This window comes from Leopardus geoffroyi, chromosome C3 (assembly GCF_018350155.1).
Source record: "Leopardus geoffroyi isolate Oge1 chromosome C3, O.geoffroyi_Oge1_pat1.0, whole genome shotgun sequence".
NCBI classification, from domain to species: Eukaryota; Metazoa; Chordata; class Mammalia; order Carnivora; family Felidae; genus Leopardus; species Leopardus geoffroyi.
In genome coordinates, this window is record NC_059338.1 from 10,065,925 (window position 1) to 10,354,282 (window position 288,358).

General features: G+C 42.7%; 6 protein-coding genes, 1 long non-coding RNA gene, 1 other non-coding gene and 1 pseudogene across 28 annotated transcripts; 4 read left to right on the plus strand and 5 right to left on the minus strand.

The window, feature by feature from the left end:
* The first annotated feature begins 14,243 nt into the window (after positions 1-14,243).
* Positions 14,244-45,969, plus strand: LOC123586454. Its single transcript, XR_006706798.1, has 3 exons — positions 14,244-14,455; positions 40,520-40,625; positions 45,813-45,969. It is a non-coding gene; the product is annotated as an uncharacterized LOC123586454 (long non-coding RNA).
* Positions 20,929-31,391, minus strand: FAM177B (family with sequence similarity 177 member B). 2 transcript variants are annotated; one of them, XM_045455689.1, is made up of 5 exons: positions 31,031-31,391; positions 24,951-25,305; positions 24,604-24,670; positions 22,033-22,130; positions 20,929-21,728 (listed from the first exon to the last, which is right to left on the minus strand). In XM_045455689.1, exons 2-5 carry the CDS (start codon positions 25,122-25,124, stop codon positions 21,546-21,548), a joined length of 522 nt encoding a protein of 173 aa, XP_045311645.1. In that variant the 5' UTR covers positions 25,125-25,305; positions 31,031-31,391; the 3' UTR covers positions 20,929-21,545. The 2 variants fall into 2 exon arrangements, with proteins under 2 accessions (XP_045311645.1, XP_045311644.1); XM_045455688.1 differs by having other exon boundaries at positions 31,027-31,391.
* Positions 36,503-58,774, minus strand: BROX (BRO1 domain and CAAX motif containing). 2 transcript variants are annotated; one of them, XM_045455684.1, is made up of 13 exons: positions 58,671-58,774; positions 56,027-56,143; positions 52,157-52,263; positions 51,708-51,804; positions 49,064-49,159; positions 47,902-47,974; positions 46,173-46,278; positions 45,380-45,469; positions 43,339-43,424; positions 41,343-41,424; positions 40,885-41,035; positions 39,871-40,030; positions 36,503-38,617 (listed from the first exon to the last, which is right to left on the minus strand). In XM_045455684.1, the coding sequence occupies exons 2-13, from the start codon at positions 56,125-56,127 to the stop codon at positions 38,531-38,533; spliced, it is 1,236 nt and encodes a 411-aa protein (XP_045311640.1). In that variant the 5' UTR covers positions 56,128-56,143; positions 58,671-58,774; the 3' UTR covers positions 36,503-38,530. The 2 variants fall into 2 exon arrangements, with proteins under 2 accessions (XP_045311640.1, XP_045311641.1); XM_045455685.1 differs by lacking the exon at positions 58,671-58,774 and adding an exon at positions 58,190-58,315.
* LOC123587054 lies at positions 50,223-50,323 on the minus strand (annotated as a pseudogene).
* A 506-nt stretch (positions 58,775-59,280) lies between the features above and the next one.
* Positions 59,281-98,497, plus strand: AIDA (axin interactor, dorsalization associated). 2 transcript variants are annotated; one of them, XM_045455686.1, is made up of 10 exons: positions 59,281-59,390; positions 67,595-67,664; positions 74,293-74,346; positions 74,745-74,799; positions 81,348-81,411; positions 81,639-81,745; positions 91,142-91,264; positions 93,474-93,596; positions 96,476-96,593; positions 96,718-98,497. In XM_045455686.1, the coding sequence occupies exons 1-10, from the start codon at positions 59,281-59,283 to the stop codon at positions 96,812-96,814; spliced, it is 921 nt and encodes a 306-aa protein (XP_045311642.1). In that variant the 3' UTR covers positions 96,815-98,497. The 2 variants fall into 2 exon arrangements, with proteins under 2 accessions (XP_045311642.1, XP_045311643.1); XM_045455687.1 differs by lacking the exon at positions 93,474-93,596.
* Positions 98,498-100,334: 1,837 nt separating this feature from the next.
* Positions 100,335-155,544, minus strand: MIA3 (MIA SH3 domain ER export factor 3). Of its 12 annotated transcripts, none has more exons than XM_045455671.1 (29): positions 155,358-155,544; positions 152,303-152,436; positions 148,605-148,691; positions 142,838-145,664; positions 139,973-140,134; positions 137,256-137,401; positions 119,526-119,657; positions 116,591-116,612; positions 115,775-115,863; positions 115,443-115,520; positions 115,248-115,358; positions 113,952-114,023; positions 113,668-113,772; positions 112,866-112,988; positions 112,658-112,769; positions 111,509-111,564; positions 111,328-111,418; positions 111,075-111,213; positions 106,376-106,477; positions 105,656-105,716; positions 105,509-105,544; positions 105,365-105,432; positions 105,145-105,245; positions 104,845-104,982; positions 104,064-104,132; positions 103,876-103,958; positions 103,672-103,743; positions 102,047-102,197; positions 100,335-101,164 (listed from the first exon to the last, which is right to left on the minus strand). In XM_045455671.1, the coding sequence occupies exons 1-29, from the start codon at positions 155,488-155,490 to the stop codon at positions 100,854-100,856; spliced, it is 5,811 nt and encodes a 1,936-aa protein (XP_045311627.1). In that variant the 5' UTR covers positions 155,491-155,544; the 3' UTR covers positions 100,335-100,853. The 12 variants fall into 12 exon arrangements, with proteins under 12 accessions (XP_045311627.1, XP_045311628.1, XP_045311631.1 ...); XM_045455672.1 differs by having other exon boundaries at positions 103,876-103,955; positions 155,358-155,525; XM_045455675.1 differs by lacking the exon at positions 103,672-103,743 and having other exon boundaries at positions 103,876-103,955.
* Positions 155,545-185,036: 29,492 nt separating this feature from the next.
* On the plus strand, positions 185,037-223,253 carry TAF1A (TATA-box binding protein associated factor, RNA polymerase I subunit A). 6 transcript variants are annotated; one of them, XM_045455693.1, is made up of 12 exons: positions 185,039-185,144; positions 186,523-186,655; positions 191,571-191,740; positions 196,130-196,243; positions 201,761-201,959; positions 205,326-205,456; positions 206,763-206,921; positions 210,714-210,780; positions 211,595-211,718; positions 212,779-212,933; positions 215,751-215,911; positions 223,179-223,253. In XM_045455693.1, the coding sequence occupies exons 2-11, from the start codon at positions 186,535-186,537 to the stop codon at positions 215,861-215,863; spliced, it is 1,353 nt and encodes a 450-aa protein (XP_045311649.1). In that variant the 5' UTR covers positions 185,039-185,144; positions 186,523-186,534; the 3' UTR covers positions 215,864-215,911; positions 223,179-223,253. The 6 variants fall into 6 exon arrangements, with proteins under 6 accessions (XP_045311651.1, XP_045311652.1, XP_045311649.1 ...); XM_045455695.1 differs by lacking the exons at positions 215,751-215,911; positions 223,179-223,253 and adding an exon at positions 213,019-214,691 and having other exon boundaries at positions 185,037-185,144; XM_045455692.1 differs by lacking the exon at positions 223,179-223,253 and having other exon boundaries at positions 215,751-216,231.
* Positions 223,254-228,268: 5,015 nt separating this feature from the next.
* HHIPL2 (HHIP like 2) lies at positions 228,269-251,341 on the plus strand. Of its 2 annotated transcripts, XM_045455690.1 has the most exons (9): positions 228,272-228,632; positions 231,826-232,478; positions 233,363-233,506; positions 236,068-236,399; positions 237,188-237,314; positions 243,266-243,411; positions 247,334-247,415; positions 249,469-249,551; positions 250,724-251,341. In XM_045455690.1, the coding sequence occupies exons 1-9, from the start codon at positions 228,330-228,332 to the stop codon at positions 251,086-251,088; spliced, it is 2,235 nt and encodes a 744-aa protein (XP_045311646.1). In that variant the 5' UTR covers positions 228,272-228,329; the 3' UTR covers positions 251,089-251,341. The 2 variants fall into 2 exon arrangements, with proteins under 2 accessions (XP_045311647.1, XP_045311646.1); XM_045455691.1 differs by lacking the exon at positions 249,469-249,551 and having other exon boundaries at positions 228,269-228,632; positions 250,724-250,896.
* Positions 251,342-255,513: 4,172 nt separating this feature from the next.
* TRNAT-UGU lies at positions 255,514-255,586 on the minus strand. Its single transcript has one exon. It is a non-coding gene; the product is annotated as a tRNA-Thr (tRNA).
* Positions 255,587-288,358: the final 32,772 nt, after the last annotated feature.

The following is a 288,358-nucleotide window of genomic DNA, read 5'->3' on the forward strand; positions in this document are numbered from 1 at the left end:
GCCTAGAAATTTGGGATAGAGCAGGAAACAGGAAGCCGAAGTCCCTGCCCTTGGACCTACATATCCTAGGGCGATACAGACATTAATAAGATAGATAAATATAATGCCAAGGAGGGAAAAGACCAGGAAGAAAAATAAAGCAAGGGAAAGGAGTAGAAAGTGCCCCGGGTTGGGGGGGGGGGTGTGGAGTGGGGAGGCGGGGAGGGGCTCTTCAAATAGAATGATCAAGGAAGGGCCCTCAAGAGAAGACATTCCAGCAGAGACCTGAAGGAGGGGAAGGAGACAACTACTGTGAACAACTTAGCATCTAGTGTCTCATTCTTCTTCTTCTTCTTCTTCTTCTTCTTCTTCTTCTTCTTCTTCTTCTTCTTTTACCATTTTAAAAAAATGTTTATTTATTTATTTTGAGAGAGAATGCAAGTGGGGGAGGGGCGAGGGGGGAGAGAAAGAATCCCAAGTGGGCTCTGTGATGTCAGATGATGACAGCACTTACGGGTATGAAGAAGGAGCAGGGGAACCCACCGTGACTGTAAAGGGGTGTTCTGAATGAAGTGCAGGAATTGGCTAGGACTGGTCAACATGACGTGATGTTCGGATGCACCCTCTACGTGTTTCCCAGCCTTCGGACTTTTGTTTTTAAGTTTATTTTATTTATTTTGAGAGAGACAGAGAGAGAGAGAGAGAGAGACAGTGAGTGCGGGAAGGACAGAGAGGGAGAGAACCTGAAATAGGCTCCACACTGACAGCTCAGAGTCCGATGTGGGGCTCGACCCCACAAACCGTGAGATCATGACCTGAGCCGAAATCGAGAGTCGGACACTTAACAGACTGAGCCACCCAGGTGTCCCTAACTTTTTTTTTTTAATGTTTATTTATTTATTCTGCATGAGCAGGGAAAAGGCAGAGAGAGGAGAGAGAGAGAATTCCAAGCAGGCTCTACACTGTCAGTACAGAGGCCAATGCAGGGCTCAAACTCATGAAATGAAACATGAGTCTGACTTGAGCTGAAACCAACAGTCAGACGCTCAACCAACTGAGCCACCAAGGCTTCCCAAAGCCTCTCATTCTCCCGATGCATGTAAATACCCAAACAATTGTTCTGCAAAAATTAGACCATACCATACCTATTCCATTGTAAACTTCCATAATTTATTTCAGTAACCTACCAATTCTGGAAATTTGTTTGTTTCAACATATTGGAATTTATAAAAATAATAATAATAATTGATCAAGAGGCACCTGGGTGGCTCAGTTCGTTAAGCAACCAACTTCGGCTCATGCCTTGATCTCGTGGTTCATGAGTTCAAGCCCTGCGTCGGGTTCTGTGCTGAGAGCTCAGAGCCTGGAGCCTGCTTCGGATTCTGTGTCTCCCTCTCTCTCTTTGCCTTTCCCCCACTTGTGCTCATGCTCTTTCTCTTTCTCTCTCTCTCTCAAAAATAAATAAATAAACTTGAAACAAATAATTGATCACAAATTAATTATATATGAGATGGTAGAGGAGGAAGACTTTAGATAACTAAAAAGTCTAGGGGTGCCTGGGTGGCTCAGTCCGTTAAGCATCCAACTCTTGATTGCGGCTCAGGTCACGATCTCACGATTCGTTAGCTCAAGCCCCAAGTCGGGCTGCACACTGACAGTGTGGAGCCTACTTCAGATTCTCTCCCTCTCTCTCTGCCCTTCCCGCACTCTCTCTCTCTCTCTCTCTGTCTCTCTCAAAATAAGTAAAATAAACTTAAAAGTCTGAAGGCTGAGAAACACGTTGAAGGTACATCCAAACATCATCATGTTGACCAGTCCTAGCCAATTCCTGCACTTCATACAGAACACCCCTTTACAGTAACGGTGGGTTCCCCTAACCCATAAGCACTGTCATCACCTCCATAATCAGTTATTAGCTGGAGACTCTATGAGCCAGTTTAACACGCAAAAAGTGATTCAAGGTCTGCCATTCTCAACACTGGGAACCAAGAAAGAGCATATGAGCAGGACACATCATCTGGCTCCCCTCCTTAAACAGACTAATCCCTTACTGGAAACAAAATACATGTGGAATCTTCCTAACCCCACTGCATTCTACCTCTACTCTCTGCCTTCCTGTGGATATATCCGATGTCCCATCCACTCCCAGGCACGCTCTTTACTACTCATCTGAATCCCAACCTTGCAAACTTGAGAAAGTGAACTAGACACCCGGCCCAAGAGGTACTGAATCAGCACCGGGACCCACTCCACACTGTTACTCAGTCCAGTGGGGATGAGACGAGCTGAAGAAGAGTCAGGGGAGCCCGGCCGCTGCATCCTTCCTCAATGAGTCAGGGCTTTTCAGGAAGCCAGGGCCCTTCTGCCCGTGGGATGGAAAGCCTAAAGGAACAAGGATGCTTCCTGTTCATCTCTTTAAGTGAGCCCACTCGCCAGGCTGTCACCCCCAACCTCTGCACCCCCCATCTTGTTCCTTACTTATCAGTCCTTGCTACCCTCCTTATTGCTTGGCCCTCATTTATAGCCCCTGGCCTATCCCTGTGGTTGCCTCATATGCCCTCTTGTTTGGGTGACCTTCAAAATTCCCTTCTAGTTATTTTGGGTCTTTCTAGCAAAGACCATTTGCTAGAAACTTTCTAGCAAAGTTTTATTCTCTTCATTCCCCCACTGCCACCATCACCAAAAAAATAAAAGTAAAACTTCACTAAATCCAGCTACCTGGTGTTCTTTCAGGTAAGGACAGCCCCAAGTTCAACTAAACATACAAACCTGTTCAAAGTTGAAAACAAATGTATAAATAATATAAAAGCAAGTGTTAATATTTGCTTTAAAATATCTGATAAACTACCTTTGCAGGTGTGAATGGTCATAGTTGAGTCATTTGGATAAAAGCTTTCTTCCTTGTTTTCCCAGAACAGGGCTGTCTCTGAAATGTGAAACTGAAGGACTTGTTCCAAATCAGAAAGAGAGTTGGAAACAGACAACCAGGGAGCAGCAGGTGGGTGGAAAAGGCCTTGTAGGAATCTTTCTGGAAATGTGTTTTCATTGCAAAAACAGGCACACCACTTCCACCTGGTGGCAGAATTGTGACTCACGGAGGCAGTTTTACAAGGTAACAAAGTCCCTTCTGTAGCGATTGTGAAATGTGCCCTATTAATGCCGTCTAATTAGATCTTTCAAGACAAAAGGAGGGCAGATGAGTAACAGCAAAACCTATGGACAAAAACTGGGACAAGACAGAGCAGACCTAGAACTTTCTGAGATGACAAAACATATGAACTCATTCTCTGGATTAGGAACTTCTGCCTTTTTCCATCATATCCAGTCCAATGCAAAGGCAGCTGTCTAGAGAAGCCTGAGTGAACAACCAGACATAATAGAAGGACTAAAGCGATATGCTGGGGCAAAGCAAATATCCGTGTGGATGTTTCCAATGAAATCCTTCCTAGAGACAAACGATTACATGCACTTTATGCAAAGAAATAAATAAGTTATATAAATTCCAAGGAAGGCCAACTAATTTTTACTAGCCATTCTTGGTCCCATTGCGTGTGTGTGTGCGCGCGCGTGTGTGTGTATGTGTGTGTGAAAGAGAGAGAGAGAGACGGACAGACAGACAGACAGAGAAAGAGAGAGCGAACTAGAGTCAGGCGCTGGAGACTGATGAAATAGGACTGGAGCCTGGTCTCCCTGCCCAAGACCTCCCTGGCTCAACACTTGGTGATTCTAGAGGTGCTGTCAGGTCAGAAGGGCAGTATCGTGTCTAATATTGGGCTTGCCCCCCTCAGGTTGAGAGGTAACATGGACGGCAGGGCCCTGTGCAAACAGATCTGTAAAGGACAAAGCCAGAGGGTTAGGAGTCATGATGGAGCCACACTTCCTTTGTAACACCCACGCCCCTCCCTCAACCACCTGCCCACACTGAGGATGCTACAACAGGGGAAGTAATGACTTCACCTTCACATCTCCTCCATCTCTTTCATATCAGGCTGAGAGCAAGCCCCAGAGAGGATTTGATGTTGGAAGCATGCTCTTTAAGCTTAGGACCTTTTGAGTGGGGCTTTTTCCTGTGCCATAGGTGAAAAAAACTTAAAAACTAGAAAAGGGGGGGGGCATGTGTATTTTATACAGACAGCACTTTCAGAATATTTTGCTAAATTTTCCAATTTGAATTGTGATAAGGGATTGGTTCTGCCCAAGCGGCAGTGATTGACTCTATGTAAGGCCAACAGATGGGCAACCCCGCCCCCCCCCGATTTACAACAGGTGCCCCTGCCTCCACACTACCCTTCTATTGTATCTCAGGGTGTCTTTTCAAGCTGTTTCCTGCTATCCAGTAAAGGGCAGAGACCATGTCTTTTCCTCTTTTTATCCCCAACACCTAGAAAAGTACACAGAAAACATAGCATGTGCTCTATAAACATGTACTTGGTGAATGAAAAAACAAATGCCAATCATAGGGACTTTAGAAGAAGCAGGATTATGATCACTAAACAGATGGAAATAGGGTGAAACCCATTGAGTGAAGTCATATTTGGGACACATCCTTTAAAATGCTCTCTCAGCCATGTACAATTAGTGAATATTGAATACTCCCCGACAGGTAGAAAGGCTACACAATTGCTTTGAAATAATGCCATGATCTAGGTATTTTTATAAAGTGACAAGAATATTTCTTTTCCCTGCTGACAACTGTTTACCTTTTTCTACTGTGAAGTTAACCTAATCTTGTACCTTGTCATTTTCTTTCTCCTGCAAAGGTAAATCCTCTGTCTATAAATGTATACAATCATAATCCCGTGAGCTTCACAAAGACAGCTTGACAGTTCTGATGGAGTAACATAATATTTAATAGCTCAAGGGGTAGCTGACAAAGAAGTAATTAACAGCAACAGATTTAATGAGCAGATTGAACTTCTTTCTGTAGCACAGTTTGCTAACTACAAAGGTAGGACTTAAATCTAGAGATAAATATTAGAGATAATTAGCTCCTGGGTCCTTTCAAAAATAAGCTAAAAATACATTTGAGCTTAAACCCGCTGAATATAATTAGTGTCAGTTAAATCTCAGGGAGCTTCTTGCTAGCTTTTTATAATTTTAGAAAAGCTGGTATTAAAAGATGATCAGAAAATGCTAGAGTATGTTCAAGTTTAGAGCATGGGATTTTTTCCAATATTTGTGATTGTGGGTTTACAATATTCCAGACACTGTCCTTGGCCCTGGGGCACAAAGATGAAGAAGATATGGTCTCTGCTCTTAAGAGGTGTACAATCGAGGTCAAACGAGTTTGCGATTCCATTTTATTTAATGTTTATTTATTTTTAAGTTTATTTATTTATGTTGAGGGAGAGAGAGAGAGTACAAGAGGGGGAGAGTCAGAGAGAAAGGTACAGTGAGAGAATCCTAAGTAGGCTCCACACTGAAGGCACAGAGCCTGATGCAGGCTGGAACTCACAAACCGTGAGATCACGACCTGAGCCGAAACCAAGAGTCAGACACTGAACCAACTGGGCCACCCAGGCGCCTCCTAAATATTTATTTATTTATTTATTTTTGAGAGAGAGAGAGAGAGAGAGAGAATGAACAGGGGAGGGGCAGAGGGGGGGGGGGGAGACAGAGAATCACTAGCCTGACACAGGGGCTCAAACCCATGAGTTGTGAGATCATGATCTGAGGCAAAACCAAGAATCTGATGCTTAACTGACTGAGCCATCCAGGCGCCCCTCTATTTTTATAATAATTATTCAAAATTGAGGAACCCTGTATTAGGACAGATCTCTGGAAGTTTATTACCTAGCACCTAGCAGGTCCCATCTAAACCATTCCAGATATCTGTGCATGTTCCTTTCTCTTGGTGAGAGCTCTGACATAGTGAATGTCTACTTGAAACTATTAATAATATGTACCTTTAATAATTAATGAAAACCCGGGGCGCCTGGGTGGCTCAGTCGGTTGAGCGTCTGACTTCGGCTCAGGTCATGATCTCGCGATCTGTGGGTTCGAGCCCCACATCGGGCTCTGTGCTGACAGCTCGGAGCCTGGAACCTGCTTCGGATTCTGTGCCTCCCTCTCTCTCTGCCCCTCCCCCGCTCATGCTGTGTCTCTCCCTCTCTGCGTCAAAAATAAACATTACAAAAAATTTTTTTAAATATTTAATGAAACCCATCAAAAAGAAAAGCAATATCTAATATATGGTCATAATATAAACATAATAAAAAGACTCACTAGTCTGACATCAAATGATTAAAACTTTTAGTAGCCAAACTACAAAATCCCCTTAAATTTTTTTTCTCAGAGAGCTCACAAAGTCTGTGGGATATTTGAAGTCTAGCCACATTCCATCATGGGAGAATGATTTGAGAGAAAAGATTCATTTTTTTAGCAAGGTTTTAATATCTGTAGCCATATTTAGATGTCCACAGCAATATAAAAATGTCTCATTCTTACTTTCTTTACTAACTGTGAGGTCTCCACTGCCTAATGCAAGTTTCCAGGTAACAATAATGGATTAAACTTGATTTTTAGGCCACTGCGGCTTTTCCCCCTTAACTCTCAAAGCAAAAAAACTCCCTACAAAAGACAAGATACACATAGAGTATGTGATAATACTACAGACACACAGTCATGCTGGTGCTAGGACTTCAATGAAATGAAGGCTACATATTTCAAGCATTCCTCTCACTATAGCAGGAGACCAGCAGTCCTGCTTTGACAACTATGGTAAAGCAAAATGGCCCCAAATGGCTCCAAATGGCACTTATTGTCCAAGCAGTATTTCTGCTCTTCCTTCTAACCTTACAGCTCTTCCCAAGTCCTAGCTTTCCCTAAAAGAGGCAACCAACAGTGAGGAAAGTGACAGTACAAAAGTACTAAAAAACTTCTTTAAAAATGCAGGTCGTGGGGCGCCTGGGTGGCGCAGCCGGTTAAGCGTCCGACTTCAGCCAGGTCACGATCTCGCGGTCCGTGAGTTCGAGCCCCGCGTCGGGCTCTGGGCTGATGGCTCAGAGCCTGGAGCCTGTTAAGGGGCGCCTGGGTGGCGCAGTCGGTTAAGCATCCGACTTCAGCCAGGTCACGATCTCGCGGTCCGTGAGTTCGAGCCCCGCGTCGAGCTCTGGGCTGATGGCTCAGAGCCTGGAGCCTGTTTCCGATTCTGTGTCTCCCTCTCTCTCTCTCTGCCCCTCCCCCGTTCATGCTCTGTCTCTCTCTGTCCCAAAAATAAATAAACGTCGAAAAAAAAAAAATTTAAAAAAAAAAATGCAGGTCGAAAATACTTCAGAAACATTTTAATGTGGCTGCTAATGAAGATTGACAACTTCTTGCCCCCCCCCAAAAAAAAAAACATAGCATACAAAGCAAAATAAGGGAAATTTTTTTTTAATTTTATAACACAGGGAAAAGAAAACATAACAAGATGACCCAAGAAACACAAATTACAGAAATTAAGGTAATTGAACTAAACTTCTACATTAAGAAAACTCTCTTAAACTGAGGTAAAATGCAAAATCCAACTCCAGGTTGTTTAAAGAAAACAATATCTAACACAAGGTGGCCCAAAAGATTAAGATTAAAATAATTGTCTGTGTTATATATATAAAAAAGTAGCATCTACTATATTGAAATCCTATAAAAAATGTAAGGCAAAAATGAAACAGTTCCTATTAAATAATATAATTCAAATGGATTAATCATGGCTTTTAAATCATATGCTTAAAATTTTCATCTCCATAGGCTTCTAATATATAAGGCAAAATAAATTAGAAATCAACTTACTACAACCCATAACTAGTGGCTGCCTTTCACTATGCCATGGTCTATAATTGATTAATGGTATCCCTGGAGGGTCTGACAAAATCAAATACAAAAACAATCTGGATGAAAACCTCAACAGTCTAGGACACACAGGACTGAAGAAAATAAAAAGTAATAAAATAAGCTTCACATAAGATACTCTGACAATCGAAAATTACAAAACACATGTGAAAGCATTCCATCAAGGGGAAATATCAGAAAACAAAACAAGCAGCAGAGTTAACTACTCAAGTACTGACTTTTATCCATCCTTCCATATTCAATAACTATATATTGAGTGTTCATGATGTGCTAGGCGCTGTTTTAGGCACTGGGGATCCTTTAGTGAAAAGACAAAACAAACATTCAGTTGAAGGAGTCTGTAAATAAACATGTAAATATATAACATCACGTCAGACAGTAATATGTGCTAAGGATATAAGCAAAGCAATGTAAGGACAAGTAGAATGGGTTGCAATTTTAGATGGGGTGGTGAGGGAAAATGTCTTACATTGAGTTCATTCGAAGAGCAGAGCCTGAGACAAAGGCTTGTATGCAAGTGGTTTATCTGGGAGGTGATTTCAGGGAACAAGAGTGATGGAACAGAAAAGTGGACAAAGAAGGAGAAAGGAGCCAATGCAAGTATCTATTATTGCTGCTAAGGGCAACAGGGGTTTGATTCCTCCCAGAATTGTCTGCACAAAGATAAGAGGCAAGAGAATTTGACTTTTGGCTCCCATCCATTATTGACTGGGGGTTGCCCATAAGGGGGGTTAACTCTTCAGCACTTCCAAGTTGCATGTGTGAATGGGCTAGGTGGGCTCACACCAGAGTGCTAAGCATTGAAGTTCTAGACATAAAGTAAATGACTTAATGGATAAGCTTGAGACACATACTGTTAGCCTGAGTTTAGATGAAACTCATATAGTGTCCACCATAGCTGTCACTGGAACTGGAGATGATGCAGAGATGTGAATCAGAGCACTAGAGGAGTCTAAACTTGCTTGAATCAGTGATATTTGAGTTGAGATTTGAGGGAATGAAGGAAGAGAGCTTTGTTGATATCTGGAGTAAGAACAAAACAGGCAGAGGGAACGGAGGACTAATTGTAATTATGATGGAAAACTTTGAAAGAGCTTTGAACAAAAGAGTAATATAACCTGACTCTCATTTTTAAAAATTATTTATTTATTTAAGTAATCTCTACACCCAATGTGGGACTTGAAGTCATGACCCTGAGATCAAGAGTCACTCACTCCTCTGACTGAGGCAGCCACTCAACTCTCATTTTTAAAACAATCTTTCTAGCCTCTGTATAGAGAGTAAAGAGAGTGGAAGAAGCATGGGCATGAAAAAACAATCAGAGGGAGATTCAAAAACAAGTATGCCTGAAATAATTAGAGACACAAAAGAATACATAGAGCTGTATAAAGAACAAGATATCTTTAAAACTCATATAGATTTGACATTCATCCAAAAAGATAACTGAAATTATTCAAGAAATGAACTTAAACAGCAGTTTTGACACAACAAGGAATTAGAAAACTGAAAGATACGCCTGAAGGAATTATTCAGAATGCAGTATAGAAAGATACTGCATTGGAAACATACCTAAGAGAAATTAAAAGACAGGAAGGATACAAGGAAAAGGTCCAACATATGTCTAATTGAGACCCAGAGAAGAAAAATAGAGAAAAGGAGAGCAAAAATATTTGAAATGAAACTGGCTGAGGATCTTTCACACTTGGTGAAAGGTGTCGGTGTCATAACCACATTATGTACCCCAACCAAATAAATTAAATCCATGTAATTTATCAGAGTATCAGAACAAAGAAGGAATACCTTATGGTTATTTCAACAGATGTAGAAAAAACCATGTGCTAAAATTATATATATATATTATATATATATATATAATATATATATATTTTATTAATATATATGAGTTTTTAACCTTAACAAACTAAGGATACAAGGAAATTTCTTTTACCTAAATAAGAAAATATATGAGAATAACCTAAAGCTAAGCTTTTATGAAATGGCACGATGCTGAACACTGTCCTTGGTTTGGAGGACATTGTACTTAAGTTTTCAGCAAGTTCAATAACATAAGAAGAAGAAATGAAAGACATAAATATTTGAAGGGAAGAAGAAAATTTATTTTTATCCTCAGATACTGTGACTGTATCCATAGAAAATCCAAATAAATATTCAGACTTCTGGAAATAATATAAGAGTTTTTAGCAAGATTGCTGGATTCAAGGTCAAAAATTTTAAAGTTACTAAAAAAAAGTACTGTATTTTTTGTACTGTCAATAGACAATAAAAAATGTATATTAAAAATATCATCTGCCCCTTACAATAGAAAGTCTATATACAAATATAGAAGGAATAATGGTGCTAGAAAGTCATCATTTGCCAACCATCACAGTAATAATTTATTTAGGTAGGTGGTAAAGAAGGACATTGGATGGGGGCACCTGGGTGGCTCAGTCAGTTAAGCTTCTGACTCTTTGATTGAGGCTCAGGTCACGATCTCATGGTTCTCAGGATTGAGCCCCCACATTGGACTCTGCGCTGGCAGGACAGAGCCTGCTTGGGATTCTCCCTCTCCCTCTCTCTCAATCTCTCTCTCTCTCTCAAAATAAATAAACCTAAAAGCAAATAAAAATACATTAAGGAAGGCATGGGGTATTGGTAATATTGTTTCTTCATCTGGGTTTTGGTTATATGGGTGTGTTTAGTTACGAAAATTTATTGAGCTGATATGTGTACCTTTTTCAAGACAAAAATTTCAGTAATGCACTGGCTATCAAGGATTTAGAAAAATGGGCATCCTGGATCCTTTTGGCACTAAGATAACATAGTAAGACTTTAGAAAAGGATTTTGGGCAAAATCTGTTCCCGAGATGCCCATGAATCCAGTAATCTACTCCTAGGGGATCACCTAAAGAGACACTTGTGTGAAATTATTGCCTAAATGGATAGTCACCTGTGCATTATTTGTAAGAGTAGAAACTTGGACACAGCTGTCCCTTGGCTGTCCCTTTAGATCTATCCCATCAAATAGAACTTAGATGAAATCTCACACAAATCTCAAAACTTTTCTGGTTACTCTAGCTATTAAAAAATAGATTCGTGGGGCGCCTGGGTGGCTCAGTCGGTTGGGCGGCCAACTTCGGCTCAGGTCATGATCTCGCGGTCCGTGAGTTCGAGCCCGGCGTCGGGCTCTGTGCTGACAGCTCAGAGCCTGGAGCCTGTTTCGGATTCTGTGTCTCCCTCTCTCTGACCCTCCCCCGTTCATCCTCTGTCTCTCTCTGTCTCAAAAATAAATAAACGTTAAAAAAAATTAAAAAAAAAAGTTATAAAAAAAAATAAAAAATAAAAAATAAAAAATAAAAAAAAAGATTCGTTCATCAGATGTTAACAATTTCCAGACTAATTGAATATCAAAGCTTTAATGAATCATCCACTTTTTTTTTTCTTTAGAGGAGGAGGGGCAGAGAGAGAGGGGTTTAGAGGATCCAAAGCAGCCTCTGTGCTGACAACACACAGCCGGATGTGGGGCTCAAATTCACGAACAGTGAGGCCATAACCTGAGCTGAAGTCAGATGCTTAACTGACTGAGCCACCCAGGGGCCCCAGAATCATCCACTTTTAAGCCCCCAGATGAGCTTCTCTCTGAAGTTGGCCACATGAGTCCTGGGGTAGTACAACTCCCTTACCTGTGAACTAGGTGAAAGTAAGTAAGTGACAAAGCAAGTGTGCAGATGTTCAATTTGCAAAAGAACAAAAAGAATACATAAAGTTATATGAATTGTCATTATCCAAAAAATTAATAACAGTGGTTGTCTCCAGAGAGGAGAACCAGGTGTCTTACTTATATCCTTCTATACCTTCTAAATTTTCTACCATGTGTGTCCATTGCCTTGTCAAAAAATAAATGGGATAAAGAGAGCCATAATATAGTGTTAAGCAGAAATGACATAACATTACAATCCCATTTTTAGAAACCATATATATGTGGATTTTAACCGAGAATTTGATTTTATTCTCCAAGTTATAGATTTCTGTATTATTTTAATTTTTCAATGAGCTTATGGTTTATACATAGAAAAGATATTCCCATTTATAAAATATGTAAATAAGCACATTTTTTAAGTTGAGGGAAGGTGTTTAGGAATCCTGGTTCTTGTTTGGCATTGAGTGAAACATGTCAGTTTTCTGCTGTGCAGGGTGCATTTTGGTTGACAGAACATATAGTATAAGAATAAGGCCAGCCACTATTGTGGCCTGTTGTTATGCAAATATTGTACAGATCTACTTAATCTGGTCAACAAATCATTGTGTCATGCCACTTTTACCGAAGATGAGTCATAGTGTCCTCAAACACTCTAAAAATGAGATATTTCTGTTTCAGGAGTACAATCTTACTAATGATTTAGAAGGCCATTTTCCTGCGGCGCCTGGGGGGCTTAGTTTGTTGAGCGTCTGACTCTTGATTTTGGCTTGGGTTATGATCCCAGGGTCCTGGGATTGAGTCCCATGTTGGGCTCCTCGATGAGCATGAAGCCTGCTTGGGATTCTCTCTCTCTCCCCCTCTCTCTCTCTCTACCCCTCCCCTGCTCATGCTCTCTCTCTCTCTCAAAAAAAAATAAAAAATAAAATTTTTTTTAAAAAGGTCATTTTCTTCTCAGCTACTCAGAAGGACTGAAACCTCTCCTTGTTTATCAAACACAATCTACACTTGTGAAAAGATACCAGCCATGAGGAAATCAAGATAAAAGCATAGCCATCAGGATCCAGATGTCAGAATTAGAAGTCTAGGCATAGCTTCCATTGAAATGCCTACGAAATTCCATATTGCATCATCCGTTCTAAAGTAAGGATAAGTAGGGCTGGCCTTGAGGAAACAAATAATAAGGAGAAGGTTTGGGAGATTGCAGAATAAGAAACAAAATTTTTTTTTTAAATGTGGTGTTCAAATTTTTAAAAATTGTGTGTGGTCAGAGGATTTAAGCCTGGCTACCTTGGATAAACTCCTCTGAAGACACTCCCACTTCACAAATCTACTGGAAGCTGAGATGTAGTTTGTCCATACCCATCAGGCTTCTGACTATTTCCATGGCACAGATAAAGGAATGGTTCTTAAGTCCAAAGTAGTTTTTTTCTGAAGTTCAAGGACACTAGCAAACACTAACTTCAGAGTCAACCAGTAATGATAATATTTATTAAATACTATGCACACAGGTAAGTTTACTACTCTAAAACTCTTTAAAGATATTTAAAACTAGACATCTAAATCACAGCTCTTGGACTCTTCTGATCCAATGGGGTAGATAAAAACATACTAAGGGGGTGCCTGGCTGGCTCAGTCAGTAGAATATGGGACTCTTGATCCAGGATAGTTGAGTTCAAGCCCCACATTGGCCATAATATATATATATATATACATATATATGTATATATATATATATATATATCCTTTAATCCAGATATAAAATAGACACATATTGGGGTTCCTGGGTTGCTCAGTTGGTTAAGTGCCCTACTCTTTATTTCCGCTCAGGTTATGATCTCATGGTTTGTGAGATCCAGCCCTGAGTCAGGCTCACCTTGACCGTGCAGAGCCTGCTTGGGGTTCTCTCTCTCTCTCTGCCCCTCCCATGCTTGCACACACACTCTCTCTCTCAAAATAAATAAATAAACTTAAAAAAAAATAGATGCATATTTAGGAGAAACTACACAAAATTGTGAATATCCAGAACTTTGAGCATCTATTAAAGAAGACTTTGGTGTAAGAAAATCTATCTTGGGGTTTAGCTGAAGAAATTCAGATATTGAATGAGCAGAAAGGCTTACTCATAAACAATATCTGTAGTTACTATATTTTAATTTAATGAGTATTTATTATGGTCTCAATTTGCTTATGGAATGACTGCGATGTTATAAAAAATGATCTCTTACAGGAGTCATGGCCTTTAGAGTGCTGAATAGAGAGCCCAAAACTTTAAAGCAACCAAAATATTCTCAAGAGGTTAATGGATAGGGGCACCTAGGTGGCTCCGTTGGTCAGGTATCTGACTTTGATTTCGGCTGAGGTCATGATCTCACAGTTGGTGAGTTCAATCCCCCCCGTGGCTCTGCCCTTGACAGCACAGAGCCTGCTTGGAATCGTTTCTCTCCCTCTCTTTCTGCCCCTCCCCCATGGTCTCTCTCTCTCTCTCTCTCAATTCTCAATAAATATTAAAAAAAAAAAAAAAAAAAAAAAAAAAAAAGAGGGAAAGCAAGAACGAAAAGGAAAGAAAGAAAAAGAAACGCTTATCCGAGGTGGGATCTCTCCAACCAGGAAGCTGTGCAGGTGGTCGCCAACCAGCCCGAGGTCCACGGCAAGGAGGGCCCTCCGGCCCCTCCCCGGAATGGTGGGGCCAGTACTGCGCCTGCGCCAGCCGCGCACTCAGGGAGGCCGGCCGGAAACCTGGCAGGAGCCAAGTGCCTGGAGAAGAGGGGTTACAGGAGCGGGCTGTCGCGGCCACAAAGCCTCTGCCTAATTCCAAGCCCTGACCTACACAAGGGTACATAGTCCCCCTGAAGGGAAAGCTGGGGGAGTCGGGACCGACCTGCCGGGTCAGGGCCTGGTGGACTGCTCGGTATCTTCACTGAGGGCCCCCGGGAGCCTGGATTACTGGTAAGTGCAGGACCCCAACAGGCAGCCAGTCCAAAAGGGCACTAACTGTCGCTATTTTAAAGCAATGGCTTCAGAAAGACTCTTTGAGGGGGTGGAGGAGGGGGGTGCTTCCTCCGCCCTGCGTCCATGCGGGTGTTTCGGGAGCAAGTGGAGCTCTACAGGCCTAGAGGGCCCGGGTGGCCGCCACGAGCCGATGGGGGCTGCGTAGTGCGCATGCGCGAGCCGGCGACTCAGGGTAGCGGGCGACCCGGCACAGGACAAGTGTCTGGGCCAGCAGGGTCACGGGACCAGGCTGTTGGGGGTCCAAGGCATCTGCCCGATTCCAGGGGTTCACCTACACAAATGTGCATATTCCCGCCGGAGGGAAGAGCTGGGGGGGATCTGGATGGCCCTGCCAGGTGAGGCGCATGATCGGGATACCCTCCACTTAGACCCCCCCAGAGCCCTGATTGCTGGAGAACCCTGGGAACCAGTGGGCAGCCGGTCCAAATCTGGGCCGACTGTTGCCAGATTAAATCTGCCACCTCAGAAATATTTTCTGGTCTTGGGCTCCCTCCACCCTTCAGGTGGGCCTGAAGCTTGGGTCATTCTGGTGGTTGGAGTTCCTCTCGGAGCCGCTGGGGCCTGGAGAGCCCTATGCAGCCCAAGGTGGGCGGATACGGTGCTGACTGCGCGTGCGCAGGCCACAAAGGTCATGGTAGTGGGGACTTGGAACAGAGCAGATGTAGGGATTAGTCAGGTCAAGGAGCAGGCTATTTGGGAGTGCCTGGCATCTGCCTAATTCCAAGCCTCCTCCTACACAATATGCCTATTTCCCCTGACAGCAAACCTGGAGGACATCGGACTGCCTTGCCAGGGTGGGGCAAGCTGACTGGTGTCGTCTGATAGGAGACACCAGGGAGCACTGGTTGCTGGAGAGGCCCCTGCTCCTGGGGGGCTTGATTCGGGAGAGAGATTTGTGTTTGGTATTCCTGCACAGCTCTGGAGCAAGGGGTAACAAGGGCCATCCTGTGACCTGCTACTGGGCCAGGACCCGGCTCAGAAGGGGCAGAGTCACAGCCGTGGGCTCTTGGGAGAAAGCATGGATCTGCCAGTGTCTAAGCTCTCACTACACAAAGGCTCCTGTTCCCTCTGAAGCCAGATAGGGAGATTACTCTAAAGCCTTGTTTGGAGGGACTGAGCTGTCCAAGAACGAGACACATGGGAGCCCTTGTTTGTTGATAACTTTAGGCACCTATTAGCAGCACTTTTTTTTTTTTTTTAACGTTTATTTATTTTTGAGACAGAGAGAGACAGAGCATGAACAGGGGAGGGGCAGAGAGAGAGAGGGAGACACAGAATCGGAAGCAGGCTCCAGGCTCTGAGCCATCAGCCCAGAGCCTGGCGCGGTGGGGCTCAAACTCACGGACTGCGAGATCATGACCTGAGCTGAAGTCGGACGCTTAACCGACTGAGCCACCCAGGCGCCCCATAGCAGCACTTTTAAAAGGCAATTGACTTTCACTACCTTTGCAGCCTCAGAACTATATCATGTTGTAGTGGCATCCCAGGAGAACATCCAGGTGGTTAGACCAGCCATGGCACCAGAGGCTTGGAGGGCCTCGCTGCCCAAGGCCTGATGAAGGGGTGTGTGCCGTGTCTGTGTATGCTATGTGGTACATGGTGGCCAGAGATCTGGAACAGTCCATCGGTTATCCTAAGCAACAGGATCAATGGCTCGGCTCTTGGGGGACCTAAGGCACCTGAATAATCCAAGCCTTAACCTAACCAATGTGGCCATTGCCCCTGAAGGCAGATCTTGGGTGGGAACTTGCCAGGGGCAGGCCAGGCAGGGCTGGCTGGGGTTACCTCCTGTCAGAGACACCTGGGAGCCCTGGTTGCCCAAGAGGCCTCTGCTCCTGGGGTCGTGGGTCAGGAGAGGGAGCTGTGCAGCTCTCTGAGCAAGGGGGTCCCCAGACAGTCTGTGACCTGGTAGCCACCAGGACCTAGTTCAGAGGAATGGGGGCACTGGGATTGGCTTTTGGGAGAAACTAGGCCTGTGAGAATTCCTCTGTTCCTCATTGGCTATTTGCTGGACACCGTAGTTCTTTACAAAATGGACTTTTCCATAGACTGCACGCCTACATTCACAACAAAGCCGCTAGCTCTCCCTAGCATAAGTGATTTAAGAAAGAGACCAAAGCAGAAGCCATAGTCTCTCTTATAATTTTCTCAGAAGTGTCACACCATCACTTCTGACAAATTCTATCGGTCACATAGACAACCCTGGTTCAATTTGGGAAGAGCTGCATGGGACGAGAGTACCAGGAGGCAAAGATTATTGGGACCATTTGAGAGACTGGCCGCGCAAAGCCTGGATGTCCTGATAATTTAGCTGTCTGGAACTTAAGGCCAAGAGGAGTACAGAGATTTTTGTCTCTTTGGTTGATAGCACCTGAAACAGTAACTGGTACATAGAAGGTGCCCAATCAATATTAAAAGGATGAATTGATATTAAGGGAAATGTGAACTTATCTTGCAGCCACCGCCTGGAGCTCTGGAAGCTGGTTTCCATTAATATATTTAGCTCAAGATTTGATTGGTTTGTGATCACTGACCGTAAGGGAAAGCAACCTCCATTCTTTCAGAGGAAAAGAAAAGTAGATTGAGAGTATAATATTTGCGGGCTAAAATTCACTCCTGCAGACATCACACTTTGGTTTGCCTAGTTCTCTAGAATCAGCACTGGGTGGATATCTTCCAGGCTACGTATGAGAAAAGTAAAAAAGAGTACATCATGGGGTCTATTTTGAAGCAACGTAGCAAATAAAGCAGAGACAAGGTTTTACTGTGATCTGACACCTGAGACACAAATGACCAATGCTTCACTGGTAGGTAGGCTTCGCCACTTGCCCTGCCACATCATAACCTCAGGTTTCCTTTATCTTGAATTTGAACTAACAGGGCCTGTCAGATGAAGCACTAGACTCAGTCCTTGGTGAGGATAAACCACTCAGACTCCACCCCACAATTCTCATCAATATTAATAGTTATAATTGGTATTATGACTTAAGTACGTAATTAGAGCCATGTGCATTTCCTCAGTTTTCACATTTTATCCTTAGAACAGACACGGGGTGCATCTACCTTGTTTACTTTAATCCTCTTCTGAGATCCATGATCACCCAGAAATAGGTCCTGTATTCATGTCGCTGCTACATGACTCCACTTCCCTGGTCACAACTGATTGGAGGAAGGGATGGTCAGCTCAGCAAAAAAGGGCTAATCAGATTCTGTGTCCTGTGTGTTTGGAATTGGGACCCAGGGGCAGTCACTTGAACACGCGAGTTATAAAATGTTACGGATCTGACACCAAAAGCAAAAATAAACAAGTGGGACTACATCAAATTAAAAAGCTTCTGCACAGCAAAGGAAACCATCAACAGAATGAAAAGACAACCTAGTGAAAGGGAGAAAATATTTGCAAATCATAAATCTGATAAAGGGCTAATGCCCAAAATACATAAAGAACTCATACAACTCAATAGCAAAAGATAAAAACTAAAAACAATTTTTTAATCCGATTAAAAAAATGGGAAGAACATCTTGCGTATAGACATTTTTCCAAAGAAGACATACAGATGACCAGCAGATATATGAAAAGGTGCTCAACATCCCTAGTCATCAGGAAAATGTGAATCACAACCACAAGGAGGTATTCCTTCACATCTGTTAGAGTGGCTATCATCAAGAAGACAAGAAAAAGCAAGTGTGGGTGAGGATGTGGAGAAAAGGAAACATGTATGTATTCTTGGTGGCAATGTATATTGGTGCAGCTACTACGGAAAACAGTATGGAGGTTCCTCAAAAAATTAAAAGTAGAACTACCATGTGATCCAGCGATTCCATTTCTGAGCATTTTTTCAAAAAAAATGAAAACACTAACTCAAAAATATAAATGCACCATGTTTATTGCAACACTGTTTGCAGTCACCAAAACAAGGAAGGAACCTAAGCAACTATCAGTGCATGAATGTTAAAGAAAATGTGTTGTCCATGCATGTGTGTGCGTGCGCGCGCAGACACACACACACACACACACACACACACACACACACACACACACAGTGAAATATTATGTAGCCACGAAAAGAAGGAAATCTTTCTGTTTGCAACAACATGGATGGACCTGAAGGACATTATTATGCTAAATCATATTACATCAGCTGTTCTGACTTATGAAATAAGTCAGACAAAGAAAGACAAACACTGCATGATCTCACTTATATGTGCAATCTGAAAACAAATCAACCAACAAAAACAAACAGCAATAAAAATCCAAACTCCTAGATACAGTGAACCACCTCTGGTGGTTGCCAGAGGTGAGGGATGTTGGGTGGGTGAAAAGAGTGAAGGTGGTCAACAGGTACAAACTTCCAATTATAAAATAAATAAGGCATGATGACTTTAATTAATTAATAACATTGTATATTTGAAAGTTGCTGAGGGAGTAGATCTTGAAAGTTCTCATTACAAGAAAAAAAATTGGTAACTGTGTCATGGATGTTGACTAGACCGTGGTGATGATTGCACAATATATACCAAATTAATCATTAGGTTGTACACCTGCAACTAATACAACATTATAGGTCAATTATATCTCAATAAAAGTAAAGATTACAAAATAAAAGAGCTATGGAGTGATCTTTCTTTCTCATGTATAGGAAAGATGAGAAATGGAGAGAGTAGTACTTATGTATGTGTTTACCAGATTTGTTCTAGACCTACTGAAATTTATGTGCCCTTGGGGTCCATGAAATACCTTAATATCCTTCCAAAAAATATTTTTTTGTTGCATAAGCTAGTTCACATTGAATTTGCTTCCTGTATCAAATCTGTTTTACCCACAGGGACATCGGGAAACTGAATAACTTGCTCAGGGCCATTGGGTTACAAAGAGGCAGCAGAGCTGAGATTTAATCAATATCATATTGACTCTTGAGCCTATCATTTATCCCATACTGCCACTATTAGGAAGTGTTTCCCCTTCTCAGCTCACTTAGGAGGCTCACACTCCTTAGTGTTAATTGTGGCCATGTGACTTGCTTTGGTGGAAGAAACATAATCAGAAGTGACATGATTCATTCTTAGTGGAGAGATTGGTTGCCAGAGCTTCCCTATCCACTCCATTTCTGCTTCAGCAGCCCTGAAAGCATCACAGTATGGAGGATCCAGAAGATCAAAGATGCATCCACCACTTAGCCAACACACAGAGGACACTCTGGGAAGCCACCTCAACTGACAGTGGACTTCTTATGAGAACGAAATAAACTTGTGTTGTTTCAGGCCACTGAGATTTTAGAGTTGTCTGATTATGCAGCAAAACTTGTCTTATCATATATTCAACAGACTACACCTTACACCTTATTCTCCAAGCCTTCTTCTTGATTTCAATCAAATCAACTCCAACTTCCCCTTGTCTTACAGCTTTTATTTCAGTTACATAGGACTGCATAACAAGCCATTCCAAAACTTAAAACAGTAATGATTTCTTACTTCTCATGATTCTGTGGGTTGACGGGGCTCAGCTGCAGGGTTCATCTACTTCACATGGGATAACAGAAGGTCACTTATGCGGCTGCATTTGGTGAGGAGCGTGGCCGGGACTGGAATGTGCGAGACAGACGTTCATCCTGGGGAACCTCTTTCCGTATGGCCTCTCACTATTCAGAAGTCTAGCCCAAGCCTCTTTACAATGTAGAGTTTCTAAGACCACATGTTCCCATTTGCAAGTGCTTATCAGGCCTCTATTTTCATCACATTTGCTACTATCTCATTGGCTGAAACAAGTCACATGGCCAAGCCCAGAGTCAATGTAGGTGGGACTGTACCAGGGTGTGAATTCCAGAAGTCATGGCTCTTTGGGGACTTTCAGTGTAACCATCTATAACAGCCATTAATTAAGCATTAACATCGAGTTGTCAGTTTTAAAAGTGTTTCCACATGTATTATCTCATTTTGTTTAACAACAACCCTTGAGGAATAAATATATGCCACGCCTATTTTACAAAGAAAGGGACTAGGGCTCAGAAATCTGGACACCTAAAATCGCACAACTAGTAAATGGGAGAATTAAGACTTGACCTCAGGTCTTATTACTGAAAGTGCTGTGTTTTCTGTCACCTCACAGCTACCTCTGGCCAGCACGACCAGTGATATCTAGCTATGATTTCCATGTTTGATCTTTCCAGGTTTTTATTTTTATTTTTTTTATTTTTTTTAATGTTTATTTATTTTTGAGACAGAGAGAGACAGAGCATGAGCAGGGGAGGGGCAGAGAGAGAGGGAGACACAGAATCCGAAGCAGGCTCCAGGCTCTGAGCTGTCAGCACAGAGCCTGACACAGGGCTCAAACCCACGGACCGTGAGATCATGACCTGAGCTGAAGTCGGACGCTTACCCGACTGAGCCACCCAGGCACCCCTGATCTTTCCAGGTTTTTAAATTTTGCTGGCAAATAAACTCATCCATTTTTCCAAATACTTTTTCCAGAGTTTAGGTTGTTGTTGTTGTTATTTAACTGTGTGGAGGGAAATGTACCCAATTCTCAAAGACTTTGATGTATTGAAACCCAGAATTGCTAGCAATGTTTGCTTATTGTAAAGCAAGCCCCAACTAAGCCAGGGTGGTTACTGGGAAGCACCCACATTACACCAAACCTTGAAAGAGGACTTATTTAGACTTCATCATGCCCAAAGTTTCTTCTGAGGAAGAGATTCTTTTCTGCACCCTAGCCCCATGATGAAGAGTTTCAGCCCCAGACTGCCAGATCCAATTCCTTAAGTCATTTACACTTCTGTGCAAATGTCAATACTAATAGATCACAACCAGGGAAGGGGGGTTTGGGGGGGGGGAGTTGAGTTGGAGGCTTATAAAATTGAGAAAGCATCCATAATTATTCTCATCACTGCTTTGCAATCACTGGATGCTAGAGAATAAATCACAAGGAGATGAAAATCAGGACTGGCTCAGAAGCACTACCTATGGCTGTTGCCATGGTCGTCAGTGGTGGTGGAACAGACATCCAGAGGAACCACAGTCCTGCTGCCCATTATGAACTGAAATCAGGTGCCAGGCCCTCCCTGGGTGAGGCGCTCCGCCGAGGAACACCCTCCACAGTGTCCTGTTGTCTGGTTCCATACTCTTGGCCCCCAGCCTCCAGATGACACTTTTCATTAGGAACCTTGGTTGGCCGGGCCTTTGGCCCATTCCCTTCACTTTCCTTGTCACTTTCCTGGTATGGAGAGAAAGAAGGAAAACTTTACCTGTAAACCAAATACCTTTGAACTCCCCCTCTTACAGAGACACCCCTGAAAGAACCTTCTTTCTTTAAGCAATGTCAGGCTTCACGTTCAACCAGCTTCTGCGACCCACCTCATGACACTCTAGCTTCACACAAGAAAGGCAAACACGAAGCATCATGGAGTGAAATTGTGCATGGCTACCAGGTGGGAAAATGCCTCCTACGGAGCCGAAGTGCAAGCAACCAACCTTCCCACGTCAGGGCTCTTGGTGTCTTCCATCAGGATGTCACATACCTTATTTTGTGTCCTATAGTACTCATTTAACACGTACTGATATTTGGGTTGAGTAAGACCAAAGAAGGTAGCAAATCTTCCACCAAGAAATTCACATGCTGAAAGAAAGAACAGGCACCTTGGTAAGCTGAACTGATGACTAAAACTTAGAGTCATTTGAAGTGAAGAGTTTAAACTTGCCTGCCGGTGATCCATTACCACACTTAACTTTAAGGCTGACAAAAGATTTCAATTGCTCTGGACTCTCAGAAAGTTCCAGGACTCACAAGGAATTGTTAAATCTTCTGTCTCCCCGTGGGATTACATCTAAACAATCCTTTCCGGATGGGTATGTCAGGAGAGATTTTCAAAATACCTACTTCCAGCGTTGGTCCTAAGCAATCCGAATAGATGCTTTGGTTGTGAAAGTTGGGGGTCAAGGTTTCGCATTAACAGTGGTTTCCTGGTGGTGTCTCCTGGACACCTAGAAATGTTTTCCTTTAGAATTATAGGATTTCTGACACCCCACCCCCCACAACCCCACTTTCTGATCCCTAAGGCTTTTCCTCTTCTTGGGATGTTGCTCATATAGTACATCAAAATGGTGCTCTCCATTTTTTAAAATGTGTTTTATCTTTTCAAAAATACTCTAGCTCCTTAATCTGTTTGTTTGCCACAGTGCCTGGTACATGTATATAAGAGGAGTTTCTAAAGTATTAGAATAAATCTTAGGAGGCTTTCCTGCTTATGACCTACTAGAATTTTACCTTGAAAACACTAGTTACGGTTTCATGTGGGTGTCAGCTCTATCCAAAAGCTCCTGTGTAGAGACCAGGGTGCTGACTGCTAGCATTTGTATGCCTCCCCTACAACCTGGAAGCCCCAAGCAGATGCACTTCAACGCTACAGTCCTGCTTGGGACCTTGAAGGCAGCATGATTCCCCACATGTCCTGTCCCTACCATCGTAAGTCACAGCCCAACATGGAAATCACTACAGTCCCTGTTCTCCTTTACATTCTCATAAGGCTGTATTGAGTTTTGCTTCTTTTACCTGACCTAATCTCCTAGGGTGTTCTCCCTCCAAAATATTTCACCTCTTTAAACAATCTTGTCCCAACTAAACACATAGAACTCTCTAGAAGACAGCATTTTTTTCTGCCAGTGTAGTATGGTCGAGGTAAGATTGGTATCTCACCTGGGTTCCCAAAGGAACTTACAAATCCCTAACCCTGTATCCTGATGTAAAAGCACTTGCTCCTCTGAGGCTCATACCATCTGACTAAATCACCCCATCTTTACTTTTTACTGTAGTTTAAAGACTTCCCTCCCCTCCCCTCCCCTCCCCCCAGTGACTATTGTGGTCCCTAAGCTGACCTTAGCCATACTTTCATAGCACTCTCAAGTCATATATCGGCATTACTCATTACTAAGTCTTTTCATCAGTGGTCCCTATGCTCCTTCTAGCCCGGCGGTTGTGACAACAAATTGTAATTAAAGGCATGTTTACTAGCCTATAATATCTATTGAATATGGAATCCCTTGAAAGCAAAGCCTGTCATTTGTCTTTGTGTCCCAGGGACCCACACAGTGCCAAACACACATTGGCACTCAATAAATGTTTACTTAATGAATGAATGAAGATCAATTCCTCAGAGCTATGGCTATACTTCGATTTTCTTGAATTTTAATTTTTGTATTTTTTTAAAGTTGTTTCTTTCCTGCTGTACATGCAAGAATACGCAAATTAGAAGGAAATGAGAAGGGGCGCCTGGGTGGCTCAGTCAGTTGGGCGTCCGACTTCAGCTCAGGTCATGATCTCACAGCTTGTGGGTTCCAGCCCTGTGCTCACAGCTCAGAGCCTGGAGCCTGTTTCAGATTCTGTGTCCCTCTCTCGTTCTGCCCCTCACCCACTCATGCTCTCTCTCTCTCTCTCTCTCTCTCTCTTAAGAATAAATAAAACATTTTAAAAAATTTAGAAGGAAATGAGTAATTAGATGTTGCCAATTGTGTTTTAAAGAAAATTGGTGAAAGTCGAGCAAAATAAGATTCAGTGTTTCATCTGTTATAAATAGCTGCTTAGGCCATTCACTTTGTCCCTGAGAAGGGTCCATAAAGTCCTTGTTCATAACAGAGTCATTATGATGAAGGAACTTGGAACTGTGTCATATAAAAATAGTTTTAAAAAAACCTTGGAAGTTTATTCAGGTGAAGAGTCACCTTAGGGATGGGGGAGGCTATTGTCTTCGAATATTTGAAGCTCTGTCCTATGAAAGAGGAATCTAGACTTGTTTTATATGACCTTAAGAAAGACAACTAAGATCAATGGGAATAACTTTAAAAGAAGACAAAATATAAGGTAGAATTTACTAAAAAGAGTTGGAAAGAGATGGAAGGGTTTGCCTGAAGATGTGAGGTTCTACACCTTTGGGAATGTTCAAGCATAGATCAAGAAGGGACTAGGTTGTCCCTTATTCTGGATGCCAGGGAGTGGATTAAACTGGAAGGCCCAACGAACATTGAGGGCCTATAAGTCTACATCTTGTATTTAGGACTAAATAAATAAATAAATAAATAACCTTGGCAGTACTTACTAGAAAATGAGGTGCTTGCTATTTGCCCTGCCCAAAACCATAAGTACGACTGCCACGAGAGTTTAGACTGAAAAAAAGAAAGAAATCAAGTTAGAGTAATTAATAACAAGAGTAGTGATACAGGTGTTTCATGTAGAGATTTCAAGATGCTTTAGAGTATATTACATTTTCTTTCTCACACGTGAGAAATGTAAAGTTATCAAAACTATGAGTTGACTATAAACTCCAGGAAGTAAGACAAGGGGAACAAGGAGTTAGTTTAAAACCGTATTTTCTACAAACCTTGTTTGGCTTAATCTCTTATTCATTAAGCCCCCATGTTACTAATATTGACACTCTAAGCTTACAGGATCATGTGTTGAATTTGTTTTCTGTTCCTTTTTTTCTTCCTCTTCCTCCTCCTCGGTGCTATATTCTTCCATGATGTCTCCATCAACAAAATGGATAATTCTTTTGGGAGTAGTTCTTTTGGAAGACCTACTTTTCTCTAATTCTGACTTCTGGAAACTGTCTTTTTCCATAAGGAAATAAAACAACTAGTGAATTTAAAACAGGGCACCTTCAGGCCAGTTGCCCAGGGCAGTGTTTATATAGCTGAGAGGTGTCTAGTTATTTTCAATGGATGGTAAAGCTAGAGAATTCAGATGTAACCGTAGCTGCGATCTCATCAGTTCTTCAAATCCAAGGAAGGACTGTTCAGTTCTGTACCAAAATGGAAAAAAAAAAAAAAAAATGTAATTAGTAGTAAAAATGTGAACTTTGTGAGTCTTCAAACAAAAATTTAAACAGTTCCCTTACCTCTTATTCATTACAAAACCAACAAATACTAGTAGAGAGAGGCCACTAAGGTGTGGAAGTTTCCCAATTATTTCAATAAAGAGTGAGAGGCAATGTAAGTAGTGATTAAGAGTGCAGGCTTTGCACAGAGAAGAACAAATTTGTCAAGTATATACCTGGTAAAGGACTTATTTTCAGAATATGTAAAGAGCAATTACAATTCAATAAGTAAAAGACAAGCAACTCAACTGAAATATGGGTGAGGGATTTGAACAGATACTTTATCAAATAAGATTTACAGGTGCCAACTAAACCTAGGAAAAGATGCTCAATGTCATTAGTCATTAGGAAAATGCGAATTGAAACCATAATGAGATATCACCCTCACTAGAAGGCTAAAATTTAAAGGACTGAGGAATAAATGGAGGAGCTAGAACTCTCACATTGCTGGTGGGGATGCAAAATGGTACAGCCACTTTGGAAAACAGTTTGGCAGTTTCTTAAAAGTTAAACAGGTTCTTACCATATAGTGTTGTTCTGGGACCCAATTCCAAGCTGGGGGGTGGGCAGAGATTTCCCCCACCAACAAGCAATTCTCAAATTGTCAGCACACCAGCTGGACGTCCTACAATTCAACTCGATTCTGACACTACCCACCCACCTCTTCCCTTACTTCAGAGGCCAGTCACAAGCCCAGGTTGTTATTTGTACTTCTGACCTACTGGCTATAAATCAGAGGTTCCCACAGCCCCCACTTTGAGTTAGATTAATTTGCTAGAGCAACTTGGGAAGTCTGTTTACTCACTAGATTATCAGTTTATTATAAAAGCATAGAATTTGGGGCGCCTGGGTGGCTGAATCGGTTAGGCGTCTGACTTCAGCTCAGGTTATGATCTCATGGCTGGTGATTTCGAGCCCCGCTTCAGGCTTTGTGCTGACAGCTCAGAGCCTGGAACCTGCTTCAGATTCTGTGTCTCCCTCTGTCTCTGCCACTCCCCTGGTCTCTCCGTCTCAAAAATAAATAAACAACAACAACAAAGGATATATATAACTTAGGAAGAGCCAGATGGAAGAGGTGCACAGGGCAGGGTATCGGGAAAGGGCACAGTGCTTCTGTGTGTCCCCCGAGCACAACACGCTCTCTGAAGTTCCACGTGTCTACCAACCTGGGAGCTCTCCTCCCACCCTGTTTTCTTTGTTTGTTTTGGAGGCTTCATCACCGAGGTCTGGCGGATTAAATCATTAGCCGTTGGGCGCTGGTGATGAATTCAACCTCCAGCCCCTGGGGGATGTCAGGAAGTGGGAAGGAAATCACCTAATCACAGGGTTGGTTCTTGCAAGTCACCTCATTAACATGACAAAAGACACTTGGTCCTCTCAACAGTTAGGAAATTCGGAAGGTTTTAGAAGCCCTGGGCTAGAAATGGGAAGACCACATATATAGCTATTAAAAATCACAGTATCACACGTCTAGATGTTTACCCAAGAGAAATGAAAACCTTTCCATCTAAAGATTTGTATGTGAATATTTATAGCAGCTTTATTTGTAAGAGCCCCAAACTGAAAACAATCAAAATGTCCATTAATGAATAAACCAAATGTGATACGTTTGTTCAATGAAATACTATTTCAATGAAATACTATTTAGTGGTTAAAGTATTGGACCCTTATATTTTTATTTATGTATTTATTTTGAGAGAGAGAGAGAGAGAGAAAAGGGGAGGGGCAGAGCGAGAGGGAGACTGAGAATCCCAAGCAGGCTCTGCACTGTCAGTGCTGGGCTTGATGCAGGGTTCCATCCCACGAACCATGAGACCATGACCTGGGCCGAAACCAAGAGTCAGTTGCTTAACCGACTGAGCCATCCAAGTGCCCCTTTGGACATTAATATTTGCAACACTATGAATGAATCCCCAAAACATGACGCTAAGTGAAAGAAGCCAGACACTCTATATTAAATGATTACATTTATGTAACATTTTAGAAAAGGCGAAATTATAGTTGTAGAAAACAGATGAGTGTTTGCTGGGGAGGATGGGGGGAGAGATAACTACAAAGGGACAAAAGGGAACTTTCTCGGGCAATAGAAATGTTCTAACAGATGATTATGATGATATATATATCATGATTATAGCAGCGGTTACTCAACTATACATTTGTCAAATCAAATTCTACACTTAATGATGAACTTTCGGGGTGATGGGGTGGTCTGTGGGGTCTGGAGCCAATGGCCAAGAAATAATTCTTGAAGACGTCTGTGGTGCAAAAAGGTGATTTTATTAAAGTATGGGGACAGGACCATGGGCAGGAAGAGCTGCACTGGGGTCATGACAGGTAACTCATTATATACCCTCAGGTTGGGAGGGGATCAGGGATAGATTAAATCTCTAAGGAATTTTGGAAGCAAGGTTTCCAGGACCTTCAGGGGCTAGCTGTTGCTAGGGAAACACCATTTATCACTGTTTAATAAAACTTTAGTCCTGAGACCCTTCAGATACATATCAGGGGCCATAAACTTGGAGCATGTTTGCCAGGATATATCTTGGGGCAGTTGACATAAAGGAAGTAGACTTATGGGGGAGGTGTAAGCCAAGGTTCTCGTTTGCAAAGTGTCATCCTTAAGGCCTCTGAGCTCCTAGAGGGAGGTCACTCTGCTGGTCTCAAGGATTTATCAATGGGCTGTAGGCAGTAAGGGAATTTCATTTCTCATTTGCCTTAGTTTCCCACATCACCATGGCAAGCAATTAAACCCCTTTCCTTTGTTCTTGGGTAGCCAGGCAGGTCAGAGGAATATCACACATATTCCAACGGGGGGTGGGGGGGGCCAGCCTGTATTTTGTCCTCAGCCTGCCTCTTGCTCCCCCATCAGTTAACACTGGTTAATATCTCAATAAATCTCACCAGTTTGGGAGCCAGCCTGCCTAGGTTTAATATCCCATTACTTACTATCTCTGGGCGCCGGTTTCCTTATCTCTAAAATAAGAATGATACAGTTTGAGCATATCTTTGAATATAGTACCAACCTTATAAAATGAGAATTAAACGAGGAAAGACACAGCAAGGAGTTAGAACAATTCTTAGCAAATATCAAGTGTCTAATAAAAGCTAGGTATTATTAAGTACCTATCACTTCCGTAACAGTGTACATGTTCTAACGTGGTAAGCACACTGTTGTCTTAATGAGTACTTAATATATTTGAAGATTATGTCAGCAAATATGGCAGACTGAGTTGATGTGAAAGTCCTCTTCCTGTTCCAAATTCACAGAAATGCTGGATAAAATTAAACAAAATACTAAGCCAAGCTGTGAGAAGAAAAGCTAGCAAAAACGAGTGTCCGTGCCCCAGGCTGGATACTCCCCTTGCATACTTTTGTCTTCCGTAATCTTGTCTGCCTCCTCCACCAACTACCGGTGTAGCATCACTGGTAAAGGCCCCGTCCCCTGTTTCTTTGATCTCTCAATCCCCTACCATCCCAGCCATGAAAGGAGTCCCATGTCAAAGTTCGGGGCTCAGCCTTTGGAGGTGACGCCGCTGGGCCGGCACCGGTGTGCAATGAACAGCCTTTTCCGATTCCCGGAGTGCACATGGCTGGTCTCTTCCTGGGCACCGAGTATTTGCTGTAACAGCTGGACTGAGGATGTAAGAGAGGCAGAGAGACTGGAAGGAAGCCTAGGTATCAGCAAAAGAAGGAAAACTGAAAATCCTAAGGGTGAGCTAAAGCTGGGATGGTTCCTGAGGGTTTCAGAACTGGATACAGACCTTGGGGCTAAAGGTTTAACACTGGTGCAGAGAGGAGAGCCCAAATCACAGACCCTGCGAATATGAGGAGCCAGCCGAAGTGAAATACCTGAGTAAAACTAAGATAAATAAATTACAATCGTAATCTGTAAATCATGGACTGGAAAAACTGCCTACTGGCTTATCAAAGTGGAAAAACAATTTGTCATCTCCTGGCAACATGGGTAGAAACAGTCACTGAAAAATACTGGAACCCCAGGCCAGTACCAAATGCTGGGTGTGGCCAGATTCAGAGTGCTCAGGTGGGGTGAGGCCCGGCAGTGAAGCTTCGGGACCCACAGCTGCCGGAAGCAAGCACAAAGCCACCTGAGAGGGAAGCTTCAAGAAGATAAGGTACACGGGATCTGCACCAAAAACACCCCCTGCTGAGGATGCCATGGCAAAAACTTACAAATCCCAGGAAGAAACCAACCCTCCTGAGGACGTTACCAAGTTGTCACCCAAAAGTCGGGAGTAATAGAGCAACACAGAACTTTACAATGATTATGGTTAATATATTCAAAGAGATAAAGGAAGCAAGACACAATATCCCAAAGGAACAGGGTGATTTGAAAAAGAACGGAACAGAAATTCCAGGAACGAAATATATAGTCAACTCAGGATATGTTGGATGTAGATTGAACAGTGAAGCAATCTGTCATAACCCAGCATAAAGAGAGATATGTTCTGTTAACATCAAGGAAAAGCTTTGAGATATGAAGAATGGATGAGAAAGTTCAATATGTGTTGAATGGGAGTTCAGAGGAGGTGAATGGAAAGGACAGGGGAGGTAATGTTTGAAGACACAATGGCTATGAACTTTCAATATTTGGGTTTTTTTTTAAGTTTATTTATTTTTGAGAGAGAGAAAGCACGAGTGGGGAAGGGGCAGGGAGAGAATCCCAAGCAGGCTCTGCACGGCTAGTGCTGGACATGGGGCTTGAACCCACGAACCATGAGATCATGACCTGAGCCGAAGTTAGGAGTCGGACTCAGCCAACTGAGCCACCCAGCCTCCCCTAAAAGTTACTGTAGAGTCAAGCCTATGCAAAGAAGGACACTCAGACCCTCCCCTGGGCCCCTAAAAGCAGGAAATCTATGAGAAAGGTAGCCTCCCTGGACCAGGAGGTAAAGAGACATCCTTATCACCAGAGATGAGACGTTTAGAGCCAAGAAGGCTGTACAAACAATCCTTGTTACTTTTTACTAATTTGCTATCCCAGCCCAAAGTCTGTTTACAATTCCTCACTAATTGAAACTCCAATTAGTTAACATTTCTTTGTCTTGTCAATTCCTCACGGATTTATTGTCTCTCTGTCTAAAAGGTGTAAAAACTGCCTGCCTTGGTCATTTCTTTGGGGTCTCAATTTCATTATTGGGCCTCTGGGTACATGTAATAAAACTTTTTTTTTTTTCTCCTGCTAATCAGTCTCATGTAAATTTAATTCTTAGTCCAACTGGAAGGCCTTGAGCATAGAGAAGAATTTTTCATTCCCTTCAGGGGATGTGAATAAATCACTGAATCTTATTGGTACAACGCTGAGTTTATGTCGTTGTCAAAGGTTAGGGTTGCAAAAGACCTGTCAAGGGTTAAATTTGTCAGCAAAGTGATATGAGGACAGAGAACCCAGCATAGGGTCCCCTAAGGAGACTTGAGCAATGAATACACAGGGTTTTGCCCACTGACTTAGTGACAGTGCATCACTAAAGAACCTCAGCAAGAAATAGTTGTTACCATTTAGTTTCTGATACCAAAAAAGCAGCAAAAAGTAACTTAATTTGGTGTTTAAGACAGTGCCATGTGAAATAAAACACATCCTACAACAGTAATCAGAAGGAAATACAAACATTTTTGAAAGCAACTCACCTACATTTATTCCTCTTTTTTTCCTTCATTGCTTTTATTCGTTATGTCTGGCTTTGAAGGTAGTACAAAATTCGGTGCCAGAAGTTGTTCGGTAGATGATAAATCAGAGAAGCTAGGCTGAGGCCAGACAGAGCCCTGGGATATGCCAACGTGGAAGCATTCTCTGTGTGCTGTTTACAGGGCGGAACGTGTTTGAGTTGTGGGAAGGTCAGTTATATTTACACATCCGGCAGTGAATGAACCCAGTGGGCACCAAACTTGTCTGCAGATTAGAATCCTCTAAGGGTCTTTTAAAGAATTCAAATGGCAGACCACACCCCAGACCACTGAAGTCACCATCTCTGTGAGTGGGACATGGCATCAGGTGTTATCGTTGTTGTTGCTATTGTTTTGTAGTTTATTTATTTATTTATTTATTTTTAATTTTTTTTTTCAACGTTTATTTATTTTTGGGACAGAGAGAGACAGAGCATGAACGGGGGAGGGGCAGAGAGAGAGGGAGACACAGAATCAGAAACAGGCTCCAGGCTCTGAGCCATCAGCCCAGAGCCCGACGCGGGGCTCGAACTCACGGACGGCGAGATCGTGACCTGGCTGAAGTCGGACGCTTAACCGACTGCGCCACCCAGGCGCCCCTAGTTTGTTTATTTTTGAGAGAGACGCAGTACATGTGCATGCACCAGCGGGGGAGGGGCTTAGACAGAGACAGAGAATCCCAAGCAGACACCTTGCTGTCCACGAAGAATGCAACATGTCGACCCCACAGATCATGAGATCGTGGCCTGAGCTGAAATCCAAAGTCTGATGCTTAACCCACAGCCACCCAGGTGCCCCTGGCATCTGTTATTTTTGAAGCTGTCCGGGTGATCCCAATGTACAGGCAAGTTTCCTAAGGAAACCAGTGCCCTAAGGATGTGGGAAAAGATACAGTGATTTGCTGCACATGAAGCTAGTACCAAGACATCTCGTCTATTTTTTTTCAAGAGGGTTTTTTTTGTTTTTTTGGTTTTTTTGCCTTCTGCCTTCTGAGACTCCCCTTCCCCCCCACCAACCTTGCTCCAACCTTAAAAGCTTAAATATCAAAAGTTTAAGAATAAGGCCTAACAGGGGCACCTGGGTGGTTCCATCGATTAAGTGTCCAACTCCGGCTCAGGTCATAATCTCATGGGTTTGTGGGTTCGAGCCTCGCATTGGGCTCTTGGCTGACAGCACGGAGCCTGCTTTGGATCCTCTGTGTGTCTCTCTCTCTGCCCCTCCCCTTCTCCCACACATACTCTCTCTCAAAGACAAATAAACATTAAAAAGAAAAAAAAAATGAATACGGCCTAACAGCCCCACTGTGGTTTATTGTACTTCACTCCTCTGAAGACCATCTCCCAGTTCATACATTTCCAAACCAAATGAAGTCCCCCATCCCCCATATACCTGGCTCCCCTGTTACTCGAATTACAGACGAATGATACCTGCTGGCCCTCTAAAGAAAATACTGGTTTCTTTTCTTCATGATAACAGTGTTGGGAGTTAAATAAGCATTTATAGCTTTTAATTCAGGGGGCTCTAAAGGGAAGCCATGAGGAGAGAGGAGAGAAAAAGGGGGAAAAAAGGTGAGAAAGAGCTCTAACTTATAATGGAGTTAGTGTTTTTCTGCCACCTACTGGACTCTTTAGGATGTGCTATGCAAAATTACAGAACAACGTGGAATCTACTTTTATTTACAAAAACCTTGGGAGCACCGCCAATTTCACACCATGTACCTAGACATGGATGTTTTGCAAGTGACCTTTCAGAAGGCTAAATATTCCCTACAGCATGCTTTTTACCTCTGTTTAATTCTTTTTTTTTTTTAAGGTTATTTTGAGAGAGTGAGCACGAGTGGGAGAGGGGCAGAGGAAGAGACAGAGAGAATCCCAAACAGGTTCCACGCTCAGCGCAGAGCCCAAGGCAGGGCTCCATCCCACGACCCTGGCACCATGATCTGAGCCGAAATCAAGAGTCAGACACTCAACCCACTAAGCCACCCAGTCTCCCCAACCTCTATTTAATTCTTCTGAACACCTCTACTTTTTGTTTCTTAAAAACCCCAAATCTAGTTTATCAAGGATTGTGCCTAAGTATATATAGTATAATTAAAAGGCCATATAATCTCCCCAACCTTTCAATATTGGAGTACCTCCCGGCTCAGTGATGGAATCACTTCTGTTTTTATGTATTCATTCATCAATGAATAGATATTCATCTCATTGGGTCCTATGGCTTTAAATGCTACCTACATGTAAATTTATATCCAATAATTTTATCTCCAGGTCAGACTTTTCCTTGAATCTCAAATTCAGAGATCCTACTGTCTACTCAACATTGCTTCTTGGGTGTCTAATAGACATCTCGGTGCTGATGTGCCTAAATCTTTGCTCACACTTCCAGTGCACCCTTCTTCCTGCACACCCCTCCCCCAGACACATACCCGTACCTCCTCCAGCAGTCTTTCCATTTCAATAAATGGCCATTTCAATAAATTCTTCCAGTTGTTCGACCCGAGTCCTTGGCGTCATTCTTGATTCTTTTCCTTTAGCCACACCCCCCATTAAATCCATCAGGAAATCCTCTTGGATATTTCTGGAATCCTCGTATGACCACTCCACCCTGGTCTAAGCCATCATCTCTCGCCTAGATTGTGGCCGTGGCCTTCTATCTGTCCCCCTACAGTCTATACTCAAGAAGGCAGCCAGAGTTGTAGAATCAGATCATGTCACTCTGCTTAAAATCCACAAGGGGTTTGGGGTCCCTGGGTGGCTCGGTCGGTTAAGCGGCCGACTTCAGCTCAGGTCATGATCTCACAGTCCCAGAGTTCAAGCCCCGCATCGGGCTCTGTGCTGGCAGCTTGGAGCCTGGAACCTGCTTCAGATTCTGTGTGTGTGTCTCTCTCTGTGCACCCCATCCCCCTCACGTTCTGTCTCTCTCCATGTCTCAAAAATAAATAAAAATGTTTAAAAATTTTAAAAAAAGCATTAAAAAAGAATCTGCAAGGGGTTCATATGGCACCTGTGGGAAGGCGCAGTGGGGGACGGAGGAAGCCCAAGTCCCTGCAATAGCCTGCAAGGCTGTCCATCTGGCTCTCGATACTTTTCTGATCTCATTTCGTGCCGACCGCCGCTCACCACACTCAACACACTGGCCTTCACGTTATGGTTCCCTGACCGCAGACTCTCCCCCTACAAGGACCTTGTAGCTGTGGTTCCCAGGACTAGTCCTTCCTCCCACAGACTTTGAACTCTTCTCTCTCAAGGCACCTTCCTGTCCCCTTCACCACCACCACCACTCAACTTGCTACTAGTTTTTCTCCTGAGCACTTACACCTTGCACAAACTCTGATTTTGCCTATCTCCCCCCTCCCTTCCCTCCCCTGCCTGTCCTCTGGCCAGAGTGGGAGGGGCTTTACCTGTGTGTTTCCCGCTGTGTCTCCTGCCCCTACACTACCTGAGACAAGGCTGACAGTATTTGCTTAATAAATGAACCATACGTTTAGATCATTTTAATGGGTGAGGGAAGGTATTATGTAATAGATTGGAAAACTAAGGAGAGAACAGGCTTGTAGTTGTCTCTATTTCTGATGCTAAAATGGCTGCCTTTTGTTTCACATTTTTCTCACTACATTGGCACATTATTCATTTCATTTTCATCAACTCCTTCACTGACACACGGCATTGGAATCCGTACCAGCAAAATCACACACGAGTTCTACATCTTGGCATTGAGCTTCAGAAAGATATCGTACCTAAAATTTCCTACAGTTCTTTCAGTTTTCGTTTATGAAAACAGGTTTTCAAATGAACCAGGTTAAAAGGCAGCAAAGCAGCAGCACCGGGAATTACACACACACACACACACACACACACACACACACACCCAGCTAACTGGGCCACTGTGGGTGCTCCCAGCTTCCGCCTTCCCCTCCCCCACGAGGTGCTCTGAAGGTCAAGCAGGGATGGAGCATCCAAAGCCCCCCCTGCAGGCAGCAGTCTTCTCTACCAACTTCTCCACGCTGGTTCACCTGAGGAAACTGGCCAGGGAGCGGGCAGGGTTGAGTGAGGAATTACGTGGACTGAGGAGAGATGTGAAATATGAATAAATGAACGCACGCATTCGCAAACCTCTGCTCCCCAGGGGAACTGCTGTCAGAACATTACCTGGCAGGATGATTAGATCTTTATTTTCAGTTTTAAACCGCATGCATGCACTCAGTCAGTGTGGACAAGAGTGACATCACTGGGGCACCTGGGTGGCTCAGTTGGTTAAGCGCCGCACTCTTGATTTCAGCTCAGGTCATAATCTCAGAGTCGTTAGATCGAGCCCCGTGTTTGGCTCTTCTCTGCCCTGAGCCTGAGTGTGGAGCCTGCTTGGGATTCTCTCTCTTCCTCCCTCTCTGCCCCTTCCCTGCTTGCGCACTCTCGCTCTAAATAAATAAACATTAAGAAGAAAAAAAGAGGGACATCACTGACATGCCCCTGCCATCAGGGCATTTCTCAACTTTTTCTACATCATGGCAGGTGATGGTGGGAATTCTCTGAAATTCCCAGGTGACCAGCCTGGGAGCTCCGGCCACCTTAGGCCCTGCCCAGCTGGCCCTAGAAGCCTGAGACCCGTAGCTTGAGGCAAACTACTATGAAGCTCTAGGGAATAAAACTCAAGCCACTGGTGAACATTTTCTCCGGGGCGGGTGGGGGGGGGGCACTCTGATCGACACTATGAACTTACACCCACCTCAAGCACAGCAAAGGCATTGGATACACTGAACTGCATTGAAGCAGTGTCGCTGGCCTTATATTGTATAAGTGGGTTTTCGTTCTAGAATTCAGAGTAGGCTCCCCTTGTTTTAGTCCCTTTAGTTTGCTACTAAACTGTTTTTTAAAATAAAAATGTAAATGCTGAGCAAATTACTCAAGTATCACAAGTCCATCAACACAAAATCACGGTAACCCACGTGACATTGCAAGTTTATTTTTACGCACATGTTAAAAGAGGTAGGAAATGTGTGATTTTGTAAAGCACACCCTGGAAAATGAGGCACCATTTCTGAATGGGGTTGTATTTCTCAGTACATTTATACAGTACTGGAAACCCACCTCAACTTGCCAAAGGACAGCTTTCTACAGAGCACAGCACAGCCACAACGGGCTCTCCAGCCGAGTCTCCCACAGTCCACAGAACTGCATGGTGCTGGACTGTGCTGAGGAAGGGAGACACAGGCCAACTCCGATCCTACTTTGCCATTCAGTGGCGCTAAGTACCAAGAAACAGAAATAAAAGCCAAATAGATTGAGGAGCGTTGAATATTTAATGAACTCATGTAGCGTAAAACAATACAAATGTGTGTCATTTTAAAACTTTACTGTGAAGAATTAGGGTTTTTGCATTGTATTAATGGTAACTGGTTTAATAAGTGTAAAAATGTTTATCGAAAAACAAAATCCCAATGAAATTATAAGTAAAATTACTTTTATTTTCATAAATAAAAAGATAATGCATTATACAAACAACACTTTTGTTGGCGGTCATTATCCAGTTTAAACGAAGGACGAAAATATACGCAACACCTAACACAAAGTTACACCCTCTACAACCTTCATGCAGCTGCTTGACGTGTGTCACCTTCCCAAATTTCCAACGCCATTTCAAAGAAGATATATAATGGGGTATTTTAGTCACAAAGCATCACTTTTGCTCAGTCAACACAATATTTCTTACTTGCTCATGTCGAAGTTGCCAATTATTGATTTAAAGTAATACCAGTATTTCCTGCATTTTACAAAAGCACTGAACATATGACATGTTTTCATTCCATATATGGTAGTATAACCCCCAAGTGTCAACGTGAAAATTTAGCAACTAGGTTAATGAGTACTAGTACCCAAGATAAATAGGTCCTACGAGGCCGAGAAGAACAAGCTGGCACAAGTTTAAAGTTCTGTCCATAAATGGCAAACAGCAAACAGACGAGTGATTTTGTAGTGTCACGTAATATACAGTGAAATTTCATTAAAGTATGTTTCTGTAGACAGCAAAATAAAGTTAAAAGTCCAGTTATTACTCCACTTATTCTAGAAACTGCAGTTTCAAATATTAAATGGTATAGTTATTAGCATTTCCGTATATTAAAAAAAACTCTGATTCTTTGTAGTTTTCAAGAGTGAAAACTACGACTTAAGTGATTCTTTGCACACAATACTGATTAAGATAGGAATAATCTCTTTATTCTTCACCATGAAATGTTTATTCCTATTTCAACAGCTTATGCAGATTTCACTTATCTGCCACAGGGCTACCATATGGAGTCAATGGTTTACCTACGTAAGTGTTGAGCAGAGTGCCAGGCGCGTAGTAAGCTCTCATTATACACTATTTCTATTAAGTGAACCAATCTGTCATTTGTAATAGGAAAATTAGCTAACGCCCCAGAAGAATAATCAAAAAAGATAACACTACAGACGTGTGACTTTTGTTAAAGCAGCATGCATCCACTATTTCCCAAGTTTGTGTACACGCTAAACTGTTTCAAATATTACAAGCTGATTTTAAGTTCATACTATATGTTTGCTCTTGTTTTTGCTATGGCCTTTGGCCTAAAGCAATACGATTCTGATAGGATGTGTAAATTAGAAGACCATATAGAAATAACGCACACTGAAATCAGTAACAAAGGCATCTTACCATAACTTCTGTGACCAAAAAGTAGAGTTAGCAGTGTAATTCAGGACAACCTATCTCGCTTAGGTTTGATGTTTTTTCTTTACATCGTGAAATACCTGACTTCTGCAAAAATGTTTGTGTTCTCTCACATGGGAACATGAAGAGCTGTCACAAAGTTCTGTCCTCGAAGTAAAAAACCCATTAGAAAAAGTACTTGTAAAAATCACTGTAGGTTTATTGAAGCTGAAATAAAGTGCAGGGCTACCAGAACAGAAGTTCTTAAATGGTCTCAAAATACCTATAAACACTGATTTTTTGGAACAAATTATAGCTTCTTACAAATGTAAGGGATTTGAAGAGAACACAAGTCTGTGTGACAACATAATGGTAAGAGGAAGAAAACTGTTAAAAACCAACTCCTGTCATTCTTCTGGTATCAGGTAAGAGGAAGGAAAATAAAACTTTTTGTGAAGATAGAAAAACATACCTGACGCCACGTGATTCTGGCCTATATTAACCTGAAACTTCCTACAACCCAGACTTTGAAGAAAAAAAAACCCAACCCCCAGATACGCCCTTCAGGGGCACAGTAAAATCTTTTACATGTTGTCCTGATTAAAAAGGGTTTGGAAACAAAGCATGAAACATCTCTACTATATTAAAAATCAAGAACAAATAAACTGAAGGCAGATTCCCTCCGAATGTACTAAATCATTCTACGGGCTTCAGAGAAAACCTTTTAAGAAATACGAACTGAAGTCCCAGGGTTTATCTTATCTACTAGTAGAGAACTTCGAAGTGCACATTTTATCAGTGTATTTTAGGAGATGGAACATCCCGTGTCCTTCTGAGGTCTGGTATCTGGTTCTCTGACAGGCTTCACTGCTTCTTCTGCTTTGGGTTTGGTCTAGGGAGAAAAAGAAATACAGTTTTAAGTACATAATAAACTAAGATTTGGAAAACAAACACTAGATCTTTTCCACCTTAGACTTTTTATTTTTATTTATCTTTACTTTTAATTTTTTTTATGTTTATTTTATTTTAGAGAGAGAGAGACCGAGACAGAGCATGAGCGGGGGAGGGGGAGACACAGAATCCAAGGCAGGCTCCAGGCTCTGAGCCAGCAGTACAGAGTCCGACACGGGGCTCGAACTCACGAACCGTGAGATCCTGACCCGAGCCATAGTCGGACGCTTGACTGACTGAGCCACCCAGGCGCCCCCACCTTAGGCTTTTTAAAGATGTTGTATTAAATTACCCAACGCTGAAATTAACAAAGCTTTTCCAAATGCTACATATCAATTCAATTTAAGAAGTAATCAGAAAGCAACGCTTCAGTGAAGATGAAAACCTAGGCAGGCAGACATCAAGCTAATGGTGCTTGCACTCTTTCTGAGGACAGAGAAACTGAGTGATGAGTCTATGCATGTGGAACTCGTAAGTTTGAAAATATCTCAGGACAGTAACAGGCTACTTCTTATCGCATTATTTTAGAGGCTGACCAGGATAAAAAGACAGTCATTTTAAGTACTAATGATTTCAGAATGGGTAGGAAATTATATAAAAACCCAATGTCAAGGAAGGAGCTATGGCTGCAAATTAATTCCCATTCCCTGTTTTTCACAGACCCCTCCTCTTCGGGCAGTCAGACCATAAATTTCCCACTTAATCTCATCTTTGATTTAGTACACCAACATGTACTTAGATATAAGTGAATAAAAGCAGTCTTATTTTACCCCTGGATGATTTCATGGAACGTTGAAATAAGGTCAAATCTTCAAATACCCTGCAGCAGCTAAATCAAAAACAGAATATTGCTATAGCAATATAAACATGGATAAGCCATCCATCCTTAGACTTGTTCTCCCACACTGTTCCTAAAGGAGGCTCTGATAAATTGTAAAAAGGCAAGATAAGGTGTTGAAAACAGCCTCAATTATGTAAGAAATCAGAGGATAATTAAGGCCTAGAGATCGAATCTCTGACACAATTCAACAACACACATCACACCAACACTGCAGTTAGCTAACTTAACATTTAGACAAAGATACATATGTGTATATATCTCGATCTACTTAAGTAGAGAAAAATAACAAAATGCTAACTCTGAATTCTCTTTTTAAACCTCTGTGAACAAATGGAAAAAAGCCAGTCGCGTACACTGTCATCCTTGGGTCTTTTGGTGAGATCAAACGAGGCCAGCGTTTCCGGTGTCCATTGTGCGCTTGTCGGAGGGAATTCAAAAGGTACAGGCTCTACGAGACCGTAATTTGCTTTGAGTTCCAGCTGTGGGGCTTCTGTTGGAATTTTTTGAAAGTAACTGCAAAAAGCAATTTAAACAGCAATTCATTCATTCATTAACTACTTGAGCAGCTATTGTGTTCAAGGCCCTGTGCGAGAAAGAGACCATTTAATGATAGGACAGAGAAGATTCTCCTGCCTCATGCGGCGTGCATGAGTAGATGAGACAGTCAGGGAACCTGTCCACTACAATGCAACGTAACAGAAGCTCTGACGGACATCGCATGCCATGAGAACATGCTGTCAGGGGAAGAGGGCGGTTCAGGAATGCTTTCCAAAACGGGTGAGGCAAGTTATACTAGGCATATTTGACGAAGTAAAAGGGCTTGGTATGACCAGGTGCGGCATGTTAAGGGGCAGACTGTAAAGAGAAAAAGCAGGGACAAGACAGATTCTACCCATCTACATAGGTGGTCATCTGCAGTTTGAACAATGCTGCCCTCACAATGGAAAACTGCTTGACAGGACTAGCCAGGATGGACAGAAAACCCATTTCCCTGCTTTACAGGTGGCTGTGAGCAGGGCGGGATGCCCACGTGAGAGCAGCAGAGAAGCTCCATATAACTCGCAGGGAAGAAACACCAGGGAAAGGAAGAAGAGAAAACTGAGACACTGTAAGTGAGCTCTTTGTTAATAACCTACCTTAAAATTGTAACATCTGCTTTTATATGTATCAGAAGCAGGATGAAGCGAGGTCCGACAGGAGGGAATTTTACCACCAATTTAAAGAGAAAATTCGAGTTGAGTGCAATGTGACACAAAGTGGGGCAGAGACTGACTGGGAGCCTGTGACAACAGTATTGCTATTTAAACGCTGTGACTGTAGATACACACACTAGCATTCGTGCTGCCAAAACACCGAGCTGTACTCACATGAACCCATTCTCTCTCTGACACTTCTCTAGGGTGTTTGTCACAAGATTTCCGAGCTTCCGAAAGAACAAGTGTCCTGAGGGTCTGACCGTGGGCCCAGGTCCCTTGGTTTCTCCATATTCTTTGCACAGTACTTCTGCCTTTGCATAAACTGCAGGTGAAAGGGATATAAAATCATCCACTTATTGTTTATACTAAGGAAGCTTTAAGTCAGAGATGATGGCAACTTTTCTGCTCCTTACCTAGTGTGACAGTGATACCAGTAATAGAGTAAGGGAAGGGGGCTGTTTTCTACAGCTTTCTGGTTTTTGAAACGTTGTTTCTCTCTCTCCAGTTCCTCACTTGAGTTCCCATCCTCTTTCATGAACTCAGCCAAAATCTCTTTTAACTGCCTATTTCTTTCATGATAAAACTTTTGTGTTTAAGAAGGGCGTTAATATTCTGGCAGGAATACTTACATTTTTCTGCTTCTTGGAGAGACCGGATTGCTTCGCCACATTTATCACTAGCCAACAAAGTCTGACCATGATAACAGTAAGCCTGATAAAGAAACAAATTCTTATTCATTCTCTCCCCAAACGATGCTTTCTGCTATCACTGTTTTATAAATGCATCAGATGAAGTGGACCTTCATCCACTGTTTGAATATCAATGCCATCCCTTACATTTCTTTACTTGAATAAGCTTCCCCCAATCTCTGCTAGTATAAAAAAAGTGGGATTATGTCACGCTTTCAACCAAACTAACCTTCTAACCATGGGGTGAGAGGAAAAAGGATTTTCTTTTAACATATGTATATTTTTATTTTGGAGAGAGAACATGAGCAGGGGAGAGGAGCAGAGGGATAGAAAGAGAATTCCAATCCCAAGCAGACTCCGTGCTCAGCGTGGAGCCCAACGCGGGGCTCGATTCCAGGATCCTGGGCTGGGATCATGACCTGAGCCAAAATCAAGAGCTGGATGCTTAACCAACTGAGCCACCCAGACGCCCCGCAAAATTTAGTGTTTGTGCTTTTTTTTTTTTTTTTAAGATTTATTTATTTTTGAGTGAGAGCGCAAGCAGGGAAGAGACAGAGAAAGAGGGGGACAGGAGACCTGAAGTGGGCTCTTCCATGACAGCAGCGAGCCCAAGGTGTGGCTAGAACTCATGAACCACGAGGTCATGACCTGAGCCAACATCAGACTCTCAACCAACTGAGCCACCTGGGAGCCCCAAAAGTACTTTTCAATAATGAAATTGGTTTTTAAGATTTGGGCACTGCAGATAAAGGAGGGAAATTACTGTGCTAATGCAGAGGGACAGGAGGGAGGATTCTAAGGTTAATAATAACTAAACGGGTTTCAAGAGAAAGGTTATTAGCCTGAAAAAGAACATGCTCACTCTAAATGTCTGTATCAAACCCAAGCATTGCACATGGTCCAACACTGTATGCCTGAAAACAGATCCCAAGGTAGAAGAAATAAAAGTATCTACCCGGGTCTGAAAAAGGTGTTTGATTATCTCTCACATGATATTCTAACCAACAAACAAGTAAGTTTGTTTGGTGGGTGGAAGAAACTGATAAGTAGCTTCTAAAAGAGTGCTTATTAAGGCTTCTTCACAGACTGAGGGGATATGTTGTGTGGTATGCCTTAAGATCAGGATCAGTACATATCTTCTTCAATGTACAAGATGAAAGGAGAGAATTCTCATTAAGTATACAGAGGTTCCAGCTTAAAAGTGGGTTTGAGGGGCACCTGGGTGCTTCAGTTGGTTAAGTGTCCAATTCTTGGTCTCAGCTCAGGGCATGACCTCATGCTTTGGCTTGGTGCTGACACATGGAGCCTGCTTGGGATTCTCTCTCTCCCTCTCTCTCTGCCCCTCCCCCGCTTATCTTCTCCCTCTCTCTCTCAAGATAAAAAAGTAAACTTTATAAATATAGACATAAATATATATATTTATATATTAATTTTATATTTACATAAACACATAAATACATAAATAAAATAAATAAACTTTAAAAAGAAGTGGGTTTTAGGGGGCCTGCCTTAGATGGTTAAGCATTCAACTTTGGTTCAGGTCATGATCTTGCAGTTTGTGAGTTCGAGCCCCGTGTTAGGCTCTGCTGACAGCTCGGAGCCTGGAGCCTGCTTCCGATTCTGTCTCCCTCTCTCTCTGCCCCACCCCTGCTCACACTCTCTCTCTCTCAAAAATAAATAAAAATTAAAGAAATAATAATAAATAATAAAAAGTGGGTTTGAATCAAATAGTAATTCCATCACTATAACCCAGTGCTACAATTCTCCGTCGTCTCTTTCCACCCACCTCAGCTCACAAGAGTTGCACTGGCTGTCGGTAAACATTTGACAGCTTTCCATCATTTATGCAATGCTAATTTACAAAATGACAGACCTAGCAAGCACGGGGCTAGAAAGACAGTAAATTTACACTGGTTTTCAGGTTATCAGTACTTACATAAGCCGTGTAGAAACACATTTTCAAGTGAAGATATTTTCTCCATTTAGCAGAGTATGCAGGCTCCAAACTGGATAAAGCATGATCTAAAGTTACATTTTAAAAAGCAAAATATAATTTCACCCCGATTCACTAGAAGATTTTTAGTTCATGTGTTCAGATGCTAAAAGCAGAATGCCATTCAAGTCTAAAACTCAAGCATTTACATATTTTCTAAAAAAAACTTTGCTTTGAAGTGATTTTCCCATAACTATACTTTAACTGCGTAATAACGCTGTTTGCATACCATGTCACCTCCTTTGATAGGTAATGCAACTTAGGCTTAAAATAATGATAAAAATAGAACCTTAAGAAAAATATAAATTACACTGTTACACTTTTTCCTTTCTTTATATAATATAGCAAACTGCATAGTGTGGTAACCCCAGTCAGCAGCAGACACCCTCCTTCCTGGTCCATCGCCCCAGGCTGAACCTTCCCTAACACGCACATTCACATCCTGCCAACTTCTCTCTCATCCATTTCTCCTCTGCTCCCTACTTCTCTGTTTTGTCAAAGCTTCTGTCCCTTCCTCCACAGACTACGATCCCTTCTTCCTTAACACTAAGTGGAGTCAGCCTTCACCTCACAAGTCCATTTCTCATCCTGCAATTATAGGGATCTTTTTTTTTTTAATTTTTTTTTTTTAACGTTTTTATTTATTTTTCAGACAGAGAGAGACAGAGCATCAACAGGGGAGGAGCAGAGAAAGAGGGAGACACAGAATCTGAAACGGGCTCCAGGCTCTGAGCTGTCAGCACAGAGCCCGACGCGGGGCTCGAACTCACGGACCGTGAGATCATGGCCTGAGCCGAAGTCGGACGCTTAACCGACAAAGCCACCCAGGCGCCCCTCTTTTTTTTTTTTAAACATTTTGTTTATTTTTGAAAGAGTACAAGTGGGGGAGGGGCAGAGACAGGGGGACAGAGAATCCAATATGGGCTCTGTGCTGAGAGCAGTGAGCCTGATGTGGGGCTTGAACTCAGGAACTGTGAGATCATGACCTGAGCCGAAGTTGGAGGCTCAACCAACTGTGTCACCCAGGTGCCCCTATAGAGCTTTTCTAAATTCAAATCCAATCAAAACAGATTTGCTTTATACCTTTTCACGGGTCCATGATCTACCAAATAAAAGCGAAACTTCTAAGGCTACAAACCAATTCATGATCTCACACGTGCAAACTTACCTAACCTTTTCTCCTATCACTCATCCTGTGCCTCAGCTAAGAGCATCTGTTTAAAGGTCCCAGAATGTGCCAAATTCTTTCTTATCTCTGTACATGCTATAGAATGTTCTACTTTTCCCATATGCTAAAGCTTCCTAGCAAACTCAAAACTTCTATTTATATTTCAAAATAAGGCCCAAACACCACCTTCTCATAGAAAGCCTCCTCTAGCATGCCTGGATCCTTGAGGTTTTCATTTCACTGCTGTAGTCACATCTTATCTTATGCTATTATAATGTGGTTACAGGTTTGTTTCCTTCCCTAGATGTGACTCTGTCTATACACTGATCTTTGTATAGCTAGCAACTAGAGTAGTAACCATCCCATAAACAAAAATAAATGCATGTTTCCTGAATAAGTGAATGAAAAGAATAACAAGCTACTGAGAAGACCTGAGTTCTAGTCCTAACTTCCCAGCCTGCTAACAGTTAAATTATAGGTCAGTTATATTAATTCTCTGGAGTTTGGTTTCATGACAACCATAGGTTATTATAAAGACCCAAAAAACTTCAAAACTAAAACACCTGTGTAATTATTACATATAACTGGTTAAGAACTATAACACTGGCCTCTCCATTAACAGTTATGCAGCATATTACCTGTGAACAGCTCTCATTCTTTTAACCAAGATTAATAAAATAATGTAGACATTATTCCAGTTTTGCAAATGAAGAAATAACCTAGAGAATCTTTTTGTTTTGCTTATTCCCTATTAAACCATGAGCTTAATCTGAACATCTAAAGACTAAAAATACAACAAGAGAATTATAAACTCACCAGCTTTTTGATAGAAGTTGGCCGTCTCATATGCCAGTGCAGCAATTAGGCCGGGCGCGTGTTTCAGTTCAATTGCTCGAGCGATTGTTACTGTCACCAAAGCACAGCAAAGTGAATGCATAATTAAGTTCACTTGCATTCATACTAAGTTAACTGTAATAGCAAAAGCCATCCCAACAATCTATTTGGCATTTTAACACAATTTGTCAAGAATTTTAACATGAAAAGTAAGTTACAGAAAGTGCAAACAGAAACAGAAAACACTAATAAGCTTGCTGGTTCTGACACTATTTCTTTAAATCACTAGCTAATTACTAGATCACAAAAAACTACTACTACAAAGTAGCATGTCAGAGGAAAACGAATCCCTCCAGGGCACTGGAATTTGAAAGAAAAACAAAAAGCCTACAAAGTTTCTTTGTTGCTTTTACAGGAGTCTTCATTTATTTCCTGCCACTGAAAGGTGAAGAAAGGCAAGGCAAACAGTGGAAGAGAAAAAGAAATGAGCAAGGGAGATGGGGAAAAGAGGAGCTACATAATTCATCTGTTGCTGTCAGAAATGGCATGAAATTAAAGTCCTTCTTAAAAGATCCATTAAACTGCAAGGCCTTTTCCTATAAACCATGCATGAAGGCAAATGCTGACAGTGAAATTATTCCTCACTAGAAATTTCTCAAGATGTGAAACTCAAATTCATCTAATTCTGATTAAAAAAAAAGAATTAGATGCCAGTAGAGATTTCTTCAAAAAAAAAAAAAAAAAAAAAAGCAAAATCTTACAATATTTAGGATACCTTCTTGAGCTTCTGCCTGACACTGGACAACATAAGCTTCCAGGAGCCGTGCCTCTAAATCCCTCCCCTTCTCTACAGGTGTAATGAGCTTTGGGATATGACTTTCCTGAGAGAGAAAGAGAAACAAAAATAAAGAAGTCAAATTTTATTTTAACCCAATTGTTACAGATAAACAAAATGGAAGTTATTAGACATTCAATTTGGGGATTTATCAGAAACTCAGGGGGTATCTGGCTGGCTCAGTCAGTAGAGCATGCAATCCCTGATCTCGGGGTTATGAGTTCGAGCCCCACAGTGTTTAAAATAAAAGTCTTGAAGGGGGAAGAAAAAAAAGAAAAGAAAAATTCCAGACAGCAAAATTGTGTAAAGAGGAGCGATATTAAGCTTATAGAGAATAAAAGTTCCTGTATACCAAAACTTAAAGCTTCTCATAAACTTCTGCAAACTTTGGGCCAAAATACATAGCTTAGATACGCAGGTCGTATTTTCATCTTAGAAAATGTTTAACTGAAACAGTAACCAAAGTTCTCTTTTGCATGATGGCTAGAATTATTCACTCATTAATAATAGCAGAGTCTAAAGAAGTCTATAATAGATAACTCAGGATCACAGGTTTTTAATTACTGTAAAAACATCTTTTTTTTTAATGTTTATTTATTTTGAGAAAGAGAGCATGAGCTGGGGAGGGGGGAGGGAGAGGAAGGGAGAGGGAGGGAGGGAGAGGGGCAGAGAGAGAGAGAGAGAGAGAGAGAATGAATCCCAAGCAAGCTCTGCACTGTGCAGACGCAATGCTCAATCTCACGACCAAGAGAGAAATCAACATCTGGGTGCTTAACCAACTGAGCCACCCAGGCGCCCCCTGCATCCTATTTTATCATGAGAGAGCCCATCATTGGCCTCTGGAAGGCGTTCAGTAAATATCAGTTTAATTAGAATGAAGTGGGGGTAATCCTGATTACTAAATACATTAGTCTTTTCTCTAATTTCCATCACAGCTCCAGGCAATTTAATATAATGAGTGCAGGCTGACTGCCCTTCAACATTTTCACTGAGATACAGAGAATACACTCAGAAGTTCAGTTTTGCACGACCATGACTATCCCGGCAACTGCTGCACCCAGATGGTAAGAACCATCAATGTGTGTACTTTGTTTTCTCCTGTCTTTTCCAAAGAGACAGGTGATTACAGCTTGAGTTTTCCAATCGTAAAAGTCACTGATAGGGTGTGTGACTAGCTCAGTCAAAAGAACATGTGACTCTAGCAAGAGAGAGCACAAGCGAGGGAGACAGAAAGAAAGCGGCTCATGCAGGCTCCATGCCCAACGCAAAGCTCGATGCAGGGCTCAATCCCAGTACACGGTGATCACAACCTGAACCAAAATCAAGAGTCAGACACTCCACCAACTGAACCACCCAGATGCCCTGAGCATGTGACTCTTGATCTTGCGGTCCTGAGTTCAAGCCCCACGTTGGTACTGAGATTACTTAAACAAAAACTTTAAAAAATAAAAATAAAAAACAAAATTAACTGATGACTCTCTGAAATGAAGACATGTGAGATTCTGTAACTGGCTGCACTCATCAACAAAGTACTTAACGTAAGAAAAACAGGACATACAGTAGATTCTTTTTACATAGTGAAATAATTCTTTCCTCCAGCCCCCAAAGGAAGAAAATTTAATCAAGAATTAAAGCATGAGGAATACATTTTACTGTCATATTACTTTACCTTTAAATGTTTAAAAATCCCCGCTGCAATTTTTAGGCTTCGATGGACTTCTTTTGCTTCATCTTCTGTTATGCTTAAAGACAGTGATTACGTCAGTTAGAGGATGAATCCTGTTTCTTGTATTAAAACCAACAACTAGTGAATTATCATAAAACCAAATTAGTCATTTGTTTCTCACCACTAGTCTCCCTTTTAAAAAATCTGATTTGACAATTAAAAAAGTAACAAATGCACATGAAGAATATCCAGAGAAGATACTACAAATTAAAAAAAAGAAAGACTCTATCTATAGGTCTAGTTTTCCCTTCCAGGTAATGTTCTGTGCATTAAACAAGTTCAAAATATTCTACACGTGGTGCATGCACACACTTAAAACACACACACACAATATTCACTATTCTCATTTTAATCATATAAATTACTTTAGACATAATTTTACAACAGCATGTACAATTCAACTTTATTTTTTAAGATTTTAAAGTAATGTCTACACCCAACATGGGATTCTAATGCACAGCCCTGAGATCAAGAGTCACGTGCTCTACTGACTAAGCCAACCACGCGCCCTGACAATTCAACTTTATTTTGAAATAGCTGCATATTATACACATGTTCACATGTACCACAGCTCATAGTTGCCAGTTTCATATTGCTGACATCCACTTCTACTATTATAAAAACTGCATCTTATTTCATGTCACAATTCTTTAATCCTTCAAAACATTTTTCACATACTTATCTTTGTATTTCTTTTTCTAGGAGCTGCCTGTTCATGTCCTTCACTTATTTTCAATTGATTTGTTGATCCTTTCCTTTCCTCTTTATTTTCCATTACAAAAACAATTTGTCATATGCATTACGATTTTTTTGACCATCTGTCATTTGTTTTTAACTTTATTTATGGTACTTTTATGCAGTCCAATATTCAATTTTTTCCTTTTCTTGGTATAGGGTTTCATTTAGATAAGACCTCTGACAAGATTAATTTTTCTTTCCAACACTGGGCTCCATAATTCTGACACTTAAAACACTAACATTATGAGGCAACCTCGCCCTTAACAGAAGTGGTACTTTTTATCAGTAGCTTAGACTTTTTAATAATGAAACTCCATATACTTGAAAAAATAACACATATGCATATAACCCTCCCCTTTAGACTTACTTTTCTTTTCCAGCCAGTCTTGAAGCATATTTGGTATACCATAAAGCTACATTAAATCCCATGGAAATTAATTCAAAAACAGCATCCTGCTGGGCACTAGAATTATAAACATGTTCATTAACTTCTGTCAATTACTGACACATCTCTATATGAAGCCTATTGTACGTTGAACTCAAAATTATAAAAACTATATGCTAATTGGAAAAATGAAGAAAACAGTCCTTATGATTAATGACTAAAAACAATAGCCCACTATGTACTTCATGATAGTAAACATGTGAATAGTAGGTTCTCAAAGGTTATTGTACACAGAGTAGTTTTAAAAATATAAATTTGGGGGACTTAACTCCAGAGAATCAGAAAGTCTGAGAGGGGCCCAGAATCTACACTTTCAGTAAGTAACCAGTTGACTCTGGAGTGGGTGGTTCTTATACCACATTTTTAAAAAAAATGGAATTCAGAGGAGACACTGCTTCAGGCTAGAATGATTCAAGAAGGTTTCATGGTATAGACAGTCTCTGAATTGTGCCTTGAAAGATGGTGGGAAGGGAAGCAGAAGGACATCCCAGGTGAGGGAATGATGCTATTAAAGGCACAAGAAGGATCAACATTTTTCTGAGAGCAGTGACCCACCTAGCATGATGGAGCACATGGTTTGTAAAAAGAAATCGAGGAGCAGGTCAAAAAGCCAAACAGAAGTGAAACTGGTAAAGACACTGAATGCCAAGCCTATCAGTACATGCACCACAAAGAAAAAGGTCTTAAAAACAAGCATATTCCTTCAGATTCTATTACTAAATATGACACAAAGAAGACGACAAGGGCTTACTAAAGCAAATAAGGTAATGCCAGTTTTTTAAATCACTATTGTTCTGAAAAGACCCTGGAAATTCTTCATCTGTCTCAAATGATGAAAACAGAAGTAATACCCTTATTTTATACACATAATACTAACATACAGAAAAATGAGCCAAAAAGAAACTAGAATTGTGATTCCACTTTGTTATTTTCTATTTAACTGTTGCCACCATCATTAAAGGAATAGAGAAAGGGAAGTTTTTTAGATTAAAAAAAGGGGGGGGTGTTATAAAACATTAGTCATTCAAAAATAACTTGTGATATCCTGTTTAATGTAACATACAAAATATTGACACTTTTTTTTTTAATGGAATGTTTCAGAAATTCGTGTGTCATCCTTGAGCAAGGGCCATGCTGATCTCTGTACTGTTCCAATTTCAGTATATGTGCTGAAGTGAGCACTAAACAAAATTTATAATTTTTCTTTTTTTTAAAGTAAGCTCTAGGCCCAACGTGGGGCTTGAATTCATGACCCCAAGATCAAGAGTTGCACGCTTTACCAAATGAGCCAGCCAGCTGCCCCGCTCCATGAACAAACTCTTAGAACCGTTTTACCCCACTGAAAAAAAATTTAATGCATAGTGTAAAACCTTATTCTTTTCAGCATTCAGAACATTCAAATGAATTACATCTGGCGATCTAGTAGGCATATCTAACTTATTAGTTTACCTTTAAATAATAAGAGAGGTGCACCTGGGTGGCTCAGTTGCTTAAGCATCCAACTCTTGATTTTGGCTCAGGTCATGATCTGATGTGAAGAAGCAGGCATTCACACAGTACAAGACCTGACACAGCGCCTGAGTCCACACTCCTGCCACTGCCATGGCTGCCCTGGGCCTCTCAGCAATCTCCATTTCCTTCCCTTCTGACTTTATACAGTTTTCTACAGCAAATTGAGATCAAGATAATATGGCCACTTAAACAACACAATGGTGCTTAAAAAAAAAAAAAAAAAAAGTTCAATAAAAATTTAGCACCATTATGATCTGGTTCCTGTTGTAACTAGATCCGTTCTGATTAGTTTCTTTTATTTTATTTTATTTTTTTTTTTCAACGTTTATTTATTTTTGGGACAGAGAGAGACAGAGCATGAACGGGGGAGGGGCAGAGAGAGAGGGAGACACAGAATCGGAAACAGGCTCCAGGCTCTGAGCCATCAGCCCAGAGCCTGACGCGGGGCTCGAACTCACGGACAGCGAGATCGTGACCTGGCTGAAGTCGGACGCTTAACCGACTGCGCCACCCAGGCGCCCCGTTCTGATTAGTTTCAACAGTGTGATGAGAGAGTTTTGAGAGGAAATTTTTTAAAAGAGAAGAAACAGTGAAGAAAAATTAGGAAAAAAATAAAACTATGACTCAAAAGGGTATGGAGCTGGGGTAGAACCCGGGACAAATAGAAAGAGATTGGCCAAAGGTATCTGAAGTACCCATCAGAAAAGAAAACTAGATAAAAATCAAAATTTTGCTCTGCTTAAAGGTAGGCAAAAGATTTGGATTCCAAATTCCCAAACCATTCTTTGCATGTTATTAATACAGCTAAGACTGTTGAATTCTGGGTAGTATTTGTATGGATTATCTCACAGATTTGATCCAGGAGAAATAATTTAGATTTTTACTTAATTGAGTATATTAAGAGTTCAGGTCAAACGTTTTTAACCAGCTTCCCGATAGGAGAAAATGCTGATCAGATCTATGTTCTATTTCTTCAGATACAGAGGCAATGGGTTAACCACTGGCCAAATAGTTACAAAAATGGCTTCCATTTAGTACTGTCCGCACTACCTACCTTGGAACCTGTCCTTGTAATGTATCAGTCCACTTGAAATTTTGAATATATCGTAACTTGCTTTCTTGGGTAGATTCATCCAAGGAATTTATGAAACCTATAAAAAGGTACAGCCTTTTAGTTTTAGAAGGAATATCAGGTATTCTGTTTAGAAACTTTTTCAGATAATGACTTTTCCAGATACCTGTAGAAAAGACCTTGCCACCCCTCCCTTTTTATATCTCACATCTCCTTCTAAGGTAACATAATATGAAATATGTACACATTTACTTTTCAAAACATTAGAAAGACCAATACTGCCCTTACATTCTCATGTTTCTGAAACTCAAATATACCAAAGAATACAGACTAGAAGACTAGACTATTCAGATTTGTAAAGTCTAAGAATTAAATGTGAACTTCCGCATAGCTATTTTTCAAAAACTTTGAAGTTCCTATAAATAACTAACCTTGTAAAAGTGAAAAATAGGAATCTGCTGCGTTCTTCATCATTTCTGGATTACAGCTCAAATCAGTGAAGAGTTCAAGCAGTCGTGCTCTGGACGATCTCAAGTCACTTACGAGAGACAGAAAGAGTAAGTCATGAATTACGATGAGTCTATGTTAAAGTGGATTAAAAGTTTCAATGGTAAAAGCTTTAAAATACCACACACCCCCCCCCCCCCCACACACACACCCTCCTCTAAGGTATGACTAAGAGTACACAGGAATGAATTTAATTAGCACTAACACTGGGGGTAAGTGAAATTTCTGGTAACAACTGTTTTAAAAGTTGTACTAAAATAAACTCAGTCCAATCCAAGGGGCAAGTCATGTATACAATTATGTAATAAAAATATACATTTTATATTTTAAAAAACATCAAAAGGGGCGCCTGGGTGGCTCAGTCCGTTGAGCGTCCAACTTCGGCTCAGGTCATGATCTCGCGGTCTGTGAGTTCGAGCCCCACGTCGGGCTCTGTGCTGACGGCTCAGAGCCAGGAGCCTGTTTCGGATTCTGTGTCTCCCTCTCTCTCTGACCCTCCCCTGCTCATGCTCTGTCTCTCTCTCTCTGTCAAAAATAAATAAAACATTAAAAAACATCAAAAAACACCGCCTGGGTGGCTCAGTTGGTTAAGCATCCAACTTCAGCTCAGGTCACGATCTTGTGGTTCTTGAGTTCAAGCCCCCTATCAGGCTCTGTGATGACAGCTCGGCGGAGTCTGGAGCCTGCTTCAGATTGTGTCTCCCTCTCTCTCTGCCCCTTCCCGCTCTCACTCTGTCTCTCTCTCTCAAAAATAAATGAACGTTAAAAAAAAATTTTAAAACATCAAATAAACACAAGCATTTAAGATGGGAGAAAGGAATCAAGAATTAGTAAATTAAATAGACCAGTTCACAATGCAAGTTTTTTGAAAAATAGGAATTTAACAATATTTACGCAATTCTAGTATCTCCTTACGTTTCAAAACTAGACATGATCTCAATATACTTTATTCAGTAGGAAACCCTGTTTTTATTTCTTTTAAAGGACGATTTCTTTAAAAGTTTATTTATTTAACTTTGGGCAGGGGGAGTGGGGGGAGCAGAGAGAGGGAGAAAGAGAATCCTAAGCAAGCTTCACACTCAGCATGGCGTCCAATGCAGGGCTTGATCTCACAACTGCAAGATCATGCATGACCTGAGCTGGTATCAGAAGCCACCCAGGCGCCCCAAGTAGGAAACTCTACTTTTGAATTGCATTCTAGGGGCACCTGGGTGGTTCAGTAGGTTAAGTGCCCAACTCTTGGTTTCGGCTCAGGTCATGATCTCACAGTTCATGGGTTCAAGCTCCACGCCATTTCCTTCTTGAAATCTCTTCTCCCTTTATTCTACTAACACAAAATATTCCAGGATTTCCTCTTATCTCTAGAAGCGCCTTCTACTTTTTTTTTTTTTTTACATGTTCCCCCGCCCTCCCCCTTTTTTTTAAAGTGCTTATTTATTTTGAAAGAGACAGAGATAGCCCAAGTGGGGAAGGGGCAGAGAAAGCGGGAGAGAGAATCCCAGGCAGATTCTGCACAGCGAGCGCAGAGCCCAACACGGGGCTCAAACCCACAAAACCCTGAACTGAAACCAAGAGTAGGAAGCTTAACCGACTGAGCCACCCATGCGCCCCTGGCATGTCCCCTTTCTATTCCCACCTTCAACAATGTTTAGTCTTTGGCTTTTTGCTTTTCTCTCTGCAACAATGTTTAGTCTTTGGCTTTTTGCTTTTCTCTCTGAGGTCTTAACTTTGTATCCAATTGGAGATCTACATCCACCAGATGCAGCTTGGTCAGGTTCCAGTTCCACATCTGATTTCAGAAGGTAACTCGCTTAGTGAGGGTTCAGAAATCGTATTAAAGGGACAATGACTGAAGACATTTGTATATAAATGACTAATGAAAGACTACACTTAAATTGTAAGCACTGAGAGACTAGGGATTGTATATCCAGAACTTAAAAGGTGCCTAGGATAAAGCACGTACTCAAGGTTCTTTGTTGAGTGAAAGAATACTAACATTTAAAATATTTTAAGATTTACAAGAGGTATGATGTAGCAGTGATGTTTAGAGGACAGTGCAGACTTGATCTTAAATGGTCTAGATGGAATGTTTACTCTTTGGTATCAGCTCCATGAAGGCTTATTCCAAGAAAGCATATACCAACAACTATATACAACTAACGAGAGATGGGATGGTCTACCTTACTAATGTGTCATTGTTGAGTTATTTAACTAGAAGCTAGGCAGGAGTAATTCCCAGACTAGGGGGGAAGAAGAATTCTTAAGGCCTAGACTCAAATAGTTTGCTAGCTATTTCCAAGCAGGCACTCAATCATCATTTGCAACCCAGCTGAGTAAAGTTACGTTCACTTTAAAATTATAGAATTTCAGAAAAATGTACCTTATAAACATCTAATTTAGGCTGTTCATTTTACAGATGAATAATTAGACCCAAAGAAGTTAAGAGACTCATGCTACAGGTAAAACAGGTAAGCTGGGACCAGCCTCTGGGAGTCTAGGATCAGGGGTTGGCAAACTACAGCCTCTAACTCGTTTCTGTACGGCCCACCACTTGTGTTTGCAAAAATCAACAAAGAATATGCAACAGGGGAGCCTGGCTGGCTCAGTTGGTAGAGTATACGATTCTTGATCTCGGGGTCATGAGTTTGAGCCCCACGTTGGGTGGAGAGGTTACTTAAGAAAAAAAATAAAAAACAAAAAGATTTTAAAAAGAATATGCAACAGCAGCTATATATGATCCCACAAAACCTAAAATGTTTACTATTTAGCTCTTGACAGAAAAAGTTTGATGACCTCTGATCTAGATTAATAAGCCAGTTTTCCCACCTTGTGCTCCAATTACTTTCCAGAAAAAGCAGCAACACTCTCAACTTTCCATTACTGGTGCCATCAAGGTCTTGATCGTCTAGGTTCTGTGTTTCATACAGACAGAATCCTTTTCAACTTCCCAGAGCAAATCAGATACCTGGCCAGTTTACTCCTCCTTTGACGTATCTTTTGCATCTCTTTCTTTTGTTCCAAACTGCTCTACTCACTATCCCTAGAATAAAAGTGTTCCTGACAGAAATGCTTTTCTTATCCCTTCTCACAATCTAAATCAAGTATCAGCAAACCTTTTCTATAATGTTTTGTGGGTCATAAAGTCTCTGCTGATATTACCACTCTGCTGTTGTAGAGGAAAGCAGCCAAATGCAGCCAGAATAATATGTAAATAAATGGGGTGAGGGGACATGGCTCTGTTCCAATAAAACTTTATTTATAAAACAGGCAGTGGGACAAACCTGCAGGACAGTTTGCCAACCCATGAACTGGCATATGATTTATTTAAACCCCAACTCAAGCCCTTTCTCCTATATGAACACCCTAAAGCCCACTCTAGGTCATTCAGGATCTCTCCCTGATCAGAACTCCATGAATCTACTATCTGGCTAATTAACCAGATAGCTAATTAACCAGTAGCTAGTTAATCTACTACTGGCTAATTAACATCTATATACAACTTTGTGGAGTCTCTTGTACTTCTGTAACATGTAGTTTAACTCCTTCATTGTGATTGGTTTAGCCTCTCTGGGACTCACTGATCTAAAATTATGGACCGCAGCTTAGATGACTGCCAAAGTTTAAATAATCTGTGATTTAAGTCTTCACGCATCGTTTATAAGTTTAGAAGTCATCTAAAGACAGGGACAATGTATTACACATTTCTGTATTGCCCGTTCAATACAGAACCTAAAAAAGTACCTTGTATCCAAAAGTGGCTCAATCAGTAGTTATTGAGATTAACTAAAACTAACCTGCATATTTTTGAAGCAGGAGGGCCAGCAGCTACACCATAGTAGTTAAAAGCGACAGGAGCTGTGGCTTTTAATGGGTTCCTATGAAACCAATGTGTCATTTTCTCCAGATGTTTCCTATAAACAAAAAAGGAAGTGTATAAAAATTAAACATAAAACATTTAATAACGTAAACAGTATAAAAATAAAGGTTTACTAAAAACATATGTATATATTTTTAAAGTATATATATATGAAGCATACGCATATATAAACAAAATGCTTTATTGACATGAGTGAATCTTGTTGTAATGTCTATTTATTGTACTCTATATTTTAGAGAGAGAGATTGCATGCAAGTGGGGGGAGTGGGAGAGAATCTTAAACAGGCTTCAGGCTTAGCATGGAGCCCAATGCGGGGCTCGATCCCACGACCCTGGGATCCTGAGCCAAAATCGAGAGTGGGACACTCAATCAACTGAGCCACCCAGGCGCCCCCTATTTATTGTAGTCTATGTTTAGATCAGGCCTGTAAAAACTTAGCACTTGGAAATTTGTCCACAGTTAACGACCAATGTTAAATATACTGGAGCAGTAATGTTTAAATTTTAATGTGCTTTATAAAAGTCACCTTAGCATGGGGAGAAGGTGGGTCTTGTTAAAATGTTGATTCTAATTCAACAGTCTAGGGTAGGACCTGAGATGCCAATGCTACTGGTCCCCAGACCACCCTTTTGAATAGCAAAGTACTGGAATGTGGTTGGATAGCTGCAAGTAAGGAGGTCACAGGATGAGACCGTAATTTCCAAAACAGGTATAAACAATGACCTTTATTTTTATTTAGACTGCTAAGATTACTTAAAGTAAATAGGTTTTAAATGAACTATTTCCAACACAGTACTGCTTATGCCAATTAATTAGTTACAGCACATGTCTCTATGATAAATACACTTTCCGTGAAATAGCTAATAAGCATCTGTATTTTCATTAAAAAAAAAAAAAAAACCCACAATACTTGATCAATAACTTCCATTCTATAAAACCCAAAATATTTGAAAAACTACCTAAGTAAAATGCCAGCTTAAAAAAATGAGGTTCCAGGGCACCTGGGTGGCTCAGCCGGTTAAGCATCTGACATCAGCTTAGGGAATAAACTGGTTGTTCATGGGTTGGAGCCCTGCATCCGGCTCTGTGCTGATGGCTCAGAGCCTGGAGCCTGCTTCAGATTCTGTGTCTCCCTCTCTCTCTCTGCACCTCCCCCGCTCATGCTCTGTCTTGTTCTCTCTCAAAAATAAAATAAAACATTAAAAAAAAAATTAAGTTCCACTCCTTTTTGGTAAAAAAAAAAAACAAAAAACAAAAAACAAAAAACAAAAAAACAAGAACAAACAAACAAAAAACAGCACATCAGTGGCCTAAAAGTCCTTGGGTAGATAATGCAAATACAGAAGGCCTAACTGAACACTTAAATGTGGCGATTAGATTACCGGAACCAACAGACAAGAAATTCTGATAAGGTGTAATTAACTGCAAGACACTATACAATGTTGTTGGTTGCCTTTTCTTACTAGGGAAAAATTTCCGTGGGCTGAACAGTATATGAAATACCTCCTTGAGCACCTCCCTTAAAATATTTACCTATTCACGACAAAACCAGATATTCAATGCATTGTATGCTCAATGAAAAACTCAGCAAGTTCCCTTGCTCCAAACATTTAACGAGCTCCTTTAAAAATGTATATAAAACCCTCTAAACAATAGCCCCGTATACCAACTTTACAAGTAAATGAATACAGCATGTATGTGCATGTAAATCAAGCTTTCTAGAGGCAAAGGCACACAATACACTTGATTTTGTGACAACAATTTGTCTATAATACTCTTTTCAGGCGGCCTTCCACTGCCTGGATGAAAATGTCTGCAGTTCTGTGTATCTTTACTTCAGGAACGAAGAGGGTAAGTACTGTATTCTCGGCCCGGCCCCATCTTGCCCCTTTGGAGACCTGCCATTCCTGTTTTCAGGAACTCGGAGGGTGGATAGCACAGCGACACGCCCACCCGCAGGTGCAAGGGTACTCTCAGAGCCACCAGCACAACGGCCGGTTAGACGCTGCCACCTCCATCGTCTTGGGTCACTGAAAGGGGACCCCCACTCGCGAGGCCCGGGCCCCCAGAGGAACCTACCTGAGCACCGCCCCCGAGCTCGGAGCGCCCACTTCCTGTTTACCACCCAGCCTCTTCCTCCCCAGCCCGTCCCGTAGAGGCTAGCGGCGACCTTGCGCAGGCGCCAACCCTCGGAGTCCCTCATCGGAACAGGCATTTTTGTGGAAAGCCGATGCTCTCCACCCGGGACAGGCAGGCGGACCACAGCGGAACAAGCGCCCATTTAGTGTGTAAGGTCCTCGGTTGCCAGTGGAGACGCGGGCAAAGGGATTCGACGATACTGTCGAATACGAATACGATTGATTCGCAGAGCCAACATTCATTTTCTCCCTTTCGGTTGTTTCAAGGCAGTAGAAGACTTTTTTAGATCCCTATCCGGGAGTCTATGGAGACTGCAAAACGCGTATAAAGGGCGGGGAGGTGACCCTATCGCTTGGGACTCCAGGTTAACGCCAGGGGTAGGGGTATTTCTGGGAAACGCCCATTCTCATGACAAACTTACTGGATTTGTCGGGAGTCTGTGCAGCAATCCTCCTGATGGAAGAATGGCAATGTCCGAGTCCGAAAACGAGACAGAGGGAGGCGGGCAGCTGAGGCTGCCGAACCAGGCCTGCGCAGAGCCGAAGTCACGTGGCCTGTGCCGCCATGACAGCTACCGAGGCGGCAGTGCTCGCCGCTTAGGGGCGGAGGCGCCGCGTGTCGCGGCCCCCTCAGAGCTCTCCGTTCCTTAGCCCCGTCCTAGCTTCTCTTCCCCACTCTTTCCTCATGAGCTGCCGTTCTCTTCTCCCGAGAGGAAGAGAGGAGGCGGCCGGGCCTCGAAACCCGAGGAAGAAAGCCGCAATAGCGATGGCGGCCCTCGGGGGAGCGGGGCGGCCTCAACCTAACGCGGGGCGGGGCCTCGGGGGCGGAGCCTCGGCGGGGCGGCCGCTTCGGAGCCGCAAAGTTTGGCTGTGGCGGCAAATGGGCTTGGGCGGCTCCTCGGCGGGTGGCGGTGGTGGCCGTAGCGGTTTCTCCTGGCCCTGTTAATGTCGGGGCCAGGCCCGGGGAGGATGGCGCCCTAGAGCCCGGCCTCGCTGGGGTAGGGGCGGGAGGGGACGGGGTGGGCACCGGCCATGTCGGAGGTGACCCGGAGTCTGCTGCAGCGCTGGGGCGCCAGTTTTAGGAGAGGCGCCGACTTCGACTCTTGGGGCCAGCTGGTGGAGGCGATAGACGAGTATCAGATGTGAGTGACTAACCGCAGGAGCGGGCCAGCCCGGCTCCAGTCGGCCGCCTCCCCCTTTCTTCTGTCGGTGTCTCTCATCTCTGTATCTGCGGCCAAGGCTTCCCAGGGTGGGGCCCCGCAGGCACTGGGGCTGGGATCGCACTGGCCCCGGCGGGCTGCCCCGGAGCCGGCGGTCCGCTCGCTGGGCTTCTTCGCCCCTCTCCCCCTCCGCCGCCGCGGGGCCGGTTCCATTCAACAGGTAGCCCCTCTTTCCTGGGGCGCCCGCCCTAGCAGGCTACGTCTTTTAGTGCCCGTCCCCCGCCCCGCAGTCGGTTTCCTTTCCTCCTTTCCCCCGCCTCTCTCAGGTTGCTGCCCCTCAATTTCTCTTTTAGAATCGCTCAGGGAGACTTGTGTGTTCTCCGCCCACGTTCCAGGGATGAGTGGCCTTGCTCTGTGCGGTGCCTTCCTCCTCCCATGTGTAGGACAAGAGGAGGGAACTGGTGGCGATTGAGGGGAGGGGGTGCCCCCAGGAAGCAGCGAGGACAGGGGTGCCTCACCAGCGAAGGGTCCCCTTAAGCACCCCTTCTCCACCCCTCTTGCTGGTGAGCCGTGTTTTCACAATTCACCTCGATTCCGTTTCGGTTTCTGGAGCTGTTATTTGCTGGGCTATGTGAGTCCCACCCACCCCCTCGCTCGGTCGCTTTGGGTGGAGTCCGCGCAGGATGTGAACAGAAGAGAGCAAACTGAATTAATGGACCCCGCACGGGAGCCACCGCTCCCTCTTCGGGTCCCTCCTCCTTGTCCTGTGTCTAATGTATAGCCGCTGGGTACTTTGTGAGTACCAGTCTCTTTGATCTTTGACCCGAAGTCCGATTTCTTTCTCTTTTTGCCCCCCCCCCCAAAAAAAAAAAAACTTCGGGGATGTTTTTTTAAACTAAAAGACAAGATTTACGTGTACATAAAATCTTGCTTATTTCTTGCACCTTTTACTGAAAATAAGAACTGCTTGCCAAAATGGTATTGTTTGCAAGCCGTTGCCATTAAATTAACTCTTTGGTCAAAAGCAAGTTATTGTTTGAGGTATAACCGAGGACGAAACCTTGTGTGAGTAAAATCCCCGCCCCCACGTGTCTTCTGGAAAGGATATACAATTGAGACTGGGAAGCGTTAAATTCTTTTTCCTTTCTCTACAATAGTTAACTTGTTTTTACCTGACCGTTAAGATAATTTAAATGTGCAGATGTTTTCCACGCCGTGCTACAGACTTGTAGTTTCCAAAAGCCCTGAAAACAACCTGCTCTGGGCCGTTTAGCCCTGTGCCCCCAACGCTGGCGCTTGTTTTGCATCTTCACTTGACTTCACTTGCTCTTGCAACTACTTAGTGAGAACATTACTCTCGTTTTACAAAACCAGGAAACTGAAGCTCTCAGGTTAAACAGATTAACGGGGGGTCATAAAACTATACCACTGAAAGCCGGGTTGTTTTGGTTTTTGGGGTTTTTTGGTGTGGTGGTGGTGTTGTTTTACTAAATCCTGGGTGCTCTATTACGTGGTGCTTAAGACACTTTAAGATGCCTTGTGTAAGTGAACTGGGTTCCCAGAGCTCATAGCTTTACCTTACCGTGGCCAGTTAGCGAGCACCTGTGCGTGCTCATTCTGCGTGTTAGCGGAAATCACATGCCCTGAAATGTAAAGCTGCCTTCGCTTATGCGGTGCTGGGACTCAGCAGCAGACTTCACAATGGGAAGTGAAGAATACCATGTCCAATTGAAATCACAAAGGAAAATTGAGTATGCAAGCTGTTAAGCTGGAATTTCTAGAAACCTCTCCATGAGAGTAATAGCCACATAGAAATCTATTGTTGGACCTCAATATTAACCTTTGAACGTAATGATTCAGAGGAGTTCTCAAGTGATAGAAACTGCTAGCGTCAAATCGGAGGAGTAATGATTGCCTTAAATTTTGTAAACATTCAGGCTACAAGTAAAATGAGGTTGGATTGAAAATTAGGATACTCAAAAGTGAAGGCAAATTGTCTTTTTTATTTCAGTTATCTGTTTGGGAGGAAAGGTTGCAGAGAAGGAGACCATTTGGGGGTCACTAAATCATGTAAAAAAGAACGGACAGCATATTGAGAGTGAAGAAGGAAGAGTCTAGGATAACTGGCATTTCTAATCCGGTAGGCAGCAAGGACTTTATAGTCATGGAACACAGTGAAATTTATGGGAGGAGGGATATTTAGGGAGGGAATAAACATGTCTGTACCATCACAATGTAAGAATACAGTAGCTTAAACAATTTCATCACTCAACAAGTGAGAGCTGGAGATACAAAAATGAATACGATTTGATTCCCACCCTCAAAGCACTGAGAGTCTAATGGAGCATTTTAGAGTGATTGGGTCTTGCTGTTACAGAAGTATGAAAAGAGTATGTGCTGCTACATACTGCTTGCTGTTTCCAGGAGCATGCTTCTGCCTTAGGGCTGTTTGTACTTTTTCTGGAACATTCTTCTTTCATTATCTGCTTGGGTTGCATGGTCACCTCCTTCAGGTCTTTGTTCAGATATTATCTTCTCAATGAGGACCTGTCTGGCTACCCTGTTTCTAACTGCAAAGCCTGTTACCTACCCCCACACCCTCCACCTCAGCCTCCCACATCCTGACCGCCGCCCCCCCCACAACACGCACCCTGTTTACTTTTTTCCATAGTGTGTATCACCATCCAAAATACAGTGTATTTTACGTATTGATTGTTTATTATCTCTCTCCCTTCTTGAGTGTAAACTCTGGGAGGGCAGGGTTAGAGGAGTTGTCTTGTTTTCTGCTTTACACTTAGTCTCCTAGTGATGGGAGGTTATTATTAAATCACTGTTTATTTGGATATTCTATATTGTATTCTTTTAATGAATGGGTTCAGAAGTATGCTGTGGGAGCACCGAGTTGATATTAAAGTATTGTTGGAAGATTTACACGAATTGTGTCAAAACTAGAATTGCTAGCCAAAATATACATGGCCACTTAAGAGTAATTCATGAAGCAGGCCAGCCAGCTGGGGATACAGTGACCCCCTCACTTATGATGGAATGATATGGACTCTGTTGCTCAGAATCAGATATTTCGCAGGATCAGTGCTGAGGTATTAATCTAGCATGTGTTGCTCAATAAATACTTGTTAAATGAATGAGTTTGAAGACTGAATAATACCTGGTGTTAATCATCTTAACTATGCCTTACATCACTGCTACTCAAAGTGGGTCCGCAGATGGCGGTGCTGGTCTATGGCAAGGAGATCAAGGAATTGAAATGGAAGATTTGGAAACTTGAGGGATGCTTGGGTGGCTCAGTTGGTTAAGCGTCCGACTCTTGGTTTTGGCTCAGGTCGTGATCTCACGGTCTGTGAGTTTGAGCCCCACATCCGGCTTCATGCTGACAGTGTGGAGCCTGATTGGGATTCACTCTCTCTCTGCACTCCCCGCCCGCCCCCCCTCTGTCTCTTAAAAAAGGATTTAGAAACTAGCAATTTGACATCTTCATGGTAGTTTTTAATTATATTTTGTTAAAGTGTTAACTTTGAGCAAAATGGGGAAAGAAACCAGTTCTTCACTACAGATAGTTGAGAAGCACTAATTTGTCATAGATCGTTGTGGGATTTCTTTCAGTTGCTTATGTGTTTATATTTAAGCTCCCTCTGAGAACAGTGGTTTTTTTTTTTTCCCCCTACAGTCATCCTTGTAGGATGAGATTATACCGGAGAGAAGAATATTTGAGAGGTTTCTCACCTTTCCTAATAGAACATCAACTGTCTTAGCTGCTTATCTGATATCTAAAGCATGCGGATTTTCCCTCAGTGGGCAAGATCACATCTCACTTTGTCTTCAAATAGTGCAATCATTTATGGATTCAGAAAGTTAAATTTTTATCCAGGTCTTTAAAAAGTTGTTTTTTTTTTTTTAATTTTTTTTTTTTTTTTTTTTCAGCGTTTATTTTTGGGACAGAGAGAGACAGAGCATGAACGGGGGAGGGGCAGAGAGAGAGGGAGACACACAGAATCAGAAACAGGCTCCAGGCTCTGAGCCATCAGCCCAGAGCCCGACGCGGGGCTCAAACTCACGGACCGCGAGATCGTGACCTGGCTGAAGGCGGACGCTTAACCGACTGCGCCACCCAGGCGCCCCTAAAAAGTTTTTAAAAAGAGTATAATATTTATACCATGAAATCCATCCATTGTACACATACAGTCCAGTGAATTCTTAGCAGTTTTATACCACGTTGTACAACCATCACTACAATTAAATTTCATAGCATTTCCATCACCCAACAAAGATCCTTTGTGTCCATTGACAGTCGCTCCATGTTCTCGTTCCAGCCTCAGGCAACCTGTAATCTATAGTAAAGATTTGTCTTTTCTGGACACTTCATGGAAACGGAATCATACAAAGTGTGATGTTTGGTATGTGGCTTCTTTCGCTCAGCAGAGCCTCTTTGAGGTTCATCCCGTTGCGGCACGTGTCAGCACTTTGTTCCTTTCACTGCCAAATAGCATCACATCGTATGGATACCACCATTGTGTATCCGTTCACTAGTTAAAGGACATTTGAGTTGTTTCTACTTTTTGGCTATTATCAGTAACGCCGTTGTGAACGTTTACAGGTAACTCTTCATGTGCTCATACATTTTCATTCCAAAGAGTGGAATTTCTGGGTAATAGAAGTTTACCTATACTTTGTGAAGGAAGCTGCTGTATTGTCCAGACTGACTGTACAGCTTTACATTTCTACCCGCGGTGTATCAGAGTTACTGTTTCCCCACATTGATGGCATTTGTTATTGCCTGTCTTTTCTATGATAGCCATTCTAGTAGACGGATAGCATACTTCACTGTGGTTAGTTTGCCTTTTGTGAACCATGAGAGAGGGACCTGAGCCAAAATCAAAAGTCAACTGACTGAGCCACCCAGGCATCCCTACCTATTGAGTTTATGACTGTTCTTTGTGTATTCTGGATATAGGTTCTTTTTTTTTTTTTTTTTAATTTTTTTTAACGTTTATTTATTTTTGAGACAGAGAGAGACAGAGCATGAACGGGGGAGGGTCAGAGAGAGGGAGACACAGAATCTGAAACAGGCTCCAGGCTCCGAGCTGTCAGCACAGAGCCCGACGCGGGGCTTGAACTCACGGACCGTGAGATCATGACCTGAGCCGAAGTCAGCCGCTCAACCGACTGAGCCACCCAGGCGCCCCTGGATATAGGTTCTTTATCAGACGTGTGATTTGCAAATATTTCCTCCCAGTCTGTTGCCTAATTTTTAAAAGCAAGGTTCTGTTTGAATTTAACATCCTTGTCCACTGACTATTAACATTTGAGCAGGAGTTGAGAGCTACCCCCTTTCTTTCTGATAACGACCATGCTTAGGTTAAGTCACTATTAGCGTATTATGTGAGCACTGTTCAAATAAAGAAACTGCCACACTAGAACTTCCCTGAGGTAATTGACATTGTTAAATGTAGACTATGAGTCCTAAAAGAGAACTTCATGTAAGGGGTAGTCCAGCAAGACTTAGAAACTAAGTGCAGAACAAGGACAAGGATAATGGCAATGTCTATTCCTACTTGTACCGTCTCTTGTATAGAATCCGCAAAGAGTGGGTCTGTGAATGACATCATAGGAAAATATTATGGGTTTCCACCTTTGAGGTAAAATAAATAAATGGATGGAAACAGTTTGATTAAGTAAAATAGTGGAGTGATTCTTGGCAAATGTCAATAATTTTATGTAGGAGTGTCATACATTATAATAAGGAAGATGCATACCTTTCGTCGATTGGAGAGAGGCCATCAAATATAATGGACTTTACACCTGGTCTTTAAGGACATGTGTGATTGCATAGAATAAAACTCTCATCTAAGACTTTTTTTTGAAATTCATTGAACTGTCTTTTGCAGTTGGTTTGGTAGGAAATCAAACACTTGCTACCCTTTGCATTCCTGCTTCCACCCCTCACCCAGAACAGTATAGTATGCTTGAGAATTATGGTTTTAATTTCTTTTGCTGGTGACAGAATGTTTCACCAAAGAATCCTTTCGATGGTCATTTCCCCCCCACAGATTTTTAAAAATTGAGATAAATATCACATAACATAAAATTTCCCATTGTAGGGGCACCTGGGTAGCTCAGTTGGTTCAGCGTTCAACTTTGGCTCAGGTCATGATCTCGCGGTTTGTGAGTTCGAGCCCTGCGTTGGGCTCTGTGCTGACATCTCAGAGCCCGGAGCCTGCTTCAGATTCTGTGTCTCCCTCTCTCTCTGCCCCTCCCCCACTCACGCTCTGTCTGTCTCTCAAAATAAATAAGCATTAAAAAAAATTAAGAAATGGGGCACCTGGGTGGCTCAGTCAGTTAAGCGTCCGACTTCGGCTCAGGTCATGATCTCAGTCCATGAGTTTGAGCCCTGCTGACAGCTCATAGCCTGGAGCCTGCTTCGGATTCTGTGTCTCCCTCTCTCTCTGCCCCTCCCCTGCTCATGCTGTGTCTCTGTCTCAAAGATAAATAAAACATTTTTAAAATTAAAAAAAAAAAATTCCCACTGTAAAGTTGTACAGTTTGGTGGTTCTAGTATATTCACAGTGTTCTGCAACCATCACCACAATCTCATTTCAGAATATTTCAAACCCCATATCTGATGTCAGTCACTCCCAATTCCCTCCTTACCCAGCCCCTGTCAACCACAAATCTGCTTTCTGTCTCTATGGATTTATCCATTCTGGACATTTTGTGTAAATGATCAGGTGATTTTTTTGTATCTGGCATCTTTCATTTCACATGATGTTTTTGAGGTTCATGCTGTAGCTTGTAGCAGCAGTCTTCATTCCTCTTTGTGATCAAATCCTATTTCATTGAAAGGATGCACCACATTTTGTTTATCCATTCTGCAGTTGATGGACACCTTGGGTATTTCCAGTTTGGGCTGTCGTGCATAATGTTGTTGCTGCGAACATTCATGTACAGGTCTTTTTGTGGGAGCATGTTTTCAGTTCTTGGACTGTACCTAGAATTTTGAAATTGCTGGGTTATGTATGGTAACTCTATGTTTAACTTTTGAGGGACTGCCAAACTGTTTTCCACAGTGACTGCATCATTTTACATTCCTACCAGCACTGCATGAAGGTTCCAAAATTTCCATGTCCTTGCCAACAGCGTTATTTTTTTTTTCTCTTTTTAGAAATTATACCCATCCTAGTGGGTGTGAGGTGGTATCGTATTGTGCTTTTGATTTGTATTTCCCTAATGACTAATGATACGATATTTATTGGCTTATTGACCAGTTTTATATCTTTTTTGGGAAAATGTCCAAATCCTTTTCCCATTTTTAAATTGAGCTATTTGTCTTTTTATTGTATGGCTGTAAGAATCAGTCATTTAGCTTTTGTGGTCTCAGAAAGAGCTTGGGATCCTTACTGGTGAATTTGGACTTAGTAACACAGATCCATCCTTGGCTCAGCTGCTATTTTTAAGAACAATAATTGGGCAAACAGTGATTTTCATGTCTGATTGGTGGAGGATTTTCTTTTTCGTGAAAAATGTTTTGAAAAGTATTTAATAGGCTGCTATCATTTTGTCATGGCTGTTTGACTAATCTCAGCACTACTTCATTGTTTTTTAAAAAATATTTGTAAGTATATTTATTTTGAGAGAGACAGTGCAAGGGCGGGGAAGATGCAGAGAGACAGGGGGGCGGATAGAGGATCTGAAGCTGGCCCTGTGCTGAGAGCAGAGAGCAGGCTTGAACTCACAAACCACGAGGTCAGGACCTGAGCAGAAGTCAGATGCTTAACTGACTGAGCTACCCAAGCGCCCCCATTGTCTCTTTTTATTTTTTATTTTTTTAAATTTACTTTTAATGTTTATTTGAGACAGATGGGGACACACACACACACACACACACACACACACACACATAGTGTGAGTTGGGGAGGGGCAGAGAGAGAGGAAGACACAGAATCTGAAGCAGGCTCCACGCTCTGAGCTGTCAGCATAGAGTCCAACACAGGGCTCAAACTCATGAACCACAAGATCATGACCTTAGCTGAAGTTGGACGCTTAACCGACTGAACCACCCAGATGCCCCCCCATTGTCTGTTTTTTAAAAGATTTAAATTATTTCACCTTGTTACACTTGAGATTGTTTGCTTTCCTTCAATTCTAAAGAATATTTATTTTTCTTCTTACAGATTAGCAAGACATCTACAAAAAGAGGCCCAAGCTCAACACAATAATTCCGAATTCACAGAAGAACAAAAGGTACTGTAAAATAAACTCTACATGTATCAGATTCCAAATGGGAAGGATTCTGTCTTTCACATCCATTAAGCAAAAACAAACAAGAGAAACTGTTACACTCAAGTACAACGAATGACACTGATTATGCTTTGGGGAACATGAAGGGATCACTGAGAGATAACGCTTGATTTACTACTCTGTGACTTTCTCACTTGATGAATTTCTCCACTTAGCCATTTAGACTTTAGCTTTGGTGGAGACCCGCTACACTCCGGTTGCAGAGGGGTAGGTAGATTCCAGAGACTCAGTTTTGATTGTGAGTAATTACATCCAACTTCAGTACTTAATGAACTCTGAATTTTCTTAACTCCCTCTTCCCTCCTCTCAAAACAAACATACCCAAAAAACAAGCCTCCCCCAGAAGCCACCACTGAAAAAAATTAGTTCAAGTCAAGAATTTGGCATAAAAATACACGAGCCAAGTAACTGCATATGGTTACAAAATGTTTCAATGGTGCTCTTTCTCCTTGAATTAAAATTTTAATGTGTCAAGTTGATTTCCTGGATTGTTAGAGATTAAAAAAAACAAAACAAAACAAAACAGGATACTTTAAGAAACTTTGCTTTAAAGAGTGAGAAGAAAGGGAAGAAACAATTCCCATTTTTTCCTGGCTCAGAGTGTCTAGTGTTAAAGTCAAATTTTAATCTTGTAGATAATGAAAAAAATTACTGCGTCAGATTTTCCCTCCTATCTTAAGATGTTGTAAAAACTATAGTGACTTAATTTGTTTTTATTAATCTTTTTTTTTTTTTTTTTTTTTTTTTTTAGTACAAGGGGTGGGAGTGGTTTTTTCACGTGTTTTAAGTAAGCCTGAACAAATTTATCTTTGTTCTTTTGCCTGTATTCTTTTGACTCTTGTTTGTAGGAGTTTGGATGGGAAAAAACCCAAAAGATGAGGGTTAGCTATGTTTCTTGCACAAGTTTGTATATTTGCATTTTTAAAATATTTAGGAGCTACATTATCTGATGTACTCTTTCTATTTATCTAAAAAAGAAAACACAATACTACAATATACAGATGTGTTTTTTCTTTATTCCTTTACGGTTGTTAATGTACACAGTAGATGTAGGAAATTTAAGATTTGAGCCCAGCAGAATAATTACCAGGGAGGAAACGATGGGTTTGCTTGAGGAAAGGAACAAACACGATTCATAGGCTTTACCACCTCTGTAAGATTTGTGAACTCTGGGAATGATTAGGAAGTGATTGGCTGGCATGACAAAATTGAGAGGCAAAACACCTTAACTTTGAAACACAATCTCCAATGTCTGAGTGTGTGAATTAACAGCTGACCAAGCGTGTTATGAATAGGGAAACAAATAAAAGCTGAGGGAAATTTTTGGAAGTTGAATGATTCCTACACTGTAATCACCTGTTTGCCTTGAGTTACTTACATGCTTTATCTCCAACATCTGTTGCTCAGATTTAGGACCGCAAATGTAAAGTGAGTTGACCTAAAAGCAAAAATTTTTTCAAATGCCATCAAGAAGTGAGCTTTGTTACACAACAATAATTAGACTAATGAAAAACAATAAACTTTTTCTTAATTTTCTTTAAGGCTGAAGCTGATGTGTGATTATGCTCTTTATTCTTTAATTCATAGCTGTTCCTTAGTAGCCACCAATGCTGTCTTTTTTCAGTTTACACAGACCCACAGATCTTCTGCTCCATGAGGCCTGGGAGGCAGCATGACCTTGAGGAAAAGCCTGAGGCCTTGAGTTGGAAGGCTTTGGTCTTGAATCCCAGCCCTGTCCCTGGGCCTTAACTTCCTTAAGTATGAAATGAGGGATTAGATAACCCTAAATGATCTTAAAAGATATCCCTAAATCTTCTAATGCCTTCTGCCTTTGAAGTTTTCTGTACCTCCTCCTTTTCTGGAGGCCTGTTTTCTGAGGTATTTGTTATTTATAATACCTGCCTAGGAGGCATTTGTGGCTGCCAGTTGTGACTCCAGAGAGAGCTTGTTCCTGCCTGCCTGTTCCTTGGGCTTGGAGAAGGACCCCCCAAGTCACTCTGTACTACATTAGGAACATAAGGCAAGTCGTATGCATTTACAAATTTAATTTTCTTTAAAAATACAGGCGAAACACTCACAGCCAACCAAAAAAACTCATAGTGACATATACGTCGTCTTATTTTTGAATGTCACAAAAGAAAAAAGTTAGAAGCTCCAAGTTAATGATTAGGAAACCAAGATTTTCCAGACGTGATCTGGGGAACACTGGCTCTAAAAAATTAATAGATGTTATTTGAACAGAGAGTTTGTGACTTGTCAAGGCTTTTCATATGCTAATGTGTATGTTGAATTTTTAAAGGCTTTGGGTAGTGGAGTGTTTCTTAAATGTGTTTGCTTTTCGAAGGCCCCCTCCTCCCTTTATAGAACACTTAATTGGGTCTAGTGTTCCGAAGAACACAATATGGGAGATTTCGAAACCAACCGTTAGGTCTGCAAAAATAATTGAATGCCAGACCTGGCACTTAAGCCAAAGGAGAAGAAACTCAATTGTGTTTGCCTCAAAAGAGAAAAATGCAGAATATATACCTCAGTTACTCTGAGCAAAATTGTTCTTTGTATTTTCTGTTTGGAATTGTATCTTTTATGCTTAGAATCAAATCTTAGAATTATACTTAACCATTCAGTAGTTTGTGGGACTTTGAAAGATTTTTTTTTTTTTTTTTTTTTTTTTTAAAACGTTTATTTATTTTTGGGACAGAGAGAGACAGAGCATGAACGGGGGAGGGGCAGAGAGAGAGGGAGACACAGAATCGGAAACAGGCTCCAGGCTCTGAGCCATCAGCCCAGAGCCCGACGCGGGGCTCGAACTCACGGACCGCGAGATCGTGACCTGGCTGAAGTCGGACGCCTAACCGACTGCGCCACCCAGGCGCCCCTGAAAGATTTTTTTAAAAAGCAACATTTCTTTATGAAGCTTTTTACTGTCTCACAATAAGCTTTGAAAAATATTTGATGAATAAATGCTTTGTTGGATCTTAGGTTATTGATATTTATTCGTATACAAGTATTTAAGATCAGAGAGAAATCCTAATTTTTGAGAAAAATATCTTCACGATATTTATTTCTTTTAAGTTTATTCATTTTGAGAGAGAGAGAGAGAGAGAGAACGAGTGCAGGAGGGGCATAGAGAGAAGGGGACACGGAATCCGAAGCAGGCTCCGTGCTGTCAGCACAGAGCCTGATGCGGGGCTCAAACTCACGAACCGTGAGATCATGACCTGAGCCTATGTCAGACGTTTAACTGACTGAGCCACCCAGGCAGGCGCCCCCACAATATTTATTTTAAATCTAAACTCTAAAGCAGAACTACTGATCTCTCTAAACTTTATTCATTGGTGATCTAAAAAATATCTTCCTATGGATTTGCTATTATATTCTCATAGATTTCTGGTAGAAAATAAGGTTTATGATTCTCATTTGATCCTCCCTCGTGATTAGTTGACTTAGCTTTCATTTCAATTCTCAATAGTTTTGTCATTATAACAACTGAGTTTAGTAGCCAAAAAATAGCTGCCAAGAGCTTTCATTCCATTAAATTCCCTACTTTGGTGTAGTAGGTTTTCTCATGTAAGTTTCTGGACAGAATAGAACATCCTGTCTCATGATGCTTAGAAAGTTTTTCCCTGTTTTGAATCAAATTTGGTAGTAATGAGAATTCCAGCACTATACGCTTGTTTTATAGGTTCCCCCTTTCCACTGACTTTCCTGCTTTCCCCTACTCCCCCCGCCGCCCCCCGCAGCCAGAGAGTAGATGACGGCTGTTTAAATAAAAAAAAGTACGTCTGGAGTGAGACTCTGTTACTTTATGTGTATTTTGTAAACTTTTTTTCCTTATATAAATTATGTTTTAGCAAAATTAAAATGTAGCCCTTTGTTTTTAGTCCGTCTTTTCCTTAACTGCTCTTTTAGAGTTATTAATTTCCCTACCAATGACAAAATAAAATAGCCAATATTTTGAAAATGAGAACATTTTCCATGGCTATACCCTATTAGGCATGAGCAGTTCATTTGAATGAGATGCTAATAATTTAAATCTTTCTAAAATTAGTCTTCATTTACCTTCAGGGCTTAGTCTTAACGTACTTGAGTTGATAGTACTTCTGCTTGGACACAAGCGACCTTGTGCCACTTAATCATTCTTCCTAACGGTTTGTTTCTAAGAAAGGTGGAACAGTTACAGTAGCGAGAACTTGATTTTGACATCAGTAAATGCTACATGTTTTAACAGTCATTGCTGCAGCTGAAAATGATAGTGTTTCGCTCCCTTTTTAATACTGATGTTGGGTGTGGTCCCTTAAAGTAGTTATGAATAATGCTCATTGGTATTTTGCCACAGTTCAGTAGGTTCTGTGTACAGAGCGGCCGGTTCTGCTTAACTTGAAGAAATGCTTAAATTTAAAATCGGTTATTAGTGGGATTGTAGTTGTTAAAGAGCATTTTACCTTAAATGTTAACCGCCTCGATTCAAATGGATTTTATAGTAGAGAAAGAAGGGGAGTTAGCCACTATTTTTAAAGACTTCCTCATTGATACATCTCACAACAAAACCCTTTTTAAAAAGCATTTTTTAAAGAACCTAAAGCATATGGCCAAATGGTATTAAAATAAGTATATTGCTTTGTTGGATATATTACTGTTGTACGTGTAGAATACTTCGATGTCTAGGGCAAGTTACTGAACCTCTCTTCAGTCTTCACGTCTACAGAAGTTAACACAATCTTAACTCTGGGTTAGAGTAAGATCACATGAATTAATGCTTGTACCTCACTTAGGAGAGCCTGAGTATTTAATGGCCGTTAGCCATTACTATCCAACTACACACACCCACACACATTTTAAATCACCTGCTAGTTTTGTCAGAGTTGAATGGTATATTTGAACCCTTATTTGGGATGTTATATTTTATGTAGAAAAGACTCTTGCTGTTTCATATGCAATAGCTGTTTGAGAGAACGGATAAATCTATGAGTTACCTCGAGTCCTTTTGCAGTTACTATATTTACTTTGAATGTAAAATTTCAGAAGAAAATTGGGTATTTTCTAAACTGAGATAGTGGGATTAAAAGGAAGTTTTAAAGATCATGGAGACAGTTAAGTAGCGTTTTGTTCCTTGGCCAAGGGTCCTGTCTCATTCAGTAGCAGGTCGAGTCTGTGTACCAGCTGTTTATCGTTGGTAAGATAATTGCGTAGTGCCCACTCGCCTAAGTGCCAGGGGCCAGCACAATACTCATTACACCTTTTTGCTCCTCATTTATCTTGTAAAGAAAGTGGCCAAAGAGAAAACCACAAAAGCCAATTTGCTAAACTTTTGCAGGTGATCAGTACATGTAGAAGATACATCATTTTTTTCCAAGCAGTGTTTCGTTCTGAAGGCAGTGCACATGTTGTATGTAAATACTTAACTTTCATGGTCTGGGTTTATTTCTAATAAAAACAGAAGAAATGCCTTTTTTTGCAAGGACTTAAAAATGTTGATGGGTGTACTTCAGCCGTCTACTCTTGTAGGTGTTTCTTCTGTGGGTTTCCTCATTGTCATTTCTACCCTCGTCATTCACGTTCTTGTTCTGATTACCGTTTGCCTGGACAGCTGAGGTAACCCGACTGCTCTTACCTTTGGTCTTTTCCCTTTTCTACCCTAGCCTATGGGGACTGTTCTCACAACAGTCTTCTTAAAAGGGCAAATCTGATGGTCATTCTTCTGTTCAAAAGCTTCCGTGCAATTGAAGGTCCTTCTGAATGACCACCCTAGGACACACACATTTTCAAACCTATATCCCTCTGCTTTCAGTTTGAGACTTTGGACAACTGAATTGTGACAGTTTTCTCAACTCTTCAGTTTTCAAAACCTTCCCAAGTCACTAGGGTTTGATTTCTAACACAGATTCTTGCACTGTTTCTTCAGAACATACGTAATGGCTTACTTTGCTGTGCGTATAAGAGTTAAGTGTTTTTTCTTAATATTACAGTGATTTTGTAGTATCTCCTCTCACATAATAGAATTTGAGCTTTTGAAAAGCAAGGACTGTAGCCTATCATTTACGTCTGTCTTATAGCTCATCTAAAACAGACCTGAATGCAAAATTAGCCACCACATATCACAACTATTGATTTTGCTTGGTATTATCTATATATTTAATTAGACAAGTCAAGATTGGACTTAAGTCAAAATTAAATGATCCCATTTTGCTATTTTTCAGGTATTTCTAGTTTTAAATCTTTTCAGGACTTTCAGGCTTAATAGAGAAGAAGGAAGGAAAAGCTGGGGAGGGAAGAAGTTGGAATTCTTTTCATTGCCCTTTAAATAAATCTTAAAGCTTTCAACAAAGCCAATTGGATTTTAAATTGGTCAGAGTACAATTAGGTGTGGAGAGAATATATATTCCCCTTCTCTCTCTCGTCCTAGCCCTTTGCCTCTTGTTTCTCTTCTCTAAAATCTGCAAGACACCAAAAAGAAATAGAATTTAACTTTAAAAAAATTATAGATCGTTTACGAACAAACATTAACTCCATGATTTTGACAACTAACAGTTACAGTGTATTTGGTATTTATAGCTTTTTCTTTCTCCTACAGAAAACCATAGGCAAAATCGCAACATGCTTGGAATTACGAAGTGCAGCTTTACAGGTAAACAGCGTTTTTTTTTCTTCCTAACGTAAGAGAAAATTATTCTGAACTGTTCTAATAAACATAGGGGTTAATGCTAAAAGCGGTATTGTGTCAGAAGAGATTTATAGCAATAGGAATTCATGGGTTAAAGTCCTATTCAAAGATTTAGTTCATATTTAATAAGTTACAGAGAAAAGATATAACTTCCACTTTTTGCAATTTTTACCCTGAATGTTCCAAAATATAAAACCCAATAAAAAACCCGTTTGGGGCTTTTCATTTTCTACTTTGAAAGCAAGAAATGGATTCATTTATTTTGGCTACTTTTTGAATATTTAGTTCTTGCCACTTAAAAAACATAGGGTGTAGTGAAACTTTTGTAATAAAAAGATGTAATATGTGTGTTTTAAATTCAGTCCACACAGTCTCAAGAAGAATTTAAACTGGAGGACCTGAAGAAGCTAGAACCAAGTAAGTTTTACTTTATTTTTTTGGTGGTACTCCTTTAGAAAGATATTTAACCTCTTAGAGATACAAAGATTATTTAGCATAAGGGCATCTGGGTGGCTCAGTCAGTTGAGCATCTGACTCTTGATTTTGGCCCAGGTTGTGATCCCAGGGTCGTGGGATGGAGCTGCACATTCGGTGTGAAGTCTGCTTAAGATATTCTCTCTCTCTCTCTCTCTCTCTCTCTCTCCCCCCCTCTCTCTCTCTCTCTCTCTCTCCCCCCCTCTCTCTCTCTCTCTCTCCCCCCCTCTCTCTCTCCCCCCCCTGTCTCTCTGTCTCTCTCTCTCTCTCTCTCTTTCTCTCCCTCCCTCCCTCCCAAAAATAAAAATAAAAAATAAGGATTATTTGGCATAGATACTTATTCATTTCTGTTAGTATCTAGTCATGTGTGACTTTTTTGTGCTTTTATACGTCCTAAAATGTTATAGAAATGCTTAAATTTAAAATAAGTTATTAGTAGGATCGTAGTTGTTAAACATTTTACCTTAAATGTTAACTGCCTCAATTCAAATGGATTTTATAGTAGAGAAAGAAAAGGAGAGAACTAATTTTTTAAAGATTTACTCATTGATACATCCCACTTAGTTACTACAAAGTCCTTTTTAAAAAACATTTTTAAAAGAACCTAAAGCATATGGCCAAATGGTATTAAAATAATTATATTGGTTTGTTGGATATATGACTGTTGTATGTATAGAATATATTGATGTCTAGGGCAAGTTACTTAACCTCTCTTCAGTTTTCACATCTATAAAATGATTGTATCTAACTCGGGGTTATATTGAGGACTACCCCTAAATATTATAGGAATTATTATTCTGTTCACCATTATAGAATATGAAAAATTATTTGATTCGAGGTTGTACCTCATCCATATGTTTTAGCCTTTGTTTTGTTTTAACCACTTCAATAAGACTATACCTACTTTGGTAAGCATTGACAGTAGAGTTTCCTGAAGAGGAAAAAGTTACAGCCATTGAGGCCCATTTATACTACCTGTCTTTGAAGACTACACTGAAATCAGTCCAGCTGTTTGCTGTGCTTTACGAAGTATTTCCTTGTTCCCATTTTCCTTTCCCTTCTTGAAAGCTTTTTTGAAGTAAACAGTTGCTTCAAATGTTTTGGTGGTTGGGATGTGCCAAATAAGGTTTTCTTATTGGTTCAAATGGATGTTCACTTAGAGCAAATGTCTGTAATGCAGGCAAAGACACAATGATTGAGAATCACCACGGTCCACCTTAGAACATTTCCATCGCCCCAGAAAGAAACCCCATCCCCGTTAGCACACATCTGCTTCCCCGCTCCTCAATTCCTGATCCTAGGCAACCATTAATCTACTTTCTGTTTTTGTGAATTTGCGTGTTCTGGACATTTTGCATAAATGCAATCATACCACATATGGTTATATATTAGATTTTTTTAAAAAAAAAATTTTTTTTTTTCAACGTTTATTTTTTTGGGGACAGAGAGAGACAGAGCATGAACGGGGGAGGGGCAGAGAGAGAGGGAGACACAGAATCGGAAACAGGCTCCAGGTTCTGAGCCATCAGCCCAGAGCCCGACGCGGGGCTCGAACTCACGGACCGCGAGATCGTGACCTGGCTGAAGTCGGACGCTTAACCGACTGCGCCACCCAGGCGCCCCTATATATTAGATTATTTTAAGAAAAGCACATTGATAGCTTTTTAAAAAGATGACAATGGGGGGGGTGCCTGGGTGGCTCAGTCGGCTGAGTGTCCGACTTGAGCTCAGGTCATGATCTCATGGTTCATGGGTTTTAGCCCTGCATCGACCTCTCTGCTGACTGTGTGGAGCCTGCTTCAGATTCTCTGTCTCCCAGTCTTTCCCTCTCTGTCCCTCCTCTGTGTGTGTTCTCTCTCTCTCTCTCTCTCGAAATAAACATATAAAAAATTACAACTGCAGTTATGATGTCTGTGTTATGTAATGGTTCTAAAGAAGATTATAATGTTCAGTTTTTTTCATGACAAAAATTATTAGGATTTTGACTTTCTATTTAGTCACTGTTTTTCATTAGTTTTTGTTTGTTTTTCGATTTGTTTCCAAATAAAATTTTAGAATCTTACAAATTTCTCCTATTGCCTTATAGGATCTTTTGTTGGTATTAATAGTTACCGTTTTTTAGAGTATCAGCTATGGACCAAACACTCAACTCCACTCAGCTGTGTTTTGCTAACACTTGCCCATGACTTCACAGTTTGTACATGTCAGAACTGGGTTTTGACCAGGTTTCTAAGTGACCCCAGAGCCTGTGTCCCTTCCACCATATTGAGTTGTTAATATCTGTAATGGTGCGGTATTGACATCAACCCTAAATATTATGGTTTTCCAGTTCAGGCGACCCATGTGTTAGTAGAAGATTGGACTAAACCCTGCATTAATCCTCTGTTTGTTGCTTTTGTGTCTGTTTGCTTGTTTTTATTTTTTTAAGATTAGGGGTGGGGATGGGAAGCAAAGATAGTACTATTGGGATTTATTTTGCTATACTTTGAATTTATATAGTGCATTTGGACCTTCTTGGTACTTAATTATCTTTTTGGGTGATTTTAATTTGCTGTTGTGTCTTCAAGGAATGTAAATGTATATGTTATATCTCGGGATATGCTCTGTAATTTTGCATTTGTCAAAGCGAGGCACTGGTTATGAGTTAGTTACTTGATCAGAATGAAACATTTTCTACAAATTGGTATTTGAGTATATTTCAGATTGAGTCAGGCTAGCTTCTGCATCTTCTAAGGCCAGAAGGAAAGAAAAATTAATACATAGAACTCAGTTTATTCTGCTAATGTATTTTTGCTTTAAAGTTTTAAAAGAGATCTAATAGTCTAGTCTGAAATTCGTACTACAACTAAGATCTTGAAAGTACTATTTGTTTCATTTTCTTTTGTTAGTCCTTGGTAATATACTACTTCTTACTGAAACCTATCCCCCTGCCTCCGTCACCTGTAAAGTCCTTCCATTGATTGATCCTTCGAGGCCCCAGATTAATCCCACCTTTCTCTGAAAGATTTTTCTCCCTAATTAAGCTCTACCTCCTGTCCTTTTATTTTTTTTTTTTAATAAGTTTATATATCTATTTTGAGAGAGACACAGTGTGAGCGGGGAAGGGGCAGAGACAAAGAGTATCCCACATAGGCTCCGCGCTGTCAGCACAGAGCCCGACGTGGGGCTTGAACCCACAAAACCATGAGATCGTGACCTGAGCTGAAACGGAGAGTCAGACACTTCACCAGCTGAGCCACCCAGGCATCCCTACCTTCTGTCTTTCATAGGAGCGTTTTTTATATCTGTTATCGCAGTCCACCCTGTATGATTCTTGCTTAATTCATTTCTCCCCTCAAGGAGATTGTGAATAACCTTTGTATTTTCCCCCACAGAGTCCACTGTAGTGCTCTGCATATCATACGGACTTGGCTCATTTTTAAGTGGAATAGGGTCGAATGTCTTCAGGGAGTCTTATCCTGTAATCTCAAACATAACTTTTCGGATGGGAAGGCAGCGCTTGTTCATTGTGTCCCTCAGAAAAATGAAGCGAATTAGGCACAAGCAGAACACGTTTTGATAACTGTGTGTCATCTTCAGAGTGTGACCTTGTGGAGGGTGGCAGGCCAGGCTGTGTGACAGTGGGCTAGGGGTGCCGGATGCTTACCAGCACGGGTGCACCGTCAGCTGCCAGCCATGATGGACTCTGTGCTCACAAGAACACCTTCCAGGAAGTTACAAACTGCTTCTCTTCTCCAAATATCCTAAAATATCAGCACTGGTGTTGGTGGAAGAAAAATCCTGCGTAAAGTCTAAAGACATCAGAATCTGTTATTCCATAGTTGGTGAAAATAGAAACCTATCCTACAATTATAGAAAATGAGAAAAGATTGGTTATTTTTCTTCTGAAATTACTCATACAAATTAAATATCTAATTGAACATTTCGTTTTCAAAGCAGTGGTATACCTAAGAGAAGAAATACTGTTCAGTGCTTGTATTATAGTATAAACACGAAATACTCTTAATAACTGATACCATTTTTGACTTCTTTATTGATTTTTTTACATATGTGGTAAGGATTCTTTTTCCCCTTTGTATAATTAAAATATCATTTCAGTGCTTTCATTTCCTTTCTTTTATTTATTTATTTATTTATTTTTTTGGAGAGAGCGAGTGCACGTGCGTGCGAGCAGGGGAAGAGGAGAGGGAGAGAGAGAATCTTAAGTAGGCTCCATACCCAACCATGGAACCTGATGCACGGCTCAGTCCCACAACCATGAGATCATGACCTGAGCCGAAATCAAGAGTCAGACACTTAACCAACTGAGCCACCCAGGCACCCCTCAGTGCTTTCATTTCTGATATGAATGATACATGGTCTTTTTTTGTCACCCACTTCCCTATTCTTAGTATTTAGCACAATACTGTGATACTGGAGTTAAATTAATAGTTTGTTCACAATGAGCAATCATACACAAGTTTAGAAAGGATGTTTTTATAATTTTAAAAATCATGCTTTTCAGTGAGACCCGAAATATTAAATACCGTGGAGAGAATAATATAATTATTATATATATATATATATAAAATTATATATTCTGTATATATAGAATAATTATAGCTGTATAATAATGTGGGCTTATACTTCTATGGGACTTAAAATTTCCCATACAATTTCATATGTACTAATTCTCTCAACAGTCTGTGACAGAAGTAGTGTTCCCATTTTAGAATTGGGGAAACTGAGATTCAGAGTAGTTCCGTGAATGACACAGTGACAGTTGACATAATTACAGGGCTAAGATCTGATTCGGATCTTGTGCCTCTTCCCTCTGGCCTACCAAACTCCAGTTATGTAGCCTGTTTTCTTCCTTGAACAAGCCGAGCGAGGGCCTGCCTCAGAGCCTTTGTGATTGCTCTAGCATGTTGGGTTTTTTTTTTTAAGATTTTATTTTTAAGTAATCTCTCTACCCCTCGTGGGGATCGAACTCACAATCCCGATATCAACAGTTGCACGCTGCACCCACTGAGCCAGCCAGACGCCCCTCTAGCCTGTTTCTTAATACCTAGAAAGCCCTTGCCCCGGGGCTACTTATGGACAGTTCCTCTTTCCAGGTTATGGCTCACATGCCTTCCAACAAGTTAGTTTTGAGAGGCCTGCCCTGTCCACCTTAGCTAAAGTCCACCCTGTACTCCGCTTACACACTCGTCCTGTCCTTTCTAACGCTAATCACAGTCTAACACTGTCTTGTTAATTTGTCGGTTTATTTACTGTCTGCTTCTCCCGACTAGAGTCTCAGATCCATAGATGAGAGCAAGAACCCTCTGTCTTGATCACTGCTATTCCTTTAGCACCTAAAACAGTGACCGGAACATTGTGGGCACTTGGTGCACGTTTGTTGAGAAGAAAAAGAGAGGAAAGATGAGGGTAAGAGCTAGAGGGAGAGAGGGAATAAGAATGAATGCGAAGGTAGACACAAGCCGCAGGCCTCTCTCTCACTGAAGGACTCGGTAGGAGTGCACAGAGAAGTCCGGTAAGCACCCCGACTGCTGTTGGAGTAAGTCAGATGATCACAGTCTGTGCCCTGGGGTCTCCTACTTTGGGATGACGATATTTATGCCATGGCTATTGTATCCGCAGACTACAGCACTCCAGAACAAGGCCGAATAACTTGAGTACGAAATCATAGGAACGTTTTGGATTGCTCAGTTATCACCATGACTTCACCTTCATACAATTGCAGGTAGTTACTGAAAACCCATAGCACCAGCTACGAAGCACTGAATTACACACTTAACGGTGCTTCTGTAAGGTACCCGTAGTTCTAGTGCCTTCCCAAATGCAGGCAGAATCATAGAATCTCTTTACGTTTACCTGCCAGAATGTAATCATCGACCACATTAGAATACAGAGGTGGTGGGCGCCATGTTACCGAGAGACTTCTTGAGGATAAATCCTCCTTTGTGTATGTGTCTGTGTATGTAAGTACATATATGTCTGCAATAAACTATTGTAAATGACGTGTGGAAATTATAACCAGTTTTATCCAGTTTTGCCAGTTTTTTTATGGAGTTGAGGGGAAATCTAATCAGGGCAAAGAACAGAATGAGCTCGTGTACCTCTAATTGGTTATCTTTAATACCGGTCTTTTAACTGAAGAACTGCAGGGAGGGAGGTCTTCTCTTTCTCGGCTGCCCCATATCTCACTGGGACCTTGTACAAAGAACTGTTTTGGAGTTTATTTTCCATGAGGGCTCTGAGACTCTGGAACTTAACTCTCCTTGGAGATCTGACAAAGTACTGGTACCTGCCGTGTATTACATATTTTCATTTTGCTGAGACCTTCAACGGACAAGTATATTGTGGTTCTGAATGATTCTACAATTGGGAATTATTTTTAAGTATTAACATGCATAGTAAAATTGATTAAAAGCCCGTCATTTCCAGTAAAACTTTTTGTTTTGATCCATGGAAGAATTTATGTATCCTCCTCTCTGTTTTTATTCTAGTCCTAAAGAATATTCTTACCTATAATAAAGAATTTCCATTTGACGTTCAGCCTGTCCCCTTAAGGTAAAATAAATAAGCACCACTATTTGTCTTTTCATTTTATTGTCTTATACTTATTTTTCAGATATTTCTAAATTTTTATATCAACATTACCATCTTTAATATCAATACAGCAATATATTTGTCAGCATTTTTGCATCAATGTCTTAACTGTGAAATGAGTGGCTGTGATTCCTCTCTAGTATATTTATTTAGGTAGCTCACTATTTTATCTGCTGTTCTACATGTAGAAGAATTTTAGCACCTGGTGAAGAAGAGAATCTGGAATTTGAAGATGAAGAAGAAGAGGGCGGTGCTGGAGCAGGGTCCCCAGACTCCTTTCCTGCTCGAGTGCCCGGTGAGTATCCCTTATTTCAAACTGGACATAACTGAATCCAGTGTGAGGGTGTTGAGAACTTATTTGGGTACTTGGTACTGGGAAGTAGAACCTTCCCAGAGCTCATGCCAATCTTAAAAATGAATTTTCACCGCCATGTTGTTGACTGTAGCCATTTTGTGAGTATAGTCTGGAAGTTTCTCACTACCTATAACCTGACCACCCTGAGGTCCAGGGATCCGCTAGGAGGACTCACGGGACTTAACATATAGTGTCTTCACAGCTACGATTTACTGCAATGAGCAAAGAGCAGAACAGAGTCAGCAAAGGGAAAAGGTGAAGTCTGGAGGAAACCAGGTGCAGGCCTCTGAGAGTCCTCTCCCAGTGAGTCACGTACCTCGTGCTCCATGTGAAATCTTGTCTCTGAGGGAAGCAGTTAGAGATTCCGTGCCCTCAGCTGTAATGGGGGTTGATCACAAAGACACCCTCTGCTTAGCTCCGGCCGGAATTCTAGACTCCCAGAAGGAAGGCGCATATTCGGCGTACGCCATATCGTTGGCACAGTTTACGGATAGTAGCCACTCTTACTGGGGAATGGTGGGAACGTGCCCCACATCCAAGATCCCGGATTCTAGCCAAGGGGTGCCCTTGCCAGGAGGCCTTTCTGAGAATGAGTCTCAGGCCTGCTGTGTTAACTGTTTTCTGTACACTATCATAAGCACTTCTTTAATGAATCACGAGTCGTCATGAAAACTGGATCCCGGGGGAGCGGGTGCTGAGCAAATCCCCTTTTTCCCATCCTGATTTAGGAAAGCCAGTAATGTATGGCAAGCCTTCTTTATTTGCAGAAGATCTCAGTGAGGATCTGCCCTTGGTGTAAGTGACCTAGGCAGGCACCCTGGATTAGTTTCTTGCTTCTCCCAAGCACTGGTTTACTCTCTTCTGGTCTTACACAGTGTGTAGTTTTCCTTTGTGGTAAACTGGTCCACTTCGGAATGAAAGCAATAGGCTATAAGGTTATCGTGCATTTTAAAATAGACTCTGGAAGCTTTATGGTAGATCTAAATACAGTCTGTGTGTCATGCAGATAACACTCTTGGCAATGAAAGTATAGTAATATTCCGGTATTTTCGAAACTCCCTGGGGGAGGCATTCTGGGGTAGGAACAGCATAGGCTTGAACCAACAGATACGCGGGCTGGAGTTCCACTAGGCTCTGGCAAGGACTACTTGAGGGACTTTGCTCTTGTTTCCCGAACCAGTCTGCACTTGAATTTCTTCATTTGTAGAGTGGGATAATAGTAGTGCCTAAGATATAAGGTTACTGTGAAGGTTAAGCACGGCACTAGGTCTGAAGCTTTGAGCACAGTGTGTGTCGTATGCTGAGCATGTGGTGACCACTGTTGCTTCTCCCTTCACCACCCTTCAGTGGACGGTCGCGGTACCTATGCTCCGGGTTACTGGGGGAATCACAGGCACTGTAACGGTGGCTGTTCTTGTGAATGTTTCTTTGGTCCCAGGGCATTATTTCCAGCCTGCTTTGCTTGATGAGGAATGGGGTGTTTTTCTTACTTTTGTCATTTACGTAGGAAATTTCAAGGGGGTGAGAGAAATTATTTTGCTGTTTTACTGACTGAATAACCGTTATTCTCTTTTCAAACCACATGTTGTAATTGATGTAGCTTCCAGTGCTGTAAATTTCAGTCCCGTTTGGTTGTTTGCTCACTTGCTACGCTTCTGTGGCAAACAGGATCCTTAGCAGATGATGCGAACCATGGTACAGATTAAGGTCTTTGTGGGGTTCGGGTTGCTGAGTTGAAAAGAAACTAACACCATAAATTAAATCCGTTTGCTCCGTAAGATTAAACCCATTCTAAATAAATTTTTGTATTCTGGTATGGCATTGTGATATCTCATTTTAGAGACACAGGAAGGTTACCAAACCTCTTGTTCCCTGAATTTCTTTTTCCTAAAAGTAAGAAAGAGCACGTTTAGTTTAATTAACTGAATTTAGTTTGTGATATGAATGTTATTAAAAAGTAATTTGTAAGATTATATTTATTGAAATCACCACTGAAATAGGAAGGTGGCATTTAACATTTAATTGTAAAGCAGGAAAAAAATTTTTTTCCTTGTTACTTTGAGGGAATCCAACATTTCAGTGATGCCTAGGCAGTGTCCGCATTTTGGTGGCAAGAGGGTTCTAGGAATTGTGACTTTTTATTTGTCACTTTTGTGTTTATATCATTTCTTGAATTGTAGGTTTTTTGTGGCTTTTTAAAGTCAGATTTATTGAAGTATCATTTACATATCTAGCTCATCATTTTTAGCGCGCAGCCTTAGGAGTTTTGACAAATGCACACAGTTATGTAACCACTACCACTGTAAGGCTGATGCGGAATGAGGTTTCGTATGTGGTACAATATTGACTCAGAGTAGTTTTTTCCCATTTAAAATAAAAAATGACTTTCAGCCAACCTTTCTTGAAGAAAAAAAAATGCTTAAGAATCTTAACTTTCCTGACACTACTTTCTCTTTTCAAAAATTTAAAACCTCACAGGCAAACAATAAATTTCTTTTGAATAACTGGCTTAAGCGAAAATGAGATTCAATTGTTCTAAAGGTAGGCTTGGTAGATTTCATCTAAGTAAAGGTTATAAATTGACAACCTGTTATTTATGTCCAGCACATGTATTGACAATGTTGAATAGTAAAGCTACTAAAATCATAAGCCAAAACAATATGAATTCAAAAATAGCCCAAGGCACCATTTTCAAGATTTTAAAAAACATTTTCCTATTAAGTGAGAAGCTCAAATACAGGCTTAGCTCTTTCAAAATTATTATGTTGAATGTGTTGATTTATCTCTTATGTAGGCTTAAATATATGTACGCCTTTATTTTTGAAACTAAAAGAATGAAATTTACCTCTTTAATGTGGAAACAATTTTAATATTCACTTGGGAAAAACATAGGCTTTCGTAAAAGGAGACTCTACCATTGGCTTTAAAGTTGGATAAGCAGTCCCCTTTTGACTGTCAGAAAAGCCATAATCAGAGTAAAAAAGACAAATAAGGACCCAACAACCTTAACAGATAAGAAACCTTTACCTTGTGACAACAAAGGCCACAAGCATATTAGAAAATTGCGCAAAGGCCATGGACAGTTTACACACACATACAGACACACAAATACGTACAAAGAGCCCTTAAACATGGGAAAAGATATGTAACTTATAATAAGAGACATACAAATTAAAACTGTTGCAGAGGCTGTGGGGCTGGTGCGAGTACAAAAAGGTACAGCCCCTTTGGAGGGGAATTCATCGATGACAACACAAGTAGACATGTTATTCTTAGGTCCAACAATCCTGCTTCTAATAATTTATTCTGAAGTTATACCTCCAATAAAATGAAAACAAAGAACAAAAAAAAGGCTGGCATATACATCAGGTTATTTATTGTGCTATTACTTGTAATAGTAAAATATTAGGAACAACCTAAATACCATACGTAGATCGGTGGAGTAAACTCTGATACATAGAGCACTATAGATAATAAGTAGGAAAATCTCCATGAACTAATGAGTGATTTTTGAGAATATATTGTGAAATAAACAAAGTACACCAAGGTGATACACCTTAATGGATTGAGGAAAAATCTCCATCTTCTCAGTCGGTGCAGAAAATGTTTAAATTAAATTCTAAATCTATTCTTGAGTTTAAAAAATTCTGGCAGACTGAGAACAAAACACTTCTGTAGGGACACTTAGAGCCAAAATCATACTTAGTGGTAAAAATTGAAGCTTTCCTTTTCAGATCGAGAACAAGGCCGGGAGTAAGAGTGCCAGCTATTACGTCTTTTTATTAACGTTGTTCTGGAAGTTCTAGCCAGTGTACTAGGAGAAGAAAAAGAAATAAAAGATAAACATTAGGGGCAGAAAATCCCTTTTCTTTATTTGTAGACGTGATGAATATATACACAGTACATGTAAAAGAATCAATAGATGAGTAATTAGGATTAATAAGAAAGTTTAGCATGCATGGTTCCTTGGTTAGAAAAAAAAACAGTCTGTACTTAAGAATTGATTCTATCTATAAACAAGCAACAATTGCTTAGAAAATGAAATAACTTTTGTTAGAGTATCATAGAATGTTAAATACCTAGTAATAAATCCAACAAAAGAAGTATAAGACCTTTTGGCACAAGAACAGACACTCAGATCGATGGAACAGAATAGAGGACCCAGAAATGGACCCACAAACGTATGGCCAACTAATCTTTGACAAAGCAGGAAAGAATATCCAATAAAACAAAGATGGTCTCTTCAGCAAGTGGTGCTGGGAAAACTGGACAGCGGCATGCAGAAGAATGAACCTGGACCGCTGTCTTCCACCAGTCACAAAAAGAAACTCAAAATGGATGAAAGACCTCAACGTAAGACAGGAAGCCATCAAAAGCCTCAAGGAGAAAGCAGGCAAAAACCTCTTTGATCTTGGCCGCAGCAACTTCTTACTCAGCACGTCTCTGGAGGCAAGGGAGACAAAAGCAAAAATGAGCTATTGGGACCTCATCAAAATAAAAGCTTTTGCACAGCCAAGGAAACAATCAGAAAAACTAAAAGGCAACCGACAGAATGGGAGAAGATATTCGCAAATGACATATCAGATAAAGGGTTAGTATCTAAAATCTATAAAGAACTATCAAACTCAACACCCAAAAAGCAAATAATCCAGTGAAGAAATGGGCAAAAGATATGAATAGACACTTCTCCAAAAAAGACATCCAGCTGGCTAACCGACACATGAAAAAATGCTCAACGTCACTCATCATCACAGTGAGATACCACCTCACACTTGTCAGAATGGCTAACATTAACAACTCAGGCAACAATAGATGTTGGTGAGGATGCGGAAAAAGGGGAACTCTTTTGCACTGCTGGTGGGAATGCAAACTGGTGCAGCCACTCTGGAAAACAGTATGGAGGTTCCTCAAAAAGCTAAAAATAGAATTACCCTACAACCCAGCAATTGCACCACTAGGTATTTATCCAAGGGATACAGGTGTGCTGTTTCGAAGGGACGCATACACCCCCATGTTTATAGCAGCACTATCGACAATAGCCAAAGTATGGACAGAGCCCAATGTCCATCGACAGATGAATGGATAAAGGAGATGTGGTGTATATATACAATGGAGTATTACTCGGCAATCAAAAAGAATGAAATCTTGCCATTTGCAACTACATGGATGGAACTGGAGGGTGAAATTACTCTAAGTGAAATTAGAGAAAGACAAAAATCATATGACTTCATTCATATGAGGACTTTAAGAGACAAAACATGAACATAAGGGAAGGGAAACAAAAATAAAAACAGGGAGGGGGACAAAACATAAGAGACTCATAAATATGGAGAACAGAGGGTTACTAGAGGGGGTGTGGGGGGGGTGGGCTAAATGGGTAAGGGGCACTAAGGAATCTACTCCTGAAATCATTGTTGCACTATATGCTAATTTGGATGTAAATTTAAAAAATTAAAATTAAAAAAAAGTATCAGATGTTTGTGAAGAAAATAATAAAACTATCAAGAAATGTTGTCTTTTTAATAAATTGAAAGGTATATTTCAGTTCATGGATTAGAAGAAGGAGTTTGTAAAGATGTGACTGTTTCTAAAATCGATCTGAACTTCGCTGAAATTCCAAAGGTTTTTTTTTTTTTATTATTAAAGAACTTGAGATCTGTTTTTATAACTTACATGGGAATGCAAAGGGCCAAATATAGTTGCCCCTTGAAAAGTAATGTCGAGGGGAGAATTTGCTTTACCAAATGTCAAGGCTTCTTACAAAGTTACAGTCATTATGAAACTACATAGCCTTGCAAGTTTAAGAGATGGTCCTGTGAGGTAGAATGGAAAGCCCAGAACAGCCCATGCTTGATTTGTGATCAAGGTGCCCTGTGGATCAATGGGGGAAATGATGGGCTTTTAAATAAGTGGTGCTGGGACAGTTGGGTGTCCATGTTGGACAGAATGGGCTTGGGCTCCTTCCACACACCAAAGACAAACATGTATTCAAAGTGGATTGTAGAATTAAATGCAGGTGGAAAAACAATAAGGCTCTTACAAGATAAGAAAATACCTTCGTGATCTTGGAATGGGGAAGGATTCTTGAATAGGACACAGAAAGCAGTGAATATAAAGGAATTTAGAGTTAAGAAATTGATTATAGGGGCTCCTGGGTGGCTCAGTCAGTTAGGCGTCCGACTTTGGCTCAAGTCATGATCACACAGTTTGTGAGTTCGAGCCCCACATCAGGCCCTGTGCTGACAGCCTGGAGCCTGCTTCGGATTCTGTGTCTCCTTTTCTCTCTTCCCCTCCCCGACTTGTGCGCGCTCGCTCTCTCTCTCTCTCTCTCTCTCAAAAAAAAAAAAAATAAGTGTAAAAAGAATTTAAAAAGAAATTGATTGTATTAACATTGAGCATTTATTGTAATTAGAAGACACCATTAACAGAGAAAGGCATTTTAAACACATAAAACTAATCTTTGGTGTTAGAAGTCAAGAATGGTTGTCATCTCTTAGGGTTTGGTTGTGCTGGGGACACAAGGAGGGCTCCTAGCGTGCTGGTAAGATCTTTCCTGGATCTGGTGGCAGTTATGCAGGTGTGTTCACTTTGTGAAAATTCATTAAGCTGTACGTACAATTTGTACACAATTTATATACTTTTTAATATATAATCCTTCAATATAAAGTTTCTTTTAAAAAAAAATTTTTTTCAACGTTTATTTTTATTTTTGGGACAGAGAGAGACAGAGCATGAACGGGGGAGGGGCAGAGAGAGAGGGAGACACAGAATCGGAAACAGGCTCCAGGCTCTGAGCCATCAGCCCAGAGCCTGATGCGGGGCTCAAACTCACGGACCGCGAGATCGTGACCTGGCTGAAGTCGGACGCTTAACCGACTGTGCCACCCAGGCGCCCCTAAAGTTTCTTTTTAAAGTAAGTCACTGAGAAGCTATTTACAAAACACGCATCCAACAAAAGCTTGTATGAAAACATGAGAGAACTTTTGCAAATAAGACAAAGGTGAACGTTCCAATAAAAGATATGCAAAATAATCGAACAGATACTTCAGTAAAGAGGAAATCCAAATGCTCATCCTAAATTTTTTTTTTAGGTTTATTTATCTTGAGAGAGAGAGAGAAAGTGAGTAAGCAGGGGAGGGACAGAGAGAGAGAGAGAGAGAGAGAGAGAGAGAGAATGCCAAGCAGGCTCCGGGCTGTCGGCACAGAGCCCGAGGCAGGACTCGATTCCACCCACCGTGCGATCATGACCTGAGCCAAAATCAAGAGTCAGACGCTTAACCGACTGAGCCACCCAGGCACCCCCAATGCTCATTCTGAAACGAAAAGGGCCTCCACCTCAGTCAGTCATTGGAGAAGTGCCTATTAAAACTGGATCAACGTTTCTCCACACCTTAAGCGGACCAAAGAGAAGGGTGTCATGGAGGGTGGGGCTGTGGGTGCAGTGCTGAAGTGGGCCTCTGCACAAGCACTTTGGACACAGGTTGTCTTTACGTGGTAAAAAGGGGGGCGATGCCCTGCGTGACTTGGTGGTCCCTCTCTTTTGCAAATGTGTGCTCACATATGTTAGAATATGTGCGCAGGGATGTTACAGCCGCATTGGTCCAAACAATTTCCAAAAACTTGGAGCCCCTCTTAATGCCTGCCAACAGAAGAATGAGTACAGAAACCGTGCTACGTTGATAAACCCCACGTACCATATACACCCCTACCGTGCGGTCGTACAGGCGAACAAGTTACAGCTACCGGTGGAAGCAGGCAGAACATTATTACACTGTGCTTTTCGGTAATTATTTTGAAAGCCAGGATAGTGAAGGATGAGAAGAACTTTGGGTGGTGGTAGAAGGGAGCCCCTGGGTAGCGTGTATCTTTTGACCTAAGTGACGGTTCCCCGGATGCCTGCTTTCCGGTTTCCATGAAGCCACGTCCTTGTTTCATTTGCTCTTCTGATGTTTGTCAGTTTTCGCCAATTAACATATTTGAAGGAGACAGTGGATGCAGTAAGAGACCTTTTATCTTTAATATGAGAAAACGTTTGACTATTGAAAATGTGTTAAAATATGGCAAGATGGCCAAGATCTATTTCATGTGAAAAGGTAACGTAATTTCACCTTTGAGGCAGTGTGGAATGCTGCTCTCAGTGTTCCATTTTGGCCTCCTCACTTCCGACTTTTCATTAGCTAGAAGTTTTCACAAGTGTCACCAGTGAAGACTCTGGGACGTTTGTAGTAATTTTCATGGCGTAAAATCCACTCATTCGAAGGGTACAGTTCTGTGGCTTTGATCTATAGTGTTGTACATCTTGTCGTGGTTTCATAGATTCGACTTGAGGGCGTTTTTATTACCTCCCCCCTCCCCCCAAATCCACTCAACCCTGTTTGCAGTTAATTAAATGTACTCTTTTGAAGGCAGTAAGTGGATCGATTCACACATTTCAAATACTTCATCATTAAAAGTAGGATAACACGTGGTTGGATAGAAATTGGGAGACTGTCAATGAAAGTCCGCGATAAAGGTTAGGTTCTGTAGTTTGAGATGCTGTATATGAATTAGATTCAAATCGACTTTTCCACCTCTGTTCTCTGTAATGATAAGAAATAAGTTAACAAACTGTACAGTTGATGTCTTCCTTCCGATCACGGTCGGGAACGTGTGTGTGGGTCCAGGGCATTTTCAGTTTTAGAAAGCCTAGTTGATGCGTGCATCCAGGAGATTGCCAGCGTGCACTCCCTCTCGTGCGTGCCGTCTCAGCAGGATTAACTTCCAAGAGAACAGGTCATACAGAATAGGGTGCAGAAAGGGGTGGGAGGTCAGACTAGAAAATTATTTAATTAAATAACACAAATGCTACGTTGTAGGTTATTTCCTCCGTTAGTAACTAAAAGATCTATTGATTGACTCTGGTGTTAAGTTTCTCAAACTTTGGGATAATATAAGAGTTTGAAAAGCTCTTTGTGTTTTTTCTCCTACTTCATATAGAGATACGAAATCTATGTTATGTTTGTAAGTACAGGTGACGTGTGTGTGTGTAGGAGTGTATTAAGTGTGTGGTAATTTGTAATTGGACTTCCTGAAGTTAGTGAGTTGAATATTTAACAAACTGGACTTACTTACACTTTGGTGTTGAATATGAATTAAGGAAGCGTAGATGTGTCTTGTGTTACATTAAATACTTGTCCAAAAGAATAACGTTGAGTGTTTGGGAGTTTCAGAAACCCCAGTTAAAGGCTGGCTGGTTACCGAGTCAGGTGAGAGCAAGGTTCTGTCTTCTCTGGGTTGTTAAAATACTGACTCTGAACCTGCTGGTGGGGCTCACTTTCTTTGCTGTTCTATTGTCAGGTACTTTATTGCCAAGGCTGCCGTCAGAACCGGGAATGACGTTACTCACTATCAGAATTGAGAAAATCGGTCTGAAGGATGCGGGGCAGTGCATCGACCCCTATATTACAGTTAGTGTAAAGGGTAAATAACTCTGTGTACATTTTCGCCTCTTGTAAATTTTTTTAATGTTGATTCTCGTTTGGGACATGAGGGGCTATGGGGGTGGGTTCTCGCCTCTGCGACAACTCATTTGAGTTCATTCTACACCGAGATAAAATCCCTGGGAAGCTGTCCTCTTTCCTTCACTGAATATTTCTGAGAGGTTTACTAAAAATACTTTGTTATTTATAACCTTCATGCACAGTTGCTTTTGGGGGTGTTTTTGTAAATCTCTTTTTTTTTTTTTCTTTTTGGGAGAGACAGAGACAGCGTGAGCAGGGGAGGGGAGAGGGAGGGAGAGAGAGAATCCCAAGCAGGCTCCACACTGTCCGCTCAGAGCCCATCGTGGGGCTCGAACTCACGAAATGTGGGATCATGACCTGAGCCGAAACCAAGAGCCGGAGCTCAACTGACTGAGCCACCCGGCACCCCGTATGTGTCTATATTCTTAAAATTCCATCTAGACATACACTGACTAGACATACACGCTGTCTTTAATAGCAGATCCTTCTGCTCACCTTCTCAGGGTGTGTGGTTTTCTTTGCGAAGCCCCATGTTCTCCTGTCAACCCGCCCCCACCCCCACCGCCCTCCCCTCCGGGTTCTCTGCTTCCTGCTGTAATGCTTGAGGCACAGAGGAGCCCTGCAGGGGTGGGTGAGAATCAGGCCTCTGGTGCATCGTCCCTGGAGACAGGAAGTGGGACGTGTCTATAAACATCCATATCTGAACGTCATCCTGAGGGGCATTAAAAAGTGATGTGTTTCTTATTAAGGGTGATTGTCTTGAGGATTTGCTTTTTCTCCTGTCCAGTGGGACATACCAGTGATTCCTTGAAAACCGCTTTTTTAGTCTTTGGTTTAAGATGGACAGCACACCGATTGAAAGCATTTGCTGGTGTCACGCCTTTCATCCAGCACTTTATTGTAAAGCTGCCAGTGGTCTTCTAGAAATGATTATTGGGTGACTGCAGATGAAGTTGTCATACTTTTATTCAGACGTAACTGCACAAATAATCTCAGTCCGTCTGCACTTTGAGGCAAACCAAGGAAACAGGGACTGACATTACACGGAAGGAACTTTTGCCAGTCGTAGAAGTAAATTCAGTCCCGTGGGCTCAGTAGTATCTCATAAAAGAAACGTGAGTTCAGACACAGAGAAGACTCTTGACGTGGGACCCCATGCTCCACCGACTGCTGCTCAATACTTGAACCTCTGCTGTTAGCAGCTGTCAAATCCCTGGTCTACTGGAAAGTATTCATACCCACCGTTATCTGATAGGCCATTCGTAAACCTCATATCTCATGTGGGACTGCACACTGTAAAACAGAAAAGTGTAATGATGATGAGGTAGATACGATGTTCCTCTTGCATACACGTTGAACCGAAACGTGTTTTTGGGTAAACGTGTTTAGGAGCTGAAATAATCGAATGTACGAAATTGTCTTAAGTTCCCTAAGATAGGAGTCTGTGGAATCATACAGAAACGCCAGACATTAAGTGAGTCCATGTCGAATCTGATTAAGCTGGCAGATTCCTGGCTGCAGGAAATTAAAGCCACACACCACACATAGTGTACCATCTGGTTGTTGTAAATCAGGTTACTTTATAGCAGATACAATCAGAATGTAGGTAATGCGTATAAAAAATTACCCGTTTAGGGAACGGTTTCATTGGCAGCTTCCATGTCCATTGTTTGGGTTCTGACTTGAGTACAACAGGGGAATTCTGGTCACGTTCGATTAGAGGCCTTTCCACGCCATGCACTTGATCAGGGTTGGAAAATAGGGGTAGGGGCCCCACCGTGGAATAGGATTCACGTTCCAAATTTGTATTGCAGACAACGGGGTAGTGGCCGAAGGACGACAAGAGTTCTTTTCACCTCGTAATAAGGATCGAATTTTGTCGCTTCAGACTTGCACTTGCACCCAGTCACGGCAGGGCTTCCTCGCCCTTGGCCGCGAGTCCGCCCCCCCCCACGCCCCCGCCACCATCTCTGTCCCCAGCCCCCCGCCCTCCCCCCAACACCTCCGGACACCAGAAGCTCTGTAGGAACCCGTTCACGCCAAAGGGAGTGTCTGTTATCCAAGAATCTCCTCTCTGCTTTTGCCAAGCCTCTGGAGGAAACGTAACGCTCTGTGGTTCATTTGCAGTTTTTGAGTCTCTGTATTTGAAACTCTTCTTTCCTCTCTAGATCTGAATGGCATAGATTTAACTCCTGTGCAAGATACTCCTGTGGCTTCAAGAAAAGAAGATACGTATGTTCATTTTAATGTGGACATTGAGCTCCAGAAGCATGTTGAAAAATTAACCAAAGGTTGGTTCGTGATGGTAAATCATTGCATTGGCTTCTCGTGGCCAGAGTTCTCCTCCCGTTGGTGTTTCTGTGCCCGGTGGCCTAGCGCGGTCGGCAGAAGTAAATGTCATACGGTGTTCATTGACTTGAACACAATATCGATTTTTCAGATGTGGGAATTAGGCATTGTATTAGCTGGTTGTGTCATAGATAACCGTTAGATAATAAAATGGTCTTGGGGGCGCCTGGGTGGCTTAGTTGGTTAAGCGACCGACTTCGGCTCAGGCCATGATCTTGCGGTCTGTGGGTTCGAGCCCCGCGTCGGGCTCTGTGCTGACAGCTTGGAACCTGGAGCCTCCTTTGGATTCTGTGTCTCCCTCTCTCTCTGCCCCTCCCCCGCTCATCCTCTTTCTCTGTCTCTCAAAAATAAATAAATGTAAAAAAAAAAAAAAACAACAAAAACGGTCTTTGATAATAAACCTCATCATCGTGAACAATGAACCAAATGAAGTTTTCTGCATCCTAAGGGGCAGAGGGGGCAGCGGCTCCCTCAGGCTCCTCGGCAGTGGAGGCTGACAGTTGACAGAACAAGTTGTTTTTCCAGCTGCAGCTTTTGGGAAGGAGGACCCCGCACCTTGTGCTCGGTCAGGAGGAGGATGGGAAGGAGCAAAAGCAAAGTATGGAAAAGGTGAAGTTCCGCTTCCAAGTCAGATGGCTCCTGGGACCGAATGCTTCTCCGAGCGGCCTGCCCCGGGGGGGACCGTCGTGGTCTGTGAAAAGGCCTCGGTCCCTTTCTCACCCCAGATTCCCTGGCGATTGTTGACATTTTCACGCTTTGCAAGAAGCTCGTACAAGATACAGAAGAGCCTCTTGAACGATCGCTCCATCCTCTAAAATAGTTGACATTTTACTTCTCGGATCTGGTGCTGCTGTGGCCTCTGCTCCACCCTGAACGACGGTCTTCCCCGGGGTCCGTCGGTGCAGCGGCTCCAGGTGTGAGTGGCAGGCCCTCCTGAGTCCCGGGCCCCCCCGGGCTGGGCCCCGCGCTCTGGTTCTGGGGGTCTTCTACACGATTCCGAGGTGCGCCAAAGTTTGCGAATCGCTGTTAGAAGAATACAGAGGCGGATGTGCTTAAGGACCCAGGTCCAAGACGTTTCAGCGTGCAGTTCTGCCTTCTGCATGAAAATATGAAAACATTTGCATTTAAGTCCCTTGCTTTGGGAAGTGTTTCTGATACGGAGAGATGGGGACCATTTCGTGGGCTCGCTTCCCCGGGTTTTTTGGTGCTGTGTCCCTGAGGACTTGACTCCCAAGATGCTGAAAGTACAACTGTATTCAGAATTGGATTCCGTTCATTTTCTTTAGCTTTGAATTTATGGTGGACACTATTACTAGAGTCGCAACTGAAATGAAAACTTTTTTCATGTTTCCAAGCATTTCCGTTAATCTCCGTACACTAGTCCCCTTTCGCATTCTCTTCTTTCTTCTAAATACCACGAAGAACAAAGCTGTGCCCACCAGGAATGCCGGAAATATATTACCTACTCACGATGCACATGAATAGGTTCCTTGAGGGGATGGCATCGTATTTGGACCTCGGTCCTGTTTTCAAATGTGACTTTATTTTCACATTTATTCAGACCCCAGACACAGGCGTGCGGACAAGTAGGTGGGTCCATAGCTGCAGAGACTAAGAAATGTGATCTGCCATCTTAAAAATCTGTTTAAGGTTTTTAATCCCAAACTTGCCTCAGTTACTACCATCGGAGGGGAAAGAGAAGGGACCCTTTTGTAGATCCGGAAGGTCACGCTCCTGGGGATGGCAGGTGCCGGGGCGGTCGAGGGTTGAGTGTGCCCACCTCTGCCTCAGCCACGTCCCACTGTCTGCTGTGACAGGTGGACCCGGGTGCCAGGACTGCATACACATTTCTGTTAAACCTCTTGTCACCCGTGGGTTCTGTCACCGGTTTAGGTACCGGATGTGTGTCGTCCTTAAAAGCCAAGCAAGATCTGGCACCACTGTGGTGCAGGCAGAATTAAGTAGCCGGCTGAGAGTGAGACCCCAGCTTCCTCCCAACCAGTTTCCACGCCTTCTGTAGAAAGTAACTATTCATGCCCACATTGACGAGGCAGCTTATTCTGTTTTGAGCTGCTTTCTGTGGGGAGAGCTGATCCGTTGGGCTTATCTTTGGGGAGGTCAGAACGTGTGAATATTTTCTCCCCGCCTGCTCATTGGGGAAGGGGTGACGCAGGAATAGGCTTGCTCTCCAGACTTTGCCTTCCGATATGCCATCGGTACCCAAACATAGGGGATTCTGGGAAAAACAGGACAGTGCTCCGAACACTCTAAAAGGTCCTAGGAAATAGATGGCAGTTAAAAACTGAACCAGCACACGATCTATGTTGTTTGAACTCAGACACTCAAAAAAGTTGAATTTTTGAGCTTTTCTCTCAGCAGGAGAAGTGACGTAAGCTCGAATTTTTTCATGAACGCTTACAGGCCTCTGCTACTTAGTGAGCTTCTGTGGATAATGTCAATACTTCACAAGCATCCTGTGTGTTCATTCTGTGCTATTGAAGAGGTTCCGTCCTTCAGTGGCTTACGATTCTACCCGTGTGGGAACGTGCGTGAGATCTTGAGGCCGCCCAGCTCAGGAAGTTCTGCTGTGCTTTGTAGGACTGGGAGGATGTGGACAGAGGTCACTGCGTTCAGACGGAGAAGCGCTTTGGGTGACGAGGAGAGTCGTAGGATCAGGGCGTTTGTTTGACAAAGGTTACTTTGTAAATTATGCCGCCTGCTGCTTCTCCATGTGCTTCCGGTGATCTGATCGGAGAAGATAAATGTGTGGGCACGTGAAAGTCTGCGTCTGTGGCTAATGTGGTCTGTTTTAATCCCTTAGGCGCAGCTATCTTCTTTGAATTCAAACACTACAAGCCTAAAAAAAGGTTCACCAGCACCAAGTGCTTTGCTTTCATGGAGATGGATGAAATTAAAGCGGGGCCGATTGTAATAGAACTGTAAGTGACGCCACACGGGATTCATGCTAGTTTAATGGTGACTAGTAGTTCTTCTCGGTATGTGACCAAAGACTAGGTCAGCTATCAAAGTGTTTAAACCATGATCTTTCTACTGTGGTTACAGATACAAGAAACCCACTGACTTTAAAAGAAAGAAATTGCAGTTATTGACCAAGAAACCACTTTATCTTCATCTACATCAGACTTTGCACAAGGAATGATCCTGACATGGGTGACCTGGAACGTCTGTGAATCCTACCACTCAGTAGAGACCATCCCAGCTCGTGTAGCACAGCCCCCTCCGCCAGGCAGGAAGCAGGCCGCGCCCACGCCGGGAGGCCAGAGCGAGTCCGCAGAATTCACAGTCCGCACGCCGCTGACACGGACGACCCCTTTGGATACAGGCTTGTTGTAGTTTTGAAACCTGTTTTTACTTTTCTAGTGTTTGTGCAATTCGTAGTCTCTCTTCTAACTTACCGCTGTTCCTGCCCTGCTTCCTGGAACAACACTGCTGTCGCAGGATGTGCTCACCTTCGAAACTAATACAGCAATAAGATTGTGCTAGAATGTACACGTCGGTTCACTTCTGCTCCAGTATGCTTTTTTGGTTTTTTGAGTTAACGCCAGACTTTGGGCTGATGTGGGTGGGATGGTGTGAAACTTTCCCGAGAGGAATTGGACCAGATTTTGCTGCCCAGGGAGGTCAGTCTGGAATTGTATAGGCGGCTCCTCAGACGTGGCCTGAATTCACCCCGATCTCTAGTTCTCCTGTTTAGAAATCGTGTGCCTTGGCCGGATCGGTGTCCCCTGTGGGAGCGTTCCAGATGACCAGATTGCTTTCGAGAGCGCGGATTTGTGGTCCAGCCGATGAGCGGGTCCGCTACGTCACACACACCGCTGTTCTGAGGGCGATTCCAGCGTTAACGGTGGAACCGTCTCAGAACAACTGCAGGTGTTTGGACGGCTCCGTAACGTCCTCTGAGTCGTGTTAACCCGAGTCCGATGCTGACGAGACACTGCAGGAATAACTGCTGTTTTTCTGACAACTGATTGTGAAACCTTAAAGCCTGCACCCCTCTTCTTCAAGTGGGGAGCGTGCAAAACCTGGAGCTCCTCTGTGGTTTCTTTACGTAGGTAGATAGGATCGCCATTTATTTCCTAGATATACTGACTTTCATCCCTAGGGAAATACGCAGGTCATGAGCTTATTATAATTTGACTATTTACATTACTTTTGACTTAATGGGGCGTAAATAAAACTTCCAGAGTACACCCGAGGTAGATATTTGATACGCAGAACAGTAAGGCTTGGGGTGGGCTTTCTGTGGGTCAGACGTAGAACCCACATATTTAATACTATTTTAAATGCCCAGTGCTAGCATGAGGGGAATGCAGCGCCAGTCCTTGGCCTGTGTTTCAACTAGCCGAAGAACCCTGGGCGTCCCTTCAGCGTTTGCTTTTTAAAATAAGTAGCCACAATGAAGTGTTCTAGCCCTCGCACTTCTCGAGAGCTGGTCTTTGCCTTCCGTTGTCTGTCAGTTCTGTTCCAAGAGGGGGGTTATAAACTGTGAGCCTGGAGGAATTCCCAGCCAAATTAATCCTCTCTCTCGTTTTGATTAGACTAATCCCAAGATGATTCAGTCCACGATAGCTCGAGGGGAAGAATTTGCCTTAATAAATTACCTTGCTGTTCACTCAACCCTCAGAGCGGGAGCTGTCGGCCCCCAGACCGTCAGCTCCTCAAGGGGCAAGAACCACATTTTCTCCAAGTCGTGTAAACGTCCTGAGGTGCTTGACGGCACGCTGTAGCCTGGAGAGCACGCAGTCCCTTCTGTTCGATGTTGCTGACGAGACCGAGAAAATAATCCCGTGAAGTACCTACTATTAAAATGTAGCAAAACTGATACATTGGTCTTTCTCTTTTCTCATAGACCGTAAGACATGTATGTCAGTGATAACTTATATGAAGGAACATCTCCTGTCATTCACATAAATGGTCTGTAGGAACCACAGTTGCCTTTCACACCAGTATTAAAGAAGTTTAATGGATGCCGTGATTAGCCGAGCTTTAATTCAGACCCGAACGGAATGACAGAACAAGCGATCACCTTGAAGCAGTAGACACAGAACACAGTGCTTCCCACCAACTACTTTTCACTTTCCAATGAAAAAACTCCGCTATTGAACTGTCACTGTGGTCGAAATGCTTTCAGGCCGAAACACGGCTGCCTCAGAAACAAGATGGGTTTAGCCACTAAGCCCAGATACACGCTTAGCCGGTGACGGCTTCTGGAACGGCTGGAGCCCAGGGACCCCCTCCCCCACCTCCACCCCCCAGGCGCTGGGCTCCCCTGGACCCTGCTGCGGCGGCGGTGCCATCCAAGGCGGGGCTGGGCGCCGACTACGGCAGGCTCACAGCAGCTCGGGTGAGCCGTAGGTACTCGAGTTGCTTGCTCTACAGGTCACGGACTGTGCAGAAACAGGAGATACAGGACAGACACCGGAAAAAGTTCACGGTAAAAAAGACTGGCTCTGATTTTAAAATAGATCTAATGCACCTTTCCTACTTGCTCCTCTCTCCTAGCAGGTATGACCTATATTCTAACACTATATATGAGACATCGTATGAACTGCCTAATTTTTGTGTCCAGAGACCGACATATTCAAAAGTTGCATTTGCGGACTTAATCGTATTTTACCCAGTTAAAAACAACCTATGCTATTAAGAATGGAGGTGTTCCTCTTACGTTTCCTCTCTTGACATGAAATGGGAAGACCTACATATGAATTCTCTTCCTGCGGAACTACTTCTGTATTCCTTAAGAATTTTGAAGAGTGGTTTTCTTTCAATGGTTATCTTCCTAAAGTGGTATTTCTTAGTTTAGTACAAAGAGAAATCTTTGTATCAGTTAAGCTTTTGTTTTTATTTCATAGCGTGTTAGTACATTAAATTTACGACGACAAGTCATGGTCTAGGTTTCAGTAGTATCAGGATGTCACAGAACTTCGGAGAAGGGGAAAGCATAGCCTCAGTAGTGAATACCAGCCTTTTCTAATTTTGATTAAATCGTAAACATTGTTTCAAAGACGTGGCATAGAAATGGGGATAGTTAGGATTTTAAATGTGGCAGATCCGTAGGCTTACCGATTTTCAAATCTAAGTGCCAGCATTCCAGTCTTGATGTGGGAGTGGTTGGTAATCAACAGGAGGAACTGAGGTCCTAAACCACCCTTTCTCAGAGTAGTGCCCTCTTCCGATCTTTTCCCCCATATTCCTTGAAAACCAGAGGAAAAGGATGGGAGAAATACTACATTCTACTTTTTTAAAAAGAAATTTCCTTACTTCTTATGGTCACAACACATCCTGTTCAGTTTTCTGTTTTGCACCCTCAAAGCAAGAATGGTAAAGGTAACATCAGGTCAGACGACTCTTCCCCGATGGAAACTCATCCTCAGGAAAGCATTCTCACCCAGGCAACAAAAGTCACCGGAAAGCACACGGATGCCGTACAGTAAGGGCCCACAGGCCTCCCTGAAGGTCAAGGGAGACGCGCGGTTGTGGTGTTCCCAGGGGACGTTAGGCTGACCCCCCCCCCCCCCCCCCCCCCCCCCCGGCAGTGAGCAGCAGGGAGCTTGCCGCCAGGTCACGACTCCAGCTCTGGGAGCCCATGTTTCCGTGGTTCCAAGATGGCACAGTCCTCGTGAGAAAGCAATCCAATGAATCGACAGACACTTGGGAAATACTAATAACCAAATTTTTATGAACTATTACTACAAAGAACTTCAGCAAGAAGGGAGAGTTAATGATCTTTTAGTAAACATTTTTAGCGTAACAGTCTTTGCGACCAGATATTTTAAAAAACCAAGCTTATAAACACCATTGCTCTGTATTCAACTGGTGCACACTAAAAACAGGATAATAAATGGAAATACATGTTCTAGCATTTCCACAGGAAATGTTCATATTTCTCAGGACTCTAAATCATGGAGCAGTTACGCGCTACGTTAACTGGAACACAGGTATTCTTTATTGCACATTTCAAGGTTGTCAGAAGGCTCTAGCTTATGAGGTGGTTTTTATTTAGGGGGGGATATGATATTTGTCAATTGTTTGGCTCAAAAATGCACACTGCCAGGGCAGCTTGGTTCTAAAAACATACCTTTTAAAATAAACTTCTGGATTCTGAAGCCAATGAAATCCTTTACCGTAACCAACGTGCCCAGCCCACTTTCTCTCAGACTGAACGTCAGAGGTCAGAGTTACGGGCTCTGTTTTAAAGCCTGTGAACAGTCCGGGCTGCTGCTCTGCGAGGCAGCGGGGGGCTCGTCTCTGGAGCCAGAAGGCAGGAAGTCTCTTGCAGCAGGTGGAGGCGGATAATCCTGGGGGCCGTGGGTTGGCGGTGGTGGTCGAGTACCGGGAATAAAGTACTCTCTCGGGCCAAGAGAGCCTAAAGGTCTAAAAGGTGTGTGTCCCGGGAGAAATTCTCGAGGGTCGAGAGGCAGGTCCCGCTTCCCAGGTGGAATGCCCGGCGCGTATTCCCTCAAGCCTAGTGGTGGACGTAAGCCAGGACCTGGAAAGAGTAAGTCACGTAAAAGCATGCGAACACACGTGGGCACGTCAGTCTTTAATTTCTCACAACTCGAGAAGCCAGGTGGCGGCACCCGCACTTCAGGCAGGAGGCAAAGTGAAGTTCTAGGCCGACGGCCAGCCGGCCAGCCAGCCAGGAAACAACACAGGCAGGATCTAGACGTGCCTCGACCTAGCTTGTGTGTTTTCTGTCCCACGGTTCTGCCAGCTCTGTCTCACAAGGGCTTGGTTTGTACTTGAAAGCACCGTGTGTCACAGCAAGAAGACAGACTGAAATAAGGGCTTTACTGCAACAAAGAAGTGTGACAGGACCATCTCACTGCTGCCGTGTCAAAACTTCAGGCAGTAGCTCAGCATCCACCTGACACGCCACCAGACCCAGGAGCCTGTCCCACCGGGGAAAGGCCTTCTGGCCACCCCCCAATTAAATCCTCCCTTCTCTTAGAGCTAAGCTGCCCTACCCCTGATTTCCAAGGTGGGGACTGAAGGTTCAATCTCTCTCTCCTATCGTCTATGATCCCCTGCATATCCTTCCATTGTGGTGATTACAAGCTTTGTTTCCTGACCGATGTCTGTGGTCCAGAGGACACTGTAAACTCTTGAGTTGGGAGAGGGAGTTCTATCCATCTGCAGAAGTAGTATTTCTGGCTTTCTAGAAATCTCTCTGGTCTACGAGATACCTACTGCCCGTCTCCGTATAGGGGGACTGTGCAGCCCCCCACGTGCCCAAAAAAAAGCGTACTCAGCTTGCTTTGCCCTTTTAGTAGATGGCCCTGTAAAAGCCACTATTAAAATTTCAACAAGGAACAGAGAGAAAAGATGAATTCCACTCTACAAGTCAATTACTACCATTCAATTACCGTACCAAATGGTGGGGGCAGCGGCCGAGGCCCGAAAGGCCCGCAGAGCGGGGGTGGCGGTCCGTATCGAGTGGGGGGTGGTAGAGGGCCTCCCACAGGCGAGCTCATGAGGGGCACCCCTGGGAAAGGAGGAGGCCCTTTTGCAGCCATAGGAACCTGCAGAGCAGAAGCAGTTAAAATTCTGGAAGACTCGGGTATAACACACACAAGCACCAACACCAATAAAAGCTGAGACCCAACGAAGCAGAGGTCAGGCACCTGTCCAAAGGACAACCAGTGTGACAAAGCTTTACCCCTCCCGTCTCTTCCCACTGGCAGCTCAGGCAGGTTAAAGGGATGGCCCAGGAGCTAACAGCTTCCCTGTCCTATTACTGCTGGAATACACAAGGCGAAGAGAAAGCAAGAGGACTGTTGAAGGACATTAACAGAGGTGACTGCTAAGAAATCCTACCACAAACACCGCATTCTATTCCTAGGGCAACCCCTTCACCCCCATGTCCTTCCCATTGCCACAACAGGGCACTATTTCCATACTAAGCACGGACAGAACAAGGGGCAATGAAAAATCCGCTTTCTACACATGTGACAACAGCCACCATTCAGAGTGCCTTCCATTTCGTGTATTTATTCTGCAGGTCTCTCAATCTCCAAGTATGAACATCCTGTTTTAAACATGAAGGAACAGAGACACAAAGTGTTAATTTGCTGAAGGCCACACAGCATGTAAAAAGCCAGGCTGCCATTCAGGATCACGTCTGCCTGGCCTTCCCCGCCTACCGGCACTTCTGCTCCCCCAACCTAACAAAGGGGCCTCTACTCTCTGAAGTCTACTCCAGGGTTTCAGATCTTCTCCAAGCTGCCCATGGACAAAAAGACCTCAAGAGACACATGTCCCTCGAGTCCTGCACGGAAACTCAGAGAAGCAATGTTCTCCATACAGGGAGGCAGGTGGAGCTCTCATATTTACCTTCATTCACCAGTAATGCTGTGCTTTCCCGTTAGAGACCCTGACCTCCTTTCCTGTGGGAAACTGGGTTGGAAACTCTAAACTGTCACGCATACTCTGATTTCCACACAGAGAAGCACTGTGAGGACCGGTGCGGCTCTGGTAGAGAACACGCTCGTGTGAACGTAACCGAAGGGTACTGCTGGAAACCCACACGGCAGGTAAGGACGGATCTCCACCGGTGAGGATTTCACCTGCAGCAAACATTCTTCCCTTGCCAGTCCGTAATTTCAGATTACTCAAGACAGCGTCTGCCTAGCGTACAACTGGAGAGATTCTTAAATGCCACACTTGGTGTGACGATGAATTCTACATAGAGTTACTTTCCTTTGCCTCACAACACTTAACGCCGAGGCACACACAATGCAAAGCTGGAGTGGGGGCTTTCCACATTCTTTAGTTGGTTACAAGAGATGTTCTGAACAGGTGAACAGCCTAACCAAAACAGGAAAAAGGAGGAAAAACCAACCAGTCAGATTTCAGCAACCCAGCAACACTTTCAAGTCAAAGACAACAAGATCAGTATTGCCATGCAATTTAAAGCCAAGCAGATTAGTGTCTGCTTCCCTTCCAGGAATACACCAAGTACAAGCTCAGTTCAGTCCTCAACCTCTAAGTACTTACTACTACTGACTGCTCAGCCACAGATGGAATGCTGGGAGCTGAGGGGCCTTCGGGGTCTTGGGCAACAGTTTGCTTTTTAAAAAAATGAATGAGATACTACAGATGTAACAGGCACACAGATGGATGATGCAGAGAGAGGATGCTGCAGAAGTTCAGTGTTTGCTGAAATACCTAGTTACGACTCAGAACACCTGCAGAACTTACCTTGCCTTCATCCATCACCTTAGTAGGGGAAGAGCTTCTCGAGCTGCTGTTCGCCATGGGAGCTGCACCGGGTCCTGGATCTGCTGAAGGCCAGAGAAAGGACTTAGATTTATCCTGCCTTATCTTCGCCCCGAGGAAGAGTAAGAAACCCTTGGATTTTAGACTCTCAACACACTCAGATCCCTTACCAGAGGCAGAGGGTTTCCCAGATGCCTCAGATGACCATCGAGGACGAGGTGGAGGCCCGTCCACTGATCCTTGAGAGAGAAAGAACAGAGCCCTTGTATGGGTTTTTCAGAAGAAACGGACCAATTGTGGACAGGTCAGGGTTCAACTCTACCTAGAAAGCAACATTAAAAACGGGTCTCCTAATACACATGAGGGGAGATCCCAAACTTACAAACAGACTGAAAGGATTAAGGCGAGCTGTCTGACGGAAAGAACAGCAAGAAAACGTACGTTAACAGCACCGGCAGGGACTTCGGGCTACAGGCCTGCCGCAGCGGCACACACTGACGGTTTTCAGTGTGTGTAATCTGACCTCCGTACCTTGCCAAGCATTACAGACGTGTTTGTAAGAAATAGGTACAGCATGGTATATTAATGGGCTGTAAATTATAAAGTCTTTTATAGCTACTTTTTTCCAGGGAGGAACCCCATAGAAATTTAAAGATAAAGGCTTATACTTTGCAGTGAAGAATTCAAAAGCAAAAAAATGATATTTATCGTTACATAGTCTATATTTTTATGTATTTATATGTTACGTTAATGTTAATAATAATAAACTCTTTCTGTTCTACAGCAGATCTTACAGCAGACTATTTATTTGGCAAGACAAATTAAGAATTCTTTTTCTCTATACCGAGCAGACCCAAATTCTAAAATGTTGTTTGCATTAGAATTCTCAAAAGATGGGGGGAAAACCTCTAGGAGCCACAGTTTACTGCGAGGTAAAATGTGAATGCTCACCGAATTCACTTCTAGGCATGTCTCTTCGATTGAGGGTAGCAGAGAGCGGTCTGGCAGGCGGGTCAGCCGTCGGGGGAGGGGAGCACTCCCCCCCACTCACAGGAGATGGACCAAAAGAGCCATTCTGGCTCAGAGGACCTGACGACGACAGTGCCCTGTTACCACTCTGAGGCCACCTTTCTTTACTGAGTTCTTGGGGTTACTTCTAGGGCATCATAACTAAGACACACAGAAATAAAATGTGATTTCTGTACGTTTTGACCAAAACCTCGAGTGGCTGCCCTTTCAAAGTGCTGCTACCTCTCCATGGAAGGTTCTGGGCGCTGGGTCTTCCCGGCCGTGGCTTCACAATCACAGGCTCTTCCTGCAGCATTGCCATCTTCTGGGTTAATTCCAGTAACCTGGATGCGGAGGGAAAGTGGACTCACATATGAAATACAAAATTCCCCCATCCGATCACCAGAAGCACAGCCTTTAATAACCCTAAAACGCACTGAAAACACCATTCAGCATCCCATACTTGTGTCTCAGGTTGGCAGCTTCCCTCTTCTCCTCAGCGATAGCTCTTTCTGCAGCACGAGCCTTGAGCTGTTGGAGAAAACAAGACCCAAATCAGTTGTGGTGGGCCACACACAAAATAAAGGAAAGGAAAAACAAATCTTACCCAGTTATCATGAGCTTTCTTCTCGTGAGTAGCAATCTGGAAAAGACAACACATCAAAAGCTGTGTTTAGGGACTCGTTTAACAGGCACTACAACAGTCCACTAGATACCAAAGAATTCTGCAGCTCTAGGGCAGTATGGTAATTACCTGGGTTTTAAACGAGCGCTCGGTTTTCTGTAATTCATCCTCCATTTCTTGAATTCTGCGCCTAAGAATCACACTTGTGTTTACCAATTAAAGTGCAACTAAAGAATAGTTTCAACAGTCTCACCACACCCCCTTGACTGTAACACCTGCACTCCTGCGGGCTCCGGGCTCCATCCACAGCCTCGTGGTCATAAGAAGAGCATAAGATGATCAAAACTAATATTCATTTCCCTACTATTTACCGGCTGGAGATTCTGAGTTGATACGCTAATCTTCCCGACTGCTCCTCGATGTTCTCAAGCAATCCTGCTAAAGGTATCTTTCTCCTCCATTAAGTATAGCCACGGAGGATCTCCCAGAGCTGCCACCCCTGAGTCTATCAAATGGCGCAATCGCTTTCATGATTTCTGCTACATCATTACAGCAAACGGCCTTCCGAAAACAATTACTCCAACACACAAAACCCCCCGGAACCGTTGGCACGAACCAAGTTCCCTTACGGTCTTGCCAGTATTGGCTATGAAGAAATGTCTGTTAACGTGACGTTTTTTCCTTTGTTAACCTAAACTTTTTTTTCCTCACATGAATTAACTGTACTTACACCCTCTGACCATTTATTTATGTTCTGGGCTACTTTGTTCTACACACTGTAATATGGTTTTTTAAGAAGCCAACAGTAGTTTCCCCAGTTGCTGACCCCTCTTTCGAAGCTGAACTCACTTGTACGTTTTTACTTCCTCTGCAGCCAAAAGCGCCTTTTCATCCGCAGCTGACAGCCGCTGCTCTCGGTCTTGCCGCTCATACTCTTCTTGACTCAGTTTCCTAAGACAAAATCGGTCGTCAGTCGAAAGTGTTTGTCTTCCCAGCGGCCTGAATGCCTCTAAGCACACATCACCTCCCCTCCTCTCTAAAACACACAGCAGACGTACAAAGTCAGGAGAGAGCTCAAACCTGCCATTCAAGGATAAAAAAATCAATCTCTAGCCCGTTGGCAAATCACTTGCACTTTCTAATGTCTCATAATTCTTCACTCACCAGTAAAGAAATGTCAAAAACTCTACATGCCCAGGGACAAGTTCCTTGTGCTTACCACAGTGAAAGCCCACTTCCCTGTGGAAGGCCCGGGCTGCTCAACCTCACACAGGTAAGCTTCAGGTAAGGCAAGCGATCGTTACTTCTCTTATTTCTACCACAGGAAACCTAGTTACTTTCCTTATTGCTATCATGGAAGGACTGCTTCTCAATCCGAGACGGGTACCACGGTAAGAGAGTCAGCCAAAGAAGGCCTTTTAGAACATGTCTTGTAACCTGTGCAATTAACCACAGAACATTCCCACACTTCAGAGATGGAACACCTACCACCTATTTCAAGGGAATTGTGATTTGAGAACAATCTCAGAACTGGCAATGTCTAGTGAATAAAATAGATAAAGAATCCCAGATGTTGCATTATCAGGATATTACCTACTGGAAACTGGTTTTAACCCAATTAACCTTCAAACTCAAGATGTTAATAATCTACTCTAAAACAGACTGCAATGGCAGCAATGTTTAAAGGTTTAAAAATGCTGTTCTCAGGGCGCCTGGGTGGTTCAAGTCAGTTAAGCATAGAACTTCAGCTCAGGTCATGATCTCAGTTTATGAGTTCAAGCCGTACTTCAGGTGAGCACAAGGCCTGCATCGGGTGAGCCCCACTCCTCTCTCCCTCTCTTCCCTCATGAGAGTCTGTCTCTCTCCCTCTCACTCGTGCCCTCTCTTTCTCAAAAAACATAAAAATAAAAATGCTATTCTCGTTGCCCTTGTACATCTTTGCCCATAAGTCTAATTCAAAAAACACTTAACTTGAAACTTAAATTTTGATGAATCAGAAGCAAAATGAGAAGAGCTATAGTTAAAGGGTTTAATAACAGGAAAGAGAAGAAAGGTCTATATATTCTTTTATACTTAATACTCAGCAAAATATCGTATGAGTGGCTATGATACATTGGTTACCTAGTAAGACGCTAAGTGAAAAGTATGAGCAAAGTACTCTCCCTGCACTAACAAAGCTCACAGTTTACTGTGTAAAAAAGATGCACATAACAAGAGGAAAATCCCTGTCTCTGGCTTAGGAAGAGATGTGAGAAAAGATGAGTCAATGTTTTTTCCAGTGATGAAGGAGTTGGTCTGAGAATACTGAGAACGATTAGAACACTGGACAAAAACATAAAAAATGTGCCTGGAGGCATCAGAGAGCTAATGTATTAGCTAACAAGTGAATATATGAGACCAAGTACCAGGAAGAAGAGGAATCTCAGAATTACAAGAAAGCCTGGTATCTGAAGCCACCTTTTCCCCAGGTTCATCCCACACACTGAAGACAACAGAGACCTAAGGAGACTGAGCATAGCTTTCAACGGACCCTGGGTTGTAAGAAAAATAAGTGGAGTTCAAGGTTACCAATGACAGGGACCCCCAGTAAAAGCCCTAGGGTTTGGGTTGAGACTCGAAAGAGCTATGCAGACAGGCAATACAGTGTCCTTTGAAGGGATGAGGCCATTTCCGAAGGATCTGAATTGCTGACTGTATTAAAAATCAAATGACCACGTGCTAGAAATAAACTCCCATCTTTTCTGTAGGAAAATCACATCACCCCTCTCATTTCCTCTACAATTAATACACAATTTCTGCCTCTCAATCACTGACCGGGCACTCTACAAGACATCAAGATCAAAATCTAAAAAACGAGGGATGGACCCATCAGGTATCCACACATGGGAATCATGACACACACATCAAAATAATTATGCCTTACATATTCAAGAAAGTAAAAGTCACAATTAACAGATGTTAACAGAAGAGAAACTATAAAACTGAAACACAGTCACTGACATGAACTGAATGAATGACTTCAGCAGCTGATCTGGCAAGCAAAGTGAGATTTTAGCACACTGGGAGACAGGGCAGGTAAAAACCAATCCAGAATGAAGCAAATCCTGGTAAGAATGTAGGGGACACAGGGGAGATCATAAAAAACAGTGTAAATGGAATTTGAAAAGAAGACAGGATGAGGCAGAATACACAAGGACCCCCAAATCAAGAGGTGCCTACGACCCCAAGCAGCATAAATGCACACGAGATGGGGGAGGGCAGGGAAGCAGGGAAACCTGAGCACCTCCCGGTAAAGCTGCTGAAAGTCAGAAAGAATGACTAAGGGCAACGAGGGAAGGGATGAGACGCGTGAACAAGGAAAAGAAGCCTGATCCTGGACTCCTCACAGAGACTATAAAACCGGCAAGTACCTGATTGCTTCTACAGTGATGACATCAAGCGGCTGCGCACGCGGTGGGGGGGGGGGGGGGCCCTAATGAGACACGCTCAGACACACCGATCGAATCTGCCACTAAGGGACGTCCTTTAAGTAGAATGAACACGACCCCGAAGGAAAGACTGCAGGTGTGCAGACAACGAAGAACCACAGGAACTATGAATCTGTGCATCGACAGAAGGAACACTGGCCAGGAGGCAGTGCAACAAGACAGGAGAAACATCTGTGGAGGGTAGGTGTCTAGAGAATTATTCGGACAGCATCTAAGGCAGGTGCTAAAGCCCAGAAAGAGGTAAATCCATTAATTCAGGTCAGACTTCGACAAGTTCAGGGTGTATGGTGTGGTCTTTCGGGTAACTGGCTGGAGAGGGGAATGGCAACCTGTAACTAGCCAGTGTACACAGGGGAAAAGCAGAATTACCGAAAATATCCAAACACCCCAAAGACAGAAAGAAGGAAGAAACAAAAGAACACAGAACAGGCCATCAATAGAAAGCAAACAGCAACAGGTAGATTGAAATCTAAACATGTATTTAGGAGTTACGTTAGAAGAAAAGATGCGCACTCCCCCAGTCTCCCCCAGTCTCTTGCTGCAACTCACGTCGGAAAAGATTTGAAGGAACATGAACTTTTCGGGAGGCAGAGGCTGCCAGGGGGAAATACTGCCAAAGGACCTTTCGCTGCAGAGAAAGCAGCGCACACAGGCTCCAAGCGGCCACAGGGCAGGACGCGCCCCACATCGCTACAAGACATGCACCCGAGAGGCAGCTCCCCGCAACTGAGGGCAGTGCCCCACGTGCCCGCGACACAGTCCGGCACCGATCCACGAGACAGTGGAGCATTTCTCATAGACCGTAAGCACAGGAGGACACGAAGACTCGCGTTTTAGAAAGCTCACTCTGGGCTGAGACAGAATTCATCGGAGCCTGGAGGAGGGGGTGCAAGAAAGGGAAAGTGGGAAGAGGTGATGAGTCAGGGACTGGCAGGGAAGAGGATATGGGGAGGAAGAGCGGGGTACAAGCCAGGCATGGCGACTCTGCGCATGTCGGATGAACGGAATAAAGTAGTGCCACGATGACGATCGTCAAGAAAACAACTGCCGTTTAGGACATTCAGATTACTTCTGGTGGCAGAGAAGTGCTCTTTACAAAAGTAACGTAATGAGAAATATTTCTCTGAAAGAGGCCAGGTATTTAGAGGGCTGGCCTGAAAGAAATTTGGAAAATCTAAACTGATCGTGTGGTGAGCCAGGAGTTAGAGAAAACATCAGTGGTATGGTTTCCATGTTTAATGGCATCAGGCAATAGCAGCTTGAGCTTAAATTTCAAAAAGAGGAAGTATGCTTAGCAGGACAAGCCTTCTCAGAAATCCCGGATATGCCGAAGAGTAAAGCAGAGGAGCAAACCCATATGGCAACTGCCACTGACAAGCTATTTTTAGAGAATGCGGGTATTTTCATGGAGAAGAAAACATAAAATGAACTGCTAAAGTGTCTTTCACAAGACACACCTAACTCCAAATCTGAAATCTGTAGATTTCAGGAGATTAATACCTAAACCTACACACCAATCCGGTATTTTGAGATTTAAAACTCCAAACGTCCTTGCCACAATTACACTGTGTAAGTTTAATGTGAGCATCTGACTATATGAAGTCCAAAACTTAGAACACCTTCCTATAACTAAATATTCCTTCTGGAACATTTATTCTACTAAACATCATGTCCTACAAATCACTCTGGATTCTGAAAGTCTATATATTAAGAAATAGTAGACCAAACACAGGACAGATCACAGTTCCTTAAATGCCACAAAAAAACAAAGTGAAGCTCGTGGTGGAGCCACGACAGGAAGCAGGTGGGTCTCCACACGGCAGGCACAGCGGTGACACCGGCACCGGGAAACTGCGCCGGCCACAATTTCAGACGACTGATTGGAATGGAAGAAAAATGCAAGTTACGGGAAATGAAAAAGAGACAAAGACCAATCTCTACTAACTACGATGGCAAAGCCCCACAAATAATGTTCACAAAAGACAGAATTCTGTCCAGGAGTCCCACGTTTGCTCACACAACACGACACGACAGCGAAGGGCGAGGCGTGAGCATCTTACTTCTGCAGAGCCATCTCCTTCTGCTGATACAGTTCGTTCAGAATCTCCACCTTCTGCCTCAGGGTTTTGCATTCGCCTTCCAGGCCGGCTTTGGCCGACTGCAGCGAACTGCGCTCCTCTTCCAATTTCTTTATCTGGTCTGTGAAGGATAAAACAGCTGGGCTGTGTGTGCACACGGGACTTGCTAACTGGGGGCGGAGGGATGCGAGAGGGGGTAAGAAACGCAGCACCTTCTTCTGAGGAAGCAGCCTACCTTCCAGGTTGCATTTAGTAGACATCGAGGCTCTAAGCTTAAATTGTAGAAGTTTTAGATCCTCTTCGACTACTGATATTGCAGTTTGCGTCTAAAAATTCCAAAAGAGAGAAACAGTCTTACAAGGGAGGCACAGTGAGAATTCACAGGCACTCATGGTACTCCGCAAAAAAGATCATACCCGAGAAATGTCCATCATCTGCTTAATTTGATTTTTCATCTTCTCATTCCGGTCACCTAAAATACAAAACGCTTTAATCGCTTTTTTCTCCTTTGCTTTTTAAGTATATTTTCTTGATTTCTCCAAAAGTAAACAATTACGGTATTCAAACATTCAAAGGAAAACCAAATTAACCAATACAACTGATGAGGCTCCATGACTTTTAAGAGAATTGCAAACTTAGATTCAAAAAGTAAATCCCTAGTTTGCACAAGAAAAATGGTATCTGTGCCATTCTGAAACAAGAAGGGATGTGTGAATGAAGGCTCTTCTGTCTCAGGTCAGGTATCTTATTTATTATTATTATTTTTTAAATCTACTTGTTTTGAGAAAGAGCATGTGCACGCACATGCACGCAGACACACACACACACACACACACACACACACACGAGTGGAGGAGGGGTGAGGGGGCAGGGGAAGCTCAGACAGAGAATCCCAAGCAGGCTCCCTCCTCACTGTCAGCACAGAGCCTGATGCAGGCCTCGATCCCACAAACTGTGAGATCGTAACCTGAGCTGCAATCAAGAGTTGGACGCGTAACCAACTGGGCCACCAGGTGCCCCTCAGGTATCTTATTTAGAAAGACTTACTGTCCTGTTCTCCCCTTGAATCTGCTACCGGGTGTGGTTGAAAACACCCGCTATGCAAGCAATATCCAACTTGAAAAAGTGTCTAGAAACATGTCCCTCATCAGTAAACACTGCTACCCTTTAGCTCCACTCTCTGGGTCTCAAGTAGTCTATGGCTCCCACCACCTCAGTGCTCCTAAAATTGGTTGTAGGCCTTAAAACCGCAAAGCTACACAGATGATGGCCACTAAATTTAAATGTCATCTCCACGGCACTGAGAAATAAATTTCTCCTGCTATTCAGTGCTCAGTACTTGGAGGGGAAGTCACGACTATGCTGCTCTAGATGGAAAAGCAGAGTCTGTGCTCACGGCACACCCACTGCTATACCACGCCCCGCCACCCACCTGTGCACAAGTCCAGTGATTTGCGTCTACAACTCTAACACTCACGAGGAAGTTCACTCAGCCAAAAAGAGCAGTGGTGTACTTAAAGACAGGAACACAAAAAGAGGCCCAACCTCCCTGAAACCCATCTTACCTCCCACTTCTCCATTTGCTAATTCATCCATCTCATTTCCTCCTTTATTCTGACCCTCAGATTCAGATTCACAATCTAAGCGATTCAACTGTGTAATGCAATTAGTCAAAGCCTAGAAAAAAAGCAAAGGGGTATTAGAAAGAGCCTCTCAAAAAGATTTCGTGGGAGTTCATGAGAATTAAGCATGTATTCAAGAGAATAAACTTACGTTAATATTATCATCTTTGTGAGTAAGAGCTACTTCCAAATTTTTCTGAGACTTCTCAAATGATTTAATTTGTTCACTGAGCTCAGCATGTGATTTACTCCAATCTTTGATTTCTTGCTGCAACTGAAATGTTAAAACACAGGAATTTCCAAAGGCTAGGGCTTTTGCACTGGACATGTCAGGACCATGTGAATGACACAGGGAAGCAGGGGGCCATGCTACTCTTCACTGTCACTATGGACTGAGGCCTTGGTGAAGGGAGAGGGGGCAGTGGCTCCTACCCTCAGAACTGCAGTGAGAACATGAGAGTTGTCAAGGAAGTCGATCCAGTTTACTGTACCCTTCAGAAAACTGCAGCCCCTTCAAATAATTCACTTCAGTAGGAACCCAGGAGCACATCTCCCTGTCTCCCATGTCCACTGCAGGTCATGTAACCTTCCCTTGGTCAGTGAAGCAGTTAATTGCTCAAAGGAGGGTTATGAATACCAAATTCTTTGGTCAAGAAGCAAATCCATCATCCCCCTGAGGCTATTCAAGTTAGTAACTGGTTGGTATTTGACAAGGAAAAGACTAAACACTCTGATAGCTATAAGGAATTGTAGAGAACAGAAAATCCAGAACAGATGGAGGATATATACATGAACTCAATTTTGGGAGCACAATTTAAACTTTGCATATCTAAGAATAGAGTTCTGCATACATATTTCATTTCCCTAAAAAAAGATCTGAAAAAAGATACTCAAGAGGTAATGATACTCGGTCCCCTAGTTCACATAATCTAGGATGTTAAACTTTCCTTTACCTGCTCTTTCTTCTTCTTAAGCCTAGCATTTTCTTCTTGAACCCGATGGCATTCAGACTTCACCTTCTCTTCGCTAAGTTTAGCTTCATTAAGAGCAATCTGAACCTAATGCAAAACACTATTAGTGAATTAATTCCAAAGGGGAGGTGGGGTGGGGAGGTGTTACACTTTCTCAATTAGACATCATATAGTTTTCATTTATTGCATATCCTAACAAAAATCAAACGTTTGCTCCTCAACAAAACTAAGGCACGCAATCCTGCAGAAATTACAGACAGCTTTACCTCTGAAAATTCGGAGGCATTCACTGAAATAACATCCTTTAACTTCTCTATAGACTTCTTGTTTTCCAGAATCTGCCATGTGGAAAAAGAACACACACAAAAAAATGTGGTAGAATTTTAGTAGAAGAGTGGGATATATGCTAAAAAGATGAAACATCATTCCAGGGCCATCCCCTACTTCTCAGGTTAAAGCAGGTGATTCACTTTCAGCCGAGGAGAAAAGTCAAGAAGGTAAAGAGGTAAGGAAAGAAAAAAATAATCGGAGCTCTATCACATGCCATCCACAACCTTTCCAACTGTGAGATAACGTGGTAGATGACCAGACCAAAAAAGGGAAAGAAAAAAAGAAAGAAAAAACAAACTTTCACATAATCTAGTTCAAATCAATGGTTTTTCCTATTGGTAGGGGAAAAAAAATCCCCAAGGTCACTTTAAAAATTCTCTTGGGGCACCTGGGTGGCTCAGTGGGTTAAGCATCCGACTTCCACTCAGGTCATGATCTCGCAGTTCGTCAGTTTCAGCCCCACGTCGGGCTCTGTGCTGACAGCCCAGGCTGGATTCTGTGTCTCACTCTCTGCCCCTCCCCTGCTTGCGTGCTCTCTCTCAAAAATAAACTTTAAAAAAAAAATTAAAAATCCTCCTGCCTGAACTGAAAAATGGTTGGCCTTGAGGCAGAATACACAAATAAATCTCACTTATAGAATTCCAAATAATTTGTGAAGATACCGCCTCCTCAAGGAGGTGGTGCCTACTCTTCAGGCTCTCGGCTGGGGGCCGCGTGCAGTCCCTTCCTTCCAAAGAGAACGGCACACCAAGAGTGGGAACCGGTGAACAGAGCGGAGAAAGCTGGCAAATACCGGATCAACCCGGTGCACAAGCTCGACTGGGTGTGCCGTGTATGGGAACCCCCTAGACCAGCACTGCAACCTTTCTGAAATTCTAAAACTGTTCTAAAAGGCTTGTTTTAAAAAGGATCACGCAAAACAAAAAAAAAAGTACTAGAACTGTTCGACTGGGCTACGGTTTCTTAGTTGTTCCATATGTTTCAGAGGGCAGAGCCAAGCAATACGAAAATTATCCAGGGCTAAGAACACAAATACTTCTTAGAGCCATAAAAATAACAACTTGTGGTACTAGCATTTAAGATTCTATGAAGACGGATGGGTGCAGGTTCAACTTCCCTGACTCCCACTCTTCCTTTAGTTAAAGCATGGGAAAATGCAGAGTTTAATTCACCCGCCCCTACATGGCAGTTAGAAAGCAAAATCACAGTAATGCTTTGCAGCAAAACTTTACCAAGTCTTGATTCTTTGCATTCTGTTCTCTCTCGGATTCTAACATAACACGCAGATTTTTTGCTGTATCATCCAGAAGTTCATTCGTTTCTTCAAGTTTCTTGATTTTATCCTATTAACGGACATTAATAGTAATTACTCATTATTTTTCTTTTGTTTTCAGAATGTAATCTCAAAAAGAGAAGGGATGTTTTACCTTAAATTTAACTGCTTCATCAGACAGAATCATATTCTGTTTCTTGGTTTCCTGAACATGTTTCTTTGATTCCTTGATCTATAGAAAATAAAGCACTCAGAATTAAGAAATGTAAATCACAGTGCTATCCAAACATGCCTCTGAGTAGGTAACCCCTTAGAGAAGAAAACAATACTTTACACATAGGATGGTTACTTCCGATTTGGATGGTCTGCAGGAAATAATGAAATTTTAAAATAACCATAGTAACTGAACTATGATACAGGAAGAAATAATCCAAGCTGGAATCATGAGGGAATATACTGAAATAAATACTGAAAGAATAATTATACCTTCTGTTCATAATTTGACAATTTTTGTACAAGTTCTGCATTTTCTTTCATGATATTCTTCAACTTCTCAGAAATCTGCTGTTCAGTGACTAGAAGGGAGGGGAAATCCATAAGATTACTATGATCACTAAATAAAACTGAATTACCCAATGTATCAGCAGTATGCTACCTAGCACTATGAAGGAAAAGGACTCCCGAACATAACTATTATGCCCTTAAAAAAGCAATCTGTAGCTGACAGCAATAAGGGTATAAAAATACTACTAAAATTTAAGAAAAATATGATAAGGACCTTTATTTCAATGAGAAACTCCAATTTAAATTTATTTCAAAGATAGGAAGTAGAATAAAATACTTCAGCTTGATATCCTTCCCTTTAGGAAGTACCTTTCTTCTTAGTAAATGTGATCATTTTGGATACATGTCATTTGCAAAAAGAAAGAGACAATAAACAGAAGCCCGTAGATTTACATCTCTAGTCCTCAAATTACCTTCCTAAGTAAATGTATAGTGTTGGTTACACCGTTAGCACAGGAATACTGTTCACATTGACACGTGTGCCCCAAATCAAACTAGTCATCTTCTTCCTACTCCCACAATTTGTCCCATCTCATCTCCTGTTTCATTTGGTGGCATCACCAACTACTGTGTCATCCAAGCTAGCAACCTGGATTAGTAAAATGTTCAGGAGTGAATAAGTCAATCAGGCATCAGAAGTCATTGTTATCTACTTCTAGCTTACATACAGAATCAACTCAGATCAAACACCAATACTGGGGGAAAAGTACAAGTAACAAAATAAGCCTAAATATTTACCTTGATATACTCTATTCTTTACCTAGAAGAAAAAAAAATTAGATGTCAAAACGTTAATAGAAATATTATATATTACAGAAATAATATATACAAGTCAAATCGTAACTAAATGAAAATTTAATAACAGGTTCAAAATAATAATCTGTAAGATTAAAAGTAACAAAAGGTTAAAAAGCATTTCAAATCTAATTGGTAGTGATACCTCATAGTTTCTGATAAATAAAAGCACTAAAGTGAATACCTCATTTTGCAACTAAAGGTATTTTTATCTATTAAAAGAGCACCAATCTTATTAAATAAGCACTTAACATTAATAGTGGAAATGGGTCTTTTCATATTAAATACACTAATGCTTCTTTTACCTGAAATCATTCGTTTGACAACCCCAAACAGCCAGAATGAGGTCTAGAAACAATGATCATTCAAAGAGACTCTCAGGAAACAAGATTAAAGGCATAATCTTTGTACTAAGATAACTTTTGTCTCTTTCTCTCACCAGAAAACATCTTAAATCCTATTAAAAGTTGGCAACTGGATGGGGCACCTGGGTGGCTCAGGCAGTTGAGTGTCCAACTTTGGCTCAGGTCATGATCTCACAGTTCATGACTTTGGGCCCCACGTTTGGCTCTGTGCTGTCAGCACAGAGCCCACTTCAGATCCTCTGTCCTCCTCTCTCTCGCTGCCCCTCCTCAACTTGCGTGCTCTCTCTCACAAGTCAATAAACGTTAAAAAAACAAAAAACAAAAAAAGGTTGGCAATTGGCTGAGTTTAGAAATCTAATAAACTAGATCATCTCATTTTCCCAAATCTTTAAACACAGTGGTCCTCAACCTAAAAGGGAAAGAAGACTGCTAGAGGAAAATTCACGTACAAGAGAAATGACAACTAACCTCTACCTCATCTCTAAAGATAGCATTGAAGTATAGGGTTATAAAATCTAAGCGATACTCAATTTGTTTTAAATTGTATCACCGAATGTCTTTGTGACCCAGAATTTATGTCCACGTTCAAAAGTTACAAAATGGTAGTGAGATACCCAAATCAGTCCATAAATCATCCATGATATCTTATTATTGGAGTATCTAACACCACTTTTAATAATGTCATTAGAGGAAAATGCAGTCTGAGTTCCAACATGGAAAGAAATGGCTGTTTCTCTAATGTCACAGCCTTGCTAATGAGAGACTAAGCTTCTTTTGCACCAGATTTCTTTTTCACCCAGATCAGCAGGCAGGAGGAAGCAGGGAAGAAGCAAGAACCAAGCAAATTAAGAGCAGGGCCCACGGTTCCAAAGTCAAACATAGAGGCTGAGAAGCAGCAGTTAGGACATAAAGCCCGCCTCACCCTGTGAAAATGTAAACAGGTTTTAGGATTTTTTAGATGGGAGAAACAAGAGTGGGAAACAAAAAACATTTCCACCTTTTCCCCCTTCCACTCATCCTTTCTATGCTCCCTTTCTCCTCTCATCTGAGGAAAAGTCCTGTGAGGTTAAAAGACTCTTCACAGGAATCCAGGCAAAAGACCTTTCTTTTTAAGTGACTTTACCATCACTTGTGCAACGAGAGAAAGTTTATGAACAATGATATGCCTGATAAAACTAAGAAATCAGAAAAATACTCAAGTTTAGGAAGACACGCATCCAATACTTTTGGCTACTTTAACTATTAAGCTTCAACTGAAACTGAAAGCTTGTCATCTGGAAAGCTCATTCACACAGAATGATTTTTTTCTCCAATTACATGATAACCATGAAACAAAATGAAATATAGTCACAAGTACAAATATGTATAAGTGTACACACATACACACATGGATAAGCACCAAAGACCAATTCTGCACAGACAGAGACTCTAAGGAATACAAATTTTAATAAGTATTTCTCTGGATACTAACATAATCTGTATTTCTAAATAAAAAGATCTCCTATGGGCACAATTAACACATGACCAAATCAGAAAATCTGTGAAACAGATACAATTGGAAAAAGACTGAAAAATTACCTAGTGTCCTAGATACAAATATTTCTTTTACTATTTTGTTGTTCTGTAGCATTTTCTTGTTTGTATATGTATTTATATAATATACATTTATCTATAGTTTAAGGTCTTGATTTCCGCTTTTTTCCACTTAATATTAAACTGTGAGCATTTTCTAGGCTCCAGTGTCTTTGAAATACATACAGTTAGAGTTACCTAGTATCCCATTATACAGATATACAAGAATTGAACAATTCCCCTACTATGAATCGTTTAGTTTGTACCAAGTTTTCACTCTAATAAATAGTGTTCCATTGAACACCCTTACACAAGATTTTTAATGCATGGTTATTTCCTTAGAATACATTATAAGACATGACAATATATTATAATAAAAGGATATAAAAATTTTAAGGATTCTGATATATAGTATTTAAGTGCTTTTCAAGATAGCTGTAAAAGTTCCCAATTCATTAGAAACGTACAGGGGCACCTGGGTGGCTTAGTTGGTTAAGTGTCCAACTTCAGCTCAGGTCATGATCTTGCAGTTAGTGGGGTTAAGCCCTGCGTCCGGCTCTGTGCTGACAGCTCAGGGCCTGGAACCTGCTTCCAATTCTGTGTCTCCCTCTCTCTCTCCGCCCCTCCCCCCACTCACACACACTCTCTCTCTCTCAAAAATAAACATTAAAAAAAAAAGTTTAAAAAAAAAGGTATATAAGTGCTCAAGTAGGTATACATACACTTAACCTTTAGATTTTTACCTAAGATTCATAAATTGAAGTTTTCCCATTAAGATTAAGTCTTTGCTAACAAAGATTACATTGAATTATTTCACAAGATTAATTTAGATTATAAGCATTTGTGTTCATGTTAGTAGCTGAAGAAAAAAAACAAAAGGGCCAGTGATTATAAAATATCCTTTGTCTTGATGAGTCGAGGCATAAGTTTAATTTACTCACAACAAGGACAGTTCTCCAGAAGAAAATGGCAAATGACACAACTCCCAAGAAGGCTGTGATAAGTACAGGCTTCCATGGCAATCCATAAAAATCAGGCCCAGGCTGAACATCATCAGGCAATGTAGCAACCAACTGAAACAGAAATATTAGAAATAGCGAACCATGAGGAAATTTACAATAGAGCAGTCACAAAGAGTCATCCACAGAAATTCTAAATGAACCTCCATGAGAAAACTTCTCCATCAAAAATCTTCAGCCGCTTCCACTGCTTCAATAAAGCTGGGATACTGGCAGCCCATTTCTTGTTTGGCATGAAGTGTTTCTGAATATCATGAAGCTAAATGTCTTTAAGCTGAACATGTATTTCCACTTTACAATAGGTCTTACCACATCATGTTGTCTAAGACCTGTCTAGAATCTCTGGATCATACTTTCCTCTTAGCTAATTTTTATGAGTTAAAAAGCCACATGAAACAAAAAATTGAACACCCTAGAGAAAGAATCACCTTTCATGGCTGCAAATAAAACCAAAATGATAATGAATAACACAAATGATATGTTTTTCCTCTACGATTTTAAATCTTAATTCTCTTCTATTCTTATATAAAGACAAATGCTGAGTAAGCTCAGACAGCTCCTGATAACTGGTCTAGACTGCTCTGATTAGCCATCTTCTACATAACCCAAAGCCTTTCATTTAAATGTTTCCTGGAATACAATTGTGTTAAACACCTGCTGGCTTCTACACTTTGACTGCCCTCTACGAATACACAAGTAACTATCACACCGGCCCCATTCCCCAACAGTGCTGGGGTCGCTGGAAAAGGACCTGAAGAAATCGTGACCGCAAACGAGAAAGTAACCCAATGCCTGGTACAATTTAAGTAATCAATAACAAATGAGCAAGTGACGAAACCTCAAACACACTCCCCCTTTCCTCTCTAAACAGCACTACAACGCCTCGCCTGCCTCGGGCCTGACCCCACTCCGTTTCTCCCTCCCCCGGTCAGCGCGCCCACTCCGCTCAGAACTCGTCTACCCGCCTGCCAGAGCTGGGGTCCCTCCCTGGGAGCGGGGACCGTCACCTCCAGTAGCTTGGCTATGAGGGCTGCGTAGAGCACCGACAGGGGTCCCAGAAGTTCCGGGTCCCCCGGGGAAGCGGTGACAGAAGGCACAGTGGCAGGAACTGAATCCATTGTGTGGGGATGGCCGAGCAGAGGCGACGTTTCCCCGTGAACAGCACTGGGACCCCCTCCCCTCTTTCACCGTTTCCTCCTTCGGAAAGGAGCCGGCTGAGGAGGCGGACACTGGGAGTGAACTTCGCCTTCCCCCCGCCGCTGGCACTTTCCCCCAGCGCCTCCTGGAAAACACGTCATCAGACACTGCCCCCGAGAGGCCATAAAGGCGCCTACGGAGGCCGGCCCGCGGTGGGCGGGGCCACGGCGGCACAAACCAATGGCGGAGCGAGGCAGCGAAGAGCGAACAGACCTGCGCGGAAGAAGAGGGAGGCGCGGCTCTTGGACGCTCACCTGCCACAGGAACTGGGGGAGACCGCCTGATTTAAAGGGCCCCGGGGACTATGAGGAGGAGCAGGGGCTGGGGACAGACCCGCCACTCACGCCCCTCAGTGCCGGCCTTGTGTCACTGCGTGCCGGGACCGCAACTGCACGCATCTGTCCTACAGCCCACGCGGGAGAGCAGCCTCTCCCGCCCCCTAGTAAGGACCGGGGCTGCGCCTAGGTCCCCTGGGCGAGGCTTCCTTCCCCAGCATCTCCAGTGCCCCGCTCAACTTGTCCCCTTCCTACGCCACGAGCTGGCCGGCCCACACTCTTGCTGATGCCCCGTAATAACGCTGCTTCTGAGGAGCCACGTCATTACGCACCATGCGAAAGGGTTCAGTTCTGGGTTCCGTACTTTACAGTGATGTGCCTTGTGGGAAAGAGCGAGGATTATGTATAAACTCCTAAAAGTTGTAGAAAGTGGGGACATTTACCCTGGAGGGAAAATGATGTTTGCAAATCTTTAAAGGTACATCTTCAAGTTTAATATAACGTCAATTCGGAAGAATAATCAGGAAAATTCTGAAAACGAAGAGCAATGGAGGGGAGGTGGAAAGGGAGGGGAAGGCAGGCTCTGCAATTAAAATAGTAAGTAAGGTACTGACCCAAGAATCCAGATTATGGAACAGAATAGAAAATCCAAAAATAGACCCAACTGCATTAAAAAGTTGGTATATAAGACGTCAGTTGGGGGAGCCTTTTTAATAAGCGGTATTAGCATAACTAAATAAACCATACGGAAAATGATAAAATTGGTTTTCATAATAAGTTACAAATGATCAGACACCCGATTGTAAAAAAAATGAAAACAAACAAGTACTAGGAAAAACATGGGTGAGTTTCTCAATGTATTATGAACAAAACCTTTCCAATTATGTCTCAAAATCCAAAAGATTTGCAAACAACTACTTAAAAATAAAAAAAATTTGTCCAGCCGCTGCATACAAAAAATGCAAAACAAGCAGTTTGACGATGACAACCTGAGAAAAAATATTTGCAACATTAGAGACAAAGGGTTAATATTCCTAAAATATAAACCGTACAGATAGAGAAGAAAGCAGCCAACAAACCTACAGAAAAATGGGCTGAAAAATTGAACAAACATTCTTAGGAAAAGACCTAGGAATAGCTCACAAGCCTATGGAAACATGCTCACACATAATAAAAGACCTACAAATTAAACCTACACTGAGATACCATTTCTTACTTATCCTGGCAAGATCTAAACATCTGACAACATACTCTGCTGGTGAGAGAATGTAGGAGAATATTCTACACATACATTGCTCATCATTACACAAGATGATACAACCTCTGTGAAAGGGAATTTAGCAACATCTCCCCAAATTACTCATGTATTTACCTTTTGATGTAACAATCTCACTTCCAAAGATCTCAAAGATACTGTGTGTACAACTAATGGTGAAAAGATAATATGCACAAAATTATGTTATCCTAGCATTATTTACAGTAACAAAAGACTAGAAACAACCAAAATGTCCATCAATAGAAGAGCTGCTGAATAAACTAAAGGGAACTGTGAAACTGGGAAAAAAAATTAATAGATTTTATATACTGCCAGAGTATGATTTCTAGAATTTTTTTTTAAAGGGGTGGAGAAAAATACATAGAATACTACTTTTATATTAGAAAGTAACAAGGGACAAATACATATATGTTTTGGGGTTTTTTTTACGGCTCTGAGATAAAATTCACATGCAATAAGCTACACAAAGTGCAGTCTGGTATTCATATGGTGACATATGAATACACCTGTGAAACCCCGATCACATTCAAACTGAACGTACCCTTCACCTCCACAAGTCCTCTCCTCCCCTTGGTAATCCTACCTCCTGCCACTTGCTGACTGGGCCCAACCCCACCCCAAGCAGAATTTCTATAATAGTTCACATTTCCTGCAGTTTTATATATGGAATACATAATACACCATGTATTCTAATTCTCTGGCTTATCTCAGCCTAACTGGAGATTCACCCCTGTTGCTCCCATACATCAATAGGTTCTCATTGCTTTTTATTGCTTAATAGCATTCCATTGTATGCATATATCACAGTTTGCTTATTTATTCAGCTGTTGATCTGCGTTTGAGGGTCCTCCCACCCCTGCCAATTTTTGGCTTTTACAAATAGAGGGGCTATGTATATTGATATACGAGTCCTTTTATGGATGTAGAATTTATCAGGGGTACATGCTCAGCAGAGAGACGACTGGATCATTTGACATCTACTTTTTTAAGAAGCTGACAAATGGTTTTCCGAGGTGATGTGCCTTTTACACACTGCCCATCAGCAGTGTGTATTTCCAGCTCCTCCACACCTTCTCCCATACTTAGTATTTTAATTTTAATCACTTTTTAATTTTAGTCAATCTAATAAGCATATAGTGATAATTCATGGTGGTTTAAATTTGCATTTCCCTGAGAAGTAATGATGTGCATTTTTAAAATGTGCTTATTTCCTATGCACATATCTTCTTTGGTGAAGTGTTACTTTACTGAGTTCTTATTAAGTGAGCTTTGATAGTTCTTTATATATTCCAGATAGAAGTCCTTGTTCAGGTACATGCTTTGCAATGATTCTCTCCTAGTCTGTGGCTTGTCTTTTCATTCACCTAATAGTGTATTTTGGAAAGCGCAAGTTTTTATTTTGATGAAATCCAAATTATCAAATTTTTCTTTTATGAATGAATCCTGCTTTTTGTGTCAAACCTAAGAAATCTTTGGCTTAGTTTTTTTTCTAGACGTTGTATAGCTCTAGGCTTTACATTCACTTCTATGAAGCATTTTGAGTTAATTTAGGTTTGACTGAGGTATGGTTCAATTTTTTGCACAGGGATATATTTACAATAGTTCTAGTACTGTTTGTTGAACAGACTTCTCTTTCTCCACTCTGTCTCTCCTCCTTTGTCTGAAGCCCACTGCCAGGTGGTATGGATCTACTTCTGGGTTGTCTATTCTCTGTTCCCATAATCTTTTTGTCTCCCTTTACACTGATACCATGCTCTCCTAATTACCACAGCTTTATTCTAAGTCTTGAAATCAGGTCATGTTTATGCTGCTCTAGGCCCCTTGAATTTTCCATATGAATTGTACAATCAGCTTGTTTTCTAAAAAAAAAAAAAAAAAAAATCCTGGTGAGACTTTGATCAGGATTACGTTGACTGTGGGGATCACACAGGGGAGCTTAATATTTGATATACCGTTTGTCACAGTGACAGTATGATAGCATAACAATATTTAGTCTTCTCTTGAACAATGTATATCTGTCCGTGCATTTAGGTCTTCAATTTATATCAGCAATATTTTATAGTTTTCAACTATAGGTCTCACAGTTTTACCAGATTTATCCTTAAGCAATTCATATTTTTTGATGCTATTTTGCACTGAAAGGTTTTTTTAAATTTCAATTTCCAATTGCCTGCTAGTTTTACTCCTTCCTTCCCAACCTGTATGCTTTACTTCTTTTTCTTGCTTTAATACACTGGTCATTGCCTCACTGTGCCCCACTATAATGCTAAACAGGTGTGGTGAGAGTGAACATCCTTGTTTTGTTTCTGATCATAAGGGGAAGCATTTAATTATTCACCATTAAGTATGACGTTAGTTGTGAGTTTTTCATAGAGGCTATTTTAAGCCCCTGTCTATTCCTAGTTTGCTGATTACTTCTTTTTTTTAATATCTGTAATCAACATTGGATTTGTTCAAATGCTTTTTCTGTGCCTGTAGAGCAGAACATTTGGAAGTTATTTTTAAAATGTGTTAATATGTGACTTACATTGATTGATTTTCTAATGTTAAATGAACCTTGCATTCTTGGGATAAGCCATACTTGGTCATTATGTATTATCATTTTTATAGATTATTGGGCTTGATTTGCTACAATTTTATTTAGAATTTTTGTGCCTATGCTCATGAGAGATACTGGTCTGTGGTTTTCTTTTTTTTGTTATATCTTGGTCTGGTTTGAACTGTGATGTATTTTCTCATCTTCAATTCTCTAGAAGAGTTTATATAGAATTAATACTATTTCTTCCTAATATGTTTAACTGAATTCACCAGTGAAGCCATCTGGACCTGGAGTTTTCTTAGCAGAAAGCTTTTTAACAAAAAATGCAATTTCTTTAATAGCCCTAAGGCTTGAGTAGGCTTTTGCAATCTGTGTCTTAGATGGAATTTCTTCACCTCATCTAAACTATCAAATAAACATAAATTATTCATAACATTCCCTTTTACTGTTTTAATTTCTGTAGAATCTGTAGTGATGTCCCTGTGTGATTGCAGATCTTGGTAGTTTGTGTTTCCTCTTTTATTTCCCTGATCACTGGCTAGTGGTTAATCAATTTTATTAATCTCAAAGAACCAGCTTTTGTTTTCATTGGCTTTCCTTTTATTTTCTATTGAGTTATGCTCTTTATTTCTTGTCTTCTGCTTCTTGAGGATCAATATGCTCTTCTTTTTCTAGTCTCTTATAGTACAAACTGAGGTCACTAATCTGAGATCTTTCTTTTTTTCTAATATATGGTGCTATAACTTTCCAAGTAATGCTTTACTGTTATTGCACAAACTTGATACGCTGTTTTCATTTTCATTCTGCTCAAAATACTGATTTCCCTCTTCTTTAACCCAGAAGTTATTCAGAAGTATGTCAGTTGGTTTCCAAATATTTGGAAATTTTCAAGAGATCTTTCTGTTACTGCTTTCTAACTCAGTTTTACCATGTCCAGAAAACATACTTTGTATGATATGAATCTTTTTTATTTTTTGAGATTCGGTTTATGATCCAGAATATGATTTATCTTGGTAGATGCTCCATGTGCACTCAAAAAGCATATATATTCTGCTCTTCTGGGATGTTCTATAAATGTCCATCAGGTCAAGTTGGTTGACAATGTTGTTCACATCTTCTAGAACCTTATTCACATTGTCTATTCTATCAACTAGAGAAGGATATTGAAATCTCTAATTATAATTATATACATATATCTATTTTTCCATTCGCTTCTATCAACTTTTGCTTCGTGTACTTTAGAGCTCTATTATTAGGAGTCATTGTTATGACTAATGACTACTTTATCCTAGAAAGTAACTTTCTTTATCCCTGTTATATACTTTGCTCTAGAATCTACTTTGGTATTAATACAGCCACTCTAGCTTTCACTTGACTACTATTAGCATGAGATATCTTTTTCAATCTTTTTAGTTTTAACCTTTTTATGTCTTTTTAAAGTATGATTCCTGACGGCATCTATTTGGATCCTGCTTCTTTACCCAATCTAACCACATCTGTCTTTGAATTGGGGTATTTAGACAACTTATATCTAATGTGATTACTTATAGGATTAAGTTTAAGCCTAGGCATCTTTTTTTCTATTTATTCCATCTGTTCTTTGCTCCCTTTTTGCTCTTATTCTGGCTTCTTTCAGATCATTGAGTCTTCTTAATGATTCTAATTTCTCTCTTCTCTTGTTATTTTAGTGTTTTAGTGGTTGCTTTAGGGTTTATAGTGTATAACTTATCACAGTCCACCTTCAAGTGATACTGTACTACTTCATGTGTATAGTAAGCACTTTATAAGAGTTATTACCACTTCTCCATCTCCTGACCTTCATGTTATTGTTGTCCTGTATTTTGTTTTGCGTATTTTTGAAACCCTGTGCTATAAGAAGTTACATTTTAAAAACATTTAAATAGTAAGATGATGGTTTTATATATGTACTTATACGGTTACCATTTCTGGCACCCTTCACTCCTTTGTGTAGCTCCACTATTTCCACCTATTGCCATTTTCCTTATGCCTAAAGGTCTTCCTTGAACATTTCTTAAGGCACAAGTGTGCCAGTGAATTCATTCAGGTCTTGTACATTGGAAAAAAAAATCTTCATTTAATCTTTGCTTTACAGAATTATCTTCCTTGGTATGATATTATAAGTCAACAATATTGTTCTTCAAGTATATTAAGAGATTTTATTCTACTGTATTCTGCCATGCATTCTGATAAGAAATCTTGATGTCAACCTTATCTTAATCCTTCTCTATGTAAAGTGTCTTTTTTTTCTCTGCTTTTAAGATTGCTATTTATCAGGTACTTTTGAGCAATTTGATTATGATATACCTCAGTGCAGTTTCCTTCATGCTTATGTTTGGGTTTCATTGAACTTCTTGAATATGTGGATCTATAGCTTTCATGAATTTTAGAAATTTTCAACCATTACGTCTTTAAATGTTTCTGAACACCTCTTCAATCCTGTCCTCCAGTGATTCCAGCTCCATTTACTAGGCTGCTTGAAAGTGTCCCACAGCTCACAGGGAATCTGACGAGTTTTCTTGAGTCTTTTTTCCCTGTGTATTTCATATTGAATAGCTTCTAATGCTAGGTCTTCAAGTTCACTAATCTTATCACCTACAATGTCTGATCTAGCACTCCTTCCACCCCGTATGTTTATCATCTCTGTCACTAAAGTTTTCAAATCCAGAAGTTTGATTTGGGTCTTTTTAAAAAAAATATCTTTTATGTCTCTACTTAACTTTTTTAACATCCAAAATATAGTAATAAAACCTATTTTAATATCCTTGCTTAATTCTAACATCTCTGGTAGTTCTTGGTTGGATAGGCGGATTTTTCTCCTCATCATGGTTTCTATTTTCTTGCCTCTTTGCATGACTAGTGATCTCTGACTGGATGCCACACATTATGAACAAATGTGATGGCTACTTTTATGTGTCAACTTGAGTGGCTATGGGGCACCCAAATTAAACCTTAATTTTTGTGCTTTTGAGGATGTTTCCAGATGAGATTAGCATTTGAATCGATTCACTCAGTAAAGTAGACTGCCCTTCCCAATATGGGTAGGCATCATCCAATCCACTGAGGGCCTGAAAATAGCAAAATGCAAAAGGAATTCACCTCTTTCTCTGGGATTGCTTGAGCTAGGACATCATTCTTCTTCTACCCTTGCTACTCCTGGTTCTCAGGCCTTCAGACCTGACTAGCATCTACACCATCAGCTCCCTTTGGGACTCAACCTGAATTACACCACTGGCTTTCCTGGGTCTCCAGTTTGTAGACAGCAGACTGTGGGACTCCTCAGCCTCCATTTGTGCGTTTGTCAATTCCTTATAAAAAACCTCTTCTACCTATGTGTGTGGCTGTTGTGTGGGTGTCCCCTATTGTGGCACAGAAGTGAGGAACCCGGAGTTGAGGAGACGGAGCTGAAAGTCCAGGGAAAGCAAGGCAGCTAAAACTCACAGGGCTGAGTACCAAGAGGAGGCATGGGGCGGGGTGAGAGAGCAAACACTCAGGGGATCCATGAAAGGTCCCCTTTGAGAATTCACCGGCACATGAGGTTGACAAAATTACTCAACATCAGAGAAACTATCCAATTGTTCCCAGGGAACAGTTCCTGACATAGGGCCAAGAATAGTACCTTATGATTCTAGACCTGGATGAAGTACGCAGAAGGGTCTCGACTCAGACTAAATGCTGCTCGTACCTTGCCTAACAAACCTGAAACTCCAAGACGCCAAAGAATCAAACTATTTCCTAGTTATTTACCTGAACAAACAGAGCAAAGCTCAAGAATGTGGTATGAGTCAAGGTTCTCTAGAGAAGCACAACCTGGGACTCTCAGTGCAGTGAGCAGGCACAATTGTACAGCTCACGGCTGTACTTGTTCCCGATCTTTTGGGAATCACTGTCCTTTGTTACCTGATGCCCAGTGACTTGAAAATGGCTTCATTAATTTTGTCTGATTTTTTTTTCTCTCCAGTTGTTTCGGTGACGGTAAAGCCAGTATCTCTAAATCTATCTTGGCTGAATGTGGAAATCATGCAGTTTTTTTGGACTTTTTTTAATGTTTATTATTTTTGAGAGAGAAAGAGAGAGAGAGAGCAAGCAAGGAAGGGGCAGAGAGAGAGGGAGACATAAAATCAGAAGCAGGCTCCAGGCTCTGAGCTGTCAGCACAAAGCCCGATGCAGGGCTCGAACTCACAGACTGTGAGATCATGACCTGAGCTGTAGTCGGCCACCCAACCGACTGAGCCACCCAGGCACCCCCCTTGTGCTTATTTTTTAATGATAAGATAATGAAATTAATTTTAAAAATTATCCATAGAGGAGGGTAACAACAGGTTCAGTGGACCTGGGACAAAACCTTGACTTCTCCAAAGAGCATTTGTTTCATAAATTGGCTTTGGATCTTATAAATGTGTTAGATACTTGCAAAACAAAACAAACAAATACATTTAAAAGCAATCCCTAAAAAGTGAAAGCAAAAATGAAACAATTAACCTAACTGTATCAAGTTGATGGCAGGATGACAGAAAGGAATTATTTCAAGCATGCACTACTGGGATATAGCTCAAAAACATCCTGAAAACATTTTCAATAGTATATCGTGGGTGGCAGTGTTGGTATTGGTGTTTTTAATATTGTTGTGTGACTACTGTAAAATGAAGTAAATATGTTGACATCATTGAAAACTGGGATTTCCGACACTGGAGAAAGAAAATACATGTGTAAGATAGATGAGGTTAAGTAAAATCCCTTTAGCATCCTGATTTTATTTTGGGAGTATCCATATGGAACCAAGATGAATACTGAAACACACAAAAAACTCCATGTCTTTCTTAGCCTTGCCCTCTGAAAAGGCCTAGAAATCCCAACTCAAAAGCAATAAGCATCTTCGTATCCAGAATGCAGCTTTTAAATACTATTTCCCATTCAAAGAAATCAGGGGCTCCTTAAAGAAATAACTCCTTCAAGGTGCAGGCAGGAAATGTAGAGGATTAGAACACGCTGTCACACTAGAAAGCAAGGAAGGTGTCAGTGACCACTGGGTGGTGTCCAAAAGGCTCCGAAGCCAAGCTGAAGAGGCTCCCACTAGCCACACGTGGGAGAAATTGAGCACTGGTAAGAATAAGAACTACAGTGGATTGAAATACACCAACTATTTTCAAATTCATGACATCGTAATAATGATTAGAATAGAGTTAGAAGAAATACACCAAAAAACCCCTCTGGACATCTCTGGATAAAGCCAGGAAACCAAGTCATTATTTTGGAAACTATTTAAATAGAAAGAATCAAATATTTATACTATACAAGCTAAATCTCAGTGTAAACAATACTTGACTATGTTTCTTTTTGAAGAAATATCCCAGCCTTTAAATGAAGCAGCAACAATATAATCACCATATCACCATTTTACACTTGATCTTAGCCAAAAGGCCGAGAAGCGATCCCCTATCACCATTGTGCACCATAATATATTAACAGACTTAGTCAATGTCACCAATGACTAGTGACATCAAAAGTAGAGGGACATCCAGGGATGTTGCCTCGGTGGCTCAGTTGGTTGAGTTTCCAACTTCGGCTCAGGTCATGATCTCGCAGTCTGAGTTCAAGCCCTGCGCTGGGCTCTGTGCTGACAGCTCAGAGCCTGAAGCCTGCTTCAGATTCCGTGTCTCCCTCTCTCTCTGCCCCTCCCCCACTCGTGCTCTGTCTCTCTCTCTCTCTCCCTCAAAAATAAACATTAAAAAAAATAAAAAAACAAAAAGTAGAGGGACATCTATACATTAGATGGCTCCTGCTGAAAGCAAACATCTCCTGTTAAGTATCCTTGCCAATCAATATTGAAACTGAATCGGACTACCAATTCCCAGCAAATTCAAAGAGTCAGAGAAACATGTTCAGTTACACTGGGGAATGTAGTTAGCAAAATGCAGAACACGATATAGCCCCTAGAGGCCAAACAAACCGTTTCTTCAATGAATACATTCCAACAACAACAAACAAAAGGAGAAAATCTACAGGCAGAGGAAAGGATATACTTGCCCTCCCACTGAAATAACTAGAAAACTGGACAAAACACATGAAAAACACAATTTTCAGGTGGAGAACAACAGGCCGCACACAACCGTGACCCCTGAAGGAAGGGAAAACAAGGAGGTGAGCCTGCTGGTCAACCAGCTTCCTGCCTGGAGACACATTCTCACCTCAGCACGGAGAGAAGCCTCTCAGAGCCCACCAATCTCCCTGAAGAGGAGAAGGCCAGAGTTCAGGGAGACCGAGGTTACTGAAATGTGCAGGGAAAGGTACCACAAAGACGGGGGCTACAAAGAAAAAGAGTTCCAGAAATCCGTGAGGGGGTTTCCTTCAGTCTTTGCTGAATTTGAAGCAGTTCTGCCTAAGGTAAGATTCTCTAAGGATGGGCAAAAAAAATCCCTCAGATGAAAAGAATAGCTGCCACCATTCTGAAAGCTGAACAAATCCCAGAGTTCTACACAGGCGTGGGAAGCAAATTGCGTTCCAGTTAGTTAGAGTGACGTGACATTGCCTGGCATTCAGTAGATTCCAGAAGAATCACGCCTTAGGAGTAGGGCTATACTACCTCTAGAGTCAAGACAACTATATACACAATCTTAAAAAAGTCTTAAAAATAAGACTAGAAAAGATCAAGCTGGTCCACAAGTAACAACTGTCTAGCAAAGCAAACCTCAGCATTTTAAAAAAGTCACTAAAAACCAGGCACTCAACAATGTAACATTCACAGCACCTGGCATCCAGCAACAACAAGGAATCACTAGAATCACTATGTGTAAAAATAGCAGGAAAGTAGGTTGACATGTAAAAAAAAAAAAAAAAAAAAACAGGAATATCCCATGAGTAGGAGATAAATCAATCTATAAAAACAGACCAAGAGGGGCGCCTGGGTGGCTCAGACAGTTAAGCATCTGACTCTTGATTTCAGCTCAGGTCAGGATCTCACAATTCATGGGATTGAACCCTGAGTCAGGCTCTGTGCTGTTAGCACAGAATCCTGCTTAGGATTCTCTCTCCCTCTCTGCCCCTCCCCTGCTCACGGTCTTTTCTCTCTCTCTCTCTCTCTCTAAAGAAAAAGAAAAAAAAAAAAAAGAAAAGAAAACAAAACAAGAAGTTGCAACAGAGATGACAACTGGCTTGAAAAAATTTCTTTATTTTTTTCTGAAAAAATTTGAAAAGAATATTTTGAAGTTTACCTTGGCCATACTGACAAAAGGTGGAAGATATAAACAGAACCAAGTAGAACATTCAGAGCTGAAAATTAAACTACCAGAAATGAAAAATTCACTTGAAGGGCTGAACCACAGATTAGATACTATGAAAGATGAATGAGGGGGCAGCACCTCCTGCTCAATGGTGCTGGAGGCTCAATGGTGGCTCAGTCGGTCGAGCGTCAGACTCTTCTTGGTTTTGGCTCAGGTCATGATCTCTCTCATGGGATCAAGCCCCGTGTAAGGCTTAATCACTGAGCCTGCTTGGGATTCTCTCTCTCTGTCCCTCCTTTCGTGTTTTCTCTCTCTCTCAGAATAAACTAATAAATTTTTAAAAATTAAAAAAAAATTTTTTTTAACGATCAATGACCATGAAGACAGCAAAAGGAATACCTAAACTGAAGCAAAGACCTAGAAAGCTGACAAACAACAAAAAAGAACAGGGCCTCAGTGACCTGTGGAACTACAGGAAGTGGTCTAACTTACGTGTAATTGGAGTCCCAGAAGGAAAGGCAAGAGAGGAGGGATACAAAAAAATCTAAAGAAATAAGGTGAAGACTCATCAAACTGTCCAGAGCAAGAGTGAATTTTACTAAAGGTAATTATGTTTCATTAACCTGACTTTTCTAAAAGGTGTTTATTCACAGATGACGTAATTACCTATCTACACAGAGAATCCTATGAAATCTACAAAAAAAAGTCCTAGAACTAATAAATTCAATAAGGTTTGAAGATACAAATATATAAAACCAGTTGTTTCTATGTATCAGCACAAAACAATGGTAAATGACATGTAAGAAAAACAATTTTACATCAAAAATCATGAAATACAAAGGCACACAAAATCTGTGTGAAACCTGTACCTGAGACCTACAAAATTCTACTGAGAAACAAAAGATCTAAATGTGGAGATGAACTTACTTCATGGATTAGTTGCCTTAATATTTGTTGATATCGATTCTTCTGAAACGCATCTACAGATTCAACATAGTAACAAATAAAATCTCCAGAAGTTGGTTCTAAAATTTATATGGAAATGCAAAGGAACTGAAATAGCCAAAAACAATTTTGCCGATTCCAAGACCCACTATAAAGCTATACCAATCAGAAAAGTGTGTTATCTTAGGATAGAAATACAGATCAATTGAACAGAGTGCAGACGGACACACAAATATGGTCAGCTGATTTCTACTCGAGTGCCAAGGTAATCGGAAGGGAAAAGAAATGCCACAGGAGCAACTGATATCCATAGAAGAAAAATATGAAACTTGACACCATTCACAAAAATTAACTCAACACAGAACAGAGACCTGAGCATGAAAGGTATAACTATAAAACTTCTAGAAGAAAGTATGAGAAAACATTTGCATCGCTGGAAGGGCCTATGATTCCTTAGGCACGAAACAAAATGCACTAACCATAAAAGTAAAAATTAATAAAATCGTATTCACCAAAATTACAAATTTGCTCTTCAAAAGCAACGTTAAGAAACTGAAAGGCCAAGCCATAGACTGAAAAAATTATTCATAATATATATTTGACAAAGAAGTTATAACCAAAATACATGAAGAACTCTTAGATCTTAATATTTATGAGGAAAAAAAATAATTTAAGAAAGGGCAAAAGAGGTGCGCCTGGCTGGCTCAGTTGGAAGAGATGTGACTCTTGATCTCCGGGTTGTGAGTTTGAGCTCCACACTGAGGGTAGAGATTACTTAAATAAACTTTAAAAAGGGGGACAAAAGATTTAAAAGCTATCTCACACATGAACACACAACATGGTCATGTGAAAAAGTACTCATCATATATCACCAAGAAATACAATTAAAACCACAAAGAAGGGGGGTGCCTGGGTGGCTCAGTCGGTTGAGTGTCTGACTTCGGCTCGGGTCATGATCTTGCGGTTCCGTGAGTTCGACCCCACATCAGGCTCTGTGCTGACAGCTCAGAGCCTGGAGCCTGCTTCGGATTCTGTGTCTCCCTCTCTCTGCCCCTTCCCCGCTCATGCTCTGTCTCTCTCTATCTCTCAAAGATGAATAAACTTAAAAAAACAAAAAACAAAAACCCACAAAGAAGGGCGCCTGGATGGCTCAGTCAGGCGTCTAACTCTTGATTTTGGCTCAGGTCATGATCTCACCATCATGGGATAAAGCCCCACGTGGGATTCTATCTCCTTCTCTCCGCCCCTCCCCACTCATGCATTTTTTCTCTCTCTCAAAATAAAAAAATAAACTTAAAAAATTTTTTTAAAAACCCACAAAGACATATCTACTAGAACGTCTAAAATTTATGACCGATAATACCAAATGTTAGCAAATACGTGACCAAATGGAAGTCCCATAAATTGCTATGGAAGTATAAACTGGACAGTCACTCTTGAGAATTGTTTGGCCGCTCCTTTCCAGCTAAAACAAACTTACCATGTGGCAGGGCAGTTTCACTCCTAGGTATGAGTCCATTTTATACTTATAATTCTCCAACGGGCAAACAGAACCTACAGTGAAATTCAGTGTTGCCGGGAGCCAGCAGTAAAGGAGACACACTGAGAAGGTACATGAGGAAACTTCTCTGAATGAAGGAAATGTTCCATGTCTTGGTTATGATTGTTTTAACATGAGCGAATACATTTGTTAAAACTCACTGAGCTGTATTCTTAAAATGGGTAACCTTTATTATATGTCATTTATATCTGACTAAAGTTGATTTAAGACATATGGCAACCTTCTATAATATCTGGACCCCAGCAAGATCTTGATTTGAACAAAAACAATTTTTAAAAGTAGGAAAGGGGATTTTTATGCCTAATATTGGATGATATTAAGGAATTACTGTCAACTTGGGAATAGGCCATGGATTCATTTTACAATTACTTCTGCTTTTGTATGTTTGAAACTTTCCGTGATAAAACACTTAAAAAATTAAAGCATCACTTCAAACATTCAGAGTTACTATACAGAAAAAGAATTAGATTCTACAAGAAGGAATCACGCAAGGAAACTCTAGAGTCAATAAGAGAATGAGTGAGCCAACAGGGCAACGTACGGCCCTGTAAGGTTAGGTTGTTCACACAAGGAGCTGCTGACGCCCAGATCTCCTAACTACCTGCCAGGTGACTAAGAGGACATTTCTGCAATTAGTGAAGCTGGACAAGCTGCCCCCGAAGGTCCCTTCCAGCTCCAAGATTCCATCAACGGTGGATCCATGAATCTGACTTCTGGTCCAGTTTTCCTGAACAAGTCAGCACCCCAATACTCCCCAGCCTTACCAAAGAATTATCTATACTACTTGATATTTCACAAAAACTGTTTCAAGATATTTTCCATTTTCTCAGCTTTCACATATCTGATATGCCCTTTTCTTAAACCTTTCCAAAATCAGAATCATGCTTTATACCTCTCAGAATCTTCTATTCCTAGCACAACACTCTGCACATACTGGGCCATCAAAATGCTTTCTTGACAACACCTTTAACCTTTAAAGTCCATGTTACTTTGTAACATTGTGCCCTTTTCCCTGGCCATTCCCGTGGGTGCCTTCTCCCACCATCCCCAAGCAGAGACCCTGTTTTATACCACATCTGTGGCCCCCAAGTGGGCCTAGAAAGGGACTCCGTGCATATCCACAAACAAAATGAATAAAGAACTCCTTCCACATCTGGAGGCTGTTAAATTTTTGAAGTGACAATGATTCATTCTGATGATAAAATTCGAATTCTGAAACTGCCTTAATCACTGAAAATTTCATTATTCTAACTGCACAGGACATACACACCTTTACCTGGGGGGCTGCTAACCACCACAACCATGGAGAAAGCTAAAAACTCTCCCCGGTGGCCTTTCTCCTGAATTCCCTGGGTATCCAGTGTTTTTATGCTTCCCTCTGACCAACCAAATGAGAAGCAGGCAGAGGGTGGTGAGATCCTACAAATGCCAGGCACTGCACTGAACACTTTATTATCAAGTCATTTAATTCTTACAATTGCAGTAGGTATTATCAGCATTTGGAAGATGTAGGACAGCTAAACGGAGCTTAGTAATTTGCTGAAGCTTCTCAATGATGAATCTGGGATTTGAAACCAGATAATCCTGGCTCAAAACTCATGCATTTTTATGGAACGGGGCAGGAGTGGGGGGGGGGGGGGGGGGGGGGGGAGAATCCTCTTTCCTACACAAGTCTTGAAATAACAGAACGTAGTGGAAAAATAGTTTTATGGGGGAGGATACTTTTCTTTACAGGTCCAAGGACAACTTGGCCTCCAGCTTCTGAAAAGCTTGCTCATTCCCACAATTTACCGAAAAATGTCCAATTTCAACAAATACCACAAGGGGGAGCTAAGTCCTAAAAAGCTTAAATATGCTTCCAGGTAGATTAAATGTCTCATTTGAATCCTGACTCCCTAAGAAAGATAAATCTGAATACTCTGCCATAAGTGACTCTTTCTAAGACACAAATCTAACCACATCCCTTTCCGCTTAAAACCTTCGAAGGATCCCAATCCCAAAGAGCGTAGCACTACCTGTCACAACACACAACTTCCTTTACCTATCTCCCTCCAAAAGACGCCCTCCAACCACACCCTCAACTATTCAACACCAAAAAGGCTTCCCTGGCTTCCCCAAAAGGCCTTCTCTTTGTAATACCGTCCATCTCTCTGAACATGTTATTTCCTCGGTCGAACCGCATGCTACCTCCCTCTCCACCTTCTATTCAGCAACACATATCAAACTCCCGTTTGTCCTTCAGCTCCTACCGAAACTTCTGACATTCTCTGCCCATCCTCCCACCACAACGAAATCAGTGTATCCAACACATCATTCTCCCATCGGGAAAATACTCTCTGCCCGTATCATATTATGTCCCCAGTGAAGGTCTTTATCTCCCTGCTGGACTAAAAGGTCCTGCTGGGGAAGAGCCATGTTTTACAGGTTTGTCTATGCCCGGCTCTGACACACCGCAGATCTGAGCTAAGAACCCATCAAATTATACACAGGTGGCCCATTTCAGAGGCTGAAGTCAAAGGATCAGCAGTAATTTTAAGTTCTTGATCTCATGCTCAAGATCAACTCAAAAACCGTAATTAATCGATAACTCTATCTGAAGAAGCTATGTATGTCGAACTTACCGTCTTAGTTAAATAAATTATGAATGAATATATTATAAGAATTGCATTTTCCAAAGGTGAGACACTTGCTGGCTCTTCAGCATTTGTTTCTAGTTTCTTTTTTGCATCAACAGCATCAACAGGACTGCTTTCTGTTGGAATTATCCCTAAAATTGAGGGTGAAAATTAATATTTTATAATATGCTTTAGAGTAAGACTTGTTTCTCTTCATTTAAAATATTTATCGAGTGCCCACCGAGTACGAGTCAGTGGCTTCTCTTAAAGACGTATACAGACTTATAAGGGCGCCTGGCTGGCTCAGTCAGTAGAGCACGTGGCTCTTGATCTCAGGGTCATGAGTTTGAGCCCCAAGTTGGGCGTAGAGATAACATGAGATAAAATTAAAGCATATTTACTAAAAAAAAAAAAGACACAGTTTCTATAGGTCTTATATAAAGACGTACATAACTTATATAATTACGCTCTTAAAGAATTCTAGAGAGAACAAAATTCAGAACACCCATTCGAGCCATCACGCTCTTCCATCATGAAATGAACGTATCTCCAACACACCCTACCCCTCACCAGATCTCCCATAATGTCTCTGGCAAAACAACTGCTCTCTGAACAGTATTTAGTCATGGGAATTGAGAAAAGCAGAATCTTATGGTTTTTTTTTTTTTTTTTCCCACACGGACACAGTTGCATTTACCAGATGTTCATTCAGTGCTGGTGAAGCATTGTGTTAGAAACTTCAGGCAACCGCTGAGTAGAAAAGCGTCAGCTTGCAGACCCGCAGGTGGACTGCACCCGTGCTTAGCACGGTGTCTGGCCCCTGGCAGGTGACTGCTCCCTCACAGATGAATGACAGCTACACAAAAGAGAACAAGGTAAACGCCCAGAGACGCTAATGGGAACTGCTTACAGAGCGGGGGCTGGCCTGAAGCTCTGCTAAGCCTGAAAGGGTTTCACTAGAGGAGGTGGAGGGGAGGTGACCTCAGTTTGAATTAGTTGAGGCTGGGCCCATTCTGTAAACAGCTAGGAGCTCAGCAAGTGGTTAGTGAGGGGCGGAGGAGGGGACTCTCTCCCAACCCAGAGACTCCATTCACGATGGGTCTATGACTGTGACCCTGGGGAAGTGTCCACAGTCAGGGCGGCTGAGATGCACGAAGGGACATTTGGGAAGATGAGCCTGTAAGGGTAGCTCATGTCATCCTGTGGCAGAACTCGGAAGGACCGGGCAAAAAATCTGTTTTTAATTCTGCAAGCAGAGGTTTTCCTAGCCTTGAAAGTTTCTGAGCAAGAGCGTTAACGAGACATCGTGGCGTATGACTCACTTTCAACAAGCTGAAAAAACTCTTTTGACTCTTTTTGAGATAAAGACTTTAGAACTAGAGAGGATGATACATGAATGCAACGTCCTCGGAACACGGGAGGCCTCTGATAGGTCATTTCTTCCCCAATTACAGAATTCCTGCCCATGCCGTGGCTTCTCCTGAAGGCCCACACGGTGCTACCAGGTCTCATGGGTAGCGCTTTATCCCGGGTTACACACCACAACCTCGAAGGACACGGAACCAGTAATGGTATCACACACACCACCCCCCACAGCGGACACACAAAATAACACAATTAGCCTTTCTTCAGTAGCAACCTGTTGATGCCATTATTGGGCTTGCCGTCTTGTTTTTAAATAGTCTCCTCAATCCAAATGAAGTGAGTTGCTCTCCACTGAGTGTTTGCTGCGCCCTGTGATTAATGCTGACACACTGGTGTCAGGCCAAGTGGGACCACGACACGATGCACAACTTTCTGTACTGCTCCCCACGGCGTACAGACACCTAGGCATAAATAGCCCCTTCACTGTTTTTAAGAAGGTTTTTGCCATGTCCAGGTAGCAAATTAACACAAGACCTGAGCCACACTGTATTCTACTGGGGGCGGGAGAGGGGGGAGAAGAATTTGTGGGTTTTAAAGCAGTGGCTCTTGGGGCGCCTGGGTGGCTCAGTCAGTTAAAGCATCCAACTTTGGCTCAGATCATGATCTCACAGTTCAGTTCAGGAGTTCAAGCCCCGTTACGGGCTCTCTGCTGTCAACACGGAACCTGCTTCAGACTTTCTGTCTTCTCTCTCTCTCTGCTCCTCCCCGCTTGTGCTCTCTCTCAAAATAAATACACTGAAAAAAATAAATAAATAAAGCAGTGCCTCTCAAACTTTCATCTGATCAGAATTTCCTGGAGGGCTTGTTAAACACAGCTTGCTGGTCTCCACCCCCAGAGTTTCTGATGCCGGCTGGTCTGGTTGAAAACTACTGTTTGAGAACATAAGGCCTTTGAAGAACAATAGTTTAGATTGAAATTATTTACGTGAGTAATGAGAGCCAAACATTGATATTTTGGTTGGTTATAGTCTCTGGCCTTTTTCCTACTGCTGACCTCCATCCATCTGCCTCAACTGCTTTTCTTTCTATTCTGGGGTTTCTTGTTTTTTAACACTCATTCATGCCTGTCTTATTCTCCCTTCGATTTCCTGCCTTTAGGAACAAATGTCCAGGGGCACTTAGCTGGCTCAGTTGGTAGAGCACACGACTCAGGGTCATGAGTTCGAGCCCCACATTGGGTGCAGAGATTACCTAAATAATTAAAAAAGGAAAAAAAAAAAAAAAAAAAAGAACAAATGTCCTAGAAGCTCTTGTTTATGACACACCTCTACTTTGTAGAAAAAATCTGCAAGTTTTACCTGGGTCTATGTCCTTCTCAGTATTCGGCTTCTGTGACACTTCTGAGCCACCCTTGTCACCAGTCCCAAGTTGATCCAACTGGCTGGGCTCTTTGGGAATCTGTGCTCTAAGGTCTTCTGTGTGATCTTGTGGGAAACTATCTTCACGGGGTGGCTCTATTCCTACAGAGAAGAAGAATGCACTGGGCTGGCAAAGCCTTGACGATACTCCCCACTCGGCCTCTCCCACTGGGCAGCTCTCCCTCCCCGGTCACCCCCTGGGCACCTTCCCACTGCCCTCCCTCCACATGCCGGGATCCCAGGAAGCTCGACTGAGTGGGGAAATAAGAGTTTTAGTTGCTTTTGTCTCACTTCACAGATGACTACAATTTACAAAGAAACCCGTATTCCGAAGTATTTTATAAATAAACCCATTTGTGGTAAGGGGTTCAATAACCCTAACTCCCCTTGACAAACCCAACACATGCCCCACCAGGTGAATGTGCAGAAGAGAATTCCAGTCAAGGGCAGAAATAGGAAATATCTACGCCACACAAAAAGAACACGCCTTCATTCACAAGCATGTTTGTTTCACAGAGCTAGCGTTACCAAAGGCAGCTTACTGAAATAGCTTTCAAATATTTTCAGAGTACCTCTAATTGTCAAAAAGAGTGAGAACCTATTTCCTTCCCCAAGAGGCCTTAGGGCAGAGTCCAATGTGACCCACACGAAAGAAGAATTTCTTTAAAGCATCACAGTTTACCCTAAAAATTCATCAGTTTTGCATTCTAATGGAAAATAGGTCTGCTTTGATTACATGCAAAAATGTTCCCCTCCCCAAATTCAAGAAAAACTGGCCCTCTGGGAAGACAGCATTTATCCTGTGGCTTTATATCCCACTGGTACGCTATCATATGCCACAGTTTATTTATTTATTTTTTTAACTTTTTTTTTTAACGTTTATTTATTTTTGAGACAGAGACAGAGCATGAACAGGGGAGGGGCAGAGAGAGAGGGAGACACAGAATCAGAAGCAGGCTCCAGGCTCTGAGCCATCAGCCCAGAGCCCGACGCGGGGCTCGAACTCACGGACCGCGAGATCGTGACCTGGGCTGAAGTCGGATGTCTAACCAACTGAGCCACCCAGGCGCCCCCATATGCCACAGTTTAAATACCTCAGGCTGAAAAGCGTGGAACTAGGAATCAGGTTACGTTAGGAGACTGGCTCAGGGTCCGTTCAATCAATATTTACTGAAAGGCTTCCACATGTCAAGTGCTGTGTTAGAGAGCCCTGCATCCCAGTCATGTCCCTGGTTAATTCATCTGAATGCAAGAATCCGAGGGCCCAGGAGAAGTTCACTAACCTAAGTGACTGCTCCAAAGAGACAAGAAAGAACATGACACCCACAAAAGGTGAAAACTGAGGGGGGTGAGGATAAAGAAACTCTGGCAAGGCATCAGCTGAAATGTGATGCCAGCTCATCCTTGGTCAGAGAGCAGTTACTTCACGCGAAAGCCCTTTCGGAGGCTTCCGGTTGTGGAATGAGTAAGTTACAGGGGTGAAAGGTACAGGGTGGGGAATACAATCAGTGGTCCTGTAGTGGCCTGTAGGCTGCCAGATGGTGGCTACAGCAGAACGCACAGACCTGTCTCTGTCACTATGCTGTGCACCGGAAACTAATGTAACATTGTGTTTCAACTACACTGTAATTTAAAAAAGGGGGCAGCAGGGCACCTGGGTGGCTCAGTCGGTTAAGCGTCCGACTTCGGCTCAGGTCATGATCTTGCGGTCCGTGGGTTCGAGCCCCGCGTCAGGCTCTGTGCTGACTGCTCAGAGCCTGGAGCCCGTTTCAGATTCTGTGTCTCCCTCTTTCTCTGACCCTCCCCTGTTCATGCTGTCTCAAAAATAAATAAATGTTAAAAAAAAAAAATTAAAAAAAAAAGGGGGGGGGGCGACTGGGTGGCTCAGTCTGTTAAGCCTCCGACTCTGGCCCAGGTTATGATCTCACGGGTTTGTGAATTTGAGCCCCACATCAGGCTCTCTGCTGTCAGCACAGAGCCTGCTTCAGATCCTCTGTCCGCCTTGCTCTCTCTGCCCCTCCCCTGCTCACTCTCGCACTCTGTCTCTCAAAAATAAATATTAAGAAAAAAAAAAAAAGGAATTTACTCAGGGTGCGTGGCTGGCTCAGTAGGTAGAATGTGCAACTCCTGACCTCAGTGCTGTGAGTTCAAGCCCCACATAAGGCATAGAGTTTATTTAAAAAAACAACACAAAAGAATTTACTTAAGTTACCAAAAAAATTCCTTTCATAATTTACATGAAACTTGTACTTTTTTAACAGGTTTACTTGGGGTGTCATTTTCTTGTTTGTAGCTTTCTCTTTACCTGCTTGTCAAGGTTCCTTTAGAAAATGCTAGCAATCTCAGGGTGCCTGGGTGGCTCCATCGGTTAAGCACCCGATTCCTGATTTTGGCTCAGGTCATGAACTCAACAGTCTGTGAGTTCAAGGTCCGCATCAGCCTCCATGCTGATGCCCGCTTGGGATTCTCTCTCTCTCTCTCTCTCTGCGCCCCTCCCCCACCTGCTCTGTCTCTCAAAATAAATAAATAAACTTAAAAAAAATTTTTTTAATAAAGAAAAAAAATGCTAGCAGTCTCAACTGTCCTAAGGGGAAAACAGGATGAGAAATCCTGACCCACGCTCCAGCCTAAAAGGAAGAAAGCAGGAAGGGACATGTGGATGTCACAGTGCTGTCCCTCACCTTTAGGCACACTGCAAACTGTGGACAGAGCTTTACCAGGAAAGCAGGAGGCACTTCCCCAACCACTCTGCGCCCCACCTGCCTCTCAAGCCCAACTCCCCAAGGCCACAGGCAGGCGCTTTACCTTCTGTGGTGCCAGCCCAACCTTCCTCCGTGGGTGGAGCCGTCGCCAGCGGCGTGGTCTCCTCCATGGTGGAGTGTTTGTACCTCACAAAATAGATCAGGTCTTGAACATCGTCAAGGACCGCCGCCTCTTCAAATATGTTATTTTCCTTGGTGCCCAGCTCTCTGTTTTTGGTCACACGAGCGTCCAGCATCTTCTCTGCTATGCTCAGAATCTGGGACTCAGACGCACGGAAGACCTTGTCCAGGACTTTTTCCACATTATAGGGCAGGCTCTCCCGCTGCGCGGACTTCAGCTTTAATGACATTTCGTGGAACATGGCTTCCAGCTCATGGACGTCGAAGTACTTCTGGAACCGCCGCAGAGACTGCTGGTCTTTAAAGAAGCTGCTGAGGATAGGCAAGTCGTTCACCCGGTCCCCGTGCGGCGGCTGCACAGCCCTGTGCGCAGTCCAGTGCCACAGGTCACCGTCGTGCTCCTCAACTGCAGACCCCTGGCCCTCTGTGTCCGCCACCCTCCCCAAGTCCTCCTGGTCCTCTTTGGAGAGTCCTTCCACCCCGGGCTGCTCAGCGGGCTCGGGGGTCTTCAGGTATTCCTCAGGGCCGTCTTGAAAATGATCAGAATCTTGATTCTCAAACACTTCTCCTAACTCTGGGGTCTCATTTTTTTGGTCAGGAGAGTCACTTCCTTCAGATGGTCTCTGTGCTTTCTTACCCACAAGAGGGCTTTCTTTTTCCACCACCCCACCACCCGCTTCCCTGCCCCCTGTGTCCACCCCTTTGCCCAAAGTTTCACTTTCTCTTTCAATTTCCAAGATATTGCTAGTTTCTTCTTTGTTTCCTTCTGCTTCTGCAGCAGTACTAACGGTGCCTAACATGGCCCCTGCGGGGGCCTGCGGATGAACATCTAACCGCCCACCTTGAATCTCAGGGCTTTTTTCTTTAGACTGTTTTGCACTTAGAGCATTTTCATCCTCCAGTAGTTGTTCAGGGCCGTAATCAGCTTCTGCTTCTGGTGTCTCGGGATGGAAACCTGGCACTTTCAGGCTATCCACCTGGCCTCTTGTCTCCACTTCCTGCGTGCCCGCCGCGGGCTTGTAAGGAGCCGTTTCTTCCCCTGAGGAGTCCTCTTTGACCACTTCCTTGGAGAGCTGTAACTTCTCATCCATCTGCCTATCACGTGCATGGGCCACCTCTTTTCCTTGTGGCCAGGAAAGATTTCTTCCCACAGTGAGACCCTCTTCTTCCGGTTCTCTTGGCAAATCAACTTCATCTGGAGGGGAAGGCCTCGGCTGACCGTCAGTCTTGAGACGCTGTTCCTCTTGAAATCCCTCGTGTGGAGGCTCCGGTGAAAGCGTGTGTGGTTTTGGTCCACTTACTAAAGCGTGCACTTCTTCCGCGTTGTCTTTGGATGCATTATGCGGACTACCCCCCGGCGTTGGTGCGATGCCCACGGATTCTTGCTCCATCCCTTCCTCGGTCACTTGACTCCCTGCAGCTTTGGGTACCGCTTCACGCTCCGAGCCACCCTCCAAAATCCGCTCTGCAGGGTTTTCTTCATGGAGCATTCCTTTCGACGTAGGAACAGCTGCTCCTTCTAGGTCATTTTCTCTGTTATCAAAAGCTGATTCCGACATGTCTTTACTCTTTCCAGCAGCTGGCAAAGAGCCGAGGTCACTGCTTTGAGTAGGACCGTGTGCCTTCATGCCTTCCTGCTTCCCCTCCAGCCCCATCTCAGCCTGCGCCAGGCCCTTCTTGGATTCCTCAACTTTCCTCCCGTTTCCTGTAAAGTGAATTTCCGGGTCTTTGTCATTATTTGTTTTAGGGGCCTCTACAGTCAAAAGCCCATCTTCTGCTTTTTGGGGGTCGGCGTAATCTGGTGCTGATTGTGGTTTCCCCCATTTGCTATCTGGGATGAATGCGTCACCACCCTCCCTTCCTTCCTCTGGGTCAGAGCTCCCTACGTCCAAGCCTGTTTGTCTGTCACCATCTGTGAAGGAGAAGACAGTATCCTCCCAGGTTGTTAGTATATTTTGATCATAGTTTTTGATGCCAGGGGGCTGAGTCACCTCAACCTTATCCTTTTCATTTGTATTCTGCTCTGTATCTGTTGGATATTTCTGAACTCCAGACTTCATTGGGACCTTCACATCTTCCCCAGCGTGTGTGAAGGTCAGTAACGGCAGGTCGTCCAAGTTTTCTTCATCCTCCTCATCTTCCTTGCCAACTGTGTAATACTCAGTATCCAGCTCCTCATCAAAATCATCTTCTAATGAAGTAACAAGTCTGGTTGTCTCATCATCAGAGACAAGGGCATCGGCAGTCGAGCCAAATTTGGTTTTTAAGTCCAGAGTCATTTCTTTTTTCAAAAGTTTATAAGCATCAATCTTCTCCTGTTCACTCGAGAGCTGAGACCCATTGCTGGTTTTGTTGTTTTCATTTTCCGGCACTTTCAGTTTATCTTGTAGCATTTCCTCAAAAGGTTCAAATGCAAACTGGTCTCCCTGAGCATGATCTGCTTGGCTGTTTAAGTGAGGGTGGTTCCTCTGAGTCCCAGATCTTTCCCTGAGTTCCTTAGAGTTTTCTGAGAACACACTTTCACTCTCCTCTGAGTCAAGTTCTCCTGGTTCACGTTCAAGTTCAGATTCAGGTGCAAGGTCGCTTTCCTCAAGTACTTCAAGAAGTGTGTCCTCATGCCCAGTTTTTTCTGTAGCTTTCTCAGAATCTCCAGGTGCAGAATTGTACAATTCCAAAAATCCTAAAAGCTCTTCTACGTTGTAATTGTCAAAATCATCTCTTCCCCCATCAAAACAAACAAAATCTGTCTCCTGTAAGAGAAAGAAAAACATTAGCATGTCACTAAGTGTCGCAAGAGCAAACTCTTACCCGTGCTAATGAAGGCTAACCTCAAACTGGATCCAGAGGGGCTTCTGTGCCAACCTTGGGCAATGACGGTTCTTGGGTAGTGGGAGGGGAATAAAAGCGGGTACCCACTTTTCCTTGGTTTCCTGCTTCCACGGAGAAGGACTCCTCCCTGAGTAATATTCCTGATTTCCCTTCATCGTTTCCTCCCGAGGATTCATGTGGCTGGTGAGTTTGCTCTGCACCATCCCTGTTTTCTGTTTGGGACCTGCTAGAGGGAACACATATCCTCTCCGCTCCACGCTGTAAGTTTTACAGAGACAGCCCCCTTGGGGAGGCTAGCTAGCCCTGTTAGCTAGCCTGTCTGTGGCTGGGTACGTCTGTCTTATTCCACACGACAAAGTTAGGAAACCCATTACTTCTGCACACCCAAGCCATGTTCACCAAAAAGTTTTATCAGTAAGTAATAGTGATACTTTGGTCTCCACATGCCTGACTCCTGAGTCTCTCAATCTGTTCTGAGCACAAGTGGAGAAAAACAGGGTGTCATTTATTGGGTCCCCCAACTCCCAAGAACTGTGCCTGATGTCTTGGGAATTCATGTCGTAATAATATGCACAGGAGAAGCTGGAAGATGATCCAGCTTCCCCATCACTGTGCCCTCCAGACTATCCTTCTCTCTCTAACCAGCTAGAGACAGGCAGAATCACCTTGCTGTCAGGCTCTAAGTCTACACAGGTTTTTTTTTGGCTCATATTTTCTTGGCGCTGGGAAAGATAAATCAGCCTAGGAAGCCTTATTAAATACAGCCTTATTAAATTATAGGTGCATGGGCAATAAAAATTTAAAGGCACAAATAAGGGTGTCAGGGGGCTCCCCACTTAACTATTACCTCAAGTACAACTTGAAAACAAGATTCAGTAAGGAATATACTCTATTCTACATCAGGGTGGTAGGTGTCATTAAGGTCTGCTTTCAGGACTAGGCATAAACCTACATTCTTCCTTTCCTCCAATAATAAGCAACTTGACGTAAATGGGGCCATAAACGGAAAGTAAGTTTAAAAGCCAACACAGGTAATTCTCTTCTCCTAACTAAACTCTCACCAAAGTCTGAGGAGCCCTGACCAGTGCAGTAGGGATGAATTTCTTCTTTTCACCACATCCGTTTCCAAGCCACTTTCTTAACACTGAGGGAAGCACGCTGTGGAGGTACACTAAGAAGGCAGACTCCCAAACAAGTGAGGTCACCGCGGCCAATGAACTGCTGTCTCACACCTATATCCTGGGGAGTCTCTTCATTAGGAATGAGGCCAGACAGGTAATGGGGCTGATTTTATGACCCTTGAGACTACAAAGAAATGTTAAGTACAGCACTGGCTCTGAGACTTCATATATTCTGCCAATCTCATCCAACGATGGCCCTAGGCCAGCTGCCTGCATATCTGTAGCACTGCAAAAAAAACTTAAAAAACTGCTCAAAGATTTCTGAATGAAGGTAGGCATCAATTACCACACATTTTAAAACTCCAGAAAACAGGGGCGCCTGCGTGGCTCACTTGGCTAAGCGTCTAACTCTTGGTTTCAGCTCAGGTCACAATCTCACCATTTGTGGGTTCGAATCCCGCGTCCGGCTCTGCTCTGATAGCACAGAGCCTGCTTGGGATTCTCTCTCCCTCTCCCATCTCTGCCCCTTCTCCCCTCTCTCTTTCTCCTTTTCTCTCAAACTATTAAAAAAAAAAAAAAAAAAAAAAAAAAAGTCCAGAAAATGATCCACAGGACTAAGGATCCCAGAACACAGAATCCTTGCCATCACAGAGCTATGTCATGCACCCAGATGAATGCTTTATAGGATGTACAGTCAGTACCATGCAGATCTGAGACCAGACCTCTTCAGAATCTCTCAGGTTCCCTTTTCCAAACCTGTAACGTAACTATAATCCCTTAAATCACTAAAGAATCAGTAATAAGAAAACCACTGCAGGGGCGGCTAACCACGTGACTCTTGATTTTGGCTCAGGTCGTGATCCCATCATTCATGGGTTTGAGCCCCGTGTTGGGCTCTGTGCTGACAATGCACAGCCTCCTTGGAATTCTGTCTCTCCCTCTCTTTCTGCCCCTCCCTCACTTGCATGCACAATCTAACAATAAACTTTAAAAAAAGAAAAAGAAAAAAGAAAACTATTGTAAATTGGCATTTCTGACCTAGTACATAGTTTAGCATTTGATCTGATTTCTCTACACTTAAAATGTCTAAGAGTGGGGCGCCTGGGTGGCGCAGTCGGTTAGGCGTCCGACTTCAGCCAGGTCACGATCTCGCGGTCCGTGAGTTCGAGCCCCGCGTCGGGCTCTGGGCTGATGGCTCAGAGCCTGGAGCCTGTTTCCGATTCTGTGTCTCCCTCTCTCTCTGCCCCTCCCCCGTTCATGCTCTGTCTCTCTCTGTCCCAAAAATAAATAAACGTTGAAAAAAAAAAAAATTTATAAAAAAATGTCTAAGAGCTATTCAATGAGTAAAGTTTTCTAATGGAGATACCTTCTTCTTTAGCCTATAAAAAGGTATAGCTCTTAAACTTAATAACTAAGTACAAAGATATTGAATTCTTAATTTTTTCTCATATAAAGCAGCAAAAAGAAACCCTATATGACTGTACATATTAGACAATTACCAAATAATGACACAGTCTCCCATAAATTCTTTTCAAACATTTTTCTTTTTTTCTATTTTTAAAAGTTACCTGATTCTAATTTAAAACCTGACACACAAATGTTAACTTGTTTTTTTTCTGGCCCAAATACAAGGACTTTCAAAAATCATTAACTGACTATAACTGATGAATATGAAAGGCAATTTATAATTGAGAACCAAAAAAATTAAAATTAAAATTAAAAATCCATAACATAACTTACATCTGTGGGAACCCGTAGCTCCTCTTCGGTATATTCATGGACTACTTGGATTAAATCTTTTGGAAAATATCCGAAAATACGTCCAACCTATATGAAAAAACAGGCAAAAGAAACACATACCAATCAAAATTCTGTATAAGAAATACAAACGACAGAATTTTCAGCAGTGAGAGGAAACAGATAGATACGTAGGTAGGTACAACCACAAGAGACAGATAATTGCTATGATGATTACACGGATTATTATTCCAATGAAAATTAAGTACAGAATACTTTAAGGTCAATTTTTCTAAAACCACTGAAGTTTCCTTTCATCATGCAACTTAATTCTAAACACAGAGCTAGATTTCTGAAGTAGATAAAAGACCTACATAACAGAAAGTGTTTGTATATTTTATGGTTAAAACTAAGCACATCAGGTGCACCTGACCGGCTCAGTCGGAAAACTGTGTGCCTCTTGATCTCAGGGTTCTGAGTTCAAGCCCCATGTTGGGTGTAGAGATTACTTAAATAAATACACTTAAAAAAAAAAAAAAAGAATATAAAATTCCTAAAATAAGTGATGACTACAATGAAACAGCAAATATTTATTGATATAACGGGCTGTAGTAGCTTTTTCAAAAACTAGATTTTTGAGTATTTGCAGAGAAAATAAAATTCATACTACTCTACACAAGAAGCTTTAGTTTCATGCAAAGTAAACCTCTAGAGAAAATAACCCCATTTATCTATAGCACTAACAGCTAAAATACACAGAGCATCCTCCTGAGAGGCACACACTGTCCTCTACTGACTGTGTCTAGAAGGAAAAGCAGATCACTGGGAAGGAGGCTGAGAGGCAGATCCAATCCACCAAGGGAAAAAAGGCTTACTTATCACCAACTCCCAAAATAGCCTCATTAGGAGTGCTGTTGTTATATCTGGCAAATATGTGAAAGCCAGTCTCAGTACTAGAATACAGCCTTGAAGATTAGATAAGATAGGGTAATTAAAAACTGCTACACTGGCAGTTAAAATCTGAAAACTCTAAGAAACCAAAAAAGACTGCAGGATGAAAACTAAGAAACAGAAACAAGAGTCAGTTTGAGAGGCACCTGGGTGGACAGTTCGTGAGATTGAGCCCCACATCAGGCTCCACACTGACAGTGCAGAGCCTGCTTGGGACTCTCCCTCTCCCTGTCTCTCTGCTCCTCCTCCACTCACGCCCCAGCATGCGCTCTTTCTCTCTCAAAATAGATATATAAACTTAAAAAAAAAAAAAGGCAACATAGGGGATGCCACGTGAGCAGTGCAAAGTGCCACCTGAACAGTTATCAGACAGCAAGATCCCTTCTGGCTGGGCTGCTGAGGGCAGGGCTTCCCTAAGAAGGCACCATGAGAGGTGAATATGGCCAAAGGAAAATGCCATATATGTCAAGCTCACTTACCAAATGCTCCAACTCAACCACTTCACCGTGTATAAAACAGGCCTCGGTACATGGAAAAAACTTTCCCAGAGTGAAGATTATCAAGAAATCTCACGCGGCAGACTTGCAGGGAGCAGAACAGATCCTTCTTTGTACACAGTGACTCAACCAGGACTCTGCCTAAATTATAAGGGCTGAACCTAACCAGCTAGTTGGTCACTCAAGATTCACTCCTAGGGAGGCACCTGAGCGGCTCAGTCAGCTGAGTGTCCGACTTCAACTCAGATCACGATCTGCAGTCCATGAGTTCGAGCCCCATGTCAGGCTCTGTACTGACAGGCTGGAGCCTAGAGCTGCCTCAGATTCTGTGTCTCCCTCTCTCTCTGTCCCTCCCCCCCCCCACACACACACTCTCTCTCTCTGTCTCTCTGTCAAAAAAAAAAGAATCCCCCCCCCCCCAAGGAATCTGTAACACCAACAAAATGAACCTATTTTTCCCCTTATGTAGGTTTCTCAAGCCTTATTTTCTGTTGTCTGGTATTTTATGGAAAGTAAAAGTTTCCACAGCAGGGACTGGATATCTGGAAGTTTGGATAATCCTAAGGACATGAAGAATTCTCACTCCTTTTGGTAAAGAAGCAGTCCACACATCACACTTCTTAGAAAGGAAAGGACGATAACTCATAAGGCTTTCAATCAGGTCACTCCTAGGGAATCTCCTCATTAAAAACATCAAAGCCCGAGTTTTATTTACAACAGTCGAAACATGGAAGCCAGCCAAGTGTCCATCGATAGATGAACAGATGAAGACATAGCGTGTGCATACATGCAAGCACGTGCGCGCACACACACACACACACACACACACACACACTGGAATATTACTCAGACATAAAAAAGAATGAAATCTTGCCATCTGCAACAACATGGATGAACCTAGGGGGTATATAATGCTAAGTGAAATAAGTCAGGCAAAGAAAGATAAATGCCATATGATTTCACTCATAGGTAGAATTTAAGAGATGAAACAAAGGAAAAAAAGAGGCAAACGAAAAAACAGGCACTTAAATCCAGAGACCAAACAGCTGGGTGCCAGAGGGGAGGTCGGTGTGGGGGGGGACGGGGGGAAATAGGTGATGGGGATTAAAGAGCACAATTATTATGATGAGCACCAAGTAATGTATCAAATTGTAGAGCTGCTATATTGTACACCTGACACTAATATAACCCAGTGTTAAATATTAATATATATTTAAATATTAATATACATATTATATATAAATATATATTTATATGAAAATAAATATATATTTATATTTAATATATTAAATATATTTAATTATACTTGAATTAAAAATTTTTTTTTTTAATTCTAAAGCACGATGGAGTCCCTGCTTTCCACATCTGCCATCAGGGCACCTGTAAAACTGCCCGGGAAGACAACAGCTGGGGGCCCTCCAGGAGCAAGTGTCTGAAGAGTGGAGGGTGGGGGTGGGCAGCAGGCTGACCCAGAAGATGCAAACAAAACATGGAAACAAGAAAAACACACAGTGAAAAGGGCATTTTGCTCTTTTAACAGACCGGTAACAATATACACGATTAGGCTGCCTATTTCCAGACCTGCCAATCTTTCACAAATGTTAGTGATTTAGAAAAAAAAAAAGAGAGGCACCTGGGTGGCTCAGTCGGTTAAGCATCTGACTTCAGCTCAGGTCATGATCTCATGGCTCATGGGTTCAAGCCCTGCGTCGGGCTCTGTGCTGACAGCTCAGAGCCTGCTTTGGATTCTGTGTCTCTTTCTCTCTCTGACTCTCCCTCACCTTCTCTCTCTCTCTCTCTCTCAAAGATGAATAAACATTTTTTAAAAATTAAAAAATAATAATTTAGAAAAAAAGAAATACACAATCAACTTTAAACATGAACACCTGAAACACAGTCCTGCACAAAGTTTACAGGATTAGGGCTAATGCTCACGGCAATGAAGTTCAGAATTTTCAGTTTTCGCCACTTCAACCTTTCCTGTGCACGGAGGAGCCACAGCTGATAAGGCTCATGACTTAATGCTGAGCAACAAAAACCAGAAGCAGTTGGGCCCTGTTTAAGGAACAGAGCCCCCACCTAGGGCCAGGCCTGATGCCTGCTGGTGACACACAGCCATCCTCTGTTTTCCCAGTCCAGCAGAGGGGACACGTGAATGCCATCAAAGACCCCAAGAAAACAGTTATTTAAACCCATAGCCCTACACAAGCCAATAAAAAGTAAGAAAATAAAGTATGTCAAATATGTACTTACACTTCCAGCCCAAACTTCAGGCGGTCTCCCTGCCAGTTTATAGTAGACATATACGGGGTCACCTTTTTTAAAACTCACGAAACGACAATCGGGGCCTGTGAAATCTTCTAGAGCCTCACCCCGGTACATTAACACTGTAGGTAAAGACAAGGCAGGAAAAAAAAGAGAGAAAAAAAAAAAATAGATGTCAGGATTCAACTTTCAGAGTCCACGCTGATTTATCAGGAAAGGAGGTTTCTTCTATTCTGTAAATAACAATCAAGTTTCTCCGGTACTCTCTGGAATCAATCGCTTTCAATTCATATGCTCCAATTAACTAAAATCTTTAGAGCCTTATCATTATATATCATCTCCTACAAGTAGACAGGGGAGAGGGCCGCTTTCTCTGTTTTCTCTAAGGATAATGCTGGGAAACAAAACGCAGTGAGTCCACTGCCACACATGGCTGGTCTCAAGAGAAACTCTCTAACCTTCTTGTCCTCAATCTCTGCTGTTTCATAATCCTAAAAAGCTTCACTGTGCAACTGGATAAATTCAAGTGCAGATGCTGTCTGGCTTAAGCGTGACTGCATGCCGAGGTAATAAGGAACAGGGGAGAGCACCCAGGAACCCCCGAGGGGTCAATTAACTTGAACTAACACTAAAAGGCACGATCTTTAAGTGGCTGTAACTGCTACCATGCATCAGCAGTAAACATTGTCAACTTCACTTGAGGCCACGCTGTTCTCCCCGTGCAGTATCTGGATAAATTAATGGGAAAGTATATCACATCCTATTATGGGTCCAATCACATGACAGGGTAATGTGGAATTATTATGACAGTAGGTAATGTTGACTGTCCCCAACATTACAAAGGTTTCAAAACAAAGGGAAAATACCCTCATTTATTTATGTCTATACACAAAAATCACAAGTGGGCATCACATATTGCAGGGACAAGCAAAACTATGAGAATTGTTCAGTAGTTACCTTCAGTCTTAAAATGCAGGACATAAATCACACTGGATCTAGAAACTGGTAGAAGCAGAATTTTTCTTTTTGGTGGCCAAATACACAGTTTCTGATGTAAGATGAAACGGACAATAGACGCAATTAAATAGCAGAGAAAAAGAAGGGTGAGTGGAAAGAATACTTTTTCTTAAAGCCAATTAGCAATACATTAAAATGTATCTTTAAATACATACTTGGGGGGGGGGTGAACAGATAGATTTGAAGGCGGTTCTTTGAATTTTGACGCTAAAATCCGATTATTTTAATATATGCCCAGCATCCAAATCCAGATAGAATTAGGGGAAAGGCCAGGTTGAAGGTAATGGGCTATTTCAGATTGAGGGTTCTATCAGAACTGGAAGTGGTAATGTTTCTTTTGTTCCCCCTTAGAAGAGATCATGGAGAATCTATAACAATAAACTAGATGACAACATAATGCACACAGTGAAACAACTGTCTGGAAAGTACACAAGGACAGCACACACATGCACACCTTACTAAACAAACACTTTATGCAACACGGTCCCAGACCCTGCTCAGCCGCTGCCGGTCGTTCAGTTACATCTGTTTGGACACACGCCATTTCTCAACTTAAGTGACAACCACGGGCCCTTCCAACACCATGCCTCTGTACTAAGGAAGCATCAGCGATGTGATTCTCCACGTTAACTATGGTTTTGAGGAACCCAAGTCAGGGAGTCCTTGAAAGCAAAGCATAGCAAACGTTCGGTCTTAGCCAACCCCACTTGCTAATCATCTGGGTTTGCTCAGAGGAAACTGAAGGCAAAAACTGTAAAAATCGGCTCCACTTTTGCGGTGTTTAGTTGCTTCAGCCCTAGGTTACCTCTAGGAACCAGTTTAAGGCAATCCACGATGCCTCCTCCTCTTGAACGGTGTTGCAGTGGATACAAACTCCTCCAATTATGAAATTTGCTTGTGAATAGCACCGATTTGAATATAAATAGATAAACTGCAGCCATGCGGCCTCTTCGGCATGAATATTTTTTCTATATGTGTTGTTTACAATTTACGAACAGCGGTTGTCACTAAGTTACAAGGTTATTCAAGACCCTCCGGGAGACGGTAAGAATGATTCCGGTCCCACAAACACAGAGGGAGAGATTCCGACAACACAAGTGACTAAAGCTAAAGCTGATCGCGTTTATGAAACCCTTGGGGGAATGCATTATGATTACTTTAATAATCTTCATCTGATTCTGGACATCTCTGGCCTCCTCGCCGCCCACAGTCCATCCCCCACCCCCAATCTAGGACTGGGGAACAATTCCGCTTCCTGCGCAAAGAAGAGGAGGCTGCTGGTCCCAGGTGGCCAATGCAGATTCTTGGCCTCTTTCGAGAGCGAAAGATTTTGGCCTTCCGAAGGTGCCCTCCCTGCCTGGCTGTTTGCAAGGAGACACCCAATCACAGAAATGACAGAACTGAGGCAGAGCCGGGGCGGAGACCTTGGAATACACTGCATGCTTGGACTCCGGGCTCGTCCCAAACCCAAACTCCAATCCCTGTCAAGAAGGCGGTAGAAGAAGCCCCAAACCCGAGAAAGCGGCTGGGCGAAGGGGCAGCGCCAGCGCGCACTTCCCGAGCCCCAACACCGACCCGCCACGGGGAGAGCACCCGCCGAGCCCTGGGCGCATCGGCGCCCCGACTGCACCCACCCAAGTCCCCGCGGCGGGGGCAGGAGAGCGCTCCCTGCAGCGCGGGGAGCCCAGGGTGCGCGGCGCGTACCCCACGTGTCCCGACTCCCCTCGGGACCCGGCGGGAGCTAGCGCTGCGAGACGCCCCCGAGGAAACCGGAGGCCACCGCCACCCCTAAGACCCCGCCGCATCAGCAGAGGGAAAGGAAACGCTGGCAACAAGTGGGAGGCGCAGCCCCCCGACCGGGGCCGGCGGGCGCCGAAGACCGAGGGGACGGCGCACGGCCCCGGCGATCGCCCACCCCGTTGTCGCGCCCGCCCGGCCTGCGCCCCCGGCCGGCTCGCGGGGGTGCCCGGCTCCCGCCCCCGCGCGGCCCCGCCGCCGCCGCCGTCGCCGCCCTCCCGCCACTCACTGCTGCACTCGTCGTCCGCGCACAGCTTGTGCTCCGAGAAGCGCCGGCTTGTGCCCGCGTGCGGCTGGCCCGGCACCCGCCAGGGCAGCCCGAGCAGGAGCAGCCAGAAGAGCAGCCCCGGCGCCGCAGCCATGTTGTGGTCACCGCGGGGGAGCCGGCGGCGCGGAGGCGGAGGCGAGGCGGGGCGGGCGCCGGAGGGCGGGGCCGAGGGCGGAGCGCGGCGGGCGGGGCGCGCGGCGGGGCGGGGCGGTGCCAGAGGCCGCGGCGTTCCGGGGCGACACGTCAGCACGGCCTCGGCTAGGCTCGAACCCGCAACCCCGTGCTGTCTCCGCCCCGGCGGCCCGCGCTCCTGTCTCCGCTCCCTCGCCCGCTCCTTCGTATTCCTCGCTCACCAGTCTCTGCGACCTTGGAACCCCCACCCCGCCGTCCCAACGCGGGTCCTTTCTGACAGCTTCTGGTTCCTGGTCCAGCCCAAACCAGCCCACCTCCCACTCCCCTAAATGTTGCTTCGGTGCCTCCTTTTCCAAACTACCAAATCCCACCCACGAGTTGCCGCTGTTAGTCTCCGGATTGAGGCTCCCAGGGGTTCGTTCAGGCTCCCGGGGGTTCCTTGGGGGTCCCATCCACGATCCCCTTAGATTGGGAAGGGGCGTGAGCAGTGGAATGGTGGGTTGGTGATGGAAATTAGAACTAGTGGCCGGCTTGGTCTTTTTTTGTTTTTTGTTTTTGTGTGTGTGTGTGTGTTTGTTTGTTTGTTTGTTTGTAGCCTTGGGGGATAGGGGTAGGCTGTGTATACCAGGGCTGAGGTCTTCAGATTCTTGGGCCTTTATCCCTAAGGGAAGAAGTAATTCAACACAGATGGGTTGAGCTTCCATTTTATGCTATCATTCACGCCTTGGAGACACTAGGCTGGTGTAGGGAAAGATGTAGGTCAAAAGACAGGTATCTGGCCCTTGTCAAAAGAAATCCACAATTTAGTGGAAACTAAATGACATCAAAACAGCGAAAGAGAATAAACATCAGGTCGGGAGGAAAAGCTAATTAATTGCAGCTAACGTTTATTGAGTTCTTTCTTAACGCCCAGGTGTTATCCTAAGATCTTTAAACGTATCAATTTGTTTAATATTCACAACAATAGTCCCTCACAATAGAGGATGCTATTACTATCTTCATTTTTAAGATGAGTAAATTGGGGCGTTTACACACCTAGTGAGAGATGGAGCTGAGATTCAAACCCAGGGAATATCCTTTTTATCACAATTCTGTAAAGCCTCCATCAAGCAACATGCAATATTTTGTATTTTCTGACTAGGGGAAGCAAAATCTTTTTTTTTAAATAATTTTTTAATGTAATGTTTGTTTATTTATTTATTTATTTATTTATTTATTTATTTATTTATTTTACAGAGAGAGAGACAGAGCGCGAGCAGGGGAGGGGCAGAGAGAGAGGGAGACATAGAATCTGAAGCAGGCTCCAGGCTCCGAGCTGTCAGCACAGAGCCCGAAGCGGGGCTGAAACCCACGGATGGTGAAAATCATCACCTGAGCCAAAGTCGGAGGCTCAACCTCAGGAGCCCCACAAAATCTTTTTATAAATCACGATATAACTGAATTATCTGTATGGGGGAGGGGAAAAAACGCCGTAAACCTGCAGTGGCTACAATGTTCTGCCTTTGGTTGGAGCACTTGGCATTTGACTGTGACCAGGGGCTTCTCACTGCAATATTCTCTGCTAAGGTTATTCATCCACCTCAACACCAAACCCATCAATTGGTTTTCCAAACTAACTGGATTCTTTAAAAGCAGGAGTAAAGGGGCGCCTGGATGGCTCATTCAGTTGATCATCTGACTCTTGCTTTTGGCTCCGGTCATGAACCCGGGGTCATGGTCCCAGGGTTGTGGGATAGAGCCTTGCATCAGGCTCCAACTGAACATGGAGTCTGCTTAAGATTCTCTCTCTCTCAAAAAGAAATAAATTGAAGAAAAAAACAAAAACAAAAACAGAAAAGCAAGAGGAAAGAATGTGGCCTGTCCATGAGATCCATAGTGTTGAATAAAGAAAAAGATGTGATGTTCACATAGATGTTCACAGTTGTTTGACTATAGGGGTCATGAGATATCCCATTGGTCCAGTGTAGTTCCCATAATTCTCTGGAGAGAATGTACAATGGATAAGGTCACTGGCCATCCAAGGATAGTGCCCTCAAGGGTTCATTTCTTTTCCACTCTGTGTTTATTTGCGCTAGAATCTTAGGTGTATCTAATGGGCATCTTCAACTTAATTGGTTAAAAACCAAACTATTTTCTCTCTCAAACCCTGCTCCTTTAGTCTTCTATATCTCAATAAATGCCATTTTAATTCCCATCTTCCTGGTGCTCAGGTCAAAAACTTACAAATCATTCATGACAACTCTTTCTCTCACACCCAATCTGACCCATCAGCCAATCCTGGGTGTTCTTCATTTTAATAACTTTACTGGAATGTAATTGGCATATGATAAACTGCCCACATTTAAAGTGGACAGTTTGTTAAGTTGTGACATATGTATATTCCCATGAGACCATCATTATAATCAAGATAAATCATGTATCCATCACTGATAAGAGTCCTCATGCTCCTTTGTTGTCTTCCCTCCCCTTTTCTGCCTATCTCCAAACAACCTTCTGTTGCTATAGATTGATTTGTAATTGCTGGATGTGATATAAATGGAATCATACAGTATATATTCATTTTTTGTTTGACTTTATTTACTCAGCGAAAGCATTGGAAATACATCTAGAATCTGACCACTTCTCACCATCTCCTGTGTTAACACTGTAGGCCAAGCCACCATCATCTCTCACCTGAAAGGTTACAATAGCCTTCTCACTGCTCTGCCTTTGCCTCCCTAAGGTCTACCCTGTCAACGGCAACCACAGTGATCATTTCACAATGTACATTTGGTCATCTCTCTCCTCTGCTCGAAACTTTACTACAGCTTTCCATTTCCAACTAAAATGCAATGACTTTATGATGGACTGTACTGTATTACTTGATCTGACCTAGCTCATCTCTTTTACCCCCACTTCCTAACACTCTTCTTTCTGTGTTAGTTCCACTCAAACTTGCCAAGTCCACTCTTGCATCAAAACATTTGTACTTGCGATTTTGCATCAACCTAGAACAGTTTCCCCAAACAGTCCACCTAACTAGTTCCCTCACTTCATCCAGTGTCTGTAATGACACTATTTCTTGTTAGAGAAGCCATTCTTGATCACTCTATATAAAATAGAGCTCCTTTCGTGATTATCTAGCTCATCATCCTGGTTTGCTTTTCTTTAGAGCACTGCTACCAGCCTTACATTTGTTTATCTGACTGCCTCCTACCCCAGATAGAAGTTCTTTGGGAGCAAGACATTTGTTTTGTTCACTGCTATAACATAAATGTCTAGAAAAATGTCTGGGATGTATGAGGTACTCAACAAATGATTCATTAGATGAACCCATGATAACTCACATATGATAAATATATTACACCACTAACCTACATGGAGCCTCCATATGTAAATAGTACCAAGAGAAAATATGCTACAAGAACAAGGTATTTTGTGTCTTCTCCTCAGCAGGATCTTCAACACATGGAACAGAACCTGGAATACATTTATTGTTGATTAAGGGCATATTTGTTGTGGAGAGAGTGAATGAAATCACTGTGTATTTTTTTCCTATGTATTACCAGAATAGGTAAGGCAGATAAAAGTAATTCTAATTTTTTTTAATTCCTATCTAGAGTAGAATTAATGACAATTCATTGGTGGAAAGGGCAAAATTCCAAAATGATCTAATTCCATATTACTTTGCTAATATTTACTTTGACAAATATTCAGGTATGCTTTTATATGAAGGATGAGAGCTCTCAGTTGGTGAAGAACTGCCTGCTAAGTCTGTTGATTTTCCAGGTTTTCATTTATCTGCATTCTTAATTATTATATTATTGCCTTAAGAAGATATTAACAGGGGCGCCTGGGTGGCGCAGTCGGTTAAGCGTCCGACTTCAGCCAGGTCACGATCTCGCGGTCCGTGAGTTCGAGCCCCGCGTCGGGCTCTGGGCTGATGGCTCAGAGCCTGGAGCCTGCTTCCCATTCTGTGTCTCCCTCTCTCTCTCTGGCCCTGCCCCGTTCATGCTCTGTCTCTCTCTGTCCCAAAAATAAATAAACGTTGGAAAAAAAAAATTAAAAAAAAGAAGATATTAACAAGTTAGATGGAGAGAAAATTTCTCATCTGACCACAATGAGGGTGATGGTGGTAGTCCATATATAGTGTATAGATATATATATACTTCCATATATAGTATATATATATATATATACTATAATCCACTGTATATTTATCCTGTAATTATATATATATATATATATATACATATATATATATATATATATAATTATAGTGGATAAATCAGCATTCATTTTTTTAAGTTTATTTATTTATTTTGAGAGAGAGAGAAAGAAGGTTTGTACATGTGGGGGAGGGGCAGAGAGAGAGAGGGAGAGTGAGAGAATCCCAACCAGACTCTGAGCTGTCAGCCTGGAGCCTGATGTGGGGCTCGATCCTGTGAACCATGAGATCATGACCTGAGCCAAAATCAAGAGGCAGACACTCAACCAACTGAGCCACCAGGAGCCCAAGCATTCATTTTAAAAAAAATTTTTTTAATGTTCATTTATTTTTGAGAGAGAGAGAGACAGAGCGTGAGCAGGGGAGGGGCAGTGACAGAGGGAGACACAGAATCTGAAGCAGGCTCCAGGCTCTGAACTGTCAGCACAGAGCCCAAAGCGGGTCTCAAACCCATGGACGGTGAGATCATGACCTGAGCCAAAGTCGGATGCTTAACCGACTAAGCCACCCAGGTGCTCCTGCAGACATTCATTTTTAATAGCATTTGATTATGTGGTCCTAATGCTTAACATAAATTCTAATCCTAAGTGTATTATTAACACCTCAAATGGAATTTTCAGGTAAAATTGAGTAAAGGTTGAGTAAAGGTTGAGGTAAAGGTTGAGTAAGAGTTAAAAAAATGTTGGGGGGGCATAAAAAATAAGACATGGAGGGCTCCTGATCTTAAAGATTTTGCAGTCTGCTTAAGAAGACAAGAGAAATATATCTGAAACAAATAGAAGGCAGAATAATAACATATATAATTGTAGACTTCCCATGGTGCCTGCCCAGGAACTTCTAGTAGGACTAATACTAAAGTTTCCAGAAAAAACCCAGTTTATTGCCAATGATGAAACCACTCAGAGTTCAGAGAATGGTGTAAAATATTTATTGACATATTTATATGTCTTCCAGGCAAGATGGAGTAACTTTATATATCTTTATATATCCAGGCAAGATGGAGTAACTTTATATATCTTCCAGGCAAGATGGGGTCAGATTTACCCCCCCCATGTTAAATATCTGAAAAAAATGGGCAAAATATATGAAACAATTTTCAGACAGTGGACAACAACCAGAAGAGGACAATGATCCCTAAGATAAGTGGAACAAATGAGGTGACTGCTATGATTTCTTCAGCTTACTCTCTGGGTGAAGTTTCCTGGCCATAACCAGAGAAAGGACACTCAAACCGGTGATCTACTTGAGTTGAAGAGATAGATTTGAAAGTTTGGGGAGGTCAAGGCAGCTGGAATTTGCAGGGAAGAGAATAGGAGAGAAGAGAGCTGCATGGAGAAGAGAGAACTGCACAAACAGAGCTCCAGAGATCTGCAGAGGGTACTTTCAAGTCTTCAGCTGAGTAATGATAAGCACCTGTGTGTAAAAAAACTACCTGAGACCAGGGAAAGAACCACCAGAGAGGACAGGAAGAATAACTGTTGTAGAGAATAGTTTGTGCTCTCATCAGTCAGAGTGGAAAACCTGTAATAAGCAGGGCATCAGGTAGACTGCTCAGAAAAGGGGAAAATGTCAGCCTATGATTGAAAGCTCCTCTACCAAAGCTTTAAGACAAACCTTGAAAATGTCAAAATGGTTCCAAGTAAATTGACTGCATTCCAGTCAATTTTAGTCAAAAGCTAAAGAATATTTAAAAGAATACAAAATATCCAGTACCCAACAAGGTAAATTCACAATGTCTGGAATCCAATAAAAAATTATGAGGCATACAAAGAAGCAGGACAATACAATGCATAATGAAAATGAAAATCAATCAATAGAAATTTTCACAAATGACACAATTATTACACAATATATCACAGTTATATATATTGGATATACATATTATGCTATAGAAAAGCATAAGCATGCAAAGTATAAACATAGAGGATGTAAAAATGATCCAAATTAAACTTAGGTAAACAAAACAATGGCTGTGATGAAAAATATTAATAGGTGGGATCAATAACAGATTAGATACAGCAGAAGAAAACATTACTGAACTTGAAGACAAGGCAATATAAACTCTCCAAAAAGAAACAGAGAGAAAAGAGATGGAAAGAAATGAATAGGGCATCAGTACACACACTTCAGTCCAATATATGTATAATTGTGGTCCCTGGGGGCGCCTGGGTGGCGCAGTCGGTTAAGCGTCCGACTTCAGCCGGGTCACGATCTCGCGGTCCGCGAGTTCGAGCCCCGCGTCGGGCTCTGGGCTGATGGCTCAGAGCCTGGAGCCTGTTTCCAATTCTGTGTCTCCCTCTCTCTCTGCCCCTCCCCCGTTCATGCTCTGTCTCTCTCTGTCCCAAAAATAAATAAACGTTGAAAAAAAAATTAAAAAAAAAAAATAATTGTGGTCCCTGAAGGAGATGGGAGGCAGAAAATATGTTTGAAGAAATAATAAAAGCATTCCAAATTTGCTGAAAACTCACAGATCTAAAAAACTCAACAAACCCCAAGCACAAGAAACATGAAGAAAACACCAAAGCATATTAAATTGCTTAAAACCAGGGGTAATTAAAAATCAAAATTGAAAATCATTTAGAGAAAACAGACACACTATGTACAGAGGAGCAAAGATAAAATGACAGAAGACTTCTCATTGGAAAAATAGAAGCCAAAAGACAGTTGTTTGACATATTTAAAGTGGGGGAGAGGTTGGGGGTGGGGAATGACACTCTGTAGTTGTATACTAAGTAAAAATATTTTTCAAAGATGAGGTGAAGTCTTTTCAACACATGGTGCTGGGACAACTAGATATTCATATGTGAAAGAATGAAATTGAACCATACCTTATACCACGTACAGAAATTAACTCAAAAATGGATCATAGACCTAAATGTAAGAGCTAAAACTATAAAAATCTTAGAAGAAAACATAGGGAAAAATCTTGGCGTATGCAATTATTTCTTAGATATGACACTGAAAGCACAGCAACCAAAGAAAAAATAGATAAATTGGATAAATTGGATTTTTTCAAACTCAAAACTTCTGTGCTTTAAAGGATATCATCAAAAGAGTGAAAAGATAAACACACAGAAAGGAGGAAAGTATTTGCCATTCATATACATAAGATATTTGTATCTAGGGGGCACCTGGGTGGTTCAGTCGGTTAAGCGTCCGACTTCGACTCAGGTCATGATCTCACGGTCCGTGAGTTTGAGCCCCGTGTTGGGCTCTGTGCTGACAGCTCAGAGCCTGGAGCCTGCTTCGGATTCTGTGTCTCCCTCTCTCTCTGACCCTCTCCCATTCATGCTCTGTCTCTGTCTGTCTCAAAAGTAAATAAATGTTAAAAAAAATTAAAAAAAGATATTTGTATCTAGAAAATGTGAAGAACTTTCTTAAAAAACTTCTATTTATTTTATGTGTTTTTTTAATGTTTTATTTATTTTTGAGAGAGAAAGAGAGTGAGAGAGCATGAGCAGGAGAGGGGCAGAGAGGGGGGGGGGAGGGCAGAAGATCTGAAATGGGCTCTATGCTGACAGCAGCAAGCCTGGTGTGGGGCTCGAACTTATGAACCATGAGATCATGACCTGAGCTGAAGTTGGACACTCAACGAACTGAGCCACCCAGGTGCCCCAGAATATATAAAGAACTCTTAAAATTCAGTAATAAAAATACAAATAACCTAATTTTAAAAAACCCACAGAAAAGAATTCAAATAGACATTTCTCCAGAGAAAATATACAATGACCAGGAGGGTAAAAAGGTGCAGCCACTTTGGAAAACAACCTAGCAATTCCTCAAGAGGTTAAACACAGAGTTAACATACAACTAATTAATTCCACTCCTAGGTAAGTAACTGATAGCAATAAAGAATATATCCACACAAAACTTTATATACAAATATTCATAGCATCATTACTTATAATAGCCAAAACTGGAAACAACCCAAATGTCCACCAAGTTAATAAATAAAAAAATAAGTAAAAGGTGGTATGTCAAGACAACAGCAATAAAAAAGGAATGAAATATTGATATATACTACAACAGAAATGTCCCTTGAAAATGTTGTGCTAAGTGAAAAAGCCACCCACAAAGACCATATATCATATAGCTCCATTTATATGAAATGTCCAAAATATTTGAATCTATACAGACAGAAAGTAGATTATTGATTTTATAGGGATTGAAGAGATAGGTGTATTGGGAGAAGACAGATAAAGAATACAGGATTTCTCTCTGGGGGTGTGACCAAAATGTTCTAAAATTGATTGTGTGATGCACAACTCTGTGAATGTACTAAAATCCATTGAATTGTACACTTCAAATAGATGAATTGTTTAGTTATGGGAATTATATATCAATAACACTATTACAAAAAAAAAGATTTCCCATCACAAAAAGCAAATTTCTAAATATAAAAAACAAAGCAAAAAGATGATAGAATATATTTTAAGATACACAAAAGCTAAAAGAATTCATTACTACCATATCTATACTGCAAGAAATGTTGATGCTCTTTAGGCAGAGAGAAATGACCAGATGAAAATCTGAGTCTAACAAAAGAACAATACAAGAAATGTATGTGTGGGTAAATACGAAATATGTTTCTATTTAATGCACATAAAATATAAAATATTTTTTCTTATTTAAAAAAATCTCTTAAAAATAATTAATTATTTAAAGCAAAAATAATAACATCTTGTGAGGTTCACAACATATGTATAGGTAAAATGTATGGCCACAATTAGATAAAGGCCGAAGAGGATAATTGGAACTATACTGCTGTAAAGACCTACAGCTATAAGGGCAGTGATAAAATATCACACGAAGGTATACTATAATAAGTTAAAGGTGTGTACAAACTAAAGGCCCTATAGCAATGCAAACAACAAAATTACAGAGAGGTAGAGCTAGTAAATCGACAGAGGAGGAAATAACACGTGCTTAATTAATCCAAAGGGAGAGAGAAAAAGAGGAAAGGGGGAACATAGAACAGAGTATACAAACAGGAAGAAAAATACTAAGACCACATATTTAACCATAATCATATCAATAATTGCATTAAATGTAAATTATCTAAAAACTCCTTTAAAAGGCATAGATTTTCAGATCCAATTTATAAAAAGCAAAACTCACCTATATGCTTCCTACAAGAAAACACACTTTAGGGAGGCTGAGTAGTTCATTTGGTTGAGTATCTGCCCTTTTTTTTTTAATGTTTATTTTTGAGACAGAGAGACAGAGAGACAGACAGAGACAAAGCATGAGTGGGAGAGGGGCAAAAAGAGAGGCAGACAGAATCTTAAGTAGGCTCCAGGCTCCAAGATGCCAGAACTGAGCCCAATGGCCCAATGTGGGTACTTGAACTCACAAACTGCAAGATCATGACCTAGCTGAAGTCAGATGCTTAACCGACCGAGTCATGCAGTTGCCCAAGCATCTGCCTTTTGACTTTGGCTCAGGTCATGATACCAGGGTCATGGGATCAAGCCCCATGTTGGACTCTGCACTGAATGTGGAACCTGCTTAAGATTCTGTTTCTCTCAAGACATCCAGATGGCCAACCAACACATGAAAAAATGCTCAACATCAATCATCATCAGGGAAATACAAGTCAAAACCACAATGAGATATCACCTCACACCTGTCAGAACAGCTAACATTAACAAATCAGGCAACAACAGATGTTGGCGAGGATGTGGAGAAAGAGGATCTCTTTTGCATTGATGGTGGGAATGCAAACTGGTACAGCCACTCTGGAAAACAGTACGGAGACTCCTCAAAAATGAAAAATAGAACAACCCTATGACCCAGCAATTGCACTAGTAGGTATTTATCCCAGGGATACAGGTATACTGTTTTGAAGGGGCACATGCACCCCAATGTTTATAGCAGCACTATCAACAACAGCCAAAGTATGGAAAGAGCCCAATGGATGAATGGATAAAGAAGATGTGGTGTGTGTGTGTGTGTGTGTGTGTGTGTGTGTATATATATATATATATAATTCAGCAATCAAAAAGAATGAAATCTTGCCATTGCAAGATTGGATGGAACTAGAGGATATTATGCTAAGTGAAATTAGTCAGAGAAAGACAAATATCATATGACTTCACTCATTTGAGGACTTTAAGAGACATAAGGGAAGGGAAGGGAAGCAAAAATAATATAAAAGCAGGGAGGAGGACAAAAACATAAGAGACTCTTAAATATGGAGAACAAACAGAGGGTTACTGGAGGGGTTGTGGGAGGGGGGATGGGCTAAATGGGTCAGGGGCATTAAGGAATCTACTCCTGAAATCATTGTTGCACTATATACTAACTTGGATGTAAATTTAAAAAATTAAATAAAAGTTTTAAAAAAAGATTCTCTCTCTCTCTCTCTCTCTCTCTCTGCCCCTCTCCCCTGTGCTTGCTCTCTAAAGTAAAATTAAAAAAGGAAAACACCCTTTAAATAAAAAAGATAAACCAAGCTAACACAAAACAAAGCTGGAATAGCCATATTAATATCACACACAAAGTATGGGGTGCCTGGGTGGCTCAGGTGGTCAAGCATCTGACTCTTGATTTCGGCTCAGGTCATGATCTCACAGTTCATGGGATCAAGCCCCAAGTTGGGCTCCGTGCTTGACAGTGCAGAACCTGCTTGGGATTCTCTCTCTCCCTATCTCTGCCTCTCCCTTGCTCTCTCTCTCACAAATAAAGAAGTAAACATTTAAAAATATATCAAAATAAATTAATTTTTTATTTTTTCAAATTTATTCATTTTTAGTTATTTTAAACATTTATTTTCAAGAGACAGAGAGACAAAGTGCGAGTGGGGGAGGGTCAGAGAGAGAGGGAGACACAGAATCCGAAGCAGGCTCCAGGCTCTGAGCTGTCAGCACAGAGCCCGATGTGGGGCTCGAACTCACAAACCATGAGATCATGACCTGAGCTGAAGTCGGATGCTTAACTGAGCCACCCAGGCGCCCCTTTATTTATTTTGAGAGAGAGCATGCATGCATGTGCATGTGAGTGAGCAGGGGAGGGGTGGAGAGAGAGACTTCCAAGTGGGCTCTGCACTGTCAGCACCCAGGCTGATGTGGGGCTCAAACCCACAAACCACCAGATCATTACCTGAGACAAAATCGAAAGTCAGACACTTAAACTAAGCCACCCAGTTAATTATAATTCCAGTTGGCTAATATGCATTGTTATATTAATTTCAGGTGTATAATAAAGTAATTCAACAATTCCATACATCAGCCTGTGCTCATCACAAGTGCACTCCTTGATCCCTATCATCTATTTAGCAACCCCCCACCCCAACCATCAGTTTGTTCTCTATAATTGAATCTGTTTCTTGATCTGTCTCTCTTTCTCTCTTTTTCTCCTTTGGTCATTTGTTTTGTTTCCAGAGAAAGATTTCACAACGAAGACTATTACCCAGGGTAAAGGAAAATGTTTCATAAATTTACAGAAATCAATTCATCAGGAGAATATAACAATTTTAAATATTTATACACCTAATAAGAAAGATTCAAAATACATGAAGCAAAAACAAATCTGATGGGAATATGGCACAAATTCACAACTATACTTGGAGACTTCAATATCACTTTCTCAATAACTGATAGAACAAGTAAGGAGAAAGTCAATAAGGTTATAGAAGAATTAAACACAGTTAATTTGACTTAACTGATGTCTCTAGAACACTCCACCTGACAACAGTAGAATATGAATTCTTTTCAACTGTTTGTGGAACATTTACCATGATCATGGGCCATAAAACAATACATTAAAAATTTCAAAACAGGTAAAGTATGTTTTCTGACCACATGAAATTAAATTAGGAATCAATAACAAAAAAAAATCTGGAGCATCTCCAAATCTTGAAAATTAAGTAACAAACTTTTAAATAACCCATGAGTCAAAGAATAAATCAAAAGGGAAATCAGAAAGTATTTCACAGTGAATGAAAGTGAAAACCCAACATATCAAAATTTGTGCGATACCATGAAAGTACTTAGAGGAAAACTTACAGCTTAAATGTCTATATTAGAAAACCAGAAAAGTTTCCAATCAACAACTTCAGTTTCCACCTTAAGAAACTAGAAAAATAAGAACAAATTAAAACCCAAGCAGAAGGAAAGAAATAATAAAGATAAGATCAGGAATCAACAAAATAGAAAACAAAAAGAAAATAGAAAACCAATGAGACCAAAAGGTCATTTCTGAATCTCAGTAAAACTTATAAACCTCAGGGCAGGGGCGCCTGGGTGGCGCAGTCGGTTAAGCGTCTGACTTCAGCCAGGTCACGATCTCGCGGTCCGGGAGTTCGAGCCCCGCGTCAGGCTCTCGGCTGATGGCTCAGAGCCTGGAGCCTGTTTCCGATTCTGTGTCTCCCTCTCTCTCTGCCCCTCCCCCGTTCATGCTCTGTCCCAAAAAAATAAATAAACGTTGAAAAAAAAATTAAAAAAAAAAAACAAAACTTATAAACCTCAGGGCAGCTAGGTGGCTCAGTTGGTTAATCTTCCAACTCCTGATTTCAGCTTAGGTCATGATCTCACGGTTCGGTTCGAGATCAAGCGTTGCTTGTGATTTTCTCTCTCCCTCTCTGCCCCTCCCCCACTCACGTGTGTGTGTGTGTGTGTGTGTGTGTGTGTGTGTGTGTGTGTGTGCGCGCGCGCGCGCGCGCGCATTCTCTCAAAATAAATAAATTGAAAAAAAAACTTATACATCTCTAGTCAGACTGAGTAGGAAGAAAAAAAGAAAGTAAGACTACACTTAATACCAGAAATGAAACAGAGAGGACATCACTATAGATCCTACAGACTTTAAAAGAATATGAAGAGAATATCATGAACAACTTTATGCCAATAAATGATACAACTAGGATGAAATGGACAAAGTCCACTAACCTCCACCCTTACCACATAACATATACAAAACATGACTGGTAATACTTCATAGACATAAATGTAAGAACTAAAGGTATAAACTTTCTAGAAGAAAACAAGAGAAAATATTTGTGACCTTGGGTTTGGCAAGCCTTTAAAATACACACAAAAAATAGGGGTGCCTGGGTGGCTCAGTCAGCTAAGCGTCCAAGTTTGGCTCAGGTCATGACCTCATGGTTCGTGAGGTCAAGCCCTGCATTAGGCTCTGTGCTGACAGCCTGGAGCCTGCTTTGGATTTTGTGTCTCCCTCTCTTTCTATCCTTCTCCTGCTCTGTCTCTCTCTCTCTCTCTCTCTCACAAAAATAAATAAACATTAGAGAAAATGTTTTAATAAATAAATAAATAAAACACTAAAAACTCTAAATGAAATAAATCAATAAATTGGACTTCATAAAAAAAACCTTTTGCTCTCATTTCTATATTCACTGTTATGAAAATGGAAAAGTAAGCCACAGACTAGGGGAAAATTTTGCAAAACATATATCCGAAAGAATTAAACCTAGAATATATATAAATAACTCTTACAACTTACAAATAAGAAGACAATCCAATTTCAAAAAAGTGGGCCAGAGATTTAAATAGAGAATTCACCTTAGAAGATACACACATGGAAAACAGGTATATGAAAAGATATTCAACATCATTAGTAATTAGGAAAATGCAAATCAAAGCCACAATGAATATTAGTGCATATCCTCTAAAATTATTAAAGTTAGAAAGACTACTTATACAAGTGTTGACAAGGATGAGGACAATTGGATTTCTCATGACACTGCTGGTTATAATTGGCAGTTTGGCAGTTTCTTTTAAAATTAAACCACATCCACCATAATGAACCCAGTCTTTCCACTCCTAGGTATTTACTCGAGAAGAATAAAAGAATGACCTCACTAAGAGTTGTTCACAAATGTTCATAGTAGCTTCATTTGTAATAGTAAAAACAAGCAAACAAACAAACCCCAAAAACAAAAAGCGCCAAACAACAACCCAGGTGTCCATCCACAGATAAACAGATATTAAATTTTGGAATATTGCTTATCAGTAATAAGGAGCTGTTGATACTGGCAACAGTAAGGCGATTCTGAGTGAAATAAACCAGACCAAAAAATATATACTTATAATTCTATTTATATAAAATTCTAGAAAATTCAAACTAATCTATAATGACAGTTGTTGCTTGGTAACAGGACAGGGAGGCAAGGAACACAAAGAAACCTGGGGGTGTGTGATGGTCTTAGGTGTGTATGCCTATGTCAGATCTTAGAAAACTGTATAATTTAAATACTTAAATAGTATTCATTCATCCATTCATTCATTCATTTATTTTTAAATAGCATTTATAGCTCAGAGAGCCTGGGTGGCTTAGTCAGTTGAGTGTCTGACTCTTTTTTTTTTTTTAATTTTTTTTTCAACGTTTATTTATTTTTGGGACAGAGAGAGACACAGCATGAATGGGGGAGGGGCAGAGAGAGAGGGAGACACTGAATCAGAAACAGGCTCCAGGCTCTGAGCCATCAGCCCAGAGCCCCACGCGGGGCTCGAACTCACGGACCGCGAGATCGTGACCTGGCTGAAGTCAGACGCTTAACCGACTGCGCCACCCAGGCGCCCCGAGTGTCTGACTCTTGATTTCAGTTCAGGTCACCATGCCAGGGTCGTGGGATTGAGACCTGTGTTGGGCTCTGTGCTGAATGTGGAGCCTGCTTAAGATTCTCTCTCTCTCCTTCTGCTCACGCTCTCTCTCTCTAAAATAAAAAAAAAAATAACATTTATATCTCAACAGAGTTATCAAAAAATTATACCGAGAAAAATAATTTGTAATAATTCACCAAGAGAGATAAAATACTGTTATCCTTAAAGGTAACTGAAGATCTATAAACCAGGTAAATCCTAGTAAGGGTCTTGGTTAAACATGAAAACCCTGCAATTATTTATAAAACAGCGAGTCAGAAAAGCAACAAATACATTTTTGTTTTACTCAGTCAGATCAGCCTGCACAGTATCATTTCTTGCTAGGCATCCTGAGATCTTCTCTCTTCCCAGAGTTCTGACTTCTTTTGTGTCCAGTGTCATCCTTTGTAGCCAGTCTCTAGGAGATGGGTCCACCTGTTACGGCTGTGCCCAAGGAGGCCCAACCTTGGCTCTAATTCTCAAGGGTGGGGGAGGACTCTGGATCCTATTATATTCTTCAGAGTGGAAACTCCCAAAAGATAAACAAATCTCTCTTGTTAATAATAATCATCTCTCTTTGTAACAAGTTGGGGGGGGGGGGATGGGAGGCAGACACAACCCTGCCACACAGTAAGTGCTAACATGAAAACACAGTTTCACATTCAAAACAGGTACAAATTCTAAGCACTAAAGAGTTCAATGAAGGAGGAGAATAAATGATAGTGGTGGAACTTGACTTAGGTCTTGGTGAATAGGTGGGATTTAGATTTTAAAAAGAAAGGAAAAGGCAAGTGAAGAAAGCAACATAAGAGAAAAGAGAGCAGAATGTTTAAAGGACAGTAAGGGGATCTAATGTTACCAGAGTGAAATGATCCTAGTGAAGAGTAGTGGGAGATAAATTTGGTGGCCAGAGTAGGTCAGATCACACAAGTCCTTGAAAATCAAGCACAAAACTTAGACTTAATAGAGTAAAAAGCAGAAAGCTATCAGACTTTAAGTGATCATATGACTGAAGTGGAATTAAAGCAAATATCTTGTTCTGAAAGCCACGGAGAATGGAGTTCTGTGCTGGGCATGGCCAATAGGGTTAAATTCTTCGCCACAATCAAAAGCCATGTCAAAGTCATGTCAAAGGGTATGTTGTACTGAGAGTGAGTCATATACAAGGCAAGAATACCTATCAGCACGTGCTATTTGTCTAGTCCTGACAAATATTATCCCAATTTCTATTGCACAAAGAGAGAAACTCAAACATCTGAAATTGCCACTAATATACAGACATATAAGTTCCTGTGTCCGGTTCCACCTAATTTACTTTGGCACTATTTTCACAGAAGTCAAATATTTGATGCTTTGAAACAAATGCAGAACAGATTCCAGGGTGGGGCCTATACAACCCAATATCCACAGTGTAGACTGTTTGGCTTCCTCCGTTTACAGTTTTCAGATATGAATTACTTCCTTACTGAAGACAACAGCAGAGGCGAATAATGTAATCAGAAGTACTAAACTAGGTATGAGAAGTCCAATCGCATGACTCTAGGCAAGCCATCAATTTTTCTGAGTCTTAGATTCTTCATCAATAAAATTGGGGCTACTGTTAAAACCAAGTGTTTCTTTAAGAAGCAAATGAGATAATATATTAACAGGCTGATTATGTTTAAGTAATTAAACAGCAATATATCTGGCTCTTAGCCAACAGGGATGGTTAATCAGGGATGGTTAAGATTCTCAGTAAATCAGTGACTGTCACAAAGGAGACCTTTTTTGATACTACCTTCCCTAGAAACTTCCCTTATTAAAAATTAGGAGGGCAGGTAACATCCCCCACAAGGTGTGCTTGGCAGTTCAAAAGCGCCTCCTGGAGGAGACTTTAAAAACTGAGAGGGAGAAAATCTATTCTTCAGGGTAACATGCAGTCACAGCAGACCTGTTACAGATAACACCTCAGGACAAAGCAAATCTCCTGAATCTTCAGCATTTTAATGAATACATGCAGTACAAAGTTAGGAACAGGAACACGAATACCATTATGAAGACTATTCAAGTGTGAACACCGAACAATTGCATACAGGAAGTGTAGGAGTTCCCTGCAGGTATGAAAGCTCATTCCATTTAACTCTACATGGAATATGAAATGGAATGGAATATATAAGAGGATGAAAGGATGATATTAAACCAGAATGATTAAATAGAAAATCTAAACATAATCTGATAGTTCCCTTATTTCTTGTGAATTCTCTAGAATATGTTGTCTAATAGCAATATGATGCCAGCTACAGATATAATTTAAAATTTGTACAAGTCACATTAGAAAGGCAAAGCAAAACAGATGAAATATGCTTTAATAATACATTTTATTTAAACCAGTATATCCAAAATATTATCGTTTTAATGTGTAATCAATATAAAAATTATTAATGAGATATTTTACATTTATCTATTTGTTTATTTTGAGAAAGAGTGTGTATGTGTGTGCAAGGAGCAGAGGGGCAAAGGGAGAGGGAGAGAGAGAATCTTAAGCAGGCTCCACATGCTAAGCGCGGAGCCTGACATGGGGCTTGATCTCATGATGGTGAGATCATGACCTGGGTAGAAATCAAGAGTTGGAAGTTTAACCAACTGAGCCACCCAGGTGCCCCAGACATTTTACATTTTTCACTTCACATGAAACCTTTGAAGTCTGGTGTATATTTTATACTTATGGCACATCTCAATTCAGAGTAGGTACATTTAAAAAGAGCACAACTCTAGAAAGCAGGGATTAAAAATTAACACCAGATCCATACCATATATTTATACATTATCTGCACACACTTAAAGAAAAGCAAAGCTTAAAAATCTGTTACAGGATATAAAATATTTTTGGCTAAGCTCTTTTGGAATTTCTGCAGGAAGACAAAGAACAGTGGTAGTTATTTCAAACCCCCCAATAATTTTGTTTGTTTGCAATTAGAGGTTGAGATTTTTGTTGGAATATCTAAAAATTTCATTGCCTCTTCGGAGGAATCTGAAATCTCTAGTAAAAAGTATGAGCTATGGCCATCATTAAGTTCCTACACTAGTCATGCTTTTATTATTTATTTCTTATAATTATTTAAAACAAGTTAATCATTGTTGACAAACATAAAGAAACCAAGAATGGCATTTTTAGGGGTAATAACACAATGATACTGCACAAGAGCCCTTATCACTTTAGGCTAAATTGTAGAAAAACACAATTGCAGGTAAGGGACCACAGCATGATACTTGTCTAGGCAAATGTTTCTTGCTAGAGGTGTATTGGCATTTTGGGTGGGACAGTCCAACCAGTTGCAGGGTATACAACAACTCTGGCCCTGGCCATGAAATGTTAGTATCATCTTCATCACGGCAATGGAATAAAATTGCCCCCATGCATTCCCAAATTCCCCTTTGTAAGAATGGTACCACCCTCCTACTTGGGATACACTGCTTGAGACTTCTGTTAAAATCTGATGGGTAAAAAGCACCCATGTTTGGAGCACCTAGCTGGCTCGGTGGGTGAAACATACAACTCTTGACCTTGAGGTTGTGAGTTTGAGCCCCATGTTGGGTATAGAAATTACTTAAAAATAAAATCTTTAAAAAATACGCCCATATTTGTAAATATTCTATATCCCGTGTTTTGTGGATTCTCTTATCAGCTAAAAGAAAAAGATTATAATATCAACCTAAAAAAAAAAAAAGAGTCCCTATACATTCCAATGATTTTGCTTTACAGGTTTTTTGGTTTGTTTTTGTCATTAAAGTTAAAACCACCTTACTAGATATCTCACACTTCTGAATTTGTATTTTTCTTCCTCCAAGAATGGTCATATATTGTTCTACTTCCACTTTCTCACATTTGTTCCCTCTTCCACACTGTCTTCTCTTAAATTTAGATCTGAATAAATTGTATTGTTAATAGTCACATTTTGAATTATTTGGAATGAATGTAGAGGGGTTTTTTTCTTAATGAAAGAACACATTTCTTTATTAAAATGTAGGGGAATATAGGTAGAGATGCAGTATGTGGAATTATTAGGATAGTAATTATGATAAATATGTATCATTTTCATGATGGCTGATTTCATTTACCCTAATATAATCAGGTTTCTCCACAATGGAACATAAAATTACTTCTTAGCGTTAACATCTACTAACTGTATGTTAGAGGATTCAAGTGAAGCAATATACAGTCAGTGACTATCATAAGGACTGAGACGTATGATGATATCAGTAATTATGTTTTAGTAGATCTCTGTTTGGATGCAACAATCATCACTAGGGTGGATATGTATTTTTAAAATTATATGTGTGGGACACCTGGGTGGCTCAGTTGGTTACACGCCTAACTCTTGATTTCAGCTCAGGTCATGATCTCACGCTTGGTGGAATTGAGGCCCATGTTGGGCTCTGTGCTGACAGTGTGGAGCCTGCTTGGGATTTTCTCTCTCTGCCCCTTCCCTTCTCACACTCTGTCTCTTACTCTCAAAATAAATAATAAACTTAAAAAATTAAAATTCTATGTGTGTATATATGTATACATCCCAACCAAACCTCTTTGGTGAGACTAAACATGAATTAGTACTCTGGTACAACTGTTGGCAAACTGTGGCCCACAGGCCAAATCCAGTCTGCCACCTGCTTTTGTGAATAAGGTTTTATTCAGAACACAGACATTCTCATTCATTTACATTTATCTGTGGCTGCTTTTGTGCTGCAACAGGAGAGTGGAATAGTGGTGACAGAAACTGTATCAACTGAAAAGTCTAAAATATTCATTGTCTTTTTACAGAAAAAGTTGCTGACCACTGCTGTAGATTATAAGTTAAAAGTCAAGAGAAAATATGCACAAATAATTTTTCTTTCTTATGGCTAGGATGGGTTTATGAAATAAGATCAAGGAACTGTGATTTTCTGGGACCAATGTCTCCTCCTTGTAAAAGTGTGCATTTAGGACTAGAAAGCTTCATGTGTCATGTCAGAGGTGGAGAATCCTGGTGAAGTTCATTGTGCCCAGATTTAAGAAATGTCTTTTCTAGGGGCGCCTGGGTGGCTCAGTCAGTTAAGCGGCCGACTTCAGCTCAGGTCATGATCTCGCGGTCCGTGAGTTCGAGCCCTGCATCGGGCTCTGTGCTGACAGCTCAGAGCCTGGAGCCTGTTTCAGATTCTGTGTCTCCCTCTCTCTGACCCTCCCCTGTTCATGCTCTGTCTCTCTCTGTCTCAAAAATAAATAAACGTTAAAAAAAAAAAATGTCTTTTCTAGAGAATTTTGAGGTGGATCAAATTTTGGGACTACAGATATTGATACAGTTTTTCAACATTATTGAAAACTGTGAGTCCATGAGTTGAGTTGTTCATTAATATTGTGTAATAATTTCACAGCTATCATCTAACATATGAAAGTATCATAAAAGGCTGTCTATTGGATTGTAGTAGAACATTTTAAAAGTCTATCCATTAAGTTTTATTATTTTTGCTGATTATAGATGTTATACTCATAAAGCTATGAGTAAAAATTATGATTAGTTCAGTATGGTTACCTTGCAAATTTTGGCCAGTTCATTTTTCAGAGACCTATTTTGTTTTAATTTTTTTAGTGTTTATTATTTTTGAAAGAGAGAGAGAATGAGAATGAGTGGGGGAGGGGAAGAGAGAGAGGGAGACACAGAATCTGAAACAGGCTCCAGGCTCTGAGCTGTCAGCACAGAGCCCGATGTGGAGCTTGAACTCACGAACCATGAGATCGTGACCTGAGCTGAAGTTGGACACTCAACTGACTGAGCCACCCAGGCGCCCCTTCAGAGACCTATTTTTAAATGTACTTTTTAAGTTGATTTTGGACTCCATGGACAATGAAATATTTGTTGAATCTATGAGATATTCGAAAGTTTCTAAGCAGTTTGACGTGAGTGAATGTCTCTATCACTATGATGGACAAGGATAAAAGGAATATAGTACTTCTACTTTGAAACATTTTTTTTTTCAACGTTTATTTATTTTTTGGGGGGACAGAGAGAGACAGAGCATGAACGGGGGAGGGGCAGAGAGAGAGGGAGACACAGAATCGGAAACAGGCTCCAGGCTCTGAGCCATCAGCCCAGAGCCTGACGCGGGGCTCGAACTCACAGACCGCGAGATCGTGACCTGGCTGAAGTCGGACGCTTAACCGACTGCACCACCCAGGCGCCCCAAGTAGTACTTCTACTTTGAACCATAATAGAGTAACAGGTACTGCACTTGTCTTTCTGCCACAAAAAAGCATAAAACTAGACAAACTACATAGAACAATCTTCATCTTAGATTGTTCTAACAATCTTAGAACAATCTTCATGCACTGATAAACAAGCAGCATGTGACTGTCACACTTGAGAACAAAGCACACAAGGTAAGCTCCATAATTAGGGAGGTGAAGTTCAAGTAAAGTAGTGGCCTTCCTGAGATGAGGAGAAAATTATCAGGGGTCAAAGTTATTGAAGTGGCTGGAATTTTGTGGGTTAGAATACCTGAGCTGCTGTAGTGTCGGTGTGTATGTGTGTGTGCATGTGTGCACATATGTGGGGGTGGAGGGACACAAATGTGCCAGGCAAGTTTGCCTGTTGCAAGAGGAAGGCTGAAGAGCGATCCTAAAAGTCATGTAGTGCTGAGACATTGGATTTGCAGCCCAGCCCAAGAGCAGCAACTTCTCTAATACTTTAGGCAAATAATTGAGAATCCAGAATCAAGCCTTAAGAGAAAGAACCATGCAAAAAAAAAAAAAAAAAAAAAAGAAGTAAACACATGATGAAAATAATAAGACCAAAGCTAACATAACCAAAAGGACCAATCAATGATTAATTTGCATGATACATAGATGTAATATTCTTTAAAGGAAGACAGGATTAGCCAGACTCCCTATAATGTATTATCTAACATACAATTATTATCAAACATACAAAGATTTAGGAAAATGTGAACCATAAGAGAAAAGTAGTCTATAAAAAATTTCTGTGAGATGACCTGGATTTGGGGATTAGGAAAAAAATTAAGTAACATTCATAAATATTTTCAAGGACTTAAAGGAAGACATCATTGTAATGAATGAGGAGATAAGGGATGTCAGCATATAAGTGAAACTTTTTTTTTTAAGAAAAACTCCACAAGAACTAAGAAGTACAGTAATTAAAATAGAAAAATTCACTAAATGGGCTTATCAGCAGATTGAACACTGAAAACACAACAAAGAGTTAATTTGAAAATAGATCAGTAGAAATATCTGCTTTAAAAATCAGAAAGAAAAAAATGAACAAAGATTCAGTAACGTATCAACATCAAAAGAACTTACATGCATACAACTGGAATCCCAGAAAGAGAGCAGAGAGAAAACTGAATGAAAAAAAAATATTTGAGGCAATAATGGCTGAAAATAACCCAAATTTAGTGGGGAAAAAACCTTACACATATAGGAAATTCAGTGGATAACAAGTAGAATATTTACAAAACAAAACAAAACCCATACTTAGACACATTATAGTCAAACCAAACGGGGAAGAAAAAGTCTTGAAGGCAGCCAGAGAAAAGTGATACATTACACATGAGTGAAAATGGTAAAAATGATAGCTGGTTCTCATCAGAAACAAGAGATCAAAAGACAGGGCACTTGGCTGCTCAGTTGGTAGAGCATGCAACTCTTGATCTTGGGGTTGTAATAAGTTCGAACCCCACACTGGGGGTAGAGTTTACTTTAAAATAAATAAAGAGAGGGGCGCCTGGGTGACTCAGTTGATTAAGCATCCAACTCTTGATATCAGTTCAGGTCATGATCTCTCAGTTGTGAGATTGAGCACCACATTAGGTGCTGAGCTGATCATAGAGCCTGCTTGGGGTTTTCTTTCTCTCTTTCTCGCTGCCCCTCCCCCACGATTTCTCACTTGCTTTCTAAATAAATAAACTTAAAAAAAGAAAATGGAAGGGCTTAAAGAACGGGAAGACAAAAATTACCAATTCACAATTCCATATCCAGAAAAAGTATCCTTTAAAACAGAAGACACAATAGACATTTTCAGGTAAATGAAAACAGAAAATTCAACACCAATAGACCTATACCACAAACAATGTTAAAAAATGTCTTCAGGATTAAAGACAATGACTTACCTGATGAAAATTGAGATCTATAATGTTTTAATTTCCTTTACTCTGTAATGAATTTAGTGGTTTAAAATGATTATCATTTATTATTTCTTCCTATTCTGTGCCTTAGCTAGATTTAACTGGGTGGTTCTTCAGATTTGGGTGTTATTGGCCTACTTCACCGATGTGGCTGCATTCAGCTGGGAAGTCGGCCAGGGTTAAAACTTCCAAAATAGCTTCATTCACATGTTTGGTGACTCAGATGTGGTAGCTGAAATGGCTGGGATAGGCCTCTCTCTTTCCAAATGTTTTTTTTTTTTTTTTATTCAATAATCTAGACCAAACCTATTTACATGCTGGCTGGATTTCTAGAAGATAAAAGTAGAAGATGCAAACCTTCTTAAGGTTTATATCTAGAACTGGCATGGCATCAGTCTTGGGCATATTTTGTTCATCAAAGCAAGTCAAAGACACACACAGATTCAAGGGAAGGAGAAATAGACTCTACGTCTTTTTTTTTTTTTATGTTTATTTATTTTTGAGAGAGAGCATGAGCAGGGCAAGGGCAGAGAGAGAGGAAGACACAGAATCTGAAGCAGGCTCCAGGCTCTGAGATGTCAGCACAGAACCTGATGCGAGGCTCGAACTCATGAACCATGAGATCATGACCTGAGCTGAAGTCAGATGGTTAACCAACTGAGCCACCCAGGCGCCTCTAGACTGTACATCTTATTGGGAGAAGCAACATGCGTATGTGGGTGGTAATGGAAAGAATTTCTGGCAGCTATTTGAAGATTATTAGAAGGAATGAAAGCACTGAAAATAGTAAACATAGATAAATATAAAAGACACCATACACATTTCTTAATCTTTTAAAGGACATATGACCATTTAAAGCAAAAACTATAATGAATGTAGATGTAACATACAACACAATGAAGCATAAAGGATTTGCAGGTGGTGGTGAAAGGCTCTTTTATTGTATGTGAAGTATCACAATTTTAACTCTAGGAATATTGATAACTTAAGAATGCATACCATAATTCCTAAAAACATTGCTAAAACAATAAAGCAAAAAGACACAGTTGAAAGCCAACAGAGGAATTCAAGTGGAATACTAAAACATTTGATTAATCCAAAAACTGGCAGTAAGTGAAGAACAGAGGAACACAAAACTAATGGAACAAATTAGAAACAAATATCAAAACGACAGACTTAATTTCAATAAAATAAATTATTATAATTAATATAAATGGATAAACACACCAATTAATAGGTAGAGGTAGAGGTTGTCAGATTGAATTAAAAATAGGAAGATCCAACTAATTATTGTCTACAAGGGAAGCACATTTAAAAAACCATGGTTAAAAGTAGAAAGATAGAAAGATATAGAACACAGACAGTAAGCTGAGAAAGCTTCAGTGACTATATTAATATAAGAGAAATTTCACTTTAAGAGGTGTTATCAGAGACAAAGAGGATTTTTCATAATGATAAAATGATTATTTCATCAGGAAGACACAAGAACCAACACAGTTAATGTGCTCAAAATAACAAAACTTTGTAAAGGACAATGGAATACTACTTGGCAATGAGAAAGAATGAAATATGGCCTTTTGTTGCAAAATGGATGGAACTGGAGAGTGTTATGCTAAGTGAAATAAGTCATACAGAGAAAGACAGATACCATATGTTTTCACTCTTATGTGGATCCTGAGAAACTTAACAGAAGACCATGGGGGAGGAGAAGGAAAAAAAAAAGTTAGAGAGGGAGGGAGCCAAACCATAAGAGACTCTTAAAAACTGAGAATAAACTGAGGGTTGATGGGCGGTGGGAGGAAGGAGAGGGTGGGTGATGGGTATTGAGGAGGGCACCTGTTGGGATGAGCACTGGGTGTTGTATGGAAACCAATTTGACAATAAATTTCATATAAAAAAATAAAAATAAAAATATGTAAAGGAAAAACTGACCATACTAAAGGACAAAAGAAATACACAAATCCATTGTAAGAAATTTTAACTCCCCTATCTTGGTAATTAAATAGTGAAACTATATGAAAAGTCAATAATGATATAGAAGATCTGAACAAAACTATCAACTGCCTTAACCCCATTGACATTGATAGAATTCAGTGCTCCACAACTGTAGAACACATTCTTTTTCACTGCCCATGGAACATTTACCAAGATAGACCACATTTGGGGGGGACAAAATAAGTCTCAGCAATTTTTATAATATTGGTATCTGACAAAGTTTGTTTTCTGATCACAGCATAAATAATTTGGTAATCTCTAACTAGACAGATGAAGAAAAAGGAATGGAAGATGCAAATGATCAATATCAGTGTTTTAGGTATCTATTGCTGCATAACAAAGTACTCCAGAATGTAGTGGCTTAAAACAACAACCATTTTATAGCTCACATTTTGTGAGTCAGGAATTTGCACAGAGTTCAGTGAGAACAACTCACCTCTCTTTCATGTGTTGTTAACTAGACTCACTTGTGCAGTTGAACTCAGCTGTTGGCAGATCTGGGTCACAAGGTCTGGGAAGGCCTTCCTCATAAGTTTGGATAAGATGCAGACTGGTGGCTTCATGTGGCTTCTCTCCGTGTGGTGTTTCATCTTTCAGAAACTTTTTCTTCCTGTGGTCTTTCTTTCCAGCAAGATTGCCTGAACATTTTTGTTTTTAAATTTTTTTAAATGTTTATTTATTTTTGAGAGACAGCGTGAGTGGGGGAGGGGCAGAAAGAGGGTGACAGAGAATCTGAAGCAGATTCCATGCTATCAGCACAAAGCCCAAGGTGGGGCTTGAACTCATGAACTGTAAGATCATGACCTGAGCCACAGTTGGATGCTCAACTGACTGAACCACCAACGTCCCCCAAGATTGCCTGAACTTCTTAATGAGTGGCTCAGGGCATCAAATGGGCAAAAAATGAAGCTGTGCCTTTGAGGATATAATTTTTTTTCTCAATTCTGAGCCTGGGGTGGGATCCTAGTCCATGTATTTTAGGAGTTTGTAGTTAGAGAATATTTTTCTCTATATCATTATGTAAGCTGTCTTTGTTTTTTGCTTTCATTTTTGCTACATTCCTTTTTTATCTTGTTAATATTATCAGCTATGATACAGTATAGACTATGATGATGTCTCTCCAACTGTTTGGTTACCTAAAGCCTGACTTTGGGGTGCCTGGGTGACTCACTTGGTTGGGCGTCTGACTCTTGATGTTGGCGTGGGTCATGGTCTCAAGGTTCGTAGATTTGAGCCCCAAGTCGGGCTCTGTGATGGCAATGCAGACCCTGTTTGGGATCCTTTCTCTACCTCTCTCTCTGCCCCTCCCCTGGCTCATGTGTGCATGCATGCTATCTCTCAAAATAAGTAAACATTTGAAAATGTTATTCACTGGGAATGCAAAGTGGTGCAACCACTCTGGAAAACAGTACGGAGGCTCCTCAAAAAATTAAAAATCAACTACCCTATGACCCAGCAACTGCACTAGTAGGTATTTATCCAAGGGATATCGGTATGCTGTTTCGAAGGGGCACATGCACCCCAATGTTTATAGCAGCACTATTAACAATAGCCAAAGTATGGAAAGAGCCCAAATGTCCATTGATGGATGAACGGATAAAGAAGATGTGGTATACACACACACACACACACACACACACACACACACACACACACACACACACACACAATGGAATATTACTCGGCAATCAAAAAGAATGAAATCTTGCCATTTGCAACTACGTAGATGGAACTAGAGGGTATTATGCTAAGTGAAATTAGTCAGAGAAAGACAAAAATCATATGACTTCACTCATGAGGACTTCAAGATACAAAACAGATGAACATTAGGGAAGGGAAGCAAAAATAATATAAAAACAGGGAGGGGGACAAAACATAAGAGACTCTTAAATATGGAGAAAAAACAGGGTTGCTGGAGGGGTTGTGGGAGGGGGATGGGCTAAATGGGTAAGGGGCATTAAGGAATCTACTCCTGAGATCACTGTTGTACTATATGCTGAAAAACTTGGATGTAAATTAAAATATAATTTAAAAAAATGTTATTCATTATCAGCGGTGCCTGGGTGGCTCAGTCAGTCACCTGACTCTTGATTTCAGCTCAGGTCACGATCTCACAATTCGTGAGTTTGAGCCCCACATCAGACTGTGTACTGACAGTGTGGAGTCTGCTTGGGATTCTCTCTCTCCCTTTCTCTCACTGCCCCTCCCCCACTCACATTCTTTCTCTCTCTCTCTCTCTCTCAAAATAAATAAATAAACAAAAAAAAATGGGTGATGGGCAATAAGGAGGGCACCTGTTGGGATGAGCACTGGGTGTTGTATGTAAGTGATGAATGACGGGAATCTACTCCTGAAGCCAAGACTACACTGTATGTTAGCCAACTTGACAATAAATAAATAAAAAAAATAAAAAAATAAAATGTTATTATCAAATTAAATTCTCTTTAGCCCTGTAAGGCAACTGTAAGGACATCTTTCTGTTCCTTAGAATATGTTTCTTTCTAGATTGAGTTTAGAAAACCTTCTGTGTGCTTTGTTTTATTTTATGTTTGCATTTTTACCATGTTATTTCTTTTTTTAATCTTGTTTATGTTATTGGATGAGATATAGTACAGTCACTTTTATTTTACGTCCTTCACCAACACATTTTATACCAGAACTGTACTATGGGAAAGGGAAGGGTTAGGTAGAGTATATAAAGATTCATTCTTAACTTCCTTTTATCTACAGTTACCTAAAACTGTATGAGAATATAAAGGTAAACAAGAAATTTCTTCTCCATCTTTGTGAGAGCATGAATTTGGGTGAAATTACACCTTGCAGAACTCATTAAAGGAAATTTCTTTTAAGATGGAGCCAGGAGGCCAGAAAGGGTAGCTCTCAGACCCCACCACTCATTGCAACCCTTTGCAGATCCAATAGGACCAGACTACTTTGCATTCCCAATAGGAAGAAACCTACTTCACTATCCCAGTAGGAGAAAGGAGGATTTTCCCTTTGCCCAGCAACAGCCCAGCCAGTGACAAACTGTCACAACTCAGCCAATGAGAAGCCACTATACTTCAAAGTCCCAGTTTACTGCAATGGACTTGTTGTTTACAACAGCTCCCCCCAACTCCCCCCTATCCTCTATAGAAGAGTGGTCCTTTCCTATGTTCTTTGGACTTGCCTAAGGCTTTTGCTATAGCTTCCTTGTCCCAAATTCCAATTCCTCTACTAGTCCTGAATAAACACATTTTGCTGGTAAGATAATAAGCCGTTTTACTTTTCAGGTCAACAACTTCATGGCAAAGGAAGAACTGTAGCCGGACCAAGCCTCGAGACTAGAAGATTATGGCTGTGTTATTTTGTTTGTGTGCTTTGCTGGACCCCATGATCATTTAGGTCAGCCTTGCTGCAGAGGCAGAGCACTGCAAAGAGTTACAGCACAAGAAGCAGCAGTAGGAATTTTCCTTTCTTTTTAAGTAATCTGTATGCCCAATGTGGGGCTTAAGCTCACCACCCCGAGATCAAGAGTTGCATGCTCTACCAGCTGAGGCAGCCAGGCGCCCCTGGAACTTTTCTTGCAAAATCATAGCTACTGCACGGTGCTTATGAGGAAAATTCAGAATCAAGTATTTCTGCCATTTTAAGGAATTCCTATAGAAACCCTTACCACACCCTTTCATCAATTCTACAACATTGATTCTGCTCAGATGGTTTGCTTTCAGGGTACAGAAAACTCAGATTCCTATGCCATTATTTGTGCACTCTTAAGTATGAACAAAATTGATGTAATGACTTTAAAGCTAACTCCTTGTAACTTTTCCTCCGTAGTCCTAGTTCTGTTCTCTGAAGCTTTGAAAAAATGGTCTGACCTTCTTTCACAGACCAACCTTCCCAGTTGTGGAGATACGTACTGTGTTCCCATGGGTCTCTGCCTCTCCAGGGTCATCTTACCCAGAGCTCAACTTTCCCTCATTTTACATTTAATCATCTTACTTTTGTCCCTCTTTCATGTAAGTTTGTCAATGCTCCTCATGAAAAGCGGCCCCCAGATGGGTCCCCAGAGTCCTCTCAGCCGAGAGGGAAAAAGATATTCTTGCTCAAATTTGGGGGAGGGTGCCAAATGACTTAAATTCAAAGATAAAACTTTAAAAGAAGAGAAAAAAAGATGTCAAGGGGAGCAATTAAGAGGTTATGCACATTTATCTTGGCCAGGACCACTAACCACGCCTCTGAGATTTGCGCAGTGCGCCCTTCGGCCAAGAAAAAATTTAATTAATTTAAAGATTATAGTACAGTGAATTACTCTGGTAATGTTGCATTCTGCTTTTTCTATTGCTCACCTCAACCAGCCACCATCCCCTCGTCCCACTCTCCAGTTGCACTTAAAGTCTCCCATTTTCCAACTGGAACAGAGTAAGACACAAACGCAAAGCCAACTCGGTGGGAGGACAGCTGCGCGCGGACACTTCCGGGGTTGAGCGGCGGAGGGAGACGCCTCCGCCACAGAAGGTGGAGTTAGGGGCGGAGCCACGTCTGCGTGCCATCTGAGAGCGCGGCGGAGTTTGCGCATGCTCACACGAAGCAGGCTCTAGCTCCGCTTCCGGTCGGGGTTCGCTCGTGCAGTTCACGAGTAGCAGCCGGCTGCGTTTAGTGCTGCGGGGAAGAGTCGGCTTCAGGCGGGTAAGTGTCGCCTCTTGTCCATCAATCATGGCAAGCATTCAAAGTAGAACCTGAAGGGCTGTGCTAGGACTAACCCATGTTCTGCTGCTACTTTCTCCTGATGTTCTGAAACCTTTATTTCTGAGCACAAGGTGAAAGGGGCGGAGAAGCTGTGGGTACCGTGGCAACTGCATGGCAACAACTTAGTTTTTTAGAATTTGGAGAAATTGGGAGAGCTGCTTCTGTAAGGGCTCGTTAAAGTACGTGTGCGTCGGATGCAAATTTCGATGTTATGTCAGTCCCAGGCGCCTAAACCACAGAATTTTATTTTAAAAGATGTACTCTGGCTGTAATGTTGGAGTAGCAGGGTTTGAGGTGGGGTAACTAGTTGGAAAGCTAATTCAGTGATCAAGACACAGTCTGAAGATGTCCTGTCCTGAACTGGGGTAGTGGTGTAGGATTGCGGACAAGAGGGAAAATTGGAGAAATTCCAGCCGTTAGTATCAGCTGGACCAAAGAATCGATTGGATGTGGGGAATGAGGGACAGGAGCCCTGAGCATCTTGAGGATTAAGTCCATTCTTCGCTTGGCATATGGCCGTCTTTCTAGATTCGTTTCCCTCCATCAGTTCAGTCTTCTGACCCCGTCCTCCACGCAGACCCAAGACTCTGTGCCAAGTAGTTTGATGCTCTACTTCTAGAGTATTGTCCTCACCTTTTTATGATGTTAGGTCAGTTTATATAATTTCATTACGCCCCTCAGTTTTTTTTCCAACATGAAAATGAAATAAAATAATAGTCCTCTCAGGATTTTTATAAGGATTAAGGGAGATAGTTTATATGCTTGGTATATAGAGAAGGATCAATATATGGTAATTACTAATACTGTTATGTATTTGCATCGTTTTATTATTATGTGTCATTTTGCTATATCTTCCTCTAGACTTGAGTTGGATGTTTTTTGTTTTTGTGGGTTTTTTTTTTTTTTTGAAATTAGGAGCAGTATCTTATCTATCTTTGTATGTTCTTGTAATATAGTAGTAAAGATTAAAAAAAATTTTTTTGAATGGATCATTTATTTGGGCTGTTGTTGACATAATTAAATTTATTTCTTACTTTATAGGAGCTACCTGGGGGGTGCCAGGGTGGCTCAGTCGGTTGAGTGTCCAACTCTTTGATTTCAGCTAAGGCCTTGACCTCAGGGTCGTGAATTCAAGCCCCACATTGGGTGTAGAGCCTGCTCAAAAAATAAATAAGTTAATAAATAAAACGCAGGAGCTACCTGGTAGAATGAATTTTGCTGATCAAATATTATCTATTAGATAAAAAGGTAGCAGTTGTTTTTATATAACTAAGAAGGCCGGGAAATGAGATGTACAGATGGTAACTGATATTCTCAGTTTGGAACAGGTATGAGTGATTTCAGTGAAGAATTGATAAGGTCCAAGACAGAGGATGACCAGGAGGAATCATGTGTATTGTCTGGTACAGGAATGTATTTTCCTTGGCTCCAAAAGCATATAGACACTGTGGGTAAGTAAAATAACATCTAGATGGTAAGATTCAGTATGGACACAAAATTAAAAGTTCAGTTGCAAGATGTGCCTCTATTCGGGTTTTGAGGCTGTAAGCAAAATGATCATTTAAAACAGAGATCCCTTTCCTACTTTTCCTTTGAACTAATAACATAACATAATCTGTATTATGGTAGATTCCTTTTCCCCCCCACTAATGCTTATTAGTCACTTATAAGCCTGGCATCGGCTAAATATTGGGATACATAGATGAATAATATATGGTCACTGGCAGTGAGGAGTACATATGTAGGAAGTGTTTTTAAGAAATTTCTGTTGTTTTGCATTGAAATTATTCCTAACATAATTGATCTATAATAGGTTCCAAAAAAAGAACTTTTCTCTCTATAAATATAAGCAAATGTTTCTGTGGAGTATATTCCCTGTAAGAATATATAAAAGAAGCAGTTATGTGTATATTATTGACCTGTTGGATGGTGTACTTCTGGGAATATATCAGAACTGGCACTTAGTACCCTCAAAACATCTCTCGTAGACTAGCCATCTTTCCCCTTGACTGAGATTCTTTGGCTCCTAGAATTTGCTCCCGTTTCTTTATCTTTCTCATTTAGTTATCTCAGTAAATTAATCCTCAGTAAATCCATTTGCTGGGCGTTTTAGAGTTGAGGGAAATGAATCTTGAAGAAGTTAAACTCTAGATGTTGGTATCAGGAGTTAAACCAGGTCTATCTGATCTCAAAGCTTATACTTTTTGATAACTGAAATATAATTTTATTAATGAGGTATTATATGTAAAGTGCTTAGTGCAGAGCCTCATACATAGTGAATGTTGGAAAAAATAATAGTTTCTTTCCTCTCTTCTCTTTTTAATTTTGCTAATGACCGTACATGGTTTAAGCTAGCTTTGAATGGTTGGTACTTAAGAGTGAATGCTACTTCCCCGCCTGATAGGGAACTAGTAATCTCAAGTTCCTGCTGGTTAAGATATACTTGGGCAAGTTTTTGTCATCAGGGTTCTATAGAGAACTGGAGTCAGTCTGAAAGCAGACAGGTTTAACACCAGAATTTACATGCTTAGAAATGTTTTAGAAGTTATGAATAGTCTGTTAAACCCAAAATACTTTATGCCTGCAGTGAACAAGAGTTTCAGGTAATATTGACATTGTAGTGATAAATGACCATACTAGGAAAACAAAATTGCCCAGCAATTATTAATTTTTTTATTCTAGTAAATATCTATTGGCGTTCTGAAGGGTATGCCCTTTAGAATAAAAACTTTGAAGGCAGAGGCCAATCTGAATTAAAACTATACGTTACGCGACACCTGGCTGTCTGTTGGTGAAGTGTGCAACTCTTGCTCTCAGGGTTGTAGGTTCGAGCCCCACGCTGGGTGTAGAGATTACTTAAAAATAAAATTTTAGAAAACAAACAAAAAAACTGTGTCGAGTACCTAGAGTAGTACTTGGCACAAAATAGTGCTCAAAAAATATTTGTTGACCGACAAGTTTCCAGATTCTTTCAAGGGCAGTAGAGATAGGCTGATGGTGCTGGTTCTCTATTGTAGCTCATTTCATGTCAAAATTTCTTTTCCTAGGCAGTTATTTTTGAAAGTGTATCAGCAACAAATAGGATGATCTTTTGCTCGTAAAAGAATGAAATGAGAGGTATTCCTGAGGTAACTAGGCTGAATTGCAAGACAGAAGGGGAATTTTCCAAGAATTTAAGGACAGTAGTCTAAAGTCCCGGACTTCCAGGCTGAGTAGTGAAAACTTGAGGGGTTGGCCTGAGGTCAGTCCTCCTTTAGGTAAATAAATGAGGTTTTAGGGAAGAGGTGTTTTGTCAGTTTCCCGGACCAGCTGCTGCTTGGATCTTGCTAAATGCAGCTTCTTATTCAGAGAGCTGGGTGGGGCATTCTGTTAAGTTCCCTGGTGATGCTAAGGCTTTTGTTTCCAGAACCACACTGAATAGCAAGCAGTAGGATCTCCACGAGATTTTTAAGTATTTTTAAAAAGTTTGAGAAACCCTAGTGTAGAGCCCCGTTGTGTTGAAACCTGTTTTGTTTGAGTACCCTTTTTTTTTTCTTTCAATTATGTACTGCCTTGCATGGTTTTAAAGTGTCATCTAAAAATTGTGTTTAGGGGCGCCTGGGTGGCGCAGTCGGTTAAGCGTCCGACTTCAGCCAGGTCACGATCTCGCGGTCCGTGAGTTCGAGCCCCGCGTCAGGCTCTGGGCTGATGGCTCAGAGCCTGGAGCCTGTTTCCGATTCTGTGTCTCCCTCTCTCTCTGCCCCTCCCCCGTTCATGCTCTGTCTCTCTCTGTCCCAAAAATAAATAAACGTTGAAAAAAAAAATTAAAAAAAAAAAAATTTCTATAAAAAAAATAAATAAATAAAAATAAAAATTGTGTTTATTGTAAGCTGAATAGTTGCAAAAGATCTAATTTCCAACATATTTTGGCATTTTTAAATGAAATTAAGTTTACTACTTTTACAAATATATCCAGTGGAATCTAAGCAGCATAGGAATGTGATGCCTTTCACCATCCATTTAAAAGTATTTATGAAAAAAAATTTTTTTAATGTTTATTTTTGAGAAAGCACAAGCTAGGGAGGGGCAGAGAGAGAGGGACAGAGGATCCCCTCTGGGCTGTGCACTGACAGCAGCAAGCCTGACGTGGGGTTTGAACTCAGGAACTGTGAGATCATGGCCTGAGCCAAAGTCAGACACTCCACCAACTGAGCCACCCTGGCACCCTGAAAAAGATTTTAATTGATGATGATTTTATACTGTTTGTTTTCTTGTCATACTTTTGTTTTTACAATAAAACTGTGTATCTACATTTAATTATTTTTTGTTAATATCCTATAGGACTTTAGGTACTAAGATTTTGTCTGGAGTGAGACATCATAATTTATGGTTTTACAAAACTGATGCTAACAACATAAGTATTAAAAGTTGTGTTAAAATTTAGGGGCACCTGGATGGCTCAGTTGGTTAAGCATCCTATTTCGGCTCAGGTCATGATCTCACAGTTCGTGGGTTCGAGCCCCGCATTGGGTTCTGTGCTGACAGCTCAGAGCCTGGAGCCTGCTTTGGATTCTGTGTCTTCCTTTCTCTCTGCTCCTCCCCCGCTCATGCGCTGTCTCTGTCTTTCTCTCTCTCAAAACTAAATAAACATTAAAAAAAAAAACTTAAAAAGTTGTGTTAAAATTTAATTAAAAGTACATTTTTATGACTTCTTTCTTTCTTTTTTTTTTTTAAATGTTTATTTTTCACAGAGAGAAAGAGAGAGAGACAGAGCATGAGTGGGGGAGGGGCAGAGAGAGAGGGAGACACAGAGTCCGAAGCAGGCTCCAGGCTCTGAGCTGTCAGCACAGAGCCCGACACGGGGCTCGAACTCACAAACCGTGAGATCATGACCTGAGCTGAAGTCGGTCGCTCAACCGACTGAGCCACCCAGGTGCCCCATGACTTCTTTATTTCAATAAAATAAATAAGGTTATCACTTATTTCCAATGATTTGATATATCCGTGAAAGAGTAGCATGTATTTCTGGAATGAGAAAAGATTTAGCTTCAGTTCTATTTTGTTTTCATTGACGTAATTCTGAGAAACCTTAGTTACATGAGTAAGTAGATGGCATTGGATAGAGTGTAATTGTAGCAATGTATCAGGTCTTTGAATTCTTGAATTACTCATGACAAAATTGCGTAGTGATCTGTTATAAAGAATTCTTAAGTCCTTCCACGCTTTTGATAAGCAAAGACTTGGAAATCACCTGACTTGCCAAAGGGTTTGTTAGAGTCCGTCACTGTCCCAATAGTTACACCTACGTTTTCACCTTCAGGTAATATATATTGATTTTGATTGTGAAGCCTTGACTGTAGCATGGTTCTCTAGGAGATTAATTTTAGGCACAAGTGAGTATGTGAGGAAGTTGAAGATCTGCAAGTCAGTTGCTCTGAAACTGTCTTTGCCCAGTACCTGTAAGTCTCTCTGTATTCCCAGGGGTCAGGGTACCCCGCGGGAGGACCACTGACCTAGCGGGGTCCTGTGGTGGTGTGGGAAGGAAAGAGGAGGTGTCAGTATGGCACCTGTTACTCCTAAAATGGGGTTGTGGGGTGCCTGGGTGGCTCAGTTGATTAAGCTCTGACTTCAGCTCAGGTCGTGATCTCACGGTTTGTGGGTTTAAGCGTCGCATTGGGTTCTATGCTGACAGCTTGGAGCCTGGAGCCTGCTTGGGATTCTGTGTCTCTCTCTGTCTGCCTCTGCCCCACTCACACGTGCGTGTGCTAGCTCGCTCTCTCTCTCCTTCTCTCTCCCTCTGTCTCCCTCTCTCTCTCTCCCTCTCTCTCTCTCCAAAATAAACATTAAAACACAGTTGTAACTAAGCCCAGATGTTCTTAAGGTGAGGATTGTTGATCCTTTAGAGATATAAACGCTAATGTCTTCAGCTGTTAAATCTCATTGGTGTTTAATGTCATTAAGTTACTGGAACTCGGTCCTTGAATAATGAAAGCCCACCTCTGAGAGTTTTCAGAATACTGGTAGTTAATACAGGACATGCTTGTCTAGGATAACCCTAATGATTTTTACCCATTCTAAATACTTGGGACTTGCTTTTGGGGCCCAGATTGTTTGGTGCAAAATGAAAGGATGATTGGATCTGATCTGGAAGCTCTGGTACCCCGGTAGCCCATGAACATCAAGTCAGGTTTTTCTTTTCCATTTGCTGAGACTAGTAAAAATAGCGTGCGAGAGTTTGTTTCAAGGGAAGCTAGCTTTGATATTAGGGCCGGGCTGGGTTGAGTAATAATTACTGTCCTGCTTGTTAAAATTTCTGCTTATCAGAAAGGACTTTTTTAAAACTTGAATTGGGATCACTGTGGGTAAAGACTTCTTTTTAATCTGTAGAAACTGGAGGAAAAAAGGAGAAGGATTTTGCTCAGACAACCAGTGCTTGTTTGAATCGTATCCAAGAAGCTTTGCTGAAGCACCAGTGGCCACAAGCTGCAGGGTACATGCACAGTTACTTCCAGATCCTGGAAGATTCAGACAGCCACAAGAGGCAGGCTGCACCCGAGGTAAGTGAAGTGTGAGCCTGTGGGAGGAGATTACAGCTACCGGAGAGAGTTTCTGCCCCTTGAGCGCCACCCAGAATAGCTTTTGCAAGGATCGCAAATTGATTTTTCTAAAAGCTACTGAAAGTGGTTTTGGGTGGAGAATTTATACTGGGACATTTTTTCTTGCACATCTTTTTACTTGTTAGGATTTTATTTTATCTTTTAAGTTTATTTATTTATTTTGAGAGAGAGAGAGAGAGGGGGAGAGAGAGAGAGAGAGAGGGAGAGGGAGGAGGGGCAGAGAGAGAATCCCAAGCAGGCTCCGCACTGTCAGTGCAAAGCCCAACTCGGGTCAAACTCACGAACCGTGAGATCATGACCCGAGCCGAAGTCGGACGCTTAACCTACTGAGCCACCCAGGAAGGGCTACTTATTAGGATTTTGAAGGAAACTAAAAATATTTTGAACTCTGAATTCTCAGATTCCCCACTATTCATTCCTTCCTTCTAGTAATTCTCCCTCCTTTCCATGTGTTTTTCCCTCTCCATAGGATGTTTCCTATCATCATACCAACGTGTTGTTTCTTGCGTCTTAAAATCATCTCTTGACCCCCATTTTCTCCACAGGTGTGTGCCGTTTTTCCACTTCCGCTGTCAGCCAAACTCCTTGAAAGGATGTGCATACTTGTTCTCTCCAAACCTTCTCCAGTTAGGCCCCCCTGCCCACCAGCATCACCGTTTCTACCAAGTTACTTTGTCAGGGTTTAGCAGTGGTCTCCAGGTTGCTAAATCTGGTGCCCAGTTCTCAGCGCTCGAGTAACTTGACCTGTCAGCAGTATTGAAGACAGTAGATCGCTACCTCCTGTGTTGTGATAAGCTGTCTTCATCTGGCCTCCAGGACACTGTTTCTCACTTTTCTCTCTTGCCTCACTGGCCTTCCTCAGCCTCCTGTGATTGCTCGTCTGCTCCCTGGCCTTTTGACTTGGGAGTTCCCCAGAACTCAGTCCTTAGTCCTCTTCTTAAATGGCCTTAAATCTGGTCTGTATGCCGGACGATTCCCAGTTGTGTATCTGCGGCCCTGACATCTCTCCAAGCCCACGTCCCTCTGTCCAGCTATCTGTTCCGCATCAGCACTCGGGTGTCTAACAGTTGTATCACACCAGCGTACCTAAAGTGGACCTTCTGATCTTCACCATCAAACCTAATTTTCCTCATCTCAGATGATGGTTTTTTAAGTATCTAATCGCTGGGGCCCGACTCTGAAGTTCCCTTTCTTTCATACCCCATATCCTATTGGCTCTCCTTCAGAATTCGGTCTGAATACTTCTCGCCAGCTGCGTGACTGCACGTCAACCCAAACCACTGTCATCTCCCGTAGATGACTGCTTGCCCTCCGGCACCCCCTTGTCTCTTTTCAGCATAGCGAGCGACCAGGGTTATCCTTTTTAAAAAATAGTCTTATAAATAAACCACCATACAGTTCCCACATTTAAATGGTACAATTCAATGTTTTTTCATATATTTGCAGAGATATGCAGCCATTACCACAATCTAAATTTTGAACGTTTTCCTACCCCCCGCCCCAAAAGAATACACTCACAGTCACTCTCTGCCCTGTCCCTCCTTCCCCCACTCCCCAGCCGCTGGCAACCACTAATCTACTTTCCGTTTCCGGACATTTCAGAGAAGTGGATTTTATAATATGAGGTCTTTGTGCATGACTTCTCTCACTGAATGTGTTTTCACATTTATTCTTGTTGCAGTTTTTATTAGTACTTCTTTCCTTTGTATTAGAAGGTGACATTCCATCCTGTTCTGTGTGTCCCTTCGTCTGTTGTTAGACATGGGCGTTATTTGCACTTTTTAGTTATTATGAGTAATGCTGCTATGAACATTCACGTTTTTGTTAGGGATGTTTGTTGAAATCTCTCTTGGGTATGTACCAAGGAACAGAGTGCTGGGTCATACAGTAACTGTGTTTGGCCTCTTGAGGAACTACCAGACTGTTTTCCAAAGTACCTGCACCATTTTACGTCACCACCAGTAATCTATGAGGTTCCAATTTCTCTGCATCCTTGCCAGGTTTTGTTATTGTCTGTCTTTCTGATTGTAGCTGCCTTAGCGGTTGTGAGGTGGTAGCCTGTTGTGGTTTTGACTTGTATTTCCCTAGTGACTAATGATGCAGCATGATCTTTTTAATTTTTTTTTTTTTAATGTTTATTTTTGAGAGAGAGAGAGAGAGAGTGAGTGAGTGGGAGGGAGAGGGGCAGAGAGTGACAGAGACACAGAATCTGAAGCAGGCTCCAGGCTCTGAGCTGTCAGCACAGAGCCCAACGCGGGGCTCGAATCCACGAACTGCAAGATCATGACCTGAGCTAAAGTCAGACGCTTAACCGACTGAGGCACCCAGGCGCCCCTGCAGCATGATCCTTTTAAAACACAGGATCGATCATGTCACTTCTCTGCTAAACTCTGTAATGGCTTCCCATTTCACTCAGTAAAAGCCAAAGTCCTAATGATTGCCTGCAAGTTCTGTATGATCTGCTCATTCCCTTTCCCCCTTGACCTTTCTGATCTCATTTCCTATTACTCAAATACTGTTTTTTTTTTCTTCTTCCAGCCTCCCTAATCTCCTGGTTCTTGCTTGAACAGACCATGTGCACTCCTGATTGCCTTTGCTGTACCTATTCCTTTTACTTGAAAAGGTCCTTCTTCAGATATCACTATAGCTATCTGTCAAGTCTCATTTTCAGTGAGTCCTCCCGTGACTGTTTAAAATGCAACTCCGTACTGCCCCCTCCACTTTCCAGCTGTCACTCCTGACCCCCTTAGTGTGCTCCATTCTTCTCCCACCATACTTGCCGATTTAATTCTGTTTCTGGGTTATTGTCTGTCTCTCTACAATAGAATGTAAATTTCCTGAGCAGAGGGATCTAGAACAGGGCCTGGCATATACTTTTAAATTTGTTCAGTAAAATATAGTTTATCCATAAATAACTTCACATGAAGCTCTCAAATAGCTCTTACTAATATAGTAACCATCGCGTCGGGTAGCTATTTAATAAAGCCCAAAAAAAATCTGAGAGAAAAAAACCTATTGGTTGAAAATTTAGTTTATGGACAAAGCTATGTTCATCTATAAAACATTGGACAAGTTATAGGTTCTTTTTGTCCAGAATTTGTATTATAAAATGAAGGATTTGAATCAATGGTTTCCAGACACTTGTCTGCTTCTTTTTTGAATTATCTAGGGCTTTTGTTGAGAATACAGATTCCTGTGCTCTACCCTATACTGATCAGACTCTGAATCCCTAGAATATTTATTTTTAAAAGGTGTCCCAGGTAATTCTTATACACAGCTGGGTCTAAGAACAACTGTTACAGTCTACAAATTTTCTATAAGCTCCAAAATACTACAATTTGGTTTTTCTACAAAGGAAATCTTGATTCCTCTTTCTGAGTTGGAAACGTATTAGGATTATACCAAACAACTAATATATATATTCACAGAAAGAACTGATTTAAAATTCTCTGAAATATACTTTAAGATCAGTAATGAGATAGGGGTGCCTGGGTGGCTCAGTCGGTTAAGCATCTGGCTTCGGCTCAGGTTATGATCTCATGGTTGGTGAGTTCAAGCCTTGCATCAGGCTCTGTGCTGACAGCTCAGAGCCTGGAGCCTGTTTCAGATTCTGTGTCTCTGTGTCTCTCTGCCCCTACTTCCCCCACACACTTACTCTCTCTCTGTCTCTGTCTTTCTCTCTCTCTCAAAAACGAACATTAAAAACAATTTTTTTTTTAATCAGTAATGAAATATTTTAACTGGGTAAGAGAAATAGAGATTTACCCCAAGAAGCGCTCCAGGTTCTGTTACCAGAGTTTTGGTGCTCTGGGGAGAAAATAATACTTTATTAAAATTTGACTGTAGCTGATGAAAAATTTTAAGTTGGAGTTCTAAATATAGATTAAATATAGTCAGTAGTTGTAGAGCTTTATAGATCTCAGGAAACATCTAGTCCATTGCCCTCATATTGCAGATGAGACCAAGAATTGTGAAAAAGCCAGGGTTAACAGAAACTAAGTTTTTTGACTTTAACATTCTTGCCCCTATGCCAATTAGAAATTCTGTTTTCAATATGGATCTGAGCTGCGTACCTTCTTTAGACTACTAACTTTAAAATGGCACTATTACAGCCATCTGGTATTTTTATTTAATGGATGGAAAAACTTTATCGCATGAGATATAATATTTAGTTTTACTGGGTGAAATGAAGTATAGTAAAATGTTGATAGTAGTGGTATCTAGGAAAACGAATTATAGGTTGTAAGCAGAAAGAAAGATAGGGTCCTTAGGCAGAAATTGGTTAAGGGAAGGATTTTACATTTTTATTAGTAATTTCTGTTTTGACAGATTATTTGGAAGCTCGGAAGTGAAATTCTATTTTATCATCCCAAAAGCAACATGGAGACTTTCAATACCTTTGCTGACAGAATGAAAAACATGGGTGTCATGAATTACTTAAAGGTGAGAGAATGCAGGCTGTGTGAATTGACATTGACAGTGCTCGTTCTTAAAAAAAATCTCAGTGATGAGGTAGGTAATCATGTCAAAGGCATGGAAAAAGGGTAAGAGGATAAATACAAGAGCCTGAAAGGAAGTAGTATTGTGAAAACCATTTATTCCTCCATTTCCTGCTGCCTGCCTTGTTCTCTGAGGCAAAATACCTTGTCTTTGTTTATCTCCGGCTGCCAGGACCAGTCCTTAAGAGATGGCGCTTATACCTTATTATGACGTTGGACCAAATTCTAACCTCTTTGCTTAATTCATTTGGGTTCTCTAGGAATTCATGCTCTTAGAAAAAGGAAGCAGCTAAAACAAATTGGGAATTTGAATATGTGAAAGTGGTTTTCTCCCCCCCCAGCTTTATTAAGGTATAATCGACCTATAACATTGGGTGAGTCTAAGGCATACGGTGTGATAATTCGGTACACGTGTATATTGGGAAATGTTTACAGCGTAAGGTTAGTTAACGCATCCTTCCCCTCACACTGCCACCTTGTTGTTGTTGCTGTGGTGAGAACATTAAAGTTCTACTCCCATAGCAACTTTCAAGTATACAATCCAGTGTTATTAATTATAGTTACCATACTCTACATTAGATCCCTGGAACTTACTCATCTTGCAATGCCAAGTTTGTACCCTTTGACCTACATCTTTCATTTCCTCCACCCCCTCGACCACCATTCTACTCCCTGTTTCTGTGAGTGCAGTGTTTTTAGATTCCACATGTGGATGGTGAGGTCATACAATATTTGTCTTTCTCTGACTAATTTCACTTAGCATAATACCCTCCACTTCCATCCATGTAGTTGCAGATGGCAAGATTTCATTCTTTTTGATTGCCAAGTAATACTCCATTTAGGTATATACCACATCTTTTTTATCCATTCATCCATTGGTGGACATTTGGGCTCTTTCCATACTTTGGCTATTGTTAATAGTGCTGCTATAAACATTGGGGTGCATGTGTCCCTTCAAAACAGCACACCTGTATCCCTTGGATAAATACCTAGTAGTGTAATTGCTGGGTCTTAGGGTAGTTCTATTTTTAATTTTTTGAGGAACCTCCATACTGTTTTCCAGAGTGGCTGCACCAGTTTGCATTCCCACTCTACTCATTCTTTTCATTGGATTTTTAAAAAAAGATGTTCTTTTATTTTTTTTTTATTTATTTATTTTTTTTTTATTACATTTATTTATTTTTGGGACAGAGAGAGACAGAGCATGAACGGGGGAGGGGCAGAGAGAGAGGGAGACACAGAATCGGAAACAGGCTCCAGGCTCTGAGCCATCAGCCCAGAGCCCGACGCGGGGCTCGAACTCCCGGACCGCGAGATCGTGACCTGGCTGAAGTCGGACGCTTAACCGACTGCGCCACCCAGGCGCCCCATATTTTTTAAGTTCTATTTATTTAAGTTATCTCTCCACCCAACGTGGGGCTCAGACTCGACGCCGAGATCAAGAGACGCAAGCCAGGCACCGCTGGGGTTTTTGCTATGGAACTGAGTTCCTCATTTATTTTGGATATTAACCCCGTCAGATATATGACTTGTAGATGGTTTCTCCCATTCCATAGCATGTTCATTTTGTTGATGGTTGCTCTTGCTGTCCAGAAGCAGTTTAGGTGAGTATAGTCCTACTTGTTCATTTTTGCTTTTGTTGCTTGTGCTTTTAGTGACAAAAATCATTGCCAAGACCAGTGTCAAGGACCTTTTTTTCTTATGTTTTCTTCTTGGAGTTTTATCGTTTTGTGTCTGAGTAGTTAAGTCTTTAATTCATTTTGAGTTAGTTTTGGTAAGTAGTAGAAAATAGAGGATGAATTTCATTATTTTGAGAGTATCTAATTTTGCCAGTAGCGTTTATTGAAGAGACTGTCTTTTCTCTATTTATTGAGTATTCTTGGCTTCCTTGTCAAAAACTGGTTGATTATATATGTGTGGCTTTATTTCTGGGCTGTTGATTCTGTTCACTGGTCTTTGTGCCTGTTTTATGCAGGCACCGCGTGCTTTAATGACTGTAGCTTTATAATGTAGTTGAGTCAGGAAGTGTGATGCCCCAGCATTGTTCATTCTCAGGATTGCTTTGGCTATTTGGGGTCTTTTGTGACTCCATACAGATTTTAGGATTGTTTTTTCTACTTTTGTGAAAAATGACGCTGGAATTTTGATAGGATTACGTTGAATTTATAGGTGGCTCTGACTCTTCAATGTAGAGAACAAACAGAGGGTTGCTGGAGGGGTTGTGGGAGGGGGGATGGGCTAAATGGGTAAGGGGCTTAAGGAATCTACTCCTGAAATCATTGTTGCACCATGTGCTAACTTGGATGTAAATTATAAAAAATAAATAAATTATAGAATGTGCAGGGAAAAAAATACAGATGGCTGTGGGTAGTATGGACATTTTGGCATATTAACTCTCCGATCCATTCATAAAAATGTTTTAATGGTCCTAGTGTGTAGGCAGAGCTCCCTTTCTAGATTTTTTTTTATTAAAGCCTCAGCCAAAAACATTGAGTCTCGTCCAGAAACATTGTGATGTTTCCAAAATGGTAGACACTTCCCTGTCTGTGGTATACATTTAACTAAAAGAGTACTTTTTCAATAAAGTTTTAAAATGCTTTGCTTTTTAATTTTTTTCGGTATCTCTAAAGTTCTTGAAACACAGCCATACCCATTCATTTCATTGCCACAGCTGCTTTTAGCATGACAAATGACAGCATTGAGTAGTTTCAACAGACCATATGGCCTGCAAAACCTAAAATATTTACTCTGTGTTTCTTTTTTTGTTTTGTTTTTACTTTTTCTATTTTCCAATTTTTTTATGGTGGTAAAATATATAGACCATAAAATATGTTATTTTAACCATTTTAAGTGTACAATTCAATAGCATTAATGACATTCACAGTGTTGTACAGCCATCGCCAGTGGTTTACATTTTTCATCATCCCAAACATGAACTCTATGCCCGCTAAGGAATTACTCCCCATTCTCTCTTCCCAGCCCCTGGTAACCTCTAATATGTTTGCTGTTCTATGGATTTACACATTCTAGATTTTTTCAATGTTTATTTATTTATTTTGAGAGAGTGCACGCCCGTGCACCACTGGGGGAGGGACAGAGAGAGTCCCGAGCAGGCTCTGTGCTGTCAGTGGCAGAGCCCTACGGGGGACTTGATCCCACTTGATTGTGACCTGAGCTGAAACTGAGAACCGAATGCTTAACTGACTGAGCCACCAGACACCCTGATCTATTCTAGGTATTTTACATAAGTGGAATCAAACAGTATTAGTTCTTTTGGGTCTAGCTTATTTCACTTAACATCGTGTTTTCAAGACTTATTTATGTTGTGGCAAGTATTAGAACTTTTTATGGCTTTTTATGGCTCATTCGCATTCTATCGTATGTACCTATCACATTTTGTTCACACATTCATCCGTTGTTGGTGGTGAACACTGGTGTACAAGTATCTCTTTGAGTTCCTGTTTTGAATTCCTTTCGGTATATACCTAGGAGTAGAATTGCTGGGTCCCGTTTTAGACATATAAAACGTATGTAAATCTGTATGTAAGCAAATATAAAATATACGAAGATACAAGTCTACACTTAACTTTGCACCATTTTACATTCTCACTGCTTTCTTATTTTGAAGAAAGATTACTCCCAGTTTAGGATTCTTTTCTTAATTAGAAAAAATTTCCGGAGGTTCTCCTTACGTGCCAGGTGCTCTCTTGCGATCTTATTCTCTGGTAGCCCAGGTATGCTACGGGTGGAATTTAAACGGAAGCAGCTTATGGTTCTGCTTGAGGAAGAACTTTCCAGCTGAACGGTTGGAAAAAGAAATGGCCTGTCTTGGTGTGTGCTCCCCTCTCTTCTTTCAGGAAGACACTGGTTAGCCATTTGATTGGGGAGGGAGGGTCGAATTTTAACTAAATTATTGGTTGGGTTCTTTTAAGCCCATAGAATCTATTCAGTTGAAGTAAAGAAACCTAAAAGGAACCGTATTTCACACTCCAGAGTCCGAGGGTGATAATTAAGATAGGCAGTAAGGGGCACCTGGGTGGCTCAGTCGGTTAGGCCTCCGACTTCGGCTCAGGTCATGATCTCGCGGTCCGTGAGTTCGAGCCCCGCGTCGGGCTCTGGGCTGATGGCTCAGAGCCTGGAGCCTGTTTCAGATTCTGTGTCTCCCTCTCTCTCTGACCCTCTCCCGTTCATGCTCTGTCTCTCTCTGTCTCAAAAATAAATAAACGTTAAAAAAAAAAAAAAAAAGGCAGTAAAACATTTCTTGTAAAACACTTTCTGCTATTTTCCAGATAATGTGCTAGACATAGTCCTTGCAGTAGAGGGAGACGGGCATGTATGTGGAATCAGTTATGGGTACCAGAGTAGAAACGCAAGATACAGTGAGAAGACGAAGGAGGGAACGGTCAGCTCTGGAATCAGAGAGGGCTGGGATTAAATGCATAGGGGAGTCACGGAAAGAAGCGATGCTTCAGCTGAGGCTGAAAAAACAAGTGGGTGTTCGCTGGGCAGATCAGAGGAAAAGCTGGGCGGGCAAGGCAGGGATTGATGAGAATTTGATAGCCCTGCATCCAGTGCTTCAGTTACTCTAAAAGTCACTTGGGTAGAAGCCAGGGGAAGTCGGCTGGGTCCTCTGTGCCATCCCCAGGGAGCTTAGTTTTTCCTCTGTAGGCAGTGGGAGCCATTGAAGTTTTCACACAAATGAGTAACAACATGGGGTTTCTTTGGCAGCCCCATGGAAGGCAGATTTTAGAGGGACAAGATCAGAGAGACCAGTTGAGAAATTACTGAAGTAGTTTGTGACGAAGGCCTTGAACTCTGACTCTACTCACATGACTAACTGTACTTCCCGTTATTCCCCTCTTTAATATCCTCCCTACTTGTGATGCTCATTCTTTGTGTAGTTGTTCTTGCTTCTATAGTACGCATTCACTTTTCCATTTGAACCAATGACATTCTTCAGTAGTCCTTTTTAAGATGTTTTCTCTGAGCTTCTATGACATCTATAAAATAATGTATTGATCACCTGCTGTGGACCAAACTAGGCAGTAGTTGGGATGCAGGTATTATTTCATTTAATCTTTATAACATCCTTCTGCAGGGTTAATAATAATTGTTCCATATAACAGGTAAGACTCAGGCCAAGTAACATACTCAGGTTTACGTAGTTTTAAGTAGCATCTGAGCCAGGACTATCTGTCTTGAAAGCATCTGTTTGTTTCACTAAATGACACTGCCTTCTTTTTGTGAGTTTACATAATTTAGCTCCCATTTGCATAATGTTAATTGTTTCATGTATCTTTCCTCTTTGCTAAATTGACATTTTTGATGACAGAAACAATATTGTTACATCACCTATGTACTACCAAGGATTTAGCTCCAGCATATATATTTACTGAAGTTTTGGATGAACGGATATCTAATGACCTATTTGTCAGTGGGCTTTTTCTTTTTATTGTTGCAGATCTCCTTACAACATGCATTATACCTTCTGCATCATGGAATGCTTGAGGATGCAAACAGAAATCTCAGTCGTGCAGAGACATGGAGATATGGTGAAAAGTCATCGTCCCAGGAAGTGTTAATCAACCTTATTCAGGCCTATAAAGGGCTTTTGCAGTATTATACTTGGTCTAAAAAGAAGATGGAATTGTCTAATCTTGGTGAGCGAAGATGAGTGTACTTTTTATGGCTATGAGACCGAATCAGAGGGACAGACAGGATCTTTTTTTTTCCTTTATTTATTTTGAAAGAGAGACAGTGCACGTGAGTGAGCACGCAAGTGGGGGAGGGGCAGAGAGAAGCAGAGACAGAATCCCAAGCAGGTTCTGCGGCACCAGTGCAGAGCCCCATGTGGCAGTTGAACTCACGAACCATGAAATCATGACCTGAGCCAAGATCAAGAGTCAGATGCTTAACCGACTGAGCCATCTGGGTGCCCCTAGACAAACAGGATATTAAGGATAAACCTCATTCCCCTACTTTGAAGCCTGGCTCTTTCCAGATATTGCAGAGAACAGACATCTCTATTGATGTAAAATTCTTGATCATCCTTTGTAATATTTCTGATATATCATACTTTTCAGACATAAATTAGATGATGCATACATTAAGTCCATGACTATGTTAGATTTATTGTTTTTTTTATTTTATTTATTTATTTATTTATTTATTTTTACATTTATTTATTTTTGAGAGACAGAGAGCGTGAGCTGGGGAGGGGCAGAGAGAGAAGGAGACACAGAATCTGAAGTAGGGTCCAGGCTCTGAGCAAGCTGTCAGCACAGACCCTGATGCAGGGCTTGAACTCACGAACCACAAGATCAGACCTAAGCCGAAGTTGGACACTCAACTGATTGAGCCACCCGAGTGCCCCAGTTTATTGTTTTTTTAAGTATTTTCAAGAAAGGTTACAAATTTTTTTTAGTAGACATTTATTTTGCATATAATAAACATTTCTTCCTGTGTATTTATTTGTTTTTTAAATTTATTTTTACTTATTTATTTTTTTAAAGTTTATTTATGTAAGCAGTTTCTATACCCAGCATGGGGCTTGAACCCACAACCCCAAGATCAAGAGCTGTGTGCTCTACTGACTGAGCCAGCCAGGCGCCCCATTTTCCTGTGTGTTTAGAATGGAGTTTAGTTTGTTTTATAATGTTCGTTTTTTTAAAAAAATTATTTTTAAGTAATCTCTAAATTCAGTGTGGGGCCTGAACCTACAGCCTGAGATCAAGAGTTGTACGACCTTCTGACTGGGCCAGCCAGGTGCCCCTGTTTTACGATGTTATTCTTCATATTCATATTCTTCATATTCTTCTCTAATATGCTTAGAGAATAGGGCAAGGTACAGTTGTTTTGTTTCTGTACAAAGGTCTTGGTTTTCTTGATTGACCACACCAGGAATTGGCTGCATGTCCCTACTTCTCAGAGTTCCCTTTCTCTTGCTTCCAGTGGTGATGTTACCTCTCCCATCCCCAGATTTGTGTTTAATTCTCTGCATCTTCCTTCTCTTGTGTAGTTTTCCTCCATAGCTTCTCTAGGATTAACCCTTTTTATTTTCTCATCCTCCATCCAAATCTCAGTCCCCATATATATTGGCTAATATGTATAAGCAGTGATTCCTTATGATACTTACATGTACGTAGTATTCCCTTGGTCTCTTGGATATGCAGGTTCACTAATCTCAAAATTCCATTCCCTCTTTCTGAGTATGATCTCTCCCAAGACACTCATGAAAAGCTGTCTTCATTGTGATAATCTTGTCCAGTCTTCATGCTTCCTCTCCGTCTAGAAGGCCATCTGCCCTTCCATGACTCGTTAGACCCCCTCATTCTCATACCATAAACCTCATAGCTCCATGTCTGACCTATATCATTTGACTCTTTACCTCTTGCTTTTTGATTGTCCTAAGTTTTTTCATGTCTGTTTTATGTTGTATCTCTTCTTTCTTCTAGACTAATCAGTCTTCTGAGGTTACATATCTCTTATTTCTTTGGTTAACCTTGACATAATCCCTGGTATAATTTTCTTTTTTTTTTTTTTGAAGGCTTATTGAGGGACACCTGGTGGCTCAGTCGGTTGAGTGTCCGACTTTTGATTTCAGCTCAGGTCATGATCCCAGGTTGTGGGATTGAGCCCTGCGTGGACTCTGTGCTGAGCGTGGAGCCTGCTGAAGATTCTGTCTCCCTCCCTCTGCCTTTCTGCCCTGCTCACGCTCTCTCTCTCTCTGTCTCAAAATAAATAAAACCTAAAGAACTAAAAAAGGCTTATTGATATTGGTTAGATGAGTTTTAAAGTCAGTATTTGCCTTTTTCTAACCTTTCTGGTTAGGTGGAACTCAACCATTGATGATAAAAGCAGTAGGAACATGGCATTTGCACGGTCTCTTCCACGGGTAGATGATTTAGGACCTTTCTGCAGCTGACGGCTTGTTCGCTACCAAGAAGACATAAAGATGACATAATGTGTGGAGCTCTTTAGATCATCTTTAACTTTGGATGTTTGTTTAATAAAGAAAGGTTAGGACTGGTTCTGTGTAACTAAACTCATGAGAACATAACACCTGAACGAATGCTCAGTATTGGTTTGGGATTTTTCTCTGTTGCTCTTGGCCTGTCCTGGTTGGCTTTGACGCACTGGTGACTGGAGACCCCCTTCCACGGTAAATTCACACTCCACTTCTACTGACTCAGGGGTGTGCTTTTTTTTTTTCCTTTTAAAATTCTTTATAGTTTCTTAACCTATTTTCCCTTTATCACTTCATATTCGGGTCCGTATTGATATATATTTAGTTGATCCTCTGGGAGGAGAATACCTATGCATTTTGGGGAAGGGGAGGGGCTGTTATTTTGGCCAAAAATAAAAAGTATTTTGTTTCTGTTAGCTGTCACTTTTGAAAGACTAACTTTTCTTTTACATTTAAAAAAAATATATTTATTTTGAGAGGAGGGGAGAGAGAGAGCGCGAGCGTGCACGAGTGGGGGAGGGGCAGAGAGAGAGGGAGACACAGAATCTGAAGCAGGCTCCAGGCTCTGAGCTGTTGGCACAGAGCCCGAAGTGGGGCTGAAACCCACAAATGGTGAGATCGTGACCTGAGCTGAAGTCGGTCGCTTGACTGACTGAGCCACCCAGGTGCCCCTAGACTAACTTTCCTTTTAAACCTTTAAGACTGTGAAATATAACATGCAGAAAAAGTGTGTACACAAATGTGTGATAAAATGAATAATTTAAAACAAATATCCAGGTAGCTACCACCTAGATTCATTCTCAAAGCTCCCCAGGTATGCCTTCCTGACCACACTTCCTTTTGTTCCTTTTGTGTGTGTTGGCAGGGAGGGAGGGAGGGAGTTGGGGGTGGGCGGGGAGAGTTTGTGAAGATGTAGTAGTATTCTTTAAATGTTTGTTAGGATTTACTGGCGGAGCCATCGGGGCCTGAACTTTTCCTGTGGATAGTTCATTGATTGCTGTTACTATCAGGAGTGTCCTCGATAGTGAATAACTTTCAAAAATCTTTTATCTCTGAACAGATGAAGATGATTATGCTTACAACACAGCGTCCCAGACTATGCTCAACCACAGTTGGAAGACATCGGTAAACCTTGGTGCCTTGATTCAAACTCCTGGAGTTTGGGACCCTTTTGTGAAGAGTTATGTAGAGGCAAGTAGGCTTCTCATAAAGTTTTATTCGTTTCATTTGTTATAAGCCTTATCTTTATTGGTCAGAAGGCAACTAAATGGAGAAAATTGTTTTGTTTTTTTTAAAAGACAGAGAGGGGCACCTGGCTGGCTCAGTCAGTGAAGCATGCAACTCTTCATCTCAGGGTTGTGGGTTTAAACCCCATGTTGGGCATAGAGACTACTTAAAAAAATAAAGTCTTTAAATAAATAAATAAATAAATAAAAATTTTTAAAAAAATTTTAAAAGAGGGAATATGATATGTCTTTTTGGTCTGAGTCATTTTTGTTTTACTAATATCCTGTAAATGTTACTGTTTTTGTTCCCCTCACCACTGAGTAATGGGTCATGGTCGAATATTTATAAAATTAATAGCAATATAATTTGTAAATGTTAATTCGTTAGTATTCTTATTGAATTTAGAAGGAGAGCAAAAAGTTGGTTGTTGCTTTTTTAAGTAGGCTTTATGCTCAGTGCGGAGCCAACGTAGGGCTTGCACTCACCACCCTGAGATCATGACCTGAGTTGAGATCAAGAGTCAGACACTTAACCAAGCGAGCCACCCAGGTGTTCCCAAGCAGAAAGATATTTTATATTTCGTGGGCTAGAGAAGACCAGGGGACAAAAATCTGAAACTAGGTCATAATGTGGGATGAAGAATAATGGCTTTTAGGAAGTTCGTCAGGGTGCTGTGTCATCTCAGAGTTGCTGTGAAAGGACGGGGCGGGGGGGGGGGGGGCCTTGGCACTGGGAATAAATCTTCAGAATTTTTGAAAGTTACATAAACGCTAACGTGATAATTATGCTGTCAAAAGATACTCTCTGAAACCACATGCCAGTGAATCTGGGAATTCCCCTGTGTGGGTGGGAACGAAAGGGAAGGAATCCTAGTTCCCACGTGCTCCTTCTGTGGCTGAAGTCATGTCGGCACTGAGGTTAGCTGCTTCGTGGGGTCTTTCTCACTCATCGGTGGGCCCTGCTTTGAGGCCTTCATTTCTTTCAGGAACAGTTCCTAGGTTGAAGTGGCTGCATTTTTCAGTAACAAAAATGTGATCAGGAAGAAATGGGAACCCATGTGGGCCTTTGTTGTAAGTGATCTGTGTTCCACAGAGGTTGTAACGTATGCTGGTGACAGCAAAAACTGCCATTACTGTCGTTCCCTGTACAGGAAGTACTGTTTGTCGTTTCAGTGAATTTTTGTACCCATCAACAAAGTCAAGTTGTGCATTATCTTTCGCTCAGCTGTCTTACAGAATTTAGCGAAGACATTATGACTTATTTTATATAGATGCTGGAGTTCTATGGGGATCAAGATGGAGCCCGAGAGGTACTCACCAATTACGCCTATGATGAAAAGTTCCCGTCCAATCCAAATGCTCACGTCTACTTATACAACTTTCTAAAGAGGGAGAAGGCACCAAGAGAGAAACTGATAAGTGTGCTGAAGGTATAAAATGTTTATTTCAATGACTGAACAGGGTCGGAGATCTACTTTAAGGCACCCTTAGGGGCATATGGCTGGCTCAGTTGGAAGAGCATGTGACTCTTGATCTCAGGGTGGTGAGTTCAAGTCCCATGTTGGGTAAAGAGATTGCTAAAAAAAAGAAACTTCAAAACATCCTTAGGTCTTGCCTTCCAACTTGCAGATTCTGGCACTCCTACCAAGTCACTCTGTTTGTGTGATGGTGCCCTGAGGTGCTGCCCTGAGGGGATCCCGCCACGGCCGTTCCCCCGGCGCCCTGCCCAAGTGAGACTGAGGGCAGAAACCCTTTGCCACCCTTCTTGGAAAGTTCTGCTTTGATAATTTTTGAAAATCAGCTTTATGGAACCTTTCACACACAATAAGACACTTATTTTTTTTTTTTTTTTTTTAATTTAAAAATTTTTTTTAACGTGTATTTATTTTTGAGACAGAGAGAGACAGAGCATGAACGGGGGAGGGTCAGAGAGAGGGAGACATAGAATCCGAAACAGGCTCCGGGCTCTGAGCTGTCAGCACAGAGCCCGACGCGGGGCTCGAACTCACGGACCGCGAGATCATGACCTGAGCCGAAGTCGGACGCTCAACCGACTGAGCCACCCAGGCGCCCCAAGACACTTATTTTAAGTGTACACTTGAAGGCGTTTTGACAGAGACATACATCCACATAACCACCATGATGATCCAGACGCTGAACATTTCCGTCCTCTCAGAACATCTTTGATTTCCCTTTTGTAGCCTATCTACCCACATTTTTCTGGCCCCAGGCAAATAATGATCTGCTTTCTGTCACAACAGATTAATTTTACCTCTTCTAGAATTTCATGCATGTGAAACCTGCAATATATGCTCTTTATTGTGTGGCTTGTCTTGCCCCGCATGTTTTTGAGAGTCATCCGTGTTGTAGGTGTCCGTAATTTGTTATTACTGCTGTGTAGTGTTCCATTTCTACACATACACTTCTTGATGGTGTATTTTCACTTTTTGCCTGCTATGAATGCTGAGGTGAGGACTCACGTACAGGGCTTTGTGTGCATATATATTGTCATTTTTCTTGGGCAACTGTATGAGTGGAATTGCTGGAAAATTGGAAACAACCTCATAAGAAACTGCCCAACTGTTTTTTTTTTTTTTCAATTGAGATGTAACTGGTATATAACGGTATGTTAGTTTTAGATAAACAGTGTAGCGATTCAGTATTTGTATCACAAAGTGATCACCACAGTAATTCTGTCTGTCTGTCTATCACCACACAATTACATCTATCACCACGCAGTTACAACTTACTTTTCTTGTGATGGGAACTTTTAAGATTTATTCTCTCAGAAACTTCAAATATACAATACTGTGTTAACTATGGTCACCATGTTCTATATTATATCCCCAGGACTTAGGTTTATTTTATAACTGGAAGTTTGTACCTTTTTGTTTGTTTTTTGCTTTCGAGTTGTATTAGCTCTTTATATTTTAGATATTAAACCCTTACCAGATAGGTGATTTGCAAATATTTTCTCCTTTCACTGGGTTGCCTTTTCATTCTGTTGATGGTTTCCTTTGCTGTGCAGAAGCTTTTTAGTTTGGTGTAGTCCCACTTGTTTATTTTTGCTTTTGTTGCCTTTTGCCCCACCGGTTTGTGAAGTGATCATACCATTGACATTCACGCCATCAGTATGTGAAGGTTCAGTTTCTCACTTCCTCGCTAACACTTGGTATTGTCAATCGTTTGAATTAATAGCCATTTTAGTGGATATGCAGTGGTGTCTCATGTGGTTTTAAGTTGCATTTTCCTAATGACTGATGATGTTGAGTATCTTTTCATACGCCTGTTGGCTACTCCTGTATCATCTTTTGTGAAGTGTCTGTTCAAATGTTTTGTCTCTTTTTTTAGAGAGTAATTTGTCTTCTCATGGATTTGTTAGTTTTATATAATCTGTCCTTACCTAAGGCATATGACATAGGATTCACAACATGGACTGAGAATATTTTCTTCCAATCTGTGGCTTGCCTTTTTTTTCTTAATAATGTCTTTTGAAGAGCAGAAATCTCTAATTTTGAAGTACAATTTATGCATTTTTTCTTTTATAGTTACTACTTTTTGTCCAAGAAATCTTTGCCAAGCCCAAGATAATGAAGATTCTCTTCTATGTTTTTTTTTCTTTTTTCTAGAAGTAGTACAAATTTGTGTTTAGGTCTATGATAGATTTTCAGCTAGTTTTTTTGTGTAGTGTGAGGTCAAGGTCAGGGTTCATTTTTTCCCCCATGTTGTTATTCCAGCATCATTTAGCGAAAAGACTCCTCATCCTCCTTTGAATTACATTGGTAATGTTGTTGAAAATCAATCGACCATATATGTGGGCTCTGTTGTCTTCCAGTGGTTTCTGTATTGCCATCCTTATAGCTACCCCACATGTCATAACTGTTGCTTTATGTGAGTCTGTGTCATGACAGTCATATAAATTTGTCCTTTCTCAAAATTGTTTTTCTAGGTTCTTTGACTTTCCATATACTTCTTTATAAGTATTTTATTTTTATTTCTTTAGAGAGAGAGAGAGCATGAGTTGGAGAGAGAAGGGGGGGAGAGAGAGAGAGAGAGAGAGAGAGAGAGAGAAAGAGAAAGAGAGAATTCCAAGCAGGCTTCATGCTCAGCACAGAGCCTAACACGGGCTCGATCCCATAACCCTGGGATCATGACAAGCTGAAACCAAGATTCGGACACTCAACTGACTAAGCCACCTAGGCTCCCCTTTCCATATACATTTTTTTTTTTTTAATGCTTTTTTTTTTTTTTTTTTTTTTTTTGAGAGAGAAAGATACCATGAGCAGGGGAGGGGCAGAGAGAGAGAGAGAGAGAGAGAGAGAGAGAGAGAGAGAGAGAATCCTAAGCAGGCTCCTCAGTGCAGAGCCCAACACAGGGCTCAGTCCCACAAACTGTGAGATCATGATCTGAGCCGAGACCAAGAGTCGGATGCTCAACCAAATGAGTTGCCCAGGCGCCCCTCCATATACATTTTTAAATCAGCTTGTCTAGTGCTAGAAATTGTCTTGCTGGGATTTTCAATCTAATGATCAATTCTGAGAAAATTTACATTTTCACAGTATGGAGGTTGCCAAATTGTGAACATCATATGTCTTCCCATTCATTTAAGTCTTCTGTTTCCCTATGAAATGTTTTATAGTTTTTATTGTATATATTTTGTTAAATTTATCCCTGTTTCATGTTTGGGGTTGTTACTGTATAGGACATTGCTTAAAAATTTTTTTTAATGGTAAAATATGTATAACATAGAATAGACCATTTTAAATGAATTTTTATTATTTTTTTAAAAATTTTTATTAAAAAAATTTTTTAACGTGTATTTATTTTTGAGAGAGAGAGAGAGAGAGAGACAGAGTGTGAGTGGGGGAGGGGCAGACAGAGAGGGAGACACAGAATCTGAAACAGCCTCCAGGCTCTGAACTGTCAGCAGAGCCCAGTGCAGGGCTCAAACTCACGAACTGCGAAATCATAACCTGAGCCGAAGTTGGACGCTTAACCACCTGAGCCACCCAGGCGCCCCGACAGGGATTTTTAAAAATAGCTTTACATAGAACACTTTTCTATACCCAAATTGAAACTGGACAAGAGCAAAACATGTTTTAAATCCTTGATTCATTTACTGAGGGCATATTAGGCAATAAGGACCTTATTTGAAACTAAGCTGAAATTTGAGGAATGCTGTTATCACGTGTAAAATTTACAAGATTATTTTTTTCTTCCAGATTTTGTATCAGATTGTACCATCTCATAAACTCATGTTAGAATTCCATAGGTTACTGAGAAAATCAGGTAAATAATTTTTATTTTGTAGCTCCATGTGCAGATAAGCTGTAGACTAGCAAACTATGGCCCATGGGCCAAATCCACCCCTAATCTGTTTTTATAAATCAGGTTCTTTTGGAGCACTTATGTGTTGTCTGTGGCTGCTTTTGCACTACAACAGCAGAGCTGTGTAGTTGTGGCATAGACCATATCATTCACAAAGCTTAAATATTTACTGTCCCTTTATTAGGAAAAGTTTTCTGACCCCTGCTGTAGAATATGAGGCAATATGTAGCACAAGAGAAATGGCTTCAATATAATTCACCTCATTTAATCTCTGTTGCATTTCAGCTCGGTATAGAAAAGAACGTTTTTTTTTTAAGTAGGTTCCATGCCCAGCATGGGGCTTGACCTCACGGCCCTGAGATCAAGAGTCATGCAGTCCACCAGCTGAGCCAGCCAGGCGCCCCAGAACATAACTTCTTCATAGAAGGAAATCAGCTTAAGTCCAATAGGTACTGGGACTGTGTCAGTCCCTCTCCTGTTAGAAGAGAACATATATAAAATGCCTACATCGGGCAGGCGCTTTAATGTTCTCAGTAAAGTATAGCTCATTTAGAAATCAGACTCACCACTCTGACTTCATTAGCAAAGACGAAATTAGTGAATTATTGAATATTTCAGATTTATCACAGGAGAATATGAACAGAATGAATTATTTTAAACTGTCAACCAAACTAGAAGGCTTACAATTCAGTAATATTTTATCAACTGAATATATATTTTTAGCTTTGTGCACTTCAGTATCTTGTGTAAACTCTAATTGTTGTGACCATTGCAGAAAAAAAAGACCACCATAAACTTGGGCTGGAAGTATTATTTGGAGTCTTAGATTTTGCTGGATGCACTAAAAATATAACTGCTTGGAAATATTTGGCAAAATATCTGAGACAGACTTTAATGGGGTAAGTAAAAGAAGCAGTATTTATTACTGGCTCAGCATCAGTAAAATTTCCCAGTATTGTAGCTGATGTCTGTCAATGTTTAAATATCATTCTTTGCTTATGTTTTTTGATTTCTTGAATTGTGTCTTCAGTTGTTTCTTCTGGGTACATCAGAAGCAAGGAAATAAGGTCACAGGTAAAACATACAAAAATTCTATGAAGATTTTTTTATGGGGACACCTGGGTGGCTCAGTCGGTTAAGCGTCCAACTTTGGCTCAGGTCATGATCTCATGGTTCATGGGTTTGAGTCCCACATTGGGCTCTGTGCTGACAGCTCAGAGCCTGGAGCCTGCTTTGAATTCTGTGTCTCCCTCTCTCTCTGCCCCTCCCCCACTCATGCTCTGTCTCTCTCTCTCTGTCTCACAAATAAACATTAAAAGAAAAAAAGATTTCTTTTATTGTGTCCAAATAAGTACTGTACCTTACCACTGCAGTACTAAAGAATGTGCGTATTTTCAAGTTGGAAATGATGACAAAAAGGGGTCGTCCCCACTCTCCGCCAGGCTGTTTGTAAAGCTCTTGGTGATCTGTGTGTCATCATCTTGTAAGATCACATGGAAACTGCTTTTCTCCCAGCTGGTTTTCAATAATTTTTTGTGGGGCTTTTTAGGGCCTCATAAGATCATCGTCAGTTATCCATACAGCAGATGTTTTAAGTCCATTGTGAGCTGGATATCTAAAACTATCCCTCTGATCATAATACCATTTTGAGAAAAGAAGGAGTGGCCCTTGTCATTTTTTAAAAGTGTTTATTTATTTATTTTTGAGAGAGCACGTGCAAGTCATGGCAGGGCAGAGAGAGAGAAAGAGAGAATGCCAAGAAGGTGCCATGCTGTCAGTGCAGAGCCCAACGCGGGGCTGGAACCCACGAGCCATGAGATCATGACCTGAGCTGAAGTCAGATACTTAACCGACTGAGCCACCCAGGCTCCCTTCCACAGACTCTTCTTAAGTTCATATTCTGCCATTATAGGTCCATCTCCATCACTGACCTTCTCTTTTGATATTTTTCTTTTCCAGGAACCACCCTGCCTGGGTCCAAGAAGAGTGGAACTCCAGGAAAACCTGGTGGCCTAGCTTTCACTTCAGCTCCTTTTGGGCAAAAAGCGATTGGAAAGAGGATAAAGCTTTGGCTTGTGAGAAGGCTTTGGTAGCTGGAATACTGTTAGGAAAAGGTATGGGGTTTTTTTTCTTCTTATGTAGACGTAGCTTTTGGACGATTTTGAAATGACAAAGTGTGACCATTCACTCGTGTCACAGCTTACTTGGTACAGTGCCCAAGGACATTAGATGCTGGAGAGGATAACTGGTGAATGGAAAAATGAACGTTGAGGTGGGGCCAGGTGATCTGCTTGTAAGGACTGTCTGTGGACTGGAAACTGATTTCATCTTGTTGATTGCGGTGCTTGCTTTTTATGCTGTAATTTGCGTATCTTTAGGGGCCAATTAAGATAGAGGATGCAGACTGTTTCCACAACAACCGCATAGAAAGTTTACTGACATTGTCCACTTGACAGTATTAGAAATAGAAAAAGATTCTTTGCTGACCTTATTGTTTGATAATAGCTCCGCATTATACTTACTTATCTGTTCAGGTTCGGAGGGAACATTTCTCCCGTAAAAAGAGTATACCTCCTATTAACTTATTTAAAAATCCTCTTAAAGAAAGGGAAATTGATCTTTTCTTCGTGGAACATGCTGGCTGTTAAAACTCTCAGCGCTCGGTGCCAATGGAGCAGGGAAACTGTAGGTCAGAGAAAAAGAGAGTGTCACCCGTGTCCATGAGTAAGCAGTCTGTTGCTAGAGAGTTCAGAGTATCCTAAAGAGGTTCTTCAGCTCGGTTGTGAGATCGTTGGTTTTATTTTGGAATTAGTATTCTCAGTGAGTGTTTCAGATGATTACAAGGGTTAATGAAATGCTGGTTCCTAAGAGGAAAAGGACAAATAAATAGGAAAACAACTGTAAGATTTCTCTCTTAACACACTGATGCCAAGGAACAGAAATGTGATTCAGACTGAGATTTCTACTTCCTTATGAGCGTAGAGGCATCTAGTACAGATATCTAAAGGTGTCTGTGTTTGAGCCAAGTCTGGACTGATTTTCCAGTCTGTCACCTTTTCCTGTCACTTAGATCAAACAGTTAACCTTTGGGACCCTCTCTCTGAGTAGGCTTCCTAACACCTGTCCATGCTGCCTACGGGATTGTTGTAAGCATCAAGTGAGCGTCACATCAAAGTGCTTTATAAATTCAAAAGTGCTCTGTGAATATCAAGCATAATCTTGCCTGAAAATGGATACATTTCTTTTTTCCGGTGTTAGTGTGGGGGTTGAGTCAGTCTGTTCAGGAGTTGAGCTGGGTTTTGTCCGTGCTCTGGTTATCCCCATTCTATCACAGGATTCAAATTCTGGTCACGATCTGCCTTTACTTCATGCTGAGAGCGGGGTCTGGTAGCTGCCCTTCCTCCCATGCTCTGGTAAGGCAAGCCAGGCCCTTTGTCCTTGTGACTATACGTCTTCTGGGGGAGGAAGGAGTTTGTAGGTTATTTGGCTTTTTCTCTGTGTTAGGGTGAGATCAGAGTTCTTTCTGTCTATATTCTAGATGGAAGCAGAAATCTGTGTACAAAGTATTTTGTTTTTGCTAAAGTGGTAGATGTGTTTGGAAATACAGATTATTACATTAACATCACAGCACTGCTTTCTAGCTAATAAAACGTTAGTAATTCTGGCGTACTATTTCAGGAATAATGGTTACTGTAGGTACAGTATATATCCTAGCAATTTCCCAGAGAAGATGAATGTATGGTGAGACTATAATGAAATTAGTTCTTATGTGATTTATGGTCTCACTCATCAAATATAAAAAAAATTCTCTTCTTTAAGGTTTATTTATTTTGAGAGAGAGAGAGGAAGGGAGTCGGGGAGGGGCAGAGAGAGAGGAGAGAGAGAATACCAAGCAGGCTCTGCACTGACAATGCGTAGCCTGACACGGGTCTTGAACTCATGAACTGTGAGGTCATGACCTGAGCCGAGATCAAGAGTCAGACGCTTAACCCAACTGCGCCACCCAGGTGCCCCTAAAAAAATCTCTTAAAATACCCAGTTTACATTTTTATTTATTTTTTTGAAGAGAAAGCGTGAGTCGAGGAGAGGGGCTGAGGGAGAGAGGGAGAGAGAGAGAAAAAGAGGGAGAGAGAACGAGAGAGAGAGAGAGAGAGAGAGAGAGAGAGAGAAAAGAAAAGAAAGAGAAAGAATGAATGAATGAATGAATCCCAAGCAGGCTCCACCCCAGTGTGGAGCTCAATCCCACAACCCTGGGATCATGACCTGAGCTGAAATCAAGATTTAGACGTTCATCCAGACACACCCAGTCTAGTTTTTTTTAATAGAAATTTGATTCATGTTTGAAATACTTGACCAGTGAACCCATGGCATTGTAAGACTGTGAAAAGACCTTTGTCAGAGCTGCCCCATCACCATCCAGCTGCTCTCTGGATGGCTAGAATGGCTGGCTAAGTTCTCATCTCTTCTGACCTGTGAGGAGTTTATTTTAATCCTTCACATCAAGGTTTTCTTACAGAGAACCTTTGTATTGTTACAGATGCCTCTTCCGCTGTTTTACAAGCTGACATTGAAAGGGAATTTGTAGTAATTTGCTTTGGACAAAGTCTCATTTAATATGTGAATATATGTATAATATGCATATCACCTTAACTGGGGCTTGGGAGGCAGGGTGGAACCAGCTAAAGTATGTGCTTTAATTAGCAAGCAATCAGAAACGTTTTCATATGTAGAAAGTGTGCGTTTCACTGGTGATAGCTCTTCGAATGTGCTCAGGATACCTTGGTGTAGATAATACAAATCCATCTTATTTTCATAATCGTTAGGATGCCAGAGTTGAAGCAAAATTTTCAAAATGTGGAAATATACTTGAAGAATTTGATAAGTATTAAAACTCTTTGTTGATTTTGCTTCGTTTGTTTTTTTTGTTGTAGGTTGTAGATACTTTCGGTATATTTGCAAACAAGATCATCAAGTCTTAAGGAAAAAAATAAGGCGGATAAGGAAATCTGTGAAAAAACACAGTATTGTAAATCCAGGACTCTGATACTGAATATTAGTTATTTAAGATGAGTAGCTACAGAATAGTAGCTCGGTAGGTGTTACTGAATGTATTTAATTGGCGTATCTATGATGTAGTTTATATTTTTATATTTTTCTATATTTTCTATATTTCTGTATTTTCTTTTATTGTAATTATAGCTAAAAAAGAAACAACCTCGCTGCTTTTGTTCTTTGTAAATAGCATATTTTTCTTTTTTGTACCATTAAATATAATATTTATTAAGAAATAAACCTTCAAATAAGAAATATATTTGTTTCATTAGAGAATACAGGTCTACGGCAGTTATTGCTGTCTGCAGATAATTTCCTTCTGACTGTTGTATAATAAAACATAACTTGCAGTGTTGTTAAGTGGATTTCTATTCTTGGAGTTTCTAAACGATCCACATTAAGTTTACCATCATAAGGAATATATTGGTCATGAGTTCTCTTGAGGAATTTTGGAAACAGAGAAGGATTTAGGAAAGGAATTCTCTTTGTTTTGGGGGTATTAAGACATGGGGGCTTGGGGCTCAGTGACCTTCTGACAAGAGAGCTACCTTTGACTCTAGAAGACTAATTTGGGTCAGAGCGGGTAGAGGGTTGGCCTGACTTCAAAGGGCTCTAGTCTGTTGTTGTTTTGCCAAGCACAGCAATCTGAGACATGCTTTGGAACTCCTGTGTCCCTTACCTTTCTCTTGGAAACGGGGATGTGGCAGTAGGCAGCTGGACAGTGGAGAAGAATCTGCCAGTGAGATGGTATCCCAGGGTCACACAGCCCAATGGGAAAGCTTGGCTCAGAAGCCAAGAACAGCGTTCCTGGAATAGGAGCTGGCGCTTTATGTAATATGTTGTGGTAACTGGTAGAGTGAGTGCTTCTTCGAAACTGTCTCAGCTCTTACACATTTACGGTTCGGATAACTTGTATTTGAGTTCCGTGAAGGCTCACTAACTTTAGAACAAGCCCAGTATTTAGATGGCAAAGCTCACATTTTCCCCACTGGCTTTAAACCATCTGCAAGGGTCTCCTGGGTAGCTCAGTCAGTTAAGTGTGTGACTTCAGCTCAGGTCATGATCTCATGGTTCATGAGTTCAAGCACTGCATCAGGCTCTGTGCTGATAGCCCGGAGCCTGGAGCCTGCATCAGATTCTGTGTCTCGCTCTCTCTGCCCCTCCCCCACTTGTGTGTCCACATTCTCTCTCTCTCTCTCTCTCTCTCTCTCTCTCTCTCACAAAAACAAACATTAAAAAAAAATTAAAAAGAAAATTTAAACCATCTGCAAGAAAATAGCACAAATTATCCTTTGTCGGTAACTTGGTTCAATATTTTATACTTAGTAAGATGACTCAATAAATACTCATCCTTATAATATACATGTGAAATACGTAGGTGCCCCACAGACCAACATAAACCAAGTTCAAGCGACCACATGTGTAGGACCAGCTTTACTGCTGGGGGCTGGCGAGTGGGTTGGAGACCCACCCTTCTTTTTTTTTTTTTTTTTTTTTAATATTTTTTTTTTTTCAACATTTATTTATTTTTGGGACAGAGAGAGACAGAGCATGAACGGGGGAGGGGCAGAGAGAGAGGGAGACACAGAATCGGAAACAGGCTCCAGGCTCTGAGCCATCAGCCCAGAGCCTGACGCGGGGCTCGAACTCACGGACCGCGAGATCGTGACCTGGCTGAAGTTGGACGCTTAACCGACTGCGCCACCCAGGCGCCCCGAGACCCACCCTTCTGTGGAAGGTCAGCCCTACAGGAACAAAATGCCCGGATGACATGGGCAAGGTCTCAAAGCTCAGGCCGAGATCGTCAGGGCATCTCCTCTCTGAAACTTTAGTCAAAAGCTGTTAAGTAGGATTTACGGGTTCTCATGATCTCTGGCAAATGGAGGTAGGAATGCAAGAGAAACAAGTAGACTTGGTTCTTGGTTTCCACACAGAGCTTAACTTGCTAGGGTTTTCATACCCAATGATCATATTGCACGATGCAGTAAGAGCGGTGTGAATCTACTGTGATTTTTAGGTCCACTATAGTCAGTTTCATGAATAATAATGGCTAAAATTTATCAAGCACTTTGGGCTTTACATGATGTCTTCCTGTCCCCACAATCTTACGAGTTATTCCTGTTTTACCCAGGAAGGAAGGGGGGTCTCAGAGGTTAAGGGACTTGCACAAAGTCACAGCTCATAGATGGTGGCACCAGGACCCTAACCTGACCACTGTGGTTCCAGAGAGCATGCGCTCTATCTGTGCTGCGTGTACTGCCTCCCAGTTCCGTCAGTGTTTGTGACCCGCAGAGCCCTGAGCTAGGCAGCAAGGAAAAGAGTAGAAGGGATTCGCAGCCCAGAGCCTAGCAGCTCCAGCAAAGCCTATCCTCTGCCGGGCTTGGTAGGTCGATCTCCCCTCTGTGTCCTCACTGGTCCCTCACAGCCTCTTCTCAAATCATCACATTGTTATGTTATCTTTGTACATTTTTTAAATTAACATTTAGTTAATTTTTGACAGAGAGAGAGAGAGACAGAGCGCGAACAGGGGAGAGGCCGGGTGGGGTGGTGGACACAGAATCCAAAGCAGGCTCCAGGCTCTGAGCTGTCAGCACAGAGCCCGACATGGGGCTTGAACTCACGAACTGTGAGATCATCACCTGAGCCAAAGTTGGACGTTTAACCGACTGAGCCACCCAGGCGTCCCTGTCCTTCTTAATAGTACATTATCTGAACTTAATAATCTTTTATCGGCAACCCTCAACAGAATTTCTAGCGCATTAAATATTGAATAGAAGGGGCACCTGGATGGCTCGGTCAGTTTAGCGTTCGATTCTTGATTCCAGCTCAGGTCATGATCTCATGGTTTGTGAGTTTGAGCCCCGCATAGGGCTCTGTGCTGACAATGCGGAGCCTGCTTGGAATGGTCTCTCATTCTGTTTCCACCCCTCCCTACCCTCGAAAATAAATATAAATAAACATTAAAAAAATAAATATTAAGTAGAACTGAATGGAAATTCATGAAAGCTATTGACCTAGTCTGCCCGTTGCATAGGAAATAGTATCTTGGGGCTCCTGTGCCCAGGGTAGGGGCCTCGGGAGACTTAGGTTTGACTTCTGGGTTTATCATTAGGTAGTTCTGTGACTTCTTGGACAAATTACTGAGCTTTCATAGTTTCTTTACCTGTAGTTGAGAGATCGTAGGATTTCTCTCACTGGATTGCTATGAAGAATGAAAAATACAACCAATGCCTAGGATAATAATGAATACTTAACAAATCTTTTATTTTTATTTTTTTAAATTTATTTTTGGTTTTTGAGAGACAGAGCACAAGCAGGGGAGAGGCAGAGAGAGAAGGAGACACGGAATCTGAAGCAGGCTCCAGGCTCAGAGCTGTCAGCACAGAGCCTGACGCGGGGCTCGAACTCACAAACCGTGAGATCGTGACCTGAGCTGAAGTTGGAAGCTCAACCGACAGCCACCCAGGCACCCCAATACTTAACAAATCTTAAGTGAACACCCATCATGACGATTTTAGAGAGCAGATAACAGGAACTAAATAAAGATAATTTAAAGTCTTGTTTTCTCTTAAAAGCCTCTGAAATACAGAAATTGTGCAATAGTTGAGTTCATGCTTTCTGCTATAATACACCCATCTTTCCGTCTATGGACAGTGCAGCCATCAACTACAGACTCAAGGGCTTCACACACTTTTGAGGATACGCAGTCCACCGCACAGTTCCCTCCTTGCTCAGCTGCCCCCAACTCTGATCTCTGGCTCACTGGCTTAGCGGGACTGTCGTGCTTTGCTTGGGACTCCGGCCCAGTGCTCTGTTCGGGAGAGGTTGTTCCAAGGTGGAGAAGTCAGACTGTGTAGAACTTAGTTTATGAGTTCCACTTCTTCGGTAATCCCAGTCTTGTGCTGTCTGTTGTCCACTGCCTGAGAAACAGTTTTTCATATAGTTGATCTAGATTAGATGACAGGCAAAATAACTAAACTAAAATTAGGACCTTTTGCCTATCAAATGATACCTTTAAGAAAATTAAATGTAGTCTGTTAAGAGATTTGTGGGGCATCTGGGTGGCTCAGTTGGTAGAGTATGTGACTCTTGATCTCGGGGTTGTGAGTTCGAGTTCTACACTGGGTGCAGAGATTACTGAAAAATAAAATGTTAAAGGGGTACCTGTGTGGCCCAGTTGTTTGGGTGTTCTCAAGATCGAGCCCTGCACTGGGCTGTGTGCTGACAGCATGGAGCCTGCTTGGGATTCTCTCTCTCCTCTCTCTGCCCTCTTGCTCGTGCTGTCTCTCTCTCTCTCTCTCTCTCAAAATAAATAAACATAAAAAATATTTAGAAAATAATGAAAAAATAATAAATAAAATCTTAAAAAAGTATTTGCAACACATAAACTGACAGGATTAAAATAAATTCAGATCAATAAGAACAGGAGAAAGAGCCCAATAGAAAAAAATGGACAAAACACATGAACAAGTATTTCACAGAAGGTAAACTTGGACCACAAACACCTAAGTCCGAGAAATGCAAATCAAGAGCATAGTGGAATTCCAGTTCAGACCCACTCAGTTAGCAAAAATTCAGATGATGGGGAATAAAATACAAGAAATGGGTTGGGTTTTTTTGGTACCATTTACCAATACTATTCTTGAGTGTTTACTCGAGAAATGCTTGTACGTGTGCACCAACAGACTGGGAATACTAGAAAAAACCCACAAATGCTTAGTGGCATGAGAGCAGATAAATTGTGATAGTCGCACAAGGAAAAATGAATAAACTGTAGATTTATACACCAATGTAGAGGGAACCCCATAACATACTGAGTGAAAGAAACGTGTCCCTGTGTACGACTCCATGACTACATAGAGTTCAAACTCTAAAGTGCAACTAAGGACTAAAATGCTTATAAATGTATATAGCTTGTGATGAAGCTACATATAAAAAACAAAAACCGAAAAACAAGAGAATGATAAACAAAACTCCCATGCAGAGTGGTTACCTCTGAATGGGAGGGCAGAGGGAAAGGATGGAGGAAAAGCTCATCATTAAGGGGCGTAAATTATTGTTAATAGTCTAGTTTTTTAATTAAGTGGCAGGCTCTCCGTGGACTAATATTGACAGTGCATGATGAGCCACGGGTTGTGGTTTATCCCATTTTGTGCACTTGGGGCTACTGTAAAAAATGGAAAGGACCCTACAATATCTGATTCCATTTATACGAAATGTCCAGAGTAAGCAAGTCCACAGAAATGGAGAAAGTAGACTAGTGATTGCCTAGGGCGAGGAGAGGGGGGTGGATGAGAAGATGAGGCGGAAGTGATAGCTGGAGGGGTGGGTACAGGGTTCCTTTGGGATCATGGTTGCAGAATTCACTCTGCGAATATACTAAAAAGCATTTAATTGTGCACTTTGAACGAGTGAATTGTATGGCGTGTGAATTTTATCAGTGACATTGTTACCAAAAAGAAACAAAACCAAAAAATCAACTAGCTTTATGGAATCAGAAAGTCTGGATTCAACCAAGCACCTCACCTAACTGAGCCTCAGGTTTATTCTGTAAAACAGGGTGATCTGAGAAAGGCAGAAAGTGCTTAGCATGAGTCTTGGTGCACTGGTTTTCTCAATAAGTGGTAACATTTATTATTATGAACAACAACAACAACAAAGGAAATTAAACCAAAAAAATGAACACAAAACCAGGCCAACCATTCTTTAATGAAGGAGTAAGTGTAGCCTTTTGGGGTCTAGTTATTTATCCATATTTATAGCACAAGGGCTTTATCTGCTGGATTGCATTAGAGTATTTATATTTTAGGGGTACCTGGGTGGCTCAGTTGGTTCAGTGTCCAACTCTTGATTTCAGCTCAGGTCATAGGATCAAGCCCTGCATCAGGTTCCAAGCTGAGCATGGAGACTGCTTAAGATTCTCTCTCTTCCTCTACCCCTCTCACCCACATACACTCTCTCTAAAGTAAAAAGAATACATAAAATAAAAATATAAAGAGGAATATATTTTAAATTTTGTTTCTTTTAATGTTTATTCATTTTTGAGAGACAGAGAGAGACCGAGCATGAGCAGGGAAGGGGCAGAGAGCGAGGGAGACACAGAATCTGAAGCAGGCTCCAGGCTCCGAGCTGTCAGCACAGAGCCCGACACGGGGCTCAAACCCACAGAACGCGAAATCGTGACCTGAGCCGAAGTCAGACGCTCAACCAACTGAGCCACCCAGGTGCCCCAAAAAGGAATATATTTTAAATATTTCAAAAGGAAATAAGCAGACCCTTGATGGATGTGGCTTGCAAATCCTAGGACTAGTATCTTCTGAATAAGTTAATTTTTTAAAAATTAATATATTTGAAACTCTTCCTCCATCCAAGATTCATGCTCCAAAAGAAACAATCAGGCACCAGATAAAAGTCCACTCCTATTCAGTCCTACAAAGACCCGTCTGTATGTGATCCATGTAGATATGGATGTAGCCTTTAACTCAGTGAATAGAGGCAGATCTTTTTTTTTTTTTTTTTAACATTTATTTATTTATTTATTTATTTATTTATTTATTTATTTTTTTCCCAACGTTTATTTATTTTTGGGACAGAGAGAGACAGAGCATGAACAGGGGAGGGTCAGAGAAAGAGGGAGACACAGAATCTGAAGCAGGCTCCAGGCTCTGAGCTGTCAGCACAGAGCCCGACACAGGGCTCGAACCCACGGACCGCGAGATCATGACCTGAGCTGAAGTCAGCCACTTAACCGACTGAGCCACCCAGGCGCCCCTAGAGGCAGATCTTGAATTTGTTTCTGCCTTGTCAGCCCCACGATGAGAGACACCACTGTCCGTTGTTTGTTTATTACCTCCTATTATGCCTATACCAAGAATTCACACTTTCTTATCGACGCGCCTGGATCTTCATTCAGTCAATATACTCCTTAATTGGCAGGCTGCGTCTGACACAGATTTTTCTAAGTGAAGAAAACAAGTTAAAGTGATTGCTATACTTTTCATGTTTTGATACATCATCATAAAGGAATGAACAAGATCTGGGCTGTAATTCAGAACACCTAAATTTTACTGCCATCCTCTCCATTCACCCAAAGCAGGACCCTAAGTATTTCATGGAACCTCGCTGAGACTTAATTCCCTTGTCTATACGTTCGTGATAGAGTATCTCCCCTGCTAACCTCAGAATTTTTGTGACGATCAGATGAGATGAAGTGGGAGACAATACTTTGTGAACTGTAATGCATAATACAAATGAAGAGTTATTAATACTTTCCTTAATCTCAAACACACCTGTTCGTTTTCATACAGTGAGAAGGCAGTTAGGCTGTGGCTGTGAAGACAGATAAACTTCGAGAGAAAACGAAGTTACATGACAAGGTACTGGCTAGAACATCTGTTTTTTTTTTTTTTTAAAGTTTATTTATTTTAGAGAGAGAGGGGACAAGCGGGAGAGGGGTAGAGAGAGAGAGGGAGAGAGAGAATCCCAAGCAGGCTCTGTGCCACCAGTGCAGAGCCTGATGCAGGGCTCAAACTCACAAAGAGATCATGACCTGAGCCGAAATTCAAGAGTCAGACGCTTAACCGACCAAGCCACCCAGGTGCCCCTAGAGTGCCCCTAGAGTGCCCCTAGAGCATTTCCTTTTCTATTTTTTTCTTTTCTGTTCCATGACATGATGCTAGAATGAACACCAGACCTGAACCTCTCGATATGACTTTTTTAAACGCAACTCTTGATCTCAGGGTCATGAGTTTGAGCCTCACATTGGGTGTAGAGATTACTAAAAAAATAAACTTAAAAAAAAGAAAGTCACTTGCTATATGAAAGTGTGTGTGTGTGTGTGTGTGTGTGTGTGTGTGTGTGTGTGTGGCTGTTATTGGTTGAATCGTGTATCCCCAAAAGGATATGGTCAAGTCCTAACCCCCAATCCTTCAGAATGTGGCCTTGTTTGGAGATCGGGTCTTTACAGAGATAATCAAGTTAAAATAAGGTCGTTGGGGTGGATCTAATCCAAAATGACTGGTTTCCTCATAAAAAGGGGAACATTTGGACCCAGACATGCACCCAGAGAATGCCATGTGAACACAAAGACAGAAATTGGGGTGATGTATCCTCGAGCCAAGGGTATAAGATTGCCTGTAAACAAATTCTTCACAGCCCAGAGAAAAACCAGCCCTGCTGACAGCTTGACCTCATCCTCCAGCCTTCAGAAGTGTGAGACAATACATTTCTGTGGTTCAGGCCGCCCAGTTTGTGATACTTTGTTACAGCAACCCTAGCTGACGAATAACAATATTTTTAAAAATGTTCTGTTTGCCTCCAAGGTTGGAGCTAAAGTGATTTTGCTACACAATCTGGTCCCAGCTTGCAGTTGTAGATTTTTTTCTCCTAAGCTCACCTAACAGTCAAAACTTGGTTTTCTCTTCTTCTCCACCTGGACTTCATCTGAATACTCCGTTCCATCTTCATTAGGATTTTCTTAGCCACTCCAGTCTGATGCCCCCTCTCCTTCCTTGGGATTCCTACGGGCATTTTGTTCCTTCCTTATTGTTGTCTGAATATCATCTGCCTAGGATTATTTGGACTCTTATTTAGCCTTTCTTCTCAGAGCATAAACTCCTTGAAAAAGTTTATTTCGTGCATCCATTTTCTGTTAAATGTTTCTCTTTCAGTATCATGCTTTGTGCATGATGATAAATATCTATGGTGAAATTAGTAACTGTATAGTTATATAATCACCTGTATTATGTTATTATGTCTAAAATGTTATGTAGTCCCATCTGAAATGTTGCATCTTTTAATAATCAGAAATTTGTGCTGTCACTGTGTCTGATGGGACCTGCTAGCCAATCTCTCCCTGCCAATTTTGAAATCCATCTTTGCCCAAAACAGTAAGATCTGATTTGGATTTACATGTCCTGGGTAGATAGGAATTATTATGTCCAAGGTTTTTTGTTTTCTTGTTTTTTTTTTTTTTAATTATTATTTTTTTTAACGTTTATTTATTTTTGAGACAGAGAGAGACAGAGCATGAACAGGGGAGGGGCAGAGAGAGGGAGACACAGAATCTGAAGCAGGCTCCAGGCTCTGAGCCATCAGCCCAGGGCCTGACGCGGGGCCCGAAACTCACGGACTGCGAGATCGTGACCTGGCTGAAGTCGGACGCTTAACTGACTGAGCCACCCAGGCGCCCCTGTTTTCTTGTTTTTTAAAAATATAAGTTTGTTTATTTTGAGAGAGTGTGAGCAAGTGGGGGAGGGGCAGAGAGGGAGAGAGAGAATCCCAAGCAGGCTCTATGCTGTCAGCACAGAGTGTCATGCGGGGCTCGAACTCACGAACTATGAGGTCATGACCCGAGCTGAAGTCAGATGCTTAACTGACTGAGCCACCCAAGCACCTTGTTTTTGTGTTTTCTGTTTTTTTTTTTTTTTTTTTTTTTTTAATACTGTGCTATAATTCTGTAAACACAGCCATTAAGCATTATTTTCCAGGGCGCCTGGGTGGCTCAGTGATTAAGTGTCCAACTCTTGATTTCAACTCAGGTCATGACCTCACAGTTCGTGAGTTCCACCTCGGAGTCGGGCTCGGTGCTGACAGTACAGAGCCTGCTGCATGGGATTCTCTGTCTCCTCTCTCTCGGCCCTCCCCCACTCATGATCTCTTTCTCTCTCTCTCTCTCTCTCATTTTTTTATTTTTTTTATTTTTTTTATTTTTTTTATTTTTTTTTAATTTTTTTTTCAACGTTTATTTTATTTTTGGGACAGAGAGAGACAGAGCATGAACGGGGGAGGGGCAGCGAGAGAGGGAGACACAGAATCGGAAACAGGCTCCAGGCTCTGAGCCATCAGCCCAGAGCCCGACGCGGGGCTCGAACTCACGGACCGCGAGATCGTGACCTGGCTGAAGTCGGACGCTTAACCGACTGCGCCACCCAGGCGCCCCTCTCTCATTTTTTTAAAAAAAGAATTATTTTCCAAGCAGGAGGCATTCCTTTTAAACTCAGTTGTTTTTTTTTTTTTTTTTTTTTTTTTTTTTGTGGCAAAGGGAAAACTGAGACATAAATGTCAATAAAAGATCCAGAAGTACTCTCAGGTCCCACGTGGAAAGAGAGAATGTACTCATTCCTACTCCTCGTGGGGTCAGACTGTTACCTCCCATTTCTGAGAAGGCATGGTGTGTGAATCCCCTGGCTGAAATCGGTCCATGTGTTTTTTACTCCTCCCACCCAAGGCTTCCAGAAGGGTGACATTGTCTAACCTCTCAGCAAACAACCCCATGGAAACAGTACAGTCATCAATGAATCAAGGATCCTGTATTATGTTTTATTTTTTTTTTTTTTAATTTTTTTTTAACGTTTTATTTATTTTTGAGACAGAGAGAGACAGAGCATGAACAGGGGAGGGTCAGAGAGAGGGAGACACAGAATCTGAAACCGGCTCCAGGCTCTGAGCCATCAGCCCAGAGCCCGACGCGGGGCTCGAACTCCCGGACCGCGAGATCGTGACCTGGCTGAAGTCGGCCGCTTAACTGACTGAGCCACCCAGGCGCCCCTGTATTATGTTTTAAAAAGCAGCATTCAACTAGGGATGCTCTTGAACAGTACAGACAGGAAAGCAGGGGTGTGTTGTTGATGATTCTTAACCACTCCCTCCTGAATTGTCCCTTACTTATAGAGATGTCGTGTGTTTGTATTTTATTTTTATGTATTTTATTTATTATTTTTTTAATGTTTATTTATTTTTGAGAGAGAGAGAGACAGAGCATGAACAGGGGAGAAGCAGACAGAGAGGGAGACACAGAATCCGGAGCAGGCTCCAGGCTCCGAGCTGTCAGCACAAGCCCGACGTGGGGCTCGAACTCACGAACCTCGAGATCATGTCCTGAGCCGAAGTTGGATGCTTAACCAACTGAGCCACCCAGGTGCCCCGAAATGTAGTGTGTTTGTATTTTAAATGCCATTTTGGGCCTTCACAATCCACAGCATTGTGAACACACACCCGTTAGACTGAGGCTCATCCCCTCTTGACATCCTGGAAAGGCTGTTTGGAGTGGTGAGTGGGATCCCTCCATAGAAGTGGATCCAGGCCAAGAAAAGTCTTTGATTTCATCTGCATTTCAAAGCGCAGTTTTTTACCAGTGAGGAAATTGCAGGATAGTGGAGAATCGTGGAAAGTACCAGAAGGAAAGTGAACTCAGAACCTAATGCCTCTGCAGGCTTGTGCCCCGGTTCATGCCTCTGTCTGGGTTTGGGGTCGTGTGAGTTTGGGACTCCATGTCCTTCAGTCATTTAAGAAATATTTATCAAAGGCCTGTCATGTGCCAAGAACATGTATGAAACAAAACACATTCTTTTTTTTTTTTTATTAATTTTTTTTTTTAACGTTTATTTATTTTTGAGACAGAGAAAGACAGAGCATGAACGGGGGAGGGGCAGAGAGAGAGGGAGACACAGAATCGGAAACAGGCTCCAGGCTCTGAGCCATCAGCCCAGAGCCTGACGCGGGGCTCGAACTCACGGACCGCGAGATCGTGACCTGGCTGAAGTCGGACGCTTAACCGACTGAGCCACCCAGGCGCCCCAACAAAACACATTCTTAAATGCTAATGTTGAAACATAAACTAAGTGGGGAAGTGTGCCCTGAGAGCAGGTATGGACTTGGCAAAAATAAAGACCCCCGGTGTTGTGTGCCTCCCGAGGACACTGTCCCAACCGGACAGACACTGTCCCAACAGCCCTTGCCGACTCCTTGTTTGTACCAGGCCACACTCCCCGCTTCCTTCACTGTCTCCTTTCTTCTTACTCCTTGCTGTGGATCCAAGATTCATGGAATGTCCTCTCTCCCAGCCACGGCAAATATAGAGCTGTCTGGATCACAGGAACCATAAGCTCCCCCTGCCTCCCCCTACCGACCCCCCTATCCTCCCAGATCCACACCCGAGGTCCAGTGGGTGCCATTCAGCACTACAGGACCTCTCTCGCATCTTGCCCTTTCATAGTCTGACGTCTGGAACCACATAATATGTGCTGGTCTCTAGCTTGTGAAGAAACTGTAAACAAATTGTGAATTTCCTGCCCGCCCCCCAGACCCCCACTGCAGGAATTCTTAGCAGTTTTAATGAATCACAGCACGCCTGCCAAGGACATACATCATTGTGCCTCTTCCTAAGCAGCCACGCACCCCAATAACTCAGCAGTAGGGGGCAGAACGTGGCACCAGCTTCGTGTCTGGGGTGGAAGGGGCAGGGACACCTCTCACTGTTTTCACAGAGACACTTGGCCACCCAGACCGCGGAAGGGACACTGCTCAGAAACCACCTCAGGGAACCTGGTGGGGGGAGGTGGGGGGGGGGTGGGGAGGAAGGAAGAAAACAGCCTGGGGGTGGGGAGAGGGAGGGAGCTAGTGCACAGCAGGGAGCCAACCTGAGCCAACACAGCAGCCTGAGACTTCCCAAGCCCAGAATGCTGAGGACATCTATTGCCCGGGTCCCCAGCCTCCCCACCTCTTCTGGCATTTTCCACCTCTGCCTCACATTCTTGTTGGGCCAGGTGGGCTTGCTGCAGGGACACCCCCAGTGCCTGGACTATGGGCCCCCCTTCCAGCCCCTGCTGCACCTCGAATTTTGCTCAGACTATGAGTCCTTCGGCTGCTGTGACCAGCAGAAGGACCACCGCCTTGCTGCCCGGTACAGGGTCATCATGGATTACCTTGACCTCAAGGGCCACGAGCTGTGTGGTGGCTATATTAAGGACATCCTCTGCCAGGTGGGCCTGAGCCTAACCCCTCAGCGCAGTGAGGGGGGGAGGCTTAGCGAAGTGTGGGGTGCTGGGCTTGGTGGCGTGGGTCCTGGGTGGAGGGCTCCGTGGGCACCTGACATCTGCCTCTCTGCGGGGGTGCACTGAGGCCAGGGGGTGCTGGGGTGGGCTCCAAGAGTCTTCCCTGGGGTCTGCTGGCCCTCCTGGTTTGTCACACAGGAGGAGGAGGTGGGTGTCCCTCATGGAGCTCTCAGGGCTGCGTTGTCTGGGTCCCTCTGCACTGCTCGGGGAGCGGGGCACAGCACGTACAGATGGTGGTTACGGGGAGGAGGGGGGAGGTGGAGGGAGTGGAGGCACCTGCTGGGGTCCTCGTCTGGGTCCTTTGTGCCAGGGGGCCTCGGGGTGATGATGGAGGTGGCGAGGTAGGGTGGTGGGGGGCCCTCCCCAGCATCGTGGAGCCGGGAGGCAAGGACTCACAGAGTCCTTCTCCGGGCTCTCCGGGGGCCAGAGTGCACGTCCCTGGCGGGCATCCCCCCCTGCCGGTGCTGCCTGCACGCACCGACCCTGGAGAGAGGTGCTCGGGGTGCAGGGGACAGTCGCACTGGAGAGCAGATGAAAGGTGCGGGGGTGGGGGCTGTAATAATGCGCTGGGGGCAAAGAGGCAGGAAGCCCCCCTGCAGACCTGACATCTGACACCCTCCCGGGCGATGTCGGCGCAGGTACAGGCTCTCCCACTGCCACCATTCCCCGGCGCACCGGCTGCCCCAACTCCCGTGCTGGGGACACAGCAGCCAGCCTGGGTGGCATCGCCCAGGGCTGCAGTCTCCGACCTCAGGCACCACCCCTCCGCTGTTTCCAGGAGAATTTAACTCCAGCCGTTTGGGGCAGAAGCCGGGCTCTTAGGAGCCGCACTAAGACTATTCATTTCCAAGAGACCCCCTGGTAAGGATGTCTCCACCCTCCCCTCCCCATCCTCCCACTTTCCCTATTGGGTGAAGTCTCAGAAAGCCAAATTCAGCAGCTCTCCTGTTTTAGGCGTTGGAGGAATCTGAATAACCTACGTGAGTCTATTTATTACAATTCCCCAGCCCCTCCTCTTTCCGCACACACGGTGTATGCCCAGCAAAGGCTTCTGCGGGAAGTTGTTCTGACCCCCATTGTACTGGTAAGGAGACAGGAGGGTTTTTTAATGTGTTGTTTTTTTTTAAGTTTATTTATTTTGAGAGAGAGAAAGAGAGAGCACGAGTGGGGTAGGGGAAGAGAGAGAGAGCGAGAGAGAATCCCAAGCAGGCTGGAACTCACCAACCATAAGACCATGACCTAAGCAGAGATCAAGAATCAGAAGCTTGGGGCGCCTGGGTGGCTCAGTCGGTTGAGCAGCCGACTTCGGCTCAGGTCATGATCTCGGGGTCCGTGAGTTCGAGCCCCGCATCGGGCTCTGTGCTGCCAGCTCAGAGCCTGGAGCCTGTTTCGGATTCTGTGTCTCCCTGTCTCTCTGCCTCTCCCCTGTTCATGCTCTCTCTCTCTCTGTCTCAAAAATAAATAAACGTTAAAAAAAATTAAAAAAAAAAAAGAATCAGAAGCTTAACAGACTGAGCCACCCAGGCACCTGGAGAAGTCCGGAGTTTTAAAGAACTTGTTTAAGGTCAGCCACAGGGCTGGGGGCACAAATCTAGAGGCTGAGGCTCCAAGTCTCCTGCCCTTTTGATCATATTTACCAAAGGCAGAGTCACAACAGCACAAGCCATTTCCTTAATGGTTTCCTGCCCTGGGGCAGGTGAGGTTCCTTTAGAACAAGCCTCAGTGTTTCTTGCTCCCAGTCCCCAGTGCCCAGAGCAGTGTCAGACTTCCAGGGGACCTCTTCCTGGGCCTTATTTTCCTTAATAGAGAAACCATATCCTGAGCTAACTGAGTAGAAGCAGCTGTGCAGACTCTAAATTTCTGCATGAGTGTCCCTTGGTGAGCGGCTCACAGCCCGCTTTGTTCACTGCTCTCTCATCCTGATTTGTTAATTTTTTAAATGCTTATTTATTTTTGAGAGAGTCTGTGAGCAGCAGAGAGAGACACAGAGGGTCCCAAGCAGGCTCTGTGCCGAGAGCTGAGAGACCGACTTGGGACTCCAGCCCACAACCCTGAGATCATGACCTGAGCTAAAATCAAGAGTTGGATGCTCAACTGACTGAGCCACCCAGGCGACCCAGCACTTAAAGATTTTTTTTTTAATTTTTAAAAATGTTTTCATTTTTGAGGGGGGAGGGGCAGAGAGAGAGAGAGAGAGAGACAAGCCGAATCAGGCCCCAGACTCTGAGCTGTCAGCACAGAGCCTGACGCGGGGCTCGAACCCACAAACCGTGAGATCCTGACCTGAGCCCAAATCGGACACCCAACCGACTGAGCCACCCAGGCGCCCCAAGACTTTTAATAAATAAGTGAGGAAATTGCTAGATGCCTAATTTCTGGGGGTGATAACATTGTGTGTCCATTTTGGTAATTTCATTTTTAGCTGTAAAGTATTTCAACCACACAGGAAAGCACAGAAAACCAACACCCAGATTAACAAATGTGAAACTTCTGCTACACTGCTTCAGATTTGGATAAAGACATAAAACCTTGCAGATACAGCACTTATACTAAAGGGAAAGATGGAGAAATTTGGTACTCTTTATTTAAAAAAAAATTTTTTTTTTAATGTTTTATTTATTTTTGAGACAGGGAGAGACAGAACATGAACAGGGAGGGTCAGAGAGAGGGAGACACAGAATCTGAAACAGGCTCCAGGCTCTGAGCTGTCAGCACAGAGCCCGACACGGGGCTCGAACCCACGGACCGCGAGATCATGACCTGAGCCAAAGTCGGCCGTTTAACCGACTGAGCCACCCAGGCGCCCCAAGAAATTTGGTACTCTTTAAAAAAGAAAGAAAGAAAAAGTCCACCACTTACTAAAACTTTCAGGGTCAAGAACTAAGTTAAAATGCTAAAGACAGTTACAGCGGGCGAGAAATATTTCCCCCTCTTTTTGCCTTCCAGAAGCACTAACTGGCTAGAAAATGTGGCCCCAGGAAAGGGCTTTACCCGTAGCTGGTAATAGAAACTCCAGAATCCGGACTCTGTCCTAGACTGTTTTCCTTCTGCTTGCTCACAAATTGGGGCCAGCCCCACTGTGGCCAGTCCGACTACCAGCTGGGCTTCTGTTTCTTTCCAGGAGTGCTCACCCTACGCAGCCCATCTCTACGATGCGGAGAACCCTCAGACGCCCCTCCGGAACCTTCCTGGCCTCTGCTCCGACTACTGCTCTGCCTTCCACTCGAAGTGCCACTCTGCCATCTCCCTACTGACCAATGACCGCCGCCTCCGGGAGACACGGGAAAAGGATAGTGCCCACTTCTGTCACCTCCTCAACCTTCCCGACAAGGACTACTGCTTCCCTAACGTCTTGAGGAATGACCATCTCAACCGCAACCTGGGGGTGGTGGCTGAGGACGGCCGGGGCTGCCTCCAGCTCTGCCTGACCGAGGTGGCCAACGGGCTGAGGAACCCCGTCTCCATGGTCCACGCGGGGGACGGCACCCGTCGCTTCTTTGTGGCCGAGCAGGTGGGGGTGGTATGGGTCTATCTGCCTGACGGGAGTCGCCTGGAACAACCGTTTTTGGACCTCAAGAACATCGTACTGACTACTCCGTGGGTAGGGGATGAGAGAGGCTTCTTGGGATTGGCTTTCCATCCCAGATTCCGCCGCAACCGCAGATTCTACATTTATTATTCACGTCTGGGCAAGAAGAAGGTAGAAAAGATCCGGATCAGTGAGATGAAGGTTTCTCGGGCTGATCCCAACAAAGCCGACCCCAAATCAGAAAGGTGAGATGTGCCCATGAGAATGGGCAACTTTGGGCGGTGTCCCAAAATAATGCCAGTCTGTCCTCTGAGGCGATAGAGGGAACTTTTTCTGGTTTCAGAGCCACTAGCTTCTAATGTTGACAAAGGAGTCATTGTTGAATAATAAGGACAGACAAGTTAGGCTTCTGAGTCGAGGGTCTTTGTGGCGTGTAGCCATCCCTTAGAGTTACCTAATCAGAACCATGCTTGCTTGTTTTTACAGAATTGTAAGCAATGGCCAGCAGCCACCAGGGCTTGGGAAATGATTATAGATCAAGTCAATATATTAAACGTAATAGTGGCCTCTGATTATTGTGTGGCCATTGGATTCCAGGCCCTTTAGCTTGAACGTGGGAATTACCCTCACAGGAAGCTGTGGCACAAGGCCATAGATATATCGATGCCCAATCAGATAAAGCACTTAATTCTGACTCCAAGCTCATGGGCTTTCCAGCCTACCACTCTGCCTTCTGTCCTTCTTTCCTTTCTGCCTTCTCTCTCTTTTCCCATATAGCCAGGTTGGGGGATCGAAAAGAGTTCGGAGAACTGATTGATTAATCCCTGCTGGGCTGTGCAAAGGAAGGGGTTAAGAGTTCTGGTAGAGCAGAGAGGAAGGCCGAGCCCCCCAAGAGAGTGATTGTTACCCTGGCTGTGTCCGCAGCTCATGAAATCACGATCTGAAAGAAGAATGATCCATGAAGGAGTCATACTGGGAAAGAAGGGGTGTCTCAGAGCTCCAAGCTTTGTGATCATTGGAAACTCTGAAGCAGGTCTTGGCTGGATGGGACCAGCCATTTCTCGGTCTCTCAAGAGGATGCAGTTTCAGTTTGTATCAAAGCCTCATGCACGGTTTCTTCTCCTTCCAGAGTCATCTTGGAGATAGAAGAACCAGCCTCAAATCATAACGGTGGACAACTTCTTTTCGGTGTGGACGGCTACCTGTACATCTTCACCGGGGATGGAGGGCAGGCCGGGGATCCCTTCGGCAAGTTTGGAAATGCTCAGAACAAGTAAGCTGGTTGGATCTGTCCCCCCACCCCCTTTAGGGTGAGCCCTTGGTACGTTTTTGCTGAGATGGAGTCTATAGAGGGTCACATCCAAATCATCTACTGCAAGATGTAACCCCCTCTGTTGAGGCAAGTGGGAGGAAGAATTGGTTTTCTGTCCTATAAATTTCAGGCACACGTGCTTTGTGGTAAGGAATATTATGGATGCACTCAGAATGTAACTCTCAGAAATGCTATGCAGAGACGAGTTCAGAATGTTTCATATATATATTCGACACACATAATACTTACTGTGTGTCAGGTACTGTTCTGAATACCTTGTGTGTATTTAAGAACATAATTCCAGGGGCACCTGGGTGGCTTGGTTGAGCATCCGAATTTGGCGCAGGTCATGATTTCGCGTTTTGGGGGCTTGAGCCCCACATCGGGTTCTCTGCTCTCAGCACAGAGCCCACTTTGGATCCTCTGTCCCCCTCTCACTCTGCCCCTCCCCTGCTTGCACTCTCTCTTCCTCTCTCTCTCTCAAAAATAAATAAACATTAAAAAAAAAAAAGAATGTAATTCTAACATCCCACAAGGGCAGGAATTTTTATCTATTTTGTTAATTGATGTATCCCCATCACCTAGAAGAGTGCCTGGAGTGGGGGTCACTTCAGAAATACTTACGGGATGGATGGTTCCTATGAAGTGTAGGTATTATGATAGTCATGTCACAGCCCAGAAAATAGAGGCAGAGAGGAGTCAAGTAGCTTGTCCAAGGCCACACAGCAAGTAAGTGGCAGAACCAGAATTTATACTCTGACAATCTGGTGCAAGAGAGCCCAATGAGGGTCCTGCTGCCCTAGATAAAAGTCATGTGATCCTTTGCACCAGCGAGTACTTGAGTCCCATTATCCCTACTCATAAAATATTAAAGTTCTAAGAATCAAGAGCTAACATCTGTCAAATGCCTTTACTGCGTGTGGGGAATTGCCTTCCATGCTCCATGCAAGATACCTCCCTTAACCCTTACATTGTAACCACACTGCAAGCTAGTGTTTCTTTTCCCTGCTCTACAAATGTGGAAACGGAGTCCCAGAGACCACAGTTGCCCTCAGAGCCACTCTAAAAGCTCTTTCTATGACCACAGTGCTATATGAGGAAGAACAGAACCAGCCCCTTTTAGGAATTCATGCTATTAGTGCCCATGTCGGCAGCACGTACATTGAACTATAGAGAAGGTTAGCATGGCGCCTGGGCAAGGATGAGTGCAAATTCGTGAAGGTTTCATCTTAAAAAAAAAATCCAGGGGCGCCTGGGTGGCTCAGTCGGTTAGGCGTCCGACTCTTGATTTTGGCCCCACTGTCATGATCTCACGACTTTGTGGCTTCGAGCCCCACATCGCGGTGCTGGCAGTGTGGAGCCTGCTTGGGATTCTCTCCCTCCCTCTCTCTCTGCCCCTCCCCCACTGGCACTGTCTCTATTTCTAAATAAATAAACTTAAAAAAAAATTCATGGTGTTAAACCAAACCTGAGAGAAACCATTCCATCGAAAACATTTTAAAAATGGAAACTACAGCTTCCTTGCTCTGGGTTACATGGGCCAGGGTCACATCAAACTTTTGCCTAGTAGTTCTCTGTGAGCCCAAACCTGTCAAGTCTTAACATTTTGCATATACACATATATCATATAGACGTGACCGTATATGTGTGTGTGTGTGTGTGTGTGTATACACACACATATAATCAGTTCATGCACATACACATATAATATCATGTGTGTATATAAAATCATGTCTCCCCATGTGACTCCTAGCAGTTGTTTGGCATCGACTATCAGTAGGTCCCCCCGGGCGATCTCTGGTCCTGTGCCATTTTATTTTACCTTATTTTCTATTTTATTATTTTATTTAGTTTGAAAGTTTGAATACTTAACACAAAATCTACCCTCTTAAAAGATTTTAACTGTAACGAAAATTTTTATTTTATTTTTTTAATGTTTATTATTGAGAGAGAGAGAGAGAGAATGAGCAGGGGAGGGACAGAGGGAGCAGGGAACAGGGATCTGAAGTGGGCTCCACACTGACAGCAGAGAGCCTGATGTTAGGCTCAAAGTCATGAAGCGTGAAATATAACCCAAGCTGAAGTCAGACGCCTAACCAACTGAGCCACCCAGACACCCTAAAAATTCTTTTTAAGTGTAAATACAATATTGTTAATTGTAGGGACAGTGTTGTACATCAGATCTCTAGAACTTTCTCCCCTTGTAAACAAATGTTCGACTGGTATATGGAAAGATGCTCAATGTCACAAATCATCAGGGAAATGCAAATCAAAACCACAATGAGATATCACCTCGTATCTATTCGGATGACTATTACCCCCGCCCTTCCAAAAGACAGCAGGTGTTGCTGAAGACATGGAAAACTTTGCATACTGTTGTTGGGAATGAAAAATAGTGCAGCTACTGTGGAAAACAGTATGGAGATTCTTCAAACACATTACAAATAATACCAGCAGATGATCCAGCAGTCCCGTTTCCGGGTACTTAATCTGCGCCTATTTCCCGGCCCTCTTTCTTTCAGAAGTTCCCTGCTGGGGAAAGTGTTAAGGATCGATGTGAACGGGGCAGGCTCTGATGGCAGGCGGTATCGAGTCCCCCGCGACAATCCGTTTGTTGCTGAGCCAGGGGCCCACCCTGCTGTCTATGCCTACGGGATCCGAAACATGTGGCGCTGTGCCGTGGACCGAGGGGACCCCGTCACACGCTGGGGCCGAGGCCGGATGTTCTGTGGGGACGTGGGACAGAATAGGTTTGAAGAAGTTGACCTCATTGTGAAAGGCGGAAACTATGGCTGGAGGGCAAAGGAAGGGTTTGAATGTTATGACCGAAAACTTTGTCACAATGCCTCTTTGGGTGAGAAGCTTGTGGGTGATTTCTTGAATGAATTGAGGGGGTTGGACGTGGAGGTGGGGGAAAAGAACCTGAGAATGTGCTGTACCAGGGGGGTCATTCAGGTGCCCTTGTTTCTGTCTTGCAGGATGTAGTGTTGGCCAGGAGCATGTTGGATGTTTGTTAACCTAACGCATTTGAATCTTGGGTGGATTGAAGGAGCGGGATTGACCTGGGAATCGAGATTTTAAATAAATTACCCACATGATTCTCAGGCATACTATCTTGAGAACCACTCACAGAGGCAAATTGGTGGCTGTATGTTTTTAATTTATTTCCCAATTGGAATAGCCCACTGAAATGACCTTCCAGATACATTCAGGTGCCATATTCCATATACAATCCCTAAACATCAATAATCAAGGTGTGCTTCACCAGTGTTTAATCTTTTTTTGTCCCTCTAGGTTACAAAGGAGTCTTACAGACCCTTTACAGACAAGTTTTTCAAATCCTTAAACCTGAGTATCTGCCATGTCAACCTAGGGGATAAACTTAGGTGTGTCGATTACCTGATCACTGCCTCATAGGTGGGGGAATTTTCGGCTTCCTCTCTGCATGCAGAGACCAGTCACATGGGAAGCTCACCAATATCGTGGCTGGTGTTGAGAAAAATAAATGTGATTCTCTTGGCCTTACCAAAGACCAAGAGATAAAGTGTTCTCCACTCAGTCAGGCAACTGCATTAGAAAGCCCCAACTTATTCCTCGAAGTTATCAAGTGTCAGCCACGACGTTGTCTTTGTTCCTGGACAGATGACATTCTGCCCATCTATGCTTATGGCCATGCAGTGGGGAAGTCAGTCACCGGAGGATATGTCTACCGTGGGTGTGAATCCCCAAATCTCAATGGCCTCTACATCTTTGGGGACTTCATGAGTGGGTAAGAAAGGATTAATATCTCCTTTTTTTTTTTTTTAATATTTTTATTTATTTTTGAGACAGAGCATGAGCAGACAGAGAGAGAGGGAGACACAGAATCTGAGGCAGGCTCCAGGCTCCGAGCTGTTAGCACAGAGCCTGATGCGGGGCTTGAACTCACAGACCGTGAGATCATGACCTGAGCTGAAGTCGGACGCGCAACCGACTGAGCCACCCAGGCACCCCTCCTTTCGTTTTTTTAAATTTTAACATTTTTATTGGGATTTAAGTTACATGTGGTAAGATGCAATCTCTAAGAGCACAGTTGGATAAAGTTTTACAATCTATGCGCTTGTAGCTGTGTCAAGATGCTGAACGTTTCCATCATTCTAGAAATTTCCTTCTTGTCTATTGCCTGTCAGTACCACTCCTTTCTCCTTGACACTCACACACACACAGAAGCACATCAGTCAGAGATAACCACTCCCATCACACATTAATTTTGCTTCTGGAACTTAATACACGTGGAATCATATATATGTATTCTTTTTTGTACATATATGTCTTCTGTCATTCAAGAATATCGGTGAAATTCATCACTGTTGTCACATGTATCAGTAGTTTTTCCCCTTCATTGCTTTGTGATATTCAATTGCATGAATATACCACAAATTAATCATCTATTCTCCTATTTTTGGCTTTTCCAGTTTTTTTCCGGATATTTATTTTATATTTATTATCTATTTGTTATATATATAATGTGTGTGTGTGTGTGTGTGTGTGTGTGTGTGTGTGTGTAGGTTCTATTGGATTTTCTATGTAGAAGATCATTTTGCCTATGAATATAGATACTTTTCTTTTCCTGAATCGAAAGCCTTTTATTATTGACTTATTGCTTCGTCTTACACCTTCAGTACAACATTGGATAGAAGTGGGGGAAGCATTCCATTTTCACCAATGAGTATGATGTCAGTTGTAGGTGTTTATACATGTCCTCTATCAGATGGGGAAGTTTCCTGTCCGTTCTTAGTTCACTGAGAGTTTGTATTAGGTATGGGTGTTGTGTTTTGCCAAATGCATCTTTGCATCTAGTGAGAAAGTCATGTGGTTTTCTCATTTTTAGCTATTAACATAATGGATTGCATTGATGGATTTTTTTAAATCATTGAAGCACCCTTGCATTTTTGGAAGAAACACGACTTGGTTATGATGTATTATCCTTTCAGCATATTGTTGGATTTGACATGCTAGCCCGTTGTTTGAAAATTTTGCATCTGTGTTCATGAAGGGATAGTGAGCTATAGTTTTTCTTTCTTGGAATATCTTTGCCAGATTTTGGCATCAGGGTAACGCCGGCTTTAATAGAATGATTTGGAGAGTGTCTCCTCCTCTTCAGTTGTCTGGATGAGTTTGTGAAAGAGACGTATTATTTCTTCCTTACATGTTTCTTCCAAGTGAAGCCGTCTAGGCCTAATGTTTTCTTATAGACAACGTATAGTCAGGTCTTGGTTTTTGATCCACTCGGGCGATCTCTGTTATTTGTTTGTTTGTTTATTATTTCTTCTGTCTTCTAATTGGTGCATTTGGACCATTAATATTCAAAGTGGTGGGGCTTCTGGGTGGCTCAGTCAGTTAGGCATCTGACTTCAGCTCAGGTCATGATCTCACAGTTCGTGAGGTCGAGCTCTGTGCTGACAGCTCAGAGCCTGGAGCCTGCTTCAGATTCTGTGTCTCCCTCTCTCTCTGCCTCTCCTCTACTTGCACTCTGTCCCTCTCTCTCTCTCAAAAAAAGTAAATAAACGTTAAAAAAAAAAGAAACCAAAGTGGTTATGGATTTAGTTGGATTAGTATCTACCATAATTATTACCGCCTTCTATTTGTTGCCCTTGTTCTTTGTTCCTATTTTTTGTCTTTTCACTCTTTTTCTACCTTTTGTGGATTTAACTGAGCATTCTACATAATTCCGTTTCTCCACTCTAATAGCACATCACTCATAGTTTTTTTTTTTTTTCCTTTTTCAGTGGTTGCATGGAGTTTGCAATATACATTTACAACTAATCCAAGTCCACACTCAAATAACATTATACCACTTTGGGATGGAAGCTGAGGTCACTGACTTGACACTGTAATCTTTTCTAACACGTATGTTTAGTGCTACAAATTTCCCCTCAGGTACTGCTTTAATGGCATCCCATAAATTTCAATAGATTGTGTTTTCATTTTCATTCAGTTAAATATATTTTCTAATTTCCCTTTGGCTTATTTTCTTACAAGTTAGTTTGAAGTGTGTTATTTATTTCCAAATATCTGAAGATTTCCTGAGATCTTTCTGCTGTTTGATTTATAATTTAGGTTGATTGTGGTCACAAACAAACTGTCTATGATTTGGGAGATTACTCTGGATTATCTAGGTGGGTCCTAAATGTAATCACAGATATCATTAGAAGAAGGAGGTAGACGGAAATTTGAAGATAGAAGAGATAGAAGTCAGTGTCAACAACAGAAGTGGTATGATGAGACTGTGAGTCAAGACATGAGGACAGCTTTTGGAAGCTGGAAAAGGCAAGGAAATGGATTCTCCTTTAGAGCCTCCAGCACCTTGATTTTGCCCCCGTGGAACCCACTTCAGGATTTTGGCTTCCAAAACTGTAAGAGAATAAATGTGGGTTATTTTAAGCCAAGTAGTGGTAATGTATGACAGTGGTGGCAAGAAACAAATATAGTTACCATTCCCAATACTCTTCATTCCTTTCTGTATATTTCCATTAGATGTAATTTTTTTTTTAATTTTTTTTTTTTAATGCTGGAAGAACTTCCTTTAACATCTTTTGAAAAATGAGTCCAGTGGTGATGAATCCTTTCGCTTTTGGTGTCTTTTTTCCCCTTTGTTTTTGAAAGATATTTTTCCTAGGTATAGAAGTCTATGTTGACCTATTTTTTCTTTAATTCTTTTTTTTTTTTAAGATTATTTATTTTGAGAGAGAGAGAGAGAGAGAGAAGGGGAGGGGCAGAGAGAGAGGAAGAGAGAGAGAATCCCAAGCAGGCTCTGTACTCTCAGTGCAGATGTGGGGCTCAAACCCATGAACATGAGATCAGGACCTGAGCTGACTTCAAGAGTGGGATGCCTGAGCCATCCAGGAGCCATTCTTGAATTCTTTAAAAATATTGTTCATTATCTTCTGCTTTGTCTTAATTTCAATGAGAAATCTGCTGTCATCCTTAAATTTGTTCCTCCATATTTAATCTGCCATGTTTTCTCTGGCTGCTTTTAAGATTTTCTCTTTATCACTGGTTTTGTGCAATTTCATTATGGTATATGTTCATGTAGTTTTCTTCTTCTTGTGCTTCGATTTGGTTGAACTTCTTGGATTTGTGAATTTATAGCTTACATCAAATCTGGAAAATTTTTGGTTATAATTATTTCAAATATTTTTTCTGTTTCCCCACCCTGTTTTTTCTTCTCATTTTTTTCTCGAATTATGTGTAGATTAGGCTGCTTAAAGTTTTCCCACAGCTCACTGACGATCTATACATGTTGAAATTTTATTCCTTTTTGTGTTTAATTTTGGATAGTTCCTATTGCTATGTCTTCAGTTCATGAATCTTCTCTTCTGCAATGTCTAATCTGCCATTCATTCCATCCAGTGTTTGCACTGATGGAATTTTTTACCTTTAGAAACTTGATTGGGGTGTTTTGTGTATCTCTCATGCCTCTACCAACTTTTTGAATATATAGAATCATAGTAAAAACGACTGTTTTAATGTTTTTCTCTGCTAATGTTAACATTTGTGGCAATTCTTTGTCAGTTTTGATTGATTTTTCTCTTTATTATGGTTTGTATTTTCCTCCTTCTTTACCCGCCTAGTAATTTTTTATTGGATGCCAGACATTGTAAATTTAACGTTGCGGGCGCTGAATATTTTTTGTATGTCCATAAATATTCTTGAGCTTTGTTCTGGGACACAGTTAAGTGACTTGGAAATAGTTTGATCCTTTCAAGTCTTGCTGTTAATATTTGTTATGTAGAACCAATGTGGTACTTATTCTGGAACTATCTATTCCTTAATACCGAGGCAGGATTTTCCTACAAATTCTTTTCAGTGCCCTGTGAATTATACTTACACTGTGCCTGACCCTGAATAAGAGCCAGGTGCTTTTCTTTCTAATTTTCCCCCCTGATTTAAGTAGTTTCTTCATATGTATGTGCTGTTAAGTATACTGATGAATACTTGAGGGGGACACTTTGCAGATCTCGGGAGCCTATTCTCTGTGCTTCCCTCTTTTCTCCGATATCTGTCCTGCATACTCTTCCTATATAGGTCTTCCTGGACTCTTTTCAACTTCCTGTCTTTTCAACTCAAAGAGTCTGCTGGCTCTGCCTGTGTTTTCCTTCCTCAAGCTGGAAACTTTTTCAAGGTAGTAGACTGGGACAATTTTAGGGGGTTACCTTGTTTATTTCCCATCTCATAGGGAACATAGCCCTTTGTTGTCTGATCTCCAATGTCTTTTATATTTAGTTTTTTATTTAAAGTAAGCTCCATGCCCAATGTGGGGCTTGAACTCATGACCCTGAGATCAAGAGTCACATGTTCTACTGAATGAGCCAGTCAGGTGCCCCTCCAGGGTCTTTTAAAAATTGTCATTCTCAGGGCGCCTGGGTGGCGCAGTCGGTTAAGTGTCCGACTTCAGCCAGGTCACGATCTCGTGGTCCGTGAGTTCGAGCTCCGCGTCAGGCTCTGGGCTGATGGCTCAGAGCCTGGAGCCTGTTTCTGATTCTGTGTCTCCCTCTCTCTCTGCCCCTCCCCCATTCATGCTCTGTCTCTCTCTGTCCCAAAAATAAATAAAATAAACGTTGAAAAAAAAAAATAAAAAAAAAAAAACTGTCATTCTAGGGGTCACATGGGTGGCTCAGTTGGCTAAGTGTCTGATTCTTGATTTTGGCTCAGGTCTTGGTCTCACAATTTGTGGGTTTGAGCCCCATGTGGGGCTCTGCACTGACAGTGTGGAGTCTGCTTGGGATTCTCTTTCTTTCCCTCTCTCTCTGCCCCTCCTCTGGTCTCTCTCTCAAAGTAAATAAATAAACTTAAAAAATTGTCATTCTATTTTGTCTAGGTTTTTGAGTGTTTAAGATGAGAGGGTAAATCTGGTCCTTATTACCCCCATCTTCATTAGGAAGGATGGTAATATTGTCATACTGCAATTCTTGGCTCCAGAGGTTGGGTAGAGTTAGTAATTGGTTAGTTCTTTTATCATCACTTGTTAGATCTCTGGGATTTAATTGTTCTTTATGTTTTCCCCACAACTCCGTCTGCTTACGTATCACTTGGTTGATATTCAGTGATTCTTAGTCGAAGCATATGCACCAGAATCACCTGGGGTTGAACATGTCTTGTTTCCATAAAATGTTTCATGTGAAACCCTGATATACCCATATTCCTTTTTTAAAAAACCCTGCTTTTAGGTCAAATAGATGATAGAGGGATATTAAAGTACCTACCTGCTACTCCATAGACATGATAACAATGAAAATAGCTACAAGTTTTGAGCACTTATTATATGCCCAGCTCACTGGGGAGATATTCATGTATATTATCTTACTTAACCTTTGCAACTTTTGTCCGTAGTAAATTCTATTACCATTTCCCATTTTACAGATAAGGGAACTGAGGCTTAGCTAGTTGAGCAACTAGCCAAAGGTTGCAAACTAATAGAAATTACATTAGTCTTTTGTAGTAATGCAGCCTTTACTGAGCACCAGACTCCTCCTAGAAGAGAAGATGAGCTTCTCCATCTAGCACAAGCAGGTGACCAAGGTATCTCGAAATAGCTTTTTGATTCTTGGGAGAGGCTAGGTGTTGATCTCCTATGGGTGACTCAGTGCTAGTACTCAGAGATTCTTTGTTTCCAGGAGGAAAAATATCTGCAGGGTGAAAATATGGATTCCTATAATAAAGGTTTTATTTTTCATCTAGTCGACTTATGGCTTTGCAGGAAGATAGGAAAACCAAGAAATGGAAGAAACAGGACATTTGCCTGGGCAGCACTGAATCCTGTGCCTTCCCAGGGCTGATCAGCACCTACAGCAAATTTATCATCTCTTTTGCTGAAGATGAAGCAGGTAAAAATATACAGGGTTATTCTGTTTCTGCTTACTGGAACTTAAATCATCACGGGCATTGTGAGCTAAACATTTATTATAATAATTATTATTACAGTTACTATTATTTTCATTTAAGTAGCAACCATCCCTTCTATTTTCACTACCATTTATTTTTTTTAATTATTTTATTTTATTTTAGATGTTTATTCATTTTTAAGAGAGAGAGAGAGAGTGCGCACATGCATGCTCGGGGAGGGGGCAGGGTTGGGGCGGGGGGACAGGAGATCCGAAGCGGGCTCTGTGCTGACAGCAGAGAACCTGATGCGGGGCTTGAACTCACGAACCGTGAGATCATTGCCTGAGCTGAAGTTGGATGCTTAACCGACTGAGCCACCCAGGTGCCCCTATTTTTACTACCACTGAGTCAACTTTTATAATGTGCTGGATACCATCCTAAGCACTTTACATTTTTTATGTTACTTAGTAATTGCAACACCACCACGATGTAATTATTAAGCCTATTTGTCCAGTGAGGCAACAGACCGAATATGCAACAGAACCTACCCCTTCTTGGTTGGGGCCCACACTGACTGCGGGGGGAGCAAATCAAGGTTTACACTCCGGTCTTTTGATCATGAAGGAGATTCATGTCCCCCTCCCTGATTTCATTCTAATCTGCAGTCACAGGAAGGTGGACAGGGCCAGCCGTGGGGCAGACCACGTGGACACTGATATTTGTCCTGCTGTTGCTGCCTGGGAGAGAGCGCCTGTGGTGATGGGCCCCCGGCCGGCTGTGCTCTTTGCTGACCCTGCCAGGAGCCTGTGGGGGTAATTGCTGGGAGTGTGCAAGGGAGAATCTCTTTCCTGAGAGACCTGGGGAAAGGGTAAACAGCTAGGTGGGAGGCCATTCGCTAGACAGACAAGGTCTTTGTTAAGGGCATCAGCAAAGCCAGACGCGTAGGCACCTATGAGACACAAAGACGGAGAGAGACTCAGCTCTACTAAATTTCCCCAAATTTTGTAATCAGAAAATGGATTTTGAATTTCAGCTTTACCTATGCTTTGTTACATTTTGAAAGCTAAAATGTTACTTTGTGAGGAGAACAGGGCCTGTGACCTTTCTGGTATTGGGCACTGCCTCTAGCCATGCTCGGAGTCAGGGAAGAGAAGAAAGTGGTCTCTCGGCCCCTTCCAGACCTGGGATTCTCTGTGAGTGAAAACCAGAGCTTTGCAGGTTTCCTCAGTAATGGGTTTCTTCCCGCTCTGAGCCCTACGGTGGCCGTGCAAGACTTTCCTTTGAGCAAGACGCTAAGAAATCTAGTCAGCTCCTGGACCTTTTCCTAGCGTATGAGAAATAGTTTGAGATGAATATTTTAGAGTGGCAGAGGATATATTAGAGGATTCAAGCATTCTTAATAGAGCCAAGTGAGTTCCAAATTGGAAGTCCAAACATATACAAGAGGAGAGAAACCACAGACCGGCAGGATGGTGCTCGGTGCAAAGAGGGCGACGGGAAAGCCACAGGCCTGGCGGGGCCTCTGGAGGCTGATGCCCCAGCGAGGCTGGAGTCCTCCGAGGCCAGAGCTCCCTCTTCCCAGAGGCTAGAGCCCCGGGGGCGGGCCTGCCCTGGCATTCCGGGCTGCTGTCTCCTGCGGCTGGCTCCTTTTCAGGCCTCAGAAACCGTGGCTTTGGCGGCTTGGTTTGCTGTGCCTGTAAGCTTCTCGCAGGAGGAAAACAGGCAGTGTTTGAATACCAGTCGGTACATCTGGCGAACAAGACTAAGTGTCCTTGGCTGAATTTCCTCGAGTGGACTTGCCAGGGTGTTCCCAAGCCAGACTTGCCCAAGGCGGCCTTGAAGCCAGGAGGGCTGTTTTCAAGGCAAGTTTATTTTCTTCCAGAGTTGCTTGCTCTTGTGTTTTTGTACGGAGTGATTCAGATTTTCTGCTCATGCCATAGCCTTTCCCACTGAAGGACATCTTTTTAGATCTGAGTATGTCATTATTTTGTTATCAGTCACCAGCTGTAGACACGCCGTTGTGGGTTGAACCAGAGCTCTGCCTCCACTGTGGCGGTATTTTCCAGATGTTCTAGCTGACAGCTGGCCACCATGGAGGGTGGGGTGGGCACGGGGCGCCCCCGTTGCTGGGTCCCCATGGGCTGGATCTCTGAATGTCGGTCACTGAAGTGCATTCTCAAGAGGGCTGGTCGAAGAACTAATGCTTGCAATAAATTTACATCACATGCATTTTGTTTTACGTGGCATATTATAGTTTTTTTGTGTGTATAGTTCTTTTCTGTCCTAAAATGTATTTTTTAAATCGTCAGTTGGAGGGCACTTGGATGGATCAGTTGGTTCAGTGTCTGACTCTTGATTTTGGCTCAGGTCATGATCTCATGGTCTGTGGGATCGAGCCCGGAGTTGGGTTCTGCGATGACAGCATGGAGCCTGCTTGGGATTTTTGCTCTTTTTCTCCCCTGCTTGCATGTGCTCTCTCTCTCTGTCTCTGTCAAAATAAACTTAAAAAAATTACAGAAATTCGCTTCTAGCACTGTTTTCCCCCAAAAATACAATGGGGGGTTTCTGGCATGTTTAGGACATATAATTTACATATTGTGTAGAGAATATGCTGCAATGTGGGGTTTTCAGCCAGAGCAGGTGTGGTTGCGAGGGACTCCTGCATGAGGGCACCCCGTGTACAGGCAGACCCTTGGTAGACACCTCCTTTGTCTAATGGAAAGTGCCCGGGATATCCAATCAGAGGAGGCAAATTGGCTGTAGGGCAAGATGATAAAATAGTTCGTGAGCACACAAAATCCAAAGTCCACTAGGCAGCTGTAGGGGGTGCTCTGTGAAGACCGTAAGCCTCACATCCGGCACGAGACAGACATTGGTCACCATCCTCCACAAATTCAAGGAAGAACTTTCTTGAAATAACTCAGAGCTCTCTAAAGTTCTAGGCTTTTCCAGTTTGCGGTTTAGTAGACATTTACTTCCATGAAGTTGAGAGGGCAATCCAGGGCAGTGGCACAAATATTACGGTGTAAGGAGTAATGGCTGATCATCGCTTTCTAATTTAATACCTAAGAGTCATGTGGGGGATCATTAGCCCCATTGTACAAATGAATAGGTCACGTGAGGGTTACACAGGTTGAGAGTTTTCCCAAGACAATGTCTAGCAAATGGTGTTCTCAGAACTCAGGTGACTGCAACGCCAACGTTGTTGTTCTCGTCAACCCTATCCTATCTGTCCCTCACAGGTAAGCGTGAGAAGAGGCACAGTGAGGTAGTCACAGTGAGTGGAGAGTGTTCACACTGGAGGAAATGGGAGGGACAAGGGCTCCTCCTCAAAGAGGTGAAGGAGACCATGGGTAGGGGTGATTTCTGGGGGGTGTGGAGAAGGCCAGGAGGACAGACTGAAGAGTGGGAGGGTCCGGGGGAAACGCAGGACCCAAAGGCCAAGGAAAGAAGGTGGTAGTGGAAAAGTGAGGCAGGGCTGGTGGGGAGAGGCGCCCGTGGACTCAAGAAGGGGCAGTGTGAGGTGACTAATAAATGGTCCTTAGCCTGGAGATCGCTATTTCGGGGTTCCACAGAGAATCCTTGTCAGTAGTAAATAGATGGGGAAGGAAATGGAGATTGGTTAAGGTGAAGTTTCTGACAGCCAAGAGATAAGGGGGAAACCTTTGGTCCAGTGAATGTAAACAGAAATGTACCCCTGTTGGGGTACACTCTCAGCTAATCTTTGAGGACTCAGAGAAGGACTTTCTCCTTGGGGAGCTCACAATCCAGTGAAGGCCCAGCGACAGGATTCTGGGGTTCCCTTCCTGGGGCTCACTCCATTTCAGGGCTTCCACCCCCTGTGGACGGTTTCCTGTGCACCCAGCTCTGTGTCTCAGCCCTGCCTCACGTCCTGTTCCTGATTGTGTGTTTCTGTGTCCTTAGGGGAGCTCTATTTCCTGGCCACCTCTTACCCGAGTGCCTACCTACCACACGGATCTATTTACAAGTTTGTTGACCCATCAAGGTGAGATTTGGTCTCATTTCCTTCTTAGGTGCATTTTTTAAAAGTTTTATTTATTTTTATTTATTTATTTTGGGGGGGGGGGAGCAGAGAGAGAGAGAGAGAGAGAGAGAGAATCCCAAGCAGGCTCCACCAGCGCAGAGCCCAATGCAGGGCTTGAATCCATGAACTACGAGATGGTGACCTGAGCCAAAAGTCAAGAGTCAGGTGCTCAACCGACTGAGCCACCCAGCGCCCATCTTTGGTGCATTCCTATCAGCCCTTATCTTCATGGCAGATGATAAAAATAGTCCTGACTCCCCAGGAATTACCAGAAATGATCAATGAAGCAAATCTGTGCCGTAGATAAAAAGCAGATCGGGCAAACGAATGTGTAGGCCAACGTGTCTGTAGAATTTATGAAATATTTGAGAAATGGTCTCTTTGTGGTTAGAAATGAAGATTTCAAGCCTTTCTGGGATGACAGGTCTAGATCTATGGCTCCTGTTTTGTTTTTTTTTTGTTTTTTTTTTTTTTTTTGATATGCTTCTGGAAACTTCTGTCTGGGATCATCTGACAATTGGGTGTGTACTTGTTTTTTTTTTTTTTTTTTCAACGTTTATTTATTTTGGGGACAGAGAGAGACAGAGCATGAACGGGGGAGGGGCAGAGAGAGAGGGAGACACAGAATCCGAAACAGGCTCCAGGCTCTGAGCCATCAGCCCAGAGCCTGACGCGGGGCTCGAACTACCGGACCGCGAGATCGTGACCTGGCTGAAGTCGGACGCCTAACCGACTGCGCCACCCAGGCGCCCCATTGGGTGTGTACTTGTGACCCCTTGAGTGAGTACTGTTGCCCCGTCCCCTGGGTTTGGTGGAGGTCTCAAGGTCCTAGGTAAGTGTCGTAAACTGGTTGTTTAGTGCCTTTAGTGTCCACCTGACCCTTTTGGCAGTATTTATTCACTTGGTGGTGAATATCGTTTACTTCTGCTCTTTTGCCGACCTGGCTCAGAGACTAACCAACTGATCGGGCAAAAGCCACAACACAGCTTCCCATCTGTGAGGGTATTCAGGTAAGTTACGTTGCCTGAGGTACAGCCAGCCTGAGGGGGCCTGGGATAGGAGCCCTCACCATCACCACCATCATGATCATCATCTGTGGGGCACTTGTTATGTGCGGGGCACTGTTCCAAGTATCCTTTTTTTCTCTTTTTAAATCTCCTTAAAAAATAATTTTAGGGCTTCTGGGTGGCTCAGTCGGCTAAGCAGCCAACAACCAACTCTTGATTTTGGCCATGATCTCTAAGTTTGTGAGTTTGAGCCCTGCATCAGACTGTGCTCTGTGTTGATTGTGTGGAGCTTGCTTGGGATTCTCTCTTTCCCTGTCTCTCTGCCCCTCCCCAACTTGCTCTCTCTCTCTCTCTCAAAATAAATTTAAAAAATAATTTTAAAAGTTACTTATCGGGCTGCCTGGGTGGTTCAGTCATTTGAGTGTCCGACTTCAGCTCAGGTCATGATCTTGAGGTCAGTGAGTTCCAGCCCCCCGTCAGGCTCTGTGCTGACAACTGGGAGCCTGGAGCCTGCTTTGGATTCTGTCTCCCTCTCTCTCTGCCCCTCCCCCACTCATGATCTGTTCTGTTTCTCAAAAATAAATAAATGTTAAAAAAATTAAAAAAAGTGACATCAATCACTGATGGTATGCCAAGTACACAGCTCGTATTTGATCTCCCTGTGAGGATAGATACTATTACTTTTTAATTTTATAGATGTGGAAATTGATACATATCAAGGTTTACTTGCTCATGGTCCCCAGGTTTTGAACCCAGTTCTATCTGTCATCATGCCCTTGCCCCTGACCCCCTCACTACCCTCTGTCCCAAGAGCCCCTGGTGTCCCTGTGGTATCCTTGTTCTTCCTCCTATCTGAGCTCATCTTGTATTTTCTCCTACATCTGCCCCATCCTCATGGATAAAGGAGAGCTGAATCCAGTTCTTGCAAATGTATACCTTCTGGTGACCTTGATTTCCTGGTCCCATCTTCAGAATCTTGTGTCCCCACTTTTTCTATCTGTTTTTAGGCGAGCACCGCCAGGCAAGTGCAAGTACAAGGCAGTGCCGGTGAAAACCAGGAGTAAGCGGGTCCGGTTCAGGCCACTCGCCAGTGAGTCTGTCTTTGTCTCAGGCCCAGGCCTTGGCATTGAGATGCAGGCACAGTGCCCTCTGCAAACACGCTCCAGTCTTCCCAGGGTGGGAGGTCTGTTCCCCACTGAGGGCTTCTGCTCTGGATGAGGAGTGTAACTCGTGGCTCAGTCTATACATCTCTGTAGACTGGAGTATGCATACCGGGTGGCACCTGCTTCTGAGGAGACCTGTTGTCCTCTGTCCACTCATCAGTCATTCACTGGGCATCGTTCACTTAGCATTGACTTTGCGGCAGTCACCGTGCTAATCCCTGGGGCTACAGCAGTGAACCTGACCTGTAGGAGCTCAGGCAAATGTAGTGTAGGCAAATAAAGAAATAAATATAGCATTGAGGTTCTGGTATAATGGCCAGGAGACTGAGGGGACCCTGAGAGTGAGTAGAGTAGGGATTCTGGAAAGACTTATAGAGGAGGGATACTATCTTTTTTTTTTTTTTAATTTTTAAGATGTTTTTATTTATTTTTGAGAGAGAGAGACAGAGAACAGGGGAGGGGCAGAGAGAGAAGACACAGAATCGGAAGCAGGCTCCAGGCTCCGAGCTGTCAGCGCAGAGCCCAATGTGGGGCTCAAACTCATGAACCATGAGATCATGACCTGAGCCAAAGTTGGACTCTTAACTGACTGAGCCACCCAGGTGCCCCAGGAGGCATACTATCTTAAGGGCACTATTCCAGAGCCATGAATCACTGGAGTGACCCTATTAAAAAAGTAATATATTTAGATCAAGGCCAGTTAAGGGAATTAAAAAAATATAAGAATTTATATATATATTAAAGCTTTTACTTTTAAGTAATCTCTACACCCAACATGGGGCTTGAACTTACAGCCCTGAGATCAAGAGTCACATGCTCTACCACTGAACCAGCTAGGTGCCCATCTAAAGACTGTATATTGAAGAACCCTCATGCAGTCGTAGGTTTCCTGGAGGATGTTTCCCTGGTAGACTCAGTCTCTTTTCTTCCCAAACTCTTGGGGTTCAAAGTCCTTTGGCTTCAGCCCTTCTTTGTTTGAGAGATGCGGGAAGTACGGATCCCCCTACTTCTCCGCCATGTTGGCCCCCCTGGGTGGTGTTTCCCTTAGAGCCACTTTCCAGGACTTCCGTTTCTCACTAAACAAATGTTCGTTTCCCAGAGACAGTCTTGGACTTGCTAAAGGAGCAGTCGGAGAAAGCTGCTAGAAAATTGTCCAATGCAACCTCAGCCTCTCGGCCAGTCGGGACCTCATCTCTGAAAGGCCCCTCCAGGAAGCCAGCTTCTCCCACAAGCAGCAGGAAGACATTTCGAGGGCCTGGGACAAAGAAGAGAGCCAGAGTGTGGTCCCCAGGCTCCCAGGGCAAGAGGAAGATGAGGCGGAAAAGCCACAGTGGCAGGGTCAGGCAGAGCCGAGCCGGCAGAAGTCTCCGTCGGCCTTTTCTGTCAGGGTCGCTGGCCGGGGGACGTGCCAGGGGAGAATCGACTCGCCCCATGGGAGCCCCTGCTGCTCAACTTGGGCTTTAGGTGGATGGGAGCTGGAGTCAGAAGTGGGCAGGCAGAGGGAGCCTGACTTAGGGCCGGTGTGGTTGTCCTCTCCACTCTTGCTATCTGAACGGATGCTCCTTGTCTGCTTTTATGGAGAGACCCGATCCCACATTGCCAGTGCACCTGGCTAACTGTGCCCACTGGTCTGTAAGCCTCCTTGGACTCCCACTGGATGTCTTTTGTTTTACAAATGCCTACAACCCAAAGTAATAAATCAATACTTGCTCGGACAGACATGTATCCTTTGATCTCTTGGATGTTTGTCTGGCATTAAAAAATCTGGTGTGCTCCATCAGTGTGACCTCACCCCAGGTCCCGGAGGAGGGCTGTAGAGACATACTACTTTTTGTAAAATCTTTTTTTAACATTTATTTATTTTTGAGAGACAGAGCAGGGGTGGGGGAGGGGCCGAGAGAGAGGGAGACACAGAATCCGAAGCAGGCTCCAGGCTCTGAGCTGTCAGCACAGAGCCCGACGTGGGGCTTGAACTCCCAAACCGTGAGAGCGTGACCTGAGCTGAAGTTGACGCTTAACCAACTGAGCTGCCCAGGCGCCCCTGAAAAGACATATTTCTAAGGAAAGACCCTCCAGCCTGTCCCTGTCCTTTGCCCCAGGCTGCAGCTCACAGACCGAATAAGGACAGGTTATGTTCTGGAACTCTGGCACCTACTAATTTGCCCTGGCAAATAGCAGAATGAACGTGACTACATTTTGAGTACCTATTATGTGCCAAGATTATATACATTATCTGAAACCTCAAAACCTTTCTTCCTATGCGTTGCCATGTAATGTTCTGTTGAAGAGGAGGAAAGTGACTCTTCGTGAGCTTAAGCTACTTGCCCTAGACCACAGCAGGGAGGGGACGGGGGACTGTTCAGCTGGACAGGAGCCAACACCCCTGTCAATACCCTGTGCACCCGCCACCCTGTAGGGCACTCAGCGAGGGCTGGTAGCTCTTACCCGGGTATTTGAGGAGTAAAAGAGTTAAGGGAGGAAATGATCCCCGTCTCTGAGAAGTTCTTCAAATCTGCAAATCATCCAGAACAGTGTTGGCAATTTGGCTTACAGAGAACAAAAACGTGAAATGCCGGGGTTATGGAGGGCTTTCAGAGGCCATGTAACCACTGTGTTTGATATGCTTTCCATAACCTGCATAGATTTGTTTTAGATCCAAAGAAACAGATTCCATTTTTTTCCTTTAGCAATCTTTATTTGTAGGCTAACCTAACCTAACCAAATCTAAATACATCAGGCCTCTTTTTGATTCCTTTTCTCTTGTTTGGCCTTTATGAAAGATACAAAACACTGGTCATTTTCTGAAGAACATTTTTAGATCTTTTTTTAGCCACTTCCTTTGCCCTATCCCATGGCTTTTGTTTTACTTCTGCCTACCTTTGGAACTCTTATGAACACTCTCTAGGATAGACATAAACCTCAGGATCTCACCAGCTCTGGTGTTTTATACTTTTTACATCTTCTTAGAGGAAGACACCAACATAAACGTGGGAGGAATTCTACCCTGGGTCGCTCTGTTGAAAGGTGGCTGAACATCCCGGGTCAGTCGGGGAGATTGGGCCTACCTCTGGAACAAATATTTGAGCTTGCTCGCCTCATTTTTTTCCTCGTTACAGGAAAAAAAATACAATCTTTCTTCAAAGACATGTGGCAAAAATAGGGTCTGACCTGGAAGTGTTTTGAGCCCTGGGGGAACTGTGTCAAAATAAAGGACCGTGTCCGGGGCGCCTGGGTGGCGCAGTCGGTTAGGCGGCCGACTTCAGCCAGGTCACGATCTCGCGGTCCGTGAGTTCGAGCCCCGCGTTGGGCTCTGGGCTGATGGCTCGGAGCCTGGAGCCTGTTTCCGATTCTGTGTCTCCCTTTCTCTCTGCCCCTCCCCCGTTCATGCTCTGTCTCTCTCTGTCCCAAAAAAATAAATAAACGTTGAAAAAAAAAAAAAAATTAAAAAAAAAAAAAAAGGACCGTGTCCTTCAGGGTCCAGGCCTTCTGAACACGGGTTTTGAATAGGAGGGTTGGCAGGTCTAGAGAAGGGAACTGAATGGGTATCCCTGAGATGCCAGGAAGCTGGGGAGAGGCAGCGTATTCCCCTCTGGCAAAGTGGCTTTATCTTCTGGAAGATGGCAATGCCTGTGAGCTGTCACAAAGAAGCTGGCCCCGTGAGGGAACAATCACTAGGTCATAGCCTAAATGGTTTTGGGCTTCCTTGGAGGCCAAGGTGTTGGAAAGTTCAGAAAAAGGCACACATGCACGTGCTTGCTCTTTCTAGAGACCGGCTGGAGGAGGGGGAAGGGGAAGGAAGCATGAGGACGGGTCATGCTGGAGGGAGAAGGGACTGGAATGCTTCAAAGGCATCTTTCTCCGTACTAACTCTGTTACTTGATGACCAAATAACTCGAAGTAAGCAGTCTCGGTATTACAGTATTTGAGGATCTGAAATGGCCTCGCAGAAAGGCATTCAGTGTCAGTGAAGAGCTGACCCTTCTAGAAGTGATCGTTATGGATGTTTCTTTTCTGCACCAGTGGGGGCCTATTTATTTACTCAGGGCGCTCTGAGCATCTCACCTCCGCAGCATCCCTAGCAGCAGCTACCCCGACCACAGAAGGGCCGATAACCCACAAAAGCACGAGTGTGTTTTTCCAGAGCTAAAATCCTCCAAGCCGAGATGGAAAGTCTAACAGCTCTGTTATTTTCAAAGCTAACTCAACTGAAGAAATACATTCTCTTCAGACAAATTCCGTATGATTTCATTCATCCGTGGAGTCTAAAAAACAGACAAAAAGCAGAATCACATCCGTCAATACAGAGAACAAAGTGATGGGAGCCAGAGGGGAGGAGAGGAGGGTGCATGGGGCAAAATGGGTGAAGGGGAACCGGAGGTGTAGGTTTTCAGTTACGGAATGGATAAATCACGGGGATAAAAGGCACAGCATAGGGAACATAGTCCATGATATTGTAATAGTGTTGTATGTATGGTGACAGATGGTAGCTACTCTTGGGCGGAGCACAGCGTAGAGAAGGTGAATCACTTGTGCACCTGAACGGAACAACATGTGCCAACTATACTCAAACAAAAATTTAAAAAAAAAAAAAAAAAAAAAAAAAAAAATCCCTTGCTCTTGTGGAGTTTAACATTAGGTTGGGGAGATACTTAATTCCACAACCACTGCCATTCTTCACTTTTTCGCCCAACACAGTGCTGGCTCTGGGAGACCCACAGATGAAGGACACTCTGCCCACCGGTTCACCTGGTGTGAGCGCAGGTTAAGAATTCACTTGAACTTTAGGTCACAGGACTCTGGCTCTCTAAACTTGCACCACCTAACAGAAACACACGGGAGCTGCAACCGGGGGTAATTACAAATTTTCTAGTAGCCACGTTAAGACAAATAAGTAAGGTTAATGTAATTACGTATTTTATTTCATCCGGTATTCTTTCAACACGCCAGCAATCAAAAATTAACTGATGGGAGAACTTAGGTTCTCTTTTTGGTACTAAATTTTCTATACCCGAGTGAATTGTACTCTTTCAACAACCCAATCGACGCCGACCACATTTCGGACCCTCGGCGTCCACTGGGGCTAGCGGCTACCTTGCAGCTAGTCCGATCTCAGCCCCAGCCCGGAAACGTGGGACCAGAAAGCCGGGGCGGGGAAATTCCGCGTACTCGGGAAAGACTCCCGCGGCTGCCCAGGCGGCCTCCCCCAGCAGCCCCGGGCGGTTTAGTTCCGGGAGCCGCTCCCCCTCCCTCCGCGGGGACAAGCGCGCGGAGCCGGGCCGGGCGCGGGGGCGCGGCTGCCACGTGGCGGCCACCGCGCGCGCTTGCGCCCCGGCCACGCTGGCCGCGCTCGGGCCGGGCGGGGCGGGCGGCGGGACGCGCGCTCGCCGGCCTCCCGGGAGGCGAGCGGGAACCCGCGAGGCAGCGCCGCCCGCCGGCCGCTCGGCGTCACCGCAGGCGCGGCGCCGGCTCCGCCCCCGCCCCCGCCCCCGCCCTCAGGCCGCGTCCCGGGCCCGCCCCGCCCGCTGCCCCTTGAACCCTCCGCGGACGTCCCCTCCCCCCTCCAGCTTCTCCGGACGCGCGGCTGGTTCTCTGCTTGCGGGGCGTTGAAAACGAGTCCGTGGAGCCTCGTGTCTCCTGCTCTGGGGTCGCCGAGGACGGCTTTTTTTTTTTTTTTTTTTTTCTTTTTTCTTTTTCCTGCTCTTCGTGTCGGGCCAGGATTTTCTCTTCCGGGTCGCCTCTAAAGCACCTTAAGGACGCCCATCATTTGCATTTCAGGAAGAGTCATTTTTAATCCTCCAGAAGTAACGTTTTCAGAAACCGCTCTTCCATTTTGGAGTTTCTAGTACGTGAAGGGGAGGATTTAAAAAAAAAAAAATAGAAGCTGACAAGAGGCCCCAGCGAGGATCGAACTCGCGACCCCTGGTTTACAAGACCAGTGCTCTAACCACTGAGCTATGGAGCCAACTCGTTACCTGTCCTGCTTCAATCCAGGGACATTGGAAGCAATGTTGCTTTTGCTGGCAATCTGAAGACAACTGACTTCGTGCATCCACTATCAGTGATAATCATAAAGACTATGAATTGCTGGAGAAAAATGCCTACAATATGACAAACATTAAAAAAAATCTCAAAGTCCTAGGCTTATGATTACGAAACACGAAATCATACCTCCGTAAATTAAGCATACCGACAAGGGCTGGAAGGGAAAATGTAAAAATGAAATCATGTTCTGATCGTATTAGGAGTGGTTCTTTTACATGTGAAAAAAAAGCCTCCAATTCATTGTTTATATGACAAATTGTATCAAGTTTAATACTTACAGGGAAATGGGGGGGTCTTTGCTTCTCATAAATTAAGCTATTGATTATGGATGAGTTATTGATTGAACAGTATCTGTTGAGTACTCACATACCTCTAGACTTCGGGGGTAGGGTGAATAAATAAAGCTCTGTTCCTGTTCTTTCTTTAATGATTGGGATCCTGAAACTGTACCTCATTCTTTTTTGCTTAATGAACTATTGACCGAAGGAATGAAGTTATGGTCACAGCATGACCCATTCCTGCGTGAAGGAGAGAATGAAGGTCATTTGGCCCAGTGGGCTGCCTGCCTCGCTCCCTTACCTCCTTCAAGGGTCTGCTCACATTCACTTACTCAACAAACCCTTCCTGACCCGCTCGTTGAAACTGCTCTCTCCTCCTTATCCTGTCCCGTTTACCCCCTAACGTGTTAACCTTCTTTCCTGTTAGATAATGTACTTTATTATTCTTTACTGTCTCTCCATTAGCGTGTCAGTTCCTTGCGGCCAACGCCCAGACCAGTGTGTAGCACGTAGTAGGTGCTCAGTAAATGGCTGAGTGAAGGACATCTGTGTTCAGGTCCTAAGCCGGGAGAAATCATGCAAATGCTTGGGGGAGACGGCCTCTCAACTCCCCTCTACTTCCACTGCCTCTCCATCCCAGCTGGAATTTTGGGAACACCCTTGTGTCTCCTTGGCCCGTCTGCTTTTCTTATTCTGCTTCCCCTGCCCTTTGCTCTGAGGTTCACTGTCCTAATGCGTGGCCTTTGTTCTTCCTCCGCTCTAGGACCCTCCAGGAGCTTTCTGTTGTACTCAGGATAAAGGCCAAACTCCTCAGTTTCATTTTTTTGGTAAACAACCTTTTCCTCTCCCCCAGACTAACCTCGCTGGCACCGCCGTTTCTCTTTACATGGCTTCTTCCGCGTGGAACATCTGAGCCTGATTTCAGCGCCTCCTGTCATTTTCCCAAGAGCATCAGAGCTGGCTTATTCCCCGTCTCAGAGGTGGTCTGGAGAGTGTTATTAGTTTTCTAGGGCTGCCTAACAAAGTACCACCCGCGGGTGCAATAGAAGTGTATTGTCTCAGGCTTCTGGAGGCTGTGGGTTCGACGCAAGGTGTGGGTAGGGTTGTTTCCTTTGGAAGGTTCTGAGGGAGGATCCATCCCAGCCTCTCTCCTTGGCACTGGTAGATGGCCGGCTTCTCTCCGTGTTTCTTTTCTTTTTTAAAATTACCTTAATGTTTACTTATTATTTTGAGAGAGAGAGGTGGGGGGAGAGGGACTGAGTCTGGAGATAATGTGCGCCAGCGGTTCAGGGACGGCCTTGGATCAGGGGCTCCCACTTCGCAGTGCCACGGGGTTGCTGGTGGTGTTCAGGTTGTTCTGGGTGGGAGGATGGGGGCGGGGGGACGAAGACCGAGGAAAAAGATCGAGGAAATGCACCCCTAGCCTCCAGTTACCTTGATACCTGGATTGCAGAACGAATTTAGTAGCTCAAAGTCCCATTTGGTGGGCTGCCCCCAGCCCTTTCAGATCAAACTCGAGGGGGCGGCGGGCAGGGGAAAGATCTTGGGCTTTGGGGTCTGGCAAGACCGCAGTTCGAATCCGGGGACACCTGAGGACACCTGGTCCCGGCCGCCCTCCGCCGAACTGCAGTGGGTGCTTCGGCTTCAGCCTCGGAGGGATTAGGTTCCCAGCCCAGCTCTGCCCCCTGCTGGCGGCACCGAAGTTACTGCACCTCCAAGGCTGCACCTGTACCGAGGGGCGATAGGGTCGTGCTGCCTGGGGTGGTCGTGGGGGCAGACGGTGACGCACTGGGCCTCGCCTCCCCTTCAGGTACTGCCCACCAGGACCTGCGCGGTCCCCATCCCCATCTTCTTTCTCGCTTTCCTTCGGACTGGGGCGGAGGAGCTGTACCCCTGGCTCCAGAGGCAGTGATCCCTCCGGCTTTCTGCCCTCTTCCAACCAGCCATCCCCCTGCGCCGTTTAAAAAAAAAAATTTTTTTTTTTTTTTTTTACCGTTTATTCATTTTTGAGAGACAGAGAAAGACAGCATGAGCGGGGAAGGGGCAGAGAGAGAGGGAGACACAGAATCCGAAGCAGGCTCCAGGCTCCGAGCTGGCAGCACAGAGCCCCAAGATCTCCGAACTTGGAGATCAATCTCCGAACTTGGAGATCATGACCTGAGCCGAAGTCGGAAACAACCGACTCAACCACCCAGAGACACGCCCCGCCCTTTAATCCCTGGAACATCCGGGTCACTGGACCCTTCCCTTTAGTTAAAAAAAAAAAAAAAAAAAAAAAAATCTTATTTATTTATTTTGAGGGGGAGGGGCACTGCCCTCAGGGCGGAGCCGCAGGCAGGGCTCGAACCTGTGAGGTCATGACCCCAACCAAGATCAAGAGTCAGAGGCTGAGCCACCCAGGCCCACCCCTCATTGCCAGCAGCTGTTACCGCACTGGAGTCTCTCCCACAGAGACCATAAAGTGAGAGGAAAGGAAAGAAAACCCCTCCGCTGCAGGGGTTTGTCTGCCCTGGTTCCCTCTATTCCTCGCTCAACTTCCCCTCTGTCTTGGGCCCGCCCCACTCTAGGCAGACAAGACCTTGGGGTCTGACCCCACTGACCACTTTCTGCCCTGTGAACACTCTCTGCCCCCCTACTCCTGAGAGTCCGCTCACTTCCCGGGAGGCTGCTTCTCAACCTTGTTTGCGGCCCCACCTTCCTTGCCGCCCCCCGCCCCCCTCGCGGGGGAGGGTCCGGCCCGCAGGCGGCCGAGCACCGAGTCCGAGCTGCGCAGCTTTTTCGTGGAAGCGCAGGGCCCACGGCCAGGAGCATGAACGGCGAATACAGGCAGCTTGGTTTCCTCGCATGTAAAACGGGACGAGGAAGAGGTTGGTGAAAATAATGTGAACAATGATACCATCTCGTGTGCGCACGTGGGAAGAGTGAGTGAAACCATGCGCGTAAATACTTCACCTGGCATCTGGGGGGTACTTAATCGGGATGAATTGCTTTTATTACTAGTCGTACCTAGGGGATAACGAGCCTGGGGTTCATAGGGCCCAGAGCCCCTTTTCTGTAGCCAGAGCACCTGCTGAGTGAGACGTTATCACTCTCCTTTGGGAGCTGACATAGGAGTGGGTGAGTCATGTCCAGAAACAGGAGATTCTCTCACCTCTTGAAAGACCACGGATTAGAATGAACCTTATTAAAGCCAGACAAGGCAAGGGCTCCACGAGGCCAGGAAGAGGATAGTCTTTCATTGCCGCAGCTGTCTTCTGTCATTTTCCCTGCTCCCCTCGGTGTTTTGGAGGAGTTTCTAACCCCCAGCAGCCAGAGGAGAGTGGGGTGCGGGTCCGTACTTTTGGTGGGTAGAATGATACTGGAAATGGCTCATTCAGAGACTGGATGCCAGTTGAGACACTGAAGGCATCTTAGGAGGTTGTTCAAGGCTTTTGGGACAGTCTTGTGGGACCAAGAAACTTCCCCCAAAGAGCTCTTGTGCGTCCCTCTGATCCTGGTGGGAAGAGACAAAAGAAGCCATCCAGTCCGGGGCAGAAATACACAACTCGAGAGTCTTACCGTTCTTCCAGACTCGTGGGTCTCCATTCTGGCTGCACATTAGTTATCTGGGGGCTTCAAAAAATGGCCTTGCCCAAGCCCCAGAAATTCTGCAGCCACATCTGAGAACCTGATCTAACCAATCCTTTTGATCTTGTAGATGAATACACAGAGACTTTGAGAGCTCAGATAATTGACCCCAAATAAAGACCCCGGAGTCAGTTATTGGCCCCAAGGTCTGAACTCGGACCCAGGGCTCTCGCCATTACCCTACAGCAAAATCTCCTCAGCTCTGACACTTAGAATTGGTGTTCTTATGGGGAATGGCTGCCATTTTTATGCCTTTAAACATAAATCTAGACTTTATTACTTGAATAGTGTCAGTATACTCCGGAAGGACTGTCAAGAACGAAGACTGTTCTGGAAATCTCTGGGATCTATGGTGCCAGGGTCTGGTGACGAGCTCGGGTTCCACAGTCACAAAAGCCTGATTTTAAGTGGTAACTCTTCCACTACCAGCTGTGTGACCTTGGCCATGTCACTTAACCTCTCTGAGCTTCAGTTTCTTTATCTGTAAGGTAAATATTTCCTTAGAGAGTCAACACAGATTGTTTTCTTGATTGTGAAGGTTAAATAGAATAATGTCATTTGTTCCTTTTAAGTGGTAGCAGAAATAGGAGTTGTTAGTAGTATGATGTTTATATTCTGGTGGACTTGCCTTCTACAATGGTGGTTCTCAAGCAGGGTGATTTTGCACCCCTAGGGAACATTTGGCAATGTCTAGAGATGTTTGGATTGTCACGATGGGTGGGGAGAGGGATGCTGTTGGCATCTAGTGGGTATCGGTCAGAGATGCTGCTAGAAGTTTACAGTGTGCACGGCAGGTCCACCCCTCCCCTGCCCCCAAAGAGTTATTCAACCTAGTGGTACAAAGGACAAAAAACCCCTGCCCTGGGTAACTGAAAATAATTGGGAGTTTGAAGGCCAGAGCTGTTGGATGATATTGGGATGATAATTCTTGGCTCTTGCACTGATGAGACAGGGGAGTGGCGAGTTCCGGGGAGAGTAAACAGCTGCATCTCTACTTTCAGTCCCCACGGAGGGTGGGATTTCTACCTCTTTGCATACGAGTTCCTGTGGCAACCTGCAGGTGCTAGGAACCCTGGCATTATGCCCCTGAGAGGTGCCGTGAGGATAATGTTGCCCCTAAAGCTTAGAGACGCTGGCATGAAAGGCTTAAATAACGCCAAGACGATTGCATCAGGTCCCGCGGGAGGGCTGTCTTTCTCCACGGTTGTGCTCTGGGCACCTGGGAGTTTCATTAGGTCTCCTCTCTCATAGCTCATCATTTATAAATGACAGCCGCCAACGTTGGAAAGTCTGACACCGGGCTGGCAAGTGGAAAACTTACTCAGCTTTCTCGCTGGAGCCTTGTGTCTTAACTTATTTATCTCAAAAAATAAGATAAGTATCATACTGCTAGGCGAGCCCTGATACGTGAGGCGAGGAGAATGCGTGTGAAAATTCTCCGTAAGAGCCCAGAGCTCTGTCAAGGTTATCGCGGTTGTTGATTTTGGCTGCAGTGGAGCGAGTGGGCGCTAGGTGGCGCTCCGTTCTCACAGCAGAGGAGAGCTGGGCCCCGGACGCCCGTTATTAATGTCGGTGCTGGAGCGCGCACACCCCACAGTGAAAAATATAGTAACAGGAAAGATTTAGTACTTAAAATAAGTCAGCAGCCCAGTAAAGCCAATACTGCCATGGCAGGTACATTTTCTTGCTCGAACTGATGGAGAAGGGCATTAACTGCCCACAGGCATCCGGCTACAGACACCGAATGATAAAAATACACAATTAAATGAAGCCACGCAGCAGGCCTGGGCTCAGAAGAGAATGAGAACCAGCTGGGCTCAGCCATAGGTCTGGGATCTGGCACCGATGTTCCTCTCTAATGACTGTCGTGTAAATGTGCAGTTGTCACGTGGACACCCTTTTCATTGTGTGGTTGGCTCTTTCCCAATGAGGAGAGGCCTGGCCCCACGCTTAGGTGCCACTCTTCCCGGCCTCAGTGTTCACCTGTTGGCACAGGGCTCCCTTTCCTTACGTGTGTTAGAAGATCACAGGAGGCAATGGATGGGAGGGAAAAGGTGGAGGTGCCATCTGGGTGTTGCCATGGTGATGGGGCCATCGAGCTGCTCAGGGGGCCCAGAGCAGTCTCCTTGGGGCTCTCTCACTCACTTGATGGGGTTGGATTTGAACTCACTGGATCCTATGCAAGTTCACAAGCGTCTGTTTTTTCTTTCTTTCTTTCTTTCTTTCTTTCTTTCTTTCTTTCTTTCTTTCTTTCTTTAAAATTTTTTAATGTTTATTTTTGAGACAGAGACAGAGTAGTGGAGGGGTAGAGAGAGAGGGAGACACAGAATCAGAAGCAGGTTCCAGGCCCTGAGCTGTCAGCACAGAGCCTGACACGGGGCTTGAACTCATGAACCGTGAGATCGTGACTTGAACTGAAGTCAGATACTTAACCAACTGAGCCACCCAGTGGTCTCCGCGTTCCGGGAGCCACGCCCACGGAGTTGCAGGGGGAGCGAGATACGCTGTAGAAAGGGGCAGAGCAAAACAGGGGTGAAAGGGGGGCTTTGGGCCCAATGGTGTTGAATTCCAGGTCTGCCACGGACTAGCTCTTTGACGTTGGAAATGTCATTGCGTTTCAGCCTTGGTGCTGTCATCTGTAAAGTAGGGATCAAAGGGACAGGGAGCTTGCAAAAACTGCTCCCAGTGAGCTCACGACAGTGGGAATCTGAGAGCACTTGCAAATGAAAGGGTCAGACAGCCCCGTGTGACGGCGGGAGTGTTGCACCCAGAGGAGGGACCTCAAAGGGACATGGGCAAAAGCCGTTTTCAGCACTTTTAGCTTTTTCACTTTTGCTTGTGGCTGCCTAGACTTGCCACCCTAGGGTGGGGTGGCTCAGGGGTGCCCATGGTTGGAGCAGCGGGCATTTGCCGCCACTTGGTTTCATGTGCGCAAACACCTGCCAGGCACGTATGACCACACGCAGGGTACAACTGAGGAAACGAAGGCCGGCCACTGCGGACGGTCGTCTGACAGGTGGGCAGGAGAGTCCGGAGGCCAACTCAGGTCTGTCTGAGAAAGCAGGTGGGGAGAAGATTCACCTGCCCCATAGGAGAAGCAGAGTTTCTGCCTTTTTCCTCAGATTATAAAGCGTCTCAAGGCTGCTCTGGAAAGAATATGCAATGAGTTCTCGTTCAGTCATTAACCATCCTCCCAAGGACACACATACACGCACATACACTCCTTCACATAGATGCAGAGCTTTGTTTTTATCCTGAGTTGCACACATTCACCATGTTATGAATAGCCATGGGCTCATTGGGCGTCCTACTGGGTGGCCTTCCTCACGGCCAGTTAAGAAATTTGCCAACACGTAAGGGGGATGTGAACCTGTTGGTCCAGACCCCACCAAGTGAGCCCCTGTTTTCTCCCATTTGGTTTAGAGTAGGCCAGACCCCTAACCCTGGGATATTAAACCAGGGCTGTCTGGGCCAGTGATGCTTCAGGGTCAAACACTCACCTTCCTGCAGTGACAAAGTGATAGACAGTCTCCAGCACCCTTCTGAGGTCAAACCTTTGGGTCGGAAGTGGTTCTTGAAATAATTGTCGTTTCTGATTTGTTAGCATCTCACTGTCTCCCACACCTCATTTCAGGACCCTGTAGAGTCAGAGATCGCCTTGTCTTTTCATACTTTGCCCAAGAGTTGAGCCTCCTGGAGCAGGATCTCTGAGCTTTGGGATGTAAAGTATTTTTGTCAACTCAGCCTGTTCCCTACCAGGCCATTCGGTGTCATCAGTTTCAGGTAGGATGGTTTGGGCTAGAGAACTTACATTTACTAAGGGCACACTATGTTTCAGGTACTTATTGGATGCCTTAGATGCATTTACCTAGTAAGTACCTGAAACATACCTGTAATTAGCCCTGATGTGGGGATGTCTTCAAGGATGACCTTGTCTCTCATTAGGCAGCTTGAGAATGTACTTGGGTTTAGAGCTCAGATCTGAGCGCTTTCCAGTGAATTGTCCTAGTGAAGTTTATGCCTTAATCAACACATATTTATTTAAGCATCTTTTCTGCAAGGAGTGCTGTCCTAGGTAACCTTGAGCAAGGCAAGGACATGTGGGCCATGGTTCCTGCCCTGGGGGATTACAACACAGTGTGGGAGGAAGACAAACATGGACGGAGGTTAATGAGTATTATCGAGCATCACAAATGCACAGTAAGAAAAGATGAAGTGTCGCTTGTGGGAGAGACACGTGAGTGGTCCGTGGAAGCTCCTGGACAAAGTGGGGAAGGAGTTAGTTCTTGAAACGCATATAAGATTTGGGTGGGGCCGGATGGGACAGGTTACAAGTGGAGCGTGTTCACAGGGTGTGCTCTGAGGACCAGTATCAAGTGTCATCAAGGGGCATCGACCCTTCCTGTGGAGAGGTGGCCGACCTGAGCAAGGTGGGGGACGCTTCTCCCCAGAGTCTTGCTTAGAGCTTGGTTCCTGATCCCTGGAATGGTTCTTGGGGTTCCGTAGAGAGGGAGAATCAACTAGATGAGCTCAGTGACCTCATCTTGGTCTCCCGAATCTGGGAGGGCTCGTAGGACTTACAAGTCGCTCCATCAAATCACCACAGGGTCATCTTGTTGCCTTCAAATCCCCGTACCTGGGCGGGCAGAGGATCTGGTCTGTGGATGTGTGTGCTCTCTTTCTCCCAGCTCTCCCTGCGGCTGTGAGTCCCTTATCCAGCAAACCCAGGGGGCAGTGGAGTGGGGAGGGCACAGACCCTGTATCAGGCAGCCCCACCACCTACCCACTATTTGACCTTGGCCGAGTTGCTTTTTAAACTACAATTTCCTCGTCCGCAAAACTCAAATTAATATGTACTACTTTGTCTGCCTTAAAACGTTTTTTAAAATGTTGGTTTATTTATTTATTTGTTTATTTTTGGGAGAGAGAGCGTGAGCAGGGGAGGGGCAGAGAGAGAGGGAGACGCAGAATCTGAAGCAGGTTCCAGGCTCCGAGCTGTCAGCACAGAGCCTGACATGGGGCTTGGACCCGTGAACCGCGAGATCACGACCTGAGCTGAAGTCGGACACTTCACCGACACAGCCACCCAGGCGCCTCTAGTTTCTGCCTTTTTAGGTTACTCTGAAGCTTAGGTTGGATGGTGCATAAAACCATTTTACACGATAGTGGTCACCATGAATAAAATGCACAGTGCCGTCAGCTCTTCGTTGCTCTGACGAGATGCTTGTTGCTTGGAATGAATCGTCACAGGCGCTTTTGGAGTATCCGTGGCCGCCGTGTCTGAGTTCTTCCCCTCCTATTGACATTCTGAGGATTCACTGACCATCCTCGCCTGTAAGTCTTTTCAGTTTCTTGACTCATTTGACAAATGCTCATCGAGAGCCTCCCATGTGCGCGGTGGGCACTGGGGAGCCAGCGATGAATAACTGCAGACGTTGTCTCTGTCTGGTGAATGTGCCCTGGCGTTCCTGCCGTGGGAACGCTGCTACCAGGCACGCGGGAGTGGGGCCGGGAGCAGAAGCCCTTCCTGTGGGGCGGCCAGCGACTGCCTGGTTGACCTCCTAGCTGGTGAGCCGCCGATTTTCGGACAGTCTCCACCTGCCGCTGCCTTCTCCCTGCCATGGACTTACCTCTCTGCCTTCTCAGTGCCCAGATGCCAGCCACCCACCAACACATCTTCTGTTTGCAAAGGTGCCCCGAGAGACTTAATAAGAACATAACACCCCGCTCCCAGGTGAGGCTCAGTCCTCTGGGATGTGGTTTAGGAGCGTTCTTTCAGTCTCTCTGCTAACAGATCCTTCCTTCTCTGAGTGCAGCGTATCGGGGCTCAGCTCTGGCTACGTTTTAGAACCACCTGGGACCATTTGAAAGCTACTGATGCCCAGAGCCCACCCTGGACCAATAGAATCAGTGTATTTTTAATGTTTTCCAGGTGGTTCTAGTGGCTTCGGGCTTGAAACAGGTTCTCGTCAAAACCTTGCAGGAGAGAAGCTCCTTGGACTTTGGCTTTCGGCAGGCAATTCGTTGGCAATCATTGGTGAGATGGTCTCAACTCGGTTTCCCCCATTTTTTCCCTAAGCCTCCTCCGGAGGGTTTGAAATGTTCGGTCAGGAAGACCTTATTCTCAGATACAGCTTCCGGCACTTGGTTCCAAGCGAACTTGCTTTTTACTTTTTGATGAGTTCTGAAGGCTATTTGCAGAGGTGAGGTAACCTCCTGCCTCTAAAATGGGACCAACATAACACATGGTTTCTCACCTGTAAGATGGGAACAAAATAAGAGAAAAATGAGTGGGGTTAATTAATGTTAAGACATTAAAGGTTCCTTAAGTACTTATTATGTGCCATGTATCGTGCTTAAGGTGCGTGTGTGTGTGTTTATACACACGCATATATACAAGGTGACTAGAATTTGGTTTCGACGCTGAAGGAGCGATCAGTCTACCGGGGAAGAATTCCGCTGCTGTGAAAAGCACAGGCAGGCCCGTGGTAAAAACTGACGGCTTAGAGTTTGTGTGGGTCCTGCAGCCAGCCTGTCTTGTCTGGATTTGAATTATGGCTCTTTAAATTTTTTTTTTTTTTTTTTTAGCGTTTATTTATTTTTGAGACAGAGAGAGACAAAGCATGAACGGGGGAGGGTCAGAGAGAGAGGGAGACACAGAATCTGAAACAGGCTCCAGGCTCTGAGCTGTCAGCACAGAGCCCGACGCGGGGCTCGAACTCACGGACCGCAAGATCACGACCTGGGCCGAAGTCGGCCACTTAACCGACTGAGCCACCCAGGTGCCCCAATGAATTACGGCTCTTAAGAAAAGGCATTTGCCCTTTATATACCTTAGTTTCCTCCTCAGTAAAATGGGCGACAAGACTCATCCCTTGTCAACTGGGATGTGAGGATGAGATATGTAACGTATATAAGCCGTGTAGAATAATGCCTGGCCGGTAGGAAGCACGTGATAAGTGAGAGTTATTATCGTTGCAAGGTTACAGTAGGAGCAGTGGTACGTTTCCCATTTTCCCCGGCGATTCAAAGAGTCCGAAATGGCAACTGAACAGTGACTGATGCAATCGCCCTGCACTTTAACGGCAGGAGGTTGGGGGTCCATTTCCTTCTTCGTTGCTAGCCTTGCCTGTCATTTAGATGTTGTGAGAGCATCTTTGGGTATGTTTTAACCTTCCTGAGTCTTAAAATTTTTTAAAAATGTTTATTCATTTTTTGAGAAAGAGAAACATCATGAGCAGGGGAGGGGTAGAGAGAGAGAAAGAGGGAGACACAGAATCTGAAGGAGGCCCCGGGCTGTGAGCTGTCAGCACAGAGCCCGACGCGGGGCTTGAACGCACAGGCCGCGAGATCCTGACCTGAGCTGAAGTCGGACGCTCAACCGATTGAGCCACCCAGGTGTGCCTAACCCTCCTGAGTCTTGATGTCATCATCTGTTAAATGGGAAGACTGTCTATTCCACTGAGCTGGCGTGAGGATAGGATCCCCACGCGGAGTTTCGCAGCCTAAATGCTCAACAGACGGCTCTTTATTCTACAGCAATAGGCATGTGCCTCCCTGGAGCCAGACACTGCCCCACACATGGGGATGTTACTAAGTGAGGAACAACGCAGCTGGGGTCGGGGGTGGAGTGTGGGGAGATGAGGGTTTTGAGACTGAAACTCCGCAACGTGAATCCTTATTTCCCAAGTTCTTCTTTTCTCCGCTTCATCTACCTCTCCCCCGCTGATACGATTGTAACTTTGCATTTGACTTGGCGGGATTAAGTGTGCCAGTGGATTCAGGGGACAGTGGTGAAGGTGAGCTGTCTGACATTCTCATCTGCATGATGGGATAAACTGTCCTTGAATCTAATCCACAAACTGAAGTGTAAAGCTATTACCTAGGTCTCCAGGCAGAGCTTTATTGGACCCGAGTGTCTAGAGTGGCTCTTCCTACCAGATAGATAGTTTGGAAAGACGGAGTGTGAATATTAATTCCCTTTCTCTGCAAAATGAAATCCGCTTTTGAGTAGTGCTGCCTTGTTTCACAACATGCCAGGATGCATAGCTGATGCATGCAAGTGATAGTGATCGCAGAATACGGTTTTGGGACTCACCCACGGACTTGGGGGGGCCGTCCCCTTTTCCCATGGTGGTTTGCTCTCCGGATTAACTGCTCTGGCTGGCTGTTTCTAACTCTGCCAACTGGGCATGGGAGTCCTTAGCCCGTTTCCTTTACAAGGGTGTGCAAAGTTGGTAAGACAGCTAAAAATTTCTCTGCAGCTACAAATTGGCTCAAAAATCCCTATTCAGAGTAAATGGGAAAAAAAAAAGAGTCAATTGGTATATAAGGCATAAAATCAGACAAAAATCCCCAAAAATGCTTACCCATTCACCCCTCTCCTTTAACTTTCGGCCCCAGTTCCTTCCTGAGAAGTGAGTGCTGGGGAACATCAGCACCCATGTGAGCAGTGAAGGCTGAGGCAGTGGGTCATGTCTAGGAAAAAGCGAGGGTTGGGATAAACAGTCATTTAATGCAGCAGTTTGGAGGAAGAAAGCTGAGTTTGGATTCTCTTCTTTGGTGATGGCTTCCCTGAAGGGAAACGGTGGCCATTCACAGACTCCAGAAGAGGGGTCATCTGTGTGGCGTGACATTTAATTGCTGTGTTTTCTTTTTTTTTTTAATTCAAAACATTTTTTTTTTTTAATTTTTTTTTTTCAACGTTTATTTATTTTTGGGACAGAGAGAGACAGAGCATGAACGGGGGAGGGGCAGAGAGAGAGGGAGACACAGAATCGGAAACAGGCTCCAGGCTCTGAGCCATCAGCCCAGAGCCCGACGCGGGGCTCGAACTCACGGACCGCGAGATCGTGACCTGGCTGAAGTTGGACGCTTAACCGACTGCGCCACCCAGGCGCCCCTCAAAACATTTTTTAAGCTTATTTATTTATTTTGAGAAAGAGATAGCGCAAGTGGGGGAGGGGCAGAGAGGGAGACAGAGAATCCCAAGCAGACTCCACACTGTTTACACTGTCAGCTCGGAGCCCGATGTGGGGCTCGAACTCACGAAACTGTGAGATCATGACCCAAGCCGAAACCAAGAGTCGGACGCTTAACAGACTGAGCCACCCAGGCGCCCCTGTATTTTCTTTAATTTAAAGCATCATTTCCAAACTAATAGGCCAAAGAGCACTGCCCTCGAGTGATGTTCCATGAAGAGGGTTTTGGGGTGACAGCGTGAAGCCTGAAGACTACAGTGCCTCTTGGCAATTCACAGCTCATGTTGGCAGTTTAAAGGCTCTGAGAAGTCCTGCAGGGAGGAAAAAGGTTTGAATTTGTTTAACCCAGCACTGCACAAACTTGAGTATGGAACCCATTTTACACGTATAACACCTACACTTCGGGAACCTGGATTAAAACAAAGGGAGTAGCATTCCCTGAGCTTCCTCCATCGCAGGAAACCTGTGAGACGCTTTATAGACATTACCTATTTAGTCATGCATGAGCCTTCTGAGCTGCACATTTTCATTTCCACTTTACAGACAAAGACACCGAGGTTCAGCAAGGCCAAGGCACTTGTACCAGGTCACAAGGCTAGTGGGTGGTGAAGCCAAGTTTTGGAATTTGGGCCCTGTCACTCCGGATGGCCGCCTTTTTTTTTTTTTTTTTTTTTTTTTTAATTTTTTTTTCAACGTTTATTTATTTTTGAGACAGAGAGAGACAGAGAATGAACAGGGGAGGGGCAGAGAGAAAGGGAGACACAGAATCGGAAACAGGCTCCAGGCTCTGAGCCATCAGCCCAGAGCCTGACACGGGGCTCGAACCCATGGACCGCGAGATCGTGACCTGGCTGAAGTCGGACGCTAAACCGACTGCGCCACCCAGGCGCCCCTAGATGGCCTTCTTTTTTCACCTTGTCACTTTTCATAACGCCTCTCTCCTTTTTAACCAAGGAGGCAGGAAGCGGTAGAAACAGCGAAGGACTTAGTTGGGGGTTCAGTCCGGTCCAGGTTTGGCTTGTTTTTCCTTTTAAGTTTTTTTTTTAATGTTTATTTCTTTATTTTGAGAGAGAGACAGAGGGAGACAGAGACAGACAGAGCGAGTGAGCGAGAGTGCGCGCACAAGCTCATGAGTCAAGGAGGGGCAGAGAGAGAGAATCCCAAGCAGACTCTAGACTCAGCTCGGAGCCTGACGGGGGGCTTGATCTCACGACCCATTGTGAGATCATGACCCGAGCCGAAATCAAGAGTCGGACGCTTAACCGACTGGGCCGCCCAGGCGCCCCTTTGGCTTGTTTTTATTCCCCATGGAGACGGTCAAGATCTCCCACCTTGGAGGAGTCCATCTCCGCAGAGAGAAAGGTCTGAGAGTGGCCAGGCCCCACAAACATAGGGGTTATTGTGCACAAAAGGCAGCTCCCCTCGGGCCTGGAGGACAGGGAGGCCCATTGCCTTTATAATGGCCTTCCCACTTCAAGTAATTCTGTTTTTTTTTTTTTAAATAGTTTTAAAAAATATTTACTTATTTTGGGGAGAGCACAAGGGGGGAGGGGCAGAGGATCCGAAGTGGGCTTCTCGCTGACAGCAGTGAGCCTGATGCGGGGCTCGAGCCCACCAACTGTGAGATCGTGACCTGAGCCGGAGTCGGACCCTGAACCGACTGGGCCGCCGAGGCGCCCCTTAAGTAATCCTTTCAGGAAGTTGCCCCCTTTCGCATCTGCTGAAACTCCGTGGGCTGTGGAACGTGCCCCCAAGTTCTGTTAAAGAACAGTTTGCCCACAGAAGCCAGTAGGGTAAAAATGTCGGAGGAAGCATCCTGCCCCACTGGTCTGTGGTCACCACCCTCCGATGCCCCACGTGGGAGGTGCCTTTGCTTAAGGGGGTGTGGGGGCAGGGGCTGGTCTAGGGCTTGTGGCGCCGGCAACGGGGTCACCCTCCTCAGGCTGGTGGCCAGAGAACCGAGGAGGTCACTGCTGCTCAGTCAGGCTCGGGCCGTGCGGGGGCCCCCGCTCTTTTGCCTCCCTCCTGGCATGTTGTGGACACCCCTGCTGTCACATAGGGGCTTTGCCAGCAAGCACGGTTTAAAAAGGTTTCCTTTATGTGGCCTGTCCCAGAGGGTTAGCTCAAGTGAGAGAGGTGCCGAACGCAGGTAGGGGTGAGGAGCCTCCTTCCTGACTTCCCTCCCTGCTCTGAGAAGCAGCGTCACCATGGTCTTCTTGGTCAGTGTGTTCGATTCAGTTGCGATGCTTATCGGTGCCGGCCGGGGCACAGGGACAAAGATGAACACACGTAAAATACCCCCGGGGAGGGCGCAAGTAAACACGTGATGGCACAAAAGAGGAGAGGGACTTACAAGGTGGGGGCCGGGGAGTGGTCAGCGAGCCCGGGACTGGGGGGCTGAGAAGGCCCCACAGCTCAGCTTGCAAGTGGGAATTTGTTCTGGGACCAAAGGGCAGGGAGGGAGGGGAGGGCACCCCAGGCCGAGGCTACGGCGTGTGCAAAAGAATAAGGAGGTTTCCACAGCTGGCGAGGGTTGGGGAAGAACGTCCCCTGGGTGGAAAACACTAGCTCCTGGGTGCAGGTGGGGAGGGCAGGGAAAGAGGAGAAAGAAAGAGCACAGTTCAAGGGTACAGGGGTGGGGAGGAGCGTGTTCAAATACCTTCCGTGTAGTAGATGCTCTGATGAGTCGTGGTGTGGACAATCTCCAGGGTATGGAGAGAACCACTGGCTTAGTTTTGTGCGTGGGGCCCGGGGTTTAGCGTTTCATCTCCTATCTCTTCTCCAGGAGTGCCCGTCGGGGAAGAGATGATGAGGTGTCTCTCCCAGTCCAGGCTTTCACAAAGCCGGTGCTGGCGTGTGAAGCTGACCCTTAACCTTTAAGCACCTGACGATTGTGCACCATCCCCAGTGGGCGGCGTGGAGGTGATGGCAGGATCCTTACTTCTTCCTGAACCTTTGGGGCCGTCGGGTGGGCCCTTTGCGCAGCCGTGGTTGGACGGCCTTCCTGCTGGGGCCCGAATGGCAGCTCTGTCCCAGCTTCAGGTGCAAGCCTGCAATGGAGAATGCCCCCGTTATGTGGGGAAAGGCATCCCACAGGGCTGTCAGGGCCTGAATATATATGGCAACCCAGGCTGCAGCGTGTCCAGAGTTGCCATCAAAAAGAAAATAAAGGAGATCTCCACGTCTGCCAAGATGTTGCACCTCATAGATTTAAGGCTGGACGCAGCGGCTCACTGACCTCCATACTACGCACAGGAGGCACATCCGTCTTCTCCTTATAGAATTGTCCAGTTTCTCGTGGACGCTCCGGCTGGGCCAGGCTCTGCTGGTAAACACTGGGCTGAGCCCGCCAGTCACTGAGATGCCCTGCCGGCTGCCCCCGGGCCCATGCAGCCCTGGAAAGGGACACACGAGGAGTTGGTCTGCTTTTTCCTATTGGTCTCAGTCACCCCCAGTGACCTTCGTCGGGGTTTCTGGGGAATCATCACGGCGGGGAAATGTCAAGGAAGAGGCGCAGGAGGTGATGGTGACCCATGCCGGCTCAGCGGCCTCTTGGGTTCCTTCTCGTCTCTGGATAGAGTGTTCACCGAGGCCTCTGCAGAACCAGCTGGGCCAGGCAGGTGTTTCTGGTGGACGGGACTGGGGAGCAAGGCAGGTTGAGAGACCGGCTGAGCAGACCCAACAGGCATACAGACCTGTGAGCAACAGCCAGGAGAAAGGAAGGGGCCTGAGTACCAAGGGGCCCGGAGAGAGGAGCAGGGGTGAGGGGGAACGTGTAGGTCACGGGTGAGGCCCAAAGACCATGCTGTGTGGCCTCAGGGCGGCAAGATGAAGTGAGAGAGAGAGGGCTTTAGAGAGCCAAGTGCAGGGAGGGAGTTAGGGTTTTCCTTGCGGGGCCATCTCAAAGCCCTCAGAGGTCAGGCTCTGGAGGAGGACGGAAAGAAGGCGCTTCCTGGGGCTTGATCCGCAACAGCAGCATTTTAGGAACCAGCCCTTTTCTTTTCCTCCTCTTTTCCTCTCTTTCCTTCCAGGCGGCCCCCACCCTGCATGCCAGAACACCCCCGCATGACTTCGGTGGGAGGGGAGCACGGCATTCTGTTCCCAGCCTCAAGCATGGGGTTCCGTGAGTTCCAGGGCAGAGGTGCTGATGGAGGCAGGGCAAAGCTTCCCCACTTCTGCATGGGAGAGGCGGTGAGCTGTCCGCCTCTGTCTGGGGGGAGCTGAGGGGCTGTCACAGCCCTCGGTGGGGGTGTGACCGTCGTGGATGGGCTGGGAGAGGGCGAAGCCCGCATGCCACATTGATTCAGGCTTTTGTCTCACTTCCTGTGAGGGAGGTGAGACATGCTGGGGTCACAGCAGAATTCCAGGTGACAGGGGGCTCTGGGTTGTGGGTGACCTGTTCCCACCTGGAGGGAAGGAAGGGTGGCCAGCTGTTTGAGAGGCAGGAAGGGGCCCAGGTGCCTCCAACGACTTGCTCCCCATTATGGTTTGGCAAAGGGAGGTTGCTCTGTAGCCCTGAATCAGAGTAATTCAGTTCTCTCTTGGCACCATTGAGTTACCAGGTTGGGGCGTTTATCTGGTGCGGTGATCAATCATACAAATCCTTTCTCTTCCTTCCACCGCCTGCTTTTGCAAACACACACTCAGATCAACAAACTGGGAAATCAGAAGACGAGCAAAAAAAAAAAATACGGCCTGGAGGCAAATCATAAGCACTCAAGAATAGAAATTGTCTTCATAGGACCCCCCCCCCCCCACCGCCACCGACTTTTAACTGCCACTCTCCCCAGCCCCCACTTTCCACATTAAGGGAATTATATTGAAAGCTGGAGTTTTCGTTGTAGGAAGCCCAAGTCTGCTTTGCGATGGCTTCATGACAGGGTTAGGAATAGGGTATTGCCAGGGAACACCCACTTGGTGGGGATGGAGACCATTCTTTGTGCCTCACTGGGAGAGGGGGGAGGAGGCAAGGGTGTGAATGGGGGGCTGTAGACCCTGAGCCCAGGAAGGGGCCCTTGGGCAACTGGGGGTGCCTGCCCTTGACTTTGGCTCTCTGGTTCCATTCATTTCTGCTATTTTGTAAAATGCTTTTGAAAGCACAGTTCATAATCTTGAGGTCTTTTACATTTTTAAATGCTGGGTAAACCCTGGTGGCCTTGTCCTTGTAATGACTCTGGATGCAGGAATGAAGGATCTATGTAAGGAGGCTTTATTACTTAAAATAACAACTGAAGATAGTCAAGAAACATTTTATGTAAGTATCAAATCCTTCGATATGCCTTAGGTCCCTCACAAAAGTCCTATGGTGGAGTCATGAACTTCTAGGAATCACATGTCTTCATCTGTCACTAGACAGTCAATTTTAATGGTTTTGATGCTTGTAAATCCAGTCTCTCCCCTAAGTCATGGTGCCCTTGGGGCAGCCGGAACTAAGAGTTGTTCCTTATTGCCATGACTGGATGCTTCCCATTTGTTACCTCTCTCAGTCCCTCCGCCCTGTCTCCCCTCCCTGGACCCAGGTTGGTGTCTGTTCCTGTTGTGCAGGTGAGGACAGAGGCTGAGTCTGGGGAATCCGTCCAGTATAATCAGAGCAAAGGGGCAGGAGTTAAGAAGGGTCGAGGCTGGGATTTGAGCCTGAGCTAGTCTGACTTGGAACGCTTTGCCGTCTTTCTGTGGCTTTGGTTCCTATCGTAAAGGTCACAGACACGAAATAGTCCATCTTTTCAGGTCAGGTGTGCCAAAATTCCAGGTTTGGCATTGGACCCTTGGACTCTGTGAATGCCTTCGAGGTGAAGCCTGTGATTCGCGTCTATGCCCCCCTGCCTCGCACAGCTGTGTGCTAAGTTGGGTTGATGGGGCAGGTGGCACATAAGGTGGATAATTGATTTTCTTTTTATGAATATTCATTTGAGGTTACTTCTCCATCTGCTCTCCTTCTGCAATTTCAAAATGGCCACTGAGTACTGAACAGGAACACGCCTGTGCCTCTCCTTCTAGGTCACTCCTCCTACCACTGGAGGAACAGGGCTGAGCCAATTACTTTTGGAAGGCCAGAACAGAGAGCGCCGGGTAAATTGTCTGGGCTTGGGGTTTTTCCAGTTTGCATATCCTTAATTGTATTGAGCTCTTTGGAGCCATCTGATGAATTGATTCTCAGCGTGGCCATCTGCACAGAAATGCAGGGCCTGCTTGCAGGACCGGGAGGCAGTTATGCCCGAGTTATGTGGCCGAGCCCCCGGGCAGCTCTCGGAAGGGGAGAACTCATAGGTCGCCGATAATAGCCTACGATGGAGAAGAAGAACCATAAAGTGCAGAGGCCTCATTAGTTTTGATGGATCTGGCTCAAATAAAACATTTTAGTCCCTTGTGTAAAACCCAGGCTAAGTACCAAATAAAAATGTCTCTTTGGGCCCTTAGGAACTGACTCTTGGGGGAGGGAAAATTCAGTGACCCTGTTGCTTGAACCCTCGGTTCAAGGGGTCAAAAGTGACTACGTTTGTATTGAAGCCATGTGTTTGCCTCAGAAGAGGCTGTTTACCTGGTATTCTATCAACAAGGACTGAATATTGAGTGACTCTTCCCCCATCAATGAAATGTAATTGATATTCCTAATAATGACCCTTCACGATGGATATACATGAAATGGCCCCTTATATCATTACATCATGTTCACTGAAGTTTTTTTTTTTCAACGTTTATTTATTTTTGGGACAGAGAGAGACACAGCATGAACGGGGGAGGGGCAGAGAGAGAGGGAGACACAGAATCGGAAACAGGCTCCAGGCTCTGAGCCATCAGCCCAGAGCCCGACGCGGGGCTCGAACTCCCGGACTGCGAGATCGTGACCTGGCTGAAGTCGGACGCTTAACCGACTGCGCCACCCAGGAGCCCCTGAAGTTTTAATGTAAAATGTATGTCATAGGTCCAATTCCGGGACAATGACAATAGGTCCAGGTTGTCACCTATGCATCTGATCCCCTCTTGGGTTCGATGATTTTGCTAAAGTGGCTCATGGGACTCAGGAGACCTATGTACTCACTAGATTATCAGTTTATTAACAAGGACATAAGGATACGAATGAACAGCCAGGTGAAGAGATACATAGGATGGTCTCTGTCCTTGTGGAGTCTGGGGCCCAGCACAACGACACAAGGAAGCGTTCTGGTTCACCAATCTGGAAGCTCTTTGAACCTTGTCCTTTCTTGGGGGGTTTTATGGAGGCTTCATTCCACAACCAAATTGTTGGCCATTGGTGATTGAGTCAACCTCCCACCCCCTGCCCCTCCCCAGAAATCAGCAGGGGAGAATAAAAGTCCTAACCTTCTCAGACTGGCTCCCCTGGCAACCACCCCCATCCTTAGTTCCAAAAGTCACCACGGTCATGGTGGAAAGGGATTTGTTGTGAATAACAAGATACCCATTTACTTTTACGGCTCTGAAGGGATTTTGAGAACTGAGGACAAAAGGCCAAATATTATAACAAAAATGTGGTCCCACTGCTCCTGCTCAGGAAATTCCAAGTGTTTTGGGAACTGTGAGCAAGGAGCCATAGACAAACACCAAACTATATATTTATTATCAATCACAGTATCACAGGATGGTACACATTCTTTGAGAATTGTTAGGCCTTACAGTGTATTTAGGAATGTTCTCAGTATTGAGATAATTAGTATGGTTGTGACTGTGATGGATGATGTGTAGCTCATGTTACATTTCCCAGTCAATATTCACTCATTCATTTCTCATTTACAATGACCCCTTTCCCTTTTTCTTAACAATTAAGAAAGAATTACCCTGTGCCTGGCACAGGGTAAACAATAAAATATAGAAGTTGGCATTAGGTAAAAAGAGAGCATGAGTTGAACATGAGTCTTAGGCACTGTTATAGGCATAGAAGATCTGAAGTCCTGAGTAAGACACAGCACGTACTGGGGAGGAATACGTCTAGTGGGGGCACAGGTCAGGAAACCAAGCAGTGAATGCCTCAGAGACAGAACACGTGGAGGGGCTTCCCACACTTGAGGGGCTCAGGGAATCTGAGGGATAAGTGGATATTATGTAGGCAAAGGGGAGGGGTGACTGAGGGTAAGAAAGAGAGCATTAGATTCCCAAAGGGTGACTGCTCTCCTGGAGAGAGACTACTGCCCTCTATTTCGAATTGACCCCTTTCTTGACAGGAGTCATCTGTGTGAACTTTTGGTCCACACCAGTGATTCTCAACTGGATTTTGCTGCGCTCACCACCCGCTCCCCCCCTCCCCCCCCGCCCCCATCTCCAGAGACATTTGGCAACATTTGGAGACATTTTTGGTTGTCACAACTGGAGGGGTGGGGGGGCACTACTGGCATCTAGTGGGTACAGGCCAAGGATAGTGCTAAACATCCTGCCCTACACAGGACAACCCTCCAACAAAGGGGAGGGGATTTTGAAGAAAGTTTTGCTGTGCTGTGAGAATATAGACCTTCTTCCCTTCCTCCCCATGAAATCTGCAACCGAGTATTTATTCATTTGTGTTGATGAATTATAAAGTTGGATCAATTTCTGGGATGTGTTAAAGTGCTACAAGAGGAGTGGAAGTCGTAATGCAGGTTTCATGGGAGGTGTGGCCACCCTGTGTGACCTAGAGAACCACTGAGGATGCCCCTGATCTAGAACCACTAAAGATGAACGTTTTCTAGTTTCATTGCAGCAGGTAAGAAATTTGTCATTTATGCTGAAGTGGCCTATCCATGCATTCTTCATGTATTTATTGCCCCGTCTGTCGGGGGTGCTGTGCTGGGTACCAGGCATATGTCTGAGAACAAGACTGCCAAGGGTTGGGGGACATGCTACAGGTAAACGAAAGGTAATTATAATATAATGTGGGATGAAAAAGCAAGTGAGAAGGTGCTAGGGGAGTCCAGGACAGCATACAAACTAAACCTGGGAGCAGGGAGGAAGGCTTTCTGGGGGAGGTGACACCTCATCTAAACCAGAGGATGGGTAGGAAGTGGGGGGGGGGGCAAAACATGACCCCAAAATGTGCCACTTTGGCATGCAGATTGTTTTGAGCTGAAGGCGATCAAGATCCAGCAGACGCAAGAGAAACTTTTAACTTTCCCTTAACTACCTAAAAAAAAATTGTATAGAAGACCTGGCCCAGAAAGAGAACTATTACCGAAGATGACATTTTTATCTGAAAGACCTCTCTGTACGGCAGGGCAAACAGCTCATTGCCAAGCATCTGATCTTCTTATTGTCCTGTGAATTACTCTTGTCCCCTTTGAAGACCCAGGCCCCTATCCTGTTCCTTAGCACAGGATGGCATTTCACCCTGAACTGACTGCCTTGTCCTGAGGTCTCATATTTTTTATGGGGCTCCTGTACATGTGTAATTAAGTTTGTTTTTCTCCTGTTAATCTGTCTTATGCCAATTTAATTAATAGACCAGCCAAAAGAACATAAAAGGGTAGAGAAAAAAATTGTTTTTCCTTCCCTACAGAGGTAAGAAGATAAAGAGCCAGAGACAGGTGATTTATGCTCTTAGTCTACCGAGCAATTTGTTGAATAGATGCTATGTTTCTTGTAACCACTCTTGTATTTGGATTCTTTCTTGGAAGTTCCAAATGGACATCATGCCTTGACATGAAATGGAAACTTAATTGAGGTTAAGGCTCTTGAACTCTTTTCTGACAGAAGATCATCCACTGTGACGACCTTTAAGGCAAAAGAACAGTTGAGTCTGGCTGGTTTTCTGCTTGTCCTCAACATACAGATTGAGGCTGGTACCTTAGAAGTTAAGAAGATTGTAAAGGGAACAAAGAAAGCACAAACATGGACTTGATAACAAGTCTCACAATAACAGAATTTAGACGAAACCCTCAAAGCCTGAGATAGGCAGTTGAAGGATAAATACAAGCAAAGCCTGTAGAGAGTCTATTTTATGGGAACTTTTATTCTCTAAAATGAGACTGAGATTACAGAAATGTTCAAGACCTTGGACAGATTAATGTATTCATAGTGGGCTGCTCAGGGAATCAGGAATTATTGGGAATAAATCACATTATCATCAGGTTTTGACATCATGGAAGAATCAGATTGTCTCTATGACACTACCAGAAGGGGATGCTGGAAGACGTGGGTCATGAGACCCCCAATGACAATGACACTGCTCTTTCCCACCTAGTGGTTGTTCTAACAATCTACTATATATCTAGTAATGTTTTTATCTATACAATTTCTCTCTCTTTTTTCTGGAGGAGAGACTTATAGCCACAGAACTATGACTAATTGCAAACAACAAACTACAGATCTGTTACCTGTCTCTCTACCCATTTCCACCTGTCATTCTTCACCCATATGTCCTCTGTTGGATTTCTCTCTCCTTGCTTCTGTTCCTTAGACCTTGGTTCCATACAGCTGACATTTTTTTTTTTAAACCACCAGTGTCTACTGATTTATTTCCTTCTGAACTCTGAAATTGAGTCTCAAGTTCACCAGGGTGGGAGTTAGTAGGAGAGTCAGCCAAAGTGAAAGACATTAGCTCATCATTTGATATGGCCCCTGGATGAATTGATTTGTTAGTGGAAGTCTCTTTGGTTGATTACAGGAGGACATGGAGAATCATCCTCTAGAAAGGACTATGGAAAAGAATTCCAGCAGGGTGAAAAAAGCACTGTCCTGCTATCTTTTTGTAAAAATTAAGATTTTATTTTTCTAGAGCAGTTTAAGGTTCACATGCTGTCTTTTTCTTAAGATGCTATCTTGTTTCCGGGGCGCCTGGGTGGCACAGTCGGTTAAGCGTCCGACTTCAGCCAGGTCACGATCTCGTGGTCCGTGAGTTCAAGCCCCGCGTCGGGCTCTGGGCTGATGGCTCAGAGCCTGGAGCCTGCTTCTGATTCTGTGTCTCCCTCTCTCTCTGCCCCTCCCCCGTTCATGCTCTGTCTCAAAAAAAAAAAATAAATAAACGTTGAAAAAAAAATTAAAAAAAAAAAATAAAAGATGCTATCTTGTTTCCTAAACAGGTGGCATCAAGAACCAGTTATTTAGACAGCTCTTGTTTCCAGTTAGTTTCTGTGAATCATCTGAGTGATCCTTTGTGTGTGTAGGGTAGATTTTTTGTCAGCATTTTCAGGATTGTTGACACAGTTTTCCATGTCACTTTCCACTGTACAAAGATTATGCCATAATTTGGTGAATTATAAAGAAAGGCAGCAGAATTGTCAAGGAGTTGTGGTGAGGGTGATCTTGGGGATCTATCCCGGGATGTCCTTGAACTCCTTTCTCTCACCTGTTCCTGGCCCTTCTCTGTTGGGATGGGCTTGGGCTTGGTGATCCTCATCTACCTTCAGAACTATATTGATACCCTACCCTGTGGTGTGCCTCCCATCCCTCAGTGTATCCAGAAGACTTGGGCTGACTAGGGCTGTGTCTTAGTACTTCTGCCCTGTTATTGACTCTTTAAGTTGTGGAACTTTCATTTGAATGTGGAATGGAACCTTGGTCAGGAGGATAGGCAGTTGGGATAGAATGGGATTCCTGGCTAAGGAGTGACCTTTTAGCATCGGCTGTATCTGGTAAGACACCAAGTGTCTACCTTTCAAGGTGAGGTAAAAGAGTTCCTTTGATGGGGCGGGGGGAGGCAGTGACTACTGCTTCCTTAATATTCTTTGATTTTAAGGTTAAAATGACAACTTACTATTTTTCTACATAATCTCCAAACAGATTTGTTTTGTCATTATGTGGGTTGAGTAAAATATAAATTTTCTTCAATTTTCCTTTTTCTTGAAAGCTTGTGTCCTACCTGGTTGCTCTATCGACTAAAATTCTCCTCTTCTTAAATACTCCCCCAGCGTTTGCCCATTTATTTAGTAGGTTAAAGAAAAATTGCAAAATTAATATAGGATCATTGTAGTATGTGAAACAATACAAAGGTGTGTATGAAATAGCTAGTAACAGCTGATCTATGACACAGCCTCCTTAAATACTATTCTTACGAAATCACCAGTGTTAAAAGTCTGTCGTGCCACTCTTTAACGTCTTTCTTTGTACTCCTCCGAGCCGATACAAACATACTGATATGTATAGGTTATTTTTTCCCCTAAACATGAGCTCTTATTGTTTAATATCCTCTACCATACGTTTCCCCCATAAACACGCACCATGAGTATCCGCCTGAATGAGTAGATGTCTTTAACCTTGCTCTGTTCGATATAGTGGCCATTGGCAATGTGTGGCTATTGATCACTTTAAAATGGCTAGTCTAGATTTCTAGGGCTTAGTATGAATATAAAAAGAATGTAAACCACCTTGTTAATAGTTTTTATGTCGATTATATGTTGAAATGACAATATTTTTGGAGCACTTGCATGGCTCAGTTGGTTAAGCAGCCGACTCTTGATTTTGGCTTAGTCATGGTCTCATGATTTGTGAGTTTGAGCCGCATGTTGAATCCCTGCTTGGGACCCTCTGCCTCCCTCTGTCTCTGCCCCTTCCCTGCTCACATACTGCATGTTCTCTCTCTCTCTCTTTCAAAAATAAATAAATACACAAACATTAAAAAAAAAAGAAATGACAATATTTTGGCTATATTGAGTTAAATAACATATATTACTAAAATCAATTTCACCTATTTCCTTTTACTTTTTTTGAAGTAAACTCTACCTCCAACATGGGGCTTGAATTCACGACCCCAAAATCAAGAGTCTCAGGCTCTACCGACTGAGCCAGTCAGATATGCCTATTTCCTTTTACTTTTAAAAATTGTGGCTACCAGAAGATTTAAAATTACTTGCATTATGTTTGTACTGGACAACACTGCTCTAACCCATTAAAAAAATTTTTTTTCAGAGTTTATTTTTGAGAGAGACAGAGAGAGAGACAGAGCATGAATGGGAGAGGGGCAGAGAGAGAGGGAGACACAGAATCTGAAGCAGGGTCCAGGTTCTGAGCTGTCAGCACAAAGCCTGACGTGGGGCTTGAACCCATGAACTGTGAGGTCCTGACCTGAGCTGAAGTTGGACCCTTAACTGACTGAGCCACCCAGGCGTCCTTAACTCATTCTTTTAATAGGTCCTTACATTCCAAAGAGCTTCATGTAAGCTTTAGTAAGTTGGTGACTTATATCTGTACAAAAGTATTTTGTTTGAAGATCTTTCCATGGAGAACTCTTCATCTAACCATTATGGTCTAGAAATGTGGCCATTTTTCTTGAAGACTACACTAAAACAGTCATACCTAATGCAAAGTACACATTTCTAATAGTCTGCTGAGCAACCAGCAAAATCACCAAACTACGCCTGTTATACCAGCAAGTCCCCCTGTCTTATTCTCCTTGAATAGCTATCATATATGCAAATGATTTTACAGAATTACATAAATTCAGCACTGAGGCTGGAGACAGTGGACGCAATAGGGAAGGTAGAGCTCGGAAGTCTTCAGGGAAGCTTTCAGTTTGAGGTAGAGTTTGCTGATGAGATGCATGTGATATTGTAATTTGGAAGAATATTCTAAGAGGGCAATAGCTAGAAAGTCTGACTGATAAGCTATGAAGAGCCTGTAGCATTTTACTTTTATAGAGAATGAACCTTATTTGAATCAGAAGACCTGAGTTGGAATTTGGACCCAGCCACTGAAAAGCTATGAGATCTTGGATAAGTCACTTAGCTTTTCTGGGCCTTGGATTTCTCTCTGAAATGAGGTGAAATGACTCCCCATATAGTACCGTTTTCTTCCATGCCATGATGTTTCTCAAATTGATGGGAGGAGCTGATGACTTGAAATGAATACATTGTCATTAAGATTTTTTATTAAAAATAAAGTCTATTTTATAAATATGCAACATTAATAATGCCATATAACACACACACACGTGTGTGTGTGTGTGTGCGTGTGTGTGTGTGTATATATAATATAGAACTAGGCTGTGTCCCTAGTTCTCTAATTTTTCTCTATTTTGTGGTCATGGTTACAGATGACTTGGGCTTGCTCATCATCATACCATTAGTGGTAGAGACAGGTCTAGGTTCTCAGTCCTGTCCTTAATTTGGTTCCTTGTTCTTTATAATAAACTACTGCAGTGTTTTCTAATAGCTTGAAGCCTTCATATATTTCAGTGACTAAATTCTTCCAAGAAGAAATATCTGGGGGATGTATATCTTGGAGTGGAAAATCTGGAAGATATATATCTTGGACATAAAGTTTGGCTATATTATAGGAAAATATTTATAAGTGGGAACAGTAGAACATGGCTCTATTCTGCTAATGACTATTACAGAAGGTCTCACATTCATTGGAAGGAATCTTCTTTGGGGGATTCTGGCTGCCTCTGTGCAGTGGTCTTTACTCTGCAGCTCCAGGGTCTGTCTGTGGATATTTGTGATGCTGTAGGTTACAGGAAAAGGGAGTTGCTCCATAGCCAATGGAAAGCATCAGCCTAGTGATTCCTGCATTGGGTTTGGCTGACTGTCCAGGGTTATGCCCTTGTTGCAAAGCTTCTGTCAGTCACTGGATAGGTTTGGATGACTTCCACCAAGCAGGCCAGGCAAATTTCAAGGCTTCAGACTGAGCTTCCTAGGGAGAAATGAAAGATGAGGGACAGAGGGACATCAGAGATTCTGTTTGGGGCAATAAGTGTGTGTGTGTGTGTGTGTGTGTGTGTACGCGTGTGTGTGTCCAGAAATGCTCAGATTACCCTCAGCTACCAGGCACAGGTCACCCCACTCTTTTAGGTTATCTTCCAAAGGCCATTAAATCCTCCAAAAAGAAATTGATCTATTGTAACTCTGATAGTTCTGAGGCTGACTGTACTTTCCCAGAGTTTCACATTATTCATTTCCAGAAAGTAATTTTAGTTGATTGCCTTGTGGTCTTTTTGAATGAGGCATTTTATAAAATAGGAGAAAATTGAAAGGGTTGGCTCACCATCAAAATATATCCCTTCTGAATGCTCTTAAAGACAGTATAACTGCCAGTTTGGGGTGGAAACTTGTTGGAGTTTCAGTCCCTGGAGGTTTTTAATGGAGGGTGAGACAACTGTCTTTCTTGGTCCATTTAGTTGGATGCCTGCCTTGGACAGGTGTACCAGATGACCTTGTGATCTCTCCCAGTATTGGCATTTTATGATTGGGTAGATTCATGAGAACCTATATTAGGTTCAGGATTTTACCCATCTGCTTTATTATTTGGCCCAGTGTCCCTTAATCTTGTTTCTCCTAGCAGATTTTACATTATTTGAAGGCTGGGATGATGCCTGTGTTTCTTTCATGCTTTCCATGGAAGAGAGAGAACATGGGAGTAACTTATGGAGGAGACAGTGCTCGGGGAGGTAGGAGAAAGGTCCCAGGTGAAAGGTTGACAATTAATGAGAGGAATGATACCACATCTTCTGAGGTTGGAGGGACGGTATCCAAACTGATATGGATGTAAATAAATTAATACATAGGCATGCACAAAGATGAGGGAGATTCCATTTTATAATCTCAGTTTCATTGATGAAATATGAGGAAAGATCATCCACGGAAAGAAAGAAACTTAAGGGATACAAACAGAATGGTAAACACTTGGAATAATTACTGTGGAGAATGTAAAAGGGTGCTGACCAAGAACAAGTCAAAGGTTTGGTGCATGGTGCTAGAGGCTCAAATAAATTTGGAAGCCATGAATATGTAATGGAGCCAACTCTGAGGACATCCTGGTTTTTGTCAGCAGTGTGCAGCTGATGGGTGGGTATAGGGATGGAGAAGGGAGACTGGAGCATTGATTCAAGGTTGGGATTTTCCTGAGCAACATGGGAAGAGACCGAGAGATATAAGGTAATCAAGGTTAGCAGACAGAAGAGTTCAGATAACCTGTCTGAGGGTGTGGGATTGGCAGGGAAGAAAAAGCATTGCTTGTTGAAAAAAAATGGGGAAGCCAAGAAACTGGAACATTCTGTGAGGCCAGAAATCAAGCAAAATGGATGGAATAAGGAAGTACAAAAACTGAAAAGGTAGGCAAATATGGCCAGAGAGTAGAATAGTGGAGTTTAAGATTTTTGGGTGATGACAAAACCAAGAGTGTTGTGAGGATGGGTTATCCAAATGCAGGGCAGTAACTGAGTAGAGTTAGGGAGATCCATGAACTTCAAGATCACATTGTTGGGATTATCAGATGGGTGGTTTATCTGCATGGATGTGCTTATCTCCTAGGATTTAGGTGGAAGTAGGAATGGGAAGGACCATGAATGGGGCCTCAAAGAGCTATGATGTGGGAAGTATACAGTGCTTTGGGGACTCATAAGAGGGTCTCCTAACCCAGACCTGGAGAGCTGACGGACTTCTGGGGGAAGTGATAGTTACACCAGCCCCCCGAAATGAATGAGGTTAGCTAAGGGAGGGAGAATTAAGGCAGGAAAAAGGGTAGGGCTGTTCCAGGTAGAGGGAAGTAGAATGTTAAATAGATCGATATATTTTTTTAATTTTATTTTTTAAAAAATTTACATCCAAATTAGTTAGCATATAGTGCAACAGTGATTTCAGGAGTAGATTCCTCAGTGCCCCTTACCCATTTAGCCCATCCCCCCTCCCACAACCATTTCCGTAACCCTCAGTTTGTTCTCCATATTTATGAGTCTCTTATGTTTTTTCCCCTCCCTGTTTTTATATTATTTTTGTTTTCCTTCCCTTATGTTCATCTGTTTTGTCTCTTAAAGTCCTCACATGAGTGAAGTCATATGATATTTGTCTTTCTCTAATTTCACTTAGCATAATACCCTCCAGTTCCGTCCATGTAGTTGCAAATGGCAAGATTTCATTCTTTTTTGATTGCTGAGTGATACTCAGCAATTGTATATATGTTGTGTGTGTATGTGTGTATACATTATATATATATATTATATATATATATATATACATATACAGTATATATATATATTATATATATATACCACATCTTCTTTATCCATCATCCATCGATGGACATTTGGGCTCTTTCCATACTTTGGCTATTGTTGATAGTGCTGCTGTAAACATTGGGGTGCATGTGTCCCTTCGAAACAGCACACTTGTATCCTTGGATAAATACCTAGTAGTGCAATTGCTGGGTCATAGGGTAGTTCTATTTTTAGTTTTTTGAGGAGCCTCCATACTGTTTTCAAGAGTGGCCGCACCAGTTTGCCTTCCCCCCATCAATGCAAAAGAGATCCTCTTTCTCCACATCCTCGCCAACATCTGTTGTTGCCTGAATTGTTAATGTTAGCCATTCTGACAGGTGTGAGGTGGTATCTCATTGTGGTTTTGATTTGTATTTCCCTGGTGATGAGTGATGTGGAGCATTTTTTCATGTGTCAGTTGGCCATCTGGATGTCTTCTTTGGAGAAGTGTCTATTCGTGTCTTTTGCGCATTTCTTCACTGGATTATTTATTTATTTTTTTGGGTGTTGAGTTTGGTAAGTTCTTTATAGATTTTGGATACTAACCCTTTATCTGACATGTCATTTGCAAATATCTTCTCCTATTCTGTTGGTTGCCTTTCAGTTTTGCTGATTGTTTCCTTTGCTGTGCAGAAGCTTTTTATTTTGAAGAGGTCCTAGTAGTTCATTTTTGCTTTTGTTTCCCTTGCCTCCAGAGACATATTGAGTAAGAAGTTGCTGCGGCCAAGATCAAAGAGATTTTGCCTGCTTTCTCCTCGAGGATTTTGATGGCTTCCTGTCTTACATTGAGGTCTTTCATCCATTTTGAGTTTATTTTTGTTTATGGTATAAGAAAGTGGTCCAGGTTCATTCTTCTGCATGTCACTGTCCAGTTTTCCCGGTGCCGCTTGCTGAAGAGACTGTCTTTATTCCATTGGATATTCTTTCCTGCTTTGTCAAAGCATTTGTGGGTCCATTTCTGGGTTCTTTATTTTGTTCCGGTGATCTGAGTGTCTGTTCTTGTGCCAGTATCATGCTGTCTTGATGATTACAGCTTTGTAGTATAGCTTGAAGTCCAGGATTGTGATGCCTCCTGCTTTGGTTTTCATTTTCAAGATTGCTTTGGCTATTTGGGGTCTTTTCTGGTTCCATACACATTTTAGGATTATTTTTTCTAGCTCTGTGAAGAATGCTGGTGTTATTTTGATAGGGATTGTATTGAATATGTAGATTGCTTTGGGTAGTATTGACATTTTAACAATATTTGTTCTTCCTATCCAGGAGCATGAAATCTTTTTCCATTGTTTTGTGTCTTCTTCAATTTCTTTCATAAGCTTTCTATAGTTTTCAATGTATATATTTTTCACCTCTTTGGTTAGATATATTCCTAGGTATTTTATGGTTTTTGGTGCAATTGTAAATGGGATTGATTCTTTGATTTCTCTTTCTGTTGCTTCACTGTTGGTGTATAGGAATGCAACTGATTTCTGTGCATTGATTTTATATCCTGCAACTTTGCTGAATTCATGGAATCATTTCTAGCAGTTTTTTGGTGGAATCTTTAGGGTTTTTATATAGAGTATCATGTCATCTGAGAAGAGTGAAAGTTTGACCTCCTCCTAGCTGATTTGGGTGCCTTTTATTTCTTTGTGTTGTCTGATTGCAGTGGCTAAGACTTCCAACACTATGTTGAATAACAGTGTTGAGAGTGGACATCCCTGTCTTGTTCCTGACCTTAGGGGGAAAGCTCTTAGTTTTTCCCCATTGAGGATGATATTCACGTTGGATTGTTCATATATGGCTTTTATGATCTCGAGGTATGATCCTTCTATCCCTACTTTCTTGAGGGTTTTTATCAAGAAAGGATATTGTATTTTGTCAAATGATTTCTCTGCATCTATTGAGAGGATCATATGGTTCTTGTCCTTTCTTTTATTGATGTGATGAATCACATTAATTATTTTGCGGATATTCAACCAGCCCTGCATCCCAGGTATAAATTCTACTTGGTCGTGGTGAAAATTTTTTTTTAATGTATTGTTGGATCTGGTTGGCTAATATCTTGTTGAGGATTTTTGCATCATGGTCTATAGTTCTCCTTTTTAGTGGGGTCTCTGTCTTGTTTTGGAATCAGGGTAATGCTGGCTTCACAGAATGGGTTTGGAAGTTTTCCTTCCATTTCTAATTTTTGGAACAGCTTCAAGAGAATAGGTGTTAACTTTTCCTTAAATGTTTGGTAGAATTCCCCTGGAAAGCCATCTGGCACTGGACTCTTGTTTTTTGGGAGATTTTTGATTACTAATTGATTTCCTTACTGGTTATAGGTCTGTTCAAATTTTTTATTTCTTCCTGTTTCAGTTGTGGTAGTGTATATGTTTCTAGGAATTTGTCCATTTTTTTCCAGATTGCCCATTTTATTGGCATAAAATTGCTCATAATATTCTCTTATTATTTTATTTCTGCTGTGTTGGTTGTGATCTCTCCTCTTTAATTCTTGATTTTCTTTATTTGGGTTCTTTCCTTTTTCTTTTTGATCAAACTGGCTAGTGGTTTATCAATTTTGTTAATTCTTTCAAGAACCAGCTTCTAGTTTCATTGATCTGTTCTACTGTGTATTTTTTTTTTTGATAGCATTAATTTCTGCTCTAATCTTTATTATTTCCTATCTTCTGCTGGTTTTGGGTTTTATTTGCTGTTCTTTTCCCAGCTCTTTAAGGTGTAAGGTTAGGTTGTATACCTGAGATCTTTCTTCATTCTTTAGGAAGGCCTGGATTGCTATATACTTTCCTCTTATGACCACCTTTGCTGTGTCCCAGAGGTTTTGGGTTGTGGTGTTATCATTTTCATTGGCTTCCATATACTTTTTAATTTCCTCTTTAACTTCTTGGTTAGCCTATTCATTCTTTAGTAGGATGTTCTTAAGTCTTCAAGTATTTGTT

Excerpts from the sequence above, each read along its gene's own strand:
- BROX (XM_045455684.1), bottom strand. The coding sequence starts at position 56,127 with ATGACACATTGGTTTCATAGGAACCCATTAAAAGCCACAGCTCCTGTC. Across the intron at positions 49,160-51,707 it reads TTACAAGGACAGGTTCCAAG|TGCCCAGCAGGATGCTGTTT; the intron begins GTAGGTAGTGCG and ends TTATAATTCTAG. Across the intron at positions 43,425-45,379 it reads CAACTTCTATCAAAAAGCTG|ATCATGCTTTATCCAGTTTG; the intron begins GTGAGTTTATAA and ends ATGTAACTTTAG.
- HHIPL2 (XM_045455690.1), top strand. The coding sequence starts at position 228,330 with ATGCTGAGGACATCTATTGCCCGGGTCCCCAGCCTCCCCACCTCTTCT. Across the intron at positions 233,507-236,067 it reads TTTGGAAATGCTCAGAACAA|AAGTTCCCTGCTGGGGAAAG; the intron begins GTAAGCTGGTTG and ends TCTTTCTTTCAG. Across the intron at positions 247,416-249,468 it reads AAGTTTGTTGACCCATCAAG|GCGAGCACCGCCAGGCAAGT; the intron begins GTGAGATTTGGT and ends ATCTGTTTTTAG.
- TAF1A (XM_045455693.1), top strand. The coding sequence starts at position 186,535 with ATGAGTGATTTCAGTGAAGAATTGATAAGGTCCAAGACAGAGGATGAC. Across the intron at positions 196,244-201,760 it reads GTGTCATGAATTACTTAAAG|ATCTCCTTACAACATGCATT; the intron begins GTGAGAGAATGC and ends TTATTGTTGCAG. Across the intron at positions 201,960-205,325 it reads GATGGAATTGTCTAATCTTG|ATGAAGATGATTATGCTTAC; the intron begins GTGAGCGAAGAT and ends ATCTCTGAACAG.
- FAM177B (XM_045455689.1), bottom strand. The coding sequence starts at position 25,124 with ATGGAAAAAGACAGTTTCCAGAAGTCAGAATTAGAGAAAAGTAGGTCT. Across the intron at positions 24,671-24,950 it reads CAAATTCAACACATGATCCT|TCTAAACTCTCGTGGCAGTC; the intron begins GTAAGCTTAGAG and ends TCTTTTTTTCAG. Across the intron at positions 22,131-24,603 it reads AGCAAGCACCTCATTTTCTA|CATGTGAATTTCTTGGTGGA; the intron begins GTAAGTACTGCC and ends TCTTTCTTTCAG.
- AIDA (XM_045455686.1), top strand. The coding sequence starts at position 59,281 with ATGTCGGAGGTGACCCGGAGTCTGCTGCAGCGCTGGGGCGCCAGTTTT. Across the intron at positions 67,665-74,292 it reads AATTCACAGAAGAACAAAAG|AAAACCATAGGCAAAATCGC; the intron begins GTACTGTAAAAT and ends TTTCTCCTACAG. Across the intron at positions 96,594-96,717 it reads GGGCCGATTGTAATAGAACT|ATACAAGAAACCCACTGACT; the intron begins GTAAGTGACGCC and ends CTGTGGTTACAG.
- MIA3 (XM_045455671.1), bottom strand. The coding sequence starts at position 155,490 with ATGGCTGCGGCGCCGGGGCTGCTCTTCTGGCTGCTCCTGCTCGGGCTG. Across the intron at positions 137,402-139,972 it reads TGAGAAGGACATAGACCCAG|GGATAATTCCAACAGAAAGC; the intron begins GTAAAACTTGCA and ends CCTCAATTTTAG. Across the intron at positions 114,024-115,247 it reads ATGCAAAGAATCAAGACTTG|ATTCTGGAAAACAAGAAGTC; the intron begins GTAAAGTTTTGC and ends TCCACATGGCAG.